The 288,358-nt window shown below is 38.0% G+C and overlaps 1 protein-coding gene, 1 long non-coding RNA gene and 2 other non-coding genes across 6 annotated transcripts; 1 reads left to right on the plus strand and 3 right to left on the minus strand.

The window, feature by feature from the left end:
- Positions 1 to 35,802: 35,802 nt before the first annotated feature.
- Positions 35,803 to 38,768, minus strand: CCN2 (cellular communication network factor 2). The gene is made up of 5 exons (XM_042987164.1): positions 38,688 to 38,768; positions 38,349 to 38,571; positions 37,949 to 38,200; positions 37,605 to 37,816; positions 35,803 to 37,224 (listed from the first exon to the last, which is right to left on the minus strand). Exons 1-5 carry the CDS (start codon positions 38,751 to 38,753, stop codon positions 36,928 to 36,930), a joined length of 1,050 nt encoding a protein of 349 aa, XP_042843098.1. The 5' UTR covers positions 38,754 to 38,768; the 3' UTR covers positions 35,803 to 36,927.
- A 782-nt stretch (positions 38,769 to 39,550) lies between these two features.
- LOC122238739 lies at positions 39,551 to 168,263 on the plus strand. Of its 3 annotated transcripts, XR_006217869.1 has the most exons (5): positions 39,551 to 39,591; positions 60,254 to 60,307; positions 80,441 to 80,496; positions 153,864 to 153,984; positions 162,929 to 163,138. It is a non-coding gene; the product is annotated as an uncharacterized LOC122238739 (long non-coding RNA). The 3 variants fall into 3 exon arrangements; XR_006217870.1 differs by lacking the exons at positions 39,551 to 39,591; positions 60,254 to 60,307; positions 80,441 to 80,496; positions 162,929 to 163,138 and adding exons at positions 148,739 to 148,961; positions 168,165 to 168,263; XR_006217868.1 differs by lacking the exons at positions 39,551 to 39,591; positions 60,254 to 60,307; positions 80,441 to 80,496 and adding an exon at positions 148,739 to 148,961.
- LOC122238997 lies at positions 81,839 to 81,945 on the minus strand. The gene has a single exon (XR_006218118.1). It is a non-coding gene; the product is annotated as a U6 spliceosomal RNA (small nuclear RNA).
- A 52,542-nt stretch (positions 168,264 to 220,805) lies between the features above and the next one.
- LOC122238887 lies at positions 220,806 to 220,912 on the minus strand. Its single transcript, XR_006218037.1, has one exon. It is a non-coding gene; the product is annotated as a U6 spliceosomal RNA (small nuclear RNA).
- Between the last annotated feature and the right edge of the window lie 67,446 nt (positions 220,913 to 288,358).

Here is a 288,358-nt window from a genome sequence, read left to right on the forward strand (position 1 = left end):
TCTTACTCCTGTTTGACATTCCATTTTACTCTGAGATGGAGTAGGTAACCATCTTCCAATTGTATCTGAGAGTCGTTTGTTTTTTCCTTTAAATTACAGTTTCAGGGAAGAATATTTTGCTTCCTGTCCACTGTTTTTAAAGCCCAAGGGTAGAGTAGTGGTGGGAGAAAAGACAGTTTGAGATTGTCTTAGACTTTCTATGATATTTGGGCTCCTTCCCTCTTCCGAGATTGTTCCTTGTACAAATGTTCACGTCATCTGGAGTGTAAATTCCAGTATTGGACACTCATGGACTTTGGTTCATTTCCTCAATTTAGTTCATGCCCAGGAGATTTCACAACTCTGTCAACCCTTTTTTCTCTTTCCCTATTTTACTTGTAGTTTCCATTACATTTGCCGGTTCACCACTATAGTAGATTGCTCTTTTTGTCCTGCATGCTTCTCTGCAGTGTGACTTTGTTCCTCCAATGCACAAAAGCCTTGTGACTTGCTCTGACCATTAGAATGTGGCCAAAGTGACTTTTTTTCACTTATGAGGTTGTCCTTAAGGGTCCTTACACCCTATGCTTTGGGCTCTGAAAATTCTCCTACCACCAGGTAAGGAAGCCAGGGCTAACCCGCTGAGTGATGAGAGACTGTGTAGAAGAGAGACTCAGCCTACAGCCGGCACCAAGGCCCTGTAAGAGAGGGTAAGGCCATTTGTGCCCTCCAGGACTAATGGAGCTGCCTGAAGGCTGCAGTGAAAGGTGTGAGTGGCCCTAAGGAGACCACCAGAAGAACCACTCAGCTGAGCACAGCCAGAACCATGAGAAATATTGAATCATTCTTTTAAGCTACTATGTCTTGGAATGTTTTTAGGCAACAATACATAATTGCAACCTGAGTAATACTAAGTGCTACTTGAAAGATGTGGCATCGGCTTTGGCATCAGGCAGTGGGCAGAGGCTGGAAAATGGTAGAGTGACATACTGTTGAAGGCAGAGGAAAAGAGGACTACCTTCACGATATGCTATATAATGTTTGGATCCTTCAAAAACCTATCTCCAGTTGTTTATGAAGGCAACAAGGCTGAGTTAAAAGTTGAGATCCAAGTCATTTGTGTGTGTGTATGTACTGATTCATATTTAAAAGGCCAGGTTGATGCATACCATGTTTGTGGTGGAAGTATTCACAATAGCCAAGAGGCGGAAGCAACTTAAATGTACATTGACAGTTGGATGGATAAGCAAAATATGGTATATGCATACAGGTAAATATTATTCAGCTTTAAAAAGGAAGGAAAATCTATCACGGGCAACCTTGAGGACATGGGGCCGAGTGAAATAAGCCAGACAAAAAGCCAATCTTGTACAGTTCCACTAATATGTGGTATCTAAAGGAGTCAAACGCGTAGAAGAAGAAAGAATGGTAGTTACCAGAGGATGGAGAGGGGAAGGATATGAGAGCAGTCTAGGTAGAGAGCTTCAACTTGGCAAGATGGAACATTGCAAAATGAATATATTTACCACTATAGAACTGTGCACCTAAAAATGGCTAAGATGGCAAGTGTTATGCTATATGTTTTTTATTTTTACCAGAATTTAAAGAAAAATTGAGAAGGGAGAGGACATGGTGACAGATTAGATGGTTAGGTCTTGATTACACATGGGGAATGTGCAGGTTTATGAATATGCATCACAGCAATAATAAATATAACGGTAGTAAAAATAACAAAAACAGTCATCACTTTAGAAACATCTTTAGCTCTATAAATGTAGGCATTGGGTAAAATCAAACATACCATAGCCACAAATACAGGTTTCCCCCACTCTCCGAAAGTAGAGCAGTCCTGTGAACCTTTTTCTAAGTAGAAATGGCATAAAGTAAAGAAGCAATGACCATTAAATTCTGGGGGAATTTTTTTGAGCATTCCCAGACTGATACCTTAGGACACATCTTGCTAACAGAGGCACAAACTAAACTGAGAGAAAGCACAGATGCTCCCAGACACAGTTCAAAGCTACGGCATCTTGGTGCTGAAATGCTGAGTGTAGTTCTGGGGCCAGGGGCTTGACGGGGTCCCACTCGAGACTGGTGCGTGCTGCCTGGGTCAAGGCTGCAAGCACGGCAAAGCAAGTGCTGAACGCTATTTTTGCTCTTCGACATTTTTGTAAAAACAAAAACCCTCTTCGCATTTCTTTTGGTTCGCGAAGACAGGTACTGATGTAGGTTGGTTGGTTTGTTGTAAAAGCAACGAGGCGTAACGTGCACATCGGAAAAACAGGGGTAACTGTTGAGTAGTTTGGATGCCAACTCTAAACTGAGGAGTAGTTCTCCCCCTGCTGGTCATCTTGGAATTGTTCGGTTTTAGGAAAAACCGGGACTGCTGGAGTGAGAACATGCCCCGGAAGATTCTGCTGTCATTAAAATGTGGACAAAAAAAACAAAAACAAAAACAAAACACACACACACACACACACACACACAAATAAATAAAAAAAAATAAAATGTGGACAACAGATGAACATAGGGGAAGGGAAGGAAAAATAAGATTAAAACAGAGAGAGAGGCAAGTCATAAGAAACTCTTAAATACAGAGAACAAACTGAGGGTTGCTGGAGGGGAGGTGGGTGGCGGGATGGGCTAAATGGGTGATGGATATTAAGGAGGGCACTTGGGATGAGCACTGGGTGTCATACGTAAGAGATGAATCACTGGGTTCTACTCCTGAAGCCAAGACTACACTGTATGTTAACTAACCTGAATATAAATACATAAATTGAAAAATATGTAGACATTTTCATTCACCAAAATATTTCCTGTAAACTCTCATAGCCATTATCTGCAAGTATTCACTCATTCATTCTTCCATTTATTAAAATTAACATCCAGTTTATTTGGATATAGCTCATTGACTGACCCATGTATAATCTTAACAGCGTCAGGAACTGTACTAAACACTGAGGTTTCAAAAGGTGATATTGGTGTGGATCTGGGTGTGACATTTAATGGAATAATGTACACATGTGAATCATTAAATCAAATGCAGTATAGAGTTATGAGTTGATAGTCACTCATGTACTAGAGTGTAATAATTGGGGCATAAATAAGGCAGTAAAGCAATTCAGCAGAACTATAATTAGTTAATTGGATTCTTGCCCTTGGAATTCATTAATAAGAGGTAATCTGGTCATATACAGGTACACAGATATATTAATTGTCAATAAGCATTTTTTTCTAGTTGGATTTTTAAAAATAGCTTTTTATTTTGAAATAATTATAATTGACCCTTGAACAATGTGGGGATTAGGGGTACCAACTCCAGTGTTGTAAAAAATCCTCATATAACTTTTGACTCCCCCAAAACTTACCTACAAAAAGGCTACTATTGCCCAGAAGCCTTACCAATAGCATGAACAGTTAATACATATCTTATATATTACACATATTATATACACTGTATTCTTACAATAAAGTAAGCAAGAGAAGAGAGGATGTTACTAATAAAATCGTAAGGAAGAGAAAATACACTTACAGTATAGTATAGTTTTAGACTGCAAAACTTTACTTTTATAGCATAGTTAAAAAATTTTTTTTTTAACATTTATTTATTGTTGAGGGACAGAGACAGACAGAGCATGGGCAAGAGAGGGGCAGAGAGAGAGGGAGACACAGAATCCAAAACAGGCTCCTGCCTCTGAGCTGTCAGCACAGAGCCCGGCGCGGGACTCGAACCCACGAACCGTGAAATCATGACCTGATCCAAAGTTGGACGCTCAACCGACTGAGCCACCCAGGCACCCCAAGGCAGGCTAGCGTAGTTTTATCCATACTATAAGGTTATGTCATCTGTTTACGAGATAAATCGTCAGTACGTCAGTAAAACATAAATACCATTTTATATGATACAAAACACGGTAGATGCTACACATATTACTAACACTAGAAATAAAAAATGAAAATTCATATTTATTTATAGGTACAATGATTCATGCATTGATAAGAATCAGCAGTATGCTTACTTTATAGCAGTCTAGTACAATCAACATGATTGCTTCAAGTAGCTTAGCTTATACATGAATGGTCCTTATAAAATTTTATAGCATACAATATTACAGTCATGTTTATAATACAGCATTAGAAACATTGTTACAGTCTTTATAAAAATCACTTATGTGTGATGATAGAATGATACCCTGTTCCTCCAGTTATGAGAGAAGCATACAATATGGTACTATAATTCTCTAGAAGCAAAGCTATAAACAGTAACAAAACTAACATCTTATTAATTTTATGTTAAAAGTTACTCACCTTACACCTGTGTAAGGATAGGCTGTCCATTTCCATATAAGTCTTGCAGACAGTATTCTACACAATGAATACTTAGGCGATAAGACTGATGACACAAAAATGTCTCATACAGTTCTTGCCATAGATATTTGCACATGAAGACATTCACACACACACGACAGATAAGTTGATGAACTCTATAGCGTGATGATTATGTACTATTGTTAAGTGGAAGTGGATCATCGTAAAGGAGGAAGGGGGGGTGGTCTTGCTTTCTCAGGGGCGGCAGAGGCAGAAGAGAAGGAGGAGGTGGGAGGGGAGCAGGAGAGACAAACAGTTGGTGTAACTTTACACAACTATATCGTAATTTCTGTCGGACATTTTTGTACACTCCTTGGGATTTTTTATGTAGGCAATCATACCATCTGCAAATGAAGACAGTTTATTTCTCCCTTTCCAACCTATCATCATTTCATTTCCTTTTCTGCTTGTTTTATTTCACTGACTGGAACTTACAGTATCATGTTAAATAGCAGTGGTGAGTGGAATTTTTACCTTGTTCCCAATTCTACCAGGGAAACATTGTCTTTCACCCTGAACAGTGATGTTAGCTGTAGTTTTGTGTGTGTGCGTGTGTGTGGCAAATGTTGGTAGTTTCTCTTGATAGACATGTAAATGTTTAATTTATCCATTATTCTAAAGTGCAAGAAATGCCATTTTATTTAATTTTTCTCAAATTAAATCTGAACATCAGTTGCTACATTTATGATGAGTATTCATTGTTTTGTATAAAAACAGGAAGTTTTAAAATAAAAAGTTAGAAAAAAAGAATAAATAATACAAAAAACTTGCACTCCTAGTAAAATTTTATAGTAATCGTATGGATATATTCATAAAATTTTAAATTTCACCTTGCAGTAATTATGTGAAAAGCAGTGATCGCATTCATAGTTAGCTAACCAATTAATTTGAAATACCTTTTGTGTCATCTTTTGGGTGCTTGATTTTCTTTTCATGATGAAGTTCTTATCCTTATGCATTATAGAAAATAAAGTAAGTCAGCAACTTACTGGCCTTAGTTGGCCTTGCAATTATGTTTATGTAGAATTGATAAGGTTTTTTTTTTTTGACATAATGACTTTGACAAAAAAAAAAGACTCATCTTATTGATAGAATAAAGTGGATAATATGAACTTTTAAAAATACTATTAGATCTCAGAGATATATCACCACAGGTATCTTCAGTTTAGGAAATACTAGGGGCATATGGACTAAATATACAGACGACATAGGAACTCCCTGGGAACCATGGCCTGTTTGAGTATTCATCGAGAGCACTGAACACGAAGAGGAACTATTTACAGGAGCATCATATGTGAGAAGCTCCTTTCCTTGTATCTTGAAAGGTCCCTGAAGTCTGGGCAAATCAGCAGAAATCTTCACCAGGCATGTAGAAGCTCTGAGAACAGCCAGCAATGGCTGAAGATGCCACTGGTTATGTTTCTCTGAACTGCATGGACCATCTTTCTTCAACTGGCTTTTACTTTAACAATAACAATGACACCAGGGCCATACAAATAGCCCAGAAGTTGTAGCTTATGCAGATATTTGAGATAATTTGACCTTGAGTGCTGCACCTCTTCACCCAGCAGGTGGCAGTAAGTGATTACGGAAAACACGGTAAAAGGCATCAGTGTAAAGGACCTAGGAACCAGGGCTATTTGGAAAGGTCATTCCAAGAGCATATGGGACATGATGCTAATATGAAGTTAATGTTGAATTTGAATATAACCTGCCATACTGTTTCATTTGGACCCTCTAAACTGGTGAAGTGATACTTGCTGCTTAAGCATAAAGCAGATTAACAACAGAGCTGCTTTCTTTGAATAGGGGCACGAAACCCAGAGCTTAACTTCTCAGTGCCACGTTCCCCAAATATAGCAGACCTCTGAGACTTTGAAGACCTTGCTTTGACTCAGCTTCTCACAGGAACAAGAGACTTGTAATTCTTACTGGTCACCTTCATCTAGGTGTCTGCCAGTCATTCCAAATTCAACTTGTTCCAGCTAGGCCGTAGTTTACTGGATCCAGCCTCTAGGGGCTCAAGAGAGCCAACTGATAAATTGTCAGAGATTTTTGCAAGCTGGTGGACTTTGAGATTGGCTATCATGGAAGCATTTACAGTAGAAAGTTTCTATTGTTGCAAACCAGGACCTTCCACCTCTTCCAGCTGGTTGTTAAATATTCACCCGTATTCCACTGATGCAAGCACAGTTACTTTGTCCCTTAGCAATATCTCTTCTTCTGCTCACATGTCCTATCAATTTCCAAACCTCTGATTATCTCACTCTGCAAAGCCCAGTTCAAATTCACCTAATATTTGTGACCAACCAATGTTTTCCAAGAATATTCAATGGAGAAAAGACAGTCTCTTCAATAAATAGTGCTGGGAAAAATTGGATATTCACATATAAAAAAAAATGAAACGACCCCTATTTTATACCACTCACAAAAATAAATTTAAAAGGAATCAAAAACTTACATGTAAAAACTTACATTAAATTCCAAGAAGAAAATACAGGAAAAAAGCTTCTTGACAGGTCTTGGCAATAATTTTTTGGATAAGACACCTAGAGCACAAAGCAACAAAAGCAAAAATAAACAAGTGAACTATGTCAAACTAAAAAGCTTCTGCACAGCAAAAGAAACGATCAGTAAAATAAAATGACAACCTATATAATAGGAAAAACTATTTGCAAACCATATATCTGATAAGGGATTAATAGCCGAAATATATAAGGAACTCACAAAACTTAACAGCAATAATAATAATAATCCAATTTTAAAATGGGCAAAGGATCTGAGTAGACATTTTTCCCAAAGAAGACATTCGACAGATACATGAAAAGGTGCCCAACATCACTAAGCATCAGGGAAATGCAAATCAAAGCCACAGAAAACACAAAACCTTACACTGTTAGAATGGCTATCATCAAAAAGACAAGATAACAAGCATTGGAAAGTGTAGAGAAAAAGGAAGTGTAAGACAGTACAGCCATCATGGAAAACAGTATGGAGTTTCCTCAAAGAATTAAAAATAGACTATCATATGATCCTTTGGGTATATATTCAAAGGAAATGAAATCACTGTCTCAAAGAGATATCTGCATCCCCATGTTTACTGCAGTATGATTTACAATAGCCAAGACATGGAAACAACCTAAGTGTTCATTGATGGGTAAATGGATAAAGAAAAAAATACACACACACACACACACACACACACACACACACACACACACACAGTAAAACCTTGGCTTTTGAGCATAATTCATTCTGGAAACATGCTTGTAATCCAAAGTACTTGTATATCAAAGCAAATTTCAAGAACTATTGGCTCAGTTGTGATCATGTGACATTCAGCATCACGTACTACTTGTATCACAAGACATCATTGGTTTATCAAGTCAAAATTTATTAGAAATGTTTGCTCATCTTGCAAAACACTCTCAGAACAAGTTACTTGTAATCCAGGGTTTTACTGTATATGCAATGGAATACTATTCAACCATAAAAAAAGAAACAAAACTTGCCATTTGCAACAACATGGATGGACAGTATTATGCTGAGTGAGATAAATCATACAGAGAAAGCCAAGTACCGTATCATCTCACTTGTATGTGAAATCTAAAAACAAAAAGCAACAACAAAAAAAACCCTTAACTTCTAGAAACAGAACAGATTGGTGGGGGTAGGGAAAATGAGTGAAGATGGTCAAAATGTAAAAGCGAAAGCCAAATTCACCTCCTCTCGTAGTGACACGGAACCTCTGGCTTCCTGAGGCACTTTGTTCATTACGGGTTAAAATAGCCTCGTATAATGTGTGTTTCTCAAGAGTCTAGTGACTAGACAGTAGACTGTGAGTTCCTAGAGGGGACTTTGAGGACTGTGCCTGGGACACTGGTGGTAACCTCAGTGGCTATGGTAGAACTTGGCACATAGCAGATACTAAGACGGCTGTGGTTTTGGTCATCACCACAAAATAACTTTGCACTTCTTTTACATTCACCTCTGACCCCAACCAACTTACTAACATTATTTTTTATTCCTCATCTTTATTCGTCCTGTTTAATTTGTTACATTTTGCTCACACCGAGGCCCTTGGAGTGCCCGTAGCCAACCTCCCATCTTCTCCATCTTTGAGTCTGCTTTTCCGTGTCTCCGTGGAGTGCCCTTCCCCATTTCCTTCAGGCTGTTGCTCAAATGCCACTTTTTTCCATGGAGCTTTTCCCTCCTTACCCTTTCGATTCTACCACTCTAAGTTATCTGATCTCTCAACAGCAAGAGTCTTGAAATTGGTCCACTAGCTCCTAAAATTCTGTTAAAATGGGAAACTGAACTAATCCGCTGTGGTTGGCTAGACCGCAAAGAGGAATGCTGGAGGTCATGAGGAATATTCTGAGACTTGCCAAAGTCACTCCCTTGTCCAGACCAAACAGTGCGAATGATGGATAGAGATTTCGGATGTGGGGCACGATGAACGGGAGGAGGGCCGAGTTCTGTCTATTTAAAGTGGCTGCCTGTTTGGCAACCTTCCCTGGAGGCGCAAGGGCTGTTTGTGCTCTCATCCATATCAAAGGTGCCCTTAACACCCCACCGTCCAGGTCTGTTAGCCTTCCTCATAAAACCATGTTTGGAGAGATATCTCTGGGGAGGGAATTTGGGTTTGAAACAGGAAGAAAGCAAGCCTGAAACTTAATTAGGAAACAAGAGATAGATCAAGGGGGAAAAATCAACAATTCTGAAGTGGAAAATATCTTGAGGAGTAAAAATAGTGGCTTTTACGTGGCATCTGAGGCAGTTCTGCTGCTAACCCTTTCATTAGCTGACTTCCTGTGCCCCACTGGGACGTGTTCTCTGAGGGCTGATTGCTGCTTTTGATGCTTCTAACCAGCTGGTGTCACCCCTCAGGTCCTGGATTCTACGATTCCAGAAAGATAGGTCTTTGAGCAAAGAGTTAAAGAAGCTTTGCTTCGGGAAAGCTGATCTATCAATCACTTACCAAAACTTTGTTGAACACCTGCTATGTGCCAAGAATAGTGACAGGTGCTGGGGGAGGGGAAGGATGCAAAAATAATTTTTTTTTTGGATGCTCTGGATAGAGTGAATGGCTCTCATTTGTCTGGGAAGACGATGTAAAGAATGAAGGGATTGCTTATGTTAAAAATGATTCGGTCTTCTGACTTATAACTCTGCCCACTCCTCTTCTTCAATTCAATTTTGCACCCTTTTTATTAAAGTTGATGTGCTAAGTACTTTAATAGGCCCAAAGGATACACACTTGAATGAAATATTGTCCATTTTTCTCCAGGAAGCTCATTGCCTAGTGCTGGAGACAGATTCATAAACTTCTAACCTTAGTCCCTAAAATATGATAATAAACAGGTGTACAAAATGTAGTGGGAACACACAGGAGGGAGTAAGTTGAGGAAGGACTTAATATTTCACTGCTACTCCTTTCTCTTTGAGTCATAGACGTTTTCATCACTGTTTGATGGGTCCTGGCATCCCTCATCAGAGAGATAAAATAAACAAAAACTTCCAATTGTAAGAGAACACTATGCATGACAATTAGGCTTTTCCACTGAGCCTGGACTTGGCCTCAGAATCCTCTCAACACAGAGTTCAGGGGAGCAACGCGCTGCCGTTACCATTTGCAGAGTAGAGACCTATTTCTAGCCGCCGCTCTGTCCCAAAATGATGTCCTGCTCCTCTTTTCTGTGAATTCTTAGGGGTCTAAAATTCCTACTTTTGTGCCCTAACATTCCCTCATGAGAGATTACTTGCATACATGTTTTATAGTTTTGAATTGTGAATTCATCTGTATCTATGGAAATTCTCCACAGCCTGGTTTGGGAATATGCATCTCCAAGAAGGTTTCCACTTTGCTTTAGTTGGGCACGCTGGAAATATTAGCATTTTAGAACTAACTTTATATTAATGTCCTAACTTGGGGGGTTCCCAGACCACATAAATAGTGTTATTTCAAACCTCAAACTGCTCGTGGGAAGGCCCACAGCTACAAATGCCAGGAGAGATTATTTCCTATTCGGCAGACCAACTTTTTCCTCCTGTGCTAGTTTTTTGTTTGTTTCTTTGTTGTTTGTTGTTTGTTTTTTTGCTTTCCCCCAAGTCACCCTTCTAAGCGTGCTGGCTTTGGGGGGGTGGGAAGAGCATAAGGTAGTGGTCTTATTTTCATCTCTACCTCCTGGGATCAGGGCTTCATATTCTGTGCTCATGTAGTCGCTAAGACCCCAGACTTCTGGAAACCCTCTCCCCTTCCAAGGTAGCTTCTGTGTTATTTTGCACTCATAGCTTTAGTTTTTAAATTCTGATTATTTGAAGTCCTTATAGGATTCCCTTTTTTCTGGAGAGTTCAACAACGCGTTTTAAAGAATGTTGCTTATATTTTATCCAGCATTTCTAGCTTTGCAGTGGGAGAATGTTCATGTTATCCTCCACTGTCCAAAGCCAGAGATCTTTCCAGCAAATCCTAAATGCCAAGTATCATTCAAGCACTCCTGAGCATCCTTCGGCACACATGACAACAGGGGGTACCTGTGACCGCTGCTCCTTACCTGACTGATTATCGGCATCTCTCCAGGTCTAGATACGGAACACGGAGTCCTGCTGATTCTCCCCATAGCAGAAACAAACAATATACTTCAGGCATGAGCCAAGTCACCAATGTTTAGTGACAAATGTAGTCACTTTTCTTTATTTTTCTGTGTAATCACTTAAAATCCAAACGCCTTTATTGAAAGAGTCTAGTGTCTCTCTTTTGAGGCCTCACTCTCTCCAACAAATCACTCAAGAACTCCCAGGGATTATTTAGTACAAAGGGAGGCAGTCCTCTTCCAAGCGCCGGACAGAGCAAACTGTTCTGTCCCTCAGCACAGCTATTGTCAGTCATGGTCACATGGTGTCACTGTTGAACATGGGTCCTGCTGGGCCCAGAGCCAGTTCTTGACTGCTACAATTTCTTCCTTGCTGGTACCCTCATTTGGACAGAGAGGTTACAGCTCTTTTAGTTCACTCCCAGATTTTCAGCAACTGTTTTCTAAAGCTGTGACAGAATAAGGCCTTTGAGCCTCAGCCAAGCACCGTGCCAAACCGGCTCCTTCTCACCCAGATTCGCCCTCCCTTCTGCTTTGCAGTAGTGTTTAGACTGCATTTATTTTTCCAAGGATATTAAGCTGTCCATTCTTTTCATTTTCAATACTAGTATAAATAGTAAGTGTCACTGATGTGGGGCCTTACCATTTCAGAATTCACTGACACTCAAAACCCACTCTCTGCAGGCAGCCCAGAAGTCCAGAGAGGGCAAGTGACTTTCCTAAGAGAATTCTACAAATAAATAGAAAAACTGGAACTCCCCTTGTCCTCGTACTGTGTCTTTCAGGCTAACTCTTGCCACCCAGGTGAAAACCAAATATCTCCTGTAAATCTACACACATCCTTGCCTATGAGGCTGCTATGAGGCTGCTCTACAGTGTCTGGATTCTAGTAGATTCTCAACGTGTGGTCCCTAGACCAGGAGTATTTAGCATCACCAGGGAACATGTTAGAAATGCCATTCTCAGATCCCACCCCAGACCTCCTGAGTCAAAACCTCTGAAGGTGGGGACCAGCAATCTTTGTTTTAACAAGGCCTGCAGGGATTCTGATGATCACCAAAGTAGGAGAAACCTTTATTAGAACACTTCACTGGCTGGGGCACCTGGGTGGCTCCGTGGGTTAAACATTCAGCTTCAGCTCAGGTCATGATCTCACTGTTTGTGAGTTTGAGCCTCGCATCAGGCTCTCTGAGCCTGCTTCAGATTCTCTATTCCCTTTACCTCTCTGCCCCTACCCTGATCAGCACTCTCGAAAGTAAATAAGCACAAAAAAAAAAAAAAAAAAGAACTCTTTAAGAGTTTTATCTGTTAGGTATTCTAAATACAACACTTGCCTAGAGGCAAAAGGTTTTGCAGGCTTACAAAGGGTTTATAATTTGAAAAACAAATTTGAAAATATAATTTGAAGTTTATAAAATTTCAAATATAATTTGAAAAACAAAAACAAGTTTTGGGGCGCCTGGGGGGCTCAGTAGGTTAAGCATCAGACTTTGGCTCAGATCATGATCTCAAGGTCTGTGAGTTCCAGCCCCACCCTGGGCTCTGTGCTGACAGCTCAGAACCTGGAGGCTGCTTCACATTGTGTCTCCCTCTCTCTCTACCCCTTCCCCACTCATGTTCTGTCTCTATCTCTCTCTCTCTCTCTCTCAAAAATAAATAAACATTAAAAAAAAAAGAGGAAAAACAAGTTTTATTTCCAGTCAGAAAAAGAAAACACCAAGTTGTAAATCAGACGTAATAAATAGTTCATTAATTGTCTATAACACAAAACAGTATATCCACTAGTCAATTAATTTCAGTTCTTAAGATTATCAATATAATATGTTTAATTAGGAATGTGTATGCATTTGACTATGTTTGATATGTATAACAGAGCCTCCAAAATACACATATACTTCCATCTTGTTTTGTCGTTTAATTCTTGAATATAGAGACTGAATTCCTCATATGGCATCTCTGCAGATTAAGGTTTAATAAATGGGAATGATAATTGTCAATTTCCAGACATGTATTTAGATGACAACAAGTATCAGTACAATTAACGAAAAGAGCAAATGACTACATTTCAGTGGACTTCCACTAAAATACCTTTTAAAATTAAGTTATTATAAGTAAGTAAAATGAGAAAAAAAACTCAAACTGTATATAGTCCTAATATTCTATACCGGCAGAGTGTTGTGCTTTCTTTCAATTTTCTTCCTTTTTTAATGTTTTTATTTATTTTTCAGAGAAAGAGAGAGAGAGCATGAATGGGGGAAGGGCAGAGAGAGAGGGAGACAAGGATCTGAAGTGGGCTCGGCACTGACAGCAGAGAGCCTGATGTGGGGCTCAAACCCACAAACCCTGAGATCCTGACATGAGCTGAAGTCGGATGCTTAACTGCAGGTGCCGTGATTTTAATTTTCTTCTTATTTCTACCCTTTTCCCTGTGTATTCTCTAACCAGATTAGATGTTTAAGTAACATGAGGTGGAGAAAGAAGAATATTTACCGATTGCTTATTATATATCAGCTACTATATGCCTAGCACATAATAAATACATCCACTGAATGCAATACTCATTTGACATTCATCTTGAAGTACAAGGCATTTATTATTGCTTCTTTTTACGAATGTGGAAACTGAGATTTAAGAAGCTTAAATTATATTCTAAGGTCATACAACCAGTAATGTGCATCCAGGATTTAAATGCCAGCCTTTGAGACACTAGAAACTCATGATTTTCCCACACTACCATGTACCTTACTGAGAGGTAGAATTAATAGTGACTATTGCTTCTGAACAATTTTTACTGTGCAAGGAATATTGATGCCAATAACTATTGCTTTGGCACATGGAAATTTGTGAAGTAATTAAGCCTTTCTATGTTAGGATCTGTAGATTATTGCTTATGGATGAGAAGTCCAGCTTTGCTATTTGAATTGAATTTCAGAAGTTGACATTTAAGGGGAAAACTGCTTATAAGAAAATCTGTTTTGAGACTTTATTACTCCCTGTTCTCTTATAAGACTTTAACCTAGCAAATCTCATCAATCTGTTTTGTATTGGTTGCTTAGAGGCAGTCTATGACTATTGCATGATTTGTCGATTATACAGAGTCACCTCCTAAAAATAGTATTATTGCTTGATCATAAGCCTGTGTGAGAGAATAGCCCAGAGCTACTGCAGACCGACAATATTCTGTTATTTTTACCTCAGCTAGGGCAAATGTAAAGGTTTAGCTCATAAATGCTCCCTTCAGACATCTGATTCCTGGAAACACAGCTCATTGAATGGTCCAGGGCTCTGCTACCTGTTATCTCTCCACCCTCAATATTTTAGGAAAAAGTCTAACTAAGGAATGGAGATTCAGCTCATAAAATCTTCTCAGCAATAAATTCATGCCAATAAACAAGTATCTCATTCATTTTAGTCCAGATGAAGGTACAGATGATATCTATTCATAGGACAAAATGTTCTTGACATGTGAAGAAGTGAAGAGGTTATTAAATAGTTCATATAGTATTTTACCATTAAAATTAAAATCTTAATCTAGAGGATGTATATGAATATGTAATAGAGGAGCATTGTTCAATAGAAATATGAGTCACGTATGTAATTTTTAACTCTCTAGAAGTTAAATTTAAAAAGTAAAAAGAGGGGCACCTGCGTGGCTCAGTCAGTTAAGCATCCAACTTCAGCTCAGGTCATGATCTCACAGTCCATGAGTTTGAGCCCCAGGTCAGGCTCTGTGCTGACCGCTCAGAGCCTGGACCTGCTTGGGATTCTGTGACTCCCTCTCTCTCTGCCCCTCCGCCTCTCACGCTCTGTCTCTCAAAAATAAATAAACATTAAAAAACATTTTTAAAAGGTAAAAAGAAACAATAAAAATTAATTGTAACAATATATTAATTTATTCTAAAATGTTTTAATTTTACATATATAATTATATATTTTATATAAAATATAGGAATGTTTAGCATATTTACATTTAAACATATTAGGTTAATATGAAAGTAATATACTTTAACAATAAATCTTTACTTTTTAATTAATTTTAATAATTAATGATATATTTTATTTAACCCAATATGCTATTATTTTAACATGATATTAATATTAAATGATTACTATATTTTACATTTCTTTCATACTTAGTCTGTGAAATCTAGTGCGTATTTGCACGTGTAGCCCATCTCAGTTGGACACTAAATTTGGGGGAGAAATATTTGATGTGTTTAGATTACATAAATGTATAGCTATAAAATAGATTCGTTACCCAAGTTGTTCTCATCACGTGAAATTTTCCGACAACGGTACTGAGTAGCAATTTTAAGTTAATCAAAATTAAATAAGTTTAAAAATTAGTTCCTCAGTCACCCTAGACACATTTCAAGTGCTCAACAGCTACCATTCTGGACGTCACAGTAGTAATTTCCATCAAGTCTCAAACTGCATGATCACTTCAGACCTCACAGGGTGGCTTTGCTTGCTCTGAAACCCTGGATGGCCCAGGCTCTGCCCTCTGCTGGCTTGTCCTGCTTCCAACGCCATTTCTCTGTTGTTGGGCTGAGTTCCCTTTGTCAAATCCATAGCGCACAATCACGCAGATGGTGCACTGGGTAATTTTAAGGGACATCACTCGCACCGTAGTGTGCGGCGAGTGGCCTTCAGTGATAACGTTGGGTCAGATGCCTCCTCGTCTGAAGCTTGGCATGATGGGGTAAAGCATCCAGAGAACCCTCAATTCCAGGTTCTCCCTTTGTAATGCCTGAAGTTCCTAAACCTCCCACAAAAGACCACCAGAGTCGTAAGTCAAAGCCAAGCGGCAAGGGTCGTTTATTGCAGGTTTGAACCTGGACCTCTGCGCACTCGTTGCCGGTGACGCTAAGAGGCCACGATCAGGGTTGGTATAACGTTTTTATAGACAGAGACAAATAGCACAGGGGAGGTTTCAAATTATGAGGGGCCTGATTAGTTGATTTTAAAGTAAGGACATTTGTTGTTCTCTGATTGGGCGTCCTTTGTCTGTCCTTTGGCGGGAAGGCTTTGTCCGTTACTTGTGGCGGGAGGAAAAAAGGGGGAAGGGGGTAGGTGAGGAATGTGCTAAGCAAGCAGGTTTACAGAAGCAAGAAATGCCGGTTAGTTTATGTACAATCACTCATTCCATTACATATCAGACTACATTTAGGAAGTTTTACAGCCCATTCTACTCCACAGCGGGTTACAATCAGGAAAGGTCTCACAATGCTCATAGCAAACAGCAAGCAAAACAGACTTCTCAGCAATTGTATTTCTTATCAAAGATATATAATAAGCAGAAAAGAGAACCTAGCTTTAAACTAAGGCAGGGCTGTCATTTGGATTCAAAGCTGTTCCTTTCACCTTCATCAGCCTCCTTCATGCTCTGTTCAGTCTCCTTAACTTCCCTCCGATCTGGCCAGGATTGGGGCAGACACCCGTGTTGTCTCTGATAATACTTCTCTCCGGAAGAGCTCTTTACCATGGACAGACACCTCCATAATGGCTCCATGGTCAGAGAGAGTTTGAGAAAATATCTTGTCCTCATCCTTCCTGATGAAGAAGGGATGAGAATTAGGGCTGGGAGTCCTCATCAACCAGGGTATCATTACTAAAGATGAAAAAAATTTTTTTTGTAAAAAAAAAAAAAGAAACAGCAATTATATTTCAGAAGTTCTTTTGCAAGGATGAGGTAAACAGACACTTGATTTTACCATTAGAGAGAAACTGTGGAAACAATTTTACTGATGGTATATCCATCATCTCTGCTTCAAAGTCAAATGAAAGCCTAGTGGTCTTCTTCAGACTGAAAACATGAAGTCAGTGGGAAATGGGAAAAGTCAGAGGGCTGAGCTGTTCCATCATAGTCAGAGAAACCCTTTAATCATTGAGGCCACATGGCTCCATGAGTAACGGTGAGTGTTAAGTATAAGGGAGTGAGAATGGACGTGGATGGAAATCACTTTGAATCTTGGAAGCAAAAGTCAGCTGCACCCACAGAAGGAATCTGCCTCAACAACTGAACAGACAGTTTCCATTAGACAAGTCCAATCAAGAAGAAAGAAACACATCAGAAAAGATATAGGCTTTTCCGGGATCAAGTCAACAGCTCTCCATTCAAAGTTCAGGACAACCAAAGGTCCAAGGGAGGAATCTCAGGGAAGGGAGTCCCTCCTGCAAGGAGCCCGGAAGGAAAGCTACAGCTCTTAGAAAACTGGGAAAGGTAAGAACAGTGTCAGTGTAGGAGTTCTGTACTCCAGGGGAGCAGTCATTTGGGGCAAGAATGTGAAGGTACATTTTTTGTCCCAGGTCAACCATAAAAACATGCTGCTTCTTAGTGGCCCCTGCCTCCGCAGAGGCCACGGAGGCACCAGTACCTGCAGTGATCTCACTGCTTAAGAACCCCTTTTCCCCTCCCTCCCATTCCTCCTATTCTTCAGGTTTAATCTCAAATTTATTGCTTTAGTCCTGCTGTCTCACACATAGATTCTACTCTTTGATCTTTGACTTTTTATTGTAGTTTCTTCTCAAGGCTCTGTCTCGGGCCCCATGTTTTAAGGATGCATTTTTCCTCACCCAGAATAGTTCTGGGATAAATCATCTTCAGGGCTATTTAATCCATCGGGCGGCATAGGCACAAATCTAGGAGCCTAGGAGGTTTTCAGAGACCAGGAAGCATGTTTGAGTCCTGAAAAAAAAAATACATATGGGCTTCAAATAAGGTAAAGAAACTAAAAAACTGAAAGTGATAAATGGTTAATTAAAATCTACAAATATAACAGTAGTCAACTGTCTTGTCAATTTTAGTATTTACATAAATTTCATTGCATTTGGATATAATTTTGGAAGTTGAAGTACATTACATTGAAATACTTCCTAAGTATAAATAGTAATAGCTAACAAATCATAGCCAGTCATAAATTAAATGCTACCTGTAGCCAAATAGTTTTAAAAGTAAAAACATCCTTTCAAAAAAAATTTACAGCCGAAAATTATATTTAGTGTGGGATGAAGGTTTGTTTTGATACGTTTTATATGATGCACAGTGGAGCCTCCATAGTAAAAGAATTCAGAGCCTACCAAGGCCTTAAAATGACCCTGGAAACCACTCTCCACCAAGTCCATAGTCAGCTTTTCCCTTTCCTGGATGAGGCCGTTTCACATCGTAGCAGTACAACACGTCGGGAAAGTCAGTGAAATTTACATCCTGGACATACCAATTTCCAGCAGCGAGGAATTTGGCAATTTCATTAACCTCTCAGACTTCCACTTACGTGAATATGCAGAGGATTCCATAAGATGACAAGTGGGTCCAGTACCTAGTACTAGGCTGGCAGGAGTACCTAGTAGGTTGGTAGCAGAGTCTACAGAAAAGAGATGGGTTCAATCCTTGTGTCCTATGGGAGGGCAGAATTGAACAGAATTCAGAATTCGAGAATGGAATTCAAGATCAAGGATGTAAGGAGTTAAACTGTAGGAGGCTTCAGAACCTCAAACCTTATAAAATTCAGCATAGTCTGTTAGGGGGAAGGATAGACTTAGGATGACTGTGCTCCTGGCTCCTCGGGTAGGTTGCACTGTTGTCTCCACCGACTCCCTCCCTTCCCTGTGGGGTGATTATCCATTCTCACCCATTGCCATGTCTGTTGCAGAGCCACCATATGGGTAGAATACACTTCCTGCACCATATCAGCTTCGCCACGTGACTTACCTCAGCCAATGGAAGTACAAAGGCCACGTGCAAGCAACAGCTTTAAGGGCAGTTGTGTGATTTGGCTCTGTCTCTTGTATTTTACCCTTGGCTTAATAATGATGTTGTGTACCAAAAAGGGGCTACTTTTTTAGTCTGGCTCTTGGCATGAGAAGGCACGCGGGAGCAAAGCCACAGCTGCTGAGGTACAGCTGCTAACGTGGAATCGTGCAAGACATAAAACTTTTCTTGGTATAAGCCACTGGGGTTGGGGACCGGTTTGTCACTACAGGAAAACCGATTAATATGGGTGTTCAGAAAGAAAGATCCCCAAAGAGAGAGGGCTATTCTCATTGTCCCTTTATGGGTCTCATTTGAAAAAAAAAAAAAAAAAAAAAAAAAAAAAAAAAGAAAAGAAAGATTTTTGCATTAATCAGCAAAAAAGAAAATCAGCACGTTTCACTGCCTCCGTAATTATGTTATGCATGCTTTACAGCAATTAGCACTTTAACAGAATTAGAAAGGTAACATTAAAGTTAATCCCTGTGCCACCCACGTCACACAGCCACAAGGGTCCATGTCAGGATGCTGGGAGTAAAGTCATGGAGCTGTTTCCACGGGCAATGAAGTTACTAGTCTGTCCCTAATGACACCTTTTGGGATTTACTGACATAGGCATTTTACGATTTTCAATTACAAGTGTGAAATATTGTTTGTTGCCAATTTCGTTAGCATTAGCAATTCTTTGCAAAATTCTTTCTGCGCTCCTTAGAAAATCAGCATTAGTTAAATCAGCTCATTTCCCAATGGCTTAATTTAGCACAGTACTTATTTCTCTATGGTGCAAAGCTGTTCTCTGAACTCTAGATAAATGAAGTACCTTGATGAAGAAGAGCATAAACTTTCATCAGTCATAGTGAAGTAGCAACTACTAAGATTTTGTTGTTGTTCTGGTTTATTTTTACTTATTGAGCGGATGCTACTTTTAAATTTTCTTAGTATAGCCATCTGACCAGGCACTGAAACTTGAAACCGAGAGATTGTCTTTCTTTTGGAACCTTGGAATTACGGCACTAATCTGAACATTTTTGCATTATCCCATCGTCTACATATCCGCGCTCCTTAGTCTTACCATATTTGTTTTATTCATTCATTCCGAAAATATTTATTGGCTATGTCAAGTATTGTTCTGTGCCTTAGATATGCTGGAGAATAAGAGAAAGAACACATCACTCTACTAGATTTAGAAATTCGTAAGAAAAGATCTGCCTAGGTGGAGGGAATAGAAAGCTCAAAACCATGACATAAGGCTGAGCTCAGAGCATTTGAGGGATTTCCGGAAGACAGTGTTGCTAGAAAGGTTGAGAAAGTCTAGACCTTCAGGGCCTTGTGAACTATTCTAAGGAGTTTGGATTTTATTCTAATGGCAAGCCATGGGAAGATTTATATTTGAGAAACATCCCTCTGGCTGCTAAATAGAGAAAGGGTATTAGAGGAGCAAGCAGGAAGGAGACCCATGAGAAGGCTCTTGGAGAAACATACAGGATGGTCAGTAGTGACATCGACTGGAGTTGTAGCAGTGAAGGTAGGAAGAGGTGGTCAGATTCAGTATGCAATTTGGATGTAGAACTTGCTGACCGGCTGGCTGTGCAGTGTGAGCAGAAAAATGTCAAGGATGACACTTCAGCTTTTGACCTGGATGATTGGGTAAAAGGCAGTACCATTACCTGTTATGGGCAAGATTAGGAAAGAAGCATATTATTTTTGGGTAGGCCAAGGGGGAGATATTACATATCTTCCCATATGAAAGTGTTATATGTAGGGGGAAATTATGTGTTGCTGAGCTGCCTACAGGCTTGTTACTATGATGGCTGTCACTTCTCCTCCTGGGTTCTAAGATTTGCAAAAGCCACCTGGACATCTGGTAGACCATTTTAATTTGAAGCCAGGTAAACTTGCAAGAAAGTTGCAAGAAAGCCTCCTAAAAGTCATCTGTTAAGATTCTCATTATAAAGGAGGAGATGATTCAAAGACCCAGAAAAGCAGGCATATCTGTACTACATTATGCATGTAGCAGACATCTGCTCATATTTGTTTTCGTTGCCTGACTTCCATCCCAGTAATTGTACTCAGTTTCTCTCTAGTGCATGAGTTGGAAAACTATGGCCTGTAGACAAAATCTGGCCTGTCTCCTTATTTTATAAATAAAGCTTTATTGGTACATAGCCATCCCTATTTGTTGCTGCAATGTCCGCGACTACTTTTAAGCTACAATGGCAGAGTTGAACAGACAGAACCTGTGTGGCCCACAAAGGGTAAAATGTTTATTATTGGTCCTTTTACAGAAAAACATGGCTGATTCCTGCATTGGTGGGACCATCATCCCCCAGCCTTCAGCCCATGTGTTTTGGGTAAAGCTGCACTCACAGACTCCATGGTTCACCTGGGCTAAACCAAACTCCACATTCCCTCTTACTGGCAGGAGTGATCCCTTTAGGGGTAAGTATTGACCCCAGCTTGTCTAATCCATGAGAGCTCAAAATTTTGCCTGGAATTCTGGGACAAAGACTTTAGCTTTTTGGGCTGCTTGTGAGTCTAGAGGATGAAGCCCTAGGAGTGCTGGGAGCTACTTGGGACAGCTTTTTGGGGACCTATAGTAACACAAGACAGAAAAGAAGAGGTCTAGAGAGAGAGAGAGAGAGAGAGAGGGAGGGAGGGAGAGAGAGGGAAGCCTAAATTCTGGTCACGTGTCTTGAGTTCCTTCATCAAGTCCTGCCTGAAGCCAGTGTACCTAGGACTTTCCTGTCAAATTCCTTTTTCTTAATAAATTCCTTTTTGCTTAAGCCAAGCTAGATTGATTTTTTTGTCATTTGCAACTGAAAAAAACTAATGTATATAAATAGATATAATGCTGGATTGTAATGTATGTGATTTGATAATGAGATGAAATTTAAAAATGTATGCCTTTTGACATTCTATCTTTCCTATAAAATCCAGCTCAAATTCTTTCTTTGCCATAAAGTCTCAGCTGAAAGTGTATTTTCATTCCTTTACCTTCTCATAAGATTTTTTTCCTATGCAATTTTTGGAATATTTAAAATGTTCTACTTTATTCCATGGTTATTTGAAGGCAATTGTGTCTTCTGTACATGTGTTAAGGTCTGTGAGAGCAGAAGCCACATCTTACCTTTGCATTTCCCCTAATACCTAATACAATGCACAGCACTCCTGTCGTAAGGACTAAAGAGATGACAAATTATTGAGTGTGCCTCAGTTTTGCACACTACCAATTAAAGATGAGGCAAAATGAGAGGGAGAAGGTTGAATGAAAGAGAAGATTAGTCCTGTTGCTTCCCCACCACCTCTGCAACCTTTGCCCCCCACTTCTCTGAACTGGGAGGAGAGAATATTTAAATTAGATGCCAGATTAAAGTGTTGAACTTTTAAAAGTACTTGAATGATAAAAAGCATATAATAACCCAAATAACCCTAAAGCTCTGGGATCTACCCAAATGTTGCAAAGAAATAGGATCATCAGATCTATCAAAACATATTTAAGGGCTTGATGTAGGGGGTGGGTGACAAAGAAAACCTTTTTCTAAGTGTGCTCTACTGAATTCAGTCCATTCCATACTCTTTTCATAAATTCTGTGCCTGGTTGCTTTGTCTTACATTTTTGGCTTTGGAATTTAAATGCCAAACATCAAATCTTTAACTATTTAAATTCCTTAAATTATCTACAATGAAACATTAGACTTTACAGAGTAATTTATTTTTAAAGATATATTCCATATCATGTAATTCATCATTATGTATTATGTATTCACATTAGCTACTTATCAAATGGTATAATTAAATAACCAATTTAATTTAGCACATGTTTACGGAGACTATTTCATGTCCACGACGAGTTTCTGAGCTCAAGAACTCTGGAGCTGATAGGGAGAGAAATAAAACAAATCTATACACAACTAGAACAGTGCTTTCAAGTATAGCTTTCTGTGATGATGAAAGTGTTTTACCTTCACATCATCCCACGTAGAAGCCACTGGCCACATGTTGTTCCTGAGCCTTTGATATATTCCTAGTGCTACAAAAAATTGAATTTCACATTTTATTTAATTTTAATTCCCTCAAATTTAATGGCCACATTTGTCTGTGGTTACCATCTGGACAGAAAAGAACCAGGATATGACATAAGTGACATAATACGGTTATGAACAGAACGTTTGGTAGAGCATTTAAAGGAAAAAGGGGCTGTTGCTGGTGAGAGGACCCATACAAGCGACTTCTGGGAAGAGCATACAAGGTTGGTAGGATTGATTTATATATAAATGTACGCAGGGGGGATGGGTTCAATGGGTGGTGGGTGTTAAGGAGGGCACACGTTGTGAAGAGCACCGGGTGTTGTATGTAAGTGATGAATCCCTAAATCCTACAATTGAAACTAATGTCACACTGTATGGTAACCAACTGGAATTTAAACGAAAACTTTGAATACAAAAATGAGTGCGTAATTGTATGCACACACACGTTATGGAAGGAGCAGAGAAAGAATGTTCTAGACAGAGGGACTAGGGTGAGTCAAGGCAAAACTATTTGGGAAATATGAGTAAGTCCGGTTTTGGTTTTGGCATAAAGAAGTGTACAGGAGTACTTGGAGATTATTCTGACTTGGTCCTTTGGTACCAATTTGCAGATCTTGAATGCCATGCTGGCTGAAAGGGTAGTGTTTACCTTGACAATAGTTTTTGCTTCCTATTTTGGAGCATCGAACTTATGTGACCAGAGGTACTAATCTGGTGGCAGTAATTAGGGAGACTTGTGGAGGAACAGGAAAACTAATTAGCAGTCCCATCCAAATATCACTGGCAAAAATCATGAGATCTGTAATAAGAATGGAAATAATGATGGAAATGGAAAGTTGGAGATGGTTTAGAATTTTTTCAGTTTGGAGGCATGTGAATAGAGATTGGTACCTACTTTTTTGTCTAGGGATTTGTGAAGATAGGATAGCTTGCAGAAGTAGCTTTCACCATTACGGTGAAACCTGGGAATACGCTGGAGGGGAGTCCAACCCAATGTCAGCTTATGAAGACTTCAGAGAGAGGAAAGAAAGAAGACCTCAGCGGTCTCTGCTGTTAATTGAAGCATCTAGAGAAGGGGCAGAAGTGACAGAGCTTCTGGTGACTACTTGGATTCTTCAGGAAGCTCTGCTGAGGCAGTCATTTAGTTAAAAATATTTTAAAATTTCTCTTGAGATTTTTCCTTTGGTCCATGTGTTATTGAGAAGTGTGTTGTTTAATTTATGGGTAGTTGGGGGTTTTTCTAGCTAGCTTTGTATTACTGATTTCTAGTTTAGTTCCATTGTAGTCTGAGAGAGCAGACATTGTATGGTTTCTGTTATCTTAAACTTGTTAAGGTATATTTTATGGCCCAGAATATAGTCTATTTTGGTGACTGTTCTACGTGAGCCTAAGAAGAATGTGCAATCTGCTGTTGTTGGATGAAATAACCTATATATGTCAATTATATCCAGTTATTTGATGGTGCTACTCAATTCAACTCTGTCCTTCCTTGCTGCTTGCTGGATTTTTCCATTTCTGATAGGGAGGTGCCAAAGTCTCCAGGTGTAATGGTGGATTCATTTATTTCTCCTTGTAGTTCTATCAGTTTTCGCATCATATATTTTGATCCTCACATGTTGTTAGGTGTATACACATTCAGGATTGTTATGTCTTTTTGGAGTAGTGGCCCCCTTATCATTATGCAATGCCCTTCTGTATCCCTAGCATTCCTTTCTCTAAAGTCAGCTCGGTGTGAAATTAATGCAGCTACTCCTACTTTCCTTTGACTGCTGTTGGCATGATATATCTTTCTTCACTCCTTTATTTTTTTTTTTAATTGAAGTATAATTGATGCACTATGTTACATTGGTTTCAAGTGTATTCCACCCCTTTAAAGTGGGTTTATTGTAGACCCTGGGTAGTTGGGTCTTGTTTTTTGATCCATTCTGGCAATGCCTGTCTTTTAATTGGTATGTTTTAAACACTGACATTTAATGTGATTATGAATATAGTTGGATCGATAATCTTGTATAATTCCATTTTCTCTCCTTGCTTGGAATATCAGTTATATGCCTCTTTTAAAATTTCTTTAGTAGTTGCCTAGAGTTTGCATGATACGTTTACAACTAATCCCAGTCCACTTTCAAATAACACCATATCACTTTTCAGGTAGTGCAAGTATTTTATAATAATAAAATAATCCTATTTCCTCCCTCCAATCTTTTGTATCGTTGTTGTCATTCATTTCGCTTACATATAAACATACATAAATGAATACATTTTTGCTATTATTATTTTGAACAAATTGCTTTTTTAGATGATCTAAAAACTGAAGTTTTTATTTTACCTTACATATTCCTTCTCTGATGGTCTTTCTTGATGTAGTTTCACAAGGTGGAGAATTCTACATTGATTTGTTTCTCTCATTTATTATTTCATACGCTCTATTCTTTCTTGCATAGTTTATGAGAAAAAGTCAATAGAATTCCTATTTCTGCTCCTCTATAGATAAGGTATTTTCTCTCTCCCTCTGTCTCCTTCGAAGAATTTTTCTTTATCTTTGGTTTTCTCAAGTTGAATATGACATACCTAGGCGTAGCTCTTTGTAGCTTGATGTTCTTTGAGTTTCCTAGATCTGTATGGCATTAATTTAGGGGAAAGTCTCAGTCATTATTGCTTCAAATATTTCTTCTGTTATCTTCTCTTTCTTCTCCTTCTGGTATTCTCATAATGTGTATGTTATGCCTTTTGTCATTGTCCCAGAGTCTTTGGATATTCTGGGGTTTTTTCAATCTTTTTTTCCTCTTTGCTTTTCAGTTTTGGAAGTAGCTAATGTCATATCAAGTTTAGCTATATCCAGTTTACTAATGAGCCCATAAAATACATTCTTCATTTGTTACAGTGTTTTTTTTTATCTTTAGCATTTTGTTTTGATTGTTTATTAGAATTGTCATCTCTCTGCTTACATTATCTCTTCATTCTTGCATGTTGTCTACTTTTTGCATTAAACTCCTTAGCATATTAATTATGTATATATTTAAATTCCTAGTCTGATTATTTCAGCATTTTTGCCATCTCTGGCTCTGGTTCTGATGCATGTTCAGTCTCTTCAAACTGTGTTTTGTACCCTTTTAGTATGCTTTGTAGTTTTTTGTTGAAAGGTGCACAGAATGTACTGAATAAAAGAAACGAAAGAGGACTTTAGTAATGCAGTAGTAAAGTGTGGGGGAAGGGGGAGGACTCTACAATTTTATGATTAGGCCTCAGTCCTTTGGTGAGCCTGTGCCCCTATGAACTTCATCAGTACTTCTCAGTTTTCCTCTCCTTAGGTGTGACCACGTAGCTAGAGGAAACTGGAGTTAGGTAGTTCTCCAGGTAGGTTAGGTTCTGACAAAACCCTAATAGATTAGGCTTTGGTAAAATAATTTATCCTGAGGGCTGGCCTTGCTAAGAAGAACAAAGTGCTTTGGTGTATTTCAAAATGGTTAGGGGCGCCTGGGTGGCTCAGTTGGTTAAGCATCTGACTCTCGGTTTCAGTTCAGGTCATGGTCTCAGGTCGTGGGATTGGGCCCCATGTTGGGCTCCATGCTGGGGATTCTCTCTCTCTCTCTCTCTCTCTCTGCCTCTCTCCTGCTCACACTCCCTTTCTCAAAATAAATAAATGAACACACAAAAAACGGTTAATTTTCCCTTTCCTCTGAACGAAGCGAGAGGGGATTTTCCTTCAATTTACCTCCTGGAGGTAAAACTCACAAAAGCATGGAGCCCTTTGTGATTGGCTCTGGGACCACTTTCCCTACAAATGAATTTATAAATAGAAGTTAAAATATTTGAGCATGGGTAAAAGGGAAGTGGAGGATTCCATGATCATGGGGTGTTTCCACCTGGGTAATAAAGAGATTAATAGTGCTATTAATAGAAATGCAGGATCACACAGAGAAGCTGATTTTGAGGGAAATTATGATGCCTTTAGTGTGGAGCACAATAAGATCGATAGTACTTCTTTTTTCCCCCTAACATCAAGAATGATTCAGCTAAGCATGTTTAAACAAAACAAACAACCTCCTCGCCCTAACTCGGGTAGACGATCCCAGACACAGTTCTCTATTAGTGACACCCATTGGTGCTTCCAGTCAACATCTCCCAGTAAAGTCTCTCACCTGTTGTTCTTGGCAATGACAGTTTCCACTGGCCACTACTTCCAACAGTGGTTAGCATGAGTTGCCATAGTAACAGCTTCCAGTGGCCGCCCACATTGTCACTGGTCCTAAGCAGCAACACCTCCCAGCAGATCTTCCTGCTGGTGAGCACTGCTTCAAGTGATTGCCAGCAGCTCCTGACTTCTATTTTCTTGGGATCCCATTAACATTTTAAAAAGTTAAATTTTAAAGGACCTGAACCCAAAGACCTCAAGAAATCTCCTGGTTTCCCTCAGTAGCTACTGGCAGCATTAAACTTCCAGCATCATCCCTCAAGGTCAGCTCTCAATAGGCTCCCTATAAAGCCATTCATTAGGAGTAGTTACAGTGCCGCACTATTCTTTCCAAGTTCTTTGTATCTCCACTGGCTACTCCACATACCTCTGGTAGAAAAATCCCACAGCTGGAGATGTTGAGCTTCCGGCTTGAAAGACCAATATGTGCTTTCTCACTGTGGGGTCCCCTATGTACTCCAGCTCATGGGACAATCTGTGTGTGTAGGAGGTCACGAGACAACCATACCATGTTTGGAATAGTGAGACACAAAGACTACCACAACAGAGTGTAGAATATTGACAAAGACTCATACCCAAAACAATGAAAGCCACAAATGTTGTATGAGTGAACTAACAGTGTGTATAGTAACCCCCAGGACCCTGTTTCTCTTGCCTTTCCCACTTTCTTTTGCTGGGTGTCGAGGCAGAACACATGAACTGGTTTTCCCCGAGCTCCAGCACAGCCCCCGTCGTCCCTAGAAGGCTGTCTCCCAAAGGTCACACTATTAAGTCCATGACGCCCTCCCAAAGTCCATGGAACTACATTGTCTGGCTCATGCCTCACACGCATCCCTTCTCCCACCACACCTCCACATTGAGACGTCTATGCAAACACAGTCTTGGGAATTGCCCCAGACCTTTGAGAGCTTCTTAATGTAAATATACAAACTTGCCTAATAACCCTGGGTTAAAAATTATGAATGACCTGAAATAATCTTCACACTGGGATTCATCAGCCCAAATTATGGGTGAAGTTTAAAAATCAACAAATAAATAAAGTGCAAAAAGGAGCAGTCGTGTTGTAGAAAAATTTTCCCAAATCCTTGCATTTAATGTCATTTTCAGTACCTCCTAATACCTCACTAAAGAGAGCATAAGAAATACTGATCACAGATCAGAAAAAAATTAGCTACAGAGGAATTCAGACTGGGGAGAAAAAAAAGGGAATTGTGTTTATTCTCATTAAAAAAAAAATCCCCTAGAATGATATAAAAGAACAAAAGAGATAAAAAGAATAATAGTTTATCTTTTATTATTGTTAATGCTAAGGGTTTTCATTTTAAAGGATGTCAATCCCAAATGGAATAAGTCAGTATAAATTGGATTGAAAAACAGAATAGTCAACACTATTAACAGTGAACAAAGATGTATAAATTCAAAGATTTTTTTCATATGGATAATTGCATTCAAAATTTTGATCCCAATTTTCTAATTCAAATTACTCTACTGAATTTTGGATTATATATGGTTTTGTGTTAAATCTGTGTTTCCTAAATTCTATCTTTTTTGTATAGCACCCATCACATCAGCACTTAGATCTGGATACTTCATGTGCTTTGTATATTATTTTAATGAAGATGATGATGATTGACTGGAGGTTACTTGAAAAATGCACGATAATGACTACAAGATATTTCTCAACCAATTAGATTCTTGGGCCTCATTATTATTCTCTTTGTCTTTATTACATCTTAGACTAAAAATGTAATTACTGTCGTATTTATTTTATAGCCCAACCTTTTCAGGGAAAGGACCCAGATGCTCTAAAGGACATTCATAAAGTCTGGTTCCTTGTATGAAACTGAGTCTATACAGAGTAATGGTTTTTAAAATATCAGACAGTTGTACTTGTTTTGAAATTTTATTTATTCATATATGAGTAAAACTTGCTGAGAGTATTATTTCCTCCCCACCCCCCTTCTCTTGGCTTCTCCTGCTCTGCCCCATGATGCTTCATGAATTGGTGTCACCAGTGCTGTTGTTTGTTCGTTTGTTTGTTTTAATTTGATAAGGGCAGTATGGATAGGAGCAGTTTTTGTTTGCCATAAAAGTGGTATTTTATGTCCATTTGCCTGCTTGTGTCCTGCTGAAATGCACATACTCATAAAGTAATGTATTGATAACTCGTATTGCCAAAGAGAAACTTAACGTGGTGAGATGTTACTTTTCACGCGAGGGTTCCAGATACCTTAAAATCTTGTTGTGCCCTATAATTAAATAATGTTTATTAAGTCCCATTAACTATACATCAAACATATAGTTTCATGGTTTCTATTCATTAGTTTCATTTTGGAATTATGTTTCAATGAATGAGCCTGCTGATAAGCTAGTAAAAAATAAATGTTGGAAGAGGTCAACCTGTCCTCTGAGATTTAAATAAAAATTAGTGTGAGTCCATCTGATATTAAAAGAGAAATCCAATGCCTCCCTAAAATATTTGTGCATTTGGAGGACTTTCTTCTTATAGATATTTATAGCTTTGAGCTTCTACCCCCATTAAATTCTCACTCTCATTTTCCATACTTACGATGCTATAATAGTTTCATTGTGTGCGAAACTTGTTATATGCACTATGTGTTATTTTTCAGAAGTTCATCATCTGAAACATCAAAAATAAGTTAACTATTTTCTGTTTATAAAGTAATAATTATTCTTTTTTAAAAGTTTATTTATTTTTGAGGGAGAGAGAGAGAGAGAGAGGGAGGGAGAGAGTAGGAGAGGGGCAGAGAGAGGGAGACAGAGAATCCCAAGTAGGCTCTGCATCATCAGCACAGAACCCTCCTCGGGGCTCGAACCCACGAACCATGAGATCATGATCTGAGTTGAAATCAAGAGGCAAATGCTTAACTGACTGAGCCACCCAGGCACTCCGATAATTATTCTTTGTAAACAATTTTGAAAATCTAGAATACTATATAGGTGGAAAAAATAACCCCCAGATAATCTTTATTAATGTTTTGGCAATATTCTTTTAAAATTAAAAATGTGCTTGAATTTATTTACTTCATTTCAAAATATTTTAGTTGAAATATAATATACATTAATAAATGTATAACACATTTTCTTGTGCTCCACTCCAAAGTAACCACTATTCTGAATTCTATCACTGTCAATTAGTTTTGCCTATTCTTCGATGTCATATAGATGAAATCTTACAGCGTATACACTTTTGTATCTGGCTTCTTTCATTCAGCATAATGTCCATGGTTCTTTTTTTATTGATGTATATTATACCACTGTATCAGTATTCTACATTCTATCCATTCTCTTGCTGATGTACATTTGAGTTGTTTTCAGTTTGCGGATGGATAGAAGTGCTTCGAGAATTTTGTTTGTGTATTTTTTAAATTTCTCTTGGATCTATACGTAAGAGTAGAAGTTTACTTGCTGTGTCATAGGTAGTTCTGTATTTAGCTTTAACAGATACTGCCATATAGTTTTCCAGTTACTATATTTGTCTAAATTACATATTTTAACTGTGCTGAAAAAAATTGTGTTAGAATTTGTTGAACTAATGCAAGTCTTAATATGTTTTACGTTCTTGAGATGTAAATTTTAATTAATCAATAATTAAGTAATTAGCAATTTCTTACTAACTCTTTTTTCACTATCTTTAAACATCTGATACAGGATACAGATCTTCATGTCTATTACTTTGGATCCTGTATTTGGATATGGAATCTGACTTAGTATTTGAAGTATTTTACATTGTTTATTCTTAGTCTTAGCAATAGTGTGTATATAATCAGTATGATTCATGAGGTAAAGAATAGCTATTAAAAAACTTATGAAGGGAAAAAACTTATGAAGGAAAAGCTTTCATGGTTTCATTTATGGCATGGGAGAATGAGGTAAGAAAATACACTGAATATATATGAATATATGTGAATTCCCTAGAGGGCACATGTGTTTTACACATGCTTCTAGGCACATGGCTAATTAAGGAATAGTGGCTTGAATAGCTAAGCTATTTATTTATTTACATGTTATGAACAGTTCAGATAAATCCAAAATCATGAAAACTTCAAACACATTTTGGCATATTCTCTGCTATTTTATAGTGAGGAGGTGAAAGACTTATTTTAAAAATCTTTCTGATTAGGGGCGCCTGGGTGGCTCAGTAGGTTAAGTGTTTGACTTCGGCTCAGGTCATGATCTCACTGTTCATGAATTCAAGTCCCGCGTTGGGCTCTGTGCTGACAGCTCAGAGCCTGGAGCCTGCTTCAGATTCGGTGTCTCCCTCTCTCTCTGTCCTTTCCCTGCTCATACTGTCTCTCTCTGGCTCTTAAAAAATGAATAAATGCTAAAAAAAAATTAAAAAGATCTTTATGATTATAAAATAATGCATGTTCATTTCTGAGAATTTGGAAAAACTCAGAAAATTATTGTAAAAGAATACAAAATTACCTTAAAGTAACCATCATGAGATGAGTACCATAAATTAAGAGATTTATTTCCTTTAAAAGTTATCTCAGAATTATGTCTGATGTTGGAACAGAAGGGGCCAATTGCTTCTGAGGTGCTGTGAAATGTGTAGAGTAATAAAAATCTGATACTGAAATCATCAAAGATTTTGTGTAGAATGACTAGATTCTCTGTCATTCTCAAGTGACCGATTAGGTGTTTTTCTTCAACTATCAGAATGAACTAAAAATTTAAGGACAGTTGATAGGCTTAGTGCACTGCAATTCTTATCCTTATAGAAGTCCAAATTGCCCCATCTTTAATAGGAGTCTTTTAAATTTGCCTCCTGTACCTTTTTGATATGATTTCAATGGTCTTTGTTAACTTCCTTCTTATCCAATATGAAAAGGTAGTCCCTGAATAAATGTGTTTATCTTACACATTTCTTGTGCTAGACCTGGAATAAGCCTTAGTTTCTTTTAGTGGAAAATAATATTTGAAGAGCACAGTATTGGCCTATGGATGGTTATTCCTCTTGAGTTGTCATTGTATCTAAGCCTTTTTAGTGAGCAGATGTAGGAAAAATTGTATGTATGTGTATGTGTGTGTTAAAAGATAAAATAGATCATAAGTTTATGCTGATTATTTCTAGTTCAAATTCAGAACTACAGAATTTAACTTAACCACTTTTATGTTACGTCTGTATTTTGAGACTTCCTCACTAAGAATCCCAGTACTCACCAACACTCATGATAGAATTAGAATATTCATAATGGCTCGCTTGCTTTATCCCACATTATACAACCAATAGTCTCAGAATAACAATACCAGCACCACCAATAAAAGCAGTTAAATATTTAGGGAGAGGCATCTATGTCCATGCTCTTAAAAATAGCTGCAGTCTACACTATCAGAGCATGCTGTATAGCCACTATACCGTGTACATTCTCCTCTGTAACCTTCATTAATTTTAGTTCTAAAGATAAGCTATATTTAATGTTCATATACCAGTTCTTATATTAATATCTCTCAGATATTTTTGTTCTCTGAGCTTTCTATCTAGTAGGTTTTTCAGAAAGGGCCCATAGGAACAATACACTGTAAATTCTTCCATATTTTTGGCAGTTTGTCTGTGTCTTTTATTCTTGAATGTTAGTTCTGTAGGATAAAAATTCCTTAATTTACATTTTCTTTCTTTGAGTATCCTAAATGTTATTCCAATTTTTTGGTATGAAGTGTTGCTGTCAAAAAGTCTGATACTGAGTTAATTTTCTTTTACTTATAAGGTTCATGTTCTTTTTGCCTAGATGTTCTGATGGTTTTTCCTTGTCTTTATATTTCAGCAATTTTGCTAGACTATGTCTTGATGTTGGTTGATTTTATCAAGTACATGGCATGCTCTTTCTTTAAAAAAATTTTTTTTAAATGTTTATTTGTTTTTGAGAGACAGCACAAGTAGGGGAGGGACAGAGAGAGGGAGACACAGAATCAAAGCAGGTTCCAGGCTTTGGGCTGTCAGCACAGAGCCTGACACGGGGCTTGAACTCATGAACCACAAGATCATGACCTGAGCTGAGGTTGGACGCTTAACCGACTGAGCCACCTAGGCACCCCCATGGCATGCTCTTTCAAAATGTGCTTTCAAGTCACTTTTTATTTCAGTAAAGTTTTCTTGATTTATACTTTTTGGTTTTTTTTTTCTTCTCCAGGACCTCCTACTATCCATATGTTAGATCTTCTTTGCCTCTCTACAATATTTATCAATTTTTCTTGAAACATTTTCATTTCTTTTAATTTAAAAGATTTCCTTCCTCACCATCTATTCTTTTTTTTTGTTTTTTTTAATGTTTATTTAATTTTGAGAGAGAGGGCATGAGTGGGGGAGAGGCAGAAAGGGAGACAGAAAAGCTCAAGCAGGCTCTGCGTTGTCAGCACAGAGCCCAACACAAGGCTTGAACCCATGAACCATGAGATCATGACCTGAGCTGAAACCATGAATCAGATGCATAACCAACTGAGCCATTCAGGCACCCTTCTTGTGTTCATTCTTGTTTGATACATTTCTTTTATTTCTAACTCCTTCCTGAGTTTTATCAACACATTTCTATGTTTTGGTACCTCTGATTTATATTGCTATTTTATGTCATTAGTTGTTTCCTTTTCATAATTTATGTCTAATCTTATTTTCTTAATGTTCTTTTGAAATAATATAGTTTTGATGTGTTTCTGGGCATGTATTTCTGACATGCTTTTATTATCTGTAAAGATTTATTCTGCCTTTTATTATTTTCATATAATAACTTTGTATGGGATTTGGCTATGATAATTTTGTTTTCCAATTTGTTATGTGAAAATAGTTTTCTTGAACTTGGTTCAGTAAGGACGCTTGGTTTAGACAGCTTTTCGAATTTCACGGAGATACTCTTTTATTGTCTTCATGCGTTTAAAACAATATGGCAGTTTACTTTCCTCAGATTTCCAATCTTTGTCCTCTCCTCATTTTTATCCAGACCTTCTCTTTCAACATCTTTGTTGTCTCTGACCTGCTCAATTTTGATTCCATTCCCGTGAGCATGGAGTCCTCCCTTGGGAGAGAGCCCTGGTTTGTAAGATTTATTTGAGTGGGCACAAGCTTTACCCTCAAATTGGTCTCCCGTATTTCACTGTTGGCAATTTTGGATCTCTGTTCTTCTCAGAAGCCTCAGATATCCTGTTGCAACTCTTTGCTTGTTCCCACACATATGCTGACATAGGGCATGTCTTGTGGTGGTTAATGATTTTCTCCCCCTAACATTTGGGATTGAAGGGATGCCTTGCCACCTAATTTTGTTATAAATATTGTTCCTGGGATTTTGATTTTGAAGTACAGTTACTCGGTTTTTATGTGGGAAATGGAAATATCTAAAATCTATGCTTCCGTTACCACTTCTATTTTCCCAGAATTCTCAAATTCCTTTTAAAACACTCCGGCTCACTTACCATGGCCCTTCATCTTTGCATCTAGGAGTAAACTGACGGAAAAAACATGTGAACGAGACAGTGTACCCTGTATGTGTATGTACATGTGGGTTTATTTGGGGAAGTGAGGTACAGCTGCTGACAATGTGGCAATATATGGATATAGGTGCATCCTAAAAGTTCAATGTTTTGACTTTGCACATTTTGACCATGGGAAGTTTTCCCTTTGGTTTGTGGCATCGCATTGTTTGTAGAACCAGTCTTTATTTTCGAATGTATTTTTGTCTCTTGGAATGACACGGACACTACAACGTTGCTAATTACCCTGTGAGGGGTTAGTTTGTCTACAACTATTTTGTTCCCCCCTAGAATCCACAGCTCTACAGATTCTGGGGAATATTGTGCTTTAAGCTGTCCTTGGAATATTTTTGTTGGCCACATACTTCAGTTCACTTTTTGGTATGGGCCCACATAGGCCCAGTATCATTTCCAGGCTTCTTGAACAATTTCCTTTTGTCACTTACCAACCTCTTGGTAAGCTATTGATCTTGAAATCTAATAGTCAAAAGCTTGGGACAATAGAAGAGTTGCTTTTAATTGAAGACAAATTTCTATTAATGTTAGCAGAAATTATCCTCCTTTTCTACTTATGCCATCATCTATTTGTGATTGGTTATCATGGCAACTGAAAACTGAATTATACAAAAATGCAACTTACTAATGGTTCCATCAGGATGCAGATTTTATACTTTTCAAATTTAACAGTAAAGTTTTTGAAGTTCAAAAACAGATATGGTAGAGCATACAAACTCAAAAAATAGTTAAAACATTTTCTATGTGTAAGGTATATAGACTATAGTTTGTGATATGAAGGGTTGGAAATTAAATGCCTACAATGGTCAGAGAGGTATTAAATGTAGACAAGACCAAGTGTAATCAACAGGGGTTGTTGGAGACTAAAGTTACCTAGAGAGAATTTAATTTTTCAGTGTTATTCTTTATTTTTGAGAGAGAGCAAGAGAGCGCACACGCGCAAGCTGGGGAGGGGGCAGATGATCCAAAGCAGGCTTGCTCTGACAGCAGGGAGCCGAGCCCAGCCCGATGCTGCATGCAGGTCTCAAACTCATGAACTGTGAGATCATGACCTGAGTCAAAGTTGGATGCTCAACAAACTGAGCCACCCAGGTGCCCCTAGAGAGAATTGAATTTAAATGTTTATAAGGTACTGTGAATATAACAAAAAAAAATGCCTGTGTGTGTGTGTGTGTGTGTGTAAATATATACCGTGTATGACTGTAAGTTTGTGACACTTGATTCAGTGTGAAATAGGTTTATGTAAAATTCTATTGAATTGATTAACCAATTTATCAGTATAATAAAAGAGCCTTAGAAAATTATAGATGAATTATTTTAAAACAAAAGCTTCCCATAGAAACTCAAGAAAACTCAGAAACGTTTAGAAGAGTAAGTGAATGGACACACTTTTTATAGAAAAAATATATACTTTATTTTCAACTAGAAAGGTGCAAACATGTAACTTTTGGTCACATTCTCAACAAATAAACTGTCCAAAAAACAGTCATAGTCAAGGTAGAAACAAATGCTTCCAGGTGGAAAAACTGATCATCTATACAGAGCCACTCATTTTTTTTTAATAAAGGCTACTTGTTCATTAAAACAAGGCTACCACATTTTCAACTGACAAATTAGACTTCTAAGGACATCACTGCCTCATATTCAGTAAACAATCTGTTTTGATGGAGTATCACTCTGACCAGAATTTCCATTTGAATATCCATTTCATGCTTTGAATTATCAGATAAGCTTTCCATCCTACCTATGGTGTTCAGAATTGAGGCTAACATTTGAAATATCAAAGCATAAAAACATAAACAAAAAGGCACAAACAACTTTAAATTAACTTAGATAACTGTACAAATATATATATATATTTATATATATATATATATATACACACACACACACAATATTTACAGTGTCAATAAAAAAAAAATCTGGCTTGTTACAGGCAAATTAGCTTGCCACAAGCTGTCCAGTCTAATAGACAGGATTCTGATTCCTGAACAGTGTCATTCAAATCAGAATGTCAGAGCTGAATCTGCTGTTCTGACTTAAAGAAGAACTTGACCCAGCCTCATGAAGGCTGGAGGACACACATCCTAGCCGTTGCTGGAGCTACAGTAGGCAGGTCAGTGAGCATGCTAAAATTTTCCTTCTCAATCACACTCCAAAGAGCAGGCCCCTACCACTTTAAGGTGACAAATCGTTTCTACAGGTGCCCCCCCCACCCCCCACTGCTCCTCAAGCCACACCTTAGTCTACATTCTGGTGCTCTGTGCTAATGTAGTCCCCCCACCCCGGTCAAGTCTTAACTTTCTTCAAACCAGTGTCTGGGTTGATAAGACTCTTTTGTTTGAATGTCACATGGCACAATATTTTGAATTCGGTGGGACTGTTTCTCTCCCCCAGTTAGAAAAACAGATTTAAATAACTTGTACTACTGAAATCATGTTTACACAAAAAAATGAGATGTGAATCAGTTCAAGTTATAGCCTAATGAGTTAATGTCTCTCACACTCTCTGGCTTTAGGCCATGTCTCCATACATCTTCCTGTAGTACAGGGACTCAAAGATGTCGTTGTCTCCAGGACAGTTGTAATGGCAGGCACAGGTCTTGATGAACATCATACTCTTCTTCATGAGCTCCCCGTCGGGGCACTTGAACTCCACAGGCAGAGTCGTGGTTCTGTGTGGGGTGCAGCACCGGCCATCTGTGCACACTCCACAGAACTTAGCCCGGTAAGTCTTCACGCTGGTACAGCCAGAAAGCTCAAACTTGACAGGCTTGGAGATTTTCGGGGTACGGATGCACTTTTTGCCCTTCTAAGGAAGACAAAGCAGAAGAAAAAAAAAATCAATGATTCTCTAAGGGGAGTGGCTTTCTTCAAGCTCTGTGTGTTTTAGCCTTATGTTGTCTGACTTTTGTTTATATTTTGAGGAGAGGAAGTTGGACTCTCACTTGCCAGGTTTCCAAAAATAGACATGGCCTCTCTCGGGATGTCTTGAATTAACTAACCGTGTGGAGAATTTCATAGTGGAAAGCTGGTGGTTTCTATTACACAACAGCCCATTCCAGCAAAACAGCTCAACGGTTAGATATTTTTGGAGATAAAAGGTCTATAATAACAAGGATGGGGAGACCCAACTTTAGTCCTAACGATTATCATTCCATGCAAGTTCGTTAATAGGAGCAGAAAATGTACCTTAATGTTCTCTTCCAGGTCGGCTTCGCAAGGCCTGACCATGCACAGGCGGCTCTGCTTCTCCAGCCTGCAGAAGGCGTTGTCATTGGTAACCCGGGTGGAGATGCCCATCCCACAGGTCTTGGAACAGGCGCTCCACTCTGTGGTCTGGACCAGGCAGTTGGCCCGGATCATAGTTGGGTCTGGGCCAAATGTGTCTTCCAGTCGGTAAGCTGTGAGAGCAGAGCACACAAACACAAGGTAAGACGCCAGGATAAGACATTTCCCCCTGCCCCTGGCAGAGTTAGGAGTCAGCCCCTGGGGGGAGGATCACAACACTGACTTAGAAGGAAGATCCAACTCACCGGCGAGGGCAGGGCCAACCACGGTGTGGTCCTTTCGCTCGTCGCACACCCACTCCTCGCAGCATTTCCCCGGCAGCTTGACCCTCCGCGGGAAGGGGCAGTCAGGGCTGGGCAGGCGGACGTCCATGCTGCACAGGGGCACGCAGCCCACCGCCCCGTCCAGGCAAGTGCACTGGTATTTGCAGCTGCTCTGGAAGGACTCGCCGCTCCGGTACACGGTCCCTCCGAAGACGCAGGGGGCACCATCTTTGGCTGAGGGAGAGGAAGGGAACAAGGGTCAGGCATCGGTGGCGGGAGGCGAGTCGGGGGTGCGCGGGGAGCAGGGCTCCGGGGTGGGGAGGGGCGGCCGGGACACCGCCGGAGGCGGCGCGGGGCGAGGGGCCCGGGCCGCGGCGCTTACCGGTGCACACGCCGATCTTGCGGTTGGCCGGGGAGCCGAAGTCGCAGAAGAGGCCCTTGTGTGGGTCGCAGGGGTCGCGCTCCGTGCACAGCTCGCCCAGCTGCTTGGCGCACACGCGGCAGCAGCCGCAGCCGTCCAGCACGAGGCTGACGCCGGCGGGGCAGCGCGGCGCCGGCGCGGCCGCACACTGGCACGGGCCGCCGCAGTCCTGGCCGGCGGCGGGCTGCGGGGAGGAGGGGGCGGTCAGCGGGCGCACGCCGCTCGGCGCCCCGGGCCTTGCCCCGCCCTGCCCCGCACGCCCCCCCCCAGGCGGCGGCCGCCGCGGGGCTCTCGGCTTACCCGGCCGCAGAGGGCGAACAGGAGCACGAAGGCGCAGCGGACCGGGCCCAGGCCGGCGGCGGACATGGTCTGGCGCTGCGGGCGGGGCGGACGGCGGGCGGAGTGCGGCGGCGGCGGCGGCGGCGGGGTGGGCGCGGCGGTCCCGGCGCTGGATCGCGGGCTCGGGCTGGAGGTGGGTGCCTGGGCGCACCGGGCTGAGGTCTGGGAGCTGTCGGCCGGGGCGGCTGCCGTCGGAGGGAGGCGGTCGGTCGCCGGGGTTGGAGTTGCACTGGCTGCCTCCTCTCAGTGGGAAGAGTTGTTGTGTGAGGCTGAGGCGGGCGGCCCGCGGCTTTTATACGCTCCGGGCGGCCCCGGCTCGCCAATGAGCTGAATGGAGTCCTACACAAACAGGGACATTCCTCGCATTCCTCCCCACCTTCCTGCCTCATCAACTCACACCGGATTGATCCTGACCCCTTGACACTCAGCATTCCTCCCGTCTGAAAAAGCTGGCACACTCTAGCTCACCAGAAAGAAAAAAAAAAAAAAAAGCCTCAGTATTTCCAGTACCAAATAGGATTTTTTCTCCCTTGCTTCTTCGCACCACTCCTGATTTATAGCATTGAAAAACACATCAGCAATTACTATTATTTTTTATACCACTCTCTTCTGTTCCTAACAACTGTGCCCGCTCTATCCACTGACATACATGCTTTTTAGGAGGTAGGTAGCCCAAGAGGCTAACAGTAGGGATTCCTAAAAAATTCGAAAGGGTTTCTTTCCTGATTATTTTTGTAATGATTTTAATTTTAGAGGCTGTCTGTCTTTGAAAACTCTTCAGAGAGCAGAGGAGGAGTTGATTGCTTTTAACCAGCTGGAATCCCCAAGAAGCTTACCTGTAAACTCCAAGTTCCATATTGGAGATGTAGGAATTTGATCATTTGTCACTTGAGATAATGGTTTGGATGCCTATTGCCCGACGAGAAAGAGAACAAAGCCAGGGGTCAGGGTATGGATGCAGTTTTCTGGGGGAGATTTCCAGCACTCTTGCTTTGTTTTCTCTTAATATATGTAACAGTTTTATTGTTGTGGGTATAGGGAGGGAAAGAGATGAATGGGCGTCAGTTTTTCCAGAAAAGTGGGTCTGTTGTCATGTCAGAGCAAATGATTATGTGTTGAGGAGGTAGAGGCTCTGGGTATTGGGAAGAGAGGGGAACCATCCAGGAGAGACAGCAAGAAGCTTGGGGTTTAGTTGGGGTGTTTTAAACACAGTTTGGGTCTTTGAGAAATGAGTGCTTTTTTTTTTAATACTAAAATCTATAATCTTCGAATGTGGATCGGACTTGGTTTGTTGCAGTAAAAAAATCTGATAATATAACAAGAACAGTGTACCCCATTAATATCTGGTTATAAACTTAGAGTGTCTATGTATAATATATTTTAGTGACTCTCCATACATCTGTGAATAGTGATTGTGACTTCTTACTGCCCAAGGAGCCTGCAGCCTAGTGGAGTGAGATCAGGTGAAGGAAACAACAGGTTTTGTCCTCTTTGCTTGTGTGCAGATGCCAAAAACAGCCAATAAAGTCTAAGCACATTTCTGTTTCTTAATATCGCTAGTTAGTTTCACTAAGGACTTAATTAACCATACTTTCATTTAGAATCTATTGATTAACTTCTCCCCACCCTTTTTTTTTGTTTTAATAACTCCAGTTACCATTGTCTGTAAAGAGACAGATTCCAGATCAGGCCATTTTTTTCTACTGTGATGCCACCTCATTTGACCCTAGTGTTACCAATGAGTAAATTCATTTCATTTGCGGATGTTTCACTGTATAGGTTTAAGATCGACATACCTGGTTTTGATGCAGAGACGAGTGTTCGGAAACAACACTATAGATTTATAATTTGAAAACAGCCTGTTTAAACTGGCTGCATTTTTTTTTTTATGTTTCGATTCTTTCTATTGAAAAAGAGCCAAGAAGAAAATAATCACTCCATCTTCAGCATAGACCACATCATCTGTGCACAATTACCTCCCTAAGCAATCCACATGTTGTGCAGCGTAGTTGCATGTCAACAGTGTGAGTGGCCAGCAAGGGGGGGGGGGTGCCTCTGAAGCTCAGGAAGAATTTTCAACATTGTTATTTAATGTTCTTTCCAAGCATTCCTCAAAGAGAGGAGAAGAGGCCTAAAAGTTCCTATTTAAAGACAGAACATTCCAAGTTATGTTAATAGCCACATGTGTATTAAAGGCAACTTAGCCCCCAACTTTCTCTTCCCTCGTGGATGGTTTTAAAAGTCCAAAATATGTGGGAAGCCACAGTGAAATCTTTCAAGACCTAAACCTCGAATTATGGCTACCACTAATGGTTGGAAAGGTGTGGTAGATGGGGAAGGGTAGGGATGTGAAGTTGGAGCCTCACCTGAGGTGGGATGTGGGCTCCGTCTTGTGGCTTGCAGGGTGAGGTAGATGGGAGAATGGTTGGGAATTTTTGAATGCTCTGGAGAGTCTGAGAGCCACCACCAATAGCTTCACGTACAGCAGAGTGGAGACTCTCATTCATGAAAGGGATAAATTGCTGGGCTGGGTTATAGTTGGGTGACCTGGTTTATATTCTTGGAACTGCCATTCACAAATCTGAGGGAAGTCACAAGTAAGAGCTGTATTTCCAAGTTGACCTTATTAAAATGATGATAATGAGAATGTTTTATGTCACAGGATTCAATGATTAATTGCATCAAAGTTCTTAGGGAATTGGTGCTCCCGCCCACCCCCCTCTTTCTTGATTTTCTTTTTTTTCCACAAACGTACTTACTATTCTGCTGGGTTGTTAAAAATACCAAGATGTATTATAAAAAGAATTTGGTTTTACTATAAAATTCACATGGTCCCTCAAAGTCTCAAGAAGTCCATAGTTAGCTCCAAATGGATGGTTTTAATATTGGCTAGGAGAAAAGAAGTATACTGAAGTATATAGAACATGGAGTCTCAGAATAGAAGAATAATGCTGTGCACTATAAGGTTAGGTTGAGGCTTTATGATCACAATTCCTCTGAAGAGCTGAACATAAAAGATTATTAAGAAAGTAACAGACACACACACACACACACACACACACACACACACACACAGAAAGAGAAGACACCCAAGACATTCACAGACTCAAAAGTATGTTTACATTGTGTTATAGGGGCCATCAAGTGCCAGGAAATTCAAAGGGAAAGGCTGACACTGTCCTTAACTTATGCCATGGGATCTGAATTCTTACACTATTATAAATGACTCAGCAAATGTTTGTGTGCACCTGGGCGGTAAAATGGAAATAGTGGCTTCTTATAACTTTGTCCAACTCTGACTTATCCCCTTATCCCCAACCCTTTTGATTGACAGCAGGTTAGAACTGGGAGAAAAAGGTCTTTGAATTTATATGCAAAATGGTTAAAATGCACTAATTTTGCCTTGTAAGCAAGTGTTTATCTAGCAATGTTTTTCAGAGAGGTGTTTTTTTGTTTTTTTGTTTTTTTTTTCTTTTTTTTTTTTTGGTAAAATGAGGCATTCACTAAGCTGGCCACTGAGTCCTGTTTACAGAGCTATATAAGGTACGTGTGTGTCTACTCAGGCATCATTTGTACAGGTCGTTTGGTTAAGTCTTGTAAGATGTTCAGCTGTGGATGTATTACATTCCTTCTCTTATGTTTTTTGTTGTTTTTTTCCCCCCCTAAAAAAAGGTTACTTGATCAGGTATCAGACATAGAGAAAAGCTGGCAGGACTACAGGAAAGTGGCCAGACTTTGGAGTGTTTGTGTACTTAAAGAAGGAATCTTGCACATTTTCAACTTTCAGCCATAGACATTTTCTTATAAGAGCAAGTGGGAGTCTGTGCCAGCCCTCAAAGCGGAAATCAGAGCTCCCAGGGAAACATACTGGAGGAATGTGGCTCAATGCCAAGACCCATACGCAATGCATACACTGAGCTGTCAGATTAATGGGAAGTCTGGCCGTATAAGGGCATCTGGACAGTGAACCAGTTTTTTACCATGGTGGGTGGGGAGTGGGCTTCGGGCGTTTCTAGCATGCCTCAAATTCAGTCAGGTAAATGAATTCCACCAGAAGGATGATGTGCCGGATGGCTTTTTGAGAAATAGTCATAAATATCATCCCCAAAACTTCAGGGACTCTGGCTTGGTTTACATTGCCTTATATTTGCTTAAAGATGAAGGTCAAAGAGAGGGTGTACTCACTGGGAGTTCAGAGGTGGGAAAGAAGTGCGAATGTTTACTATCTAAATTGCATTCATTTCCTCCCTGCTCTTTCCTCCTGATAATTAGTTCTCTGACTTTCTTGGGATATTTTCTAATGCAAAGGTGTTTGTCAAGAATGTAGTCAAGACTGTTCCGTGCGGTCTGTGTTGATGTTTCCCTGTCCATTTACTTGCTTGTAGATGGAGTTGAGGGTTAGGGTGAGAAAGGAAAGGAATTTTTAACAAAATGACATTTTTTTCAGTTTACTACTTGTCTCACTTGTTTTATTAGTTTAATGAAAATCCTGTGCTGCCTCTACTCTGCTTGCATTAATCTGAGATGGTGCTGGAGAATATGGATGCTACTATGGATGGAGATGGGTCTCCGACACTTTTCCTGACATATTAGCAACTCCAATTTATTACAGTTTAGCAACCCTGAGTCTTTACAGCCCTTGTTTTATCAGCTTAAATGGGAAGGGTCTCCTTGGTGATACTTTAGGTGATGAGAGGCAATGTAAAAGAAGGGAGGTAACCGTTCTTTCAAATGTGCCATTTGGGGAAACCAAATCAATAGGTTTAGGAGGAACAGAGCATTGAGACTAGATAACTTGTTTCAAAGAATGGGAGTAAGGGGAAGGATACATATTTTGAAAGGAGAAGTATAAAATAGATAAGTGAATGTGTCCCAAGAGATTCTGCCAAGGTTTGGGGAAGTGGGGCAAACTAAGGCCCCATCAGTTCAGCCTTTGAAATGTGTTCCACCTCCTACCAACAAGCCTGAGCTCCTTCTCACAACTTCAGAGCTCCCTGGAATACAGTGTTTGCTTTTAATTATTTATTTATTTGAGTAATCTCTATACCCAACATGGGGCTCAAACTCAAGAACTTGAGACCACGAGTCAAATGCTCTTCGGACTGAGCCAGCCAGGCACCGCTCTCTGGAGTACATTTCAAAAACCATTAGGTAGGGACTCCTGGGGTGCTCAGTTGGTTAAGTCACCAACTCTTGGTTTGGGCGCAGGTCATGGTCTCACAGTTCGTGAGTTCAAGCCCTGCATCATGCTCCATGTTGACAGTGTGGAGCCTGCTTGGGATTCTCTCTCTCTCTCTCTCTCTCTCTCTCTCTCTCTCTCTCCCCCTCCCTCCCTCCCTCCCTCTGTCTCTCTGCCCTTCCCCTGCTTGTGCTCTCTCTCTCTCTCAAAATAAATAAATAAACTTAAAAAAATAAAAACATTAGATAGGGCTCAGAGGGCTGGCCAGAAGGCTGGAGGTATGAGCTCCATACCTGCCTTTTGCCTGCCATGTGAGCTGAGGGAAGGTCTAGTCCTCTCTGAGCCCAAATTTCCCACCTGTTCAAGGTTATTTTTCAGCCCAAGGACACCATGTTTATGCAAGTACTTTTACATGACATATTAAGATTTTAAATTTACCAATTTCTGTTAGTTCTTCAATGGTTCTTCCTTGCCCTTAAGACTAAGCCCAACTCAGCTTTAATTTTCAAAACCCATCACAGTCTGAGTTTATAACACCATTCAATTTTGCAAGGATTTTAGAGCGTTACAACTCTGTGAGAGCTCAGACAGAATCAAATCCTACTTCTTCATTTTTTAGATTAGATGCTCAGAATTGACAGAGACACTTCACAAAGGAAACTTTTCTGTCTTATGCCCTTACATATCTCCTGTATGGAAGAATTATCACAATCTGTTTCTCTTTTAATCATAGTTTTCGGGATGCATAAAAAAGAATTCTGTACTTAGCTTGTTTTAGTCACATGATGACATCTGCTTCCTTCATTTCCATTTTATAATTTTTGTTCCAGTTTTTTCATGTGGAAGGGAGGTCCAAATAGTCCTCCTTTCTTCAGTGAAAAGCACGTAAGCTACCGCTAATCCTCAAGTAAGAATACAGTGTGTAAATATTAAAGAAAGAACTAAAAATTTATTATTGCCTGTGTCTATGATGTTTTCTGTAGACTTTTTATTTCTCAGAAACCAAGATGGTATTCTTTGGCTTCACATAATGCAACAGACATTTTACATTCTACATACACTTGAATTAACATTTTTCTTTTGTTTCATTTTGCAATGTGGACTGTGCAACCGTGATATTGACAAGCAAGTTTTCAAATTAAACGGTAACTGGTAGCCAGTACATTCTAGAATGCTGAAAACCAAGTTGTTCAAGCTATCCAAAGAGTTTCCAAGATGTTTTCCTCTGTGTGGATTTTCAAGTAACTATACCTATGGGAATCTTATGTTAAAGTCTTAATACATGAATAAGGCTTTCTCAGAAGGTGTCTTACCTTCTAAGTCAGAGTTTACACCATATCCGAAGAAGAAAAGAACACTCAATTTAAACTCTCGACATCATCAGATTTGAAGTAAAAGTGAACTAATGCATTGTTTAATTTGACAGTGGAACGTACAATGCCGTTTTTGTCTGGTCAATTTAACAAGAATGCTACTTAGAGCTTTGCCTGAGTGCCTGGAATGGATGCCCTGTGTGGCTGTGTCACCTTTCATTGAGGTGGAAATTTTAAATTTACAAAGCCCTCTCACAAACGCTGTGTCTCTTCAGCTTCATAACAGCTGTGTGAGGTCTTATCCTCCCATTTTTCAGGTAGGAGAATTGAGGTCCAACCAAGCTTGGTCAGAGGCAGGGACCTGCAAATTTGAATTCAGTCCTTCTAAAGGGAACACACTTGACTCTGCCTCCAAACTCCACTGCATCTTTTCTTCACATTCTATATACAGGGATCTCTGAACACTGTATGTTCTTAAGATAGTTATCTCCAATTTTCTTAAACTCTTAAAGCACACACCCTAGAAAGCATATGAAATAAAGTACTGTGGGTTAACTGGCAGAGTCAGTATAATGCTATGGTCTGAGATAAGCATGAAATATAAAGATAATGATTACTGATCTGCATTAGGAGAGAACCTTGGGCTTAGACAAAGTTGTTGTTGTTGTTGTTTTTTTTTTGACAGTTAAGATTTTTGCGATTTTGCTGTATAGACAGATGTGTTGCTTGTTATCTGCTGATGAACTGAGGTAGCTGAGAAAGGAAAAATGAATCAAGACGATGGGTATGCTTTGGAAGGCTTAATATCAGGGTGTGTACCACTGTGACATCAGCTTCAGCCCACACTGAAAATGTTCAGTCTCTAACTCAGTTCAATCTTGTTTAGACTGAGTCTCAGACCAACCACAGACATCACCAAAGTCTTCTTGAATAATTGCATCATTCACCGATTAGCTACCCTGATGAATAAATATCGCGACAGAGCCTCAGGCCATCAGCATTGAAGCAATATCCACCATAAGTAGATTCGTCACAAGTATCTCTTAATAGACACATTCCGGCATGCTATTGGCATAATGCTTATTTTATGAATTTCATCTTTGGTAAAAAATGCACTTTCCTCAAACTGAATACAGTTTGTATTTCAGGCTTACAGCTTTCCCCTTGTCTCCCTTCACAGTGAAATAATGGGATTTGAATCCTGACTACTTTCATGTTAATGGAATGAGAGCCATGTCATAACTGCACAGACTTGTGGCTAAAGAGTGTTGTCTAGGAATGGCAGGTTTATAACGAGGGACTTTTCTTAGGGACCCATGCACGTACGTGAAAATGAACAACTGTAGGAAAAAGTTGCATATGACTATAGACTTGCTAATGTCTGGACACATTTCACCATTAAGCTATTTCTCACATACAAATGATGAAAGCTGATTTTGTCCACATGAATCTTCTGTGGTGATTTTCATCATTGCTAGCTGCTCTCTGTTTATTCTTCTTGCTCATGTGTGTTGCCCTGCCATTTCCATGTATGGTTGATTCTCTGGACTCTGCTTGTTTTCAGCTCTGTAGGTGAGCAAGCAAACTTCCGGTCCAGCTTCAGAGAGACTTTGAACCAGTTTTATTTTGCAGTAGGGCCGGGCACTGCTACAGCCCAAGTATCCCCTGTTGGCTTTCACTGCTTTCTAGGCAGGCCTCTCCCTCACCAGTCAAGCGGATTTTTCCCAGCTAGCTTCTGGGGGAGCTGCCAGAAGAGGGGCCCCATAGCATGCTGATACCACTTCTGTCTCTCTGGGGTTCTCATCTCACTAAGCTGAAGCCTGACCTAAATCTAAGGGCTCAGGAACTCCAAACTCCTGGATTTCTCATGCATCACATCCAGATTTTGAAGAAGGGAAAATGACTTTATGTTGAGTACAAAGGGCAATCTGGAACCTACTTTGTCTACAGGAAGTAGACTTTTAAGACTGACATGAAGGCAGGTGACCTGAGGCAGCACAAGGCACCAAATGCATTGACAGGTGCATCACCTGGCATCCTTTAGAGACACACTGCTGAGGGTCACTTTGCTTGGGCTTTCTTACTTTTCCTGGCAGTGCTGGTGGGAGGGAAATACTGTTTTCCCATTGAGGCAGTCCAGTATTCAATCAGGCTAGGCCTGGGAGAGCAAAGGTGAAAAGACCCCAATAGATCACTTAAAAAGAAAAACAACAACAACAACAAAAACCAATAAACTGAGACGTTTTCATCCGATTTTAAAGATCTCAAGAATAAAGCCTGACAAAATAAGCTTGGTTCATATTTAATTAAACGAGATTTTTTTCAGCAGTTCTAGTTTAATATTCTAGTATGAAACTTTCTTAAAAGCTCATTAAAGTAAGCTAATTCTGTAGTTTAAAGCATTTCATAAAATTAGCCACTATTTTGGATTAGCTAGACCAACTTTTTGTTATTTTGAGTTCAAATGTTCTATTAATAGAGGCAACATAGAATTGACTTGAATATAGAATTTGTTGGGCTTTCTGTTTCTCTTTTTGACTATTTCAGGAGAGCGCTTTTTTCTTTCTTCTTCCTTGTTCCATTATTTAGCTGTTTCTGTTAAATGTGTGACATCAGGCAAACTACTCAATCTAAGCCTCACTTGGCTCCTTTTAAGTTGGAGATACCAGTACTATCCACAAGATTGGTGTGATAATTTGTAAGGATTAAATACCAAAAACTTGTAAAGCATCAAGCACAATGCTGGTCAGAGTATAAGCACTCAAAAAATGTTTGTTAAAGTAAAATAAAACTTTCCTTTTAGCTCCTATCTAAATATTTTCAGATACTAAATTTCTGCCTTAACATTTGCCAAAAATGAGCCCTTAGCCCAGTAGGTTTTGGGGTCATGAATTATGCAGATTACACAGGATGAAAAGAATGTTGTGACTGTCTGTTGACAGCCTTTTTCAAGCAAGCCGCATACCATTGTTATGTCACTTCTGAATGATTTATGAATTGTGATTCTGTCCTTAGGATCCCGTTTTCTGTTTTTTTTTTTTTTCCATCAAATTGCCACAGGGGGGAGTATAGGTTCTTGAAAGAAGCAAATAATACAGTTTAAAGGATTTGATACCAATTATTTTTAAGAATGCCCATATCTAAAACATCTAAACATTATATTAATACCCTTGAGGAAATAGAAGTATTTATGATAAAATAATATGGAAGGCCACCGTTCAATCTTAGATTTAATAATTTTGTAATAGTTGTAACAACAGTGCCTGGAAAATGTCTCTCTGTAACATGGAGAGGTGAATGCGTGTGTGTGTGTGTGTGTGTGTGTGTGTGTGTGTGTGTGTGTGTATGGGCATTATTGGCACTATAGGAGAAGGAGGCATTTTAAGTTTCTAGTTTTTGCCATTAAAGTCATAAAATGAAAGAGGAACAGGGAGAGAAAGAAAGAGACTAAGTGTTAATATACATAAAATGAGGTTGAGAATGACTTGGATACAATAATGTGACACGGCTTTATAATATGGATGATACTGAACCCACTGGGTACATATGGGGAGATTTAACCTGATGAAATTCAATAGCTAGATAATTCTAGTTCTAGCTAGAACTGTGGGAGTGGAAAATAAAATGTCTCTTTCAATAATACAATTGCATTTAAGAGCTGCAAAAATTGTGACCTGATTTTATAATACTAATAGCCCAAAACATGGTTACTTCCTCTACCTCCATGGTTACTTTGGAGAAAAGTGCAACAGAAGTCCTAGAGAAGCTGAATAGAGAAACTTACAGGTTGGGCAGGTTGTTTATGGGACCAACATGACCCCTCCCTATTGGGAGATAATCGTCTTTGTAGATGGTTGGTCAGCCCTCCTATCTCTCTGCTTCTCCAGGAAAGTCCCTCTTTAGGACTTCCTGACATGCCACAGTTGAGAGCATATTTCTCACACTTGTCCTTCCTTTCCCTCTTGAGTTTGGTGCAGTGTTCTGAGGAAACCCTGTCCTAAAAATTCTTATTCTTATGGGATTTCTTCCTGTGTGTCCTTATAGTATGCTTACTGATTTGTGGACATGTTGGGGCTTTGTACTTGACTCATGTTCTTTCACTGAATATGCCACCATCATGGGTTATGTCAGTACTCACCAGAACAACCATCCAAACTTCTAAGTCCTTGTTGCCTGCTTCTTTTAAGCCGATTAGGACTTGCCCCAAACCCTGACATTACCTAGAACCACTCCATACCCTGGGGTCCTAAACCACCTATCCTCTCCTGCTCTCTCACTCACTTACCCTTTCTATTATTTGACCCGATTGAGACCTTGATCTCGTGCCCCCTTCTTTTCTTCTGAGCATGTGGCTTTGCTTCCTTACCTGTCCATGGCGTCATGTTTTATGTCAACTGTCTCTTGTTAGGACCTCCGGCATTCAGCCTCCCAACCTTTTATCAAGCCAGCCCCCTGTTTTAGTTGTTCCTACACTGCCTGCATACATTTGGGGTCTCCAGTCTCAGCTGGACCCTCAGTTCTGCTGTGTTGTGCTTTTCGTTGTTCTGGTCAGCTCTTTATTATCCTTTACCTTATGTCCCTTCCAAACCTCATTCTTCCCTCAAGGGTCCTACCCTGCCCCTACCCCATCTCAGCAGAGCAGCCCTCTTTCCTACATGAAACCATCAGGCATGACCAGCTCAAATGCTCTTCCCAGGACTGATGGGTCCTCAGCCTCATATTCTTCCCATTAGTGTTGAGCTGCACTGTTCAATTCTGTAGCCAGAAGTCATATACAGCTGTTTCAGTTTAAATTAGCCAAAGTTTAAAATTCACTTCCTCAGTTGTTCTAGTCACATTTCAAGTGTTCGGTAGCCACATACGGCTAGTGACTACTGTCTTGGATGGTGGGGTGAACCTTGATGTCATTACAGCAAGTTCCGTGGGGCAGCAATGGTATAGACAGACCTCTGCTCATGCTGTTGGTACAACTTTGCTTGTCTCCTATGCAACCATGTTCTCTCTTCTGACTTTCTCTTGTCTTTCAATATCTTTTTTTCTAGTAGTTTCTTCTCAACCTATAAAGATGTTCACATTGCTTTCACATAAAAAAAGAATCCCCAAACAAACAAAACAACCTTCCCATATGCTGCTCTTCTTTTCTTTTTTTTAACTCTGAAGCTCCTAAAACATGTATACTCATACACACACACACACACACACACACACACACACACCCCTCTGTATTTACTATTGCCACATACTTAACGTTTGACTTACCATTCAACCCACTGCAATAAGGCTCCTGACTGTAGCACTACACATTAGCACCAAAGCACCTCTTGATCGCTAAATCCAGTGGATTCTTTTCAGTCCTTACTGGGTAGGTCTCTGTGGGTATTGCTGTTGAGTCCCTTCTCGTTCCATCTCTTTGACCATTTCCTTTGGCCTCCCTTGAGTCTTATTTCCCTCCGCCTTCCCCTTTGGTGTGGATGTCCCATAGTCTTTTGTCCCTGGTCCTTTTCTTACTTACATATTCTTTAACCACCACATTGATGATGGTTTCCTGCTCTCTGGCTCTCAACCAAAGCGTGTTTCTGGGTCCATCTGTGCTGTGTACAGGACATTCACCTGACTGTCTTACACAGGTCTCAAAGTATGCATGTTCAAAGCCAAACTCATTCCCTCTACCCCCAAATCTGTTCCCTTTAATGTGTTCCCAGATTTAGTGATTGGAAGCACCATACCACTCTATATTAAAGCCTGTGCATTGTCGGATGTTCTTTTTTTCTCTTTCACCTCCTGTATTTAATCAGTCACAAAGCTCTGTGGTCTCTACTTTCTCAGTATATCTTCCCAACATATCATGCCATCAGCATCTTTTGTCTGAATCACTGCATTAGCCTTTCTGTTAACTGGTCTTTTGACCCACATTATTTGCCCTCTTCAATTTATTCCCTCCACTGCTCCCTGAAGAATCTATCAATGCAACGTGCTTGCTCAACCTGCTTAGAATCTTCACATAGTTTCCATTGCCTCTAAGATAAGACCCTGTGTCTGGCTCCTATCTTGTCCATTTGTATGTCTCACTGCCCACCGACCCTGCTGTATTCTCTGGTTTTCATTTCCTATTTTGCCCCAGTTAGTTTCAGTAACTTGCAATTTTATCATGTATTTCATGCCTATATAACTTTGGTCATCTTGCTCATTCAGCACTTAGGGGAGTTGTAAGGTGTGTTTATACCAAATACAGTTTTGACTGCAGTGGGATTTCATTTTATATTTGATCCAGGACATATACACTCACACATATACATACACAGTGAACCAAGAATTTCACAGACGATAGTTATTGTTAATATATGTGATACTTTTGATATTTTACAATCGATTCCATTCCATTTTTTTAAATGCTGGTCTTGATCTCTAAGTTTACTTTTCTGTCTTATTGAACCCACTCATTGGACATTTGATATCTTTATCTATCTATCTAGATACACATATAGACACACACACAGATATATGTATACATATGGTTTCTGGATATTGCACTTACAAAATGTCCTGGTGAATACAGACTTCATCAATGTGAAAGAGATATAGTTTTACTTTTACATTTGTATTTTCTAATGCAATTACTTACAACATTTTCTAATTATGTCATAATATTGGGATACAGCAGTGCTTTTCAGTGTATTTTTTTTAGCATAGTGGAATGAATAGAGATGATATTTTTATGACATTTTAGAACAAAGGCTTTCTAAAATTTCTAACATTTTAGAATGACGAAAGTATAGGAATTGTTTTTTTGTTTTTTTTTTTTTTAAGATATCAAAGATCATAGCAGAGCTTACTGGCAAATTTCTATCTTTTTTTTTTTTTTTGAGTTTCTAGGTAATTTAAGGTTTTTCTTGGAAGTTGACTTCTGAGTATTTGTGAATAACTTCTCACATAGTATCAACTACAAACAAATCCACCACTGAATGAATTCCTTATGTAAAGTTTGGGAACTAGCTTGAACTTTAAAATATTCTACAAATATTCTATATTTAGCTAAAATTGCATGATTACTAAAGTTTTAGGAACTATGGTGATTTATATTATAGCATATTTATATCAGTTCATAGGTATTTTGTATTTATTGATTATATAAATGAAATTTCTGAAGCTCATGTATTCATACGTGGTAAGTTTATGTGTTTTAGAATACTAGGGAATACAGTGGTTATTTTATTCAAGGCATAATTTATTAAGGTAAAAAATTCTCTAGAAAAATGAGTAGTAACACTATTAGGTATTTAGGAAAAGTTGCTGACTGACTGGCTGGCTGATGTCATTTAAAAAATTATACAGTTGTTAAGGTTGCCTAACCTAAGGCATAAGAAGATCTTAGTGGGAAACTATTCCAGAGCAATAAAGCTATTCAGATAACCCAGATTAAAGCAAATCAGTCATTTGTTGTTGTTTCCCTTCCAAATAAATAATTTACAAATGTCTTGATTTTTGGAGCATTTGCTATATTTCTAACATTGTTTTAAACACAGTGGGATATTAAAAGATCCTAAGTTCCTGCTTACAATGAGGTTACAGTCTATTTGCAGAAGCAGATCATATGTGGACTAAGAGTTAAACCAGGGATCTCACATTTGTGTGACATGGGAACCATAGGACATGGAGAATTCTGGAGGATTGGTGTGATATAATATTTCATGACCCTGAAATTAGAACTTTTGTGGAACTTTGAAGCATAGATCATGATACAGCCACATGCTATGAGGCTCAGGAACTCTTGCTTGGGTGTCTGTGGGTCAGTGGTAAGGTAGTCAGTGGTCACAGATAGAAAGATAGATATAGCAGTGTTCCGGGAGTAAAGAGACATAAGTAACCGATATGGAGAAACCTGGTATGACTTTTTCATGGACATAAACTGTGTTAAAAGGTAAGGAAAAGAGGAGCAGTAAGGGCATTCCAAACCTTGGGAATGGTTACAGTCTTGACTTTGTAAATGCTGTGGCATATATGGATGAGAATAAATGGGCTGTTTTGACCTGAGCCAACATGGGCATGAACTGGAAAGATTAAAGGGTGGGGGTGGGGTGTGCACTGTAAGAAGCAGAATCATAATTTCTTTCTTTTACACTAATGTTGAGTACATCACTTTTATTTTGAGTCCTCTAATCTTTTGGAACATACACATAGTACTTTGCTTTATAATAGTTCATCAGAGCTTAGAGAGTGTTAAGAAGACATTTGCAGATTTATAGGGTAAAATTAAGAGTGTCAAAACTAAAAATTAATAATGCTGGAGTTGTCATGTTCTGCTTCTCCTCTTGCTTTAATAAATAGCATGTATTACTTTTTTTTTTTTTCTCCACAACCTGCAGAGTTCCAGGCATATGGACAAAACTTAAAGCACAATAGATATTTGTCGGATTAAGGCCTTTTTCTTGAGGGCAGAGTTTATATTTTTTCTTCTTTTTATGGTTCTTCATGACTCCTCATACAATGTGGGCATCCAATAGCTCTAATGGACTGAGAATGCTTATATCAACGAGGAACAGACATGGCTAAAGTGAATATTACTTGATCCAAGCTGTCTCACACATTCTTTCATCATCCATTCGCTCAGTAATGGGTGCACAACGTAATGGGAGGTCTGTTAGTCTAGCATGAGGTCTGTTAGTCTAATGAAGACTTTAGCAAGAGTTTTGTGTTTTTATGTCTTCGTGCAGGCTGGCCAACTCTTCTTCATTCTTCAGCTCTACCTGCTACATTCTCTCTTGGCATTCCAGACCTGGCTAGGGCTTATCCTTCACTAGCCTTTCTCTACCTGGATGGTGGTTTGCCTATATCCCTTACCAGACGGGGTTCCACAAGAGCAGAATTGAATCATTTCTCCCTTCGCCCATTGTACCACGCCCAGCACCTCATTTATAGATGTTACTTGATGGGAATTTGTTGAGTGAGTGTTTGTAGAACAAATATATTCTTTAATGATGGCATTGTCAGATATCTGGCTTTTAACTGGCAATTTGGCTCTTAAATATTGTGTTCAGGGACCTGACTAAAAAAAACAAATGCCAGAATGATAACACTTTGGAGACACAAGATGAGCTAACAAGAAAGAAAAAGTGAAAAGTCACACAAATGCGAAGTAAAATGTAAAATGAAACTTATATTGCCATTAATAAGGTATTCACATTGAGTGGGCATATACATTTTTTTCTGGTGCGAGACTTTTCCTGTGCATTTAGTGCCTTGTTGAAGCTATCCAGGTGACCCTTTCAGTATACACCAAGTGTGAGAACACAGGGCAGTGACCTTAGACACTATTCACTCCAAATACTGGTTAACTGAAGAAATAAAACCGGATCTCGGAGTGCACAAAAGCAGGCATATTTCAGTGGTATAGTCTCCTCTGGGCGGCAGGCTCCTCTCTCCACTCATCTTCCTATCAGACCGTCCTGTTTTTCCAGCAACCCCCTGTGTACAGTCCAGAAACAGCTGCGGGGTCTCAGTGGATGCTGGGTGGTCTCCCTCCTCATACGCAGTTTCCCTGGGACCATCCGTGTGCTTGGGAGAAGAGAGTAGTGTCTCCACAATCTGCAGAGGGGACCCTCACGTGTAAGGTGAGGCGACCTTCATTGAGGACCCATGCTAGATTGATAATACAGCTTAGCTCAAATCCTCACACAACCTGCAAGTTTATAAAATTAACGTCCTTTTTGTAGATAAGGGGAGTGGCAGAGTGGGGGGTGAGATGGTGTACCATGTCTGTGCTGTGGAGCCAATGAGTGGCCAAACCAAGATTCCCACAGGCCTCTCTAACTCCCCAAATTCCATATGTTTCTCCAGACACCACATCACCTTTTATAAAGAGGATATAGTGACCTATCAATATTTGTTAGCTAAAATGGTATGTCACGAAGAACAAGGCATAATGCTTTCTGTAGAGTTTAAATACCTACCTACTGTTGGATAAATGACTACATGGATAAGCATGTGATTTAAAAAAAAAAAAAAAAATCCCTCACCTGTCAGAACACAGATTTAAGGTCATTACAGTAACTAGAATTTCATGAAAATATGAAGTAGAAAGGTAAAGTTCAGGGACTTTTTTATTTTTTATTTTTTAGTAAACTTTGCACCAGTAATAAAAAAAAACCTAACAATTTTCCTAGTAAAGTGTACTTGAAAGAAATTATGGAAGTTGGGTAATGTACACAGTATATTTTTAAACCAATATACCTGCCTACTATCTCATTATTTTTAGGTTGAGCTATTTTTTTTTATTTAAAAAGCCTAATTAAAATATAATTTTTAATAAAGGAATAATGTTTGTTCAAATTTAAGTAAATAAAGAACTGTCCATTTAAATACCCAACTTAAATAACACTCAAAAGTTTATTTTTGACACTCACAGAAGAAAATAAATAATAATTGTTATCTTTAGGTTAGAAATGCAGGCTAATTCATTTTAAAATATTTTTTAAAAAACTTGGCAATGTTATTTGTTAACAAATACAGTGAAATCTACCATATCCTTATTTATTTGGTTGGGGGTTTTCAGTTCCCACCAGAACTTTTTGAGAATAAATAAAATTCATATATAAGGTTAATGTAATTGTTTACTTTATATCAAGACATATACCATTATATGGTTGGAACTACAGGCACCTCATATGTCTTGGATTGCGTGTTAGCAATTACATCATTCTGCCCTCAGAACCTATTTGGAAGAGAAGTGAAAACAAATGCAAAACCAGAGGAAGACTAGTTACTTTTAGCATAAGCAGATTTTTGTTTCTCCAGATTTGACGAAGCGTACTATTTTCTCTAGAAACTCTTTAGGCCCAGCGTGTGCTTGTCTTAAATGTCTCTGTTATCTCTAGTAGAGTGCTTTGCATATTAGTAAGTATGAATTGACTTGAATTGAATTGAGCCTGATTGGATAGGGCTACTTACTCTTGGGTCAGCTTGCAGCCTAAAGGCATGGAGATGGAGTATTCTTTCTTACTAACTAATGTGTGAGACTAGTTCCTACTCTATAAAACTCTTGGAAATTCGCTCAGATAATCACAAAGAGTGGAAAATGACTGGGTATCAAAATAGGACGTTACAGACTCTGTAAGTCAACCGTGTTAGATTTCTCTTCCCATCACCCCAGATTAGAGTATCAGGAGTTACGTATAAATATAAACTCTGAGCCACACTTCTCTAAAATTCTGCAGGGTCATTTAGGTAAATAGGTAAATAGCTTGTGTACATGGGGTGTGTTTACATATGGACTAAGGTGTTAGACTCGCTCTCGGAGAATACCCTTGAGAGTATTACGAGGAGAATTCGAGAACTGTCTAGATGTTATGAAGGTGGGCGATTGTTATTATCAGACAGTCAAGAGAACCAACAATCAGATTAGAAGGTGAATGGGTAAAACAACATAGAGTCAGTGTTTGGTGGATGTCTTAAAAAAAGAAAAAAAAAAAAAAAAGACCTAACACATTAAATCAAAAGTAAAACAAACTGAAAAACCACTAAAATTGGTGAAACTTATACTCATGTGGTTTGTGGACTAATTCATGATGCATACATTTAAACAAAAATTAAAACAAAAACAAAAACAAAAACAAAAAAACAAATGCAAAGTAAGGTCAAATGTCTGTCTCCCCTCCCCACCCCCAGAAGGTAGTTAGACTTCTTTAACGCACACATTTTATTGGGTTGATTATTAAAGCTGAGTTGATCTAACCACTTATAAAAGTTCTACATACACAGAAGTGAGCAGATAGTGTTAGATGGGCAAATCCGGAAGAGAAGGGAAATGTAATTTCTGCTTTGAATACATAATCGGCAAATTCAAGAATAAGTTTTCATTTTAGCTTCTCTTAAAAACAACGGCATACTCTTTGGTGTCAGGTAGCAGGAGGAAGCGACTGACCGCCTACTTGCTGCTGTAAGGAAGGTAAGGTATTTGAGAAGGGAACCAGTGCCCGTGGAAACTCAAACATATGATCACATCCTGACCGTCTCACCACTTAGCATTTCCATTTGTAAGTTAGATTTTTATTTGACATAAATGTAGCAAAAACATGTGCCTTCTTTTAATTTCAGTTTATTTTTTCTTAAAAACAAAAGGCAAGGCATCCATCCTGTAAGGTGAATAAACTAAAGGAAGTGTTTGCTAATTGCTCTGTCTTCTAAATGTGGCCTCTCTAGAGTTGATCTAATGCGGTTTGTCTTTAGAAAGTTGCAGGGTAATGAAGACGTGTCATGCAGGAAATACTGCCAATTTTACTCCTATTTATAGGAAAAGTCCCATGAAACAAAGGAAACCGTTTTTAAAACCATCTTAGGATAGTTTTTTGAAGCTCAGTTTGGTGATTAATAATACTATTGATGTAACTCCCTAAAGCCCTTGTGAATTTTCATGTAGGTAAAATTAAAGTCACCCCCCCGCCCCCACTCCCGGCTTGGAATATATATTTAAAGACTTGTCCAAAGCCACATATCCAGTGGCAAAACTGATGGTAAGTGCACATTTCCCGGCTTTAGCTGTTTGTCTGTTACTTTTTTTTTTTTTTTTTCTCATTACCTCATCCTATCTAATTTATGATGGGGTAATATATTCTGAGGAAAATAAAAATAAATAGAAAAGAGTAGAATGAATTCTAGCTGACTGCTGTTGTTTTTAGCAATTTTCAACATCCTGGTTTATTTCATTCCCAGGGTATTAATGTCCTATAGTAGATGCTGGTGTGCAGCCGTGTGCCACAGTGTGTCCAGACGTGGGCTCCGGAGTCTGGTCACTGGGGCGAGGCTGTCATTAAATGTGAGAGCTTGTTTCTTACCTTCCTGTCTGGAAAATGGGGACTGTAGTAAAACCTACTTTGTGCAGTTGTGAGAACTCAGTAGTTTATTTAAAGTGTTGAGTATTGTGTTGATGTATATATAACTACCCCCCCAGCTGTTAGATATTATTATATTTACTTTAATAATCAATATTATCGAGAACAATGAAAGATTTACTGTCCCAAATTAATTTTTTTAATGTTTATTTGTTTTTGAGAGAGAGACAGACAGACAGACAGACAGGCAGCTTGAGTAGGGGAGGCCAGAGAGAGACAGAGACAGAATCCCAAGCAGGCTCCAGGCTCTGAGCTGTCAGCACAGAGCCCGACATGGGGCTCGAACATCTGAGCTGTGAGATCATGGCCTGAGCCGAAGTTGGACGCTCAACCAACTGAGCCACCCAGGCATCACTATCCCGTATTAAAATACTAAAAAAATTAGAGATCGTGTGGAAATTTGCTTTCTGGAGAAGGGCTTCTCAGTGTTCCAGTGATTTCTTTTATAAGCATTGTTAGCTCATGGTAAAACCCAATAAGTGAGAAACAGGAAAATAATGTTTTCAATTATTTAAAACTACATAAAGCAAAGTAATTGGTAGCTGAGTTACTAAATTAAATTATTTTGCTTTGAAACTCCAGCTTTATGTTAAAAAAGAATAGACTGAGAAGTCCTTTTAGAAGTGGGATTAGTTCTCAGAAAATAAGTTTTGTGATGAATTCTGAGTAAATGAGTTTAAGACATGGATGAAATATTTATTAAGTATGTAAGTTGAAAAATTATGAACGTCTTGGGGATTTTTCTCAGAAATTCTTAGTTTGGGCACCATGAAAGTGGGTTTATTTTTGGTTCTGATTACAAAAGTTGACAGCTTCTTTTTTATTCTCATCCAGTTAAACATGAATTAAAAACTTGCAGAGTTGGAAAAATTTCTGGGATCATGTAGTCTTCTGCTTTTCATGGCACCAGTGGCACAGAGATAATCTATAGAAACTAAGAGGAACTACTTGGTTTCTTGCAGGGGAGGGGACTGGTGTTTAGCTCACCACCCAGTGCAGGGTGTGGGCTCTGTGGAGGGACACTTACCTCTCCTTTGACAGGTGAGGAAACTGAATCCCTAGGCATTGTGTGCCCTGCTCAAAGACACATTCTCAGATAGTGGCAGAACCAGTTCTTGAACAAACCCTCTCTTCTTCTGCTCTTTTGATTATACCCTACGTCCTTCCTAATAAAGAATCTGTAACTTAGAATCTTAACAGTCCCAGATTCTTTTCTCTTCTCCACGTTTATTATAGAGTTGTACCTGATAAGAAAGTCCATTTAACTTGATATCAGCAGGATGGGCATTTCCTTGGATTAGTACAAACCCATCTCAATGTTTAATTGGTTAACTCATTTTTCACCTATTGAATAATGTGTGTGTTAGTGCTAGGCTCTGGGAATATCCAGATGATGAGTACTTCATCTTTTCCCTAATAAGTATGAAAGGAATATAGTGATAAACACGTAAAAAGTGCTTGCATTTTATTTAAATTAAATTAGACTTATTTTAATAAATTGTTTATTTAATAATAAAATTTAATTATAAAATAAATAAATAATAAAATAATTTAATAATATAAATAAATTTAAATTAAATTAAATTAAAAATAAGCAGCTTGCAGCTGCTTAGCTAGAAAATAAAAATTGTGTTCTTTAAAACTTAAATATGAGTCATTAAATAATATATCGCTCATGGTAAATATAGTATGTGTGAGAGAAAGGCTGGATAGTTGATTAAATTTACATTTTTATTAAAAAAATTATTTTCTTATAAATGATTTTTTTATTAAGTAGGTTATTTAGTTTGCTGTGAGTTACAACTCCCACAGGCTGGAAGACCCCTCATCTCTGTTGGATGGCTAGGTGACTGATGAGTTTGAATATGCTGAGGATATAGGAGGCTCTCTTGCAGTCTGAAACAGAATCCAAGTGGATGATGGTAGATTATAGATCTCCTGACAGAAATATATATATCCTTATACAATTCTGAGGGCGAAGGTCACTGTTTAAGTAGTCAAAGTTGCTTTAAGCCTCTCAGTGATTGAGTCTGATTGATTAGCCATGACCTAGACAAAATAAGAGACTTCCTCTGGCAGGGAAAATTAATTGGAACACCAGAGGCCCATGGAGCTAACCCAGAATTCACTTCAGAATTCTTTGCCTTCTAGATGCCTTGCTCATATTGGAGTTCAAGATTTTGAGGATCGCCTAGTCTGCCTGATGTAAGCGCTCACCTGATTTTCTGCCACTTTGACATTGAATTGTGCCTATTCTTGTTTGCTATAGTAAATCAGGCTGTTTCTACTGCCTGCTATTTTAGTAGGCTACCCCCTATACTGTTAACTCTGCCTAGCCTTATTCTACTATGTCAAGCTGTCTTTGCTGCTCTACTGACCTTAAGGAGGGAGTTTGATTCTCTTTTGATGCCCATATCATAAATGAAGTATAAGAAGAAGGTGGCTTTGTTACTGGACCAGGGAAAAATAAGTCAGAATTTGGGGCAACCAAAGTGGTTAGGACTACAGGCGTGCATTTCTAGAGAGGAGGAAACCACAGAAAAGTAGCCCAAATATCTACATATAATTCTGCTCATTTGCTAACTACTCACCTGCGCATAAGCGGGCAGAGATCTTAAGAAACCTAGTACAAGAGTCTATCTGATGCCCAAATATCTGATCTGGGTTATTCTCAGCCATATGGTGCTAAGGGAGAGACAGGAGTTAAGTGTTGCCAAGGTAGAGGGGTACTGGTAAATAACCTTGGGCTTTCGGTGGAGACCCTGCTGTCAAACCCCAGGAGCAGGGATCTTACCTAGGAAGACTGAAATAGGTACTAACAGAGCTTCGTGTAAAACCTAGAGAGGATCAGGAGATCTACCAGATTTATTTTTTCTGAATGCCAGGAAAATATTTAACCCTCTTTGAAGAAAGATATCATTCAGAGTCTCTGTAATATTCAATAAAAGACAAGGCATACCATAAAACAAAGAAATGACTGAAACCCAAGGAAAAAAAAACCACAATAAACCCAGAAATGATTGGGATATTGCACTTACCACATAAGGGACTTTAAAAGAGCTATGTTTTTAATATGATCAAGAAAAAGGAGAAAATGGTGAAGCAAAATAGTTGAAGAGATGGTAACTTCAACAGAGGATTGGAATCTATAGAGATTCAGCAAATGGACATTCTCCCACTGAAAAATATAATACTAAGAACTTTAGATGTTTTGAATAGATGGGTGAACACATTAGAACACAGGGTGAAGAAACTGGAAGACCAGGGGCACCTTGTGGCTCAGTCCTTTAAGCATCTGACTTCGGCTCAGGTCATGATCTCACAGTTCATTGAGTTCAAGCCCCGCATCAGGCTCTGTGCTGATGGCCTGAACCCTGCTTCAGATTCTGTTTCTCCCTCTCTCTCTACCCCAGCCCCACTCGTGCTCTGTCTCTTTCTCTCTCAAAAAATAAGTGTTAAAAAAAAATTAAAAGAAAAAAAGGAACTGGAAGACCAGACCAAATAAGCTAAGAGAGAAAAAAAAGAATGGAAAAACAGAGTAGTGCATAGAAAACACATGATACACAAAGCGGACTTCTGAAGTCACTATTCTCCAGAAACAGAGTTCATAATGAGGAGCTCTACAAATCACTTCCTTCTAGACTATTGGATGCTATTGGAAACATGCTTAGATACATCTAATTTCATTACTGACTCAAAGCATTTGAAGCTCAAAGGTAATTCAGGGAAGAGATAATTTTGTTGGGTTTAATTTTAATGGAAAACTTGTTTCCTTTAAGTGGTTATCTTTGCCAAAATTTGGCAACTTCTGAAAAGAGACTAGAGCACAAGGTCCTGGGGAGTAGGAATGATCCAGGTCAAGCTTTCTTCCTAAAGGAAATAATATAATGATATATGATTTCCATGTTTTAGTTCTTTTTTATTCTTATTCTGGTTTTCATTTCAAAGCTATGCATCAGTAGCAGATTCCTGCCGTCTTCGCTTTCTCCTGGTCTCTTTGCTTCTCGGTTTTGATCTGATAGTGCTTGTGCTCCTGGCCTTTTTACTGTATTAAAAGTCTATATGTTTTTCTATTTCTGGAAAATTAGGCAGAGAGCAGAATTTTGGATCCAAGCCTTTGTAATTTGCACCGTGAAAACTGCCTCACCAGCTGCAATGCATCCTTTAGGATTTTTAAACTATTTTTCTTGAGACCTTTGTGCATTGCCTGTAGACCCACCCTAACACTGTTGGGAAAAAATAATATACTCTTACAATAGTCTTATTGGTATCTTAGGAAAAGATAAAAACATGAAGACACATTTATGAAGATTTTAAGGAAAAGTGATAATATATTTTATCTCTTTCCTATTTACTGATTTTCAACCAAAAATTGACCCAAACCATTGTTTTGTATCACAGTTTTGGCTATTTTATATATTTGGAAATGGCTTCTGACCTAGAAATAACACTGTGCTCCCTCCCTTTTCTTCCCTCTTTTACCCCACAGCCTCCCCCCAAATCCTTGATGGTAAAGTGGTATCTCCTAGACATTTCATAACACATGAATCTAATTCCAAATAACTGATTACCCAACAACTCTGCATGGTGCACTGTGATGACCCAATTTCTGAGGATAAGACAAGACCAGACTTGGTGTATATGTGCCTACACTGAAGGTGTCTCTGAAGGCACAGCGAGCTGTGTCTTTAAATCACTTTAAAGACATTTTCTTGGTTATGAAATGCTCCCACAGATGTTATGACGTTTGACTTTCTCAAGTTGTGTGTGGTAGGAAGAGTGAGTGTTATTAGCCCCATTTGACAATGAGGAGATTAAGGTAGAGGAAGAAGTGACTCATCCAAAGCAACAGCTAGTAAGTATTAACGTCAGGCCTTTCATCTATTCCCTGTTACAGCCTTACTTAGGAGGCTTGGGTGGACTGGTAGGTAGATGCAGGGGACATTATTAAAATGCTTTCATAGTATACAGGAGGACTATGCCTAACTTAAACCCATAATAGGTATAGACTATACTTTTGAATATTGTTCTGGCACTGGTAGAAAAGAGATATTCTATATTGCAAAGGCCTCTTAAAATATGAATCCCCAAATCCTTTTAGGAAATGGTAAAAGACAAGTTTTAGAAATCTGTGCTGACCTTACAGAAGAGGAAATAGAAGAGAAAATCATGAGTGCACTTAGTGTCAAGGTCATGTTGGGAGACAATTCTCAGATTGGGTGTCTCGTTTCAACATGTTTTGTGAGCAGAAGAACTAACTGACTTTATTCTGCTCTATCATTTCAAGAATGTTTATATAGTGAACACCTTGGAAAATGGAGACAATGTCTCTGTCCAAAGGCTAGGCATGCTTACTGAGAAGTATAAAAGGTTCAGGTTCCCTAAGCTCAGGGTTCCCCTCCTATAATGCTCACTCTATGTCCAGGCGCCACCTGACCCTTCTGGTGTTGCCCTATGTCAGTTGGTGTTCTGAGGACCAGTGCAAGAAAATGCTAATACTTTGGTACCACTATAGCTGAGAGTAATAAAGTCAGTTTTTTCTGACCCAGGTATGTCTTGTCTTCTTCCAGCCCCTGTACAAGTACAACTGGTTAAGTGTTAGCTTGAAAATAGCCTTCACAGTTCTGACAGGTCACAAGGCATCTTCCTGTCCCTCCATCTCATCTCTGGCCTGTTTAAAAAATAAACAAAAAAACCCACAAGACGTTTAGAGTCTACGCATACGCGGTTTCCTGAGTCTAGCGTATTTCTAGCAGGATATTCTGGCATGGTTGGTGGAAACCAGATATGTAGTTGGTGGAAAGCAGTCAGCAAATAATGACCCTGCAGAGAATCTGGTGACTTTCAGATAAGTCACTGCTGCTCCTCCACTGCTAACTTTTCTCTTTAAGACCAGCCATGAGCAACCTGGGATATGTCTTTGGTCTGATGAGTTGCTTTTACTTTCCCATTTTATAACTCAACATATTAGGAAATTATTCTCACTGTTCCTCTCTAGGCTGGATTTTCATCCTCAGCTCAGTGTAGACTTCCTTTTATGAATAGATTTGCAGTTCATTTTTGAATGATAATTCTTTCCAAGGTAACCATGTTCTATCTCTTGGTTTTTATTATGATGACCAATAACCCAACAAACCATCTCTGATGAGATTTATGCTATTTAAGATGGGGAGTTTTTTTAGCATTTTAGGTTAAGTAGGGTCCAGGCATGGGTAAGAAAGTTCCCCAAACTTACACTCTCCTCTTGTTAAAGGTTAATACAGTTTTTTAAGGCTTAGCACTACCCAGTGACTCTACATTCACTTCTGTACCTGATCCCTTTTATTTATAATAACTACCCCAACGGTTGGACCTTAGTTTGGTTCCATTAACTTGTGCTTCACTTATTCTTTCTCAGTTCTACCTTCTCCCTTCCTTCCACGTCCTCAGTAAGTTGCCCATTTGACTCTGGGAGCTGGTCAACCCAGATACTTGCAGAAACTCACTAAGTATTGGTAGAGTGAGTGAATGAAATTACCAGGTCTTTTTTTTTTTTTTTTTTTTTTTTTTTTTTTTTTTTTTTGAGCTTTTTACCAGAGCTCTTCAATCTAACCAGGACTTTGATTTCCCCAACAAAATATAGATAGGAAGAGGAATAATGCCACAGTTAACATGATAGTATTAATCATCATACCAACACAGGCTGAGTGCTTACTATAAGCCAGATGCTTTGCCAAATGCGTTCCATGTGCTGTCTCATTTAAGTCTCACAAAATTTCTTTCTGATTATCAACATTTTACAGATGACAAAAATGGGTACAAAGAGGTTTTATGATTTTCCCCAGGTCATACAGTGACAGAACCGTGGTTCTTCTACCTTCTAAGATTCAGGGGTATCTGCTACCCATATTACATGGTTAAAGAAGAAAACCAAACTTTCACTTTTGGGCAAGGCTGACTTTCAGTCAGCCATAAAAATGTCTTCTTTATCTCAGATGACAGATGAGTCATCAAGAAATACACTCAAAAGCTTAGTAGATCAGAGCCAAGCCAGAGAAACCTGACCGTTGTTGAGAGCAAGCTGTAGGTGCCCTCACCTAGCTTCTACTGTACAGATCTCCCTCTCATATCAATTAGGTGATTAATTAATCTGTTCTTTAATTTAGCCTAAAAATATTTATTGAAACCTGACTGGGTGCAATCACTGTGCCTAAAAATTCTGGCTACTTGAAGAGAAGTGATTCCCTAGAGGAGAAGGAGAGAGCATCCATGTGGCCCTGCCTGAGATCAGGAGTGTAGCCCAGGGAGCAGGAGGAAGCTTGGGATGCTCCAAAGAGTCCGGGACACATACTGAGGGCCTCTTTCATTGCTTTTTAAATGATTTGTTAAATGTGAGAATGGTTGACGCACGATGTTACATAAGCTTCATGTGCACAACACAGATTCGGTAAGTCTGTACATCACGCTGTGCTCACTACAAGTGCACCTGCATCTGGCGCCACACAATGCTGTCACAGTACCAGTGACCGTATTCCTGATGCTGTGCCTTTTATTCTTGTGTCTCATTCGTTCCACGATTGGAAGTCTGGATCTCCCACTGGCCTTCACCCGTTTTGCCCAACCCTTCACTACCCTCCCCTCTGGCAACTCATCAGTCTGTTCTCCAAAAAGGCCTGATTCTACTTTTTGTTTGTTTATTCATTTGCCTCTTTGAGATGCCATACATGAGTGAAATCATATGGTATTTGTCTTTCATTTAGCATAATACCCTCTAGTCCATCCATGTTGTCACAAATGGCCTGATCTTATCCGTTTTACGGATAACTACTATTCCACCGTATATATCTACCACATCTTCCTTATCCATTCATCTGTGGACACCTTAATTTGGCTTTTGTATTTGGCTTGCTTCCCTAATTTGGCTATTGTAAATAATGCTTCGGTAACCGTAGGGGTGCATGTATCTTTTTGAATTAGCGTTTTTGTTTTCTTTGGGTAAATAGCTAGTAGTGGAATTATTAGATCATATGGTATTTCTAGCTTATTTTTCTTTTTCAGGGACTTCCCTACTGTTTACACAGTGGCTGCACCAGTTTACATTCCCACCACCAGTGTACAAGGGTTCTATTTTCTCCACATCCTCATAAATGCTGGTTATTCCTTATCTTTTTTATTTTAGCCATTCTGACAGGAGTGAGGTGATATCTCCTTCTAGTTTTGATTTCCGTTTTCCCGTTGATGAGTGATGCTGAGCATCTTTTCACATGGCGTTGAGGCCTCTTTCATTGATGATAAGTTCTTGAGGACAGGGACTCTATCTGTGTCTCTCCCTGCTGAATCTTTTGTGCTGAGTATGCTGACACACAGCGGTTCCTTCATAAATATGGTCCCATCGAAGCGATAGCCTTCTTTGGTTTTTGTTATTTTTGTGCCTCTTAATTATTCTCCTGGGATTTTACTTATTAAGCTGCTGCCTAGAATAATTGGACATATTGGTTTATTGTAAATGTTCAGATATTAGATTAAATATGACCATGCTTCTGTTTCTTCTCCTTCTTTGTCTTAAACTAGAAAATAACCTTAATGTTTACCATATTTCATATTTTTAAGTATTGTATTTTCGATCAGCAGAGTATTTCTGTTTTGTTTTTGTTTGTTGTTTGTTTTTACTCCCAAGGTACAGAGAACAATTTCACAGAAAAACTGCTTACATATGGCTTACCTAACCATGTAAGCAAATATACATAGGCTGCTAGATTAGGCCATTTGAAATTGAAAATATTTGAGATTTTTTACCTTTAGTGGTTCAGTTTAATGGATTATGCTTTTAAAAAAAATGAGACAACTGAGATGCCTATAAAAGAGTAAACATTTCTCCACAAACATTTTAATGGTATGTTCCAGAATGGAGACTTAACTTCTAGCCATAATGAAAGATATTTGCATTTTTCCTTTGCCTTGTCAAAATTCTTCCTCAGTGGATGGCCTGCATTGCACACTTGCTTTCCCAGCTCTGACTATTACGTGTGTGTTGAATAATTTATTGCATGTTATTTGAGGTCTTGTGAGTATTATTAGAATGAGAGGGAACCATGAAAATGATAGGTTCTTGGTACATCCACTTTCACAAATATTTACTGAGTGCCAACAAAAATAATATTTACCGCATGAGCGAAAAACAAAAAGACACAGTCCTTGCCTCTTTGGAATTTTGTGTTTATGGTTTGTATTGTTTATATCAAAGAGCCTTGCAAGTAAATGTACAATCACAGCTAATAGGTGCTTTGAAGGAGAGTGCATAATGGTAGAAATATAACTATTAGGGGGAATTGATCAAGTTGGGGAGGTTGGAGAGGGTCTTTGTGAGGAAGTGATGGCTGAGTGGAGGTCAAGTACAGCTTGTTCCCTGGAGGGATGAAAGGAGACCAGTGATGGGGTTATGAGCAGTGCAGTTCAGTTCAGTTCACTGAAGGTTTCCAGAATGTCTGCCATATGGCAGACACAATACTTAAATGCTGGGGAATAAACAATGAATGGGGCATGGTCATTGCCCCAGTGCATAACTCACTAAAGGGTTTCATTGTCATGTAATTCATAAATGAGGAGAGTCACTCTGTATGTATTTGTTTTGCTTCTATGTAGTTTTGAGTTTCCTTTGTGTCAGGATTACTTCTGCCAGGCAAGTCCTTCTAAAGAAATTAAACACAGCCTTTTTTTGTCATGAGATCAAAGTTGAACAAACAAATATACATAGTCTGCTAGATTAAAGTCCAGTAACACTATTCCAGGCTTTACCATCAACTGAATGTGGTCTCACAGTGGAGCTCATGCCTGATTCAGAGCCCGCCAGCAGCACGGCTCCAGGAAGGAAGCCTGACTGCCACCGAACAAGAGACCCATTATTACTTTATCTCTCTTGTTTTTTAATCATCGACTGAAATTACTAAATTATTAACCCAGTCATAAAAATGAATAACAAACATACTGTATGTGCATTTGATTAATCTGCTTTCACGTTAAGTATTACTTAGACCTGGAGTATAAACTCTTGGGGACACTCAATACACATATGAAATATCAAGGGTATAAACAAAGGGGAGAGACAGGAACTGTGATAAAATGGAGATTGTCAAACCCACAGAAATAGAATAGACCAAAGCAGCACACGCCAGTGCAGGATTCCTGCCCCAGACCTTAGGGCAGGTCCTCATTCACCGCACCCACCGAAAGTACGTTCTAGACCTGTCATCCTTACTCCCTACAAAGGTCTAGACCCTCTTATCATCTTTCTGCCTGTGATTCTGGCATAGCTCCCTATTCTAGAATTTACTGACTCTTGCTCTGCTTTGCTTCATACTCTGACCTTGGTGGAGAACTTGCCCCAGGGCTAGTTTTGAACCTTGCATTCTCTGCCCTTCTGTTTGACCTTGGTGAGTCACTGCACCAGGAAGCTCTAACCCCCTGCCCCGGCCCGAGGCCACTGCCCTGACCACCAGGCTGCCTGTCCTGCTCCTTGTTCTAGGAATGACAGCTCTCCACAAAAGGATGGATGAGGAAGCCAGTGACACCTACACCCATGTCTCAATTCTGCTGTCTCATTTTGTTGTTTTCTGACTCTGCAAGAACTCACAAACTTCCTGTTTAGGTTAGTGTCAATATATTTCTACTATTAAGGCTCTCTGGTCTTGGCCAAACATTTGTTTTGTTTTCTCCTGTGTTTTATTATTAGAAACTTTTGTACTTCATCTTTGGGGATTGATTGATTAGGAGGTAAGTCATATGTCCAGGTTAAAGAAGAGGGTACTTAAATATTGTATCACTAAGTGACTTGTCCAACTTCACACCCTGTTGTTTATCACAGAGCAATTAAGTAGAAAAGCGTGATAGCTCCCAAATTTGCTTTCTTAACGGAGTATGCACAATCGCTACTGTGTAGATCCTACAATTATATTAACTAAATGGTTGAATATTAGTGGTTTGAGCTTATCAGTTAGGAAGTTTTAGTTTTAAAGTCTCTAGGAAAGTAAGTTTCATGTAACAGCAGTAAGTGGCCTTCTGGAAGATGCAACATACAGTTCTGTCTTCATAATCCGTAAGACTTTGGAGACTTTGCTTTTGAAAATTCAGCGTGTGTTCTGTCTTTAACAATTCCACACTTTTCCTGTGAAGAGTTATTATCAACCTGTGGATGGGAGCTGTGATTTTTGCCCAAGATTTCTAAATGCATGTGGTGAATAACATTATCAGACTATCTGTCTAGCAAGTGGCTCATGCTGTCTCCTTTCCAGATTTATTCTGTAAAAAGGAGTTTATATGAGTGCCATTTTACCCACTGGATAACTGTTTCTAGTTGATTTTTTTTTTTTTTTTTGGAAATATTATTAACAATATACTCCAGTAATGATTTAGCCCAAGATGTTCTTGTGTTATTTTGGAGCAAGTTGCTAGTGACTCATAGCACACTGGGCGTCCAAGCTATGGTTAACTGGTGGTCAAGTTAGGAAATTCTGTTCCCATTAACTCTCCTTTTCATAGCCCAGAACACCTCTCCACTCAACTTTTTTTTCTTTTGATTCGTCACACTCATAGCGTCCGCTTGGTGTTTTCAGACCAAAAGTAGAAGCAATGACATGCCATAATAAGTATTGTTCCTATTGCATTTCCAGCTTAGCTAAAAACAGGAAATACAGGCCATTTCGTGGAAAAGCCCGCTTTTGTGATGTTTCCAACCTAAGAGGTTTGGATCAACTTTGGTTGAATGTCTGAACTTTTGGCTTCTTACTTACAGTAAACCTTCTAACTTCAGAATTTTAGCACCATTTCTACTTATAAGATGATGCCTTCCAAATTTAGATTATGCTGACACATGAATCAGTTTACTTTTTAATCATTTTTATTTGATATTAGGATGTACTTGTAGTCAAAAAAACGGTACATAGGAAAATTATGTTGCTCGTAAGATTTAGAGCTTCTAAATGGGGAAAGAGCCATAATTATCAAAGTTTCAAGACATTTTGGACAGTTCATTTAAAATGGGTCTATTAATATAAGGCTTCACCCATTGAGTGAATATCTGATGTGAAAATTCACTATGTAAAATCAATCCAGAAGCAAAAATACTGGGTTGGGTTAATCCGTCTGCTGACTCTTTTGGTAGGGAACATCCAACTGATTTTTAGTGATCCTGAGAGGCATAGGGAGTTTAGATTTGAAACTTCATGTAGATGATCTCTTTTTTAAGATCCATAAGATAAAAATCTAGTTGGATACATTGGCAAAGGAAGCCACACATGATTGCATTTGTGTGGTTCCAGGCAAATAGGGTGGCCTTGGGCAATGAATGTTCTGTGTTTTTTTCTAGTGTCAGTGAGGAGCCCAATCTTTCTTTGTCTCTTCCACATTTTGTGACTGTAGATTGACCCTAAAGAATTAAATGGATTGCATTGTTTCATTGGTCCTCTTCTGATTTAGCCATGTAATGTCATTTTACAAACCATTTATTACCGGTTTTAAGCACGATAAATGGTGACGTGAACTATAATTCCAAAATGAATTATTAAATACATTTCTTTCACTTGCCTTTGTAAGATATGACTTACTATGTTTTTTTCCCATCTTTGATTTCGTCAAGTCGAGTCACCTCAAGGAAGGAAGATGAAAAAATGCAGTGGCAGGAGGTACAGAGTGTAAAAGATAAGAGAAGCATGTTCAGAAGAATCAAGTCCCTTGAGAAAGGAATTTAACTCAACATTTGTTGAAGTTCTGAAATGCCTGAATAGTTCCTTTTATTCTATGTCTTCCTGCTGCCATTTAGCTGGAATGTACTAGACAGGATTAGAAATGACTGTTCTTTTAGTCTTTTTATGGTTTCGACTAAAAGCAAAGTGCCAGAGTTCTTAAACGTAATCTCTCTTTATGAGATTCCGAGGCTTTGTGCAGACTCAGAAAGTGGAGACAACATCTAGGTTTTTAAAGAGTTTATCAAACTCTTGTAACATACTGAACCTTAAAAATTTGTTCATGGTTAGTTGCAATACAACTTTCCATTCCAGATCAACCACCCCCTCCCCTAAACCTTCTTCCAAAGCAAGAAAAACAAAGTAAAAGACAGCTAATACCTGTTAAAATGCTGCATAAGCCAAACATTTTTCTATTGTGTCTGTATCTCATGATATCCATTTTCCTCCTTAATTCTTGGAACAATATCACTCACCATTTAAGATCTTACATTTCAGATTTTTAAGCTCTCACTGAATAATACTGGATGAGTTAGAAAGTCCTAATAGTGAATTTATAAAGAAAATGTTGACAGAGCTTGGATTCTCATAGTGCTAGTGGGTACCATGATTATAATAATGGTTTCCTTTAAAAGTCTTCCATTAAATGTTCCAAACAGTGGAATTTGTAGTTTTTCCTTTGGTCCAGAGATCAAAAACATGAACAATTTTACATTTCTAATGTTGGGCAGCATCTGTGTTTCCACAATTTCTGTGGGAAAGCAATCCACCCTTTCTCAGTTTTATTAAAAACCACCATCTTGGCTCCAATATGTGCCATTATAAGCAATTTCATTATGTCTCATATCTCCTTTTAGGAAGTAGGAGTCTGCCTATTGCTTTTTTTTTCTCCTTTTTTCTTATTGGCTTTCAAAGACTACATACTGTAAGTGAAAAGTGGTTTACAAAATTAAAGATAGGATAACATAGTGGTTTTTAAAAGGATAAATCTGAAAGACAGATTGTTTGAGGTCAATACTTGCTTTCCCATTTAGTAGCGGTGTGTCTCAGGCAAAGTTACGTAACTCCAAACCTTAGTTTCCCCATCTGTGAAGTGTGTATATTAATAGTATTTTCCTCATAAGGCTTTGGTAAGGGTTACATAAGGTAACAAATGTAAAGTGACTGGATCACAGTCCCTCAACAATTGGTGCCATCATTAGGTGTTCTATTTATTTTTCACAATTTGGAAATATTTTCTAGTGGCAATTACTGTCTTCCTAAGATAATTTTATTTTGTAACAAATGTGTTTTAGTGTTTCTCTCTTCGTATAAAAGGAATTAAATCTGATTCATTCATTAGACAACTCATTATTGAGTGGCTAATGTGTGCCAGAAGACTAACAAAGCTCCTTCCCTAAAGGAGAAGCTCATATTATAGTGTAGTTGTTATATTCGTGCATTAGGAGTCATCTTAATGTTAGGAAAAAAAAGGTATTTCAGGGGCCCCTGGGTGGCTCAGTCAGTTGAGCATCTGACTTTTGATTTTGGCTCAGGTCATGATCCTGGGGTCATGGGATAGAGCCTCCCGTTGGGCTCTTCACCGAGTGTGGAGCCTGCTTAGGATTCTCTCTCTCTTGCTGTGCCCCTTTCCCCACATGTGCTCTTTCTCTCTCTAAAATAAAAGAAAAATAAAAAAGAAGAGACATTTTAGAGGTTAAGCTAAATGGGCACAAAATTTTGCTTTTTGTATTTTGGAATCTGATGTTGGAATGCAACATATCATCTTTATCGGTTAATAGTGTGGACTACGAGTTTAACTCACAGGGGAAAGGTTCATCATACCTTAAATAACCTAGAATCTCCAAAGACTTAACACAGAAAGATAATGTCCTATGTTAATAATTGTCATATTTCTTTAGAAAGTAATTTTTGTTAAATAAACTCAAAATGGATGAAAGACCTAAATGTAAGACAGGAAGCTGTCAAAATCCTTGAGGACAAAGCAGACAAAAACCTCTTTGACCTTGGCTTTGCAACTTCTTACTCAACACATCTCCAGAGGCAAGGAAAACAAAAGCAAAAATAAACTATTGGGACCTCTTTAAAATAAAAATCTTCTGCACAGCGAAGGAAACAAGCAGCAAAACAAAAAGGCAACCAACAGACTGGGAGAAGATACTTGCAAACAACATATCAGATAAAGGGTTAGTATCCAAAATCTATAAAGAACTTCTCAAACTCAACACCCAAAAAGCAAATAATCCAGTGAAGAAGTGGGCAAAAGACTTGAAGAGACACTTCTCCAAAGAAGACATCCAGATGGCCAATCGACACATGAAAAAATGCTCAACATCACTCATCATCAAGGAAATACAAATCAAAACCACAATGAGATACCACCTCACACCTGTCAGAATGGCTAACATGAACAACTCAGGCAACAACAGATGTTGGTGAGGATGCAGAGAAAGAGGATCTCTTTTGCACTGCTGATGGGAATGCAAGCTGGTGCAGCCACTCTGGAAAACAATATGGAGGTTCCTGAAAAAGTTAAAAATAGAACTACCCTACAACCCAGCAACTGCACTACTAGGCATTTATCCAAGGGATGCAGGCGTGCTGTTTCGAAGGGACACATGCACCCCCATGTTTATAGCAGCACTATCAACAATAGCCAAAGTATGGAAAGAGACCAAATGTCCATTGATGGATGAATGGATAAAGAAGATGTGATATATATATATATATATATATATATATATATATATATATTTGTGTGTGTGTGTGTATATATATATATATACACACTATATATATATATATAACACACACACACACACACACACAATGGAGTATTACTCAGCAATCAAAAAAATAAAATCTTGCCATTTGCAACTACGTGGATGGAACTAGAGGGTATTATGCTAAGCGAAATTAGTCAGAGAAAGACAAATATTGTATGACTTCACTCATATGAGGACTTTAAGACACAGAATAGATGAACATAAGGGAAGGGAAGCAAAAATAATATAAAAACAGGGAGGGGGACAAAACATAAGAGACTCTCAAATATGGAGAACAAACAGAGGATTCCTGGAGGGGTTGTGGGAGGGGAGATGGGCTAAATAGGTAAGGGGCATTAAGGAATCTACTCCCGAAATCATTGTTGCACTATATGGTAACTAACCTGGATGTAAATTAAAAAAATAAATTAAATAAATTAAATTTTTAAAAAAAGTAAATTTTGTTCACAAGTGATCTTTACTCCTCTCTACTGTGCCTGCCAAAGTAAAGTCTAAAAGGAATTCTTATCGATAATTCAACTATCTACATTTTGAGAGCCTTTTGAATTTTTAAAAAAAATAATAACTATTTTTAAATGGTAAACAACAATGTGTTTTAGGATCTGGTGTTATTTAGATATTTTTTCTCACAATAGGAAAAATTAAGGCTTTAAGAAGAATGACTTTGTTAGCAGAATCCTACTTTAAACATTTTTTGTGTTTTTACATATTTATTTAGAGGTTCATTCCACTACTGACTTGAAGTAACTTACAAAGAAAACAAATAAGTCAGCAGTAACATGCAACTAAGAATACAGAATTAAATTCTTAGATGCATCTAAGAGTAGAAATTCAAGACGAGGGGAGAAAGAGTACAAATATGCAAGAAAGAAATCTACATATTTGCTATTGCCGTGTTTCAACTTTTGCATTCAATTTACTGGACCAAATTTATCTTCTATTTTTTATGTATTATTTTTTTAGGGAGAGAGAGAGAGAGAGAGGGAAAGAGCGGGCTCAGGCACAAGTCGGGGAGGGGCAGAGGGAGAGGGAGAGAGAATCCTAAGCAGGCTCCGTGCCCAGCACAGAGCTGGACGCTGGGCTCGATCCCACAACGTGAGATCATAACCTGAGCTGAAACCAAGGGTCTGACACTTGACCAACTGAGCCACCCAGGCGCCCATCATTTACTGGGCAAATTGAAATTGAACTGCCCTGATTTCTGAGCAGAATGATTAGAATTCCAGAGCATATTTAATTAAAGAATGCAACAACACTTTTGGAATACCTAGTCAGTTGGTCATTACCTACACATATCAGCCATTTATGTTAGAACATCTCTGTTGGTACTTCTCAGCTCTGTCTGATTTGGTTTATCAATTTTATAGTTTATTATATTCAGGGCAATGAGGGTAGGACGTGGGTTAGGCTTTTTATATTTCACTTTGAATTTCTATGATATGATATATGGTTCTCTGTCGATTTGTTTTGTTCCTGTAGCTGTCTTTACCAGATTAAGAAAGTTCCTCTGTATTCCTAATTTGTTAAGAGTTTTTTTTCTACCAAGAATGAATACTGACTTTCATCAAATGATTTTTTTTTCTGGATCTTTTGAAGTGGTTATATGAATTTTATTTTTTCCCTGTGAGTTTGCTGAATTTTACTAGTAGGTTTCTTTTTTATTATTTTATTTTATATTTTGTTTGATTCAAGTTTTTATTTAAATTCTGGTAGGCTAACATATAGTGTAATATTAGTTTCAGGACTAGATTTTAGTCATTCATCACTTACATAAAGCACCCAGTGCTTATCACAAGTACCCTCCTTAGTACCCATCACCCATTTAGCCCATCCGCCTGCCCACCTCCCCTCAATTTATTTTCTGTTGTTAAGAGTACATTTTATGGTTTGCGTCTCTCGCTCCTTTTTTTCTTTCCCCTATGTTCATCGGCTTTGTTTCTTAAATTCTACATATGAGTGAAATCTTATAGTATTTGTCTTTCTCTGACTGACTTATTTCACTTAGCATCATACACTCTAGCTCCATCCACATCACTGCAAAAGGCAAGATTTCATTCTTTTTGATGGCTAATATTCCATTGTATAGACATACACCACATTTTTTCTTTATCCATTCACGAGCCAACGGACACTTGGGCTCTTTGTATAATTTGGCTATTGTTGATAATACTTCTATAAACATTGGGGTGCACGTGCCCCTTCAAATCAGTATTTTTGAATCCTTTGGATAACTACCTAGTAATGCAATTGCTAGGTCATAGGGTAGCTCTGTTTTTAACTTTTGGAGGAGACTCCATACTGTTTTCCACAGTGGCTGCACCGGTATGCATTTCCCCCAACAGTGTAAAAGGGTTTCCCTTTCTCCACATCCTCACCAACATCTGTTGTTTCCTGTGTTTTTAAATTTAGCCATTCTGACAGGTATGAGGTGATATCTCATTTTAAATTTAGCCATTCTGACAGATATGAGGTGGTTTTGATGTGCATTTCCCTGATGATGAGTGATGTTGAGCATCTTTTCACGTGTCTGTTAATCATCTGGATGTCTTCTTTGGAAAAATGTCTATTCATATCTTCAGCCTATTTTTTCACTGAATTATTTTTTGGGGGTTGAGCTTGATAAATTCTTAAGAGATTTTGGATACTAACCCTTTATCAGATATGTCACTTGCAAATATCTTCTTCCATTCTGAAGGTTGCCTTTTAGTTTTGTTGATTGTTTCCTTCACTGTGCAGAAGTTTTTTTTTTTATCTTGATGGAGTAGGTTTCAAATATTAAATTGCCTGTGAATTTCTAGGGGGAGTCAATCTTGGTTGTGGTGTTTTACTTTTTTTATACCACTGGATTTAATTTGTTTATATTGTGTGTATGATTTTTATAACTATGTTTTATGGGAAAGGATGGCTTGTTCTTGTATTTCTTTCTTCTAAAATTCTTATCAGATGTTGATGTCAACATGCTGTCCACATAAAATGAGATTGTAAGTATTTCCTTGTTTCTTTTCTCTGGAAGATTGGTATTCTTTTTTCCTGAAATGTTTCATAGGAATCAAGGATGAAAACCGGGCCTGGTGTTTTTTTCCTGAGAAAGGAATTACAAATTTAATTTCTTTCACAGAATCAGTGCTATTCAGTTTTCTTTTTTCTTGTGTCAGTTTTCATCCCTGATTCCCTTCCTCCCTCCTTTTCGTTCTTCCTTCTGCAGTATATACTATTCTGTGGCTTGTTTTCTCTTTTGGTAATATATCTTGGAGGGTTTTTTTTTTTCTTTTTTCTACAGCAATAGCTATAAGGCTTCCTCATTGTTTCAATGGCTGTGTAATATTCTGTAGTATGAAATTACCATATTTTATTTATGGATCGCCTATTGAGGAATATTTAGATTACTTCCAAATTTTGACTATTTTAATATAACAATCATGTAAGAAACATCAATGTGCATGTATCTGAGAAGTATTTCTATTTCATTTTACTTGTATTCTTGTATTTCTTAGTAGTAACTAGATCCAGCATAAACAGTGGAAAACAAATTATTGCTTATTTTTTTCTTAACATTCTGATGAGGCAGCCGTAAATTTCTCTTTTATTTTCTAAATGATATGTTTTGCATTCTCTTACTGCTCTGGTATGTATAATCAACTCTGCCTTCATGACTTATTACTGCTTACAGCTGATATGTTGCAATGCCCTTTAACTGATTTGTACTCGATTGGTGTAAGTTTTTCAATAGAGGAATTGACTACACAGGGACAGAATTTTGTCTACTTTGTTCAGTGCTTCATCTTTAGTGCTCAGTATAGAGTCTGGCACACAGTAGGTGCTTAAAAATAAATTATTCATGGAGAGACACAGTAAGATATACTGTTTCAAAACAGTACCTATGGGCTGAAGGACATTCTTTCCTTTATTTGGTGAATGATTTTTAGGGGGATGGTAACCAATGGAGCGTTAGGTGTTTTAATCAAGATGCAGAGATGAATGAGATACCAGGCCAATGTCTCACAGACCAGAGGGAACAGGTGCATAACAGGACAGTTAGGGCACAGGCCCTAGTGTAATGGCACTGAGAGGCATAAAAGAAGGAGCAAGAACTCTGCCTCAGACAGATGTGTAAGGCTTGCAGAGGGAAGGATGCTTGAACTGGTTCTTAAAAGATGTTTCTGCTTGTCATGGAGAGAATAAGGGGAGGAAAGGTGAGATGATGTAATAGGGAAAGGTGAGATGTTCATACTCATTTAAAGTTTAGAGAGCCTTGGTGGGGGCAGGTAGTTGAGGGAGTCTAGGAAAACATGGCCGAAGAATGGGATGAGACGGCTGAACAGGGCTTGGATAAGACTGCAGAAACTCCTGGGTTCTGTAGAAATAAGTCTGGACTTTAGCTTGTAGTCAGTAAAGACTCACCACAGGTTTTAAAGTAGCAGAATATATCAGAAAATCTGGTAAAACAATAGATTAGACAAAATCATGTGTGTTTTCTCACCAAGAAATTTGAAGGTAAGAAGTTGCTGGTTTGGGTTCAGTGTCTTGTGGCTATCCAGAGCAAGATCTCTGTAATTGTCTTCATATTTTCCTCATGGTTGAGTGGGGGGCTGCTGCAGCTCCAGCCACCATGTTCACGTTCCAGGTTGGTAGCAGGAGGGAGTATCCTAGAGCAATCAATTATTGGAATCCTTATCAAGAATGCAAAATTTTCTCTGAAGATTTAAGTTTCTGTCTCTTTGGCCAGAACTGACTCACCTGACTGCAGGGTAGGCTGAGAAGTGTTGTCTGGGCACATTTATGTTCCAAATACAATACAGGTCTGTTAGGAAGGGAGAGGGGAAAATGGATTGGGTAGACAACTGTGTCTTCTGTCAGTGTGACATTAGATATGATTCTTAGGAAAATACTTGTGGGCAGTATACAAGGTGATTTGGGCTGGATAACTTGGGTGACCAGTATATTCTCCCCAGTCGAGTGGCCACAATGTCTATGGATTATAAGTATGGACTGGCTGAAAAATTTTTTCAATGTTTGTTTATTTTTGAGAGAGAGAGAGAGTGAGAGAGAGAGAGAGAGAGAGAGAGAGAGATAGCACGAGTAGGGGAGGGGCAGAGAGAAAGGGAGATACAGAATCTGAAGCAGGCTCTGGGTTCTGAGCTGTCAGCACAGTGCCCAATGCAGGGCTCAAACCTACAAATTGTGAGATCATGACCTGAGCTGACGTCGGACCCTTAACTGACTGAGCCACCCAGGTGCCCCACCCACATCAAGGTGATATTAATGATGACTTATAGTTCAGTGATATCACTGGGATATATTTAAGGTTTTTTTTTTCTGTTTGAACAAAGTTACAAGGAAATAATGAACTACAATATATGTTTAGTAACCATCTAAGAACCATACCTTTATGTTAATTCCTTTAATTTCACTCCCTGTTTCATTCATCACGTGTTTACTAGGCACCTCTGTGTGCCAGGTACTGTGCTGGGTGCTAGTGATGGACCAGTGAGAAAGATAGGCCAGTCCCTATGTTTATGAACCACAAAGCCTAGTCAGGGAGACAGGCAAGAAGCAGGAGAACCCATCAACAAGATCATTACAGTTTATATTATAGGATACTAGGAGAGAAACAGTGAGTGATAGAGCGACAGGGTATGGGAGACAGGTGCTATTTCAGGAGAGGTGGCCAGGCCACGAGAGGCCTCTCTGTAGAGGTGACCTTTGAGTTGAAATATAGAATGAGACAGAGCGTGGTGGGGTGAAGAGAGAGGAGGAGGTGCAGAGACCCTGGCAGGAAAGGGCCAGAAACGGAGGATTGAAGCTGGTGTGGGTTCACCATGGGGAGGCAGGGGGATACCGTGTGGTGAGGAAGGCAGGGGCCTTTCCATGTAGGGTTCACTGGGCTGTTGCACAGGAGGTATGGAAGGCCTGAACCATGAAGGGGATGGTCTGATTTGCATTTACAGAGGCCCCCCTGACTGCTCTCTGGGAAGGACTTGAGGGAGGTAAGAGGGGCTAGAGGGGGACCAGTTGGTTAGAAGGCTGTTGCTCTGGCTCAGGAGAGAGACAATGCTGATTTGGATAAGCCTTTCAGAAGAAATGGAGCACAGCTGCCAATCGTACAGCTGACCTAGAACTGCCACGATTTGCTGGCAGATTACATACAGAAATTAAGAAAAGGCTAGTTTCTAAGTAAAAAACTTTTAGTTTCATGTTGCCTGTAAACTCTGATGGCAGTATCTTAACTGGGTACTTGCAATTCTTCTTAACTCATCCTTCCTGCATTGGAAGGTTAATGTCTACTGAGATAAAGAGGTGGCTTTTTGGTCTTTTTTTTTTAACTCAAAAGAAAAAAAAAAAACAACAGGAAAGAATTTTCAACAGAACAATAATTCTAGCTTAGTATTTAGCCCTTGAAGATCTCGTGTGTGTCCTTCATCCTAAGGGAAATACCTGCTTTTCTAGCTTTCCCAGTTCACGAAAACTAATAGCCAGGAAAGAAGATATAATAATCATTTGTTTTTTTTAGTTAGAAGAGAGATTAAAAGGAAATAGCAACATCTCTCTCTAGGCTTTCCTTATTATTCATAAGCATTTCCGTGGAACATAATAACCTGAAGAAAAGCAAGTGATTTTTATGTAAGTTTATTTGAAATAAACCTAGTCTATATTAATTAGTGTGCACATCAATCATGTGGGGGGTCTTGTGGAAATGAAGATTTTGACTCAGAAAGTCTGGGTGGCCCCAAGATGCTGAATTTCAACCAGAATCCCATCTGGTCAGCAAACCACACTTGAATAGGAAGGATCTCAACTTTTCCCTGCTCTTAATCCCTTATACTTTTATTTTTCAGTGTTCTAGTATCACCAGACTGGAGAAACCAACCCATTGGAACTTAAAACATACTTGGTAAGTAGAAGAAACAAGTAAGAATTGTTTTCCCCTCTGGAAATCTTTTCTAGATTTGCAAGTCACTTTCCATCCTTGGTCTGAGAAAGCCTAGCATTTTGATTGTTGTCTGGTATGTTCTTTACCGTGATGACTAAGAATCTAACTACATTCTAAATTGTGACTATTTCCCCAAATATTCCCAGCTGCTTTCAAGATGAACTCTATAACATCACTAGAAAAAGACTCCTTGGCCTTTTTGGGAAGCCTACAGTACAATCCCAAATAGCTTTTTTTTCATCATGTGATGTTCAGAAGACCACAGAATTTTAGGGTAACTTTTCAAATTAGCATTAATCATACATGGTTTTCTTATAAAAAACACTTCTTTCAAAATGACCCACATCTTGAAAAGAAAAAGCACATATTAGTTTAGACAAGATTTTGGGATAGGAGAGAACTTATCTCAGAAACCTCATTTGGGAATGATGAATTTTAATATTCTCTGCCTCAATAACAATAGTTGCTTAGTATATGCTATCAAACTAGTTGCAGACTAAAGGGGAGGACCAATCTAAATAATAAGCTTTAGTACTAAGTGTATTTACAAGCACCAGGACATGTGTATAGAAAGTTGAAGTCAAAATCAGTTCACCAAAAAAAAGATATGTTTTATACAATTACTATGTTGGAATACTCAGAATGTCATTTTTTTTTTGACACAAATATGACTTTTGAAAGCCTTGCTACTCCAAAAAATATGTTAATTTTAAAAGACATCTGATTACCTAATTATTTAAATGTCTAAGTTGAGATTTACAAAAAATATATTTAGCTAACTAGTATTTACTCAGCTAAAAACATGACAACAAGATATCCTTCCTGCTACTAAGCTTTTATTCATCCTTTTCCAAGCTTTCTTCATTTTCAGCCCCTTCTACATTTTAATATTTTACTTTATGCATACAAAAGATTATATGTAAATATGAATAATTTATGAAGCATATTTTCAAAGGAATGCCTGTGAACCCATCCCCTCCTTAAGAATGAGAAAAATACCAATACCTTTTTATTCTTTATTTATTCATGTCCTGTTTCTTGCCCAGTGATGACCTCTATGCTGAATTTTTCATTAATCACTCTTTAAAAAATTAACTTTTCTGTGTAGCCATGTGAATTGAAATATTATTTAGTTCCTTTTTTTGAACTTTATAAAAATGATTTCATAATGTATATATCTAGTCTTTTTCTACTTGGTACGGTTTCTAAGATAATACATATTATTGTCTGGTGATAGGTCATTCTTTTCATTGCTGTGTAATATGAACTTTGAGAATGTATCAAAATTTGTCTAGTCTTTTTTTAAAATATGGAACGCTTCACAAATTTGTGTGTCATCCTTGCACAGGGTCCATGCTAATCTTCTCTGTATCGTTCCAATTTTAGTATGTGTGCTGCTGAAGCAAGCACAAAATTTGTCTACTCTTTTGTAAGTGGACATTTGGTTTCCCTGGGTTTTTTTTTTATGTTATTGTGAAACATGCTTCCCTGAACATTCTAGTACTCCTGATGCACAAAGAGATTTTTGAGGTTGTATGTATATTGTGTATATCTTGGAATGGAATAGCAAATGATTAACTTTTCAAGAGTATCAAGTTATTTGCTGGGGTACAATTTTATCTTCCCATTAGCACTGTATACACATTCCCATCGATCCACATGTTGGTTTTGTTAGTCGTCTTAATTTTTGTTAAAAATAGATATAATATTGTTATCTTAATTTGAAGCTACTTGACTATTGCTAGAGTTGATCACTTTTTATATGTTTATCGACCATTTGTGTTTCCCCCTCTGTAAAATGTTTGTTCATTCTTTTGCTCATTTTTCTTTTGGGTTATTCTTCTTAATATATTTCAGTTTTCATTTGAGGACTTTCTTACTTACTGATTTTTTCCCCTAGGTACTTTCTAAACAGAGAATACATCTAATCTTATATTAGGTAAGGGTTCTCTTGGTAAAGGCAGAGTAGCTCAGATCAGATCAACATTCCAGTGATAACAATTATATACATACCCACACAATATACATATAACTTTATACACACATACAGGTACATACACACACGTGTGTGTGTGTGAGTATATATTTTTTTCCAACTCTCTCAAGCTGCTGGAGGACAGAAAAAGGTAGGCAGAAACTGAAGAAGCATTGGTACTTGGAAACAGAGAATAGTGTTTGGTGAACTTCCCATATTTAATGCTTGTCACCTGAAGGCAGCTCGAGTCTGCACTGTATTCAGGGTTACTGTAGCAACTGGAGAGTGAGGGTGAAAATCCCAGAAAGGAGAGAGACACAGGAGAGCCCACATTCTGCATGTTGGCTCTGTCCAATATCTGGTTGACCTCTGAGGTATGCATGTGTGGTAGGGAACAGCCATCTAAGATTGAAAGGATTGAACAGAGAGTTCAGCTGCTGACCACTGCAGGGCAAACAGAATTTGGAGTTTAAGTTGCCAAGGTATCTTCCTGCTAAAACAAGCAAAACATCACATCAGTATGCTCCAGAAATGTAACATATTCTCTACAAGACTCCTGTTGCAAAATGAAATGACTAAATACATGAGGAAAACAGGGAAGTGATACCCATACTGAAGAGCAAAGGTCACCAATAGAGAATTACTCGGAGAAATTGGAATTAGCAGATCAGATTTTAAAGCAGCTGTTACAACTATATAAAAATGTAAAGAAAAATATGATCACAATAAGTCAGTAGTGAAAATTTCAACAGAGAAATAGAAACTCAAAAAAAGAACCAAATGGGAAATATAGAACTAAAAAAGACAATATCTGAAAGGAAAAAGAAACCCTACTGGATGGGTTTAAGAGCAAACTGAAGATGGCGGAAAGAACCAATGAACTTGAAGATAGATAATAGCAATTCTTCAATCTAAATAACAAAGAGGAAAAATATTTAAAATAAAAATGAATGAAGATGAACTGTCACTTGTAGGACAATATCAGGTCTAACATGAATATGAGTGGAGTCTGAAAAGAGATCTAGAGAAAACAATGCAGAAAAAAGATTTGAGGAAATTCCCAAATTTGATTAAAGATATATTTGGTATTGTTACCAAATCTTGTCAGTTCTATTGCCAGAAATCTCTGTGAATCGAGCCTCTCTTTTCCACCCTCCTACTGGCTTTCATTTGCAACAGCTTTCTGTCTTGTCACCTAGAGACTTGCTTCTCCCAATTGTAGTGTATCATCCACATTGTCTATCTAAAATTAATATTTTTCAAAATCAAAGCTGATAATGACATTGTAAATAAGATAAAAGGTCCTTAGCATGACCTTTACACTATGATCCAATCTTCACCTCCTGCCTCAGATCCCTCATACATCCGCCTTACAGGCTTCTATTACACTGAGCTTCTCACTATTCCCTCACAAGACAAATCCTTTCATACCTACATGCCATCTCACAGTGGTCCCTGAGTGTCCTTACCTTTCTTTCACTTTTCTGGGAGACTTCTATTATGTCTTCAGTGAAGTCTTCTTCAATGATGCAGTGGTCTGTCCTCTGTGTTTCTATGGCATGTGATAAGCATCACTAACAGTGATGTTAGATCACAGACCTTGGGAAAACGAGACTGTACTATATGCTTCTCTAGTGTGGGGACTCTTCCTCTTTGTATCTGATGTACAAGGAGGCTCGTGGCTGACATAAAGTATGTGCCCAGTAAGTGCACGTTGAATAAATAGAATATCTGGTAGAAGTTGTATTATAAATATCAGCATGTATTAGACTGGACCATAGAAAACTTCTGATATTTGACAATTTCTGAGTATAAAAATAGCAATTTCCTGTAGGTCAACACACACACACACACACACACACACGTGCACACAAGCTTATATCTGTTAACAAATTAAGGCAGTTGGAGTTGTATAGTCTACTTCTGTCTATTAACATTAATCAGGAAATTACTTCAAATTGTACCAAGGTGTCATTTGACCCAACCCACTACCTTTGGACGTGTGGCATATTCTTGTGTTACAGAAGACACTCAGAGAAATTATTTGCCCAGGGATTACAGAGCTATTAAGTGGTAGAGTGTGCTGATAAATGTGAAAGTAAGAGTTTAAAAGTACATATCTAGAAATTTCATTAACATATAAAATTTTTAAGTAAGTACCTGCTATCTATTCAGTGACAATAAGTGACCCATACCTACTTCTTTTCTAATTCAGTTTTTCTCAAAATATTTTTATGAAAAATCTTAAACATACAGGGAAGTTAAAAGAATTGTACAGTGAAAGCACAAATAGTCACTAGTTTTAATGAATAAAGCTATGAAAAATTAGTATGTCCATGTTGGCTGTAGACCCCTGAACTAGAAGACATGGTAATCTATTTTAAGGGGAGGAATAGCAAGTACAGGTAAAATAAAATACAAAACTAAAAATAAAATCATGCTAATTCTTAACAGTATTCAAATGACGGGCTATAGTAGAGTGGATTAATTTGTGATATTTCTTTTTTTATCAGCATATACATTTTCTTTTTTTAATTTTATTTTTTATTTTTTTAAATTTACATCCAAATTAGTTAGCATATAGTGCAGCAATGATTTCAGGAGTAGATTCCTTAGTGCCCCTTACCCATTTAGCCCATCCCCCCTCCCATAACCCCTCCAGTAACCCTTAGTTTGTTCTCCATATTTATGAGTCTCTTCTGTTTTGTCCCCCTCCCTGTTTTGATATTATTTTTGTTTCCCTTCCCTTATGTTCATCTGTTTTGTCTCTTAAAGTCCTCATATGAGTGAAGTCATATGATTTTTGTCTTTCTCTGACTAATTTCACTTAGCATAATACCCTCCAGTTCCATCCACATAGTTGCAAATGGCAAGATTTCATTCTTTTTGATTGCCGACTAATACTCCATTGTATGTATATACCACATCTTCTTTATCCATTCATCCATCGATGGACATTTGGTCTCTTTCCATACTTTGGCTATTGTTGACAGTGCTGCTATAAACATGGGGGTGCATGTGTCCCTTCGAAACAGCACATCTGAATCCCTTGGATAAATGCCTAACTGTGAAATTGCTGTGTCGTAGGGTAGTTCTATTTTTAGTTGCTTGAGGAACCTCCATACTGTTTTCCAGAGTGGCCGCACCAGCTTGCATTCCCACCAACAATGCTAAAGAGATCCTCTTTCTCTGCATCCTTGCCAACATCTGTTGTTGCCTAAGTTGTTCATGTTAGCCATTCTGACAGGTGTGAGGTGATATCTCATTGTGGTTTTGATTTGTATTTCCTTGATGATGAGTGATGTTGAGCATTTTTTCATGTGTCGGTTGGCCATCTGGATGTCTTCTTTGGAGAAGTGTCTTTTCATGTCTTTTGCCCATTTCTTCACTGGATTATTTGTTTTTTGGGTGTTGAATTTGATAAGTTCTTTATAGATTTTGGATACTAACCCTTTATCTGATATGTTGTTTGCAAATATCTTCTCTCATTCTCTCGGTTACCTTTTAGTTTTGCTGATTGTTTCCTTTGCTGTGCATAAGCTTTTTATTTTGATAAGGTCTCAGTAGTTCATTTTTGCTTTTGTTTCCCTTGCCTTTGGAGACATGTTGAGTAAGAAGTTGCTGTGGCCAAGATCAAAGAGGTTTCTGCCTGCTTTCTCCTGGAGGATTTTGATGGCTTCCTGTCTTACATTTAGGTCTTTCATCCACTTTGAGTTTCTTTTTGTGTATGGTGTAAGAAAGTGGTCCAGGTTCATTCTTTTGCATGTCGCTGTCCAGTTTTCCCAGCACCACTTGCTGAAGAGACTGTCTTTATTCCATTGGATATTCTTTCCTGCTTTGTCAAAGATTAGGTGGCCATGTGTTTGTGTGTCCATTTGTGGGTTCTCTATTCTGTTCCATTGATCTGAGTGTCTGTTCTCGTGCTAGTACCATACTGTCTTGATGATTACAGCTTTGTAGTATAGCTTGAAGTCTGGGATTGTGATGCCTCCTGCTTTGGTTTTCTTTTTCAAGATTGCTTTGGCTATTTGGGTCTTTTCTGGTTTCTAATTTGTGATATTTCTAATTAGTGTATCAATTGAGAACTTTCTGTAAACTCACATGAATATAGATTTTATCACCTTAAAAAAAATTAAATGTTTATTTATTTTTGAGAGAGGGAGAGACAGAGTGCAAGCTGGGGAGGAGCAGAGAGAGAGAGAGGGAGACACAGAATCCGAATCAGGCTCCAGGCTCCAAGCTGTCTGCACAGAGCCTGACGTGGGGCTCGAACTCACGAACCGTGAGATCATGACCTGAGCTGAAGTTGGACGCTCAAACGACTGAGCCACCCAGGTGCCCCAGAGTTTATCACTTTTTTAAAAAAAGTTTGGATTTGAATTCAAAATATGAGCAAGTTTTTGTTCTAAATTGGTGCTGGACATTGGACTTCGTGCCATAATTTTATATGAGATAAAGATGAAGTCAACTCTTTGACTGTCTTTAAAGTCAACAATTTCCCAGCTCAGTAGTCCTGTATCATCCATGTAATGACAAAGTCCATAATTGTAGAATGACTTATTGGGGCTTCTTTTCCATTTCCCTGTGAAGGTAGCCCTTTTGGCCTATAATCATTACCCAAATATTTGTTTAACTTCTAATGAGAACCATACTGGGAACATAGAAACAAGTGAAATAGGTAGAGACCCAATATTTATGATAGTTAGCACTTAGTAAGGTAAGAAGCCTTGAAACAAATAACTTTTACAAGTTACTAAACAAAGGATTTATTACAGTTGTGATAAATCCCATCAGCTGTCATTAGTAATCAGTGGAAATATAAGCACATCCTAAGGATAGAGTTAAAATCTATTCCTGTAATACTCTCACCCATATGTTGAATCTCTAACATGTTAAGATTTTGATTCTGAGCTGGCAATTAAAAACCAATAGTAAAATTTCACTGGCTTTTTTTAGTTTAGAGAAAAATGTAGAGTTTTTGTTGTTCTTCTTAAGATTTTGTATTGAATGAAAGCATAAAGTAGAAATCAGCAACATTTCTATTTATGTGCAGGTCAGTACTGGTCCTAACAGTCCCTTCTGGTGCATTTCTTTTGGCTAGTTCAGAACAAATAGCTTAACAACATCCACTCTTGCAGGTAAGCATTAATATCATGCGTTCTCCAGAGCCCTCCCACCTGTGTACTTGCATAAGCTTTTGAGAACTTTCCAGCTGAGTCTGAGCAATGAGAAATGGCCAGGGGGTGTACCTCCTGGTCGGGGGTGAGGGGGAGGAGGATTGAGGTAAACAGAGCTATAAAACAGGATGGGCTTGCCCTGAATTTCATCACTTAAGGTGAATTTCACTTCTAATTATAGCTTTCCTCCTTTTTGAGGCTTGACTCTTGGACAGTTTATCATGGGGAGGTCAGAAGTGTTGGGAGGTTCAGGCTGATTTTTTTTCCAGGCAGTTGTGGAGTTTTGTGTCCCCACCTCCTGGAATCCTGAATGCTCATGGCTCTGTAAATCCTCAGTTAAGATATTAGGTCACTAGATCAGAGACAGCCATTATTCTCTTCAGGAATCAATAAGCCAACTATTATGGGTTGAATTGTGTTCCCCAAAAAGATATGTTGAAGTCCCAATCTCTGGAACCTGTGAATATGACTATATTTGGTAATAGAGCCTTTACAGGTATAATCAAGTTAAGATGGAGTCATAGTAGATTAGTGTGGGCCGTAATCTAATGGCTGGTATCTATATAGGAAGAGGGGCATTTGTACACACACACACACACACACACACACACACACACACACACAGTAGAGAAGGCCATGTAAAGGCAGAGGCAAAGATTGGAGTGACGTATCATAAGCCAAAGAACACCAAGGATTGCCAGCAATCGGCAGAAGTTAGAAGTGCTTAGGAAGGATTATTTCCCCAAAGCCTTCAAAAGAGTGTGGTACAGCCAATACTTTAATTTTGGAATTCTAGCCTCCAGAACTTTGAGAGAATAAACTTCTGTTGTGTTAACTCACCTAGTTTGTTACAGCAGTCCTAGGAAACTAGTACACCAAGCAGTAGAAAAAGATTCATCCGGCTTGATCTCATGAATGCTGAGATCGTGACCTGAGCCGGAATCAAGAGTTGGATGCTCAATCAACTGAGCCTCCCAGGCACCCCAAATCATCTGACTCTTAAGATGAAGACAGGAGACCTTTCTGTTTCCTCATCCCTCCAGATCTAAGCAGGAGCTCTCTGCCAGTGTCTAGAGCAGGTAGCATTTTAATCTTCTGCTACAATGCTTCCTGTGCAGATGCTCCCGAAGAAATCAGGCATTTCTCGTGGGACCTGAGCAGGCAGGCTCCAAAGGTTTCGTCCAGCCTGTTCTGAGTGTATCCAAAGGTCTCCTGAGGCTTATTCTCTTCCAGGAGTTACAGTGTCCAAGTTGTCACTCAGCCTCCTCCCATTTGAGGCCTACCACACACTATGACACAGTGCCTGACCTCAGAGAGCCTCCTATGTACCTCCAGCTCCTCTAGCTTGTCCTCTGCAGCCAGACCATTATCTCCTAGAATGTAAATTACTGACCAGGAAGGAAAAAAGTATTTTGGAGTAATGTAGTGTTGCACTTTTACACACACGCACGCACACACATGCATGTATGTAGACACGTATACGTATATTTTACTCCCTGTTCAAATACTTTTACTCACTCCCTGTTCCTTGGTGAATAAAATCTAAAATGAACTCTTAGCCTGGCATTTAAGATTAGTCACTACATTGCCTGACAACTCCCTTTATGTAATCTGTAATCTAGCTGAGCTCTCATACTGAACCACCTCCCATCTTTCAAAACCCAGATCAAATACTAACTCCCATGAGAAGATAATCTTTCCTCATTTCCACAGCCTATTTTGAGTGACCATAATGCGTTGTTTTTACCATTCTGATCACGTTACTCATTGTATTGTATGTTTTTGTACATTTGTCTGGCCCCTTTTGCCTGGCAGGAAGAAAGCTTGTTGCTCTTAAAAGTGAAATTAATAGTACAATACATTGTGAAAAGCGAAAGCACAGCAATTTTGAAATGTTTTCATATGTAGGAGGGTCTTCACTGGTGCTGTCATTGCTGCAGTAGCTAGCACTTCCTGAGGGCTTATTCTGTGCCAAGCAGTGAGCTAAGCATGCTACATAAGTTATTTTAGGTTTTTTCCACGAACGCATGCCAATTTCCTTGTTTATTTTTGTGTCCAGTGTAGCTCATGGCATGGTTGTAGATACTCAATAAGTATTTGCTGAAAGGTGCAACTAGGAGGAAAATGCATGTAGAACATGAGACTTCTGAGCCCTTTCTCTTGATCTCGAGTGATGTATCATCTTTATGAAAATTATGGCTGAGTTGATCCATTTGGGAAACTACCGTAACGTAAATCTCTATCATGGAGTATATTCTAAACTAAAGGGGATTATGAATGATGCTGTGATAATGAAGAAAAATTCTGAATCACAATCCTAAAGTGTTCCCTATTATATATATCTGTGTGGGACACAGATGTAAAATAAATGCTGGATTATTTTAAACCATGGTCCTTATGATACATGCAGAAAAACATAATGAAGGCCATATTCAATATGCAGAGTGTGAACTGTTTTATATGTTTAGTCCTACCATTTCATGTATGACTTTCTGCAGAACTAACATATGCAATTCTAAACTACAGCTATGAACTTTTCCTGTAATAACTGAAATTATATGTGTAAACATTCGTATCGAGAACTAAGCATGTGTACTTTTTAATAGCCTTTTTTTTCTATTACGTCCCAGCATCATGAACATGGACACTGGTGACTGTATAGAGCTTAACCCAACTCACTAGAGACCCTAAAAACCAAGCTGCCTTGTGGGCTTGGCATTAAATTCAGACAACTTTGAAAAGCAGTTCCAATCTTTTTTTTTTTTTTTTCTTACTTTGTATTTCTTTCCGTAAGAAAGCTGGGTCTGACCTATTTTTAGGATTTGGCCCATGGAATTGAACTTGGTGGTTTTCATTTCACTGTTGTTGTTTTTATTCTTTTAGGTAAAAAAATACATAAATAAAAAATAAAGCATAGGAGTCCTGGCTGTCATGACTAGAAAAGCACTGAAGCTTTCTTCCTTTAGTTATACACTTAAAGGCATGGCAGTGTAGACACATGCTTTATGTTTCCTGGAAACTGCGGGTTTTTAGTTCCCCTAAATCCTTCTAACATTTCTCTTTAAATAACTCAGTGACTTCTAATGGCCCTTAAAAGAATGACATCATCAAAACACCTAAAATTAATCTACCTGAATATTAGTTCCCATTTTGTTTGTGGGTATATTTTACCATCATGGCTTCTATTTTTTTCCACTGGTATTATTCTCTATCCTATCCTTTGTCCATCTCATAAAGCCCTCTCTCTTTAGCCGAAGAAGATGGACATAAACTCCTTTATCACTCCAAGATCTTAGTGCAAACTGGAGGGAAATCAATGAACTTGGAAATTGTTCCATCAGAACAAGATGGCCCTCTTCCCCTTTCCAGACTCTCCTGATTGATCCTCTTGTGAATTCTTGTTAGAGTGGGTGTTAGTGGAAATAAATAAAACACAATTTGTTATCAAGTGCTTCTATTACTCAAGTTACTGAATGTTAGATGTGTAGCCATCAGGTTGTTTTCAAGTCCTGCAAGGCTTGAATGTTCCTGTATGTTCCATTGCCTTAGGCAGATAGACAATTTCAGTGCCGGAAATCAGGGTTACAAATATAAGGAAAACATGATAGGCAATTAAAATGTTTAATCATCTAAAGTCTAGAAATTAGGGCGATTGACCATCTCAGTAGATGGAAGGAGTACAAACTGAGTGCCCCAAAATTGCTACCATCACTTTTGTTCCAGAGTTTGTTTTAGAGTTTTGTAGCACCCACTGAACTTTTCCCCTATCTTAACACATCTTTTTCGTATTTGAGAGTCTGGCCAGGATTGGAAACAGAGGTGTGAAAGAATTACAAGAGTGGCTGTTTTTGCACTACTTTTGGCTAGAAGTGAAATAAGCAGGAAATTCTAAAATGTCTTGAGAAAATTTGTCCTTTAGAAAACTTTAGCTTGATTGGTTTTTTTTTTTTAAATATGAGAATTAGACATTTGGGTTAATATGCAAATAACAATGGTGCTTACATAGGTAGCCACAGTAATCATAACTAATTTAATGTCTATACGATACTTTCTAGGGTTTTCAGTATTCTTTCGAATGCTTTTTCCTCCTCTGGCGGCTACCCACACCTTATCAGGCACAAGAATTTGGTGGTGTTACTTCCATTTTACGAATGAGAAAACTAAAACACAATGTTCATAGCAAAGTTTATTTTATTGCTTTGCCTAGGCAGTACCTTTTACCTTGTAGGCGCTCATAAATACTTTTAAATTTCTCAGTCAAGGTTAAGTGCTTAGGTGTGTTACCAGTACCCACTAGGAATACAAATGCAACTCCTCACTTTATTAGTAATCTGAAAAAATATATATTAAATGTGTATATGCATGTTGCTGTGCTCAGTCTGTGCTCTCTAGAATCAAGATATTCAACAAATTGTTCAGCTATTTCTGAATTTATAAGATAATTTAATGTTGATTTGAAAGTATAGAAACAATTAGACAAATCCCAATTCCTTAAGAAAAGATTACTTTATGATTAATATGAAGAAGGATTTGGATTCCAACATTTATAGGAGTGTTGTAGATGCCTATGAGATGTAGCAAGTAAGAGTAAACAAAAATGAATACATTTTTATTTAGAGTTTAACCAGATAAGACTCATTAGCCTAAAACCTGACTTATCTCTCCCACATGTTCAATGTGATGAAGTTTCAAAGATATTAGTACAAGTACTTGCGGTAATACTATGCTTAAATCAATTTGACAGTGCTATCAAAATATTTGAAGATCATTCTTTACGAATTTTGCATATGCCATGTATCCTTCACTTATTCACTTATTCGTAAAGCATATTTATCTGAAATCCACATGCAAATGCAGGAGTTTGTATGGATGTTTAATCTGTATTGTAATAAGCATGAATGTGCTTCAGAGCATCTGATGATTGTTGTTACACTTGTTGGAAAGTAGAATATGGAGAGTAGAACATACAAGCATAGAGGATGTAGAAAGTATAGGTATAAAGAAAGTAGATATTTAACTACAGAGAATGTAGTTCAAGGACACATAACTTAAGAAGTGATGTTTCTACTCTTCAGCTATCGCAATATACAAAGGTTATATTACATATATATACTTTCTTTATAAGGAAGTTGTTAAGTTCAATATAGTAAGCCTAGAGAGAGAGAGGTATGATCACAATATTCAGTTTTCATGATCTATATGTGAAAATTTTCAGAGAAATAGATTTCGACTTCATAGAAGAAAGAATCTTCCAATGAAAATAGTTGTTGGCAGCTTGATTGGGCTGCTCCAGGAGGCAGTAAATTTTCTTTCAATGGAAATGATCAGATAGGTGTTGTAGTGGGAATTCTAGCATTAGGTTTGACTGGATTATTTTGAAAGCCTCCATGATTCAGAATCTTACATTTGGAAACTTCAAACATTGTCTACTTCTACTCCTTTACTTTTCAGAGGAGAAAACTGAGCCCCAAGGTAAGAAATAGCTAATATATTTTAGGGGGTTTGTGTAAGAGGAGTCTATCCTTTTGACTTTATTTAGAAACTAGTAAAATGTAACTGTATTCTCCATGAACTGTCTGCCTATGTACTGTTGGGAAAACTGGACACCTACTGAATATAAGAAGTCTTTCATCTCAGGGTAATAATCTGACAGATACAGCTCACAAAGAACAAGTTTTGTTCATGAATAATTGACAGTAATAATTTAAAAATTTTTTAATGTTTATTTATTTTTGAAGGAGACAGAGACAGAGCTGAGCAAGGGAGGGGCAGGGAGAGAGGGAGACACGGAATCTGAAGCTGGCTCCAGGCCCTGAGCTGTCAGCACAGAGCCTGACCCGGGGCTCAAACTCACAAGCTGTGAGATCATGACTAAGCCAAAGTCGGACGCTCAACCGACTGAGGCACCCAGGTGCCCCAACAGTAATAATTTTAAATTTCAATTTATTTTTTAAAATTCATGGACTTCTTTAGCCATTGGGGTGGGTCTCATGGACTTTATCGTGCAAGGATCTTCTAGAAAGAGTAAGAGAAGGGTCAGGATTACTTTGCAGATGAATACCAGGAGTTCTAAATTCACTTCCCTTTGTTATCAGTTATTCCCTTTATTATCAGTTATATGAGGCAAGATAAGCAAGATAAGATAAGCAAGATATCAGTTCCTAACTGCAGGGACAGCCATTCTAGTCCACAAAGACTAAGTATTCCCAGGATGACTGATAATTAGCCATTGCTCTGAACCTTCTGAATGCCATACCCCGCCATCTTCCCACTACCTTGGATGGTCTCTCCCTGCACAGACACACATGCTTCCCAAAATTGCAGCAGCTAAAAGGTTAACATGTTCTCTTACTTAGTTGATTGGAAGCCAACAATTAATTTCTAGCTAAAATGATGTGCTCTTTGTTCAACAAACTTATTTCAGGCCACCAAAGGCAACCTCTGGAATCTCTTCCTTCATTGAGTCAGGTTATTTTGTAATGACCATAAAATAGAGGGAAAATAATTTCACCTCTGCCATACAGTTTAGGGAAATTATGAAAGCCTTTGTTAGGTCTTTAAAGTATGTCACTGCATTTAAAAGTGTTCTCAGAGCATTCATTAGATTAGTTCATAATTAGGTTATTTGGATCATGGAGGAGGTTTTTTTTTTTTTAATGTTTTATTTATTTTTGAGAGAGAGAGAGACAGACAGAATACTAGCAGGGGAGGGGCAGAGAGAGAGAGAGAGAGAGAGAGAGAGAGATACAGAATTTGAAGCCGGTTCCAGGCTCTGAGCTGTCAGCACAGAACCTGACACGGGGCTTGAACTTGTGAACCTTGAGATCATGACCTGAGTCAAAGTCAGACGCTCAGCCAACTGAGCCGCCCAGGTGCCCCAGGAGTTCTTTGTTTTTAATTTTCTGGCTGGTTGAAAGGATTAGATGAAATGAAATTAAATAATTTTTTTTCTTTTAGAACCTTGGATCTTACATATATGAGGCACAGAAATAATAAAACAGCTACCATTTCTGGAGTGCTTACTGTGCACCAAGCATTGCTGTGTCCTTTACATATATCATCTCATATGATTTAGTTCTAATAACCCTATGATACATATCCTTTATCATTCCCATTTTACAGCTGAGGAGATTAGAGGTTCAGAGCAGTGAAATGACTTCTATAAACATCAGCAACTCCTAAGCTGTAGAACTACAGATGTAAACCTTGATCTATGTAGTGCTGTCGGAAGGTGTAAGGAATCAGAGGCTGAGTTCCCTTTCTGTCTTCCAAGAACACCTAAACCTGGGTTCCTTCACAGGACTGTTCCCAGGATCCTCAGCCTGTAAACTCAGCCTTGGTCTAAGCCTTGGTCTCACTTCAGCAGTCATCGAGCTAGGTAATAATCTGTCTAGAAACTTTAAGGCTGGAGTGTTTAGGAGCCACAGAACTGGATGATACCTGTATTGATGTGGGGAGGGGGGAACTTCCACAACTCAGAATTTCTCTCTGGTTAATTCCTTCATTTGTTAGTAGCTGGTCCTCCATCGTCTTCATTATCCCTTCAGTTTTCACTCCTTCATCATCCCATTTCTGTCTCACCTACCTTCGCCTACATCCTACATCCAAGATCTCTCTTGATCACCATAGGTATATATGTGACAATATTAAAAACACCATTCGAATTATGGAGGGATTGGAGGCTCCATATATTCTCCTTTTCTTCCTTCACAGGATTATCTCAGTGCTTTGGACATAATAGACACTCAAAAAAATATGTGTGGATGGATTTATTTTACAGTTTTAAGAGGAAATATGACATCGTGTAGTAGTGATATTCAGAGAAGTCTTTGGAAGATTTTTTTTGTTCAATGAAGACAGATTCAGAAATGCTTATTAGATTTATTACCTATACTTCTTAGATGCATTAGGAGTAAAAGGGGGCAGTTAAGCTTATACTTTATTTAAAGAATGAACAAAAGCTTTTATTCACTAAACAACTGCATTCCAAGTCATTTCAACTTCTGTTTAAGAACTTGTTCCTTGGTTCTGGGAAGCCTTAGTTTACTTCTGTCATGCTGTGGTAGTCATTGAGTAAAACAGATGAAAGGCAGCTTTTCTTGATGCTGTGCAATATATATATTTTACATGTACTCTTTCCAGATATATGGAGGCTATCAAAGGATATGCTGTTGATAGGACTATGTGCCAGTTACCCCCTGGAGGACGCCATTTCTGGTAGTATTTTACCTGAGATAAGTAACAATGATTATTGTAATAAACTCCCAAATCTCAATTGCTAAACATGTGATGTAGAGTGGATCAGCGAGCAGCCTATTTTGTGGTCATTCAGTAATCCAGCATTCATCCATCATCTTAGGACCTCTGAGTCTTTTAATGGCTTCTCTACATCCAGCCAGAAAATGAGGTAAGAGGGGATCACATTAATGCTTCAGCCTGAACTGTAGTATAGAATCACGAAAGGGGATCCAGTCATGCAGCCGTGGCCCTAAGTAGCAGGGGAATGAGCATGGTAATGCCATCTAGCTGTGTGCTCAGGAAGGAGAAGAATTTGGGTCAATGTAGAGCAGTAGTGGCCACGAGGTGGTCTGTGAATCTCCAGCCAAAGTCTGTTGTTTCCATAGCAGTGAGCTCGAATGGCGCTTTACTTGCAATGTTGGGCCTTCAGAAGCAGAAAAAGAGAAGTGGCTTATTAAATAATACTTTGCTTATTAAATAATGGTTTTCTCTACTTTCTTCCACCTTTGTTTTAAATGAGTTTTCCTTCAAATTTTGAAAAGCGAATCAAACAAGTCTAGAGGTGTAATAAACTCTCACCAAGGAAACATGCCATATGGTAAGAAGTTCACAGAATGTAAGAATGCTAATACCAAAAATCAGATAAAACTCAAGTTATACACATTGAAAATTAAGAAAATGGCACTGTTATTGAGTTTGTTTATATAGTATCTCATAGACTTAATTTTAAAGAAGGTAGGGAGCTTATTGTTGCTTTCTTTTATAAAGACTTTTTTTTTAAATAGACTGTTAAAAAAAAAGATGCTCTAAGCAGCCTACCAAATGGAAGAAGATATTTGCAAAGCATATCTATGATAAGGAATTAATATTCAAAATATATAAAGAACTCATACAACTCAAGAGCAAAAAACCTAAAAACCAAAACCAAACAATCAATCAGAAAGGGGTAGAAAAGAAATAACAAGTATTGGCAAAGATGTAGAGAAAAGGGAACCCTTGTGCACTGTTGGTGAAATATAAATTGGTACAGCCAATTTTGAGGAGATTCCTCAAAAAATTAAAAATAGAATTACCATTTTATGTAGCAATTCTACTTCTGGATATTTATCAGAAGGAAATGAAAACAGACATGTGGATACCATGTTCATTGCAGCATTATTTGTAATAGCCAAGAAAAACATGGTAGGAACCTTAATGTCTACCAATGGATGAGTAGATAAAAATGTGGGTTACCATACAGCCAAATAAAAGGATGAAATCTTACCATTTGTGACAACATGGGTGGACCTCGAGGTCATTATACTAAGTCAAATAAGTCAGACAGAGAAAGACAAATACCATGTGATCTCACTTATATGTGGAATCTGAAGAATAAACAAATTGAAACAAAACAAAACCCAAACTCATAGATACAGAGAACAGATTGGTAATTGCCAGAGTTGGGGGATGGTGGGAAGGTGAAATAGGTAAAAGTGGTCAAAAGGTACAATCTTCCTGTTATAAATAAGTCCTGGGGATGTAATATACAGCATGATGACGATAGTGACTAGTACTGTATTGTGTATTTTAAAGTTGCTAAAAGAGTAAATCTTTAAAGTTCTCATCACAAGAAAAAACATTTGTGACTGTGTATAGTGATGGATTTTGACTAGATTTATTGCAGTGATCATTTTGCAGTTTGTATAAATATCTAAACATGTTGTATAACTGAAACTAATATAATGTCATATGTCAATTTTATCTCAAGAGGGAAAAAAAAAGCAAAGAAGGAAAGAAATGATGCTTTGCTTTACTCTATAGGCAGATCTATGAGGGTTTTAGTAACAATGGTCCTTATCCCAGCAAGCGTCTGAAACAAGTCTGGTAATGAAAAGTACTTGGTGTGTTTTCTGGAATGAAAATGATTTCAGAGATAATCCAAATGGGAAATTTTGACTGTAGAGAAACCATGATGCAGTTAGAGGACTAAAACAGTACTGTACCTAGCAACTAGCTCATTTCCTGGCAGTTACTAAGCTGACCACATTTATTCATTCAATTCACTTGTTAAACACCGTGTCCCAGGCACTGTTTCTAGTGCTGGAGATGCAGCCATGAACAAAGTGGGCAAATATCCCTGTCTTCATGGAACTTAATGTTGAATATAAGCTATAAAAAATGTTATGTGATGATAAATGTTGTAGGGAAAGGCTGAGAAGAGGAGATAGGAGGACAAGGAGGGTAGAACCTTTAACTATGAGATTCAGGGAAGGTCTCACTGAGTGAAGACTTGAAGGAAATAAGGTAGTAAGCTATCCTTCTATCTTAGATAAGAAGAGTATTCCTGGCAATGGGTAACAGCAAGTGCAAAGGTCCTGAGAGGAGAGTGAACCTGGCTTATTCTAGGAACAGTAAGTAGGCTACTGTGGCTGGAACAGAGCCAGGGAAGGGTAATGTCGTAGGAGATGAGGTCAGAGAGAAAACTTGGCTGTTGAAGGTGGCATGATGGGGAAGCTCTTGGAGGTCACAATAAGGATTTTCCTTATGTCCACATTTAGTGACATAGGGGCCAATTCAAGATTTTGAGCAGAGGAGTGACATGACCCAACATGTTTGAAAAGATCATTCTGTCAGGTATATTGAGAATATAGAGTGAGGGAATGAGGGTGGAAGTAGGAAGACCAGTTAGGTGTTTGTTGCAATAAGCCAAATGAAAGTGATACTGGTGTGGACCAGGAAAGTAGCAGCAAAGATAGTAAATGCTGGTCAGATTCTGTATATATTTAGAAACTAGAGCCACTGGGGCTTTCTGATGGATTCAACGTGGGGTAGGGGGCAGTAAAGGAAAGAGAGGAGTCCAGGAAGACTCTAGGATTTATTAGCCTGGCCTGTGGGTGGATGGAGTAGCCATTTACTGAGATGGGAGAGACTAGGGGTAGAGTGGGAAGGAGCTCGGTTTATACCAGTTACATTTGTGATACCTGTTAGATATCCCACTGAAGGTGTCAAGTGTGCAACTGGATATTTAAGTCTGGAGTTCCAAGGACAGGTCAGGAGATTTCAATCTGGGAGAGCTTAGCAAATAGAAGATATTAAAGCCATGTATCTGGGTGAGATTACATAGAGAGTAAGTAAACACAGAGTGGAGCACCAAGGACTGACTGGCTTCTGGAGGAGTTGCTTTTTGGGGGAGGTGATGGAACCAGGAAAGGAGACTGAGAAGAAGTGACAGTAGGCAAGACGGAAACCAGAAGAGTAGCCCTGACTTAGATGTCAAGTAAGAAGAGTGTTTCTAGAGGAAAGCAGTGACCGAGTATGTTAAATGTTGAAAACTGACTAATTAAATTAGGATCAAGGAATGACTATTAGATTTAGCAGTGTGGAGGTTCTCAATGCCCTTGACTAAAGCAACTTCTTGAAGTGGTGTGGGGGAGGGGTGCTCTTTGAACTGAGATGGAGAGAAAATGGGTCTCGAAGTGTGGACTGGAGGCAGTAAAAATAGATGACACTTGGTAGAGTTTTGGCACAGAGGGAAGAGAAATAAGGTAGTACCTAGAGAGGAAAGGGGTGTTAAGAAAAGGCTTTGAGAGATGAGAGGACTAGCATGTTTGTTTTTGCACTTGATCTTAGCCAAAAGGCTGAGAAGCAATAGCATGTTTATTTTTCAATAATAGTGAGTAGAATGGGGGAAAATGGGCCATGAAGAAGCGAGAAGGGAGGTTTGGCCAGGAGGGTTTGGGAGCTGGGCACAAATGGAAGGGTTGGCATCATCCAGGGTCATAGACAGCCCACAGACTGATGGCAGAGAATATAGGAGGAATCGAGGTTTAGGAAGAAAAACGGAGAAGGTGTGAAAGAGCTCTTTAAGAGAGAGATTAGGAGAATGTACATATTAACAAAATATGATGGCTTGATTCCATTGTGGTCCAAAGATTGTTGGAGTCAGAAATCTTGGAAGAGTAAGATGAAAATAAAGTGTGGTGAATAAAAGTCTTATAAATGAATGACAATTAGTCTGTTTCCAACTGAGTTGTGAGGCAAAAGGGTATTGAGCATTTCCCTGAGATTTAAAAGTATCTTGAGACATTTTTGGGAACTGTAGGCTTGTGCATTTAGTAGAGCCATGCATGCTTATCCGGGAAGGCCAGATTAACATTGACATAGACTTCCGCACAGTATGTGGCAAGACTAAATGAATGATCTTGGCCAGTAGATTTTGCAGTTAAAATAGGAGCCAGTGAAGGGAGTGGGACGAGTTGGATAAAATACAGCCCCCAGGGAGGGCTGGAGCAAGAGCCCTGTGCATTATGCCTTCCAGACCCTAAACGGGAAGTCGGGCTTCAATAGCTTTGACTTACAAAATTAATACCCTCCAAAGAAAATTCACCTGTTGCCAAATCTAATGCCAGGCTTTGGATGCTCACGGTTCCTTCAAGTCTCTTGTTTGTTTTCATTTCTTTCTCTTTCCTTGTTCTTTTTCTTCTCCTTCTCGCCAGAGTTTTCCGACCTCTTAGGCGTGAATGCTAAAGGGCTTGCAATCTATCTTTTTGATGAATTGGGTAATTGGAAGGCCATAATGAGAGCGGAGGCATGGTTAACACTTGGGTATAAAATGCATTTCTCCTGGCTGTGGATTTCCCTAAATTTTTTGTGTACATATAAACACACTGTTTGTGTCTTGCAATTTGGCCACTTATTTTGAAATCCAACTCTTCAGAACATTCCTTTTTAGTTAGGTAAGGCTGACAAACAACAGTTCTGTCAGAAGTAGTTCTGCTGACCTAGGTGCCAAGGACTTCTTATTTTTGTTCCATATACCTTCATTTTTAGAATCAGATACCTGAAAGCTGCTACACTTGATCTATCACACAGTCAGATGTCAGTATTTAGCAAATGCTTTTGCCACTAATGGTTTTCACACTTGCGTTGTTTCGCAAAGTCTGCTTTTAAACCTTGTGAGTTAAAGTTTCCATTCAGTATCACCAACAGAGGAAAGAAGCATACACATAGTTTTCTTATAAAGAGGGTAGAAAAATATTCGCTACCATACACCAGTTTGGGTGCTGAATGGTGTTAAGACGAAAAGGATTTAAAGATCACTCTTGGGGCGCCTGGGTGGCTTGGTCGGTTAAGCGTCCGACTTCGGCTCAGGTCATGATCTCACGGTCTGTGAGTTTGAGCCCCGCGTCGGGCTCTGTGCTGACAGCTCAGAGCCTGGAGCCTGTTTCAGATTCTGTGTCTCCCTCTCTCTCTGCCCCTCCCCTGTTCATGCTCTGTCTCTCTCTGTCTCAAAAATAAATAAACGTTAAAAAAAAAAAAAAGATCACTCTTAAAATTTGGCTGAAGAAAATGTGAAGGGATTTTGATATAGGAGTGTTGAGATATATTCCACTTAATTTTTATTAGATAGATTTTAAGATGAGCTATTTTCTTTTTTTTTGTCACATTGCTTTGAGTTTTGACTGAGCTCAAGAATGGAAAAATAAAGACTTTATTATTGCTTTTAATGGAGAATGACTTTTTCTGAGCATGAATATTATATATGTTCCTTGTAACACATTATATAAATAGAGAAATATATAAACTACAAAGTACAAGTCCTTCCCACAATCCTACCTCCCAGAGATAACCAAATTCATCAGTTTAATTTGTGTCCTTCTACATAGGTATGTATATTTTTATCTTAGTTCTTGAAACAAAATGAGCTCTAATATAATTCACGTTAGCCTCAGCATTTATTTTGTTAGCAAATTATGGACCTATTTCCATATATATTTTCCTGATTTATTTTATGAATAAGCTAATATTTATTTATTTCATTTTTGGGGATTATTTACATTTCTGATTTTTACTATTACAAGGAATGCTGCTGTTCACACCTTTGTACAATGGGATAACATCACCTTTCTACTGGTTTACTGGCATTAATACATACATATACCCATACATTCAAGGTATCTAAAGGAATACAAGCCACATAAGTGCTTCAGAAAGTTATTATTTATTATTCTATTTTATTTGTTAGTAGTGAGTATGTCCATATGACAGACTTTTAGAAATGAAGTTATTCAGTTGATAAATATTAACAAATTGCCCTTGTAAAGGTTCTACGAAGGCATATGCCCATAATCAAGTGAATAAAGGATATTTGTTTCCCCCTTCAGTAGAAGCATAACATACCTATACAAAAATACATGTAATTGTATTGACTCAATCCAAGTGAATTCATTTGTGTAACCAACATCCAGATCAAGACAGAAGCCATCCTTGAGTCCTTACCCAGCCATTGTTTGCTCTTCGTACTCTGAAGGTAAACACCATCCAGCCTCTATCACTCTATCACTCTATCACTACTAGGGTTCTCCACTTATATCTAGCTTCTTCCACCTGATTATGTTTATATCAGATTACCGTCTGTGTTGTGGCAGAGGTCAGTATTTCATTCATCTCTTCGGTATGCTATTCTAGAAATATATCGTATATTACCCAGCGTATTATTGATGGACATTTTATGTGTTTGTTACAGATAACACTATTTTGATTCTTTCATGTGCCTTTGATGTGTGTGTGTGTGTATGAGTATATATACATATATACTCATCTATACATATACATGTATACATATATAGATATATATACTGATACACACATATGTATGCACGCATATCTTTAATTTGTATACTGCATGTGTATATATACGATATATACATAATATGTATACACACACATTTATGTTGGACATTCACCTCAGAGTAGAATTGCTAGTTCATAGGGTAGGTGTGCATTTAGCTCTCCAAGTTTTCCAACCTGGGCCAATTTATCACAATGACAGCAGTGTAAGCTACCACCAGTTGTACACCCTGGCCTATTCTTGGTATTATTTATTTTTAAAATTTTAATCATCCTGATGGGTGGTAATGGTATACGGTTGTGGTTTCAATTGTACTTTCTCAATAACTAATAACAGTAGCATCTTGTCATATGATTATCAGTCATTTGGAGGTCTTCTTTTATGAAGTACCTTTTCAGGTCATTTGGTCCATTAAAAAAATGGCTTGTCTTTTTCTTATTTATTTTAATAGGAGTTTTTTTCCTGGGTGTGTGTCCTTGATGTATATGATAACCCATATTCGATATTTTATATCTAATTTTATCTAGAGATATTTTTCTCTTAAGCATGTCTATAAAACAACAAGTTCTTAATTTTGATGAAGTTTGTGTTTTTAGTCTTTCCGTTTATAATTAGTGCCCATGTCTTGCTTAAGAAATCCGGGCCTATTCAAGGCCATGTAGTCATTCTCTGTTTTTGCTAGGAGATTTATTGTCTCACTGTTCTTTTTCAGATCTATAATACATTGTAAATTGATTTTATGTGGTATAATAAAGCAATCAGTACTCATATTTCCCCCGTATAGGTAGCCAATTGACTGTACCATTTATTGAAAAGCACTATGGTGACATTTTTGTTGTAAATTGGATGACTCTATAGATATCTTTTCCTGGGCTATCCTGTTTTATTGGTCGATTTATCTATCTTTTAAAAAAATTTTTTAATGTTTATTTATTTTTGAGAGAGAGAGAGACAGAGCATGAGCAGAGGAGGGCAGAGAGAGATGGAGACACAGAATCTGAACCAGGCTCCAGGCTCCGAGTTGTAGCACAAAGCCCAACACAGGGCTCGAACTCACGAACCACGAGATCATGACCTGAGCCGATGTCGGACTCTCAACCGACTGAGCTACCCAGGAGCCCCTCTATCTTTTTTGTCAAAACCACATGCTTCATAACAAGTCCTCATATCTGGTAGTGCAGGCTTTCTTGGACCTTGAGTGTGATAACTCTCCATTTCTTTAGACTTTTCAGTGGTAAAGCTAGCAGAGGTCTTGGATATATTTAATCACATTTATTCTTAGATATTCATGTTTTTTCATATTTTATATTAATTTGTTTACATTTAATATATTTTTAAATTTCAGCATTATTGAGGTATAATTGATGAATAAAATTGTAAGATACTTAAGGTGTACATTGTGGTGATTTCATATATGTATTCATTGTGAAAGAATTTCCTCCATTTAGTTAATTAACACATCCATCACCTCATAGATTTATCTTTTTTTTTTTCTTGGTGAGAGCATAGAAGTTCTACTTTCTTACCAAATACACACACACACACACACACACACACACACACACACGTAACTGTTTACTGCTAGTATCTAACAAGAATTTATTTTTTTACTATAGTCAGTAGACACGATAGCACGATATAATATCATTCCTTTGAAATTTTTGAGATTTGCCTTAAGGCTGAGAATATGGTAAATTTTGGAGGATGTCCCATTTGCAGGTGAAAAGAATATATATCTTGCAGTTGTTAGGTGGAGGATTCTGTTGACATTCCAAATTGCTAATTCGGTGTTACGATCTATGTTTTTATTGATTATTTTGTCAGTTTTTTGTCGGTTATTGAAAGAGGCATTTAAAATCTGTATCTGTTATTGTGGATTTATCTATTTCTCCTTTTATTTCTATTAAGTTTTTGCTTTATATATTTTGAACCTATGTTAACCAGATACATATATATATATATATATATATATATATATATATATATATATACCAGATATATACCAGATATATATATACCAGATAGTTTTATCATTATAAACTAAGCTATTTGAAATAACTCTTCCTTTAACATTTTTGTCTTTGTCTAATACTATACAGATATACCAGCTTTCATTGCTTAACTATTTATTTAACTATTTAATCTCTTTACTTCATCTTTTATCTGTCCTTTATTTATGACTTGTCTTTTAAACAGTATATAGCTGTTTTGACACTCTTTCCCGTTAATTAGAATATGTAGTTTATTTACATTTAAATAAAACTACTATTGGAGTTTAAATCTACTCTAACACTTTTTTTTTCCTTTTTATTGGTTAGGTCTTTGGTTTTCTCCTCTTTCATCACTTTTTTAGATTAAATATATTTAAAAAAATTTTTTATCATGTTATTTATGCCTTCTTTTATTATCCTTTTTGAAGTTACCCTAGAGCTTATTTCATATATCCTTACCTAATTAGAGCTGCTTTAACACCCTATGAAAAACATATAAGGATTTTAAAATATTTTCATTCCATTTATCATCTTCCTACTTCTCTGATTTTCTCGTTTTTTTTAATTTTTTGTTTTACATTTATTTAGTTTTGAGAGAGAGAGTGAGACAGAGTGTGAGTGGGGGAGGGGGAGAGAGAGAATGAGACACAGAATCTGAAGCAGGCACCAGACTCTGAGCAAGTGTTCAGCACAGAGCCCAGTGTGGGGCTCGAGCCCACAAACAGTGAGATCATGACCTGAGCCGAAGTCGGATGCTCAACTGACTGAGCCACGCAGGCGCCCCTCTGATTCTCCCTTTTTTCTGGAGTTTTGGATCCTCAAATTGTATTTTCCTTGGTAGCTCTGAACTCTAATTTTTGTCTCATCAGCTCTAGAGCATAGCTTCTTGCTTGACCTCAGATCCCTGCACCAGATATTGGCTGATATGGCTGCCCTTTGACACCTTCTAGCTGTGTTCAGATACATTTTCTCAATCTTATCTAGATGATCTTGGTACAGGTATTAGTCCGATGCGGAGTGCTCCATCATAATCTGAAATGGAAGATGTTTCCCTGTCCTCTTTTCAGAGTCTGGATATTAGCTACCTTTTTATTATTTGCTAATTTGATGGCCAAAAAATTCACATATTGTCTTCATTTGTTATGTGGCAGGCATCATCTTGGTTCACTGTGACTCCATCTTTTAAGTCATATTTAATTGGTTCAGGTGTGGATACCTGATTAGAGTTGCATCAATGAGTCCCTTGCCTGGGATTTTTGGGCTTGGGACTAGAGAGAATTTGAAGCTCTGAGAATAAACTCAGAGACCACTTGTTATTTGTGCTTTCTACCAAAGTGTGTTTTATAGTACAGATAAATAAAAATGAAAAGTGCGAGAAATGCAATGAAAAGATGTGGAAAGAGAGATCAGGCTATGTTGGATTTCTTGATTCAGTAATCACAGATGCATCTCTGTTTTTCCTATGGATTTTTTTATTATGGTAGAATATCCATTACATAAAATTTATGATTGTAACCATTTTTAAATGTACAGCTCAGTGGCGTTAAGCACGTTCACATCGTTGTACAACCATTACCACTATCCATCTCCAGAAGGTTTTTTTATCTCCTCAGACTGAAATTCCATCCCTATTAGACAATAGTTTCTGTTCCTCCCTCCTCCCAGGCCCTGGTAACTGCCATTTTACTTGCTGTCTGTATGAATTTGTTTCCTCATATAAGTGAAATCATACAGAATTTGTCCTTTTGTGACTGGCTTATTTCACTTAGCATAATGTCTTCAGGGCTCATCTGTATTATGTATTTGTCAGAATTTCCTTCCTTGGGGGTACCTGGATGGCTCAGTTGGTTAAGCGTTTAACTTCAGTTCAGGTCATGATCTCGAGGTTCATGAGTTTAAGCCCCATGTTGCACTGACAGCTCAAACCTGGAGCCTGTGTGTCCCTCTCTCTCTGCCCCTCCCCTGCTCATGCTCTATCTCTCTCCCTCTCAAAAATAAATAAACTTTAAAAACAAAAAAAAGCTGGCACAAAAACAGACATATAGACCAATGGAATAGAATAGAAACCCAGAACTAGACCCACAAACGTATGGCCAACTCATCTTTGACAAAGCAGGAAAGAACATCCAATGGAAAAAAGACAGTCTCTTTAACAAATGGTGCTGGGAGAACTGGACAGCAACATGCAGAAGAATGAAACTAGACCACTTTCTTACACCATTCACAAAAATAAACTCAAAATGGATAAAGGACTTGAATGTGAGACAGGAAACCATCAAAACACTGGAGGAGAAAGCAGGAAAAGACCTCTCTGACCTCAGCCGCAGCAATTTCTTACTTGACACATCCCCAAAGGCAAGGGAATTAAAAGCAAAAATGAACTATTGGGACCTCATGAAGATAAAAAGCTTCTGCACAGCAAAGGAAACAATCAACAAAACTAAAAGGCAACCAACGGAATGGGAAAAGATATTCGCAAATGACATATCAGACAAAGGGCTAGTATCCAAAATCTATAAAGAGCTCACCAAACTCCACACCCGGAAAACAAATAACCTAGTGAAGAAATGGGCAGAAAACGTGAATAGACACTTCTCTAAAGAAGACATCTGGATGGCCAACAGGCACATGAAAAGATGCTCAACATCGCTCCTTATCAGGGAAATACAAATCAAAACCACACTCAGGTATCACCTCACGCCAGTCAGAGTGGCCAAAATGAACAAATCAGGAGACTATAGATGCTGGAGAGGATGTGGAGAAATGGGAACCCTCTTGCACTGTTGGTGGGAATGCAAATTGGTGCAGCCACTCTGGAAAACAGTGTGGAGGTTCCTCAGAAAATTAAAAATAGACCTACCCTATGACCCAGCAATAGCACTGCTAGGAATTTACCCAAGGGATACAGGAGTACTGATGCATAGGGGCACTTGTACCCCAAGTTTATAGCAGCACTCTCAACAATAGCCAAATTATGGAAAGAGCTTAAATGTCCATCAACTGATGAATGGATAAAGAAATTGTGGTTTATATACACAATGGAGTACTACATGGCAATGAGAAAGAACGAAATATGGCCCTTTGTAGCAAGTGGATGGAACTGGAGAGTGTGATGCTAAGTGAAATAAGCCATACAGAGAAAGACAGATACCATATGGTTTCACTCTTATGTGGATTCTGAGAAACTTAACAGAAACCCATGGGGGAGGGGAAGAAAAAGAAAAAGAGGTTAGAGTGGGAGAGAGCCAAAGCATAAGAGACTGTTAAAAACTGAGAACAAACTGAGGGTTGATGGGGGGTGGGAGGGAGGGGAGGGTGGGTGATGGGTATTGAGGAGGGCACCTGTTGGGATGAGCACTGGGTGTTGTATGGAAACCAATTTGACAATAAATTTCATATATTGGAAAAAAATAAAAACAAAAAAAAGACATTCCTTCCTTTTTAAGTTTGAGTAGTATTTTGTGTATTACACCACATTTTGTTTATCTATTTACCTGTTGATAGACATGTGGTTTGTGTCCACCTTTTGACTGTTTTAAATAATGTTGCTGTCATCGTGGGTGTACTTGGATTGACTTTTACATTTTTTGTTTGCCTGATGCATTTTTTTGTTTTGCAAATTAGACTTCCAGTGCTACTTGTAACCCAAAAGGTCCCAACTAACATGCATGGATCTGTTCCCAGACTATTCTATTCCTTTGATCTCCCAGCCTTTTTTTCTGGACCAATACCACACTGTCTTAATTATGTTAACTTCATAGTATGTTTCTGAGGTCTGGTAAATGAGCTTTCCCTCATTAGTCTTTTAACAAAAATGTGTTGGCTACACTTTCAGCTTTTTTTTCCCGGATGATCAATTGTCAAGTTCTAAAAAGAAAACAAATGGAGTTTTGTTTGGTATTGCACTGCACTTTTTGTTAATTTGGGGGAGAATTAACATTAAAGCTTTTGAAAGTTATATAGGTAGCATGTCCATTCTTAAAAGCACCAAATACTAGTAATGCTGGCCCTCTTTCCAGTTGTCCCAGTCCTTTTGCCATTTTGATGTTCATGAAAAGCTCTGTTTTCTCCTCTACTCAGTCCTTTTTTTTTTAAAGTGTATTTATTTGAGAGAGAGAGAGAGAGAGAGAGAGAGAGAGAGAGAGAGAACTAAGGTGGCCTGCATTTCAGTTCAGTTTTGACACTAGCCAGGGGTAGTGCAGATCGCACAGCTTAAGGCTTGTTCCCACAAGACTGCCCTCCCCTACTTTAGACTCCAGCAGCAAGTCCGGGTTATCACCTGCACTTCTGACTGGCTATAAATTGGGATTCCCATGACCCCCTCCTGGGTGTGATAATTTGCTAGAATGGCTCACAGAACTCGGAACCATTTACTTAAGTTTACTGGCTCATTAAAAAGGATATAAGTGATACAGATGAACAGCCAGATGAAGAGATTTATAGGGTGAGGTCCAGGAGGTTCATAAATGTAAAAGTTTTTTTTTCTCACGGAGCCGGGGTATGCCACCCTCCCAGCATGTGGATGTGTTCACCATTCTAGAAGCTCTCTGAACCCTGTACTTTTGGGATTTTTGTGGAGGCTTCACTTTGAAGGCATGAAGGTTCATTAGCTCAAACTCTAGCATTCTCCCTTTCTGGAGGACAAGGTTTGGAGATGAAAGTCTTTCTGGTGACCAGCCCCTATCACGAGGCTATCCAGGGCCGACCAAGAATCGCCTCATTTAGAACAGAAGAGCCTTCTATCATCCAGGTAATTCCAGTGGATTTGGGAGCTCTGTATCAGGAACCAGAGGCAGAGATCAGTGTATATATTTTCTGTTATTTCACAGATGTATAGCCTTCTCTATATTACTCATCTACTTTGTTTTTATTTTTATTTTCCTTTTTAAAAAATCTGAATGATATGTGGCATGTTTTTACTTTAATGTCTGTATTTTTAGATCTGTGTGCAAATGCTACATCCTCTTCTTTCTTTTGATTTGCTGTAGGGCATTCCATTGTATACATGTGCTTTATTTATCTAATAATTTTCCTGCTGATAGACCTGTAGGGTATTACCATTTTTCAATATTATAGCAAAATTACCATGAAACTTTTGAAACATACTCTTTTGTTCACATTTCTGTAAGAAGCTACCAATAAAGTACATTGCTGTGTTTAAGGAAATGCACATTTGATTGTAAAACTATTATCAAATTATCCTTCAGGAAGTCAGTACCAATTTATATTCCAAAGGGGAAGGGGCCATAATACCCATATCCCTGCCTCCTTATAAACTCATGAGGATTATTGTTACAATTTCTTCCCATTTGTAGCAAAGGGTTTTTTTTTTTAAATTTTTTAAGTTTATCTTTGAGAGAGAGACAGAGAGAGTGAGCAGGCAAGGGGCAGAGAGACAGAGTGAGAGAGAGAATGTCAAGCAGCCTCTGCACTGTCAGCATGTGGGGCTCCAACCCACAAACCATGAGATCATGACTTGAGCCAAAACCAAGAGTCAGATGCTCAACCGACTGAGCCACCCAGGCAGCCCAAAAGTTGTTTTTATTTTTATTTTATTTTAATGCTTCCAATATGGTTGAATAGCTTTGCTTACTCATTTGGTCATTTTCATTTCCATATCTGTAGAAACCCAGTTTGTAAACTTTGCCCATTTTTCTGTTTCTGTCATTGATATAGCTGTTTGTTTTTTTCACTGATGTGGCCTCGTTGATTTTTGCTATATATTTTAAGTATTAATATTTTGTCTGTAATATCTATAATTAAAATATTTCCTCTCATGCTGTTGTCATTTTGTAACATTGCCTATATATCTTGCCATATAGAAGTTTTATGGCTGATGTAGTCAGATTGGTCATTTATTGCTTTTTTTTTCATTTATTGCTTTTTAAATGATCTATCTCGTGTAGGAAGGCTTCCCTCCTCTAGGATTATAAATGTATTTTCCTTCATTTTCTACTATTAATTTTATACTTTTTAATCTTACATAAGATTCTTGGACATCCAGAATTTATTTTTTGGGGCGTATATTAAGGCTGCTATATAACTTACTGCCTTTTCCCCCATTTGTATTACCGTGTAGGTAAATTACCTGATCGTATTTTTTACTCATTTTTCAAGTGGGCTGATGAAGGCTGTATTCCACACCCCTCCCCCCTCAAATGTGGGAATTGCTAGTTCCATCCTTTCCTCCTTGAACTCAAATGTTTTCACAATATACTAAGTTATCTTGTAGTCATGGCTCTATTTGTGTATCCTCTGTTCTGACCTACTTGATTACTTTTGTGCTAACACCGTGCTATTTTATTTATTGTGGGTTTGAAAAATAACATTTTTTCTTTAAAACATAATCTCTGCATTTCTGATGTATTAGAATCAACCCGTCATGTGTCGTCTACAATCTTATTGGGAATGCATTGCATTTCTAGATTAATTTGGAGACAGTTTACATCTTCATAAGAGTGAGACCTTTTCTCTAGGAATGTATATCTCTGCTTAGGTCTTTTGGTGTGTGATACATGAATGTTTTATAGTTCTTATTTTAAATATAAATTCTACCTATTCATGCTAAACTTATTTTTAGTCATTTAAATTATTTTTGCTAGTGTGAATGGAAATTTTCCAGTTATTCCAGTAACTGATTATTTTCGGTATAAAACGAAAAAAATGTTAACTGTTAAAAATATTTATCATAAACATGAGTAGCTTACTGAAATGATTTTTTTATTTGAATCTCATGAATTTTCTTGATGTATAATCATAATGTCTGCAAAAGCGACTTGTCTCTTTCTTTTCAATGTATATATTCCTTTTATTGCTGTCTTTTTGCGTTACCCAGAGTCTCCTGAATAATGTTCAATGCCATGTTGATAATAAACATCTGAACCTTTTTCCTGTCTTTAATGGTAATGCCTTTAATGTTTTATTTTTAATGTGGTGTTTCCTGTTGGTGGCTGATATTTATATCACACATGTAGAAATTATACATGTTGTAACAACAGACATGGTGTATGTGGGCATATTGAGGTCTGAAGTAAAGAATTAAGCACAATGCATTGTACTGAGCACAATGTATTGCAGAAACACCTCAGCTCTTAGAATAGCCAGGTTGGAATCCTGTCTCCATCACTTATTAGCAGTGTGAGACATTGAGAACAATACTTTATTCTCCAAATTTGTTTCCACATCTACAATAGGAAAATAACAATACACATGGGAATAGCATTGTTATAAGCAATAAAAGAAATAATATACATCAACAGGTTCACAAAATGCCTGATGTAGACTGGATTCAATAAATCTAGATTCCCACCCAGTTTGCAGAAGACTTAACAGAAAAAGCCAAGGTAAAAATAGCAGAATATCATTCATTGTATTTCTCTTATCCTCTCATTCTTAGTTGAGGGCCTATGATCTCCTACCATAATGTATAGTTTGTATTTGTGTATTTAATTTCAGTAAAATGGTATCTGTGGAATCTTGATGACATCTGTGGAATCTTTAGGGCCGGATCCACTTTATAACTAAATCAAGGATACAATAAATGAATGAGCCTATGAAGTTTGACACTTTCTTGATTTATAAGTAAGTAAAAAAAAAGAACAACTTCTTTCAGACTCTTATAAAGTTGATTAGCTCTGTAGACCCATTAAAAAAAATCTAATTACACTAAACCTTTTTATTTAAGGTCCAAATCACTTCATCTAGATTTGAAAGTCATGTAGGAGTGTCCAAAACCAAGGTAAGGACCACTTTATTATGAAGAAGGTTTAATAGTGTTTTTAGGGTCAAGTTACCGTTAAGTTGATAAAGAATTAAAATAGAAACCAGTAAACCTATTACGAAGTAGTTTATACATGTTCAGATTTTGATAACTTAGAAAGGCAGAAGCCAGTACCCCCATGGGCAAGTTTCTTTCTTCTACTTAACCCCAGTCAGAGCTGATAATCAAAATGGCTTCGATGGCCTTACACAGTTTTCCCAGTTTGGACAGGTCCCATCCTGTCATGTGTAATTTAGATGGCAGGTATCGACACACATACCTTATTAGCTGTTGTTGGTTACAACATCCTGTGATTCTGTGGCTTTTGGAGGAGATACCCATTTCATGGAAGTCTCAGCTTCCATATAAAGCATGAAACAAGTGAAATAGGTTTTAACCCACCCAGGTAGGTTGTGAGTCTCTGTGTGTGGCACAGACCATGTTTTCTGTGACCTGTCACCACATAAAATTCAGCTTAGAATTCAAAACATGGTATGTGTTTCCATAGATACTTTAATGGCAGTTAATGAAAATAATATTTGAGTAGTTTAAGGACTGTGAAAGGCAAACTTTATAATGTATAGGTTTGAAGTCCATTTTTCCAAAGAGATTCTGTGCTTCTTGATGATAGGAATGTAAAATACTCATATCTGTAATACCAACAAATGCTAGTGGAGTAAGTGCGAAACAATCATTTGCCAGTGATCAAAATAAAGTTTATTGAGTGAACCACAATTAAATACAAAATGGGGCAAATACAAAATGGGGTGAGAGTACAAAGAAATATAAACTGAAAAATAACCAATTCCCTGGGGTGCCTGGGTGGCTCAGTCTACTTGCGACTCTTATTTCCGCTCAGGTCATGGTTTGTGAGTTCAAGCCCTGCATCGGACTCTGTGCTGACAGAGTGGAGCCTCCTTGGGATTCTCTCCCTCTTCCTCTGCCCCTCCTCTTCTTGCTGTGTCTCTCCCTCTCCCTCTCCACCCTCTTCCTCCCTCTCCCTCCCTCTCTCTCTCTCTCTCTCAAAATAAGTAAATAAACTTAAAAAAAATAAACAATTCCCATTGTAAGAAGACATAGAAATAATAAACTGTCTTGGGAGGGTGGACTGTACTTCCTTCTTGTTAGAAAATTGTTATGTAGGGGCGCCTGGGTGGCTCAGTCGGTTAAGCGTCCGACTTCGGCTCAGGTCACGATCTCGCGGTATGTGAGTTCGAGCCCCGCGTCGGGCTCTGGGCTGACTGCTCAGAGCCTGGAACCTGTTTCAGATTCTGTGTCTCCCTCTCTCTCTGACCCTCCCCCGTTCATGCTCTGTCTCTCTCTGTCTCAAAAATAAATAAACGTTAAAAAAAAAATTAAAAAAAAATTGTTATGTAAATGAGTAACATTATAATAGTAATTTAGCTTTAAAAGATCAATGGGCAGAGGGAATGCTCCCAGGGAAGTTCAGTATCTTTATGTCTGAAAAGCTTGATGACCTTCTCTTTGAGGGATGGGGACATTTTCGTCTGTTCTCCAAATGCACACTCACACATAATGATCTGGAACCACTGAGATTAGTGGCCAGCGATAGATGTTAATATATGGAAAGCCAAGTATGTTTTAAGAGTATGGTGGGCCCTTGAAGTGTGCACACTGAGAATACTGTAGGGCAAATGAGCAAAATCCCCAAAGGAAAAAGAAGTGACTTTATTTTTTACCCATCCTACCAAAGGCCAAATTTGCTGCTTTCAAGTAAATCAAGGTGAATATAGGTGATTTACTGTCGCAAGTGTGTGTGTGTGTGTGTGTGTGTGTGTGTGTGTGAGCATGCACGTGTGTGCATCAGCAAGACCTTTCTATTGCCAAGAGGCTACGTATTTCTATATTCACTTAATGAGACTTGATTTCCTCCACTTGCAGTCCAGCTGGGAAGTTTTGCTCTTTTTCCATGTATCCCCAGACACAGGAGAGGTCTGAGGGAGTGTGACGCAGGCAGGGGCCTGTGGCCTGGTTTCTCCCCCCGTCACTGCCTGCCTTTTGGGGCCTGGCCTGGTGTGTGGCTGCTGTTTATACCTGCTGAAGTGCTTTCTGTGTTCGAGTGGCCTCTGCCAGCTTACATGCTTGGAGCCCCAAGCTGTTCATCAGGTCTGTCCCAGAGCTTTGAAACCTATGAGCTGGCGGCTGGGGCGAGAGAATGTCTCTCTCACTTTCTGGGTGAACTCCATGTTTTTTCCAAGAGGTTAGATCACTGTCCACAGTCCAGGCTTGCTAGACAGAATGTAACAGTTACTGTTTGAGACATCCTGAACTTTTAAAGGCAAAAGGGCGGAGGGGGAAGGGAAAGAAAGTTCCCAAGGTCAACTCAACAGCTTGAAAATGAGCATTTTTATATCTGGTAAACAAAGATTTTTTTTTTTTTTTTTTTACGAAACTGGAAAGCTTTATCACCAAAGAAGGAAAAAATAACCTTTCTTGTTATGGCAAGAGGGTATGTTGTTCTACCCTTACCAGTTTCATCTCAAGTCGTGTTTGAGACCCAACCAGATTACTCAGCGGTTGTGGCAGGGGTATTAGAAATGATGTAATTTTTGTAGAAATGTACGTGGCCACATCTCTGGTTCTTCCATCGGTCCATAAGGATTCCTAGATTTGTGTTTTTTTCAAGTAGCAAAATTAGGAAAACTCTGACACCCGCTTGTCCCCTGCCCATAGTTGTGTGTTCTTTCTTCCTATTGCCCCCCTGCCTTTTCTTGTTGTTGTTATTATATCAGGAATATCACTGACTGCTTTTTGCCTAAGATTTCTCTTCCCTCATCTCTTTCTATGCGAAGCCTTAGTTCATGGGAGGGATTCTATTTTGGCTATATAAGCTTGAGTGTGGCTAGAAGTATATATTTTCCTTCCATTTATATGTGTGTGAATGAGCGTGTTATAGGTATATAAAAGATGCCATACCTGAGAAGCTTGTAAATTATTTCAAAGTGTCACACCAAAGTGTAACAAGTTCCAAGTAGAAAAGTAGACATGTGAAAGAATTAAATTTAAAGCTGAGTATGACTGAATTCTGAGGTTCATAGCAACTTTGTTTATAGGAAAACATAGAAGAGCCCTTGTTACATCCTCTTCCCCTCCAGCCCCAAACAAGCACAAAGTCTATGTTCTTGTAAATATGTTAAGAATTTCATCTGTAATGTTTGTCTATGAAGAACATAAAAATGCCTTTGAATGGGGTTAGTGCCAGTCTTATTTCACCAAGCCAAGGAGAAAAATAATCACCTCTCTTGGGTTTCCACCTAGAGAAATACTAGTGGGAAATGAATAGTCTCTCCTAGACTCTTGAAGGGAGATTTATTCTTGGGTCAACCTCAGTGGTCTTCCATTTTATAGTGACGGCTTCTTCCTACCTCCTTCTTTCTACCTCATTCCCAACCTGCCTCATGCCATTTGCCTGATAAGGCTGAAGGATGTATAAAGGGAACATTTAGTTTGACCTTGACTAGAAGTAATGCCCTTAGAGACTCATGTTGTATCAATTTCAGTGTCATAATGTTCCATCCTATGGGATAGCTTTGTTTGTCATTCAAGAGATTTATTGATGCAATGTGTGTTCCCTGGTCCTTTCTTGAAAAAAATGTTTATACCTGTGGGCATGTCCAGATGGTAGTGAATGATTTGCATTCATGAGAACAGCATTCAGCAATTCATGGTTGCCAAGGTAAGCAGGAAAGGCATGCCCTCTGCCACTCTATTGCCTTGTAAAGAAACAGTCTCTAAGGTAACAGACTAGCACCCTTGAGGCCAGAGATCCTTAGTGTTTTAGACTTGGTGGGGAGGTGGAGGTGGGGAGAAAAGAGGAGAGAGACAACATGAAATAATACCCAGAAAAACACTTTATGTTATTGTTCTGGCATTTAAAAAGGGGAAAGAGTGGGGGGAAAGGAGGGGGCTCAGAATTGTCCACTGTGGTTCTCAATAGAGATTTAATTCAGAACTGCCCTGTGCATTGTGAGCATAATGCTCCTTTCAGAGGTTAATTTCAGGGGCATAGGCAACTAATGGTCCAAGGCATGACCGAAGGGGTAGGCTCTGGGCTGTCACTGGCTGTGATTGTCGGGTGGTGAATAGGCAGGCACTCTGATTCTCTTGGAATTTGTGGCATTGTTAGGATTGATTTCTTTCTGTACTGTATCTCCTCCATGCTATGACTGGAATGGTTAAATGTCACCTGAACATTTCCGAAGAATTCTCAAGAACATATTGCTGCCCTGGACTTAACAATTTTGATGGGAAGGATTTTTTTTCATTGGACCACCCCCAAGTGCAGAAAAATCTCTGGTGACAGCTTCTGGCTCTTGCAGCCAGCTGGAGTGTAGATTGTGAACCCATAGGTAATGCTGAAATATTATGTCCTTTACAGAATTTGGCACATTGTTACTGCTCAATACATGATATATTAAGGGCTGGGAAGGGGGAAGGCTTTTTTCATCGATGGGGAAAACAGCTTTAGAATTAGAGAGGTTCTCACATTAAAGGAGGAGAATGGTTTTTGATAACTCAGTTTGTGTTTTTGCGTTACTGGTGAAAAAGAAGTGTTCCTAAATATCACCATTGGAGCCTGGATTATAGAAACATAATTGTTTTTGCTAGCTATCATCTTGTTGATATTATTCAGGTGTTATTGAAATGGCATGAGGGGAAGGACAGGGACTGGCATGTATGTTACTTTCTAGACCCAAATCGACTGTAATGAACACATCTGGTCGGATTGGCATAATGTCAAACCCAGTCTAAACCTCAAATCTTAAGTGAACTAGGACAGGCTAACAAACGGTCGATCTGGGTTAGGAGAACTTCTGCTTGTTCAAATTCTTTCCCTTTGGTTCACTATTAAGCCAAGCAGTGTATTGGATACTTAACAGAGGACACAATGAATAGATTGGTTCTTTAGCATTCCCTGATGTGACATAGCAAAGGGTCAATGGAGAGGTCAGTGCAGCCTTAACAGGGATCCACAGGTCACAAGGGCAAGACAACTGTCCCCTTTTCATTAACCCCTTTGAATAGGGTTACAGCAGACGATTACCTTTGTGCTAATGGGCTGGGAGAGGGACTCATTAGCAGTCACAAAATCTACTGCCATCTAGGAGATTCCTTGCCACACACAGTTAATATACCACAGTGGACTTCTTCTCACTTATCATCTAGCCACAGTAGGCCTGGGCTTGGTCCACCACAATAAGGTTATATTAACCATGAGAGGTACTAGAAACCATCAGTCATTTCAGATACTGAAATGCTACACATTCCCTGAAAAATCATATTAGGTAGAGGGAAGTTGAGCTGAAGTAAAGCCTTCATGAAGCCCAAATAGGGAAGGCTAGAGAGATACCTTCTCAAGAGCCTGATCACTAAAACCTGTATAAAAATGGGATGATAGAAGGGGCACCTGGGTGGCTCAATCGGTTAAGCGTCCAACTCTTGGTTTTGGCTCAGGTCATGATCTCATGGTTCATGAAGTCAAGCCCTGCATCGGGTTCTGTGCCAACAGTTCAGAGCCTGCTTGGGATTCTCTCTCTCCCCCTCTCTCTCTGCCCTTGCCCCACTCATGCTGTCTCTGTCTCTAAATAAATAAGATAAATAAATAAATAAACAAACAAACTTAAAAAATGGGATAATAGGGTTCAAAGGAACCTCATAAAATTCTCTTTGTTTAATACTCTGTTTTTAAGCAGTGAATATTTAAGTCATCTAAAAAAGGGAATTAATTGTTCCTTTCTTAAAATTTTCAGAGGGAAATACTATAAATAATTCCCTGAAAGTGAATTCCATGTTTTGGCCCCAAAACATGTTTTGGGTCAAAAAAAAAAAAACACCTGCCTTTTAACATCACACTTATTTCTTACTGTTTATTAGCTGTGTAGAAAGAGAACAATCTATCATTCTACTCAATACAAATTGAACATATTCCTGTAACTTCCTGTCAAGCGAATTTACAGGAGTTCCCAAATAGAATACATATTCCACTTTAAAAGGTATTTAGAAATTTACAACTTACATAGAAAAAATACCTTACATACTACTAATAATGGTAACAGTGTTTGTTGCATGCTTACCATGTGCCAGATATAGTTCTAAATGCTTAATGTTCATTAATTCAGTTGTTTCTCTTTAATAATGACATTAGTCAGTACCATCTTCCAAAGATTATTAAAATTGAGGCACAAGGAGATGAAATAACTTTTTCACACTGATAGCAAATAGAGAAATTAAGAATTAAACCCATCCTGGCTTGAGAGCATACACACCCAAGATAATGTGTGTGTTTGTGTGTGTGTGTGTGTGTGTGTGTGTGTGTGTCTATGTGTGCATAAATGTTCTCAGATTTCCTTAGGCCCAGAGTCTTTCTTTGTTTTCTGTTTTTCTTAGAACAGTGTGAAACACAAAAGGCATAAGAAAGCTTTTCCTATATCCTCCTCATCTCTGTTTTGGTTGTTTTTTGTGTTTGTTATTAAGATCCTGAAGGAGAGACATAGCTGTGTATTGACAAGATTTTGGGTGCATAAAGGATCAGAATGGAAAAGTAGACTCGGGGGTCCCGGACTTTTCAGGGGCAGAGGAGGCTTAGAAAGGACAAGGACTGGCCTGCACCATCACCCAGTAGACAAGGTGACAGGGCTGAAGAAAGGGCAGCATGGTGGGCAGGGAGGAGGCAAGAATAAATTCATTGGAGCTCACATTTCTTTACTCTTTCCATTTCTTCATTTTGTGCCAGTAGACTTGTCACAAACACTCCCCTTGGGAAAGAGATGGAAATGAAAAGAGATAAAAGCTAGAGACGTTAGATTTGTAGAAAGAAGGGGTTGGGATGGGGAGAAAAGCTACGGAGGCTATTTCAGTGAGGGCAGGGATCTGACTATATGTGGCTGGATGGGTAGTTTTTCGTCTTTTTACAATCATCGGCTATAGCTTCCAGGGAGGTCACATTTGGAAATAAGAGTCCAAACCCAACTTGCCAAGAAACCACTTTGGCACAGCCCACACACCAGTGATCTTTAGTACTTCGTAAATATTATTGTACATAGGGTGTCCCTGCAGGAGGTAGACAATTTAAGATCAATGTAGAGTACATTAACAAGGACTAGACAAGAGGGAATGTGTAGGAAGGGTAAAGCAAGCAGAGCTAGCAGAAGGCAGCTGGATGACTTCAGGGCCATGCTTTCTGGTCAGGGAAATGCCTTACTAAACTGCTAAGTCCTGTGGTATTGGTCTATCCCAGAATAAAGGCGGGGGATGAATTACCCAATGCGTGGATGGGAGTTACTTGAGAAAGCTTTTCTCCTTGAAAAAATGAACGGACTTTCTTTTGTCAGCATCAAAAGTTTATAGATCGCCCCCTTCGACTCTGGCTTTTAACTTAGCTGGTATTAGGCGATTTCTGTGTATGTCTAGGGGCCAGCCTAGCTTTGAACTCCAAAAGGGGATGAGGCTAGGCCATGCTGAGGAGTAGAATCAGTAGGCTATCTTCTGTGGGATCCTGAGGGTCATTTTCTGTAATTCTATAAATCAATAGTAAAATTATGACTGGAAAGAAAAAAAAAAAACTATAGTAGAGAAACATGTGAGATACATTCTACATTTACTACCTCAACTTCCTTCATTGGTGATGGAGGGCATTGCCTGAGAATAAGGCAATATTTAATAATAATTATTAATAGTAATAATTAATAGAAAGAAAAATGAGACATTTAAACTCTGTGTCTGAGCTATAGGATTAAAAAGATCTTAAATTCATGGACTCTTGCAGGATCTCAACTACGAAGCTTTATTTGTTTTATGGTTGGTTTAGCAGATTATTGTCTTTACAGGGATTGTAAGATCTGTCATTTGCCTTAAACGTATTTTGGTGTATGATGGTGAACACACTGGTTTTAAGATACATTCTGATTGCAAGACATTAGAAGGTTACTTACAATCAAGGAAGTACGGTTTTATGTAAAGGGCAACACCTGTATTTTTCACTGTTTCAGCTCACTGCTTTTCACCATTGAAGCTCTGGTTAGATTTGTCAAAAACAATGTTGAATTTTACTTATGTTTCATATTTTTTCATATTTCGGTGAAAGTTTCTTACATGTTATAGTAAGTAAAATGTGGATGCCCCTAATCAAAGAATCATGGAAAAGCCCTCAGTTTTGTCTTCTAGAATATATTTTCACTCCCTGAGTTCCAATAAAACATAGGCATTTTTAAGTTACGTCATTTGGTCTTAGCAGTGAGGAAATATTTTCACGGACTGTAGTGTGATGGAGTAGAGAGAGAGCTAAGGGAAAGTAGAAAGTAGGAAGAGGAAGGGAAGCAAATAACCTGGGTTTTAGTATGTGCTCTGCTATGCATGTGACACTGGGTAAATCATGTTGAAATGCCTGGGGTCTTTCAAAGCCACCAGAGCCTCAACTTTACCGTGAACCACACTATATTAATTTCGCTGGTTTCCACATAATGAGTACAAACTGACCAGAGAGAACCATTTGAAATTACTTCTATTTAACATAGGATTATTCAATATAAAAAGAATTACTCAATATTAGCTCGTTTACTTTATCAAGTCTAAAGCCTGTAGAGGTTACAGGCAGTGATAACTAAATAGATACCTGCAGTGGTCCATCAGCCGTCTTGTAAACGTGGATGTTCCTGGTCTTCCTGTAGCTGCCTCTGCCACTGTGGGGACTGGATCCTGGAAGAGGGCTCATTTTAAAGTGAGGTCCAGAACCTTCTGCTGGAGCCTTGATCTTCCAGCTATAGGAGCATGGAAAGGCATCATGACCTTGCAATGGGAGCAGCGTCATCACTGACTATGAAAGCTCTGGGCTTGTTTCCATATCCTGAAAAGGGAGTTCCATTTTTGCAATTGGTTTCCTTACAGGTGTTACAGCTCATAGCCTTGTTATGTTTGACTACATGCAGATTATTCTAAAATGTTGATCGCAGTGATCATTAGTACAAGTTATGGTCTGGCTATCCTCACCCATATGGTGGGTGACCTAACAGATATAGAAATTAGTTAACCTAATATGTTGATGCTAAGATGTGATTAGACTTAGGTGGCCCTTTTCTATTAGTGTTGTGTTTAGAACTGAGACTTAGGTCATGATTCATACATTCAATAGGTTTATCAAAAAGAAAAAAAGAAAAAGAAAAAAAATGAAGGGGCTGGGTTTGGGTCTCTGTTATCTACAGAAAAAATGAATTTTTAATATGATCTCTAAATTTTCTCCTGGGCCAAGTAAATATTGAAAATATTCCTAATATTTATAATCCAGCAATCTTATTAGATAACAGTATGTTCCTTACTTGAATGAAGGGTAACAGAAGAGTCCCCTTAGTTCCAAATATAATTGCCTGAAAGTTTATTTTTATAAATAATAATGCAGGGCATAACGATGAGGCATGCAAGTCAAACTATCTTTTCTACATTTCTAACTATGCTAATCATGAGTATCAGCATAGAATGAAGCCTTTTAAAAAATTGACCTTTTGAGTGTGAGTTGACCTAGAGAAATCTGAGAGGATTTCCCCCAAATGTACATAAAAATTAAAAATCACGTAAACAAATATGGAATGCTTGACTTCAAAGCTAAATTTTATCCCAATTGCTAAAATGGGTCATTCCCAATCAGAAATGGCTGAATATTAGAAATAGCTGTAGTCCTATTTACATGCTCTTTAAATACCACTGATTAATAATAATAAAAACTATTAGCATGTTCCTGCAAGTTTCCTCAATTAGTTTATATTATATTCATTGGCCCAATTAAAAATGAACATTAAAAAAGAGAAAGTGTTCTAGATTCCATTCCATATACAGAACAATTTCTCTTTAGCTTTAGAGAATTCATCAGTAATAAAGTCATATTAGGTAGAATGTGATAAAATGCATTTTAATATTTCTCCTTGTATTTCTTTTTTTTTTTAACGTTTATTTATTTTTGAGACAGGGAGAGACAGCATGAATGCGGGAGGGTCAGAGAGAGAGGGAGACACAGAATCCGAAGCAGGCTCCAGGCTCTGAGCTGTCAGCACAGAGCCTGACGCGGGGCTTGAACTCACGGACCGCGAGATCATGACCTGAGCCGAAGCCGGATGCTTAACCGACTGAGCTACCCAGGTGCCCCTCTCCTTGTATTTCTGCTTTACTTAGGATCAGGCACTGGAATAAGTACACTGACATCAAATAATAGGTATTTATAAGAAATGAATTGTGTTTGAGATTTCACATGCTGATGGTAAATTTTTTCAATAGACTCTCAGCAATTCCATTCTGAGTGTGGACTGGCAAACAGAAGCTTATATTTCTCCATTGCCAGCAATGGCACCAACTTCTGTCTCTACTTTGACACTCACATCCACGGACATTCTTTTCTTCTCTCATTTTCTTTGTATAGGCATTGGCCTATAATTCTTTCAACTTCAATATTTTTCTGTTCCACTTAAAATTAAGGTGTAAGAACTACCAAATTTTGGCCAAGAGATTCTTTATTTATTCATATAGATTTAAGGCCTCCTTTCGAGGTCTATATGACCTAAAGGGTATGAAAGCTGGATGCTTTTATATGACACCATTCTGCTTATGGCCTCTGTAAAAGTGAAGAAACCATTTCCAAATCATCAGCAGCAGCAGCAGCAGCATCATCATTTTTAAAATTTTAAAAAAGAGACTTGTATCCATTATGTCAGTGTTAATCAATTGCCAGTACTAAAATAGCACTTATGGCCATTATTTCAAATTAATACTTTAGGTATAAGTAGACACTTTCATAATAAAAAAAAAATAGATTAATTTATGTTGATTAGCAAAATTGTTTTGGAAATTCCTGAAAAAATTGGAGCTTAGGTTTGTCTTTAGTTTTCAGGAAAATCCAAGCCTGTATCCGTTTCATTTCATTGGAGAGATTATCTGATTGGAAATAGTTCCCTATTTGCTAAGGTCGTATCTACTATGAGACCAGTAATTTTACATGTAGAAAAAACACATAGGTTTTAATGTTAGCATATTTCCAAAGCCCACAGTTTTGCAGGTGTTTCATCCCTCAAGGAAGCACTCCGGATAAAAATGTATGAACTGTTGCACCCAAAAAGAATTGTGGAAGACTATAGCAAACTCTGGCTGTTCCAAGGAAGTAAAGACTTCCAAACGGAGGAAAAGGATTTGGACAACAAGGTTGCTGAAGCCCTACCCTCTGTTCTATAAAGCAGGTTCTAACATGTGAGGAGCCATTTTATCTTTGGTTAAATGTAAAACATCAGCTAGTCTCTTGACAATTAAAGTAATTTATTGTTGAAGAGCACTTAGAAAAACCTGTTAGGGAGTAAGTTATGTTCACCAATAATATACTCTGAGAGGCTGTGTCTACATGATGATGAAAACAGAAACGTTCCCAAGCAGTTAAAATGTGTGCCTTATCCCCTTGGTTTTTATCATCACATTATCAATCATTTAATTTTTTTTATGTGGGAAAATATACATAATTATAAAATTTGCCATTTTAAAGTATATAGTTCAGTAGCATCACACACATTCATATTATTGTGTAGCCATTCCCTTGTTCATCTCCAGGACTTTTTAAACATCTCCTACTGAAACTCTGTACCCATTGAACCATAACTCCCCCTTCCCTCCTACCCAAGCCCCTGGCAACCACTGTTCTAATTTCTGTCTCAGTATTTGACTATTCTAGGTCCCTCATATAAATGGAATCATACAATAATTGTCCTTTTGTGACTGGCTTATTTCACTTAGCATACTGTCTTCAAGTTTATCCATGTTGTAATAAACATCGAAAGCCATAATAAAATTCTCTGAACTCTGAAAGTAAAAGATCTTCATACTAAGAAAGATCTTATAAAAGAGATGAATGATAATGGTAATGGTTTATGTGTCCTGTTTTTTAAGAAAAGCAAGGACTCTAAAATTCTGTTTCAAGAATGATGTCCCATTCCTCCACTTCAGTAAGAAGAACAAGGAAATTCACAAACTGAAATCTAATGCTATGCAAAATAGTGTGCTGTGTTCTCTATGCTTCCTTGGCTTTTGCTTATTCAGTAGGCATTGCCAGTATACCATTGTCATAGCAGCTTGTCCTCTTTATTTAAAGCTGCTTTAAAAAATATTTTTATGATTTCATTTAAACCAATATAGGGGCACAGAGGTGGTTCAGTTGTTTGAGGGTCTGACTTCAGCTCAGGTCATGATCTCGTGGTCTGTGGGTTCAAGCCCTGTGTTGGGCTCTGTGCTGACAGCTCAGAACCTGGAGCCTCCTTTGTATTCTGTGTCTCCCTCTATCTTTCTACCCTCCCCTCTCTCATACTCTGTCCCTCTCTCTCTCTCAAGAACAAATAAACATTAAGAGAACAATTTTCAATATGAAATTTATTGTCAAATTGGTTTCCATACGACACCCAGTGCTCATCCCAACAGGTGCCCTCCTCAATGCCCATCACCCACTTTCCCCTCCCTCCCACCCCTTTCAATCCTCAGTTTATTCTGTCTTTAAGAGTCTCCTTATGGTTTTCCTCCCTCCCTCTCTTTTTTTTTTTTTTTGCCCTTTCCCTCCCCCATGGTCTTCTGTCAAGTTTCTCAAGATCCACATAAGAGTGAAAACATAACACATTAAGAAAATTAAACCAATATATATTTGTTAGTATCAACCAGGAGCTCAAGGCTATGCTACATTGAGGCTATGGTCCTTACTCTTGAAGAGATGAACAATTTTGAGGAGAAACAAAATGCAAGGTCTTTCCTTAGCATTCTGTTTAGTTTTATTCTTTGGTATCAGACTAAGAAGAACCAATTCACATTAGCTGGGTCATTCTCATGGGGATTATGACTGGATTGAGAAATATTTTAGGACACTTCCAGACTGGTTTAGAACTTCGGGAAGTTCAGGTAAGTATCCTAATTTTTAATATTTATTTCAATTGCTTTTCAAGTATGAATCACCTGATGTTTACTCATCTACTCCAAAAAATTAATTTTGTCCTTTTAAGGACATTTCAGGTCTTGGTCTAATATTATTTATCTCTGTAGTATTTTTCAGTTATTTTTAGATATATTTCAATATAATTTACTAACTATTACAATTTTGGACAAGTGCAGTATATAATTATAAAGCCTGAGTTATAAAATCTTTTAAATGAAATGGAATAGTATTACTTTTAAACTCACAACCATAACAGACAAATAGCAGAACTGTTTGAATGAGGAGAAATCAAAATCCTGTAATTCACATGTTAATTAGTAGGAAATGTACGTTTTAAAAGTACTTCATGGCGACTCAAGATAATCTGTTTTCCTAATCCCACACATTCAGTGAACATTCATCTGGCTCTTGTTATGTCAGGTTCGGGACTAGAATGTTGTCTGTGTTCTCTGTACCATCAAGAGAAGCGAGGACATTTAAGTTGCTTTGATTGGAGCTCTGTGATGTGAGCCAATCTGTAATTTTGCTGAGGCGCAGTATGAATGGGAGGCTAATGTGGGGGGAGCCACTTGGAAACTATTTCAGTCTGTGTCATAGAATTTTATAGACAGTACATCTTGAAAACTTGGGGTGAAAATTTAAGTGACATTGGGGAAAGGTCATCTGTGATGACCAATAGAAATGGTATTTCAGAGGAAGTCAGAAGCTGTAGAAAATGTGAAGTTGGGGATTTGTGAGTTTTGTTTATGTGGGTTATACTTATATTTATGATATTAGAAATCTTATTTGAAGAATATTTAAATTTGTATGTGTTCATTGTTATATTATTAGTTTTAAATTTAATTGTTTATTGTTTCAGGAACTCATTACATGTAAACATAACATTTTATGAAAATAACTCTATTCTAAAACAAAATTAGTCAGAAAATTGGCATCATTTCACATTCTAAAAATATCTTTAAAATACTTGGTTTAAAAGCAGACAGCAGAAATTCTTACATCATTTCTGCAAATGCTGTGTGTGTATGTGATACTTCACACCACAGAGGCACATAAAGTCTTAGTAGTATTATGAAAATAGTTTTGATCTTGGGGTGCCTGGGTGGCTCGTTTGGTTAAGCATCAGGCTCTTGATTTTGGCTCAGGTCATGATCTTGCAGTTCATGGGATCAAGCCCCACGTCAGGCTCTGTGCTGACAGCATGGAGCTTGGTTAGGATTCTCTCTCTCCCTCTCTATCCCTACCCCACTTGCACACACTCTCTCTCTCCCTTGCTCTCTCTTTCTCTCTCAAACATAAGTAAATAAATATTAAAAAAAAAAAAAAAGAAAATAGTTTTGATCTCAAAGAACATCTAAAAGGCTGTCAGGGACCCTAGAGGTGCCAGGACCTCACTTAGAGACTGACACCCCTCCTTACACTCAAGGACCCACTGAGAAAGTAGCTGTCATATGAGGCAGGTCATGATAATGGCCTGAAATATATACAGAGAATGAACAGAGGAAAAGAAGAATTAAATGAATATAACCTAAAACAAAACAAAACACATCCAACTCTTGTGCAGATTGGATCTTAAAAGTAACATTTTCAACTTTTGGGTGCTTTGTTTTTCTCACTTTTGATAGGAGCAATAATGATAAGAGCAACAATACAGGATTGTTGCAAGGCTCACATGGGATAATAGGTGTTAAGCATTTGTTTTATTTTAGTTAGAGAGAGATGGAACGAGAGCTAGGGAGAGGGACAGAGGGAGAGAGAATCTTAAGCAGGCTCCATGCTTAGTGCGGAGCCTGATATGGGGCTTGATCCAATGACCCTGGATTGAAATCAAGAGTTAGATTTTCAGCTGACTAGCCACCCAGGCACCCCAGATGTTAAGCATTTAGAACACTGCCTAGCACAAAGTAAGGCTTCAACTAATGATCACCATTATTTTTGTTAAATTCAGCCATTAGGGGTAACAGGAAGGATGCACCTGGGAAAAAGGTACTATGATCAAAGGCTCAGGGGCAAGACGGATGGGATGCATTCTGGGAATTGTGTATGTTCCACTAGGGTAGGTAGACTGATGTAGGAAAGAAGCAAAAGGTCAAATTGTGGAGGTTCTTTCAGGGTAGATCGGGTAGTTTGGATTTTATTCCCAATGGAATAGGGAAACCATTGAAATTTGGGAGGAGGAAATGTCCGGATGAGATCTGTGCTCACAGCAAGCCTGGAATCAAATTCTACTTGTGTCATATTTCCCGAATTCATTTACCCAGCTACTTCTTCCTTTTTAGGTGTGAGTGGAGAGAAACTTCAAGTCGCTGTCTATATTTCCAATCAAGTGTGAGGTTAAAATTAGCACTGTTATTTCTGTTTTGCGACTGGGCAAAGTGAAGGCTGTGAGGGTTCAGTTATTGAAACTCATACCCTTCATACCCTCCGTTGGTGGTACAGCCACATCTGGGACCCCAGATACCCACTTCTGTGTTTAGCTGGTTGATGGATTAAAAGCTCTTGTCCAGTCATCCGGGGACTGGAGGGTGCTTTTAAGGGAAGTGGGGTTTGACAAGGTCAAGGACAAAAAGAGCTCCTGGAAAAAATAAACAAATAATTTGCATTCAGGATATATTTAAAAAATCCCTCCAGCAGTCTGAGAAAATCATGCTAGCATTGCCAGTGTTCTACTGCAGATCTTTTAGCCAGACCCCAAATAGCAATCTGCCTTAACCATAATTCCTGCATTCATTTACTTTTGCATTGCTTTTTATTACTCGTGGTCAGCTTTTAGCCTTTGAAACTGTGGTACATGAATAGCTTTAATCCTTAGGGTTGTTGTTTTTGTTTTTTATAAGTAAGTCATAATTGAACTTTATTTTGAAAGCTGCCCAAAGGCCTAAGGATTTTGCATCTTTATTACCTCAAAGGGATGTTGTGAGATAAAGTGAGATAACATAAGTAAAAGTGTTTTCAATGGGTCTGTATGGGTTTACAGATAGGGAGGTAGTTTAGAGGTGTATGTGGGTGTTTCTTTTGTCTTTAGTAGTTTGGGCTTCAAAGGAAAGCAGGTTCAATGCAATAAGATTTTTCAGTTAATTTGGAAACGCAGGCTGTATCAAAATTCCATGGAACGAACTCAAGAGGCTTTTTTTTTGACATGCTAATAGGTTATGTTTGAAAGAAGTCTAGCAATGGCTGTAGTTGGGAATGTTTTAATGTCTTTACAAAAAAACAAAAACAACAAAAACAAAAACAAAATCCACAAAAATAAAAGAAACGAATCATTTTCTCTTCATGTATTTTTTTCTTAGTCTCAGCTAGTGGACTTGGAAGTTTTAAAACTGGAGTTTTTTTGTTTGCTTTTGTTTTTAGCAATAGCAGTATGGTGCCCTTGAGGGATGTCTTCAACATTACATGGAAGAATGTGCTAAAGACAACATTTCAGATTCTCACAGAAATGGGGAAAGAATTCTACAACTGTGGCAGCTTTCAAGACATAGCTATAGTTCTCACATTGCTGTATGTGTAGTTAAGGCCATTTAGTGCTAGGTTGAAAATGCAATTAGTTTAGGCAAGAAGGTGTCAATTATTCTTGTGATGTACCAATATATTTTTCATTCTCTTTTAAAAGAGAATATGTATTCTTCCGATTATAAAAATAATACATGTCTTTGTTAGAACTTTATAAACACACACAAGTATAAAGCAAAAATGAAAATTACTTACCACTTTCTTACCAGGTGGGAATAATTACTTTGACCTTTCCATATATTTTCCTCTAACTTTTTCTATCTATATGTATTTGACTGGTTAGCAAAATTGGGATAATGCCACATATAAATTTTTGTGTAATGATTTCCCCCCTAATATAATGTAAGCATATTCCACATTATTAAGTAGTGTTTGAAAACATTTTAATGACCGTCTCAGGTCCCATTTTATGGATAGATATGGGAGGTAATATGTGTAGGAATTAAGACCGTGGATTCTAGAATCAGACTGCCTGGGTTTGAATCCCAGCTCTGCTCCTCACCAGCTGGGTGCCTTTGGGCATGTTACTTAACTTCTCAGTATCTCAGTTTCCACACCTCTAAACTGAGATAAAAATAATAGTACAGAGTTTATAGGGCTGTTGTAAGGATTAAATGGGTTAATCTGTATTTATCAAAGGATTTAGAATAATTCCTGGTGCAAAGTAAGCTTATTATCACTATAATAAAAAATAAGACATTATAAATTATTATTAATAATTTTAATAGTCACTAGTAATTAGCCATTATTATTATGTAATAATAAAATAATCCATTGTCATTTTAAGCATGGTTAATATAATGTTAGGTAGGCTATGTCTCTCTGTTTTTTTTAAGTGTATTCATTTTGAGAGAGAGAGAGTGTGTGTGTGAGTGAGTGGGGGAGGAGCAGAGAGAGGGAGAGAGAAATCCCAAGCAGGCCCCATATTGACAGCAAAGAGCTCGATGCAGGACTCAAACCCACGAACCAAACCATGAGATCGTGACCTGTGCCGAAACCAAGAGTCGGACACTTAACCAACTGAGCCACCTAGGAGCCCCTAACATTTAACTCTTAAGCCCATTTGGAATGTATATTGATTATGATTTGAGGTAAGAATTAATGGTATATGGGGCACCTGGGTGTCTCAGTCGGTTAAGTGTCCGACTTCGGCTCAAGTCATGATCTCACGGTCCGTGAGTTCGAGCCCCGTGTCGGGTACTGTGCTGACAGCTCAGAGCCTGGAGACTGCTTCGGATTCTGTGTCTCCCTCTCTCTCTGACCCTCCCCCGTTCATGCTCTGTCTCTCTCTGTCTCAAAAATAAATAAAAAAAAAATTAAAAAAATTAAAAAAAAAAGAATTAATGGTATGTATTCTCTAAATAGCTAACCATTTTTCATAGAATTATTTACCGAGTAAACCTTCCTTTTTTATAGACTTACAAAGTCAACTCTTTAATATGCTAAGCATATTATACTATGCTGACTGTAATTACTGAGCAAGCCTGTTTCTGGCATGTTTCTTTGCTTCTGTACCATTGAAACTTTATATGGGACATTTTGGTATCTGTCGGTGCAAGTCAGTTACTTCTCCTATGTTGTCACACACTAAGTACCATTCTGTAAAGTCCCCAGACCATTCTAATCTCCTTTTCCTATATCTTCCTCTACATGAATGCTGGGAAGTCTACATCTCACTCTTCCAGCTTCCCTTGCACCTGTATCTGGTCATGTGCCCAAGGTCAAGCCAAAGAGCCAAGAGCAGAAGCCTGTAGGGGATTTTCTACCAGGGGAAAACTAGGGGACATTCTAGTTTTGTTTTGTTATGGTCTTCCAGAGATGGAAAGCTAACAATCCTATTGTCATTCTTTTTCTCCCAATAGAGCTATAACAAGTATGAAACCTTGTTAAGCACCATTTCCTGTGGCAATGTTTCTCCCACATAGTGTTCTTTAGATGTTAATAGATACTTCCTACCAAAAGGAGTCCACGGTCAGTTGGCAGTGGAATCCTATACCCTTGGAAATATATCTTGTATCTTAGCTTATCAAAGCATCTGAATATAAACATTTTAACATTATTAAACCAGGAATTTCAAAACCAGTGTGAGCATGCAGAGTCACTCCCTCCTTTCCTTTTTTTGAGAGAAACACTTTAAAGGTGGGGGGAACATTTTAAGGTGTTTGTTGTTTGTAACAGTGTAAATTATTTTATTCACTAGATAAATGACTAAAAATATAGACTGTGCCCACTTGATTCAAATTACATCTATCTTAGTAATTAGAAAAAAAAAAGTCTTCTTGAGTACAGTTTTTTTGTTTTTTTTTTAGGTAATCTCTACACCCAATGTAGGGCTCAAACTCATAACCCCAAGATTAAGAGTCACATGCTCTACCAACTGAGCCAGTCAGGCACCCCTCTCTAGTACAGTTTTTATCTAAGAATGAACTAACTGTGTAGTGAGTTCTCTAACAGGTTATCATACCATAGTAGTTATACACATATATCGTGACTACAGACATTATATGAGTAAAGCTATAGGTGGTTTCATATTTGGGGGAAACTAAAAGAGACACTGCCCAAGTATCCATTTCCTCATGTTTTTGGACATCTTCTCTTTTATTCTGGTTTGCATTCTGTTTCTGTGTTCCTTGCCAGTCCCTATTGGATTAGTCACTATTGCCAAATTATCAGTCTCTGTTGTCACTCTTTGGCAGTCACTGTTGCCAAATTCTCAGTCTATATGTCTACAGCAGCCAACCTTCAGTTGGATAATTGGTATTTTTTGCGAACCAAATTTTGTGAATAATGTTCTTTGTTCTTAAATTTTCTCTGTTAATTATATAGAGATGGGGGTGGGGTTGGGGAAGAGGAATTTGCCTCATGTGAACCTAGTACTTACGTGCTGTAAAATGCCTGGACATGGTTTACACAAGAACTTTATGACTTTAGTCTCAGTTCGACTAGGTGAGGGTTCCCTGGACACTCTTCCTTTTACTCAGAAAGATCTGCTTCCATAATGTAGCTTTCAGTCTCTCTTGTATCCCATTCTTTTGTACTGTAGTAACTAGAGGGACAGCAGTCTACTTACTGTGATGTGGATACTTAAGATGCTAAAATTATAGGTCTTAAGGAATCAGGTTTTATGGTATATATCTTCACAGTTACATAATGAGGAACTTAATCAGTGATTCCTGGTAATGTCAAGATAGGGGCCTGAGAGAAGGCAGATCAAATGGTTGTCTGCTGTGGGAGATAGTCATTGACAGCCTTGCCATAGGAAGTAACTGTCAAGGTTTGGAACATGGATGCTATTGCCTTCAATTTCAAAGAGTTGAGTGAGGATTATGATTTGTTCAATTTCAGAGGAAGAATCGTTTAATACAGTAGGCCATAAGTGGGAAAAAGCCCAAGGATTTATTGTAAGGAACCCGCAACAATACATGTGTAGTATGTGTATTGTTTGTAGGCTGAATATAGTAGATGTTTTACAAATTAGATGCTTCAAGAATACAGTGGTTAACAGGGTAGATAGGTGCCCTGCTTATATTTTGGGGTGGGGGGAAGACAGGCAATAAATGAATAAAGAATAGCAATAGTAGTAGATACAGATAAAATTGCTCTGCAGAGGATTCCAAGGAGGAAATGTGATAGAGAATGACTGGATGGCTGTTTAAATAGGGTGGCCAGAGAAGGACTTTCTGAAGTGTTGTCCTTTAAACTGAGATAAGATAACTAAAGAGGAGGCAGCCATGCGCAGATCTAGAGGAAGCACATGCCGGATGGAAGATTAGCAAGGGCAACCATCCTGTGGAGGCTAGAAGCTTAGTCTGAGGATCAGAAGGAAAACTAGAGGGTTAGGCAGGGGCCAGATCATGAAGGGCATTGTAGGCTTAGGTACGAAGTTGGTATGTTATTCTTGGCTTGGTAGGAAATCTTACATAAATTTGTGTTTTATGACCTGATCGGATTCAGGTTTAAAGGTGACCACTCCTTATGCTGTGTGCTTTGAAGAGGGACAAAATTGGAAGCAGGGGGATCGTGTAGTAGTCTGCTTGTGAGTTACTATATTTGGAGTAAGAATTGCATCAACAATACTCATAGCTAATGTTTATTCTGTACTATGATGTACAGGCATCCTGCTAGGCATAACATGCATTATCTAATTTAGTCAAATATGGACTATTTTTCAAAGATATGAGAGGCTCTTGTGATCCCCCAAAATGATTCCCGTAGATTAAAAATACTCCTAATGGTACTTTTTATTACCTAATAAAAATATTAAAATCATAATTACACATGGAGAAATCTGTGTAATTTCTTCACCTTAAAGTGGCCCTTATATTTGAAAATACTGGGAATGAATATGTGAGGTGGGAAAGAATATCAAGTCCTACTCAGTGACCGTCAGGAATGGCTCCCAAGAGGGTCACACTGCAATGTGGAAACCAGGAGGATCCTGAAGGGACTAAGCTTAGCAGAAGGAAGTAATGGAGGCAGGATAAGCTATAGATCCTTCCACCTCAACAAAGGGACTGCAACCCACAAAACCCAAAATTTAGGAAGTGTGGTGAAAATGCCATTCCAACATAGATAAGTATTGACCTCTGTGGGGAAAGGGCCTTATTGGAAGAGAAGAGCTGGAGACAGAGTATGGGGGGCTTTTTGTAATAGCCAAATACTAAGATGTGTAGTTTGAGTTGTTAACTAGGGAAGGTGGTCTGATTTAGGGTTAAGCGAATTGGAGATACATTTTAACTCTAGGAGGCAAGAGTATAGTAGACATGAAGAAAAATAGTAGGCCCCTTGTCAGCCATCTTGGTCAGACACTGTAGAGTGTCAATTAGATGCAGAGTCAGGGCCCAGAAGGAGGTCTACAGTGGGAGAAATAGGAATAGAATAGAATAGAAATAGGAATAGACTAGAATAATAGAATAGTTAACCAGGAAGGTCAACTGGACTCTCCAAAGTACAGACAAGAGTTTACCTACCCAAAGTTAATCTCAGTGCTCCGGCTTCATAATTCCTTGGCTTGTTGGTCACTAGATGTAGATAACGAAGGTGTCCAGAACCAATTACACTCAGGAGGGAAGGATAACCCTTTCTGACACATTTGGTTGGTTTTAGAATGGAGACAGGGTGGCAGAATCTGGTTTATACCTCTGTTCAATGACATCATCCAGTTGGTTTAACTGTACACCAGTCGTTGGCATAATTCACAGGTGACGGGATATGATATATCAACGGTACCTAATTCTGGGAGATATAATTTTAGGTGAAAATTTACCCCAGGGGTTTTGTAACAGCAATCTTAATGATTATTGCAGATTGCTGACATAGCAAGGACTGTGCAGTAGGACTGATAATCCACTCTAGCTTACCTTGAAAATATATCAGAAATCTTTTATATCACCTTCCTTAAAATAAGCCCTGGTGAAAATATGCTACAGGGATAAGAATCAGTGATGTAGTCTTAGCTGGAACAACATGGTGTCAACCATAGGGTGCATGTGCAGTCACACAATATTTTTAGGTGAATAGAAAGTCTGACTTTCTTTTTAAATTCAGAAGTACAGACTGATGTTATTACATTTCTTACAAACTTTGAAAGCTGGTTTAACAAAAGATCTAAGGAACTATATTACTACACAGTTGAATATTTCCACAATAATTTAAAAGTGATTTGCTGCCTTGCCTTTATCTATTTCAAGCTAAAGTTCAAGGCAAACCAGTTACCTGAACATTAAAGCATTGTAAAGTTCATAGTGACAAGTATAATTTCCCTGGATAGTGTTCCACTTAGAATGTTAGCCTGATATGAAATTAAAATTGAAACATAACTTCAGGAGGTAATGTTGAAATACTCAAGTTCAGGTGTTTGCTATTTTCTCCACCTTTTTTGAAATATTCAAAACAAACTGCTCAATTATAAAACCCTTCCTATGACGGGATTTCCATAGAGCGTGGTCAACTTTCTGGGAAAATTAGATTAAGATCAAGAATTTTGAAATCTGAACATCAAGCCTGCTGGATTTCCTGTTGGTTTCAGATTTTCTTTCAAATGTTTTATTGCACATTGACTCAGCATTCTCAAGAAATCAAAATATAATAATAAGGGTTACAGGTATTCTATGTAAAGTACACCCATCTGGAACTCATTTTTATTCTAAAAGAGCATATCTTCAATGTTAAACCAAATTTTGGAAAATTCTTTTGCTTGAATTATACTTATGAATTATTTGGGTCTTTCCATTTTTCTTCTGCAAAATATTTTAAAATTCCTCTTGATAACCAGGACTGTTTCTTTGAAATTTAATAGGAATCAGGTGTCTCCAGCAACTCGTCTTAATACTCAGAAAATTCCTTTCCCCCTTCCTCTCTATACCCTTCCTTGTACTCTTTTTGAATGCATGCTACTGAATGCACACATTCAAAAAGCCAAGGCAAGCTTCTGTTCCACACCCTCCTGCCCTTGATATCGACACCACATCAAGCTTTCCTCCACCCAGATTCCTTTTTAGCCACAGTAACCATGAGCATTTAACATTCGTCTTTACCTTTCTCTCTTTGGTCTTCAAGCCAGGTATGAGCTATAAATTGAGGTAGAATGTACAGCTGAGTCAATAAAGGGTGGGGACAAAAATTAAATAGGTTTCCTATCGTTTTTCACAAAGTTTGAGAAACAAGGTTGGCAAAGAGGAAAAAAATAAAACAGGAAGCAGGATTACACATATAAATTAAATATTTTCACCCCAACCCTTTTTAGATAGCCCAGGGGTATTAGGAGTGTATGTTTTGGATGGGCTCAGCAAGCATTCCAACAGTAAATGGCTTCCTGTTCAGCGTGTTCGAAGTCAGGCTGTCTTTTGGGGTTGGTTAAAAATATGTGTGAACTATGTGCTTTTATTTCAAGCCAAGTCAAATGTTTTCAATCATCCCCCCCTTACTTGCTTCTCCTCTCTTCCTATCCTGTCATTTCTTGCCCCCTTGACAGTAAAATATACCCCAAAATGTGTTTTTTTCCCCAAAAGGAAGTTTAGTGATTAATTACGAGTTACATGTAAACATATATTATTGACCTCGAAGGTATTCACCAAGAACCTGGCCACTGTCACTCCTGGCTGGCATTTTTAAGTGTTAGATCCTGGTGAATAGAAGTTAGAGAAGCATGCAAAGAAACCAGGTATTTGGCTCAGGCACAACAGGCAACCAATGGATAATTGAGGGTGAGAAATGGTCTATAACTTTTCACCCCAGTGGTGATGAACCTATAATTCTCAAATTGTTTGTGTAATTTTCTATTTCTACCACATCAGTGGCAAATATTATTTTGTACTGCATGTTCCTTGTGGATTTTTTTTTTCATCAGTAAGGTCCAATTAGGATGCCTGAAAGGAAAATAGCATACCTGGGCCCATCATACCTAGTAAGAAATGCCACAGATGTACCCAGGAGGAAAAATATAGACTTCTGGTGGAAGCCACAGAGTCCCTTCTGCAAATGCTGCTCCAGTGTTGATAGACTTTAAAAATATATGTCATATGATCTAATTAGAGGAAACTCTCAGATATTCAAATTTGACACCAAGCTGTCGAGGAACCTTTTATGTTTGGCATAGGCTACTGAGGCTGCAAATACTCTCTACAAAAGGCTAGTACTGGCTTTGTTTGCCCACTCTTCCATTAGACTGAGCCTATTTAAATTCCGGAGTGTTCTTAGACAACTATGTTTCCTTATGGTATTAGGTATCAGAGTTCACCCTTTCCGTATTTTAAAATTTATTTAGTGTAAGAGGTGATTTTTTAGAAATCCTATGTGAGTTACATGGCTTGTGTGTGTGGTGGGAGGTGGGGAAGTTAGCCTTTCCAAATGAATCTCTAAGGATAATTTGTTCAAGGAATGTTTCTTGACATGTGATTCCAGGATTTTGGTGTTTGCTGTTTTCAAATTGGTTTAACTTAGCAAACATTTATTAAATTGTTGACTGTGCAGAGCTCAATGATGTTTAAAGAATGTTAGTGACTTGGAAATAATTCAGCTTGACAAAGTCTAACACTTTTTAATTATAAGAACTGTCAGAAATCAGTTCCCTTTTAGGGAACTTCTGCTATATGATGAAAGACATTTATAAAAAAACGAACTAATAAACAAAAAACAACCCACAGCTAACGTCATACTCAATGGTGAAAGACTGAAAGCTTCCCTCATAAGGTTAGGAACAGAACAAGGATCTCCACTTTTACCATTGCTATTCAATATAGTTCTGGAAGTACTAGCTAGAGCAATTAGACAAGAAAAAAAAATTAAAAGATCCAAATTGGGAAGGAAGAAGTAAAAGTATTTTTGTTCACAGATGGCATGATGTTATATATAGAAAATCCTAAAGAATCCACAAGAAAACTACAAGGGGTAATAAACAAATTCAACAAAGTTGCAATTGCCCCATGTTTTAGCACTTAGTGTCCTCACTAAATAAGTCTAATGGCTTATCCTCAGACCAACATTTAATGTTTTAAAAAGTGAATATAGAAAAAAAATTATGAATATGGAAGTTCTCTTATTATATAGTGAAAAGTAATTCTGTTTGCTGCCCTCATATTCAGCTTAGTGTGTGAAATTCTCATGAGATTACTTTGGCAGTAGGTCAGATTTTGGTTAGGTTCAAATACTTATGGAACTAATAGCCCTGAAAGTCTCATTATGCCTTGAAAAAGACTCATTACTGGGTTATTTCCTGAAAGCAGGCGATACTGGGTTAAAAATTGAGGGAGAAGAGTGAAGATTACCTTTGAAGTCAAGTCTGGAGAGAGGGACAGAGACATGAGAGAAACTTTAAAGGAAGGTGAGGAAAGTAGGGACAGAGGAATCAATAAACAAAAGATACCATAGACCTTTGTTGTTCATTATGGTAGCCATGAGCCATATGTGACTACTTAAATTTAAATTAATTAAAATGAAATAAAATGAGAAATTAAGTGCCTTAGTGTCATCATCCACATTTCTAATGTGTGGTTATTATATGTGGCTAGTGACTATCATCTTGGACTGCGTGGATATAGAATATATCACCACGGAAAGTGTCTTGAAGAGTTCTGGTGTAGGGGGTATTTTGTCCTTATTTAACTCAATAATATATAGCAAATATGTTTTTTGTCACAAATATGTTCATTTGTCACAAATGATCTTAAATTCAATTTTTAATGATTGGATAGTATTTGATTATACGAATACATCATGACTTTTAAAAATAAAATCAGCTATTACAAAAGGAGCTTTTGTGTAACTTTCTGTTATAATAAATATGAATATGATTTTTAAGAAGCTCTGGTAGTAGAATTTTTTTATTCATCTTTATTTATTTAGAATAAATTCATAGACATAAAATGCCTAGATCAAATATCGTGAAGATATTTTTTAAAGCGTTTGACATGTGTGGCCAATTTCCTGTCCAGAAAGTTAGTCTGTTTACATACCCTAAGCATAAGTGACAGGAGACTCATTTAATTCCGAAAGAAAAAGAATTATACCCTAAAAAGCAATAACAAAACAAAACAGACTGGTTGCATAGCTGCCTCTGTGAAGAATAGAATTTCAAATTTGGGTAGGAAAGAACTGTGAAGAGGTAAGCTGTGAAAAACAACAACAACATAATAAATAAGTAACCCTTTTTGCAGTATTCCTACCTGGTGGGCACCATGTAGGCATTTTATATGGCAGTCCAATCCTCAGATAACCTTGTGAGTTAGGCATTACTGTTACTACCTTCATGTAGATAGAAGCAAACGAAAAATAAGCAAACAAGCAACAAGAGCAACAGCAAACTGAGGCACTGGGAGTTAAGTTACTTGTGTAAGATCACACACGAGGCAGCAAAGCTAGGATATGAATTTACCTGAGTTCATTCAGACTGGTAAGTGTTCAAGAGTCCATGCCTTTAACAACTATGCTCCATTACCACTCAACCATTGTATTCAAATCCCAATGGAATTAAGTATTATGGATTGGATTGTGGGCCCCCTCCCCCCCCCCCCCCCCCCCCCCGCCGCAAAAGATACGTTGAAAGTCTTAACGTCTAGTACTTCAGAACGTGACCTGATTTGGGAATAAGGTCACTATAGATGTAATTAGTTCAGAGGAGGTCATAATCAAGTACAGTGGACTCCTAATCCAATATGACCAGTGTCCTTATAAGAAGACAGCCCTGTGAAAACACAGGCTTATAAGGAGAACACCGTGTGACATTGGAGTTATGCAGATATAATCAAAGAATGCCAAAGATTGCCAGCAATCTGTCAGAAGTTAGGAATAGACAAGGAAAGATTCCCCTACAGGTTTTAGAGGGAACGTGGCCTTGCTGAAACCCTAATTTCGGACCTCCAATCTCCAGAAGTCTGAGATGATACATTTCTGTTATTTTAAGACACTAAGTTGTGGTACTTTGTTACGGCAATCATAGGAAACTAATATACCAAGTAACTTAGAAAGACATTCCAGGGTCTGACCAGATGCTTCTTAGCCCATGAACACATCTCACCTACTTTTTGCCCCAGGATCACATTTGTCAGATAACTGCTTGGTGTCTGATCACATGGGCTGAAGGCCAAAGACAATATATTTGCAATTGAGACTGCATGTCTTGGAAATATCAAAGAGCACTCTGACTCACAAAGAATATTTTATTGAATTTGCCAACATTTTATTCACTTTCTGGGAAGCTAATAATTGTATATTTTTGTTTGGAAGGACAGTGATTCACTAAGACATATGAACTATGCTGGTACCACATAGTAGTATTTAGATGTATCTACTTTGTAGGAAAAACTGAGGTTTAAATAGCTCTAGATTATACATGGATTTGTCATTTTGTGCTGATTTCCACTGCCAGATTCAGTTATATTGTAGTTTATTCAATTTTGGAAAATCAGTATGCTTCTTGGCTGAAAAAAGTTAACCAATAGTTTATTCTGTACTCTGATAAAAATAAATCTTTACAATGAAAGTAACTGGAAGTTATCTTATACTGAATGAGCATCTGAAATATGATTTTCAAATGTTAAATATATGATTTTCTAATTTCTATTTATAATATCAGAAAGGGAGAAGAGTCCAGAAGTGTCAGGAATCTCACAGGATACCTTGCTCTCAAACATACTTCCCCCCCACCCCCAACCATCAGTTCATACTCCTAATTTATTCTCCTCCTCTGAAGGGATACCCTCTCCAGCCTATGAGGGTGCCTGAAATTCTAAAAGCAATCATTTTTTTTTAATTAGGCATTACCTTCTCCTGGCAAACCTTATTTAAAAGAAAAATTAATAATAGCTTCTTTACAATGCCTTTACTATGCCAAGCATTGTGCTAAATGTATTTACATAGATCATTACACTTGAACTTCATAAAAACTCCATGAAGAGTAATGAGATAGGTATTGATGAGGAATCCAAAGCTCAAATTAAGTTCTGTTACAAGGTCTAGCAAGTGGCCCTTCAGGTTTCAAATCCCAGGATGTTTGAATCACAATGTACTTCCATGCCCTATGCAAGAGTCCGGGCAATAAAACACTGGGACCCTGAAAGAGGAAGCAGGAGAGAAAGTGGAGAAAAGAGAGAAGACGAACATTAAAGACAAACTTCTGGCATCTTCTAATTTTGCCTGGGACTTCCCTTGAAGTTTTTAGATTTATTCTGTCTAGTATGGCAGCCACTAGATGTATGGGACTACTGAGCACTTGAAATGAGGCTAATACAGATTGAGATGTGCTAGAAGTTTAAAATGCATACTAGATTTTGAAGACTTCAGATAAAAAAAGGATGCAAAATATCTCAATATCTTTATATTGATTACATGGTGAATGATAATATTTAGATATATTGGCTTAAATAAGATATATTATTAAAATATATTTTACCTGTTTCTTTTTACTTTTTTAAAACTGTGGCTCCTGTCGGGGTGCTTGGGTGGCTCAGTTGGTTAAGCATCCGACTCTTGGTTTTGGCTCAGGTCATGATCTCACAGTTTCTTGAGTTCGAGCCCCCTGTTGGGCTCTGTGCTGGCAGAGCAGAGCCTGCTTGGGATTCTCTCTCTCCCTCTCTCTGCCCCTCTCCCCCTCGCCCTGTCTCCGTCTCTCTCAAAATAAGTAAATAAACTTTAAAAACATGTGACTTCTATTAAAAATGTGAAATTATGTATGTGACTCTCATTATGTAGCTATCCAACAACACCTCTTCGACGTCCAGATAACATGGACACCCTGAATAATGTTCACCTAATTTAAATGAAAAAAAAAATAGGTTTTAATGTTTTGAGAAAGGTAAATAGTACTGGAATTCAAAACTAACTTTTAAAGCACACAACATGCTGTTTTTATCTTCAAGGTAATACCGTTGTTCAGTTTTTAAACCTAAAAAGATTATAACAGTGAGATGTGAAGCTTTTAGTCTTTGTGGTAGATTGCTGGCAACCCTGGACTCAGCTCCTCCTTCCTTTGACTTGAGCTAGTTGGCAGGTGCTCTCAGGAGGGGGTGGGTCTATTTTCGTACTCTGTAAATCTTCAACCACAAGGGTTGGTCTTGTGAGTTGGTTGGCCAACAGAATATGGCAGAATGATGGTGTGCCAGTTTGAGGCTTAGATGTATCGACAGACTTTGCACTCTGTCCACCCACTGCTTTGGTATCTGGCCCACTTTTTATCTGAGTGGACCCTGAGAGAGCCTACTGGAGGGTGAGAAACCACGTGGAACAGAGACAGATGCTCCCAGACAAGACCACCTGTATTCGTTTTCTATGGTTCCTACAGCAAATTGCCACAAATTTCGTGGCTTAAAACAACACCAGTTTATTGTCTACAGTCCTGTAGGTTAGAAGTCCAGCATGGGTCTCACTGTATTAAAATCAACGTATCAACAGAAATGTGTTCTTTTCTGGAAGAAGATGAGTCTTCTCATCTCACTTCACTTTGACCTCCTTTGACTCTCTCTTACACCTTTAAGGACGCTTGTTATTTTTTGGGCTGACCCAAATAATCCAGGATAATCTTATTTTCAAATGACCTGATTAACCTTGATTCCATCTGCAATCATAATCTCCCTTTGTCACATATTCAACCTCTCAAGCTGTTTAATAATACTTTTAGCTCTTTTTTAACAAGAAGAAACGTTAAATGTTAATGTTGGATTCAACATGCAGTGACTTACTTTTGGTTTGCAATCTGTGGTGTAGATTACACATCAACTTTTGGAAGAATCCGCATTTTGTTTATCATTAGGGGAAAGCCTGGATATGCCTCCCAGTGTAAATTCTCTGCTTCAACTGTGAAACAGAAAAGAAAACTAAGTCAAGGAGTTTTCTGTTAGGCATGACATTTTAGCCTCCTGAGTACAGCCTCAGAGAAACTGGGGCTAAAAAAAAAAAGTTTCAAATGGAAAATATGAACCAAGCAGAATAACTTCTAATTGAGCTCCATGAAGTTTTTACCGTGTAATGTTTTTACCTTGTAATGTTTGATCTATGATCCCAAGATTTCCATTTCGCGTATTTACTAGCATAATATGAAGGAGCACTGGGTCCACATCATCAGTTTCGTGGCAGAGTCTTGTAAAATGGTACCCATTTGCCTACTGTAGCCTCATGCCGTAAAAGTGCCACTAGATGTGTGTGTCAGTGGTATGGGGTTTTTCGTTACTTGCAAAATTTATTAGTAAAGATCCCGAACCTGGAAAGGAATAAACAAAGTAATTATTTGGCACCTAAACAAAATTCACACATTCAAAACTCTTGGAAATTTAAGACACCTGCCAATGATTCCCAGTATAACAAGTAAATCAAGGAAATGTATTTAAGGATAAATAAATAACTTGCATCATTGAAATTTCTTGGTTTTTTGCTTTTCCTTCTTAAGAGTGTTTTGAACTTTGTCACCAAGAAATCTTCTGAGAGGGATATAAAAGAATTTGCATTGTTTTCTACTTTTTCCCATAGAAGGCAGGATGGATTTGGAGTGGCCTATGAAATTCTGAGTGTTTTCTACATTGGGCTACATACTGAGATTGATCGGTTTCTTAATATCATTATTATTATGTTTCTATTGGGAGTCATGGAACCAGAGGTTGGCCTCAGGAGGATGTCACAATGTCTTTTGAACTGTGAATTAGATAAAGGCTTCTTTCTTCTATGTGGCTAAACACATTCCTATTTGAAAACGGCTTTGCTGCTCACCAACAATTAAGCGCAAAATAGTTCACTTAGTCAGCGACTTGGGGTACTGAGGAGCTCTAAACAAAACTGTGTTGTAGTGATACTGCATGACTCTGTGTTTGTTTACTAAGTGGGACTGGACAGAGCAACTCGCACGTCAGCACATATGTGTGATGTGTGTACCCATGTGCAAATATGCACTCATGCCTATTGGAAAATGAGGTGAGGAAACATGGGTTTTCCTGCTTGCAGGAAAAGGTCAATGCGCTTAGCAGGGCTTTGAAGGGTTTTTACTTTATGTATTAAAACAGCATTAACTTGGGGCACCTGGGTGGCTCAGTCTGTTAAGCGTCCAACTTCAGCTCAGGTCAAGGTCTCCTGGTTCGTGGGTTCGAGCCCCGCATCGGGCTCTGTACTGAGAGCTCAGAGCCTAGAGCCTGCTTTGGATTCTGGGTCCCCCTCTCTCTCTGCGCCCCTCCACTGCTCGTGCTCTGTCTCTCTCTCAAAAATAAATAAACATAAAAAAATTAATTCAATTTAATTAATCTAATAAGTTCAAATGCTAGGTAAATGAAGATGAAAGGGAGACAGAAAGAGAAAAGACGTTTGTCGAGCACCTATAGTTTGGGCACTGCCATTACCATTGCTATATTAATGTTGGCACCAATAGGTATTACATTTTCGGTGTATGAATAAGGAAACAGTTCAGGGAGATCAAACCACTTTCTATGTCAGAGCTAGGATTCAAACTCAATTGATTACAAATCCTATGTTGTGGTCACTATTCTATGATGCCTCTTCACCTAATAGGAGTTAATAGTTTAGTCTAGTGTAATGTTCGTCGACATTTACAGACACTTTCTTGATTATGACGTAGGAAGATTTTACACACACTGTCAGAAATGATGGAAGAAAACAAATGAAGTTATAAAAATACCTTTATGAAATTCATAGTCACCAACATATTAACATAAAAGGAGTCTCCTAATTATGTTTTAAAAGCTCTACACCTGCTTTTTTCTTGTGTTTAATGAGAACTGGACTGAATGTAGCAGAGATAAAGATATTACTTAAGTCCTTTAAAGAGATCTTATTAACATTCATATGTATCTGATATTGTTTACCTTTTAAAATATATTTCTTAATGGGGCACCTGGGTGGCTCAGTTGGTTAAGCCTCCAACTTTGGCTCAGGTCATGATCTCACAGTTCGTGGGTTCGAGGCCTGCATTGGGCCCTGTGCTGACAGCTCAGAGCTTGGAGCCTGCTTCGGATTCTGTGTTTTCCTCTCTCTATGCCCCTCCCCCACTTGTGCTCTGTCTCTGTCTCTCTCTCTCTCAAAAATAAACATTTAAAAAAAATTAAATATATTCTAAAAATGTTTTAAAACAGCTTTTAAGGATAAGACCATAATTGTTGTCCTTTCTGAAGTATCTACCCCTTATTTTGAAAATGCAAAATATTTGGCTTACGCATATCTTATGTTTAGTCCTTTCAACTACTCTGAATAGTAGGTATTAATATCCAGTTTAAAAAAAATGAAAGTCTTGGGGTGCTTGGGAGGCTTAATCGGTTAAGCGTCTCTCGATTTCAGTTCACGACCTTGAGATCCAGGCCACCCTTGGGCTCCACACTGAGCATGGAACCTGCTTAAGATTTTCTCTCTGTGTCCCTCTATCCCTCCCGTACTCATGCTCTCACTCTCTCTCTGTCTAAAAAAAAAAAAAAAAGGAAGGAAAAAAAATAAATGAGAATCTCAAGGCTGTAGAGATTAAGTAACTTATAAACATTAGCACTAAGTGTAAGCCAGTCTTACAGAAGACCCATACTGTTCCTCACATACCTCACATTGCCTTCTCGTATACAGACTTGAATATCATGAATAAGGTTCAAGATAGCCTTATGATTGAGGCTATAAGAATGATTGCTGCATTGATTTGACCTAGAAAGTTCAGAGAATGGACAACAGAATGAGAAACACAAAAGAATAGTTGGTTGTTTTTTTTTTTTTTTTTTACAAATCATTGGACTAGAATAGCAGTAAAAAGAATTCAGAAGACAAAAAGTGGTAATTAGCTAGCTGTATCAAAAGTAGCTATGGGAATGACATCGCCAGGAAAGAGAAGAGTAAATATTTCACAAGACAATTAATCTAACTCAAGGCTAATAGATCTAAAGCAAAAGGTTTATTGATAACCCTCCATTTTCTCTTCCTGGCGAAAGTGGTGGAGAGAGCTACAAGAACATAAGACTGAATTGTTCTTCAAGGCCAGGTGACAGGCAGCTGGTTCATGGTTAACTGCTGGAGCCCCGTTGGAGTTGTAAATACTGTTAGTCTTTGCAGTTTCATGACAGATACCTGAAGAACACAGATGTTTATGTAGTGAGTCAGAAGTTTATTTCTTGGAACCTTTTTTACGTATTCACTATATAAACACTGAGCAACAATGATTTGCATGGAAAATCTGTTTAACAGAGAAATAGACGTGTAGTGGTTCTTGAGCTCTCGATTCTCTGTCACACACACAAAAATTCTATCCCTCTGTCCCACTTACTAGCTGTGTCTGTGTTTTCCTGTCAGTACAAGGCATGTAAGGTTCTTGGGACAAGCTTATTGTATAAGTTAAATAAGTGGATGTACAGTTGACTCTTGAACAACATGGGTTTGGACTGCATGGGTCTGCTTATACGTGGAATTTTTTTTTTATAAATATAGTACAATATTATAAATATATATTCTCTTATGACTTTCTTAATAAACATTTTCCCTCGCTTACATTCTTAAATTGTAAGAATATAGTATGTAATACCTGTACAAAATATGTGTTAATTGTTTATATTATCAAGGCTTCTCATCAATAGTAGGCTATTAGTTAATTCTGGAGGGAGTCAAAAGCTATACATGGATTTCCAACTGTAGGTGAGGTCAGCACTCCTAATCCCCACGTTGTTCAAAGGTCAACTGTATATAAAACACTTGGCATGGTGCCTAGAACAGAATAAGAAACCAAACAATAGTTGCTATTCATACATATATTGTAAGATGTAATGTTCTGCTGACTCTTCTCAAAAGGAAACCAATATCCAAATTTGTCTCGAGTATTGGTCTCTCGATGCTCTCAGGATGATTGATCCCTGAAGGCCACTAAGCAGAGTCCAGTGGGAGAAAAACCAGTGTCTGACTTGTAGCCGTGGAAGGCTGGTATTTAGGTGTGAGCTCTTGTCTTTGGTCCCTTTTAATCTGGCCAAACTCGTGCTTCAGCAGCGTAAAACTGTTTCTTCCAAAGGTTTTCATTTGCAGAAACAAGAAGACCCTTGAGGCCAATAACTTGATATTTATTTTTAAATGTTTCAAAATAAAAATAATAGTGTGAGGCTTTGCTTCAGCTTTCTTTCTGAAATGACCCTTGACAGGAACTGGAAATAGTTCTTGTCAATGCAGCCATTATCTCTTGTGACCAAACGGGATGTGGGAGGTAGGGTGGAATTTCTGAGTGCTTTGTACATAGGAATAAAATGTCTGTCACTTAGTTAAAATAAATTATTGATTTTTAAATCAAATCAAAATATTGAGTCAAACAAGCAGGTACTGTACTTGGATTTTCCCTTATTTGTAAGAACTGTTTTTCACCATTTTATGAATAGTGGGAAAAAAATAAAGAGTTATAAATAGCAAAAAACATGTTTTGGGCTCCATGAAATCCATACAGGCAAATAATTATAGGGCAGTCTGAAAAAAAAAAAAGTTTAAATTACCATTGTTTCCTAGGAAAATGATTCTCATTCTTGCCTTATCAGGTAAGCAAGCTGACAGAATGTTCAGAGTACTTAGGTCCCATTCCCACTGGATGCTGGTACATGAAGCTTAAACCATTCCTTCCCCACACCAGCCTTCTCCTCTTCTTGGGAACAAGGGTGTTAAGTGTCCTCAGCATCCCTCAGGGCTTGGGCTTGGGCAACTGGAGAGCAAAGCAAATGACTGGGTGAGCTGGAAGGGAAATAGAGGAAGCTGGACATGTATTAAAGTGGAATAATGACAGATGCTTTAACAGGGCAATTGTTGATTTCTTCCAGTTATTGAGATGACACAGTCTGGGGTGACCATGTTGTTGCTTCAGGACGTGCCAAATTTAAGTATCCATGGCCTGGGAGTAAAGAAAGTAAAAGATTGAGCAATGAATGATCACATTTGCTTCTTGCTTAAATTTCCTCCAAAGCTCTAATTGTTTTAAGAAATAACTTCCAAACCCTCAGCCTGAGATTCTGGCGTTTTCTTGCTCTCGCTTCTACCCACTTATCCAGTTCCTGTGGTTGTCTTTTTTTCTCTGAACCTTGGACTTCACATGCTCTACTCATAAAAAAAAAAAAAAGAAAGAAAGAAAGCAGTATCACTGGACTATATCAGAAATGTGTTTCTTTGCCTTGAATGTCATACTCCTTTTATCCAGAGTGCTCCTACTTCCTTTATTTCCTAGGCTAACTGATAAATCATCATTTAAAACACTCTACTCATACATGAATCTGGGTTGTGTGTACTTTCTATGTTCTTTACTTTTGTCAGTCATTTCATTTGTCATATTATAATCCTGTTTTATTGTTTGCATCAATCACCAAGCCAGTGTCTTTGATTTGAGTGGTTTGATTTAATACGTGGGGCCTCATCTGTGGTCTGTTTTAAAAGCTCCCTGGTGATTCTGGGTTACAACAAGGATTAAAACCCACTGAACCAGACTGAGAGCTCCATGAAGACAGGATGGTTGACTGTCTAGTTCAACATCACACCCCATTTTCTAGCTCAGTGCCAGAAACATAGTAAATGCTCAGGAAATATCTATGGATCAAATGTCATTGTAGTCCCAATGCTTGATGTGGTATTAAGCATAATTGTTGAATGAATGAATGAATGAATAGCTTAAATTCTACAAGGATTACACAAATTAGTAAATCACAGATCCTATTTTTAAAAAATTACAGTTGGGAGCAAGTGAGGGGAACTGGAGAAGCACACATTCTGATATAATCACTTACACAACCAATGATAGAAATGTTTGCAGTGGTTGTGATGATTTGTTATGGAGAATCTCTCTCACCGTGAGGATTCTTCTTTCTGAATGCAGAAATTTTCCAAGTGGTTTGGCGGATGTCCAGTTAATTGAAGCTTTGAGCAAACTCCCTTTAAGTTTTTTAGAAAACTGCTAAATCTTCTGAGGTCATTCCAGACCATTTGCCTTTCTCTGTTATGCACTAAGGCAGGAAATGTTTTCCTCCGTTTTGAAATGAGCAATTCAAGGGGCCAGTAAAGAATGCATGTGGTGGGGCGCTATCAGCCCCCTCCAGCTGTTTACCAGGGTCCTTTTCATTCTTAACAGGGACATCAAGTTCTTTTGGATACTAGTTAGGTTTTATACATAAGACAAAATAAACATTTCCTGGAGGGCTTCAGAGGGTAACTACTCTTCCGTCTTATCTTGCATTTGCCTTCAATCAGAAAAGGAAAAAATAAGATTTAATGTGAGAGAGGCCTACCATTTATCAGGTTGGCTGTAGTCAGTTGATACATTAAAACATTTTCTTGAGCCTGAAAGCAGTAAAACCTCTCCATTTTCTCCATCTTGCTTGCTTAATTTTTTATGCTTGTGAATTGTCCGGGCCCCAGCCCAAGGTCATCTGAGAACAATAGTACCTGAGTCATTAACGTTCTTAAGGTCTTGTTTAGGAGGGGTTGTTTGGGGCTGCTGTAGTCTGACCTGAGTCATCCCACACTGGGCCAGGGAGGCTAAAACACTGGACTCTTCCCAAAGGAACGGTTGTTATTATAGTGAATCTCCAGAAGGAAACATCGTTAGTGCTAACTGAACATGTATTTTGCCTCAGATTTACTGTTGGGCAGGGACAGATCATGACCTTTTAATCAGAATAGGCTTAGATTGAGTTTTTTTGGTACAAAATAAATTCGCTTCTGGTAGGATTTGCCAGAGACCACCCTGGGGGAAGGTTCGATGGTTCATTTGGAGATCTTGGGATTTGGAGTCAGGTAAGACTGAAGTTTAAATCCTGTCTCTTGCCAATGTACTATGTGAGTTAGGTAAGATACCTGTTTGGGGCTCAGGGTTCTCATGTATAAAAGAAAATAACTAACAAAGAAATGCAATATCACTAATTTTGTCAGATGCTCCCTTGCCTAAAAAATATTAGTTAAAACTATGTTATGTGCTTTCCAAAAGTGTCCTCCTCCCACCCAGGTATTGTAATCTATGTTATTATAGAGAAGCATGTAGAGAATGACAAACACTTGAATAAGGTAGAACAAAAGAATATGATGGAAAAAGCATTGAATTTGGAATTGAAAGACCTCATTCTTAAACTCAACCCTAGCTGTGTGTCTTGAGGCTCGCTTATAAAATAGAAGTAATATCTCCCTTCATATTATTATTTAGAAAGTCAGATGGTATAATGTTTATAGATCTACTTTGAAAGAGTCAAGAGCACAGTGCCCATATTAATTATTATGAAGGTTGTATTTCTTCTCCTACTAACCAAAACCAGGTTTAAGAGTGGGGAACGGTACACAGTTGGGAAAGGGGTATTTTTTCAAGCCAGAAAGGAAGGTGGTGATTCAGGATGCGATCTGAAAGCAGTGTTTACATTTTCGCAGCTGCCCCTTGGAGCGGAGCTAAACCTCATGTAGACAGCCCAATGTTGGCTTTAGTGGGGCAGTTAGGGGGACTGAGATATAGACGTGCCTGGAAATAGAGCAATCCTGCATAAATTTTGTGCGATGTCCTCATGAAAAGGATTGTGTTGTGTAAAACTATCGAGAGCAAGACTGAGGACTTAAAGAGAACAGAGGTTTGTGGGAAGAGTAATAAAAATAGTGTATATGTGCACTTATTTTAAAGTCACAGTTCATAATAGTTCTTGAAGGCATCCATTACTGAAACAGACAGAATTTATTGGTGCTAAAAAGCTGCTCCAATGGGTAATCATTTTCCTGACTGTCCTCCTGAATCGTTCTGGAAGTCTTCCAAAACAGTCTTCCGTGAGTCATCTCTTACAAACTCATTTTACAGCCTTCAGGTCCCATTGACTTGGCGTTTAGCATTTTTTGCACTTATATTTTCATTTTGTTAATTTCTTCAACTATTAGGAAAATGGGTAGCCCTTCCACCTGGGCCTGGTCTTAAGTCCCCATCATACGAAGGTGGAGCCTAAACGGGGCTCTCTTTTATACTGCATGCCCCTTCTCTTTGGGAGTCCAGAGAAAGAGCAGCAATGAGACTTGGGTGTTTTTGTTTGGAAGAAATCAAGTACACAAAATACAGGTAAAAATAGTGCAGATGTTAAATTGTCATACAAACGTAAAATTGCATATTCTTCCAATTGTCATTTGAAGCCCACATACAATGAGTCACTCATTTGGGTGACATCTCGGGAAATAGCATGGTCTGTTATTGTGAATGGAGAAAACACCATTTATCATTTATAGGCATTCACTCCAAGTAAGTTTATCAGAGAAACTCCGGTATTTTCTGATAAATTTTCCTGTGAATCTAAAACTGCTCTAGAAAAGAAAAAAAAAGATGAAAAAGAAAAAGAAAACAAGCCCCCCCCCCCCCAAAAAAAAGGCACAACAAACTGGGTGAGGTGTGAGAACAAAGGACCATGGAAGTTTTGAGATGGGAAAATTACTTCAGACTTGGTTTTGGAAAGTAGGGGACAGAGGTGGAGTAAGAGCTCACTAAGATGTCAAACCTGAGCTTGACCTTGAAGGAGAGGTCTTGGAGTGTGGAAAGGAATGAGCAGCGGCACTGAAGCCACTGAAGAGGGGGAACATTCGGGTCACAGAAGTGGCGTGGTCGGATTGCAAAGACTCGGGCGACTATTGGTGGCAGCTGCTGTCATGTTAAATATTTCTTCCTGAACTTAGAGGGGAAATTGGACTCAACAGCATATTAATTAGAAGCTCTTTTAAGTGTTATTTATACATATTACTAATATGGGACACAGGAGATCTAGAAAAGAATGATGAAAAAATTAGTAAAATAACACCTTTAATATTCCTATTTAAAAATGTTGATTTTTAGGCTTTTTTTTTTTTTACTTTGTGAAGCGTTATTTTACACATTTAGCTTAGAAGTATTTTATTGGATATTTTCCCATGTCATTAAAATATTAGCCACACTTTTTTTTTTTAAAGTAAAATCATTAAATAATAATTAAATAATTATTTACCTAGAAACAGCATAATACTTGAGCAGCTACTAAGGGACCTCTCGTGGTGAACAGATACCCCTCGGAAGCCTCTGATGCCTCATAGAGAAGGTCAAGAGAAAACAACAGCTCAGTGGGGTGAATTGTTGAAATCTGGAGGTGTAACTGGATTCATATTTTCTGATTCTTTTCTGTAAATCAGTTAAATATTCTTTTCCAATTTATTAATGTGACACTAAACAAAGAGAAGTTTGAAAAATTCACAGTCCTCATTCAGACACTACGTTCTTTTGATTTTATGATTTTGCTGTAAAAATAAACAACATCATTGAGATAAAGGAGACACGAGGTGAGCCCTACTGTTTCCCCGTTGTTGTTGGTTTTGTTTTTTTTTTTTTTTGTTTTTTTTTTTTTTTTGCCTGGGACTGCTTCTTGCCATGACACAGGGTGGGGAGCCCAAGCAGATTTACTGTCATGCTGAGTTTTGGGGTCTAAGATTGGAATTTGTGGCTGCCTGAAGCATCTGGAATTTGCAAGCCAGTGGTATTCAGAGAAGAGGAAGCTGCACAGAGGGTGGGCACCAAAACTCTGTGTGAGGATTCGCCTGGGATCTCTGCTGGGGGTTAACCAGGCTTGTGTAAGGCAAGATTCCATGAAATCTACCAAGGATCTGCTGCAGGGGTGAACGGTGATTTCTGAGGTTGTGCAAGGTTGTGTGTTGCTGAGAGAGGTTGGAGAGCTGGCCCAATCAGCAAATAGAAGACACGTACACAGAATTTTCAGTGTATGCTACATCCATGTGCCTCTCTCTCTTCTTCTCTCTCTCTAATTTGTCCATATGAAAGTGTGTGTCCTCTTCCAGGTCCTGCTGAAGTAATTCCTAGGAACAGAATTACCCATTATTTACCCACTCTTAGAATTGTGAAATTAACATTTATTTGTAAAACAACGGGTAAGAAACACCACCTGATTTCTAGATACAATCTTAATCTAGTACTGAATCAAAGCAGAGGGAGTTTGAATGCACACTATTCAAATTATTTTGAGAGTGATCTGGGTTTGACAGTTCTCAAAACTAATTTTTTGGTAAACTTTCAGCTTTATTTTTTAAGAATTAGGATTTCAAGGGAAATTAGCTTTCTACTTTTGCTTTAAATACCAATTTTTTTCCTTCTGTACAAATCCTTTTGCATGGAGTTAAAAAACATTGAAAAGACTTTTAAAAATTGATGGGGTGCCTGAATGGCTCCGTCGGTTCCGTGTCTGACTTCGGCTTAGGTCATGATCTTTCCTTCATGAGTTTGAGCCCCGCGTCAGGATCTCTGCTGTCAGCTCAGATCCTGCTTTGGATCCTCTGTCCTCCTCTGTCTCTGCCCCTCTCCCAGGTGTGCTGTCTCACTCTCTGTCTCAAAAATAAATAAAAACACTAAAAAAAAAGTAAAGACTTAAAAATCGAGAACAAAAGGATATTAAAGTGTTCAGGAATTATTTTGAGTTTAAGTAAAAGCCTATAATATTCTTGAGTTGAAAACTTTACACCTAAAATATTTTCAAACTTTGGAAAATAAAAACTAGTCATTGTTTTATTTAGAATGATGTTACTTTTAGGGGGCCTCGGTTGAGCATCCGATTCGGATCTCACAGCTTGTAAATTCAAGCCCCGTGTTGGGCTCTGTGCTGATGGCTCAGAGCCTGGAGCCTGCTTCAGATTCTGTCTCTGTCTCTGTCTCTCTGTCTCTGTTTCTCTCTCTCTCTCTCTCTCTCTCTCTGCCTCTCTCCTGCTTGTGCTCTTTCTGTCTTTCAAAAATAAACATTAAAAAATTAGAATAATGTTACTTTCAACATAGTTAAATAATAGTAACATAGTTTGATACTAAGATAATGCAGATTATTGGTGTAAGGCAAGCAGTCTTGAATTATTAGCAGTGGAACAAAAATAAGAAAGATCTCATGGTATAAAATAGCCTTGACCCAGTGGCTAAATGTACTTTTACAGCTGTTTGGACTTTTCAAGAGTCTTGCTATCTTTATAATGCACACTTTTAGTTTTCTGTATTGCACTGTGTGTATTTATGATCATTCATGCTGAACAGAGAACAGTTTATGTATGTTTACTCCTAGCGTCCAAGCAACTTGGCTGGTACTTTTTTTTTTTTTTTTTTTTGGTCATTTTCTGTTAGCTCAGATGTTTACAAGCCTATTTGCATAGAAAGGGGGGAAAACCTGGGTAGAGTGGCTGTCTGTGTTGCCTAGGGATAACAGAAATCCATTCACAATTGCTTATTAAGTTCAAAAGTCCTTATAAGGAGTATATTCTATAAAGATGTGTATGGGAACAAAGAATATATGGTTTTACCTTTTACTGGATAATCACCATCCTAATAAACTTGCCTTTTCATTTGGCCAGATATTGGTCTTCCCAGCCTCTAACATATTGAGGTTTTCCCAGTTCCATATACCTAGTAAACAGGATAGGTACTCTTAGAGTTTTTTAGCCGTGAGATGTTGCCTATGAATTGGACTCGTGGTTTTCATCCTTTAGCTCTAAAAAGAAACCATTTTTACACATATTATTAAAAACATAGCATACAACTGTTGCCCCCTACATTAACTGAAGATTTATATATCAATATGTGTAATTTACCTATATGTTTTAGACAAATTTTCTTTTTTTTTCCCTTCCCCCTCCCCCTTCCCCCCCCCCCCCCCCCCCCCCCCGCCACAGGTTCATTTGTACACACAGCACAGGACACCAGCCCCATGCGAAGCCCAGGGGTCATACTCGTTCTTCTGTAGAAGGTTATCTGCATAATTTTGTGACACCTGAACTGTGTGTATTCCTTCAGGTAGGATATTGTTTCCTTTAGCCAAGCATCCTGGGACATGATTTACCTAGTAATGCTTTAATTATTTTGAGTTTCCTCAGATCCCACAGGTAACCAGTTTGAACCCGATAAACCTGTAGTTTTGGGGGTGCCTGAGTGACTCAGTCAGTTAAGTGTCCATTTCTTGGTTTTGGTTCAGATCATGATCTCATGGTTCCTGGGTTCAAGCCCTGCATCAGGCTCTCAGCACAGAGCCCACCTTGGATCCTCTGTCTCCCTATCTACTCATCCCCTGCTTGTGTGCTCTTTCTCTGTCTCTCTCTCAAAACTAAATGAATATGAAAAACCAACAACTGTAGTTTTGAATATTTTCCCCTCAAGCCCACACAAAGATAAAGAAGTTTTCTTGACACTTCTCATCAGGAGATAAATATTTTCTAGGCGCTCTCTCCTGCCCCCGGTCTGGAAAGGTCCATGCTTATGGCCAGAATCTTAATTTTTTTTTTAACATTTATTCATTTTTGAGAAACAGAGCACAAGCAGGGGAGGGGGCAGAGAGAGAGGGAGATACAGAATCTGAAACAGGCTCCAGGCTCTGAGCTGTTACATTTTAACTCACCATCTTGCAAGTATCTAAAAGTAAAAAGTCACTGCACTCTAAGTTCTTGGGATGAGCAAATGCCCTCAGGGCACTATTTCATTTCAACCTTCACATATCCCTCCATTAACTGCTTCCTCTTCCTGGTTGGACCCTGGTGTTTTTTCTTTCTTTCTTGTTCAGCAGTGCTTTTTCATTTGGAAAATGTTTACTTAAGTGTAATACCCATACAGAAAAATTACAAGCACAAATTATAAGTAATACAGTGTGAGGAGTTGTTACAAACTAAACATGTTCATGTAACTATCATATAAATCAAGACAAAGACTATTACCAGAGCCCCAGGAACCTTCTGACCCTTTGTAAAGGCATCAGCCACTTAACTATAATAGCCTCTATCCTTTTATTTTTATAAATTAGCTTTGCCTGTTTTTGAATTTTAGGTAAATGGAATCATATAGTATATATTCTTTTGTCTATGAATTTATTTGCATGACATCATATTTGTGAACCTTACACATATTTTCATGTGTAGCATTAAAATTTTTTTTTAACATTTATTTATTTTTGAGAGAGAGAGAGAGAGAGACAGAGTGTGAGCAAGAGAGGGGCAGAGAGAAGGAGACCCAGAATCTGAAGCAGACTCCAGGCTCCAAGCTGTCAGCACAGAGCCTGATGTGGGGCTTGAACTCAGTGATCATGACCTGAGCCCAAGTCGGATGCTTGACCGACTGAGCCACCCAGGTGCCCCAGTAGCTTTAAAAAAATTTTTTTTTTTAAATTTTATGACTGTACTACAACTTATCCAGTCTATTTATTGATGGACAATTGAGTTGTTGAAAATTTGGGGTCATCACAAATAATGCTGCTGTGAGCATTCTTATAGAAGTCTCTTAGTGAACATATACATTCATTTCCATTTGGTATATAGCTATGAGTGGAATTGCTCGGGTGTACATATGTTCTTTGGCACTTTTCCAAAGTGGTTGCTCGTGGTTACGTTCAGTGAGCAGCGTGGGAAAGCCGCAGTAATTCTGCGTCCTCCCCGACACTTGGTACCGCTGGGCGTGTTTGTTTGTTTAAATATTAGCCATTCTGATGAGGGAGAGGAAATTCACCACTTTAACTGACATCTCTCTGTAGGTTAATTATTGGGAATACCTTACCTAATGCTTATTAGACAGCCATTCGCTTTTTTTTTTTTTTTTTACTTTCTTAGTTCTGTTCTGTGTGTGAGGTCTTCATAATATATATATATATATAGCAAATATCTTCTCCCACTCTGTGACTTCACTGTCTTACTGTTGTTTAGATGAGTAAAATTGCTTAATTTTAATGAAATCCAGTTTTTCATAGTTTTCCTTTCTGGTGAATGTGTTCTTTGGCGCTGTTTAAGAAGTCTGTTCCTCCTTAATTCTTGAGGATAATCTTTACCTGCTTAAATCTTTATGGCTTTGCCTTTCATATTTACACATCACAATTCGCATGGAATTGGTTTTTGGTTGTCATAAATCGAGAAACCATATATTTGACTGACTGTTTCTAGATTCTGTCTTCTTTTCCACTGGTCTGTTTGCTCATGTGCAAATACCACCCTCTTATTTACCATAACCTCACAGTAAATCTTGAAATCTGGTAGTGTGAGTTCCCCAACTTTATTTTTCTTCAAGAATTGTTTAACTGTGCTTGACCCTTGCTGTATTCATACAAATTTTAGCACCAGATTTTCAGTTTCTGTTGAAATACCTATTAAGATTTTAGTTGGATGTTATCAAATTTGTAAATTAATTTAAGGATATTCAAAGTTTTACAGTATTGATTCAACTAATTCATGAATATTTATTAAAATCTTTTAAATTTCAGTAATATTTTATAGTCTTATACAGAAGTCTTACACATCTTTTGTTAAATTTATTCCTACATATTCAATACTTTATGGTCTTGTGTTATCATTTTTTTTAAAACTGCATTTTCCAACTGTTTTTGCTAGCATATGCAAATACAAATGATTTTTATACCCAGAAACCTTGTTAGATTCACTTACTAATTCTGTCAATGCCTTATCAATAAAAATTTAGATTTTTTACATTCACAATCATGTATTCTGATTCTTATATGTTTCATTCTTTTTTCTTTCATTTTTTAACTGGATAGTGAATAGATGTGGTTTTATCGAACACACTTGTTCTATCTCTAAACTCTGAGGTAAGCTGTCCATTGTCCACCAGTAAGTATTACATTTACTGAAGGTTTTTGTGGAGATCTATTATCAGGCTAGGGAAATCCCTGTCTATTGCTGTTTGCTAATAGCTTTTATAATGAATTTCTGTTACATTTTATCAAAATTGCTGTGCAATTGTTTTTTCTATTGTATTTTTATGATTCATTTTCTATATAAGGTAAAAGTTTAGTTCTCTGCTTGAGTAAAACAGGCAGTCATCTATCTGGTCAGGATGTGGGTAGTTTTATACATTTCCCTTTTTTTTATGTTTATTTATTTTTGAGAGAGAGAGAAGGTAAAACTTTAGTTCTTTGCTTGAGTAAAACAGGCAGTCATCTATCTGGTCAGGATGTGGGTAGTTTTATACATTTTTTTTTATGTTTATTTATTTCTTTTTGAGAGAGCGAGTGAGTGAGGGAGGGGCAGAGAGAGAGGGAGACACAGATCTGAAGGAGGCTCCAGGCTCTGAGCTGTCAGCACAGAGCCAGACTCGGGAACCTTGAGATCATGACCTGAGCCGAAGTCAGAAGCTTAACCCACTGAGCCACCCAGGCGCCCCAGGATGTGGATAGTTTTCAATGTCTGTTTCTTTTCAGGGCACCTGGGTGGCTCAGTCAGTTGAGTGCCCAAATTCTGCTCAGGTCATGATCTCAGGATTCATGGGTTTGTGCCCTGGATCGAACTCGCTGCTGTCAGTGCAGAGCCGGCTCTGGATCCTTTGTTCCCCTCTCTCTCTGCCCCTCCCCTGCTCACTCTCTCAAAATTAAATAAACATAAGATAAATTAATAAGTGCCTGTTTCTTTTAAAGACTTCAATCTACTCCTCCTGTTTTGAGTTCCCCCACTGTCCACTCCCATGCATTTTTATACCCCCCACTTTGGGAGCACTTAATGCCTTTAATTCCTTATAGTTTCCAGGATTGCGTGTGCCACAGGTTATCTCTCTTTCGTGGCTTCCTCATTCCTGTCCTCTTTTCCTCCAGCCCTGTTGATGTTTAGCACTTAATTTTCTGTAAGTTGCTAAGTTATCTACCATTATCCCCTCAGCTTTTCAGCCTCCAAAATTCTTATTCATTCATTTGACAACTGTCTTGCAGTTAGGATCACCAGATTTGGTGAATAAAATCCCAGAATACCCAGTTAGATTTGAATTCTACACAAACAGCAGATGGGATCTCTCTGTACTCAGACATTATCTGCTGTTTATCTGAGGTTAGTTGGTCATCCTGCCTTTTACCTGGCATTCTTATTGTGAGTACCAATTGGTTTAGGTATTGTAGGTGTAGGTGATACATGAGAGATTAAAAATGTTCAAAAATCCCTGCTCTCAGGAGGTTACATTCTGCCGGTAAGACAGATATTGTACATGTGTAAATTATGTAGCATGTTAGTGATACGTGCTATGGAAAAGAAATGAAGTGGGCTAATGGATGTCAGATATATAAAGATTGAGATTGCACTTAAGGTGCGTCGGAAAAAATATCAAGGAGAGAGTGAAGCTACAGTAATTTTAGGGAGAAGTGTACCCCAGGCAGAAGGGGCAGCACATGAAGCCCGAGGCAGGAGTGTAGCTAGTATGTTTGAGGCGGGAGGCCATTATGGTCCAAGTGGGTTAGCAAGATAAGGTCAGGAGCAGGACAGGAACGGGAGTCCAGACCAGGTAAGGCATTGTGGGCCATTGTGAAAACAAGGCTTCTCCTCTCAGTCAGGAAGGAAGACAGTGGAGTGTTTAAACACGAGTGATGTTGTTGAAAGAAGCAATCTGGCTTCTTTCTGGCTTCTATGCGGAGAATGCGCAGCGGTGGCTCAGGGGAGGCTAAGGAAGAAGAGATTACTGCAGTAACCTAGGCAAGAGATGATGGTAGCCTTGACTAGTGTGGAGCGGTGGAAATGGTGAAAAATGTCAAAATTCTCGATCTATTTTGATGGTAGATCTAACAGGATTTCCCGACGGGTAGGATATAAGTATTAGCAAAACTGTGGAATCATGGATAATGCTATTTTTGATCTGAGCACTTGCAAGCAGGGTTCAGTTCTACGCCATCTCTCATCTATTTTAATCTTCTCTTATTTTTATCTTCATTGCTTTATGTTTGTTTATATCCATTAATGATAGTTTAGGGAGGCTTTGGGTTGAAGCAATGATAAACCTGTGTGTTGAAATCAACATGTGTATCCAGAAATCCATATAGTTATTTTGATAAATTAATTTTATTTAGTTTTGATTTGTGGGGAATAAGCACCTTTGGAATTTAACTGTAATGTGATACCTTATTTTGATAAAGGTGATGGAAAATAAATGTGACCAAAACAATGTGGCTCATATCCATGTAATGTAAGACATGTGATTCAATTAGAATTTCCTTGTTGCATTTGGTTTCTGTAGAGAGAGATTATTTTTTACCCTTGTGCCACTGCCAAAATGATACCCATGAATTAACTTCTCTGCCATGAAACTAGTCCATTTTTGTATTTTGAAATGACTGATGGAAATGATCCATTTTATGTGCCCAAAGAGACATCATATACCCTGCATAATTCCACAAGGAATTGGAAAAGGTCCAGCTAATCAGATCAGATATTTTTTTTTAATTTTTAAAAAATGTTTATTCTTGAGAGAGAGAGAGAAAGTGAGCATGAGCAGAGGACAGAAAGAGAGGGGGACCGAGGATCTGAAGGGGGCTCTGCGCTGACAGCAGAAAGCCCAATGTGGGGCTCACGTACCATGAGATCATGACCTGAGCTGAAGTCAGAAACTTAACACTAAGAGCAGATATTTTTAACGCTTCTTATTGAGAAATATGAGCATGAACTTCTGGATAAATATATAGATTATTATAATCAGTCCTTTTTTTTTTTTTTTTGATCAGTACTTTGTTAATTAGCTTTGTTTCCTGTCTGAGCACAGCAAGGCAGAGTTTTATGCTATTAATGGCTACTCACTGCTTTTTCTTCTTACTTTGTAAAGAATGTCAAAACTTAACTAGATTTGCTTATATCTTTTAGGTATTTCCCATATTTCCCTGTCTTTTCCATGGCCTAACCTGATCCACTAAAAAAATAAAGAAAGAAAGAAAAAACAAATGACCATGTATTTTAAAACTACATACTGTAAAATGTTCTTTATACAAAAACCTGAAAACTTTGATGAGAGTGATTTGGGCAGCCTGAGGCATTAATTGAAGACCTATATGATAACTTTCAGTTATGTTGAGAATCAGATATACCTTCTGAATAAATTAACAAATAAAATTCTCCAAATTAAAAGTACACTTAATCACATTTTAATTCTTTTCAAATTGTTGATACACATGAAAATTATCAGAGAACCAGAATATTCAAGATTTATCCGCACTGTGCCTCCTAGTTCATAACTCTGTGTTAAATAATTTGTGTAATCTTTTTCAGTGACAGTATGCTAATTGGACTTCTATTTATATTTCCTGTTGTCATGCTTATCAAATTGGAATAACTGAACCTGTGGGAACCCATGCCAGGTCACTGGCAATTGATACCCCGGGATGAACAAAGTAAATCTTCCTAGGGCATCTGTTTTTTGTTTTGTTTTGTTTTGTTTTGTTTTTTTTGTGTGTGTGAAAACTTTCTGTACTTAAGCAGATATATATTGGTGTGTAACACAAAGTGTAAAGGAGACATAAAAGAAATTTTTACTTGCTACAAGTAGACTTTGGACTTTACCTCAGCCTACCATCGATCTCCTGTACTGCTTTGACATAAATGTTTGAGCGGCTCAATTTGGAAGTCTTCAGGAAAGATCCTGTGATTCTAGCATGTTGTTCAGATATTTCCAGGGTTAGATACTGATATCATATTTTATAGCTCTTGTAAAAGTGCAAAATATTCTAGAATAGCTTGCAGAGTACAATGTAAATGTCTAGTTATCCTACTAAGTTAGCCAGTCTTCCTTTTTTACCGGAACGTGCCTAATTTTGCATCAAGTAAGTCAATTCCCTTACCTTGGATGACATTTTCAATGTTCTATGGAAAATAACTATAACAGATATGAATTGAGAGCTTTATTTACATTAAGAGCCCCTCTGTATTCTCTCTTTTAACCATGATAGCAATCCTCTGAGTTAGATACTAGTTTGATTTGTTTCTACAGATGAGAACTTGGACACAGAGTGGTCAGGTTACATTCTCCAGGTCATACAGCCTTGGAAGAAAAGGATCCGGGATTTGAACCTAAGTTGTCCTCTTTGGAGGCCCTACCTACCTTTAAACATTATTCTTTGTCCATAAATAATCTTGAGTTAACACACTCTTTTGTTTAAAAAAAAAAAACAAAGGAAATCTTTTTAATTATGGATAGCAGGGCTGACTTCTGCAACGTGATGTGATCCTTAACTGGTGGGATGAGCTGCACACAGTACCCAGTGTACATGAACGGCATAGACTTAACACACATTCAGAGGTACACGGTGAATCTCAAACCAGACTATGAAGTTGATGAAATTCATGTTCCATTTCCACAGGCCTCAACTTCCACATTCTTGACTTCTCTCAGCACTTTCTCTCCAACTGCTTTCTAACCTTCCCCTCTTGTGTAAACCGAACAGAATGTGATACCAGCCTTTATAATGTGGTTGATGGATTCCACTTTACATGGGTGTGAATAAATTCCAGTAATGTGCATTATCTCCACTAGGCATCTTCATTCAAACCTTTGGCTTTATCTCTAATAGAAAGATTTGAGTCCATTAAAATGCCAGCCCCAGTAACCATGTGGTAAGATAACTTGAGAGTGGTAGACCCTTGATCTGACTCTATACCTTCCTAAGCTGCTTTATGGAATGAGACTGACCAAGGGTATAGATGGCCTAAAGGAAGACCACCACACAGCTTCTTTGCTTATTTAAAACTATCATCCTTCGGTGAAACTAACAGTGACCTATCAGTTGCAGCGCTAAGCGTTTTCCAGGAGTTTCTGGAGAGCAGAAGAGCACCTATCTCATTGTTACCATTTTCTGCCAAGACTGGAACAGTTGGCTACGGCACATGTGTTCCTTCTAGGTGCTGTGCCCACCATCACTGCCTGTACAGAGGCTTCAAGATTAAACACCTCTGGCCTCCTGTTCATTCTGATGTTGTGACATTTTGGTAACAAGCATTGAGTAGTAGCTTTTATAGAAACCCTGCTCTTTGGATACCCGGAAATGCCTCTATCTTTTGTATTACTTTGATCTCTGATAAGAAGTTGCTAAAAATTAAATTACCTTCCTTATTAAAAGAGGTGCTGCAGTGGAATTTTCTTCTTTCACACAGTTTTTTTTTTTTGTTTCCTTTGTTTATATGTTTATCTTTCCCACTTGACTCGGTCCCACTGGACTGTTTTTCTTTTCTCTTTGCATCCCAACTGCCTAGTACAGCACTTGACAGAGTAATGGAAATGTGGAATGAAGGAATTCATGGATGAGGGAGTGAATAAATAATTTTTTTGAGTCTGTGTATAACTTTAGCCTCTGTAGAGGCTATGTATGTGTAGAATAATGCTTCAACCACAAAATATCCAATGGTATTAGGTAGCATAATTGATGCTATTGGAATAAGATATTGGCTTAGGCAAAATTCGTTTCATTTATTAACAAAAATTTAGAACTCAGGTTTTAAGTAAGTACTGATTTTAGACTATTTTCCAGGCAGGCTCCAATTTGTGGAACATTTTTAAGAGTTCCACAAAAAGTTTCAAACTGGCTTTTCTTATTTATGGCTGAAATTTTATTAAAGAAAGCACAGTAGCCCTTCATTACTTATCACAGGTTTTAGTCCTCTCTGGACTATATCTAGCTCAACTCTTCCCTTCCAATCTGATATCCTTCCACTTTCCACATGCAGCATTTCTCTGTGCAAACCAGTATCCTCCGTAATCTCCCGTTACCCCAACACCTTGGACTCTTTATGGCCTTTATTCATCCAGCCCTTACCCTCTCATCAACCCTTTCCCAATCCTTCCTCAGTCCTACTCCATCAGTTTTTACCCATCTTCCTCCACCATGAATCCTTCCCTGACAACTCTTACCAAATGTTTTTTTGTGCTCTTTTTCTGAGTTCTTAGTACACATATGGCTAGTGCCACAGTTACAACCTGACTTTATTTCTGTTTGCTCTGTCGGTTTTCTCCCCAGATGTAAACTCTTTGAACGCACCGATTCTGTCAGTGCCTCCAAGTCTCCCATAATACCAAATAAAATATTAAACATACAAAAAGCGTGCTCAGAGCCAAGGTGACAAAAGCACAAAAATTAACAAGTGAGACTTCATGAAAGGAAAAAGTCTCACAGCAAAGAAAACGGTCAACAAAATGGAAAGACAACCTATGGAACGGGAGAAAGTATTTGGAAATCACATATCTGATGAAGAGTTAATATTTAAAATATAGAAAGAACTCATACAACTCAATAGCAAACAAATCTGATTAAAAATGGGCAGAGAATCTGAAGACATTTTTCCACAGAAGACATACAAATGGTTAACACATACAAAAAGAGGTGTTCAGCATCACTAATCACAAGCGAAATGCAAATCAAAACCACAACGAGATATTAGTTATACCAGTGAGAAGGGCCATCATCAAAAAGACAACAGACGAGTTGTGAGCATGTGGAGAAAAAGGAAGCCTTGTGTATTTTTGATGGCATTGTAAATTGGTGCAACCACTATGGAAAACAGTATGACATTTTCCTGAAAAAATTAAAAACCCAGCCAACCCACTTTTGGCTACATATCTAAAGGAAATGAAAATAGGATATTTAAGAGATCTCTGCACTTCCATGTTTATTGCAACATTATTCACAATAGCCAGGATATGGAAACAACCTGTCAGTAGCTGGGTGAATGGATAAAGCAGCCATGACATGTGTATACAATGTAATGTTCAGCCATAAGACAGAAAGTAGGAAATCCTGCCATTTGTCCTAGCATGGATGGAACTTGAAGGCCTTATATGCTAAGTGAAATAAGCCAGACAGAGAAAGACAAATACTGGATGGTATCACATATAAATAAGTGGAATTTTTTTTAGTCAAATTCATAAAACTGGTAGAAAAGTTGTTGTCAGGGATGGGGGGAGCGGAACATGGAAAGGTTGGTAGAAGGGTGCAAGCAAGATTTCAGCTACAAGATAAATAAGGTTTGAGTATCTAATGTACAACATGGTGACCGTAGTTGATAATACTGTATTGTATAATTGAAATGTGCTGAGAGTGAAACTTGAATGTTTTCACCAAAAGAAAAGAGAAGAAAAAAGGAAAGAAAGGAAAGGAAAAGAAACAAGAGAAAAAGGAGAAAAGAACAAAAAAGAAAAGACAAGGAAAAAGGAAAATGGAAATGTGAGGTGATGGATGTATTAGTTAACTAGGTGGGGGTATCATTTCACAACGTACGTACGTTAAATCAGCATGATGTACACTTTAAATATCTTACTATTTTGTCAGTTATACCTCAGTAAAGCTGAAATTAAAAAAAATATATACTTGGCAGTGTTGTTTATTGGCAAGAGGAGGGTTTTTTTTTATGTTTCACTGACCCCTTTATTGATACTTTTCATATCCATTTCCTATTTGATCTTTAAAAATTAAAATCACTTGTCAAAATCATTTTTATAATCTGTCACATCTCAGTGCTATGTCTTAATCAGATGATATTCAAACCTGTCTGAAAGGAAAGTTTGCCTTCCTATTTGGAAACTTACACAACATTCTGCCCACCAGATGTCAATGCTTCTTTTGGAAACACTTCTTGTATGGTTCTCTTATCATGCAAAGGGCACAGTCTGTAGTTTAAAGATCCTGACAATTTTAACATCTGGGAGTGACTTAAATCCAGGAAACTATATGGCCATAATGATAAGAATAAACAAAGAATATACTAAAGATAGTCTTACTAGAGAGAATATTTCCCCCCACTTTTCACTTAAAGCTAGGAAGTGAAATGAATAGGGAATTGAAGGGTAACCTATAAGTCTGAAACAGCACTTTTCCAGGTGCAGAAGAGGATATGAAATTGCTGACATTGGTTTTAAAAAGTTCAAAGTGTAAAGAAAAGGGAAATAGTACCTGGAATGGTGGTTTTTCACTGAAGCTAAGATCAAAGCTTACCATTTCTAAGTACAAAGTAAATGGAGTCTTTGGGAATTGCTCTAATTTTAATATAAGACAATTTTCTAATTTTTGTTCACTTTCTACTGGCTCATGCCTGTGTTTGCAGTAACACTGATTTGAAATGTCTATATTTGTGAGAAAAAAAATTTAACCACTTGTTTTTTAACTTGGTAGTATGATACAGTGAGGTCCATCTGTTTAACATCTGGACTACTGTAATACTAATTAGAAAGGACAGTATATTTTTCAGTTCTCCACATACCTTTGTACAGCAAACCTTCTAATATGTCTCATTGTACTTGTCACAGTGCAAGGTGTGGCATTATCGGTAGCTATGATGGAAAGACTTCATTTCTTGATTTAAAACTTAGAAGAGTAACTGTCTAGATCTTAAATGAGCTCTGCCTATTTTGACAAGGGGAAATGAAGTAAATGAAGATTTCACTCTTTCTATTTTACTTAGTATGAGGAAATTATAGAGGGAGACTGAGCTTCAAGTCTGGTTCTGGGCCACTGCAAAACCCTGCCTTCACATTTTGTATTTTCTACTCTTCTGCTCTTTGAAATGCCTTGGCACCTTTAAAATTTTTTTTTAAATATTTACTTAGAGAGAGAGGGAGACAGAGAGACAGAGTGTGAGTGGCAGAGGGGCAGAGAGAGAGGGAGACACAGAATTCAAAGCAGGCTCCAGGCTCTGAGCTGTCAGCACAGAGCCTGATGTGGGGCTTGAACTCACAGACTAGGAGATCATGACCTGAGCCAAAGTCGGTCGCTTAACGGACTAAGCCACCCAGGCACCCCATTTTTGTCACTTTTTAAAAACAAGTAGGTCAAGATTTTTTTTTTAAAGTTCTGCTCTTCAGACTTAAGACTTTATAAGTACATGAGTTAACATCATGAATACCATGACTGATTATGCTCTGTGCAATTGATCAAATTTCCATTTTATCTACGGATTTTGATGGCAGATAACACAGCTTTGATGAGTGATTAATTGGCCAGGAGGAAGGTGGGCTCTTAGGGCTAGATTGATAGGGTCATGGGAAATACCACAAATGCAGAGAAATTAAAATGAGTACCCCCCATAAAAACTCTTTGAAGACTACATTTAAATTAGAAAATATAGTCAATTATGTGCATATGCTTCTTACAGGGGGCAGAGTCCATTTACATAAGCATTTTATTTGCTTATTTTTTTAATGTTTATTTTTGAGAGAGAGAGAGAGAGAGAGAGAGAGAGACCTAGTGAGAGCGGGGGAGGGGCAGAGAGAGAGGGAGACTCAGAATCCAAAGCAGGCACCAGGCTCTGAGCTGTCAGCACAGAGCCCCGAAGCAGGGCTCAAACCCACAAACCAAGAGATCATGACCTGAGCGGAAGCCGGTTGCTTAATTTACTAGGCCACCCAGGTGCCCCTACATAAGCATTTTAATAGCTCCTTTGGATATCTGCTAAACTTTCAGAAGAAAAAGAATTAATGTGGATACTCTCATGTTGAAAGGAGTAAAAGAAGGATTTTTTTTGAAGTAAAAGCAATGTAGAAAATTCAATTAAAAACAGCTTTATTTAGGCACTGTGAACTTTGTGTGAAAGTTTCAAATGCCTGAAATAAAGCCTTTGTGTATGCAAGTCATTGGGCTTTGATTGGCATGGACTTTGAGCTAGCAAAAAAAAAAGTAACAAACTGTTTTGGAGTGTCTAAGGAGTTCAACACTACAATTACTACACTTCTGTTTCCTTGATTTGGGGTAGGTTTATATTTCCTAGAACAAAAGTAAAAAAAAAAACAAAAACAAAAACAAAACTTCTAGGACAATTGTTTCAATCACTTTCCTATTTCTGATTTCAGGAAAAACTTTATTATTTACACATGTTTTAAAGGTAAACTGAGGCACATTACAATTTTTCAAGTGTATTTGAGCGTTAATCCAAATTGGGGAATGCCAAACCAAAGATGGTTAGAAGAGCTCCACCCATAGGAGCTAGGGGCAAAGTTTTTGTAGAAAAAAACACTGAACCAAAGCAAAGAAATGATTTGATTGGCTATAGCTTAAGTGGTTGCCTTATTTGGGAAAGCTTCCTGTACTGTTTGTGATTAGTTGTTCTTAAGTTTCCTTATTTTGAATTGGAGTGCATTGACTCTGGCTTAGATTTTGTTCACTTCTGTATGTTGCTGCTGCATTAGAAACATCTCCGTGCGATGGCCTCCTTGTTTAAATACTTTAGTACTTACAGCCATTAGTTATTTTTTTCTGATTTGCCCTTTAAATATGGATCAGGCTAAAATTCAAAATTCTGTACCATACTAGTCAACATTAAATATCACATAACATCATTGTTGTGTATCCAGTTATTTCTATGCATCATGTGCTCTGAACAGATTTATTTATTCTAAGACTCTTCAATTTAAGTCATTAAAACTGTATTCAGAAAAACATATAGCATCTAACTTCTCAACTGCAGACCTAGGGATTCAGGTCAAGAAAAGAATTATAGCCACATTGAACTAGAGGGACAGTCATGTGCATCTGAGTTCGAGATGTGGTAATCTTGGCAAAGGCAAGTTATCTAGGTTTAAAAGACATAGTAATCCTTTAGAATTGTATTTTGCTACCACAATCAAGAGGTGTAAATTTTCTTCTTCTGAGTAGCCTATTTATAGGTTTTTGCTGCTGTTACAGCCTTTATCCTCATACGTGTTGGAAATATTTCCTCCCAATCTATTACCCTTTTCATTTATGGTATCTTTTGATCCATAGAACTCTTTTTGATCTGGAAGTTTATTATGTACACCAGTCTAGTTTGCTTTTTAAGAAAGTATCCACATATCATTAATTATGTTCTGTGACATTAAACATTCCCTTAAATGTTAAAAAAAGAGACGGAGATGGAAGTTTTCATCATGTGTTTTCTCCTGAATATGTAACACAAATGAGAAACATTTTTAAGTTCAGAGATTGATACCTCAAAATCCCCTTTACAAATATGGTAATAGTTTACTGATAACTAAACAAGAAAATTTTGCAGTTGTACCTGTCTTCATGTATTTGTTTCTTATATGAAAAATTTATTCGTTTCTATTCCAAGAAAAAATACCTAAGTAACAATATGGAATATGTCTTACGTCCACTTCTTTGCATAGGAGAAAAAAGAACAAGTCAATTTTCTTTGTTCCCAAGATTTAAAAAAAAAATGATTCTGTGGATTCAACTTGGTGTTGTCTGTGTGTCCTTCTAATAGCTGCCTTTCTTATTGGCTTTCTAGATGTCCTTCTGAACAGACCTTTAGATGAACCATGTTTGTTCCTGGAGAATGCAGAGTGACCACACAGATTTCGTCAAAATAATGAGCATTCCTTTAAAGGCCAGCCGAGAGAGAGAAGGGTTTTGCTCAGCACATTTTTACTACTGATGCAACTCTCTCTCTCTCTCTCTCTCTCTCTCTCTCTCTCTTTTGCTCATACGAAACATCACATCATTCCTAAGGATGAGAAACTCACAGGCAAAAAATGTAAGGCTTTCTGTGTGTCTGGAGCGAAATTTTGTCATTTAAAAGAAAATAGCTCTGACTAGGCAGGATAGTCTTCCTGAGTATTTCATTCCTAGGACTGTTTGCATTCTTTCCCAGTGAGCTGGAGTGATAGGCACTGGATCCTATTTATAACAGGCAAGATGAGCTCTTAAGCTATTTGGTGCTGGGTTAAGAATAAAAGCTTCAAGGGATTGGTTGGAATTTCTGTGCGCCTCTTCTCAGCAAGCGTCCTTTGCCCTTTTGGGGGAGATGTGGCTGTATGTTAGGTTTGTGAGAACCCAACTCAGGAATAGCATGTGATGTGAAAATGGAAAACAGTTGGATTGAAACCATACATGGTGAAGTCAAAAAGATGCTCTTTCTTGAGCTGTTGCTGAAATATGCTGGGGTTATTTCAGTGCTTGAAGAATAAATAGAACTTGAGGCACCCTGGAGGATAATGGAAAAAGTATGTGAGAGGACTCTGTGAATTTTCCCAGCTGCATCTCAGCCAGTTATCATTCAGCTTTCACTCTGACTTTAGAAAACATTATTTCCGAGCAGCAGAGTCTGAGCCCTTTGTGAAACTACCCTGCGTGTTTGAAGACGTGAGAGGGGCACCTGGGTGGCTCAGTCGGTTAAGTGCCTGACTCTAGATCTCAGCTGAGGTCATGATCTCACTGTTGGTGGGTTCAAGCCCCACATCGGGCTCTGCGCTGACAGTGCGGAGGCTGCTTGGGATTCTCTCTCTCCCTCTGCCCCTCCCCCACTCATTCACATACACACACACACTCTCTCTCTCTCTCAAAACAAATAAATAAAAAACTTAAAAAAGAGCCGTGAAGGAAGTTTCTACCTAACCCTGTATTCCTCACGATTGCTGTGAATCAAAGCACTGAAGCAAAACCAAAGAAACAAAACAACAACAAACCCCCCCAATAAGCACAAGAAGACATTGCAAATGACATGATAACTAATCATAAACTACACAGAGTTATAAGATGTTCGGTACCTAAAGGTCTTAGTCCAAGCTCTTCTTCAGATGAAGGAAGCAAGACAATAATTAAAATAATCTAATAACCACTGATGACAGAATGGAATCACTTCTCGTGGCTTCCTGTCTCCCTGTCGAAGGGTACCTTTCATTGGGAAATGCTCAATAGCAAAACTTACAAATGGAAAGCATGTCTGTAAGGTGTTTGGACAATGCAGTCCATTGGCAGTCTCTAGATTTACTGGGTCTGTAGCCCCGTAGCTGTGTAACAGCCCTAAAGAAACTACAGCATCTTGGTGTTACAAGTACTTAGACTCATCCGGTTTGGTTATCCCCAGGGAGAATAAAGGAGCTGGATATTTTTAGGAACGTTTAGCCATTCAAATTAAAGGGAGGGTGGTCCTGGTGCTGGGAAAAATGACGGAGATACAGGTCTAGGTGGTTCAGAATGACGGCGGATCAGAGGAGACATTCTTCTCTGCATTGTTTTTAACTTTATGTATGAAGCATCGAGATGTTCTTGCTGAATTAGTTAGGATTTAGTACAATGAGAATCGGTCTGTTGAATACAGCCCATTCTTTTAAGCTTGCCTCCAGCACTAAGCTTAATCTCCTAGCTGAAACTGTATATGAGAAATATACTCGTTCCTCTCTATGAATGTTTATTTAAATTGATATCTTGAGGTCTCCTGTGTGTTGGTGAGGATCTCAGCATCCCAGAAGCACATCACTAGAGGATGGTACTTGTTAATCGAGAGGCAAGGGCACGGCAACAGAGAGAAACTTTGTTTTCTGATTCAACACTGCTAAGCCGTCAGACCTGCACTAGAAAACAATTTTTGAATATAGATCAGTTTGTGTTAGGAATCTGAGACTTCAGGCTGAGAGTCTTTCCTAAGCTGTCCATGTGTCTACCTCAATATCGCAAAACATCTTCAGAATGAAGGAGAAGGAAACTCCCGATCAGCCTTTAGGTTATTCAGAGTTTTATCTTAGCAGATTTTTGAGTAGATCGAATGATAACGTATACATACAAATGACAGCTTATTGTGGTGGCTTTAACCATTAACTTGAGGAAGTTGATTTTAGTAGATAGTGTCAAAATATAGAAAGGGATAAATATATGTCAGGAAATTATAATAATGGTACATGTATTACCTTAGCCATAGACCTGAGTATGTAAATTGAGGTCTCATATGATTTTCTCAACCCTGTAACAGTAACCATTATTATTATTTCCATTCTTTATTTGTGAAAATTGAGGCTTTAGAAGGTCATGCAATTAATAAGTGGCAATGCCACTGATCTTTATGGTTTTCGAATATATACTTTTGACCACCAGGTTCTATTACTTGAAATAAAAGTTACACTTCCCATTGTGTCATAAAAACACGTAGTAAATAACTTTGTAACTCTGCTGGTTGCGTGCTAAGCCTCTCAGGTTTTGATTGGTTTTGTTGGTTAGGTCTTTTTGTTTTGTTTTGTTTTGTTTTGTTTTGTTTTGTTTTGATGAAAAATCTTGAAAGATTTAAACTATCCTATGTTCTTTATGAAGAGAGATCAGAACAAAGTAGACTGTCAGCAACTGGCAAGCATCAGTGATTCATGTGAAAGACTGTTGTCTCTGGTGATACAATGAGCGCTGGGCTAAGAGCCCAGCGACAGGAATCTGCCATATCCTGGCTTTGAGATTTATGTAAACAATATAACTGGGATACATTATCTATAGTTTTTTTGTTTTTTTTAAAATCTCTGGGATGCCATGATTCTCATATAAAACTCTACATTTGAAGGTCTGGCATTGTTTATTTAAAAGGCATATGTAGTTTTTTTTCATGTTTATTTATTTATTTTGAGAGAGAGAGACAGAGCACAAGCAGGGGAGGGGCAGAGAGAGAGAGAGAATACCAAGCAGGCTGTGTGCTGTCAACACAGAGCCTGACGTGCGACTCAATCCCACGAACCACAAGATCATGACCTGAACTGAAATCAAGAGCTGGTCATTTAACCGACAGAGCCACCCAAGTGCCCCTAAAAGGCATATGTAGTTTAATTCACAGGAAGAAAATAATGGTATCAATATAGAATTAAATTCACACTTCCAGAGTACCATATTCCATGGTAACATTATTTCTCAGAAAAGTAGGGCCAGCGCATTGGTTGTAAAATGCCTGAAGTAAAAATGTAGTAATGGGTAGTATGAGACACTCTGATAACTGTTGCTGGTATAAGAAGAGACTTACCTCAAGAAGAAAGAGTAGTGTATCATTTTGGAACAGAGCTTGTGAGCATCATTCCTCCCAAGTCCTCTCCTAATATGGCAGCCTTAGCGCAGGGCTGAAGCCGTGGGAAGTGTTCAATACATATTTACCCTGAAGGTGTTCTGCCTCGAGAGAGAGAGATGTCATTTTGAACTTCAACCCAATTTTTCCAACTTCACATTCTGCAACCTTTTTTCACTTTTCGATCATTTTCCTTGTCATCTTGTGCATATAAGAACTGAGCAGAAGGACATACGTTACTTTTCCCCGGTCACCCAGTCACTGGCAGAACTGAAACCAGAGTCTAGATGCACACATTGCTACTAAGTGGCACAATGATAAAAAGACACCCTTGACTTTGAAATATTTTAATTTAACACTATAATGACTTGTATAGATGCAGCACTTGAAACTTACCCTGCATTTCTGGGTTCAGTTACTGCAGGGGACAATTGCGGATGTTTTTGTTTATGGGCATTGGGTTTGCCTGATTTTATTTCTCCCCCCTCCACTTTTCACAAGACAATTAATTTGAGATTATAAATAGATCACCATTGCTAGAAAATAAGACAGTAGGGAAAATTTATAAATGAAGAACGCCATATTTTATTCTTCTGTATACACACAGACACACATGTACAAATTTTCTCCAGACATCAAGATCTTTCCTACATCTTTAGACCTCAGCCTGCTAAGAATGTTTTAGGATATCTCCTGCTAACATTAAAACAAAACAAAACAAAAAACTGGGGAATTCCTGATTCTTTAGCAAAATGAGAATTTGTAACTGACCTAAGTAGGTGGTTTTTCTAGTATCGATGCTATGCAATTCTGACATCAGAAGTCACATTACTTCTCAAGAGATACTCCCATTCACCCAGCAACAATGTCTTAATGAAGGAGGCTTGTTCACACACACACACACACACACACACACACACACACACAAAACCTCAGAGTATGTTTGCAAATAATGATAATACTAGGTGTATGTTGGAGTGGATATTACTCCCCAAGAATTCTGCATGCATTTCATTTTTAGGATGGGAAATTTCTATTTAGTCTGTGGCTTGGTGTGAGAATGTGAGCCAGTTTCTTATTCAGAAGCTGATGATGGCATATTTTTTCTATATTGATTATTTTCTTGGGATTTCTGGACATCCTGTTTAGGCGCCTGCCGCTGGCAGGTGAGTCTCGTCGACATCCAAACGATGCAGGGATTGAGATGCTCTGTAAATGCCTGCCCGGGGAGGTTAGAGTAACTTTCCTCTTTGGCAAATATCCACAGGGCACAAGACCACAAAAACATATGCCTAGCCTTTGGCAACATCTCTGTAGAATATTTTTTCCCCTAAGAGATTCCTGCCCCATTCCCTCAAGCCTTTTTAAAAATAAGGATTTCTTTTCACACCTAGATTGATTTTACCCATTGTAGATGAATATTATTCAAGGAAGAATTATTTTGTATAGAAAATACTGAAACTGGACAAAAGCAAACACACACACCTTTATCACAGGTGAGACTTTCAGATAGCCCTTTTTCTCTCTTATGTGCTGTATCATATTAAGAAAACTTTCATTTATAATTTGCAAATGTGAAGACTTATTGCCATGATCTGAAATGTGTGCCTCCCCAACCCCGCAATCCACATGTTGGAACCCTAACCCCCAATGTGATGGTGCTTGGAGAAGGAGTCTTTGTGAGATAATTAGGTTTAGATGAGGTCATGAGAATGGTCTTTCCTAGTGAGATTAGTGCCCTTATAAGAAGAGACACCAGAGAACTTGTGCTCTCTTTCCCTTTCCCTGCTGTGTGAGGACACAGGGAGAAGGGATCCATCTCTAAGCCCGTAAAGAGAGCTCCCACTGGAAAGTGAACCCTGTTACACCTTGATCCTGGACTTTGCAATCGCCAGAACTATGAGAGAATTTATTTCTCTTGTCTGAGCACCTGGTCTATGGGATTTTTTTAGGGCAGCATGGACTGATAGAGACACTTGTCATATAGCATATATCAATGTGTAAATACAGTCGGTTAGTTTGATTTGCAAAGTGGCCAAGTTTCATTATCCATTTAAAAATTCATTTGCAGTTAACTACACAAAACACCAAGAGGTTCTATCTATAGGAAAAGTTGCCACAGTTTGTCTCAGAAAACTCTCAACCTCTCTCACAGCCTTAGAGACTTTTTTTCAAGTCTAATAACCTGTAGATAGTCTTGAATTTTTTATAGAGACAACCATGCCATTTACAAATAAAGTTTGTTTTGTTTTTCTTTATGGTCTAAGCCATTTTATTTAATTGCCTTGTGTTATTATATTGGCTAGCATGCCTAATATATTATTGAATAAAAGAGACAGTGAAAGTTTCCTTGTATGGTATTTGCTGGAGAGTTTTGATAGGAATCCTTTATTTAAGCATGTTTCTCTTCTATTCCTATTTGCTAAATTTTTGTTTTTCTACATGAGTGAGTATTGAATTAATGTCATCACTTATTGGGAATATTATATGGTAATTATTCTTTAAGGGGTGTGTTACATTGCATTGCATTCTGAAATAAATCATCACTTTATTTTTAGGATTAAAATTTAATATTTTAATTTTTTTCTCTTTATTTTGTAATTATTTTTTGTTTAATTTTATTTTTTTTAATTTGCATCCAAATTAGTTAGCATATAGTGCAACAATGATTTCAGAAGTAGATTCCTTAATGCCCCTTATTCATTTAGCCCATCCCTCCTCCCACAACCCCTCCAGGAACCCTCTGTTTATTCTCCATATTTAAGAGTCTCTTATGTTTTGTCCCCTCCCTGTTTTTATATTATTTTTGCTTCCCTTTCCTTGTGTTCATCTGTTCTGTGTCTGAAAGTCCTCATATGAGTGAAAACATATGATATCTGTCTTTCTCTGACTGACTAATTTCGCTTAGCACAACACCCTCTAGTTCCATCCACGTAGTTGCAAATGGCAAGATTTCATTCTTTTTGATTGACGAGTAATACTCCATTGTATATATATATCACATCTTCTTTATCCATTCATCCATCAATGGACATTTGGGCTCTTTCCATACTTTGGCTATTGCTGATGGTGCTGCTATAAACATTGGGGTGCATGTGCCCCTTTGAAACAGCATACCTGTATCCCTTGGATAAATACCTAGTAGTGTAATTGCTGGGTTGTAGGGTAGTTCTATTTTTAACTTTTTCAGGAACCTCCATACTGTTTTCCAGAGTGGCTGCACCAGCTTGCATTCCCATCAGCAATGCAAAAGAGATCCTCTTTCTCTGCATCCTCACCAACATCTGTTGTTGCCTGAGTTGTTCATGTTAGCCATTCTGACAGGTGTGAGGTGATACCTCATTGTGGTTTTGATTTGTATTTCCCTGATGATGAGTGATGTTGAGCATTTTTTCATGTGTCGGTTGGCCATCTGGATGTCTTCTTTGGAGAAGTGTCTATTCATGTCTTTTGCCCATTTCTTCCCTGGATTATTTGCTTTTTGGGTGTTGAGTTTGAGAAGTTCTTTATAGATTTTGGATACTAACCTTTTATTTCATATATTGTTTGCAAATATCTTCTCCCAGTCTGTCAGTTGCCTTTTAGTTTTGCTGCTTGTTTCCTTCGCTGTGCAGAAGCTTTTTATTTTAATGAGGTCCCAATAGTTTATTTTTGCTTTTGTTTCCCTTGCCTCTGGAGACATGTTGAGTAAGAAGTTGCTGAGGCCAAGATCAAAGAGTTTTTTGCCTGCTTTCTCCTCGAGGATTTTGATGGCTTCCTGTCTTATATTTAGGTCTTTCATCCATTTTAAGTTTATTTCTGTATATAGTGTAAGAGAGTGGTCCAGGTTCATTCTTCTGCATGTCGCTGTCCAGTTTTCCCAGTACCACTTGCTAAAGAGACTCTCTTTATTCCATTGGATATGCTTTCCTGTTTTGTCAAAGGTTAGTTGGCCATATGTCTGTGTGTCCACTTTTGGGTTCTCTATTCTGTTCCATTGATCTGAGTATCTTTTTTGTGCCATTTAATATTTTAATATTAAATTTTAATATTTATGTAAGAAATATAAGGGGAATGTTTATTTCTTTCTTGTGTGAGTCCAAGTAGGTGGTCTGGTCAGAGGTAGCCTTTTAAACTCTAGCTTTTTCATATGCATTCCAGCCAGTTGGAAGGAATATGGGAAGGAGGAAGAGAGGCCTACATTTTATAAGGACATAAATTTCTTTTTATAGTACTCCAGTGACCATAATTTGCTCACATGGCCAGTCTTAGTTATAAGAGAAGCCACATTTCACCATTTTCTATTTAATATTTCCTGGACCCTATTTTATTTTGGTATTTTCTATTATCTATTGCTTAGCATTCTGGGTCAAAAACAATTTTTTTTGAGAGAGAGAGAACGAGAGAGAGAGAGAGAGAGAGAGAGAGAGAGAGAGAGAGAATGAGCCTGGGGTGGGGGGAGGCAGAAGGAGTGGGAGAGAAAGAGAATCTTAAGCAGACTGCACATCCAGCTCAAGCCTGACATGGGGCTTGATCTCACGATCTTGAGATCATGACCTGAGAGCAAATCAAGAGTCAGATGCTTAACACACTGAGCCACCCAGGCATCCCTAATGGGTAAAATTTTTAGCTCATTTATGCTTTTTCTTTTTTTTTTTTTTTACTTTGTTAATAAAATTACAGAGGACTAAAAATAAATGTTCCTTGAAAATAACTTAGGTGCATCTCACAAGTTTGAGATATAATACACCAACTGTTGCTCAGTTCTATACATTTTATAATATTCATTTGTGAATTCCATTTCAAACCATTGATTAGAGAGTGTGTGCTTTTTTATTTCTGTATGGTTTAAGAATATATTTTAATGTTTATTTCTTATATAATTGCCTGAAGAACGTGAAATATACACTGGTGATTCTTTAATGCTTATTGAGGTTGCTTTATCATTTAATATGTGGTCACATCTTTCAGCTGTCCCTTTTGTACTTGAAAGAAATGTGTTTTCTCTATTTCCTGGATCCAGGAGTTCTATTGATCAAGATTATTAATTATGCCACTTGAGTTCTTCCATATAGGTGTTAATTTTTATCTGCTTCTGCTTTATTTCTGCAGATTTCTAATAGAAGTATGTTAAAATTTTTTATTGATTGTGGGTTTGTCCATTTTTCCTGAAGTTTTTTTCTTAAATTTGTCTTTATTCACATTTCATTACTGATAATATCATCTATGTGAATTTTTCTATTAATTTTTACTTTAACTTCTAATGTATCTCTCATTAATATTGTTAAATTAGCTTTGCATCTTCATTTGCCTCTAATATATTTTTGTATCCCTTTATTGTCAAGTTTTGTGTTCTTTGTTTTAGGTATGTTTCTTAAAATAGAGTTAGCTGGACTTCTATAAAATCACTTTAATAATTCCTTGTTTTAATATATTAGTTTAATATATTTGCATTTATTATGTTTACTGATTATAACATCTTACTTTGATTTTTCCTTCCATACATTTGCCTTATTTTTCCTCTTTTCTGCATTTTGTTTCATTAAAAAATCTTAGAAAATTTACCTTTATTTCCTTTCCTTTGCTGATTTGGAACCTATAGATTATATTTATTTTCGTTTAGTGGACACCTATGAAGTTTACGCTCATTATTTAAGCATACATTCTTTTAACAAAGTTCAAAGTTATTCAAAATGTCTACACTTATTTCATGCATGATATGGATCTCAGTATGCTTTAATCACACAATACCCAATCCCATATCGTTCTTATTAACTATTATATTGAATTTATCTATCATTTGAAAGTAGCAAATACTCTTTTTTTTTAATTAATTTATTTTTTTAATATATGAAATTTACTGTCAAATTGGTTTCCATACAACACCCAGTGCTCATCCCAAAAGGTGCCCTCCTCAATACCCATCACCCACCCTACCCTCCCTCCCACCCCCCATCAACCCTCAGTTTGTTCTCAGTTTTTAAGAGTCTCTTATGCTTTGGCTCTCTCCCACTCTAACCTCTTTTTTTTTTTCCTTCCCCTCCCCCATGGGTTTCTGTTACGTTTCTCAGGATCCACATAAGAGTGAAACCATATGGTATCTGTCTTTCTCTGTATGGCTTATTTCACTTAGCATCACACCCTCCAGTTCCATCCACGTTGAGAGTAGCAAATACTCTTAAACTTTTTTCTGGTCTAAATTTTTATAAAATTTTCCCTTATTCTCAAATGTTGAATTAAGTATAGATTTCTAATTGCAAGTTATTTAATCTCAGGACCTGGAAGATACTACTCCACTATGTTACAAAATCCATTGTTTTGGATAAGATTTGTTTTGTCTTTCTGAATGTTGTTCCTTCATAGTTAATCTCTTTTTTATTTCTTTTTTTTTAAAGTGATTTTTACATTTATCCTTGATGTATGTAGTCTCCTTATAATATATCTAGATGTGAATTAACCCTATTGTTCCTGCATTTTACTTGATGTACCCTTTCAATCTCATTACCCATATCTTTTTATCTAGTAAGTATTATATCAATAATCCTTTAATCAGTAATCTTTGTTCTCATATTGACAACCCATTGATTAGTGTATGGTTCTTTCCAGGTATGCAACTGTGCTAAAATTAATAATATAAGTCATTATTCTTTAGGGTTCTGTGTCAGTGTGAGTATAAAATGTGCTCTCATTCTACCACCATTTGCGATGTTGTTGTTAGAAAAATGGCCCCAATGAATGATGCCTCAGTAGTCATGCTCTACCTAGTGCCTTCCACTTTGACTCTGGGCTTAAACATGTGCTTGCTTTATCTAGTTAGACATCCACAAATGTAACATAGTAGAAGCTTAATCCACGCTTGTGCATTAGGGCTGGCCCTATCAGAACCCTGAGATCACCATGTTATCAGGACTCATAGTATAGCTTCTCTAGTTGTGCCCCATCTGTCCTTCCAGTGGAATGCAGCCATAGGTGAACCACCAAGCCAACACTCAGAATTATGAAATATAATCTTAAATTATGAATTATAAATATAACAAATCCTTGTTGTTTTAAGCTATTGAGGTTTGGAGTGTTATCTTACGCAGCAATAGTTAACTAGTACAATGTCTGATTTTTAACCCCTTCCCCCTTCAAGAATATGTTCCAAATGACACACACATTTTTATACCTAGTTGTGATGATGCCATACAAAAACCAAACTTTTCAGTCCTTTGTTCCTTATGTTTAGTTATCCCCAGAATGAAGTCATAAGACCCTGGGGTACAAGTAGTCATATTTACCGAACTTATGTAGGACATCCAGCTTCCCAATGGGGATAACAAATCAGAACAGGTCAAATATATAAATAAAGTAGTTTTTTGGGAGGTGGGGGGGAGAAATTCAGATAGTGTTATTGTAAGTGGAGCAGTGTCCATTTGAAAATGCTGGACCTCTGAAAAAGCAATAAGAGGATGTTGGTAACTGAAGTACAAGCTGTGAATCATGATCACTGTCATGATTTTCCTTCCCAGTGGAATGAAGTCCAGTTTTACATGGAAAAGACACACGGTTGCCTCTTGTGTTTACACCACGAGCTTTCAAACCATACTTCCTTGGAAGCCATGTGACTAACTCAAAGATCAAACTTCAAGTTAGTCATTTGCTGGCCTTACATAAAGCAGGGTAGCTTTCACAGTCTACATATGAGCAGTTTTCCGCGATGTCTTAGGGACATAGAAAGCACCTTAAAGGCAGATTACCATGTAATTTTTTTATTAAAAGTGTGTCTACCTCTTTTTGGCTCAGGATTGTTCCAATTTTAGACTAAAGAATGTGTTAAGGGAACTGAGTAAACTTTAAAAAAAATCTATATACCACTTGTGTATACACATACTGTATATAATAAACGTGTGTGCATGTGTGTGTATAAACTTAATCAGGACCGATACAGACAGAAACCGTCTTTTAGTGAATAACCTGATAATTTCCTAAAAATTTATTTAAGAGATAAAGTAACTAAGCTAACAGGTATGGCCACTCAGTCACAGGCTCTTTATTTTTAAGAAATATTTTTATATGACCAACTTAAACAAAGATAAAATAAATATCTTCCTCACAAATTCACTGAAAACAGTCAAAGCAAAATCAAAGATTTGAGGCACTGAACACACATTTCGCATCCTTATAATCAGAGGCCAAATATTCCCACCCTCTTATACTCAGAGGGTCCATTTGGCCATAATTCTCTTTATCCCCAACAAAGTTAACTGGAACGTGAAAAGCTTACCAGGACCTACAATGAGAGAAGCCACTGTAGCCCTGAAGTGAGTGTTAGCTTTCACTGTGATGGACTAAGCTTTTGTGTGGTTTAAATATAATAGCTATGCTAGAGTGAATATTTCTTCTACCCCAACCACTTTATCACTTGCCACAACTTTCTTTCCTAGGCTTCATGGTTTGTGATACAGACTCCTCTCACATTAGGACCTACACATTTTTTATCAAAATAATACTGTATCAGATCCCCTTTAACACTCAAGAAAAAGAACAGACTTTACATGACCCTAACCCCGGCTATTTCATCATGTTGGTAGGATGAGGTTTTCTTCCTAAAACTATTATCTGAACAACAGTACAAAATACAGGAAGTGAGTGTCCACATATCTGCTCTTTCATGGTGCTTTCTTCCCTTATAATAATGCTTCATAGTTAGCTGATTTTTCAAATGCATTTGTTTATTCGTATGAAATTAGAGTAGCAAAAATATAATAAAATTTGAAAGAGGAAAGACACAAAAAGAATGGAACAGGAGGTGAGGAATTAATAAAAGCAAACTTCGAGTTATGCCTGATCTTTACAAAGGAGGGTCTGAATTATTTTCCACTGTGCCTTATTAGGTAAAGCTTTGAAGAACTATCAAGCATGAAGATACAGGCCAACATCTAGGATTCAGTTTAAGAAAAACTGTTCAAATATTAAATAAATGTGAGCCTACTCAGGGAAGCTTTCTCTGCTTTTCAAATGGGATCAGTTGGTGGTATTAATATACAAGACCATAGCTGCCTTCTCTTTTTGCTGCACTTATAATGTTAATATATGATACGAAAATTTAAAAAGAGTTGGTAGGTAAACATTTCCTTCTGCATCAAATTAAAACTCCATGACAGCAAAGAGCAGATCTGTCTTATTTAATGCTGTTAAATAACAAAAATTTAGTCAAGTAAATTTTTAAGCTTTAATTGGCTTTATTGATTCATAAATCAGACAGCATCCCATCTAGGAAGTAAAGGGGAGCTCCAAAAGGCTCCAAAAAGGGAAGATTTTTAAAGGAAGGACAAGGAAGTCATAAACGGAAAAAAAAAAGGATTCTTTCAGGTGAGTATACCTTCCTTCAGGGGATGGAGGGGCCCATGTGACAGTTAGCTCATTGGTGCTGACCAGAAAATTCCTGACTGACTGGTTAAGACTACATTTCTGGGGGAGGCTGAAAGTACAGTTAAATTAGGTATTAAGCCCTGTTTTGGTGATGTGGCCAAGCATAAGTGACTCCATTTTGGGTTGTGGTTTTCTTTTCTTTCCTTTTTTTTCTTTTTTGTAAGTTTGTTTATTTATTTTGAGAGAGTACGAGCATGAGCTGGAGAAGGGCAGGAAGAGAGAGGGAGAGAATCAGAAGCAGGCCCCACTCTGTGAGCACAGAGCCCTGTGTGGGACTCAAACTCACAAACTGTGAGATCGTGACTTGAGCCGAAGTCAAGAGTTGGACGTTTAACTGACTGACCCACCCAGATGCCCCTGAGTGTGTGGTTTTCTTTTTAACCACCTCCCCCAACTTGGATCAGGCTCATCTTAATTGAGAGATGTGATAAAAAGAAAAAAGAATTAAGGCATTGTTCCACTCTCAGCGACTGCTCTGAAGTTCTTGCAGCTTTAGTTGTTCCTTTTGTGTGGTGTCTGTAGTCATGATGTTTTTGCTTAACCTGTGATGTTCACAGGTCATGGCTTCAGATTTACATTTTTTAATTTGGTCATTCTCTTTGTTCCTTTTCTGATGTTCCAGTCTTAGGGGGATCATTTACCTGGTGGTTGCTACCATGTACTTGAAGATTTGAGACAATACAGCACCTCAGGGAAATTATCATGATTACGATAAGCAGAACAAATCCCAATGTTTGTCATACACTTTGGAAGCCATGGTCCCCAAGATCCAGACCAATCAAAATCAAATAAGTCAAAGAAAGATTTGTTGAAGAAGTCACCTTTTTTAAGCCAAGTAGCTTAGTCAATGATCTTATGTCATTGAGTTTTAACTTCCTCAGAAGTATTAATCCAGGTATAGCTAGATGGTTTCAGCTGCAGCATAGACACCTTCCTTGCTCAGCCAAAAGGTAATCAAGGGCTATTATGAAGACCAACTTTGACCAGAAAGTCTAAGGATCTTTGCTGGGGAGCTATCGCTTTAGCAGTGGATTTTTCGATACTTTCAAGATTTAAGGAGAAATTCCTGATCATAGCCTCATTTACATTTATCACTAACCAGGTGAAAGATGTGAATCAGAATCATGAAAGCCTCCTTGTAGGTCCTTTCTAATTTGATGATATAAATTCAGAGGATTCAGCCAATGAGATCTTTTATTTTGCTTGTGAAAAGTGAGGGGCTCAATTAGATTTTCTCCTAGCCTGAAATAAAAGTTCTTCTAAATTCTAGAGGTTATCTCCCTTACCAGTGGCCTAGGAGACACAGATGAGGGTCGGATCTTTGTAGGCCAATGCCAGAGTGAAGGAAGGGAAAAGGAGAAAGGGTTTCATGTTCTGTTTAAGCAGGAAGTCTTGATCTGTTGTCTTGGAAGCAGTCTACCTCAATGTCAACTACTTCTCTTGCCCATTACTTTGATTCAGAGGTCTCCAGTGTCTAAACAGGATCAGGTGTCAGGTGGAGTCTTTTTTAGCTGTGTGATGTGTACCCAAGGCTCAATACTTTCTGGGTTTACAATAGCGTCAGTGGAAAGGAACACTTGGTAAGGTCCCTTCAAATGGGACTTGAGGGCTGTCTTCTGCTGATGGTATTTCCAGAATACCAAGCTCTAAACTATGGCTAGCTCTAAACTATGCCCAGTCACCAAACTCTAAACTATGGCCAGCAAGATCTTTTGAACTGGGATCTGGAAATTCTTCCTTAACCTGTTGGTGATAGGTTTGAGCATCATATTGTTTGCCCAGTGAAGTGAGTTCCTTGATCACTGGAAATGGTAGAAGGTATACCCCAAGTGGGAAACACATTTTCTTTGCCACTGTGAGGGCATCAGGCTTGGGGCAGGGGAAACCTTCAACCCATCTAGAAACCATATGTATAATTACAAGAGCATATTGATAACCCATATTAGGTCCAGCTGCAGGGTTTTTTGTCTTGTTTTGTTTTTTGGTTTTTGTTTTTTTTTTTTTTTTGTTTTTTTTTTTTGATTCAGCTTCTAAAGGATGCAACAGCATCAGGCAGGAGTTTTTTCCCCCTCATATATGCCTGAGTTTATTTTTTTTAATATAATTTATTGTCAAATTGGCTAATATACAGTGTGTAAAGTGTGCTCTTGGTTTTTGGGGTAGATTCCCATGGTTCATCGCTTATATACAACACCCAGTGCTCATCCCAACAAGTGCCCTCCTCAATGCCCATCACCCATTTTCCTCTCTCCCCAACCCCCAACCATCAACCCTCAGATTGTTCTGTGTATTGAAGAGTCTCTTATGGTTTGCCTCCCTCCCTCTCTCTTTGTAACTATTTGTTTCCCCTTCCCTTCCCCATGGTCTTCTGTTAAGTTTCTCAAGATCCACATATGAGTGAAAACATATGATATCTGTCTTTCTCTGACTGACTTATTTCATTTAGCATAATACCTTCCAGTTCCATCCACATTGCTGCAAATGGCAGGATTTCATTCTTTCTCATTACCAAGTAGTATTCCATTGTATATATAAACCACAGGTTTTATTTTTATTTTTCTTATTATTTTTTAAATTTATTGTCAAATTGGTTTCCATACAACACCCAGTGCTCATCCCAAAAGGTGCCCTCCTCAATACCCATCACCCACCCTCCCCTCCCTCCCACCTCCCCTCAACCCTCAGTTTATTCTCAGTTTTTAAGAGTCTCTTATGCTTTGGCTCTCTCCCACTCTAACCTCTTCTTTTTTTTTTTTTTCCTTCCCCTCCCCCATGGGTTTCTGTTAAGTTTCTCAGGATCCACATAAGAGTGAAACCATATGGTATCTGTCTTTCTCTGTATGGCTTATTTCACTTAGCATAACACTTTCCAGTTCCATCCACGTTGCTACAAAGGGCCATATTTCATTCTTTCTCATTGCCACGTAGTACTCCATTGTGTATATAAACCACAATTTCTTTATCCATACATCAGTTGATGGACATTTAGGCTCTTTCCATAATTTGGGTATTGTTGAGAGTGCTGCTATAAACATTGGGGTACAAGTGCCCCTATGCATCAGTACTCCTGTATCCCTTGGGTAAATTCCTAGCAGTGCTACTGCTGGGTCATAGGGTAGGTCTATTTTTAATTTTCTGAGGAACTTCCACACTGTTTTCCAGAGTGGCTGCACCAGTTTGCATTCCCACCAACAGTGCAAGAGGGTTCCTGTTTCTCCACATCCTCTCCAGCATCTATAGTCTCCTGATTTGTTCATTTTGGCCACTCTGACTGGCGTGAGGTGATATCTGAGTGTGGTTTTGATTTGTATTTCCCTGATGAGGAGCGACGTTGAGCATCTTTTCATGTGCCTGTTGGCCATTCAGATGTCTTCTTTAGAGAAGTGTCTATTCATGTTTTCTGCCCATTTCTTCACTGGATTATTTGTTTTTTCGGTGTAGAGTTTGGTGAGCTCTTTATAGATTTTGGATACTAGCCCTTTGTCCAATATGTCATTTGCAAATATCTTTTCCCATTCCGTTGGTTGCCTTTTAGTTTTGTTGATTGTTTCCTTTGCTGTGCAGAAGCTTTTTATCTTCATGAGGTCCCAGTAGTTCATTTTTGCTTTTTAATTCCTTTGCCTTTGGGGATGTGTCAAGTAAGAAATTGCTACGACTGAGGTCAGAGAGGTCTTTTCCTGCTTTCTCTAAGGTTTTGATGGTTTCCTGTCTCACATTCAGGTCCTTTATCCATTTTGAGTTTATTTTTGTGAATGGTGTGAGAAAGTGGTCTAGTTTCAACCTTCTGCATGTTGCTGTCCAGTTCTCCCAGCACCATTTGTTAAGAGACTGTCTTTTTTCCATTGGATGTTCTTTCCTGCTTTGTCAAAGATGAGTTGGCCATACGTTTGTGGGTCTAGTTCTGGGGTTTCTATTCTATTCCATTGGTCTATGTGTCTGTTTTTATGCCAATACCATGCTGTCTTGATGATTACAGCTTTGTAGTAGAGGCTAAAGTCTGGGATTGTGATGCCTCCTGCTTTGGTCTTCTTCTTCAAAATTACTTTGGCTATTCGGGGCCTTTTGTGGTTCCATATGAATTTTAGGATTGCTTATTCTAGCTTCGAGGAGAATGCTGGTGCAATTTTGATTGGGATTGCATTGAATGTGTAGATAGCTTTGGGTAGTATTGACATTTTAACAATATTTATTCTTCCAATCCATGAGCATGGAATGTTTTGCCATTTTTTATATCTTCTTCAATTTCCTTCATAAGCTTTCTATAGTTTTCAGCATACAGATCTCTCACATCTTTGGTTAGATTTATCCCTAGGTATTTTATGCTTCTTGGTGCAATTGTGAATGGGATCAGTTTCTTTATTTGTCTTTCTGTTGCTTCATTATTAGTGTATAAGAATGCAACTGATCTCTGTACATTGATTTTGCATCCTGCAACTTTGCTAAATTCATGTATCAGTTCTAGCAGACTTTTGGTGGAGTCTATCGGATTTTCCATGTGTAATGTCATGTCATCTGCAAAAAGTGAAAGCTTAACTTTATCTTTGCCAATTTTGATGCCTTTGATTTCCTTTTGTTGTCTGATTGCTGATGCTAGAACTTCCAACACTATGTTAAACAACAGCGGTGAGAGTGGACATCCCTTTCGTGTTCCTGATCTCAGGGAAAAAACTCTCAGTTTTTCCCCATTGAGGATGATGTTAGCTGTGGGCTTTTTATAAATGGCTTTTATGATGTTTAAGTATGTTCCTTCTATCCCGACTTTCTTGAGGGTTTTTATTAAGAAAGGCTGCTGAAATTTTGTCAAATGCTTTTTCTGCATCGATTGACAGGATCATATGGTTCTTATCTTTTCTTTTATTAATGTGATGTATCACGCTGATTGATTTGCGAATGTTGAACCAGCCCTGCATCCCAGGAATGAATCCCACTTGATCATGGTGAATAATTCTTTTTATATGCTGTTGAATTCGATTTGCTAGTATCTTATTGAGAATTTTTGCATCCATATTCATCAGGGATATTGGCCTGTAGTTCTCTTTTTTTACTGGGTCTCTGTCTGGTTTAGGAATCAAAGTAATACTGGCTTCATAGAATGAGTCTGGAAGTTTTCCTTCCCTTTCTATTTTTTGGAATAATTTGAGAAGGATAGGTATTATCTCTGCTTTAAACGTCTGGTAGAACTCCCCTGGGAAGCCATCTGGTCCTGGACTCTTATTCGTTGGGAGATTTTTGATAACTGATTCAATTTCTTCGCTGGTTATGGGTCTGTTCAAGCTTTCTATTTCCTCCTGATTGAGTTTTGGAAGTGTGTGGGTGTTTAGGAATTTGTCCATTTCTTCCAGGTTGTCCAGTTTGTTGGCATATAATTTTTCATAGTATTCCCTGATAATTGCTTGTATCTCTGAGGGATTGGTTGTAATAATTCCATTTTCATTCATGATTTTATCTATTTGGGTCATCTCCCTTTTCTTTTTGAGAAGCCTGGCTACAGGTTTATCAATTTTGTTTATTTTTTCAAAAAACCAACTCTTGGTTTCGTTGATCTGCTCTACTGTTTTTTTAGATTCTATATTGTTTATTTCTGCTATGATCTTTATTATTTCTCTTCTTCTGCTGGTTTTAGGCTGTCTATGCTGTTCTGCTTCTATTTCCTTTAGGTGTGCTGTTAGATTTTGTATTTGGGATTTTTCTTGTTTCTTGAGATAGGCCTGGATTGCAATGTATTTTCCTCTCAGGACTGCCTTCGCTGCCTCCCAAAGCATTTGGATTGTTGTATTTTCATTTTCGTTTGTTTCCATATATTTTTAAATTTCTTCTCTAATTGCCTGGTTGATCCATTCATTCTTTAACCTCCATGCTTTTGGAGGTTTCCCAGACTTTTTCCTGTGGTTGATTTCAAGCTTCATAGCATTGTGGTCTGAAAGTATGCATGGTATGATCTCAATTCTTGTATACTTATGAAGGGCTGTTTTGTGACCCAGTATGTGATCTATCTTGGAGAATGTTCCATGTGCACTCGAGAAGAAAGTATATTCTGTTGCTTTGGGATGCAGAGTTCTAAATACATCTGTCAAGTCCATCTGATCCAATGTATCATTCAGGGCCCTTGTTTCTTTATTGACCGTGTGTCTAGATGATCTATCCATTTCTGTAAGTGGAGTGTTAAAATCCCCTGCAATTACCACATTCTTATCAATAAGGTTGCTTATGTTTGTGAGTAATTGTTTTATACATTGGGGGCTCTTGTATTCAGTGCATAGACATTTATAATTGTTAGTTCTTCTTGATGGAGAGACCCTATAATTATTATATAATGCCCTTCTTCATCTCTTGTTACAGGCTTTAATTTAAAGTCTAGTTTGTGTGATATAAGTATGGCTACTCCAGCTTTCTTTTGACTTTCAGTAGCATAATAAATAGTTCTCTATCCCCTCACTTTCCATCTGAAGTTGTCCTCAGGTCTAAAATGAGTCTCTTGTAGACAGCAAATAGATGGGTCTTGTTTTTTTATCCATTCTGATACCCTATGTCTTTTGGTGGCACATTTAGTCCATTTACATTCAGTGTTATTATAGAAAGATATGGGTTTAGAGTCATTGTGATGTCTGTAAGTTTCATGCTTGTAGCGATGTCTCTGGTACTTTGTCTCACAGGATCCCCCTTAGGATCTCCTGTAAGGGTGGTTTAGTGGTGACGAATTCCTTCAGTTTTTGTTTGTTTGGGAAGATGTTTATCTCTCCTTCTATTCTAAATGACAGACTTGCTGGATAAAGGATTCTCAGCTGCATATTTTTTCTGTTCATCACATTGAAGATTTCCTGCCATTCCTTTCTGGCCTGCCAAGTTTCAGTAGACAGATTGGTCACAAGTCTTATAGGTCTCCTTTTATACATTAGAGCACATTTATCCCTAGCTGCTTTCAGAATTTTCTCTTTATCCTTGTGTTTTGCCAGTTTCACTATGATATGTCGTGCAGAAGGTCGATTCAAGTTACTTCTGAAGGGAATTCTCTGTGCCTCTTGGATTTCAATGCCTTTTTCCTTCCCCAGATCAGGGAAGTTCTCAGCTATTATTTCTTCAAGTACACCTTCAGCACCTTTCCCTCTCTCTTCCTCCTCTGGAATACCAATTATGCGTAGATTATTTCTCTTTAGTGCATCACTTAGTTCTCTAATTTTCCCCTCATACTCCTGGATTTTTTTAATCTCTCTTTTTCTCAGCTTCCTCTTTTTCCATGATTTTATCTTCTAGTTCACCTATTCTCTTCTCTGCCTCTTCAATCCAAGCAGTGGTCGTCTCCATTTTATTTTGCAGTTCATTTATAGCATTTTTTAGCTCCTCCTGACTGTTCCTTAGTCCCTGGATCTCTGTAGCAATAGATTCTCTGCTGTCCTGTATACTGTTTCCAAGCCCAGAGATTAATTTTATGACTATTATTCTAAATTCACTTTCTGTTATATTGTTTAAATCCTTTTTGATCAGTTCGTTAGCTGTTGTTATTTCCTGGAAATTCTTTTGAGGGGAATTCTTCCGTTTGGTCATTTTGGCTAGTCCCTGGAGTGGTGCAGGACTGCGGGGCACTTCCCCTGTGCTGCTTGAATAACTTGCGTTGGTGGGCGGAGCCACAGTCAGACCTGACATCTGCCCCCAGCCCACCACTGGGGCCACAGTCAGACTGGTGTGTGCCTTCTCTTCCCCTCTCCTAGGGGTGGGATTCACTGTGGGGTGGCGTGGCCCGTCTGGGCTACTTGCACACTGCCAGGCTTGTGGTGCTGGGGATCTGGTGTATTAGCTGGGGTGGATCGGCAAGGTGCACGGGGTGGGAGGGGCAGGCTCAGCTTGCTTTTCCTTCGGAGATCAGCTTTGGGAGCGGCCCTGCGGCACAGGGAGGGAGTCAGACCATCGGGAGGGATGGATCCATAGAAGCACAGCGTTGGGTGTGTTTTCTCGGTGCAAGCAAGTTCCCTGGCAGGAACCTGTTCCCTTTGGAATTTTGGCTGGGGGATGGTTGAGGGAGATGGCGCTGGCGATTTGTTTCCCGGCAAACTGAGCTCTGTCGTCCCGGGGCTCAGCAACTCTCCCTCCCGTTGTCCTCCAGCCCTCCCGTTCTCCGAGCAGAGCTGTTAGCTTATAACCTTCCAGATGTGAAGTCCTGCTTGCTGTCAGAACACACTCCGTCCGGCCCCTCCGCTTTTGCAAGCCAGACTCGGGGGCTCTGCTTGGCCAGCAGGCTGCCCCTCCACCCTGGCTCCCTCCCGTCAGTCCGTGTAGCGCGCACCGCATCGCCTCCCTTCCTACCCTCTTCGTGGGCCTCTTGTCTGCGCTTGGCTTGCTAGTCTTCTGGCGGTTTTCTGGGTTATTTAGGCAGGTGTAGGTTGAATCTAAGTGATCAGCAGGACGCGGTGAGCCCAGAGTCCTCCTATGCCACCATCTTCCTCCCCTCAAACCACAGGTTTTAAAGGGTCCAAAGGGAGGAGGTCTGAGGCCTATGGGGATTAAAATAGTTGTTCCAGGAATATGGACCTGACAGGTCAGGCATTGCTGGTCGACTGTTTTTGCAGTTTTATGAAAGTTTCCCCACCAATGTCTATTCATAATTTGAGTCATCTTAAATGTACTGTGGTGGGCGAAGGAATGCAAACACTGAAAAGTGGGATTTTCCAGGCATCCGGGAAGAACCAAGTGGCTATGTTGGGTTTCCCAAGCCCCAATTGTTTAATTTACAGCTATTGCTTACCCATATTACTTTGTCTGATTCAAAAGCATACTATTGCCGTGTTGCAATGACATTAAGATGGCAAAATCTGGCATCAGGAAGTCTTTTTGTAAAGAAGCAGAATGGACCTCATCCGCGTGAGTCACAATTCTTATAGATTCTATTGCCACTGTTTTTGCACGTAGGGCCAGCTTGATTACGTATTAAAAGTGCTTTCTGAAGATTCGTTTTCCACAAACATTAGTGGTTTTAATTACATATATTTAAATTATTTTTTAGCCTTTAGAAAACTTAATTTCTAGTGAAAGCTAAGTATAAGCAAGCAGGAACTGTTATACTAGCATTCTTTAGCTTTGCAAATTTATGAATACATTTTATAATTTCTGGAAGCATATGCCTTTTCCAGCTTTCCAGTTTGACTATGATAAGAAGCCAAAGTAGATAAACCCATGTTCAGTAATTAGGTTTAGTATTTTGTCTTATTTGGAGGTGATCTGGATATTAAATGACTATCCATCATCTAATTTCATTTAGCAAAACTCCAAGATTTTAACTTACCAGTCAGATCTGGGGAAACTAAGTAGGCATAAATTTTGTTGAAAAGTTTATTTATAAACTTTTATCTTCTATCTATTTAATTCCTTTGTTTAAATTATTTAGATTAGTGATTAAAATGTCACAGGACATTAAACAGCTAAGCACCCTTTTTAAGTTACCCTTCTTGCTGACAAATTCTGTGATAGAGAGAACATGAACTTACTTATCATGAACCTAGATGGACCAAAAGTGTTATGTTTAAGGTTGAAAACTCTAAAAATATGCCTGTTTTAGTTAAACCAACACATTTAAATTAGCTTTTATTTATTAAATATTAATCCTAGATCACATGAACTTGAAAAACATTTGGGCTAAGTTTCTATTATGTTTTTGAGAATATAATTTGTATAAACAATGAGAATGAAATTTTAAAGCCAATTAAACAGATCTTTTTTTACAAATGAATTTTGGTAATACCATCCGGAGGTAGAAAATACAACGCATTTATAACACATATATATAGACACACATGAACAAAGAGATGAAAAGACCTTATTGTTTTAAAATTTTTATTCATGAGAAGTATAATAATACAAAACTCACTAGTTCATAGCAGAACAGTGGAATCCAAACTGTTTTTCTGGCAGATGGAGTAAGTTAAGCCTACCAACTCAGGTGGCTAAAGCTTTTTCTACTAATATCAGTAGAAAAGACACTTAAGAATTATATTTGTCCTTGACAAGTAATCTTAGAGAAGGTGTGGGCTAGATTTGGGGCAAGCATACTTCTATGGCTATTTGTATTTATTTCTTTATTTTTTAAAGTTATTTTAAAGTTTACTTGTTATTTGAGAGACCGAGGGGGGGGGGGGGAGAGAGCAAGTCAGCACATGAGCTGGGGAGGAGGGGAGCAGAGAGAGAGGGAGAGAGAGAGAATCCCAACCAGGATCCATGCTGTCAGAGTGCAGAGGCGGACTTGTGGCTCAATCTCACAAACTGTGAGATCCTGACCTAACCTGAAATCAAGAGTCATACACATAACTGACTGAGACACTCAGGTGCCCCGTCATTTGTATGTTTTAAAAAGGCCTCTATTTCCTTGTTTTCTTTCTTCAGTGTTAGGAATTGGGGATGATCTAGGTAAGTTTCTGGAGAGGTTACAAACCTTTTGAGGTAAAGAAGGAAGGTTTCGGGGTTGGTGACATGGAATGGGTAGAATTTGAACTTCCTCTAGAGCTACATTTTTACTTTTGAAAAAGATTTTTAAGATAAGGACAGTTGTTCTCAATTCTTCAAAGAATTGGATTGTAATCTAAATGACCTCATGGGTTGTTCCACCAATCCAACAACCTTATCCTAGTTTGCTTCTTTCTCTTTGGTACTTAGCTCTAATTTTAACTCAGGGGAGAAGGCCTTTTTAAAATTTTTCCATCAGACTCTGAATATCAGCTTCCAATATGACCACCTTTTTGACTACAGAACTAGTTTTCAAAAAATTTGCCTATATATCTTTGTTGGTCTTCAGCCGGCACAAACAGCAATTATTTCTGGAAGTATTGACTAAGCCCCTTTGGGTGTAAGAGGGGTCCTCAAAGAAGGTGCAAAAGATATTGCCTTCCCAAGATCCAGTGTCACTCCCCAAAGACAGCCAAAGAAAGAACTAACAATCTCTTTGTCCTGGCAGGCAGAGAGCCAATCCCAGTTCTTAGGATGCAAAATGAGACAAAAAGGAAATCAGTAGCTGTCTCTGGGAGAAAAAAGATCAGTAACCAATGGGTCTGTATTTAGAAAAGAAGGGACAGTGTGAAATCTTATTTTCCTTACTCAACTGGACACTACGGACAGATTTGGAAGAACTGATTCTGGAAAGAATTTTTACCTTTCTCTGGCTTCTCCCAGTTTTTCCAGGATCCCCTCTGCAGCCTGATGATATCCACCAGAGTTTCCCATTGGCTATTTAAGAGAATAATGTAGCATTTTAGCAGAAAATTCCTCACTTTCATCAACTCTGCCAAGGTGCCATACAAGGGCCCTTCTTTGAAGGTAGATATGGGGTGTCTGAAAAACCATTAACTTAATGGACTTTTGTTTACGGTCTTATAGCTTTTATTTTTCACAGTGGAAAAACAATGAAGAAAGAGGATTACTAGAAAGAGTACTCAAAGGAGAGTAGAGAGAACAAACAGGAGTCATGTCAGTCTTAGTGTCTTTTGTTTTAGGGCTCTTACATTTTTAATTTTTCATTAGCCTTTTGGAAGAAATCTTTCAATGAAAACTATTTTGAAACCTTTGATGATTTCTGCATGTTGATTAAAACAGGTATCTAATTCTGTTTCATTTAGGAACCCTTGCCTTCAAGAGCACTTCTTCAATGATCTTATCTAGTTGTAACATTTTTCATAATGGCCATTGCAATTCTAGTTGCTTTTAGTAATATTTTGCCATGTTAGTAGTTATCTGCAACCTTAGAGACTTTTGTCCTTAGAAATAAAAGAAGCAGGTGTACCGAGAGGTTCCACACTCAACTCTTTGGAATTCCAGGATCCTATTAATTAAGACTTTGGGTCTCTCAGAGGCAAACTAATACCTAAAAAGGATGTGCCGCTGGGTTGGAGATTGTCCATGTTTTGCAATGTGCCTCAAGGGACTCAAGTTTTCTTGAGGTCGAAAGGTGACTAGTGTCTGTCTAACGTGCTCTGTGACCAACTTATCCTAACACAGGAGTCTTTGAGTGAGGTGGCAGGCACTCCAACAGCTTGACCCATGCCCACCAATTTCTGCAGCTTTTTTAAACCTCTGAGATCCCCACAAGCAATAGCCTTTATTTACATAAAACAGGACAAACAAATATGCGCCTCAACACACCAGTAGTAACCAAAAGATGTCACCGTGGACTGGCCAACAGAAGACTGTGCTCACCCCCAGCAATTCCCAGTGTGGACTAAACCAGCAGACTCCTGACTGCAAACTGGAACTGGGGAAGGGATTCCAATGTGGAATTTCAGACTGAACCAAGGGCTAAGGACTGGTACTCCGTTAGAGCCTACTGTCAGTCTAGACTGACCTGTTAACCCTGAACGACAAAGCCAATTAGGTCAAGAGTTGTAATGCAAAAATTGCAGAGCTCAACTGAGAGGAGTTCACTAGTGGCCCTTGGCAATGGTGATAAAGACAGTGAACTCAAAAGGGTTCATGGGGCACCACACCTGTGTTTCTCATTGTCCCTGAATGCTGTCAGGAGTTCACCTTGGATCCCATTGCTGCCACCAAAACTGTTCAGTAACAAAAATTCAGCCCAATAAATTTTAAAGATTGATTTGGCTTTATTTATTGCTTCATGAACCAGGTAGTATCTTGCAAGTAGAGGGGAGCTCCAAAGGGCTACAGAAAGGGAAAGGTTTTTAAAGGCAGGACAGGGAAGTCATAAACAGCAAAAAGGATTATTTCAGGTGAGTTTACCTTCCTTTGAGGGAAAGGAGAAAGTCCATGTGACAGATTACCTCATTGGTGCTGACCAGAAAATTCCTGACTGACTGGCTAAGACTACATTTCTGGGAAAGGCTGAAAGTGAAATTATGTCAGGTATTAAGCCCTGGTTTGGTGATGTGGCCAAGCATAAGTAACTCCATTTGGAGCCTTTGGCGTTCTTTTTAACAATGCCTAGACATTGGTCAATGATCTATTTATTGAAAGAATGAAATACTGTATAGAACACTTGGAACAACTCCTCAGAATATGGACAGACAGTTCTCCAAAAAAAGCAGAGTAGAGGCGTGGTTGTTGATCTCATAGAAGATGGGCTCTGATTTACTACAGTCAGTCTTAGAAAAAGGTTTTTGGATATAGGATTCTGTAAGGTACTGAGATTTCAATAGAAGGCTAGTTCCCTTGAGCAGTTCAACAAGTTCCATTAATCCCTCTTCTGTATTGCAAGCATTTGTTCCTGTCTGCTGTCTTGATTTTTCAGAGTAGGGCTAGTGAAAATCTTATATCATAGCTGAAGCACAATCTTTGCAGGCTTAAAAACCACTACTATTTTTTTAATTGAAAAATAGTTGGCACACATACATTAGTTTCAGGTGTGCAACATAGTAATTTGACAAATCTCTATGTTATTCTATAAGCCAATATTCTAACTTGTTCTTTCTAGATTGGTAAATTCAGATACTTCTTACAGTCACGATATTTCCCCTTGAGTAACAATGGCTTGAGAAATCATAATGACACTAGTAACGCACTGTAGTAAGTGGTATATAAGCAGTTTTTACCTTCTGGGTGGATTGAGGAAGGCTTTCTAGACAAGGTGACAATTCAGTGGGTCTATAGAGAATGAGTAGAGGTTACTGGGAAGAAGATGAGTATAATTTTCAGATAAATCAAAGGGAAAGAGTAATTGAATGAGATATTGAAATACATGACAAGTTGCAGGGATAGTGTTAGTTGTCCCACTTAATTAGGATTTAAGGTGTATGGGCACATAGGGGTAGTTATAAAATGCTGATGTTTAGAGATGAAAGGTTGTCTGGAATAAGATATTAAGCAATGTAACTACCAAGGCAAGCAATTTGCTTATCATTTACAAGGAACCACCAGAGGTTACTAAGCAGAGAAATGAATAATGAGAATTGAAACATCTCTGATTTTTTAAATTTTTTCCCATGTTTGTGCTAACCATGGGAGAAGACTGTATCAGAAGAGCAAGTTTGAGAGTTTCCGCAGTCATGAATAGCTTGAGCAGATTAAGTTAGAGATTGCTGCTGATGGAGGGTTCTGGAAGTGAGAATTCTTTTCAATGATGTGAGTCTTGAATATGAATGGAGATTGGAGATCTATAATAGCGAGCCAAAATGGACAACTCAGTAGAGTTCTGAGTCTGAAGAGGTGGCTTGGTGCGACATTGAGACTTGAAGTCAGTCCAGAATAGAATTTGGGGATATAACCATGGATTAAGTCTCCAATTTCACATTCATGAGGAAAGCCAACAAAATCAGAAGGAAATCAGAGGCCTGCGAAATGTGTCTGTGTGGATCTGGATTGAGAGGGTATTTCCACACGATAGCTCAACTGGGTTATGACAATTGTTCCTAGGCTGCCAACATTTCTCCCTCACTCTTCGGCCAACTTTTGTGGGGTGGTTTAACAGCATAAGAAAGTATGGGAAGTTCTTCTGAGAAGACTTCCCATTAAAACAACGTCTTTTTTATGGGGCACCTGGGTGGCTGGACTTCAGCTCAGGTCACGATCTCATGGTTCATGAGTTTGAGCCCCACGTCGGGCTCTGCTCAGAGCCTGGAGCCTGCTTCAAATTCTGTGTCTCCCTGTCTCTCTGCCCCTCCCCCACATGTGCTGTGTCTCTCCCTCTGTCTCAAAGATAAATAAATAGTTAAAAAATTTTAAACACAAAAAACTAGTATTTTTAGTCCAGCTGGATCCTATTTGGACACCTTGTCATTGCAACGTTGAGGAAGGATAATCGAATGGTCTTATCACCCTGTGACTTGGCATAAAATAGAGCAGAGGCAAAAGGGCCTCAGACACAGACGACCAGCAGTCTGGCTTGCTGTAGAGATGAAAGTATGAAAGATGACCCTACCACAATGGCAAAGGCAAGATGCCTGTGAGAACACGGGCAGGGGGCGCATTTGGTCAATTTGAAGTTAGAATTACGTCTACAGACACTTATAATGAGCTAAAATGCAAAACATATTTGGAAAGGGAAATAAAGTAGGAGTCTATATATATATATATATATATATATATATATAGTTTACTACTGATGATTAGAATCTAAAATGCCAAAAAAAAAAATTCTACAAAGGAATTAATGCAGCAATGCCATTTTAACTCAAAGAATGTTTAGTTTTAAATATTCGTACAAGGATATCAACTTCAGGGCACCTGGGTGGCTCCGTCAGTTGAGCATCTGACTCTTGATTGCAACTCAGGTCACGATCCCAGGATCAGCTCAGAGCCTGCTTAAGATTCTCTCTCTCTCTCTTTCTCTCTCCCTCTCTCTCTGTCCCTCTCCCTGGCTCACACTCTTTCTAAAAAAAAAAAAAAAAAAGGCAATTGCTTACTGAATGCTTATGAACAGGGAGACGTTGCTTTCCAGCATACCATATCAGATCTGAGAAACAGCTTAAAAGCAAACAAACAAGCCAACAAACAGAATTAAAAACCACCTCCATCCCTACTACCGCCATTTCTTAAAAAACACAGAGCCACCATTTATGGTGTGTTCCAATTCAGTTAGCTACTTTCTTGCTTTGAATAATACATGCCTCCAACCTAATTAAAGTGTTCCAGTCAGCTAAATTCGCATCCAAATAGAAGATTAGAACTAGCAAGTGATTATGAAGTAAAAAAAAAAATCCTGGGAATGCTAAGGGCTCCTTAAGAATATCTGATAGGTGAGTTCATTTAATGACAGAATCAGAAATGGTAGAGTGATAAGCTCAGAAAGCTACATAGGACTGAAGTTAGTTAGGCTCTAAGTTTATCAAAGTCTTGAGCTGATTTTGTTGTGCGGGTGAAAAGCTGTCTCAAGAAAAAGCCCAAATTATTTTACTGGATTCAAATTTTAGTTTAGCTGTTATGATTTTCAGGGAGTAGACTAGCAGTTTCCTTGTTGTAATACTATTTGCCCTAATCAGAGGAATTTGGGGAGGCAGAGACCAGAGAAGCACAGACTGTCTCATTTCAATAAGAAGGCCCAATAGCAAGCAACTCTCTTCCTACAAAAGCACAATCTGAAATAGTTGCTCTGAATTTCTGCCAGGACACAGCTGCAACCCTGTTGTAGTCCCACTGAACGGTATTCTTCAACATCCTGGGGGAAATTCAGATATCATCATCTTTCAGTCATTATCCCACCAAGGTCCTGTGATTTGGGGATCTGAAAATAACATATGATATGGAGTAGAAGAGAGTAAACACAGAAATTTGAAATAAGGCCAACCATTTTTTTGTCTTAGTATAAGGTAACCATGTAACTTCTTTTCAAACCTGGATAGATTTGAAAGGAGATCCTATTAATCATTTTACCAGGACCATGGTGGGTAAGTAGGAACTGTCTTAGGCAGATAGGTCACATAATCAGTTTAGCCACAGAGAACCAAATTTCCAAGTCTAATATATTATTTCTTTAGTTCGTAATAGCTAAGCGTAACTGAAACTTATCTAGGGCTTCATAAAGCGTAAGCTCTTATTCTGGAATACCACCTACCTTCGTGAAAATATTTGGTGTTGCATAGGCCCTATACCTGTGATCTTATCAGGAATAAAAACTCACATTGGAAAAAAGAATCAAAGTATAGTTGACCCTTGAACAACATGGGTTTCAAATGGGTGGGTCTACTTCTACAGGATTTTTTTTTTTTTTTTTTTGGCTACAGAATAGTACTATAAATATATGTGCCTCAAACCTAATTAAAGTGTAAGTATATTTTCTCTTCCTTATGATTTTCTTAATAACAGTTTCTTTTCTCCAGCTTACTTTACTGTAAGAATACAATGAATGATACATATAACATACAAAACATATGTTAATCAGCTGTCTGTGTTGATGGTAAGGCTGTTGGTCAACAACAAGCTATTAGTCGTTAAATTCTTGGGGGAGTCACAAGCTACATATTTTCATCTGCGCGGGGGATTGGCACTCCTAACCCATAAGTTGTTCAAGGGTTAACTATAAATAATTGTAAAATAAGTGTTCCCCCAAATTTCTAAAAGATCATACACATTCCAATTTCTACTGTATACATTTAATTAGTCATAGGAGAAAGTATCCTATAGGGAACTAAGCACTTCATAAAGGGTCAATAATCTGTTTATAAATAACAGATTCGACTTTAAATCAATAACCATCAGAGAAAATAGAAGTACATTATTCATATTATGTCTGTTCTTTTGAATAGATTTTAATTGAGCCAATTTAAGCTTTAAATTCTTCACTTACAACTCAAACGTAAGTTCTTTATCAAAAACTGAACAAAGTCAATGAGCATTAAAAGAGTAAAGAAGGAAAGTGTATAATTTGTATTGACCAACCACTAGAACCAAAGGCTGTATTTAAGCAAATATGAACCATGGATCCCTGGGCCACCTTTCTTTCTCCTCCCAGTATTGAAATTGTTCTGCAAGGCCAAAGTTGTCTTTCTGAATGTAATCACTGATACTACTGCACCCCTTTATGCTGTTTTTCATAATTGGAATCCGAGTATGAACGGAGAGCCCCTCTGATGCAGACCTGCAGGATGGCCCCTCTATTATCTCTTCGCCATTCTGACCCCTTCCAATTTCTTTTTTATAGACTTCTTTTTATAGAGTCCTATTTTTTTCCGTCTTTACTTTGAGCCTAATCTAGCAATCATTTATCATGGGCAGTTTTCCTAATATGGGAGCAGGAAGGTTTGTTCCTTCATTCTGTACATTTTTTAAAAATTTTTTTTAACGTTTATTTATTTTTGAGACAGAGAGAGACAGAGCATGAACGGGGGAGGATCAGAGAGAGAGGGAGACACAGAATCTGAAACAGGCTCCAGGCTCTGAGCTGTCAGCACAGAGCCCGACGTGGGGCTCGAGCTCACGGACCGCGAGATCATGACCTGAGCTGAAGTTGGCCACTTAACCGACTGAGCCACCCAGGCGCCCCGTTCTGTACATTTTTATTTCTGTACAGAAATATATTTCTGTACCAGCACATATAAATTGACGTCATCCTTTTAATGACTGCTAGTCATTAGTATAGATGTGCCTTGTCCCTATGGATAGGACATTTAGGTTGCTTCCAAAGTTTGCAGTGTCGCACGCAATGATGCATCGTCTTACACATCTTTTACACAGATGTGAATGTTTCTGTGGGAGGATGTACTTTAGCATCCTGAAAAAAACTCAACTCAGAGGAAAAGCATAGGGTACAAGACAAAATAGTTTGTTCTCACCATCCAGGATAGGGCTGTACTATTATTTTATGAGACGCAGAAGTCTTTGCTGTCACCTTAACACTGGAAAACAAATGCACAGAATGTAGGTAATGATTGTGTACGTGCACGGGGTGGGCTGAGAAAGGATAGGAAAAGTGCGATAGGAGAACTTTTACTTTTCCCTTCTGTCCTGGAATGGTTTGTGACAGGTAGGTATTCATTTTATTTAAAATTAATTTTCAAGGGGCACCTGGGTGGCTCAGTCAGTTAAGCGTCCAAATCCTGATTTTGACTCAGGTCATGATCTCATGGTTTGTGGGTTTGAGCCCTGTGTCAGGCTCTGTGCTGACAGAGAGGAGCCTGCTTGGAATTCTCTCTCTCTCTCTCTCTCTCTCTCTCTCTCTCTCTCTCTCTCTCTCCCTGCGCCCCTCTCCCACTCACGTGCATTTGCTCACTCTCTTTCTCTCTCAAAATAAATAAATAAACTTTAAAATTAATCTTCGAAAAGCATATACAAAGAAAACAATAGTTTTTCTCTAGTCTCTTGGTGAAAAGCATAAGGCTTCTTTCACCCAAAGAAAATAACAGGTCTGGTTTTTTTTTTTTGTTTGTGTCAATAAAGTTTAATTAAAGAGCTGTTTCCAAAAACTTTAGGGTGAGAGGAAAGAATTTGTCTAAACATCAGCCTTTTAAAACAAGCAAAAATGAAAAATAAATTTAAATTACCTCTGAACCTCAGTCCTGATTTCTCTTCAGATCAACAAAACTGTGCCAAGTTGAGAACAGTTATGTAAAAAGCCCAACACGAGGAGTTCTTGGGAGATCCAAAAGAATTTTGTTAAATTGAGTAACTTCCTTCCTTGTAACTCCCACCCTGCTCTGTAGGCCTGGCTCCTTTGGTTCCTCATTTACGTCCTGGCCTGGTTTTATTTTTGCCTTTTCCAGTTTAAGAGGTCCAGAAGCCACTTCATGAATAATTAATAAAAACCTAAAAATGATTTATTCCGTGATAGTCTGTACGATTTAATAGTGCATAAAATACCATAGATCCTTGAATCACAAGATTTTTAGCTGTGAGGTGTTTGTCTAGGCTCCCCAGCTTAGTTTTATAGCTTCTGATTTAGCAATTACCAGCACATAATTTTTACATAATTTCTCTCTGTGTGTGCTCCCATGTGTGTGGAGAGACAGAGAGACAGAGGGAGACAGAAATCTCATAAAAGCTTTAAAGTTGCAGTTTTTCTATGGGAAATATTTTGGGTTTTCTGTATTGTAGCCACTAAATGTACATTATATTGCTGTGGTATCAGCTGATATGTTTCTATATTGTGTAAAGAGTGGATAATAAGACACAGATCCTTTCCCTTCAGTAAGAGAGATCAAGTGAGGCTATGAAAACCTAGGATTAGTCCCAAATTAAATTGCTGTACCCAGTACATTGCAGCTCAGATATTACCGATCCTTCATTTCAGCCAGGCCTGCCTTGCTCAGCATCAGATCTTCCTTCACCTTTAAAATTCACCCCCTACCCTTACCACACAGCACACTCACTGGGTATCAACCTTCAGTGAATGGTGTTGAACTACTTTTCTAACTTTTTTAGAGATGGTGCACAGTGAGGAGTAAATGGTACATTGACTCTTCTAAGGAAAACTTGTTCTTTAAAAATAAACCAAAGACGGGTGCCTGGGTGGCAAAGTCAGTGAAGCATCGGACCCTTGATCTCGGCTCAGGTCATGATCTCACAACGGTTCGTGGGTTCAAGTCCCGCATTGGGCTCTGTGCTGATGGCGTGGAGCCTGCTTGGGATTCTGTCTCTCCTTCTCTCTGCCCCTCTCATGCTTGTGCGCTCGCTCGCTCTTTCTCTCTTTCTATCTCTCTTAAAATAAATGAATATTTTTTTTAATTTAAAAACTTTTTAATAAGGCACTATGATACAGCAATGCTTGGATTCAGAGGAACAGAGATGAAGATTTCGGCCCGTATTGCTTATTCTTGGGAGGGGTGGCATTATTCTTCCTAAGGCCCACTGTTTTGATACTTAATGTTGGCATTCCTAATTCTGTTTTCCCTTGTTTAACATCCAGTGCTTTTAGGGAAGCAGACTGCCATTTTGGTCATATTAAAGTTATTCACGGTTGCTCTGAGGCCTTCTCATTTTACTGTTGGCTGCCCTGCATGTATAATACATCACGCAAATTAAAATCCACCCATATCCTGCATTTAATATAATTTATACTGCAGTTACAAGAGTAGAATTGCAGGTGACTAGTTGATGTAATGTTATTTTTTGTAGACATTTAATTAAGTTAATTAATTTTCATTTTGCAGCTTTCCCTTTGTAGTTTGGAGCCAATACCTTCTTTTTCAAGTTTCAGTCATTTTTGTAAACCTTTAAAAATCTCACAGCGCATTGGCACTGGGCTGAAATGGCTAACGGGTAAAATGGCCTTGATGATGCTAATTTAATAGAGGAGTGTATTCTAAAACTCTTTTATTAAAAAACTAGAGCTAGGTCACCTGGGTGGCTCAGTTGGCTAAGTGTCTGACTTTGGCTCAGGTCATGATCTCATGGTTCATGGGTTCAAGCCCCGCATCGGGCTCTGTGCTGACAGCTCAGAGCCTGGAGCCTGATTCAGATTCTGTGTCTCCCTCTCTCTCTGCCCCTCCACTACCAGTGCTCTGTCTCTCTCTCAAAAATAAAAATAAGAAACATTAAATTTTTTTTAAATAGAGCCATTTATAATGGTTTGCCTTTCTAACATATATGTGGGGTTTTTTTTATAGTAAGCTACCTTCCTCAGTTTTCTATATCCATCCTAATTATCTAATTTTTGAAAAATTACTTTTCTTCTTTATATCAATTCCCTTTTCTCTTTTCATATTTTGATATTTAAGATCTGAAGGTACAGTTGTATCTTAAGGCAATTTCTATGACTTACTACTTATTGCCAATTCTTTGAACCACTGATGTCAAAGTGAACCTATTGGACCATTCCTTTCAAAAGCTATGGCTCCAACTTTGGCTTCTAAAAAGATAGTTCTTTGGATGATAAAGCCTCCAGCCCCTCAATTGTAGTAGTTCTTATAAAGACCATGTGTATGCAAGCTTACCCTTCATGTTTCTCCAGACATTAATTTTTGTTAACATCTAAACCACAGTGCTCCATGCTGCCCCGTTTTGGAAAATGATGTATGAATGTAACTGTGGGATACATACTTGTCCTTGCCAAAGCGTGGGGCACCCTCGGTTCACTGAGTTCAAAATTTCTCATGTCCTTCAGAGTTCAGGAACATTTTAGTGGAGTCTGCACACTGTTCTCAGTTTAGTTGAGAAACTTCTTCTGTGTGGATTTTTGGTAAACGTCCATCTCTCAACTGACAGAGACAGAAAAGTGTTTTTTCTTCTCTGCTGTGTCTCCTATTTTACTTGTTGCCATCTCGGTGAAATGCACTTCCGTGTGTTTTTATTCAGCAGAAAGGAAAAGCCCCATCCCAAGGTAGTTGTTCCCAAGGAGAGAACATTTTCTGTACTGTAGAGATTGGTGGAGAGTGATAAAATCAGGACAGTTTCGGTGCTTGCGTTAGGAAGACAAATACTTATATCATTAAACCTAAAGCTTGCTTTCTGATACAGTTTTGTGGCCTGACGAAATTATTGATAGTGATTTCGGGAGGGATCAAAATGACATGAAGATATTAAATAGAACATTTTTTTTTCTGTTTCTGGTTTATAATCCTGAAGGCAAAGGTGAATTGTATTTTTTTTCCCATACGCATTGCCTTTTACAAAAAAGATTTCTATCTTACACCTTTGAGGAGCCTCAAAACTTTTAGGATGTCTCTATAGAGTCCGGTTTCTCTTACTTGGAAAACCTGAATATATTATTGCAGTACAAAGCTCACGTCAAGGCATCCACTCTCGGAGGATGGCACGGAATTCACAGCGACAAGAATGTTTTGGAATGCTGGCAAAGGAGCAAAAACAGTGTGTCCTCCCCACACATTTAGAAAAATAAAGGTACGGAGGACATGGCGTACTTCTTATTAAAGGCTTTGAAAAACACCACACCTCAGTAAACATTCCTCAGGAGCTGAGGAAACACTCTGGTCAATGGCTTACCTCAGCTCCCTTAATTCTGTTTTAGTGAAGCGGACAATAGCACAGACACAATGCCAGCCTTGGAGGAGGGAGAGCCAAGCCAAGGACATGCAGGCGCACTCTCTCAACAAGCCCAGTGTCCCGCTTCAGGCAGTTTGTGAACACTCATCGCTAGGTAACCGAGTCTCGGTGCTTTCTTCTGCCCCTGCATGAGACACTTTACTGTGTAACTTCCTCTTTTTTGGCCTTCAGAGCTCTTGGTGAGGCTCCCTTTGGAGCTCCACGGAGACCAACCCAAATCCAGCTGCCTCTGACGCTGGTTTATTTCCCTCCCTCCTTGGTTTGAAAATACAAGTAGCATCATCCTCTGGGACAGCAACCGGAGAGAACCAAATACTTAGCTTATGATCAGAGTGGATACTGCCGTTCCCTTTTGCTTCCTAAATGTTTCATCTGAAGTAGGAAGTATCTTTTCCACCCAGAAGGAAATGGTCTAGTAGGAGCTTTCCCATAATTTTTTTTTGGTAATTTTAAAATTTTTATTTAGATCCAAGTTAAATTTTTATTTAGATCCAATAAAAAGCTAAATTTTTATTTAGATCCATGATTATAGTATAATCATTTTAAGAGTAGAATTTAGTGATTCGTCACTTACATATAACACCTAAGTGCTCATCCCAATGAGTGCCCTCCTAAATACCTATCACCCCACCTAACACCCCTCCAGCAACCCTCAGTTTGTTTTCTGTGTTTAAGAGTCTCATGTGGTTTGCCTCCTCTCTCTTTTTACCTTATTTTTTTCTTCCCTTCCCCTATGTTCATCTTTTTTGTTTCTTCAATCCCACATATGAGTGAAATCATATGATATTTATCCTTCTCTGACTGACAGGCAACATTCTTGGTTCATTCCCATGACAGAAGGTTAGTACTAAACTGGCTTCCTGTCTTAGCTTGTGCACCAAATATTCTCTCCTGATGCCATTTTCCTGAATTACTAACAAACTATTCACTTCACTCCAGCCCCTTTAAACAACCCTAGACTCCCTGAGTAACCTATGCTGGAGTTTTGTAAAAAGCTAGTGAGAGCCCCACTTCTGTCTTCAGACAGCATTTCTCCAGAGAAGTGCTTCCCTAATGCATCCCTACTGATATCGGCAATTAGAAATACGTGTGAGATGGGGCGCCTGGGTGTCTCAATCATTAAAGGTTCCACTTCAGCTCAGGTCATGATCTCAGGGCTTCTGTGTTTGAGCCCCACATCGGGCTCTCTGAGCCTGCTTCAGATCCTTTGGTTCCCTTTCTCTGCTCCTCCCCTATTCTCTTAGGTGCTCTTTCTCTCTCAATAAATAAATAAATAAATAAATAAATAAATAAATAAATAAATAAAATATGTGTGAGCTACAAAAAAGGCAGGTGCGTGGGCCTCATTCTGAAGACTCTTATTCAGTGTGTGTATTGATGGGGCCCCAGTATCAATGATTTCTTAATTCTCGGGTGATCCTAATTCACAGCAGTTTTGTTAACTACCAATTTAGACCAGCTCTTGTTGTCTACTCCCCTCCTCATTTCTGATTTCCCTGTTTTTATGATTCCTGTATGTACCTCAGCTTTCCCTGTCTTGTCACTTGCATCTATGACATTTTTCAGATTTGCTACCCCAGTTTCAGCCTCGGCCCCACTCCAGAACATGACTCATGCCAACTCTACTATTCTGGTTTTACTCTCAGCCCTCCTACCCCTTACTTAGGCCCCCTCCTGCCAGGAAGGAACAATCAGATACAAGCACTTAGCAGGACTGGGTCTCCAAAAATGGCACCAGTGCAATCGCTTGATTTGTTAGACTTAAAAGGTTTTATGCAAGGGCTTTATCAAAATTACTATGAGTAACTTTGCCTATATATAAAGAGAGCTGATTCTCAAGATGGAAGTTTAGCTAGAAAACAAAAGCATTTGGGTAGAAACTAACATAGAGTCAGTGTATTGAAACATATTGCAAATGATTGGGAAAAATCCTACATGTGAAAGTTTATTCTGTGCCTATTTCTCAAAAAGGGATCACTGAAGCTCAGAAATTCCCTTCAGAAAAATGTACCAGGCTGATATTCTGCAGCTAGAGGGGGAGCATGTTTATTAAAATCTACTTAGTCAAGGATCATGGATGACCTTGGACAGGGCCAATGTAACAGTATTCTTTTTAGCAGGGTCAGATCTTCTGCCTTTGTTTTCTGCCAGTTTCTTACCTTTTTCTCAATTCTAAATAATGATGTTATATCCTTCACCAACTCTCTTTCAAGGCATATTCTATATTTTTTTGTTTTAATATAATTTTTATTGACATACAGCCTACAAAAAGTGTACAGACTATAAGTGTATACCTTAATGAATTATCACACAATAAACACATGAAATCACCATCCAATCCATAGAACATTACCAGCATCTTAAAATTCTCTGCTATGTTCTTAAACACTACCCAGACTGCCTTTTAATCCTACAAATTAGCTTTACCTGTTTTTGAACCTTACATACATGACTTCTTCCACTTAACATTGTGTTAGCTAGATTTGGCAATGCTGTTGGGTGTACCAACAGCCTATTTGATTTTTTTAGTAAAGAATGTTCTTAGGTATGTAATATGCAAATATCTCTGTCAAAAGAAGACAATCTAAGTTGCTTTCAAGAAGAAACCATAGTGGGGCGCCTGAGTGGCTCAGTCGGTTAAGCGGCCGACTTCGGTTCAGGTCATGATCTCGCAGTCCGTGAGTTCGAGCCCCACGTCAGGCTCTGTGCTGACAGCTTGGAGCCTGGAGCCTGCTTTGGATTCTGTGTCTCCCTCTCTCTCTGACCCTCCCCCGTTCATGCTCTGTCTCTCTCTGTCCCAAAAATAAATAAATGTTTAAAAAAAAAAAAGAAGAAGAAGAAACCATAGTAAAAAGTATAGGCAGCTCACTTTGCTTACACCCAATTTGATTTTCTCATTTACTTTATCAGCCTGACTTTTATAGGTGCTTTTTATGTTGAATCAGATGTACAAAGTATACAGAATGATGCACATATCATAAGTATACAGGCAAGTAGTTTTCATTAACTGACAGTATCAGTATAACAACCTTTCAGATAAAGCTCAGAATACTATCAACACCCATAGAAGTTCTTATTTTTGTTGTCTTCCTGTCACTACTTATCTGCAAAGATATTTACTATCCTGATCTCAACAACACATGTTAGTTTTGCCTACTTTTACATTTTGTGAAAATGACATCATGTGAAATATACTTTTCCTTGGTCTAGCTTTGTTCCTCTAATATGATGTTTTTGAAAGCCATCTAGATGTTGGCATATAGCTACAGAACACTAATTCTCATCTCTGTGTGGTATTGCATTATATGAATACAACATAATTTATCCACATAGATAGGGCTTTGCACTCTTGTAATAGTCTTTTGAACAGATGTTTCTAATTTTAATGTTATCCAATTTATCAACTGTTTCTTTTTAGACTAGCGCTTTATGAATCCTGTTTAAGAAATTTTACCTTCCCCAAAATCATTCAGATTTTTACTAGAAGCTTTATTATTTTACCTTTTACATTTGATCTACAGTATACCTAGAATTGATCTTAGTGTATGGTAAGAAGTAGGAGTCAAATTTTACTTTCTTCCTCTATATGCACATCCAGATGGCCCAGCATCATTTATTGGTGAGATATGGTTCATTGCCCTCTGCCTGGCGGTGTCACCTTTACCAAAACTATAGGTGTGTTTATTTCTGGACCCTTTAATCTGTTCCATTGGTTCACTTTGTCTGTCATTACACTTTGTCTTTCTTACTGTTGCTTTATAATAAGTCTTAATACCTGGTAAAGTGAGTCCTCCAACTTTACCTTTTCTTCTTTTCCAATGATATTCTAGCTATTCTTGACCATTTACATTTCCATATAAACTAGTGTGTCAATATTTGGATCCTCCGTGGATCTATTTTTATTGTCTGTTTTTTTTTCTTGGTTATCTTTCAAAATTATTCAATGACTTACCACTATTCAGAGGATAAAGTCCAAGTTTCTTATGATAGCATAAAAGTTGTATTTTGCATTTCCATGATTACTAATGAGGCAATCAGATATGTTTCTTGGACAGATATTCACTTTTATATTATGCCTATTCACATCTTTTGACCGTATTTAAAATTGGACCATCTGCCTTTTCTGGTTTTTGAGAGGTCTTTTTTTTCTTCAGTAAAGACATATATTTGTCTTCATGTATGTCTCTCTTCTCGTTACTGACCAACCTTCCTTTCTCAGTTTGAAGTCTAGTAATACTAAACCGCTTAAATTAAAACCATACAGATGGGGGCGCCTGGGTGGCTCAGTCGGTTAAGCGTCCGACTTCAGCTCAAGGTCACCATCTCGCGGTCCGTGAGTTCGAGCCCCGCATCGGGCTCTGGGCTAATGGCTCAGAGCCTGGAGCCTGCTTCCGATTCTGTGTCTCCCTCTCTCTGCCCCTCCCCCGTTCATGCTCTGTCTCTCTCTGTCTCAAAAATAAATAAACGTTAAAAAAAAAATTAAAAAAAAATAAAACCATACAGATGTTACTTTGGTTATTCTACTCCCTCTAACTACAGTACCCATCCCCTTCCTTCTTAAACTGTCCAACTCCTACTCATCATGCAAAATTTAGTTTACACCTGATTTCCTTTCACAGTTTCTTCCCTGAGGCCCTACCGTTAGCATTGCTTCTATGCCACTCTAGGCTTGTCTCTGTCTTGGAATTTAGTTTATAATATCTGAAGTTATCTTTTTATGTATCTGCCCATTTTATGCATCCTTTTCATATCTGTGCACCATCACCTTGCATGATTTCTGACTCGTATTAAGTATTCAAGTCACTCAATATTGATGGCAATCTCCAGTCTAGACAGTTCTTGCCCAAGAGCAGCTGCTGAACAACTTGAAGTCTTGATTTGTGTATCTGTTGCAGCAGTTTTTGTGTTTGACACTAATTTTTGCATCTAGAATAATTGAGGAGATGATACCTAATAATAACATGTGAGAATTTGCTGTGCTAAAGGTTTCTGATTTTCTACGGAAGCTTGGGCTATAAGTCCAAGTGGAGACTTCTCACCGAAGGACACTTAGCAACTTCCTCTTTCTGGCCTTCAGGGTTTCTGGTTGGATTCCCTTCTTAGATCCACATAGGCTAATCTAATTCCAGCTGCCCCTCTAAAGATGCTGGGACTGCAAGTTCACATGGAGGCTCCCTACTTGAAGAATATTAAGGCCCTGCTGCCCCAGAGCATTATACCTCTTTAAGGGATTGCCAGAAGGAGAAATGCTTCAACCAACATCTAATTACTAATGGAAATGAAAGGAATAACTTAACCTCCTACCATTATTGCATTCAATTAATACCCAACGTGTTTTAAGTACTCCTCTGAAATCTCCTTTATGTCAATAATTTATATAATCTTTCCTCTGCTTCAGTGAACCGAATTAAAATCCTGCATAGGTAAGAAGAGACTGTTTCTGATGACTTCGATATCTGTGAGATATAATATCTTTCTTTCTCTGTGGCTATACTTGTTAGCATAAGTGATATTTAGCCTGTGTGTATACATGGTGGTGGGGAAGGGAGGGGAATCAAGAAAGAATAAGTTGTTCTGCCAACCAGAAGCAGTTGTTTCTTGTAGTTAAATTGGATGCTCCCTAAGAAGTGTTTCATTGAAGTGTTTGCTTCAGAGTGACTCTGTTCTGCTGCAGTGAGGAGAGACTTCCAGTTAAAACATTTAATTAGTTCCCAATTTAGTCGGCCAGAATGATCAGTCAGCCTGTGTTTTGGAACCTGAGTTTGTACATTCCTTGGGATTGGTGAGTCTTGCCCAGCGGATGTGGTCAACTGTGAATAGTTTGTATGCAGTTCACATCACAGAACAGATTTTTCTCCAGCCCCTTGAAGGAAAGCTAGAAAGGGATTAGGAAAAAGTGGGTGATATGGAGATAATACTCCTCTGTCTTCTCCTTAATCTTCCTACAGAAGCATATAGTAAGGGTATCTCCAGTATTAGAAGTTGTGGATGCTGGGAAGAGTATATGGAACTAAACTGAGCAGGATTTGGGTTTAAACTGATTAGATTGTTTTCACTCACTTTCAGGGTAATCATGATCTGGATAGTGGCTTTAGACACACTACATTTTAAATAATTTTTTTTGGCTAATACAAATAAATGATACACCAGTGTTTGTATGTATATATTAATTTGTGTTCTGTATGTCTGTGAAAAACTCAGTCCTTCAGTCCAGCTAACCATCCTGGTTTTTTTTCCCCCATAGTATAAATCTAACCTGCTTTTTCTGTCTATACCAGATGATACGAAGTTCTAACCCAAATTCTGTACAGTAGTAATAAATTAACCTAATGAGTTTATAATATTTTGCTGAGAGAATACCTTCACGCTTTCTAAGTTTCTCGTAGCCAGGAGGCCTTTGAAAAGATGGGGTCTTTCTTTCCAACCTAGCTCTTTCTCCTTCATAGAACTCCAATCTCATCTGTCATTTCTCTAGTCCTAGCATTTAATGTTCTAGAAATAGCAAATAGAAATAGCAAATAGGTTCTTGCATTGTCTACGACATTTCCTATGACTCTGCTTTTGACTATGATCTTCACTTATCCAGAATGCCCATGCCCTTGCATCATCTGTATAACAACATTTCAAATGTTATTTCTTCCAGGTAGACATTCCTGAAATCTCTACTTGGGCTGATGGCCTTTCCTCTGAGTTCCCTTCTGCTGTCATGATCAACACAGTGAGTGGAATAGGAAGATCTCAATATGTGTGAGTGAATGCGGTATATTCCCAACCTACATGGATTATCTTCAGTGTGTCCCTGTTTACTAGCCTCTGAGCATCTTGAGATCAGGGACTCTTATTTTGCTCATATTGTTTATATTTGCATTCCCGGAGTCCAGCTACAAGCCTGGATGGAATATGGAGGGTGCTCAATACTTTTTTGATAAGAAAAGTGACAAAGAACATTTTAATACCTTGTGAGCGATAAGAGCTAAGTCTCTTCCAGAAGACGACACAATTTCTTTGAAATATTTCCCCATGTCTGAATTCTTTAAGATGCCGAAGCTAAAAGCTCACAGATGCATGCGTTGCCATGTATCGCTAAGCATGCCCTCCTGCCTCAGGCTTTTCAGGTGGTGAAAGGGGAAAATGTTGGTGATTTACAAAGGGTTTTTACTAGTAGATACAGCTTCCTAGAACTTCAGGATACTAACTGACACGATCTGATAAAACACGAGTGTAAAGAAAGTTTTCATGAAGAATAAATCATAGAAGGAAATTTTGCTAATATCAAAGATTCATGGGGGGAGAGTTAGAACAGCAGTAGAAGGTAAATGAAGTCTACTGATCAGTGAGTCGTTTGGACAGAATCATAAGGGTCCACCAATGGAAACTATGTTTTCTTTTCACATATCATGTTTTTGATGCAGATAAGTGAGTTAAAGTAGGGATGAGAAAAACACATATGTGGGCTAAATGGCTAAATTCCACCTAAGTGCTTTGATTCATACGCCTCAGTCATTCAGGACTTACTTTCGTAAAATAAGCTCTGTGAGCTTTGGAGCTGGCAAAGAATGTTTGAGTTGAGTGTAAAAGATAACATTCTTGGAAAGCTTTTTGAGATATTTTAGTCTCTGTTTCAGAAATTAATATGAATAAAAATGAGAATACTTTATCTGGGAGAACATAATACCTCTGAAAGTATATATATTTAAATGGTCTGGAAATTAGTTTCTTTGTTCTTACCCATTCTGAAAAACAGTAAGAATTTTGTTCCTTTGGATTCTAAAATGTAATATTCTGCTTAGTGTCAGATACCCAAGACAGCTTTGGAACCTAGGACTCAGAAAACAAGCATGGGAGTGGGCTGTTAAAACTAAGAGCAAAATAGCCTAAAACAAAACAAAATGCAAGTACTTTTAAAGAATATGCCCTATGGGAAAACTAAGAGCCAAGTGAAAATAAGCTGCTAAGATCACCCATATAGGGAGGTGGGTGCATAATAGGACCTCACCAAATAAATGATCTCATCAGATTTTTGACATCTTGGTTTTCTGGATTATTATAATGCGTTGCCTTGCTGTTGTTCTGAAGAAAACAATCTTACTTTTCACTTACTTGCATAGAAAGCACAATTATTCATAAAAGGGGAATATCTTTGCAGAAACTTGAAAGTAGATACATCCAAATATCCAGGACTGCTGGATATGCTTAGAAAGAAAAAGGTGTGCGTTTCAGTCAGTACAAGTTTTGGCGAGTCTGTTAGGCATCACAGTTACAACACAAATCCCAGGTTTTGACTTGTGCTTCAGTAAATTCACACTCACATCATACTGTTAATATGCATGAGCTGAAAAACAAGACAGTCAAATAGAATATAAATGGGCCTGATCTTCAATAACCTTGATTTATTTTCTTAGATTTATTGCAGATGCAGCTCAAACATTGTCTAGTGTTTATATGGAATTGAACTGGTAGTAGTATAAAATGGCCATCTGGCTTGAAAGATTGCTGTAGTTTCTGAAACTTTCTCCAAGAAATACCATTTACATACACAATTTAAATTGAATAAAAATAAAAAAGACTACTTTCACTCATTTTGGTAACTGTTGTAAATGGCACACTTAAAAATTTACTCCAGGCAGTTATAATCTGATGACATAGAACACTAACACAGTATCACTGAGTTTAGAGAATGTATTTTACATCTCTGGGCTCTGAAATATTAGCCCATGGATCATTGCCTCCATTTTCCCTTTTCCCATTTTCCAACTCCACTTTTGGTCCTGAAGCTTTTGGAAGAGAGTACCATTCCACATAAAGCTTTTACTCCCCCACCTTCTGGGCATTACTGGCAAAATCAAAACTCTTTTACCCTACAAGAAAGAGAGAGACTTCTCCCCATGTAAACATTGCTGACAGCTCTGTCCCATCCTTTGACTTTCCTAAAAGCATCAGAAAGTTGTTTATATATCGGTGGTTGCTGTGCTTGGAAGTGGTGCCATATTGATGTTCTTCGTCATGTGAAGGGGTTAAAGAGGTCTACCAGCTGGATGAGAGGATCGAGCACTTTCTACTGACTTCCCATAATTATGGAGACAGTCCTTAATTTTTCAACAGTACTCCTGCAGGTCCTTCCTTCATTTTGTTCAAATGGTTCAAATTGGTTCATATTCAAATTGAGCCATCCAGCTGCTGATTGCCAGCCATGTTGGTTAACCTTCATGAATTTACTGCCTAAAGGTAATGGTTCTTACATTTTTGCCCTCAGTATCCCTTTATAATATTAAAAGTTGTTGAGAACCCCAAAGAGCTTTTGTTTATGTGGGTTTATATTTATTGCTATTATATCTATCGATATTAGATGTTAACACTAAGAAAAGAAAAAGTGTTTCTTGGTTGACACTTAAAATAAAAATCATGGGGTGCCTGGATGTCTCAGTTAAGCATCCGACTCTTGATTTTGGCTTAGATCATGACCTCATGGTTCCTGAGTTTGAGCCCCACGTAGGGCTCTGCATTGACAGTGCAGAGCCTGCTTGGGATTCTCTGTCTCTTTCTAATAAATCAAACTTAATTTTTTTAAGTTTTAAATAAAAATCATAAATCTATTACATACAAATAACATATCTTTATGAAAAATAACTATTTTCCAAACAAAAAAATTAGTAAGAAGAGTGACATTGTTATACATTTTTACAAATCACTTTAGTGTCTATATCAATAGAAGAGAGCTGGATACTCATATCTGCATCTGCATTCAATCTGTTATGATATGTTGCTTTGAATTATAGTATATGCAGAAAATCTGCCCTCGCACAAATATGTAGTTGGAAAAAGGGAGGGGTATTTTAATAGCGCTTTTATGTAGTCATGGATATTCTTCTCTGATATTATAGCAAAAATCAAGAAGTGGTCATTTCTTAAGAGTGAAAATCTTAAACCATATCAATGAACTTTCATACTCTTACTTTAAAATCTACTGTTCTGTCATGTGTTTTGACTGTATCTTTTATTTTATGGAATCACACACATATCCTTTTGAACATATTAGTTAATAGGATTATGCAGATCTTATAAGTATTGACACATTTCATTATTTTTTTTATAAATGAGTATATTAAAATTATAAATGTTATTTAAAAATTATATTTATACATATATATGTATACACATATACATACATGTTTACATACATACATATATGTGTGTCTATATCTATATCTATATCTATATCTATATCTATATCTATATCTATATCTGTATCCGGCATTTGTTAATATCACCACCCATCTCATCAGAAGTCTTAATGTATTGAGAAGTATCCAACACAAGATGACAAATTTACCAAAAATCCTAATCTTCACTTTTGCTCAGATTTTATCATTGGTATCAAAACCTGTCAGTTGTTTTCCCTGGAGTAATAAGATCACTTCAATTCGTTTTTGAGAAAATGTCTGATAAATTTCCAACTGTGAATAACTATAGCTTGTCTGTCAGTCAGTTTTTTTAAATGAAAATCATGTTCCCTGAAAAAAAGCTGTTAGTACAATTCTAACTCAAAAAAGATCACAAAATATTTTTCCTCAAGACAGCCATTACATTTTAGCAGAAGTGCTTTATGCATATTTCCCATTTCATCATACATAATATTAAAAAGATATGTATTTAAAAGTTTAGAATTAATAACATTAATTCTTTTTACTGTTTCATTAAAAATTTTAAGCAAAACTAGATTGAAAAAAAACTGCAAGAGTGGGACACCTGGGTGGCTTAGTTGGTTGAGTACCCAACTCTTTTTGTATGTGTGTGTGTGTGTGAATATTCTTTTTTTGTTGTTTGTTTGTTTGTTTGTTTGTTTATTTATTTATAATTTACATCCAAGTAAGTTAGCATATAGTGCAACAATGATTTCAGGAGTAGATTCCTTAATGCCCCTTACCCATTTAGCCCACCCCCCCTTCCACAACCTCTCCAGTAACCTTCTCTTTGTTTTCCATATTTAATAGTCTCTTATGTTTTGTCCCCCTCCCTGCTTTTATATTATTTTTGCTTCCCTTCCCTTACGTTAATGTGTCCTAAAGTCCTCATATGAGTGAGGTCATATGATATTCGTCTTTCCCTGACTGACTAATTTCACTTAGCATAATACCCTCTAGTGCTCAACTCTTGATTTCAGCTCAGGGCATGATCCCAGGGTTGTGGGATTGAGCCCTGGGTCAGGCTCTGCACTGAACGTGAAGCCTGCTTGGGATTCTCTCTCTCTCGGCCCGTCCCCTGCTTGTGCTCGCTCTCTCTCTCTCTCTCTCTCTCAAAAAGACAAAGCAAAACTGCAAAAGCATGGCAGTGAGGGTAGAATCATTACTAGCATAGTTTGAGTCTGTTGCCTTTGAGTCGTGGTAAAGCACAAGAAGCTTTAACTATATAGTTTTTGCACTGTGAGTATGTCACCACAATGTAAGAAGCAAATTATATCAATATTATAACGAAAATAATTTTTACATTGCAGACCCCTGAAAGGTCTCCAGAAGCTTAGGAGATCTGGAAGTCACATTTTGAGGACTGATCCCTCTTTTAGTGTGACTTTGTATTTTGACTTCCTCTCTCACTTGCTTTTTGAGTAACATAGCAGCTATTCAGAGGACATTTCGCTTGTCCTTACTGCCAGCCATTTTTCTAGATGCCAAGACAACATTGATTAGTATTGCCATGTTACTCTAAATCAGTACAGCCCATTTGCATGGTCGATGAAAAAAGTCAGAAAGTCATGGAAGCGTATGTAGGTCATGTTTAACATGTAGGAATTTAATGGGAAGATAATATGTGAAGTACTTAACCCCAGGCAGGGCCTGACACATTAAGACAATAAATTGTCTTTTATGCCTTGGCTTGATTGGACTTAAAAGTGGATTTGGTACTCCACCAGTCTCTCTTCAATCCACTTCTATCCAGCTGCAGGCGCTGAGGTCTACTATCTTTAGACCAAGCCCACTTTTTCGTTCAGTCTGTATCCAGCGCATCTAAAGTGAGCTGTCTGCTCAATATTTACAACTTAGCTTTGCATTAGTTTTTTAAATTGTAGTTCTATTCTATTCTCTATGTCCACACCTCTGCTCTAAGTATAGCCCTGCCTTAAGTCTTAGCCTGCTTTGCTCTGACCCTTGTGACTCTACCTATCTATATAATACCCACTGCTGTTACGCCTCCAAATTTATCAGACATCCGGGACAAGAATGCTGTCCTCACCTATTTCTGTGTACTGCCTGCTGACCTCTCTTCTGTTCTAAGGACCCACTGGGAGGTCATGATTCCTGAGTAGTGATACCTGCCTGAATGCTGCGTATTTGGATACAGATTTGTTCTGGCCTCCTCACCCATTCTGGATCCAGCTACAAAAGATAGATTGGCTTCTGTGAGCCTAACCCCACTACTTCCCAATTTATTTACATCCCCAATGGTCTCTGCACTAAGAACCTACAAGTCTTCTTTTTATTTTCCTTATCATCATCTTCATCATTTCTGTCCATATTATAAGTAGTTATAAGAAGAGCCCTCAGTGAATCTGAGCTAATTTTTCTCCTGGACCCCAAATGACCTGATGAATCTTATCACAACTCTAATAAACCCCTCAGTATTGCTTCTCAATAGACATTAATCCCGTTTTTGTACTCTCTGTTATTGTATATCACAGATGTTTGGAAAGATCATAATGACTAGAGGGTAGAGAAAGAAGGGCAAGACAGGTCAGTGAGACCAATTATGAGGCTCCTTAAAAGAAGCTAGTTTAGAGATCCTAGTGGCTAAGACTAGGGAAGGCAATGGTGTTGTAGACGGATGGAGAAGCTAAGCAAATACTTGAGGTAAAATCAGTAGATCTGGACTGGACATATGGGTTAAAACAGAAGCAATGTTTTTCTGCCTGGTTTGGACTCTGGGTGGACTAATTCAGTGATTCCACTGAAGATAGAAGAAGTATAGAGAATTGAGCTGTTGGAGGAAGATGATTGGGTCAGGGTCAAAGTATCTGTGGGATATCCAAGAGCAGTAAGATAATTGGTAATATGTACTTTGTGCTGTAGATACTGGACTAGACTGGAAAAATACTGAAGCATATATGTCATCAGTATATAGATCATAACTTAAATATGTGGAAGGATGGCATTGTCCAGAGAGATAATATGCTGGAAAAGATGAGGGTGCCTGGAACTGAGCATGGAAGCAACCAAACTTAATGGACATTCAGAAACATTAGGGCCACAAAGACACTGAGGTAGGATGGTCAACATTCTTTCAATAAATGTTATTGGTAAATCGCTAAGCATTCAACCTTTACCAAACCTTGCAGGAGACTCACAAGGGGAAAAAAACCTGAAAATTAAAATGAAGTAGAGCAGAATTTATAGGATTTTTGTGACCCAAACTGATGTATATTCCGAAGCTATTTTAGTATTTCTAGGCTTTTATCGGAAAAAAGAACATCTCATCTAGAATTGAGATTAAACAGGGTAAGGATAAAGAGAAGGCTATAGAGGCTAACAGTACAAAGGGTTCAGAAGAGGGAGTTATAATGAGCCTGAAGAGAGGACAAGTTGTTTTACTCTTTGGAAAGAGACAGAGGAGACTGGTTAGTGAGCTGTCAAGGAGAGCTGGCTTCCTCGGGCACATTCTGGGCACAGTGGTTCAGATAGGTGGGAACCCTTAACATTAGTAATTGCAACATCTTCATAGAGCCTCATTCATTAGCCTTCATAGAGCCTTCAGTCATTAGCCTCAACATCTCTGTACCCATTCTCAATACTGAGACAATTGAGGGAGAGACTTTCTGTTTGTTAAATTTCATCTACCCCTTCCTAAACTCACGTAGACTACTGATGTTACCCATCTTTATAGACAGCTCATTAGAGCATACCAGTGAAAGCAAAAATAAAATCTCACAGGATTTATAATAAGGATAACATAATGGAATTGGCTGGCTGGAATCATGATGTCAGAATAATGATAGCTCCCATTTCAGTGTTTCTAGATGCCAGGCCCTGGGGCACTTTATGTGCATTCTCTCATTAAATCCTTGTAATCCTACACATAGTGTTTACTTCTAAGGAATAACAGCCCCCAAACTTACATATGCAAATACAATTTATTTCTAATGTTGATTGTCCTTTACATGTATATTTCAAGGCAATGAATATTGAATTTGTCTAGGCTTTAATTTGATTGGCTGCATCTGTCTACAGTTGCCAAATTGTATGTCAAAGCCTGAAACTTCAGTTTGTGTTTGACGATCAAAGGAGATAACTTTCTTTTTAGTTTACTTTAGGAAAATAGTACTCCTCTAAGCCTATTTGAACCCGACCCAAAACTTCATTTCTTTAAAAGTTTTGTGCTATGGCATTGAAGTTTCTGAGTTTGGCTGTTTTGGAAACATTAGTGATCCTATAAAGAAAAATCACTAAGGAATCACCGAATCAGTATTCTCTTAATGGCAATTTCTGGTTACATTTCTTGAGTACTTAGAGGAGACGTTCCCTGGAGAAAAATATACTGTTGCTCTTTAGCTTTGTTGTATAAACTTGTCAAACTCAGAGAAGTACATTTAAAAATTATTAATACTATTGGTAAACTACATACATTTCTGCTTACAGCTTTTTATTTTAAAGAGCTGTAATCTTTATGTTTTTGTTTTGGATTCCTTTATATATTACTTTGGAAATCAAAAAAAAAAAGCGCTAAACAACAGTGTTGCATAACTGAGGTTAACAAGAGTGAACATGACTTGATTGCATTAAATTCTTGAGCCCCATCTGTTTCCACAAGCGTCTCCATTTTCATCCAGTGTGTGCTCCTTTTTTCATAGGCTAGTCCCCATGATTTATCGTGGTCCTACCAAGCCTTCTTCAGATGTCTGAGAGGAAGAGGCAGGCCAAAATTGTTACCCTCTACAAGGAGAGCAGTATATTCTCCTTGAGACCAATGCTGATGGATATCTCCAATAAACAAAACGACATCTGAGAGATCAGTTTCTTTTTGATCTCCTCCTTTTCTCTAACTATGCCATGTGAGACTCCTTTGTTAGCTATTTTTCACTCTTTACCCAATAGTACTGATGCCCCCTAATCCTTGCTTATTCTCCTGAGCAATATTCTCCATAACCACAGCTTCAAGGGTCATACACTGATGACCTTCAAATCTCCAAATATTCTCATCTTTGGGTCACATATCCAGGATGCCTATTGGACATCCCACTAGATGAACCTTAAATAACTGAAATCTAACATGTGTCTGTTGCTGAATACTAAATGGTGCATGCATGGGATAAAACTCCACAAAACAAGGCAGGAAATAATGAGATGACCGAGGAGCTCTATACTGAGCAATTCCTAAAGCTCACATATATTCATGATTAGGATACAGGATTGTCCATCTTTTCTGAAGCAGGTATATGACTAGTTGATCTAATCATGCCATCAAGAGTCATGTGCTACATATCCACAGAGCGGCAGTCCTAAAGACTGAATACTATGCTGCAAGCACTTGAAAATGACAATTCCCCATTGTATTTGTATTTCTCTTGGACACCCTACCTGATCCTTCCTTTCCCATTTGGGCATAAATGGGGAAAAACAAAGATGACAAGCTCAATTGAGTTTCATGGTTAACTCTGAACTTCCTTAAAGGATCTAAGCAAAGCACAAGTGGATGCAGTTTTGTGTGTACTTAAATGGACATGACACACTTCTCCAGTGTCTCTAATCCTTGTCCATGCTGAGAGCCACGTGCAGGGTTATCCAGCTGGTGAGAATAAACAACCATTCAGGGCTTTTGGCTTTCTCTGTGTGTGAGTCACGGAGGGGTGCTTGTTGGAGTGTAAAGAAAGATAAACACATGGCAGCTCTCTAAAGCCTGTTTCTGGAAACCTAGCAGGAAGGAACAGATAGCCATTGTTCAGAGCCTGTAAAGTGTTATGAGACTGGAGTGGGAAATGCATACTTGGGGGAGACCAGACTTTTGATGGATCAGAAATTGAAATGCTTGTAATTAAACTGGAGCTAAACCAGTGGTGACAGAGGGGTTTTTTGGGTGAAAGGATGTAAAGAAAACAGGACTCAAGATCAAGGAGTTGTCAAGTTCAGTTGGATCCGGAATTCTCATAAGAAAACAAAACAAAACACTGGAGAAAACCTGATTTCCCCTGGAATTGACTTGACAATGTTCATGAGAAAGAAAAGAAAAAAAAAGCACTGAAGCCCTTTTGCTAGAAGTGAAGCTACAATTGTATTCATGGCAATGGCCACCTTGGTAATACAATGTGGTAGGTACATACAATTGCCAGATTCTAGTCTGCCATGGAACCCCATTATAATACCTTTCTGTGGAAGCTTGTTCATGCCTTAAGCCTGTTTAGATTCTGCACATCTGTGAAAGAGCTTGGGAAATAACCTGAATCCAGCACTGCCTTCATATATGCAAGTAAAAGGGTTCCTGCCCTGGGTCTTGCCCTTCAAGCCCTGCATATCACAAACACATGGTAAAGGAATTTTGTAAGGAGACATGGGTGCCCTTACTGTGGATAGAGTACTCAGTACTGACACAGTACAACCTATAACCGTATATATTCACGTTGTGACCCACATTGTTGAGGCTCCAGGGAAATGTTCATGCCTATCTTGTGCCCTGTGTCCTAGAAAAAGTGACTGTACCTAGGACTCTGTTGCTGTTGGACAGAGAAACCACTTTGGTAAGAAGGCAGGATTTGAACAGCAGAAACCCTTAAGACAATAATATATATTGAGTGATTTATCAAATCCCTCCTTGCAGATACTATAAATGCATATTCGTTCTTTCATAACAAAGTGTGCTCTTCCAGTGGTGATGAGCAACCATTGTTCTTGCTCTTTTTTGTGTTCTGATTCATGCTTCCAGAGATATTCCCAAACTAGTGTGGTATTCGTGGCACACACATACATATTGTGGCTGTGGAACATTTTGCAAGGTTAAAAAATTGATATTACTCTTCTATTGATATTAAATTTCTATGCCCATTGTGTTAGTCATCCAAATATCATTAGACCATCAACAGAACTCAGATGTGAACACTGAGATGTGTAAAACTTAAGGTGCTTGTCTTTGATGATTTTTGTGACTTCCAGTCATGTAAAAACCGTAGATTTGAACACGTTTCCAATTTTGTCATTATGACAGTTGCACATGTCAAAGTAAGAGAACAAAACATATTTTTTAGAGTGTCTTAGCTTGATTTATAACTTAAATATTAGGACATATGGTATGTTGGCCTTCAATTTTACTTTTGTTTTTTTTAGTTCTATAGGCATTAAGTAGTTTACCAATTGGTACAAATCAGATTTTTTAATATGCAGAAAACATGAAAAAAACGTGGAATGCTTCACAAATTTGTGTGTCATCCTTGTGCACGAGCCATGCTAATATTCTCTGTACCATTACAATTTTAGTATATGTTCTGCTTAAGTGAGCACTCTGATTTAACTCTTAATTTGTGTCCTGCAACCCTTACTCCTGGGTCTGTCTGAACACACTTGACCCAACACTATCCAAGCGACCAGGGTTAGGTGACCTGGCTTCCTAGTGGTGACATTTCAACAAGGAAAGGAAGTAATGTCGTGTTAGCCTGAAAATATCTTAACTATTCACTCAGAAAATATTGTCACATGCCTTTGGTTCTGGTGATGTAGTTTCCTTTCTAAAGAGGATTTTCTTTTCCTGAAGAGAATCAGTCATTTTTATGTTCTGTATCTTACAAAGTTTTTTCACTGAGATTTTCATCCCAGGAGTTCTGGTATAGAACACATGCAGAACAAATTTGGGTCTTGTGCAGAGAAACACTTAGGGAAATCTTCATTTTTAAAGGTCACTGTTTGCTGTCCACAACACTTTATAATAACTGCACTCCCCATTTAGTGGGACTTCAGAAATATTGTTTATGAATTATGTGTGGAGATAATAAAATATGATGTCAAATTCGTCCATTTGCTTGTATACACACACCATAACAAACGTATATAATATATATGTTCATAATGAATTTACCTCTGTAAATAAATGACAATAAGGAGAGAAGAGATGCGTAACAAAATGTGTTAAATCTACATTGGGAGCTGATGTAGTGCCCAGGAAAAATTTTCCTAATTTTTTTATGTTTATTTATTTTTGAGAGAGAGAGAGTGAGAGAGAGAGCGTGGGCGCGCGCGCAATCACACACACACACACACACACACACACACACACACACACACAAGTGGGGGAGGGGCAGAGATAGATGGAGACACAGAATCTGAAGCAGGCCCCAGGCCCTGAGGTGTCAGCACAGAGCCCGAGGTGGGACTGGAATCCATGAACTGTGAGATCATGACCTGAGCCAAAGTCGGATGCTCAACCAACTGAGCCACCCAGGTGCCCCCTGAATTTTACTATAATAGAAAGTAAAAGCCATCTATTAGTTGCCCACAGTAGAGAGAAGATAGTGGTTTGTCCTCAAGTACAAATGACGAAGAGGGGACCCCACCTTGAAGGAAGAGTCCCACAGCTAGGGTGGGTAGTCTGTGCTTCCTGCTACTCCTTTTTATTTTACTAATCTCTTAATGAGTCATCCTCCAGGATGCCTCCCCACTAACAAGGGACCCGAGCTTCCAAATTCCAGGATGGGAGCCCCTACCTTCTCCTTTTCTTGGAGGTCCAGAACTATATGGACCTGTGTTGCTGCCTGATTTTGTTTCTTGTTATTTCTTAACTAGTTTTGGGATAAAGCTTTAGGCTTCTCTTCTGAAGGAAAGTTAAGGAATCTTGAGTAGCTCTTTGAAGAAACCAAGCTCAAAAAGCCCTGCCCTTGAAACCATAACTTTGAACATATCACTGCTAAAGATTCTGTTTATTCTTAACATGCTTGGAAACATAGGATAAACTACTTAGAAAATGAAAAACTTGAATAAAGAGCATAATACGGCTTTAAAAGTACATCAGCTTTTTCATACGTGTGTTGTATGAAGTGTATTATGTCAGTAAAGTAAATGAAGGCTGGTTTCTGATAAACTTAGTAGCATTAGATGTATTTATAACATACAACACTTTTTAAATGTGGTTTAAAATTAATTATATTTTGAGGAAAATTAGGCAGTTTACATCATTGGGAGGTAATTATAGACACCCTCCTTTAAGCGTCTTGTAAACCAGACTACTGATTTCCAGGATGCCGTAATCTGTGTAATAGAACATCATCTGTTCTACTTCACTATTGTCTTCGTATTTCTTTCTTTTTTTTTTTCTTAAAGTTTATTTATTTTTGAGACAGAGAGACAGAGCATGAACGGGGGAGGGGCACAGGGAGAGGGAGACAGAGAATCGGAAGCAGGCTCCAGGCTCTGAGCCATCAGCCCAGAGCCCGATGTGGGGCTCGAACTTACGGACCTCGAGATTGTGACCTGAGCTGAAGTTGGACGCTTAACTGACTGAGCCACCCAGGCGTCCCGTGTCTTCGTATTTCTTTTGTTTGTTTATTTCATAAAGCCCTTTGGACTGGAAACCTCACTGTAGAATTGTCAAAGTGAAAATGAGATCTTTAAATATTTGTTACTGTTATGATTTTTTCTTATTATAAAATTAGAATCATACATAAAAATGAAAGTCAATATCTATTTACATTATTTCCTCCTCTTCTAGTTTCAGCCTAAGCCTCTATTGTCTCTATGTCTTGTCTCCTTTGCTCTTAAACTGTACTATACAGTCTTTTGTTTTCTGATTCTCAAATATATTTGTCTTTCTTGGGCAGATAAATTTATGTGTCCCAAACTATTTTGTAGGCATTTCTATTTATTTCTTTTTTTCAACTTGGCTTGCTTCTCACATTCAAACTCTTCTACAAGGGTCCCTTACTTTCTAGTTTCCTCATGTTGATGAAAATCTACATCATAATTGCTTTATATATTTGATTATTGGGCCCTTCTGCCAATTTTATCCCTTCCACTCCTTGCCTCTTCACTCTTGTAATCAATATGTTTTTAAGTTTCTTTATTTATTTTGAGAGAGAGAGAGAGCAGGGGAGGGGCAGAGAGAGGGGAGAGACAGAGAATCCCAAGCAAGCTCCACACTGTTAGCATGGAGCGCAATGCAGGCTCGAACCCATGAACTGCCAGATCATGACCTGAGCCAAAATCAAGAGTCAGACGCTTAACTGATAGAGCCATCCAGACACCCCTATGTGTTTTAATTCATAACTTAAATGTGGCTATCAAAGGTAATTAATCTGCTGGACCATTTGACTACCTAGCCTGGTTCTTTTCCTCATTATCTACTCAAAACAACCACAGATTCGAAAAACGAGGGGCTCCCAACCAAAGGAAACTGTGCTCTGTCTCTGCCTAACTTAAAACTATTAATAGTCAACAAAAAATACTTCATCACGTTTTTCTCACTGCATGTGTAGATTGGTCTCCCCAGTCTTCAAATTTTGTCCTCTCCTTTCTCCAAAGAGTTGTCTTCACTTGGAAAAAATCATACTCATCTCAGACCATTGTCTTCCATAACTCCATCTGGTTTTTGAAAGTGAATCATGTAGACCGCTCATTCTTCTTTAATCCTCTCACATTGTGTTGCAGTAAACAAATCCCTGCTAAATGTTAATTCAGGCTCTCCTCCTTCATCCTGGAAATGGAATCAGGAGAAAAGAAACTGCCCTGGGCTGCATTTTTATTTGGAAGACTTACTTCTTTTCCTAAAGACTTTTATTTGGAAGACTTATTTCTTATCCCAATTCCCTCATTTCTCCCCACTTCTTTCAGATACATTTTCCATGTGTAAAGTCTCCAGCCTGGACCAATATCACCACTCATCTATGGTTTCCAAAACTCTAGCTACCACCAGCAAAGAGCCCCAAGTGCCACAGACACTGTAACTTATCTCCTGGTAAACTGTTCCCTAGATGTTGGTATATACATTTCTTACCTCTCCAGTTAGAGTGTAAATTCCTTTAGCTCAAGAATGAGTCTGCTCTATGATTGTCAAATACCGTACCCGGTGGGTGATAAAATCCATTTAGGAAGTTGTGACCGACACTAAAAATAAATCAAATATAAGCAAAAAGAAGATAGATATCTCGGTGAATTACTCATAGTAAGAATAATAATTAACCAAGATGTGGAAATAGTCTAAGTGTTTATCTGTGGATAAATGGATAAAGAAAATGAGTATACAGAGGAAAGAAATATATGTATATAATGGAATGATATACAGTCACAAAAAAGAAGGAAGTCTTGAATTCGTAACGATATGGATGAACCTTGAGGTATCAGGCTAAGTGAAATAAAAGAGAGACACATATTCTCCGATCCCACTTAAATGTGGAATCTGAAAAAACAAAAACTAAGCCCGTAAATACAGAGCACAGATTGGTGGTTGCTATAGGTGGGGTTGGGGAATGGAAGAAATGGGTAAAGGAGGTCAAAAGGCACAAACTTCCAGTTATAAAATAAATGAGTCATGAAAAATGTAATATACAGCATGGCAACTCTAATGAATAATCCATATTGCCTATTTGAAAGTTGCAAAGAGAGTAGCTCCTAAAGGTTCTCATTACAGGAAAAAAAATTGTAACTATATATGACAACTGACGATATGGATGTTAACCAGGCTTATCGTGGTGATTTTATAATATGTATGAATGCCAAATCATTATGTTGTATAACTGAAACTAATGTCATATGCCAGTTATACGTCAAGTCGTAAAAACAAAATTTAGAAATGGGAAGAAAAGAGTAAGAATTGTTTTGGGGAACCTTTTAGTATGTGCCCACTGGGCCACGACCAACATTTTGAGAACCACTGTCCCATAGCGTAAGAGCACAATATGTGCTTGGTATTTGGTCAATTAAAGTTGTTAAAAGGAAAGATTTGAAAGAAGCCTGTCTATGCAGTTCTGAGGGTCTTTTTGTTACTCTTGCTGTTTGGTCTTCAGTCTGTGTGGGGTCTAAGCAGTCAGGTTGCTTCGTCAGCCTGGTTGAGTACCTCCTTCCCTTGTTCAGAACATTTGGATGAACCACAGATTCCCTGAGGGAATTCGTATGCTGATGTAAGCCTCATGATGAACACCACGCATAAACTCCACTGTGGGTTTTCTATCTCCCAAATGGGAAGCTAATTATTATTGACATAAACTGCTAAGTTCCACGCCCTTCAATTTATTTTAGCACATGTTCATGGAGTGCCTCCTCTGTGCCAAGATTGCATGGACTGAAGATACAGAGTTGAATCAGACGCAGGTTACACCCTAGAAGAGCTAATGATTTAATACAGGAGCTAACAAACTGCAGCCCGCCGGCAAAACCTGGCCCACGGTCTGTTAGTGTAAAGAAAGTTTTATTGGAACTCAGCCAGGCTCAGCCACACAGAACTAAGTAGTTGCGACAGAAACCATCTGGCCCACAGAGCCTAGATATTTACTGAAATATATCTATGAAAACATTTGCCAATCTCTGATCTAATAAAACCTCAAAATTGAAGATAATACTTTTTTCTATTATATTTCCATATGCAAAAGTGACAGATATATCAAAAGCAATGTAGTATTCTCCTTATTTTTATGACTAAACAACATCCATCTCTGATCTGTTGGGAGCCCTTAAGAGTTGACGAGAAGTGGCTCCTTTTGAAAAGTTGGTGACAGAAAAACATTATTATCTTAACGAAATGACATTTCATGTTTTTCTCTCTTACACGTACATAACCACCCTGCCCGGAACTGGGATGTCTGAAAAGAGTGCCAATATTATCACAAAAAATTACAGAGCTAAATCAGCTGAGCATTAGATCAGAGATCACCCAGGGCCTGCCCATTAGCTGAGGATAGCTCATGGTTATCATATGCTTGGCTCTGAAATTTTTGAACAACGTTAATTTGAGAAATTAATATCACATTAACATCTGGGTCTTCCAATTCTTTTGAAACGTCAGATTTGGCAACGGTAGGGAACCATTCCCGCATGACGAAAGCCCACGGGAGCTGAAAAGCAGCTTCTGTCTTTGAGTGAGACATACATGCTTCAGATTACCCTGTTTTCTACCGCTCCCAAATATTTCCCTGCCTCAAGATTGTCAATTGCCATTTTCAACAAATTTACATTGCTATTTTTCTCAGTAAAGAAATTTCTCTGTAGCTGTTCTTTTAAAAGTAGTATGACAAGATTAACCAGAAAAGATTATGTTTTTAAAAAACTTTCTTCTGAATTTAATATGCAGGCAGAAGGGTTGCAGTCTGCGCTCACTTTACTGACTTCTGTTCTTTTTTAGCCCCCCGTGGAAATGATAGTTTAATGTCTTAACACCCATAAAGAAACGCAGAGCCGAAATGTGGCTTAGAACAGTGATCTCCAAAGAGATCCTAGGGAACGTTTAAGATAAACTACTGAGGTTTGGATAGAAAATACTGGAATCTACATAGTTGATCTCCTTCTTACTTTGTATTTTATATTTTTATATATTTTATAAGCTTATAATATAGTTATAAAGCAGTACATATAGCTATACACACACACACATATACACATACACATGTAACTGGGTAGATAGTCAAATATATATTTAGTGATGGAGGCATGTGATCAAACTAGCCTGCAGACTTTAGTCTCGGGAACCGGGAGAGATCTGGGAAATCATCACATCCAAATGTTCATTTTACAAAGAAAGAATCTGAAATCTCTGGAGGTGAAGTGATCTGGTCAAAGGCACAGCCATGTTAGCAATATACCCCACTGCCTGCTTTTGTCACCAAGGCCTCCATGGGAAAATGAGACCAACATGGCGATAAAAAAAAAATCCCCCGAAATAGCTGGGCAATTTGTAGGAAACTCAGACTTCTTCCTCCAGCGTAGCACACATTTCAACTGGTGGTACCTAGAATAGCTTCTCTTTTTTTGTGAAAAATGGCATCTGACCATCTCCCGACTGCCAGTAGAGGCCACCACTGTGGCCGCCTTCTCATTGGCCAGCTCTCACTGGCCCTCTTCTGCCTTCTTTTCCTGTGGAAATAAAATATAAGGGCAGGAGAAAGGACATATTTGGTAATGTTACGCTCCTCAGCTTCCTGCTCGGGGCTGTCTCAGCTGCAAAATGTCAAGGGAAAAAATATCCCTCCAACTTGGAATGAATTCCAGACAGACCCTGATGCCTGCAAATTTGTCAGAGGGAGAGCCAAGTCCAGAAAAGCAGAACATGAAGAAGGCTCATTATGCGACTTCAAGAGACGCTCAAATAATCAGACACTCTGGTATTTATGATTTTCCCCATTTCAGATGGCCTGTAGTTCACAACATTCCCCTCCCTTCACCGCTGATTCTGAACTTCCTTTTAAATTAAACCTCAACAGTTATAAAAAGACTCTCACATTACTTGTAAGCCACAGGCACCACTGGGAGACACTGTTCGTACAGGCCTGTTTGGGGCTGGAGAAGGACAGCTCTTTTTGATTATTAGTCTGGGAAGGGCAGGCCAGGAAGGCAGACTCACTTCACCTTGACCACACCATTGCCCTCCTCTGCTTACCACATCTGTGCCAGGACCCCCTGCCACTCCCAGCATTTGATACAATGATCTGTACTTAAAAAGCAGCTATTTTGTGCCCTTGGCTTTCCTTTTTCATTGTGGCTTTTATTGTAATGGGTGGGGGGGGGGAGCGGGCACGAAACAACCAGCAAATTGATGCCGACTCTCCCGGTTTGTGAATATACCAACAGGACTTGTTTGTAAGGTTGAGTTCTTAGGGGGGGATCTTAGTCTGTTCCTGGCATCCAGCGCGTTTTCTTTCTCCTTTAAAACCATTGCCACATGCTGGCAAAAAGGTAAGGAAACAGGATTTGTAATCCAAACCTCATTAAATTGCTACATACACATTTTCCCTTCTGCTTCTCGCTCTTCAGTTCTAAATGCCATGGCATTTGTTTGTACTTGGTCACCCTGAGTCCTTATTTGGGTTCTCCAGTAGGCACGAAGGCATCCAAGTATCAGTTTTAGCAACCGATGGAAGACCCACATGAGGAATCGGGTGTTCAGTCCTAACATGCGGTCTCGACGAATAAGGGGCTTCTGTTTTCTTTTCCTAAACCGTCCAGCATCTCGACGCTGGTTTTGCTCCTCAACAGTCTAAGGTTTGTGCTACTTCCATGGTGATCGACTGTTAGGTCATAAACATTAGATTGTGGCATCACCGGATGAGTCAGTCGGGAGGAAGCTGGGCTGGAAATACAGCTGAAAGCCTCTGTTGACAGACAGATGCCTTCTTAATCATGGCCTCCGTGGGGAAAGGAAAACTATCCTGGGCCCACCCCCGGCATTGATTCACAAACCTGGACTGCTCTGGAAGAGGCCCGGAAAGCCCATCCTTGGGGGATACCACTGTTCCCTCCTCCGGGCTTCTCACAGGATAGCCACACAACTCACAGGAGGGGGACATTGAACAAGGAAGCTCTTTCTGGTTACTTTCTGAGTGTCAGCAAAAAAAACAAACAAACAAACAAACAAAAAAAAAAAACAGCTTTCATCTTTTCGACGTCTTGCGCTGTTCCTTCTTAAAACAGCTTATATTGTCAGCATTGCCTATTCCTTGGTGCATCCATTTCTGGTAGGGTTCCTATTCCATTACATCGGCCTTGTCTACAATATGGGCATCCTAAGAGTTCACCTTTTGGAAGGCTGGAGGTGGGACTACACAATATCATTTTGTTCCCCTTCATCAATTTGTCCTATCTCTTTTAAGCCCCAGGGACTACTAGAAATTTTGCCATCTTTTAAAAATTTCTTTACAATTTCTTGAGTCCGTATTTCATTTTAGAAGAATTGATTTAATATTTCCAAATTTAGGTTTTTAGAGAGCATGATGTCAAGAACCACTGTGCATTAGGCTGCTAGGAGACTAGGCAGCCAGAGAAACAATGTCTTTCCCTGTGTCCCCTATCAAGAACTGCTCAGTGCTCCTGCCAGCCTGTAAGGCTTTATCATCCAGTCATTTTAGACCTGCAAGAGAACATTCCATCAGGGGATCAGGTTCTATCATTTCACTGGTATGCAATGTAAGACCACAGAAACTCTAGTACAAACAAATTTTCCATGGCTCAGATTAATAATAGATAGCACTTAAATGGTCAGTCCAATTGTGTTCCCTCCCTGCTAAGGACAGAACACATGACAATAAGCTGAAAATCCAGCCAGGCAAGTCAGACCAGAAGCAAGGAAGAATTTCTGGCCTCAAGGTTACAGAAGAAGTTGTAAAGTTCACCTCTTGAGGCGAATCTTTAAGATGAGCCTGAAAAACATATGTGAATGGTTATGATCCAGTTCTGACTGGAGTTGGGGGACACATTTATATGATTTCCAAGCTTTCCTTCAAAACACAAGATTCTTGCAGTGGTTGAAACGTGACTCTGTGCATTTCTCACTGCTATTGAGATTGTTATTCATGATCAGGCTACTTTTACGTAACAAAGACAGATTCTGCTGGTTGGAAGTGAGGAGTTATTTATTACACCTCTCTTGTTTCAGTCAGGAGAAAACCTAGGCACAGAGAGGTCATTGTCAGATACCCAGAAGAAGAGCTGGGCCTACAGTGCAGACCCCCCTCAGCTCCCTGTGCTGCGTGCTTTACTGCACCATAGTTTTACTAATAGTATAAATCTATTTAAGCTGTAGCTCCAGTTTGTAGGAATTTTGTTTATTTCGTGAGCAGCACTGAGACAGAAATATGAGAATCTCTGGGAATTGGCATGGCTAAATATTACAATTTAGAAGAATAGTTTAGGCAAAGTACAAAAGAGGAAATGCTATTTAGATGAGTTCATTTCTACTCACTAAAAAAAAAAATTAAAAAATTAAACTCAAGATCCAACAACATTTTCCTTTACTTAGCCCAACATCAGAGGCTTTACACAGCAACTCCCCAAACAAATCTGTTTCATATATTTCATCTTTCCAACTAAGGACCTTTTTTAATATCTGATCTTGAGTTTATTAACTTCTCTTAGAAAAAGTTCTATTTCATCTCTACAAATGCAAAACTGAACCTGATTTTACCTCTCTCTTGTTTTATAATTATTTAAATGGATAATGCTGACTGCTCTTAGAAGACATCCAACAGCTTTAATTTCTAAGATGTGAATTCCTTCCCCCCACTTCTCCCTTCTTTCCTTCCTCCCTCCCTCCCTTTCTGCCTTCCTCCCTCCCTCTCTCCCTTCCTTCCTTCCTTCCTTCCTTCCTTCCTTCCTTCCTTCCTTCCTTCTTTCCTTCATCTTGGAGAACTGCTTGCATTGGTTGTTCATTTGTAGAATTCTCACCTGCCTTTATCTTGGAGGATAATCTATTCATTTTGATGAGGGAACATAAGGCAGCTGAAGGCCAAGCACAAGCTAGCACAACCCCAACCCTCCTAACCTCAGGTGGGTTATATGTGATATTCCTCAGGCACTTCTGGCTGCCTAAGAACAAAGAAAAGGACAATCTTACCAAAAGCCTAACCTCCAGTAACCTACAGACTCCCTTTCCTGGAGTCCTAATATCACCCTCATCAAGGTGTAGGGGTTTAAATGCTTGCCATGGTGATGTGGGTAACAAAGGCAAATGAAAAATTAAATTCTCTTACTGCCTACAATCCATTGACAAGCCCTTGCAACAGGCAGATTGACCTTCGCTAGGAGCTCAACTGCATCCTGGATGCTACGGGCAAAAGGGAATCTTGGCTTGACATTATCCTGACCCCCCAGGATCCTGTGAGTCTCCTTAAACACATAAAAAATCCTTTGCAAAAGTCCTTTATCTTTAACCCCCAAGTATATGTTGGTAATTACACTCCAAGCGTATGGCCCCTGATACACATCTGAAGGGTCTCATGACTGAGGTTTTAGTAAACAGTAATAAATGGCATTTTCCTAACATCAGCTAGCCCCTCAAGGTCCTGGAAACCTTGTTTCCAAAATTCCTTAGAGACTTACACTGTGCCTAACTCCCTCCATACCTGAAGGTATATAATCAGTTACTCTTCACAATCCCAGTACAGCTCTCTTTCTGCCCACAGGTCCTGTCCCTGTGCTTTAATAAAATCACATTTTTGCACCAAAGACGTCTTCAAGAATTCTTTCTTGCCCATTGACTCCGAACCCCACGATCACCCCCAAAATCCGTCAATTTCACATTGAATTCCAGTTAAATTATTCCTTTGGTTTTCTGCATGGAAGCTGCATTTGAAGGGCTTTCTCAATCCTATTCTGGATCAGAAGTCATGGCTCACAGATGCATTTCCTTATGAATGACTTTAATACACAGGAAATAAAGTAATTTTAGTAAATGATAAAATTTGCCCCTAAAGCTGATATTAACATTATAATATCTCTCTTCTTCCCTGTTTTGGTCTTTTTAGATTCTTTTTCAGGCATCGAACAAAATCATAGTTTTAGTAAACTTCCCACGAAGTCCGAGTAAGCACTTTCCTAGTTGGTTTGATTTAGGGCGTTCCAAAAGCCCTTTTTATCCCAAGTGTTATTTTATCTGTCAATCAATCGGAAACTAAAATTCCAACTAAGGGATTGCACTGTTCAGGTTAAGACACCTCCGAAACGCCATGTGGGGGTTGGCATCCGGTGGTGTCACAGTATTAACCCATTAGTACCCATGAGTACATTAGTTTTATATAATGGATCTCAGCATGGGATCCAAAGGTTATATCCAAGGAGGGTTATATTTTGGTAGTATACATGCATGGTCTAGATTAATTATGCCAGGAAAGGAAGCCCAAGTTGGACAAGAGCAGTGGAAGATTAAGGTAAAAATAAGAGAAGGTGCCAAATAGACCATGACTCAATCACAGTTTTCTCTTCACCTGTTTCGGGAGGCTGTGTTTATATTACTCATGTTTCAAGCATTGTGGATACATCTGTTGCCTTCTTTCTCAAAGGTCTTCACAGCTGTTCATGGACTTGACTCTTCAGGTTGTGTGTGAAGTGAATATATCATTAAATGAGGGTTTGTTGGATCCAGAGGCCCTTTTAGAGTAGTATATGTGCAGCAGAGTAGGTAAAAACTTGACAAAGCAAGACAGGGAGTTGTCAACTTTTATGACGGTTTCCATGGGTCAGGGGAGGCAAGCAAGGCATAGAATGTAAGAGAAAAGGGAATTTAGGTCATTTTTTTAAGTTAAGAAAAAACAAGTTGGAATAAGAAGGCTGGAAATACTACTACAAGTCAAACACCCATTTTAGTTCCAGAGATGAATTGTGAGAAAGTAGGTCTCAGCTCAGCCTAGTGAAGAGACCATTGTTGTCTTGCTTTCATTGCTATTCTTTTCAGATAAAGCAACAAAATACATCAGCACTGTGTGTGTGTGTGTGTGTGTGTGTGTGTGTGTGTGTGTGCTGAAGTAGATTTCGGAAGACACAGACAAACTATGAGCTATGCATTACATTTCCATCAATGAAAATAATGGAACATAATCATTTGGCTGCTATAACTGGCTATTTGTATCCAGCAAATTAGACAAAATCTGGTGATACACAACTGCTGTTTTCCAGAAAGTGATATTTTGAGGGAATAAAATCTTTCTAGAGATTGAATTTTGGAGATTAGTTAAACCCTGGCAATTTCGCTGTGGAGTGGGGTCAAGAACAGAGTGTTGTAATTCAAATAAAGGTATCACTCCTCTCCTTTACCTGTAGACAAAACTGAATACCACCTATTTAGGCTATCAGGAAAATAGTAGCAAGAGTTGTAACAGTTAAATTTTACATCCAAATTAGGGAGTTAGTACCATAAGAGCTTTAATGATTATTTTGAAATCAAAATTTGAACACATGCAAAACATATCCACTGGAGAAACATACATACATTTCTCATGAATTGGTATTTCATTCATTCATTCATTCATTCATTTATTTATCATTCATTTATTCACTCAACGAATGCTATTTGAACTACTATGAACCTACTAAATTTTATTGGTCAGGGTTCTTTAGAGAAACAGAACTACCTAGATGTGTATATGTCTTGTTAGTTACATGTATAAAAAGAGGGAGATTTAAGGAATTGGCTCGGGTGATGGGGAAACTTGGCAAGTCCAAGATCTGCAGGATAAGCCTGAAGGCTGGAGAGCCAGGGAAGAGTTACAGTTTGAGTCTGAAGGCAGTCTTTCTGGCAGAATTCTTGGATTGGGCAGTTCAGTCTCTTTTCTATTCAAGCCTTCAATTGATTGGACACAGCCCACACACATTACAGACGGTAACTTGCTTTCCCGAAGTCTTCTGACTTAAATGTTAATCTCATTTTTAAAATAGTTTCACAGTTGGGTGCCTGGGTGGCTCAGTCAGTTTAGCATCTGACTTCGGCTCAGGTCATAATCTCAGGTTTGTGAGTTTGAGCCCCGTGTTGGGCTCTGTGCCAACAGCTCAGAGCTTGGAGACGGCTTTGGATTCTGTGTCTTCTATCTCTGCCCCTCCCCTGCCCACACTCTGTGTCTCTCTTAAAAATAAATAAACATTGAAAACAAAATTTTTTTAAGTAATAAAAAGTAAAATAGTTTCACAGAAACATCTACAATATTGTTTGACCAAATATCTGGGTAACATGGCCTAGCCAAATTGGCACATAAAATTAACCATGCCATGAGGGCTAGGCATAGCCCTATTATTTCCTGTTATGGAAATAGCCATTATCTCATGGAGCTTACATTCTAGTGCCTTTTATAAGTTTGAGACATGTTGCCATAGACTTTACAAAAAATACCTAAAGTTAAATTCAATTGGTAGCATTCTTACCCTCACCTTTTGGAGATGATGATGGTGGTGGTGGTGGTGGTGATTATTTAGCATCTTCCTGGGATTACCTGGATTGAGAAACCTCATGTACTAGTAGTTATACTTAGTTTGTTGCCATTTTTGGCAATGCTAGGATCACAAGAATCTTTCTGAAGAATGAGGCATCTTTTTCTTTATCCTACTAAGATTAGAGCAGTAGAAACTATGATCATATGACACTTTCCCTAATACTTTTAGAAAACTACACAAGACATCTCACTGAGCAGAATCAGACTGTGAGGCACATGATAAAATAAGGGACCAGCTGTAATATCAGAGACATACTACAGAAAGTTTTATGGATTCCAGTTTGTTTACTTGCAAGGGAAATGTCTGAAAGCCTGAAGTATACATTACACATAATTTGGCTGCACTTAGAGGAAAATCTTGGATTGCCCTGAACCTTCTAACTTTTATCAAACAAAGAACCTATTGTCACCTTTCCATATCCTTTGGTGAAACACAGAAAATTTCCATCTATTTTTTACTTATTATTATTTTATTTTACTTTTTTTTTGCTTACAGTTTTTTTTTTTTTTTTATTCCACTTCAATACACCTGTTTTCAAGTGCTAAGTGAAATCACTCCTTATCCTTGGGAGAAAATGACACAAGAAATGATAGTCATGGAATCTTCCTCTGGATGTGGGCACAGAAATAGTTCTCAAAATAAATCATGACCACACACAGGTAGCTTCTTCATGAGGTGACTTGGTGACTTCACAAGATAGGCCCCACCCCACCCATCTGGGATGAGCATGATGGGCGGTCATCCTCTCTGGAGGCCTGTAATTATAGTACAAAGACGGAGGTGCATCTATGAAAGCAAACTTTGTCCAGATCTCTAAGGTACATTTTGCTTTTACAAATTACCTCACTTGGGGGCTCATAGTAGAAGAAGTCATTAAATGTCTCTGGAAAGATACATAGAAGAGCTGGTAACATTGTTTCCTCTGGGGTGGGGAGCTCTGGGTAAGGGTAGGGCGGAAGCTTACTTCTCAATGCAAGCCTCTGTACTATTGGAAATTTACTATTTGCATATATTATCTCCTTAAAATTAGCCACCTACCTAGCCGGTTAATTAGCTAACTAAATTAATAAAATATTTTTAAAAATCCAAATAACTATAAATACCTGAATCTTCTGTCATTATTTAGTTACCTGATCAATTTAACTCTTAAATCACTTATTTCCTTTTTCTTTCTTTTCTATTTTTATTTCAGAGAAACTGCGTACCTAAATTAAGACCGACCTTGTTCCTCCCTGAATATATCGGGCATATTCCTGCCTCAGGTTCTTTGCAAAAATAGTTTGCAGTGACTGGAAAATTCTCATATCCATTATCTGCATGACTTTCTCCTTGCTACTTTAAGTCTTGACTCAGATATCACTTTCTCAGTAGGGCCTACCTTGACCACCCTGTTTAAAATTGAAAGCTTAAAATAGGTGATGGAGATTAAGGAGTGCACCTGTCGTGTTGAGCACTGGGTGATGTATGGAATTGTCAGATCACTATACTGAACTGAAACTGATACTATCAACTGATAGTTGATATGTCAACTACCTGGAATTTAAATAAAAACTTGAAAAAAATTAAATTAAACAAATATAAAATTGCAAGCTTACACCTCAGAATTCCTTATCCACTGTATTTTTAGTGCTAACTATGTTCTTTTAAAGTACTGTGTAGTGTATTTATTCAAAATCTTTATTGTCTGTATCTCAACACCGAACTACGTTCCTTGAGGGCTAGGATTTGTCTGCTTAGTTTGCTGCTGTTTCTCTAGCATCTAAATACTGCCTGGCAATCGTGGGTTGTTATGAAAAAAATTGCTGAATAAATGGGAGAAAAAAATGAATGAGTTTTCTTTTCCAAATATGTTATCTTCGACCGAATACCATTAAGTAATTTGAGATTGGCACATGTAGTTTTTAATTCTATTAATGATTCCTGTTTTTCAAAAACATTCTTTAACATGTATTTGGAACATAAATTCAGGAATGACCCTCTCTCATTTTTGCAAGAGGAAGTGTACTTTTTCTTCTGTTACTTCACAAATCTTCTGGGTAGCAAATATCCTTGGGTTTGTTAATGGTACTTTACAACTTATATTGTTATTATTGTATTATTTCTTGTTTATAGATTTTTAACTTCTGAGAATATTTTGGGCATAGTCATTCTGTTTTGGAAAAATTTACCATCATTGTTTACATTTATCTATGCTTATACGCATTCAACGCTCATCGCCTCAGATAGGTTTAATCAACTAGAGTAGTCAACTTGTTACCTCAACCAGAAGATTTAACATAGGGAAATTAAGCACTGAAAAAATGCACCGGAGGACTGAGGGCCAGAGTAAGCCTCTGCCTGTTCCAGTCTCCATACCACTCACCTCTGCTGGAGGAATAATAATGGCTTCTGCTTCTCCCTTTTCTGCAGAATTAATCTTTTCTATTATGCTCTGAGATATAAATGGGCAAAGGATTAGTGTTATCAACCCCCGGAAGTCCCTCAATATACAGAATTTGATAAGCTTCAAACCTAAAAGCAATAGAAAGAAGAAAGAAAGCATACTGAATTCATCAGAGTTTGATCCTATTGTGTCTTTTTAATTTTTTTAAATATAATTTGTTATCAAGTTGGCTAACATACAGTGTATACAGTGTGCTCTTGGCTTCTCGAGTAAATTCCTATGATTCATTGCTTACATACAACACCCAGTGCTCATCCCAACCAGTGCCCTCCTCAGTGCCCATCACCTGTCTTCCCCTCTCCCCTGCCCTCTACCCCCATCAACCCCCAGTTTGTTCTCTGTATTTAAGAAACTCTTATGGTTTGCCTCCCTCCCTCTCTGTTTGTAACTATTTTTTCCCCTTCCCTTCCCCCATGGTCTTCTGTTAAGTTCCTCAAGTTCCACATATGAGTGAAAACATATGATATCTGTCTTTCTCTGACTGACTTACTTCACTTAGCATAATACCCTCCAGTTCCATCCACGTTGTTGCAAATGGCAGGATTTCAACTTTTGAGCCAAGGGTGTTTGCTAGTTTATTTTGGAGCCATTGCTGTATGATTGCATGCATATTCCATAAGTAAATGCCAGTGATGAACACATGTTCTTGTCCCTGTTCTTATATAATCATGGCATGATGGTCCAGACCATCTATATCTACTCCCAAGACAGATAATATCAAGGTGGGAAATCCCAAAGGTACCATCCGTAATCTATATAATATGCCTGTACAATAGTTTAAGAAAATGAGTGCCCATTGTTATTTTAAATTAATAATTGCCCAGTATTTGCTTATAAAACCTTTCCCTACCAATGTCACCTTATCTGTAAGATGAGAATATAGTAGTACTCATCTTGTAGGATTATCGTGAGGATTTAATGAGCTTTTATAAAAACAGGGAGAGAGACAGAGACCAAGTGGCAAAGAGTCTGGAACAGTGCCTGGGCCATTGTAAGTGCAGAGTAAAATGAGGGGCTATCATCACCATCACCATTATCATGATCATGGATTCTTTTCCAGAAAAACTGACAGGTGTATGTGTTGGATTGATGCATTGGACTTAATTCTTTATTCCATCCTGCATCTATGCCTTTGCCATGGTCTCTTCCTGGGCAAAGTGTGGTTCTTCACTGCTTGAATTTGAACTTGGTCATATGACTTTTTTTGGTCAATAGTATATGAGCAAAAGTGACAATTTGCCAGTTCTAAGCATAGACATCGAGAGCCCTGTATTTCCACTTGTCCCCTTACACTTCTGCCAATGCTGTGATAAGAGTTTCCCCCGAATTTGCTCATGCCCCTGTAGCCTGGGCCCCAGAATGAATACACATAGGCCAGAGGCGCCTCGGTCAATCCACAGAACCACAGTGAGTAACAAAGCCATCCGGCCAAGCGCACCCTAGATCATCTGAACCCCATTCTGCCCACATCCACGTAAATAATAATAAGCGATTGCTGTTTGAAACCTCTGAGTTTAGGGGTAGATTGTAGTGTAACTGTAGGGAACGCACACTCTTCATTTCGGATATACCTACACAGAAGACCTACCCCTGACAGAGTCAAGTGATGACACCTGCTTTCTGGCTGAATTATATTACATGTTTTGCCCAAATGCTGGCTGGGGCTGTCTCTGTCTGTGAACATTGCCCAGAGTAGTGCCACAGGAAGTGAGTGAGTGTGTGTGTGTGTGGGGGGGGGGTGGTGGAGAGGTGAGGATTGGTGCCAGTTTCTGCCTTCTGTGTTTTTGCCACTTTCAACAGCCTGCCAGCTGGTGCAGCTGTACCCTTTGGACAAATGATATGATATCCTGGACATTAGCCTGAATGGTACCACACACGCAAAGAGCTACAGCTGCTATTTGTTGTGCTTCTTGCTGTTCTTGGCTCTGTTGCAATGCCTGGGGGTGGCAAAGACTTCTACACATGAGATGTGTCTTTCCAAGATTCATAGATAGTGTGTCTTTTCAAGATTCTAAAATTCGCTCAATGCAGCCACTAACGATGATGACCATGCATGTGGAAAATAGGCCAGGTTCATTTTTGAATAGTTTGATTTTTTTTCCCTCAAAGTAATTATGAAAGCAAATTAATCATAGAAAATTAATCATAGAAAAAATATAACATATAGTTTGTCCTTCCAGGAAAAAAAAAACTAAAACTTCACTCATACTTTTAGTATATTTTTACATTTTTTAAGGAAGGAACATTTATTCCTTTCTTTGCCTAATAATATTCATACCAGCATATATGTAGACAAATCCTATGTGTCAACCATCCAGTAAATCAGATATGTAATTAGTTTCCACTGCTAAGTAAAAAGGTGATTTGTTCTGCATATGTGTCCTGGAATAATTGAAAATCATTATTAACTAGCACATGCTTCTGTCTAACGCGATCCATCTCAAAAATTTCTGAACTTGGTTTAAAACCAAAAAATGTGAAAATGAGAATAAATGTGAGCCCAACAGAATATGTTATTCAACATATTTTTAGTCCATCCCAAACTGAAAGTGATTTTTATTGATGCTATTGGAGATGGGAAAAAGAATAAAAAGAGAAAAAAAAAAGGTGAATTATATTTATGGTCCAGCCAGAGGTAATAATTTACTGAGATGTAGTATAACCACCCTTCAGAGCATTATCAGTGGAGATGTAAGGAAATAAATATATAGAGTAATTGTTTTCAACCCTGGTGGCAAAAGAGACACTTGGGGAACTTTTTAAAACTATCAGTGCCAAGCTTAACCCAAAGCCTTCTAATTTAGCTGGTTCTGGGTGGGATCAAGGAATTCATGCTTTATGGAAACACCCCTCATGAATCTAATGTGTGGGGTTAACCCCGCTAGTATATGGCATTTTGAAATTGTCTTAAGTCCAAGAGGATGTTAAAATGAATACACTGCCTATTTTCAGACTTCTTTAGAGGATTTGAACTTCCAAATAGGGTTTTGGAGGAAAGAAGCAGAGATTGACACAAAGAAGTGTTTTTTCTTTTAAAATCAATTCTGTGATTTGTATTTGCTCAAGTTTTACAATTTCAATCAGCCAAACTTAGATTCGTTAATTCATGAGATAGTGATCTTTGCCCACTAATTGCCTTTATCGGTATTTTTACCCGATGTCAGTCTCGATTGCATTTTCGTATCTGTCTTCTTTGTAAACCTGTGACTTCACCCAGAGGTGTACTGGAGCAGCTTAAGGGTGCTTGCAAAAGTGGCCTGTGCATGTCTCTTTCCAACTCTTAGGTTCAGGAATGTCGAGTTGGTAGAATGAAATTAGCCACGAGAAAAGTGTTTACATCATGGAAATTGGCGAATGCTAAAAAATCAGATACTCTCTGATCCCAGAGATGATTATTAAACATTTAGTAGCACACGCGGATTGCAGTGGAAGAGAATTATGGCACATAAGTTGATTTTTTAGTTGTTTATCTCCGATATCTTAAAATCAGAAGTCGTGATTTTTAAGTACCTATTAATCTGGGGGAAAAGTAACCTACATTTTACAAGATGCCTCTTCTGTATTTTTTTTCCTATTGAATCCCCTTCCTCATTTTACCCTTTCCACCCACAACAGAAATTCCCACATATTCTGTGCTGAGAAGAGTTTACTAGAGTTAGCTGAAAATCATTCTCTGCCGTCTCATGCCTCCACTTACGACCCCATACCACAGTGTTCGGTTTTTCATCTCAGCTACACAGCAGCCCTTTTTTGTTTGATGAAAAAAGATAACCAATAAAATAAATTAGCAGTCTTATGATTGACCCTATTTTTTTGTTATTCAAGGAAACCCAAAATGAAGCAAAATAACCAAATTTTGCCAAGGAAAACATTTCCAACCATTTCAATTACTGTTTTAATTGGCTAGGTCTGGCTGCCAGATTATCTTCTAATCTCTACAAGAATGTTATTTGGGAAAAGTTGAAATATGGCCTGCATGGAAGCCACATTCATCTCTTCAGCACATTCTAGTTGGAATAACTCCCTCAGCATACTGGAATCATATTAGAGTGAAATTGGCAGTTCCTGGAAGAACATAATCCATAGATCATATAAAAGCCTAATTCACTATCAGCATATTATTGAAAAGTCTGAAAAATGTTGTGTGCCCGAGTCCAAGATAAAGAAAAGTGAGGATACTGAGATGTTTGTATAGCAAATACCTCTGGACAATGTGCAGAAGTATGTGTGTGTATGTGTATGTGTGTGTGCAGGACTGTGTATGTGTCTGCATGTGTATTAATATAACAATAGAAGGAAGAAAATGGTTGCAGTTATTTGAATTGGTTTCATGAAAGCATCTTGGGCTGTAGGGTGTGTTTTACGAAGATTTTATAGAGAAATAGTCCCAGATCCTTATCAGACTTGGTTTAGAGACAGGAAAAGCCTTTTCTTGTTTGTTTTAGCCAAGTCGTGAAGAGATTGATTTTATGACTAGATTATTACATTTTCAGACTGCCATTTCAGTGTGTTCTCGTTCAAGTGGGATGAAGTTACTCTGCACATTATTCTTTAACATTTATTTGTAGTCAGATTCCACAGACACCAGAAAATACACAAAAAAAATGTGTTGCCATGATAACCAATTGGGTTCTTACCCTAGAACCCTAGTCTTTTCAGTAAATGTGGGTTGTCCGGCACTGTATTGAAATCCCAAAATTTAAACTAACGTAAAGATTACCAGCATCTGTTTCATATGTTGGGACAAGGCCACCATGAAGGAGCATGCATGATTGTGCATTGATAGCCAGAAGTTTTGTTGTAGTTGCTCAGAGTAAATACTTCTCTGAGAATCTACCCTGTGGTGTCGTTAAGGGGTGTGGAGAAGTTTCTTTGGAATTAACAGGATTAAATGACTGGAACTGGGATCCCGCACATTTGTCTTCTTTGATCAGCTTCTTTGTAGGCATCTGCAGCAGAGAAAGAAGAAGCTTTCAAAGTCCAGTCCACATGATTTAATTCCACAGTGGCACTCATTCACTCAAAAATTATAAACGCAATGAATCTCTAGATCTGAAGCTGTTGAGGGAGAAGGGCATGCAGGGATAGAGAGAGAGTACAAATTTCTGTTCAGGTGAAAAGAATCTCAGGAGTCCCAAAGCCCATATGTCTCTGATGATCTACAGGGACCATCAACCATTTCTTACCTTCCTGGTTGATGAACTGCTTATTTCTACAACTAACGGATCTTCTCAACTTCTCACTGGCATTTGTGATGCTTCAGGCTTAAGAGGAACACCTTGAGCTGAATCACTCGTCCAGTTTCCCTCAAACTTTATTGTCTTTACCAACCTTGTATCTGTATTACACCATCATCAGACCTGAGTGAAAGTCTAATATATCTTCTGTATCTCCTCACTTCTCCATCCTGCACGCAGATTTTTCAGTAGAGATTGACAGAGCATGGCAATGAGACCAGCAGCACTTTCACAACAGTGCCTGAAGCTCGTATCAACCAGAATCCTAACAGCAAGCCCAACACAACCACCTCCAGGGTCTACATGCTGCCCCAGAACAGGTTGGCATCCTCTTGCAGGGCAGCACTTTTCAACTTCTTGTCTTGGCACCGATTTGTATGGATCAATTGCCATAAAATCATGTTGTTTGAAGCCATCTTAGGGTACTGAGTTTGTAAATGAGTTAGTTTTTATAATATAAATTAGAACCCTTTAAAGCTTATTTTTGTGTCAGTGTCTCTCTCACTTGCATGCATTCTGGTGTACTTTGCAGGAGAGAATAGAGTTGCAGCTAACTGCTCAGAAACTGTACATCACTATAGCCCAACAACCAAGTGAGAGAGACTGCTACTGATGGGTCAATAACAACTGTGGAGATTCTGAGTCATTGGAGCACTCGACAAAAGAAAGCTAATGGATGATGTGAAAATCCACATATGCCCATGAGAGTATATTGAGCCCATAAATGTTGTTGCTTGGTGTGTTCCTGAGAAGAGACATTTGAGAACCACTGTTTTGGAGTCAGAAACAGCACAGAAGAATTCATTTCAGCTCCAAATGGGTTATTTAACCACTGGCTGTCAGACATGTAGACAGCGTCATGTTTCAGTTTGACCTAGATTTGTAATGGGATGCGCCTAATTCCTTCAATGAAACGAAACTTTAATGAATCTTTAGGTAGAACTCTTAAGTGCCAAAAAACCATTTTCCCAGAGCTAGTGTGAACTTCTTGACAAACTAAAGAATTTACTCTTTTTGAGCCAAGAGGAAACCTCTGTTTGTTATACACTCCCATGCCATTTGATTATTGAGGGAGAAGGAATGGGAGCGGTATCCAAAACGGATGGGAAGGTGAGCACCACGTGCTTATTGTTGCTGGGAGTGGACCCTTCCTTGCCCTCAATGTATGTGCTAAATGAAGTCGGATGTGGTTAGTCAAGTGGTTGTAGCTAAATTAGACTGTTCATGGGAATCAGCTTCTTTGGCCTATTACAGAGACCTTAAATACCATTTAATAAATCCTGAAAATAAGTCTTTCTCTAGATAAACATCAGTAAAGCAAGGATTGGGGGGATACTAAGAAACACCTTACATTTATAGAGATCTTATAGATTTTATACTTGGAAAAAATACTATTTTATAACCTGACATGGCCGCCAATACAGGAAAACCAATGAAAGATTCACATTCAAGGAGAGTAGTGTTCCTACAGCAGGAAATAATTATGGTCAGCCATGTGGGAGTAGAGTCATCCCAAAGTTAGCTGACTACAGTGGATTAAGTTCACATCTGGCTGATAGAGACGATCCAAAAATGATTCTGGGAATGCAGGAAAGCATTTGACAGGGCTGTGATTTTGTCTGTCTTTGTGAGCACCAGCTGACAGTGCTTCATCCATGCATTCATTATGACATCATTCTATGGACAATTCATGGACCAAGAAGATCTGAGAATCCCTGGGGTGATGGGAAATGCCACGGACATCTATGGTCTTGGATGCTCAGTGAGTAAACAATGATTTTTAAGCAGTTCCCAAGGCCTGAGAAATAGTTGGTCGTCACCCAGGTCTACACCCTTCAGCATGAGTTTTCTTGGGGAGGAGGTGGATATGTCTGCAAGCCCCATACTGGCCCCACATGTCTCTAACTAACTAGAGTAAATAAAGCTAATATGGAGGAGATTGTCTTGAACTGAACTCTTTTATGGAAAACGTTTGCGCGAGGAGTCTGAATGCTAAGACACCAATGTCTCGTTTCATTGGTGCCAATTAATGCCCTGAAGGGGCACCAATTAATTGGCACCAATGAAACGAGACATTGGTGTCTTAGCATTGGCATGCATAAGGCATGAGTGCAGTGTTGCTCTGGAAAAACAAGAAGAAATTCAGAAAATTCTTACACCTGCATGCCTAAGCCTTCATGATTATAATATTTTAAGCATTATACGGAAAGATACACTTTCAGCTTAGTAGATAATAGGTACAGATACATGCACACATATATATATATATTCATACTCATATATAGATATATATAGAATCATCCATCTTGGCCATTCAACTGACTTTTCCTATATTAGCTCTCATAACTCTCAAGATTCTACATGGTATCTAAACTAGGCTTATTTTCTTCCATCATACCTTTATTCTGCATTTCCACTCCTACCTCAGCTGAGTATCACTATTCTCTGTAATTCTTGTTTAAGACAACTGAAAAGATACGATTAAGTTTCTCTGAAAGATGTGACCAATGACTTTGTCCTCTGCCAGCTTTCAGGACTTTGTTTACATGTCTCTCATTTTACATTCCATTGCTTCTTGTGGTCATCATTATTTCAGTACATGCTCAAAGATCTGGAGTGTGCATCTCAATACATGTTACATTTTGGAAATGATCTGTTAGCTTTTATTTTAGGCAGCTTTGCTTGTGAAAAACAAAGCTGATCTGTATTTTTCACTTAGGTAACTCGACTTCTCTTTTTGTGACTGAACCCAACCAACCAAAATATTCACATTCAGTGCATATTTGTAGTCAGGTAACAAAAGTCTGTAGTCAGTTTATATTTGTAGTCAGTTAACAAAAGGGCCAGGTACAGAAATGATTGAATTTGCAAATTGATCTCCAGTGCCATAATCTCTCCCTTTGGCAGTAATATCGCTAGACCTCCAAGTTTAAAAGATCTGTATCTCTGGTTAGAGGGCTTACGAGGAAAATGCTTTTTTGGCCTGTTGAAATTGTTCTAACTAAATTCATTTTACTTCTTGAACCCATGATATCAAGTTAGATATTTGCTGAACATAGATAAATGAATGGTATTCTCTCAACTAATAGACATGCCCTTAGTTCTGAATGGACCAATTTCAACATCAAACATGTTTAACTTAACAAACATAAATTGACCATGGGTTTCTTTTGGCAGCTACTAATTTGTATGTCTGCTTGTTCACAAGATGTATATTACTCCTTTACGACCCTGCGCCACATGAATCATATGAACATTACTGATTCCTAATAAAACATACTACGTATTAAAGCACTATCACATTCTTTCAAGTATTATCTCACTGTGTATGTTTATGAAAATATCAATAAACTTTCAGTGACACTAATAACACAATGATTATTTTACTATTTTGCATTCCGCCAACAGTGTAAGAGGGTTCCCCTTTTTCTACATCCTCACCAACATCTGTTGTTTCCTGAATTGTTAATTTTGGCAATTCTGACAGGTGTGAGGTGGTATCTCGTTGTGGTTTTGATTTGTAGTTCCCTGATGATGAGTGATGTTGAGCATCTTTTCATGTGTCTATTAGCCATCTGAAAGTCTTCTTTGGAAAATGTCTATTCATGTCTTCTGGCCATTTCTTCACTGGATTATTTGTTTTGGGGTATTGAGTTTGACAAGTTCTTTATAGATTTTGGATACTAACCCTTTATCCTATATGTAATTTGCAAATATCTTCTCCCATTCCATCGGTTATCTTTGTTGATTGCTTTCTTTACTGTATGTACAGAAGCTTTTTATCTTGATGCGATCCCAGTAGTTTATTTTTGCTTTTGTTTCCCTTGACTCCAGAGCTATGTCTAGTAAGAAGCTACTGTGGCTGAGGTCAAAGAGGTTGCTGCCTGTTTTCTCCTGTAAAGTTTTGATGGTTTCCTGATTCACATTTAGGCCTTTCATCCATTTTAAATTTACTTTTGTGTATGGTGTAAGAAACTGGCTCAGTTTCATTCTTCTTCATGTTGCTGTCCAGGTTTTCCAGCACCATTTGCTGAAGAGAGTGTCTCCCCACCCCACCCCCAATTGAAGATTCTCTCCTGCTTTGTTGAAAATTAGTTGGCCATACATTTGTGGGTCCATTTCTGGGTTCTCTATTCTCCTCCATTGATCTATGTGTCTGTTTTTGTCCCTGTACCCTACTGTATTGATGATTACAGCTTTGAAATACAGCTTGAAGTTCTGAATTCTGATGCCTCCAGCTTTGGTTTTCTTTTTCAAAATTACTTTGGCTATCCGGAGTCTTTTGTGGTTCCATACAAATCTTAGGATTGTTGGTTCCAGCTTTTTGAGGAATGCTGGTGTTAGTTTGCTAGGGATTGTGTTGAAATGTGTAGATTGCTTTGGGTAGTGTTGACATTTTAACAATATTTATTCTTCCAATCCATGTGCATGGAATGTTTTTTTTTCATTTTTTTTTGTGTCTTCTTCAATTTCTTTCGTAAGCTTTCTGTAGTTTTCAGCATACAGATCTTTTACCTCTTTGGTTAGGTTTATTCCTAGGTATCTTATGGTTTTTGGTGCAATTGTAAACGGGATCAATTTCTTGATTTCTCTTTCTGCTGCTTCATTATTTATGTATAGAAATACAACCAATTTCTGTACATCGATTTTATATCCTGCTACTTTGCTGAATTCCTGTATCAGTTCTAGCAGTTTTTTGGTGGAGTCTTTGGGGTTTTCCACGTAGAGTATCATGTCATCTGTGAAGACTGAAAATTTGACTTCTTCCTTGCCAATTTGTATGTCTTTTATTTCTTTTTGTTGTCTGATTGCTGAGGCTAGGAGTTACATTCAGTACTATGTTGAACAACAGTGGCGAGAGTGGACGCAAACTGGTGCAGCCACTCTGGAAAACAGTATGGAGGTTCCTCAAAAAGTTAAAAATAGAACTTCCCTGTGACCCAGCAATTGTGCTACTAGGTATTTATCCAGAGGATGCAAAAAAGCTGATTTGAAGGGGCACTTGTAGCCCAATGTTTATAGCAACGCTATCAACAATAGCCAAATTATGCAAAGAGCCCAAATGTCTATCAACTGTGAACACACACACACACACACACACACACACATACACACACACACACACACACACACACACACACACACACACTGGAATATTACTCGGTGATCAAAAAGAGTAACTGCAACATTTGCAACAACATGGATGGAACTAGAGTGTATTATGCTAAGTGAAATAAGTCAGAGAAAGATAAATATCATATGATTTCACTTATATGTGGAATTTAAGAAGCAAAACAGATGAACATAGGGGAAGGGAAGGAAGAAAAAGATGAAAACAGAGAGGGAGGAAAACCATAGGAGACTCTTAAATATAGAGAACAAACTGAGCGTTGCTGGAGGGAGGTAGGTAGGGGGATGGGTTAAATGGATGATGGGCATTAAGGAGGACATTTGTTGGGATGAGCACTGGGTATTATGTATAAGTGATGAATCACTGGGTTCTATTCGTGAAACTAATACTACACTGTATGTCAACTAACTTGTATTTAAATAAATTAATTTTTAAAAAAGAAAACACTATTTTAAAGAGGAAAACCAAGAAATAAAAGTTTTAGCAAGGCACTCATTCTCATATTGAATCTACAATTTCCAGTACAATTTTTTTTTTGTAATTGTTATTGTCTGATTTAATGTCTGCTCTAAGAAAAAAAGAAAAAAAGAAAAAAACACTGGGGGCACCTGGGTGGCTCAGTCGATTAAGCATCTGACTTTGGCTCAGGTCATGATCTATGGTTCATGAGTTCAAGCTCCGTGTCAGGCTCTGTGCTGACAGCTCAGAGCCTGGAGCCTGCTTCAGATTCTGTGTCTCCCTCTCTCTCTGCCCCTCACCCACTCACAGTCTGTCTGTCTGTCTCTCTCTTTCAAAAATAAATAAACGTTAAAATTTTTTTAAAAAAGAAAGAAAAAGCCAAATTAATGTGGCTTTAAATGATAGATATAGAGACTTTAGTGTTTCATGTAACAAGAAGCCAGTGCAATATTTAATTTTAAATGAAATAGACAAAAATCAATTAATATGTACATTGCCAGTCAAAGCTATTCTATGTTATTATGAAATACCAGACTTATTTTAATATATATTTATCCCAAAGATTAAACATATTTCAGTGACAGGCAATGTAGTATCTTATACAGAACATGGGCATTAGCATCGGGCCAACCCAGATTCATATTATATTTTTGCTACTTAATAGCTGTGTACCGTTGGTACAAACTTAAACCAAACCTTAGATTCTTCCTCTGTAAAAAGGGAATAATCATACTCTTTTTAAAAGCTATAGTGACATGTTCATTGAAGCACTATTCATAATAGCAAAACTGGAAGAAAAAAAAACACCTCAGTGTTCAATTCCAGTTGTATTCATCAGATGTTGACACAGTAATGCATGTAAAAAAGCATCTCCAAACTCAGCTATCTGCAATAGCAAGCATTTATTCTAATGCTCATGTGTCTGCAGATCAACTGTGATTGGCTGATTTAGACTAGGCTTGACTGGGCTGCTCTCTGGTGACAGTATTTGGCTCCAAGGTCCAGTTTGGGTTCAGATCTGTTCCAGATGTGCTTATTTGGGGTCCGAAGCTGAAAGGACCAGCATCTATCTCCAGTGAGTCATCAAGGCATTAGAGCCAAACCAATTTGGGCAAGCACAATTATCATCTCTGCCTAAAATTCATTAATTTCCATTGGCCAAAATAAGTTCCATGGCCAAGCCTGACACAGTGTTAGAAAATCATCTGCAGTCAGAGGGGAGAGAAGCAAATATTTGCTGTTTAATAATCCAAACCATCACAGTAGCTAAGTAGTATTTTAGTGACTAAGCAACATTCATGTGATAAAGGCTTATCTATCATTGAAAAAATAAAAGTGTAATAGGGAAAAAATGATTGGCATGGTAATATGCTTATGATCTGTTTTCAAGGGAAAAATACACTATAAAAAGACATCTGTGTGGAAAATTGTAGGAAGATTTTGGAACAAAATATTAACTAACAGTGGTTATCTTTGAGGAGTGAGATATTGGATGATTTTGATTTCTTCCCTTCTACATGTTTTTCAGTGTTTTCCAAGTCAGCTGGATTGATTACAGATTATTTTTTGTCATTTTAAACACTTTATTAATAAAACTTGTTTTTCCAACTTTAGGAAAACTTAACTTCTTATTTGGAGTGAGAGTATCACCACATTACTGTGGCTCAAGTGAGAAAAGAAATGAGAGAGTATGTTGTAAATTATAAAGCAGAACAAAATGCAGATTATTTTTATAATAATGGATTATAAAAATCCATTGGATTATGTCTTAAATTCCAGTATTCTATATTTCAAGTAGTTTTTCTTTGGAATACAAAAAATGTTTTTATTTCATCCTTATTCCCAAAAGATATTTCTACTGAGTATAAAATTCTAGGCTGACATTTCTTTACTTTCAGAGCTTTGAAGATATTATTTTGGCTTCCAGTGTTGTTATTGAGAAGTCTGCTTTGGTTTAATTTTTATTTGTTTAAATTATTTTATCTTGTTTCTCTTTTAAGATCTTTTTTGTCTTTGGTGTTATGCTTGACAACGTATCTACATGTGCTTTTTATTTTTGGACTTCCTGAAGCTAAAAGTTGATATCTATCAGTGATGGTTGAAAATTCCAAATCATTAACAATTTGAATCTTTCCTTGTTTACATTCTTTCTCCTTCCCTATTTCTTTCTCCATCTGAAACTTCAGTCACCTTCTGTATCTTCTGTTTTGCTTAACTCTAGTTCATATTTTTAAACTCTGTCCCTGTACTACATTCTGCCTAATGCCTTTATTTTCAGATTCATTCTGTGGTTCTTTTTTTCACATGCATCTAGTGACTTTTGAAAAGTTTCTTGTTCTTAATAATCTTGATGTCTTGCTTCTTGAAAGATGTGGCTGATACTCATTTCATAGTCTGTATATGTCTTTTCAAAAGCTACAATATTTTGAGTTTGATTATTTTGGTGATTCTCATTCACAGTTGTTTGTATGGCTTTAATCTCCTTCTGAGAAGATTCTTTCCTAGTTCATTTACTGGGATGTTACCATTTGCAGGCTGTTGGTTTTGGATTTTTTTTTTTCTTCTCTGATATCTCCCCTTGCATAGACTCCAGGCTTTGTCTCTACTTTGCCCATGCAGCTGTGGGTCACCAAGTCTGGCAGATGCCCTCGGGGCAAACAGTGATTTTGGAACTAATCTCTTCCTTTGTATTTATAACTTCTTACTGTCTATCCATCAAGATTTCCTTGTCTTTCCCATCAATTTAGACGAGTAATACAAAAATATATTATTTTACAAACACTTATTCAGTAATTGTAAGTATTATTTTCTGAAAGAGTTTTTCTGGACAACTATCCTACCATATTTTCAAAAATAAAAGTACCCAATCATCTTTTTAAATTACCTGCTTACCTGCAGACAGATGAAAGCTCTGTATCGATATGTGCTATGATATGCATGTAGAAACCCCTGAAACTAATCCCATACCTGGCACATAGAAGGCAATGAAGGAATAAAGAAGAAATGATGGAATCAATTATATAATCTTATATCATAAGATCTTTGAAAACTAACTACAAAGTCAAGAAGTGTAAGCCATGTCTATTTTCCCAAAGGATTTGGAAGTCATTTAACATTTTTCATTTTACTATAAAGATGCCTGAAAGAGATTTCATAGCCTAGTGAAAATGTTAATTATCTGAGAAAATTAAAAAGTAAAATATCGCTAAAAATCTATAATTTATGCATAACTACATATTTTTAAAAAATTAATGGCAACCAGCAGAGAAACTGCAATTTGATATCAGGCCACTATACTTTAATTGCCTAGTTTTAACTTGTTTGCAGCCAAGAACAAGGCAATCTGATGGGTGTCTTTATCCCTAACTTTATTTGGTAGAAACTTTCTGTCCTCTACACAAATGAGCCTAAATAATAAAGGGGAAAAAATACAATTCGTGCTAAAAAAAACCTATATTTTAGGGAAAAAATTGGAGCTGGAGTCCTAGAGGAAGATTTGAAGCATAGTAACTTATTTTTTATGTTAATCAGGTATATATGGCCCGATCACAAAAAGCTGAATTCCACGGGTTGTATTTTTTTTATTTTTAGGTTTTGTGTTGCTTTGTTTTTTGAATATTCACAATTTTGTAAAGCCAAGCATTTAAACATGGAAATATGGAATTTGTATATACTTTTACTGGGATGTTCCTAAGCTTTCTTTAAAAAACTGCATTGATGAAATTTCCCAGGAAAAGGGCAGACCTGTGTTAGTGTGTATGTGCCTGTGTGTGTGTGTGTATGTGTGTGTGTGTTGTGTCTACCTGTGTGTTTACACTTGTTTGTGGTTCACATATTTTGTGGTTAAATTATCCAAAGTTTGTTCCCTCCCTTCTGATGAAGACTTGCATTCCAACTTCATTGCAGTGTGCCGTTCTTCTGTGTGGTTTGCTTTTTCTTGCATCTGAAAATAATTTGGGAGAAACAGAAACATAAAATTTGATTTGGCCTGAAAAAATTTTTCTTCATTTCTTTTTAAAATGTGACCAGTCCAGCCATTTCCATATAAGGATAAAGAGTCAAAGACTGGCTAATCCAGGAAAAATGTGAACCTGAAGACTTCTTCACATCGGATATTTGGACGAACCAATCCTAAAATATCCAAGACTTATTCCTTGGCTCCGAGAATTGCAACATCATAAGGATAGCTCTTTTCCCATTAGTGGGAGTTCTTTTGCTTGTTCACACTTGGCCATTGAGATTTTCTTAAGATTCTTCTTGAAAAAGATTGAATTTAAGTAGAATGAACCCTGCACTCCTAAAGTCATAAGCGATGCAAGGCAAAATGATTTTGTTTTGCAAAATATTTAAGTCTGGAGGATTTCACTCCAAAATTACACCAAAAATAGAAACCAGTTTCTAAACTATGGAACATCCAATTCAATGAAACACCACCCAGGCATATTTACAAAAGTTTTGAAACTATGGTATGTGTTTATTATAAAATTAAATGGAAAAGTAAGCTCTAAAATTATATGATGCTACGTTAGTACAACTAGGACTTCCTTTAAAGCTGTAATAGAAAAACAAATCAGATAAAAATATACCATCAAACTGTTAATAGTCTTTATCTTTTGTTTAGAGAATATGGGTCTTCTTAAAAACCTGTCGCTTTTCTAAACTTAATGGATGTGGGTATTTTATGATTTTATTTCCGTATTATTGATGTACACAGTTATTTTGAAGGGCAGTGTGTTAAGGTAGAACAAGTTTCCAGAAACCTAGATTCTGATTCTGTTCTTCACCATCTAGTCATGAGAGCTTTATAGTGGAATATACTGGAATAGTCCAAAAATACTATTATCCTGAGACTATATTTCATTCACACCTTATTCTGGTGATTTATAGAGAATGTATTTTCTATTTTGTTTACATTATATAAGGAATAAGATAGCTATTTAGAAACGTATTTGTAGTGACAGATGTCACAAATCACATTTTTTCACTTTGAAGTGACATTTCAGATGCAAACATTTGCCTTGATGACCAAAAAATGGCTGGATCTGGCAAGCTTTAAAGTCATTGCTCTGCTTTATGTGGAGAATAAGCACCAATGTGTAATACTAACAGAATACAAACAAAGGTGGGTTAGGAACCATTGCTTTTATGGATTTCTATGTGTTAGGTTGTCCTATGCAAAGGCACATTTCTCTGTTAGATATTGTTGTAAATCCTCAGGCTGTAGTAGGTATTAATCATAGGAAATACTTCATGTGAATTTATATACCAAATAACTAAGTATGTTTTCTCTCAACCCGAATTTTTACATCATCATACTCAGTTAACTTAGTTCTAAAATAAAACCATGAAAGTTTCCAGAATTTTTAACTCTAATGTATACCCTGGCCCCAGTTTTTAAGCTGACATAATCCAGTTTTCAGCATGAACTGTAGAATGTGCCTTCAGTTCCTTAGAAGTTATATACTTTTCTATTCTTTACTGTATTTCAACAGGAATACTTTTCCCTTTAACCAACGGCTGATACATTTTGGTACCTTCAGGTAATACCTTCTGTGGATATGATTTCTTAGAAGTTTTTTGAAAAATGTTATAAAATAGCCTACAGGAGACCACAAACATTCCCCTGCAACATAGTGCAAATTATATGCAAGTCTCATGAACAGCCTACCTATTTAAATTATCCAGTAGAGAGTTCTAACAGTGGTTTGTGAAATTGTAGCCTGTGCCATTTAAGGCAGACCAATTGCCTTAACTGTTTTAAGAGCACATTTGTCTCGACCAGTCTGGTTGAATTTTTTTCAAGGAGAAAGTCATTTTTCAAGCAGTAAACATTCTTATGGATATGAAATCCATATGGAAACCTGGGCATTGTCAAGCAAATACTGGTGGATATTTTGAAAGACCATGGTCATCACTCAATCAGATTCAGATGGGTTTTATTCAAGATGATTATAGACTTCATATTTTAGTCGAATGAGGCTAATGAACAAAATTTTAGGTAAAAGCAAATATTGTTGCTTTATTGTGTCTCATTAAAGTTTTTAACATTCTGTATTATACATACTGATTGACCTAGCTTGGGTAATGGGCTCACCACATCCCTTAGGAAGCACAGATCTCTAAAGCAAAACTGCGATACTATTAACAGATGGATGGGAATGAACTTTGAGAAGGCAACAAAAAAAAAAAAAAAAAAAAAAAAAGTGCTTTTGATTTCTTTTCCTTGTTTCTTAAGTTACAGCCAATAAGGTATATGCATGAAAAATATTAGTTTTCCCTACAAGTGCTAATTATTTGAAATATTTTTTCTCTTTCTTTCTCTCTTGTTCCCTCCCTTCCTTCTTCCCTCCTTCCTTATTTCCTTCCTTTTGACTTTCTGTCATTCCACCCTTTCCCCTGCTTCCTTACTCCTCCCCTTCTTCCCTTCTTCCCTTCCTTCTATCATGGCCACACTGGCATTCCAAAGCACAATATTGGAGGTACAGGCCTAGTTCAAGTTGACAATTGGCACTCAGAATCAAATCAAACAATGATTCGTTTATCATGGCTTTTTTCAGTTTTAGCTTGCTACAAAGTCATTTAGATATGTGTGAAGAATTAAGCTATTCTTTTCTTATAATAAAATAGTAATTGCTCTTTCAAAATTTAAAAAGATAGATTTTTTCAATTTCAAGTATTCCTCCAGATATATTTCTGAAAATCCTATGCTCTGCTGTAATAAAATAATTATAGAGTTAGAAAAGTATTTTTAAAAGAAAAAAATTGTGGAAATGGGTCTAGGACTATTGGTTTGCTTCTCAGTGTGCTCAGGGCTGATTTTTGATATTAAATAAGTAATATTTTTTATATTAAAATTGGTTCAAATTTATATAATGACATCAACGATGTCTTTAAAATAGTGCCCTCTTCTTTTGGGATGAGCACTGGGTGTTGTATGGAAACCAATTTGACAATAAATTTCATATATTGAAAAAAATAAAAAATAAAAAAATAAAGAATAAAATAAAATAAAATAGTGCCCTCTTTAAATAGGGCACTACTTTAAAATAGGGCCCTCTCAAACACTAGAAATTTTATGTTCTGCAGGCGAGCAAGCTGGAGAGCTTTTGTGGCATGGCACAAAACCTTTCCCAAAGGTGCTGTTGTCGTTGGTGTTAGAAGTTGCATTTTCCCCACCTACCATTCAGTCTATTATAAGTTTCATGATTGAAATCTTTTCCATTTTTCTTTTATCTCCTCCTGCAAATCATTGCCTGAAAGTCCAGCTAATGATGTGCATCTTACATATTGGCTGAATTTTCCATATTAGACTAGAAGATGCTGTATATACATGGTTTAAGGCTTGTTTATGATTGTGCATCACTAACCCAGTAGAATCCTCCCAAAGACAAGCTAATCTTGATTGCAGTTATGATGATTCACATTTTTTAAAAATCTAAGCGTATATATAGAGAGATCATTTTATACTAAAGTAATACAGTCAATGGGGCTGATTTCAAACTATCTCTTTACAATGCATATGCTTATAGAGGGAGGTAAGAGTTCAATTAAAATTTCAGTAAGAAGAGAATTCCACTTCTGAGAAGATGGAGTAGATACACTTTTTCTTATTCCTCCTGCTATGGGCAACTAAAAATCATACAAACAAATATATAAGAAGACTGAAAGATGAGAGAAGAAGGCAGACTGACTAGGGACCTCAGGACCCAAGAAATGACACAGTGGTGAGTTCCTTGTGTTTTATTTTTGCCTCATATATCCCAGACTTGGAACCAAAGAAACTGGTAACTAAGAAACACAAGTGGATACAGACCAAAAAAGCCCCAACCAAAGCCTGCTCTCCATAGCTAAAGGGCCAGGAATAAGAGAGTCTAGCAAGAAAGAAAAATTTTAGACAGTAACCACTCTAGCTAAATACCACAGGAAAACAACATCAACAGTATGGCCCCACCCGCACCCATGCCTGCAAATGCTGACAAGGAAGTCTAGATTCCACCATCATCAAGCTATGAGGAGTGCCCTCCAACATTGGGGTATTGTCAGGGAAGCCTAGTGAAGCATCAGAATTTTCACCACCATCCAGCAGTAATGAGGCCATCTCCCCACTCTCTGGAGTCACATGGAGAGCAGTAGAATGTATTCCTTTCTCTAGGATGGTATCAGAGGATGCTTAGTGAGGAGTATGAATTCTCACCTACATCTAGCAGTAATAAGGAGTCCCTTCTCTTTTCAGAAGCCAACAGAAGCTGGAAGGGAAACCGGAAACACATCTAGCAGTAATGAAGTAATACCCACACTTCACCTGCCACAATGCTGTGAGAGGAAGCTAAAACTAAGCCCAATAAAATTACCAGATACATGAAGGGACACTACATAACGTTTAAATGTCAGTTCACCAAAAAAACCTACGAATCCTAAATGTATATGCACCAAAGAGCAGAGCAGCAAAATATGGGAAGCAAAAACTGATAGAACTGAAAAAAGACATAAATTAGTCCACAGTAATAGTTGAAGATTTCAGTATCCTTCTCTCAATAATTTATAGAACAACCAGACAGAAAACCAGCATATATGTAGAAGAACTCAACACCACCATCAATCAGCCCACAGGCTTGAATTGACATTTATAGAAAACTCCCCCAACACCAGCAGAACATACATTCTTCTCAAGGATCCATGGAACTTTGCTGAAATAGACTATATCTTGGGCAGTGACACAAACTACAGCACATTTAAAATAATTGAAATTATACAAAGTGTAGTCTTAGACCACATTGGAATCAAACTAGATACCAGTTGTAAAAAGATAGCAGAAAAACTTCTAACCATTAGTTTATTTATTTATTTTAACGTTTATTTATTTTTGAGACAGGGCGAGACAGAGCATGAACAGGGGAGGGTCAGAGAGAGGGAGACACAGAGTCTGAAACAGGCTCCAGGCTCTGAGCCATCAGCACAGAGCCCGACACGGGGCTAGAACCTACGGACCGCGAGATCATGACCTGAGCCGAAGTCGGCCGGTCAACTTACTGAGCCACCCAGGCGCCCCTAACCATTTGGAAACTAAACCTGAGTCAAAGAGAATGTCTCAAGGAAATTTAAAAAAATACATTGAATTGAATGAATATTAAAAAACAACATATCAAACTGTGGGACATAGCTAGTGCAGTTCTAAGAGGGAAATTTATATCACTAAATGCTTATATTAGGAGAGAGGAGCTACCTCAGATCAATAATCTACACAAATAAGTTTGATAACTTAGAATTGGCCAAATCTTCAAAAAGCACAAGTTACCACAACTCACCCAATATGATATAGATAATTAAGATTATTGCAATAGCACTAAGTAGAACTATTAAGAAAATTGAATTTATAATTTTAAAACTATACAGATATTTAAAGAACAGCTAACATCAATTATACACAATATTTCCCAACAAAAAATAGAATAGGAGAAAACATTTCTGAGTTAGTTTTATGAAGCTAATATTACCCTGATACCAAAATAAGACAAAGGTAGTACAAAAATGAAAAGTAAGGACTAATAACCCTCATTAATATAGGAGCAAAAATCCTTAACAAAATATTAGCAAACAGAATTCAGCAATATATAAAAATAATTATATATCATGACAAAGCAGAGTTTATTTCAGGGATGAAAGGCTAGTTTATTATTTGAAAAATCAGTGATGTAATCCACCATATTAATAGGCTAAAGAACAAAAATCACATGCTGGTATCAGTTGACACATAAAATGCATTTGACAAAAATTCAATATTCATTTATGATAAAAAAAAAACTCCCAGAAAATTAGGAATAGAAGGGAGATTCTTCAACTTGATAAAGAAAATTTTCAAAAATAAAAACGAAATCCCTACAGCAAAGACAGACTTAACGATGAAAGACTGAATGCTTTCCACCCAAGATCTGGAATAATTCAAGGATATCTGCTCTCAATGCTCTTATTCAAGTAGTAACTAGAAATTCTAGTCAATGCCATATGGCAAGAAAAGGAAATAAAAACCATGGAGATCATTACATCCCCAAAAGTGAAATATTTAGGTCTAATGCTAACAAAATATGTGTAAGATGAGAAAAACTACAAAACTCTGATGAATTCAATTAAAAAAAGAACTAAGTAAGTGAAGAGATAGTCCATGTTTGTCAACAAAAAGACTCAATATTGTTAAGATGTCAGTTCTTCTCAACTTTATACATTCAGTGCCATCCCAGTCAAAATCTCAGGGAATTATTTTGTAAATATCAATAAAGTAGTTCTAAAGTTTATACAGAGAGGCAAAAGATCTGGAAGAGCCAACACAGTATCAAAGAACACGTTAGAGGACTGGCACTACCTGACTTCAAGACTCACTATAAAGCTACAGTAATCAAGACAGAGTGGTATTGGTGAAAGAATAGATAAATAGATCAATGGAACAGAATAGAGTGCACAGTAGACCCACATAAATATAGCCAACTGATCCTTGATAAGTGAACAAAGGCAAGACAATGGAGCAAACATGGTCTTTTCAATAAATATGCTGGAATAACTAGACACCCACATGTAAGAAAAAACATGAGTGAATCTAGATACAGACCTTACACACTTCACAAAAAATCAACTCAAGTGGATTATAGACATAAGTGTAAAATACAAAACTATAAAACTCCTGGAAGATAACACAGGAGAAAAATCTAGATGATCTTGGGTATGGCAATGACTTTTTAGGTACAATACCAAAGGCATGATCCATGAAAACAGTAATTGATAAACTAGAACTTCATTAAAATTAAAAACTGCTCTACACATGGCAATATCAAGAGCATGAGAAGATAAGTCACAGACCAAGGGAAAATATTGGTAAAAGACATATCTGATAACACTGTTACTCAAAATGTACAGAGAACTCTTAAAACTCGGCAGTAAGAAAACAATAACCCAATTAAAAAAATGGGCCAAAGATCTTAGCAGACATGTCACCAAGATATACAGATAGCAAATAAGCATATGAAAATATGCTCCATATCATATGTCATGCAGGAAATGCTAATTAAAACAAGATACTGCTACACATCAAGTAGAATGGCCAAAATCCAGAACACTAACGTTAAATGCTGGTGAGGATGTAGAGACACAGGAACTCTCATTCACTGCTGATGAGGATGAAATGGCACAGCCACTTTGGGACACAGTTTGGCAGTTTCTTACAAAACTAAACATACTCTTACCAGGCAATCCAGCAATTGCACTCCTTGGTATTTACCCAAAGAGTTGAAAGCTTATGTCCACACAAAAACTTTATACAGGTGTTTATAGTAGCTTTATTTATAATTGCCCAAACTTGGAAGCAACCAAGATGTCCTTAAGGAGGTGAATAGTTAAAGAAACTGTGGCACATCCAGATAATAGAATATTATTCAGCTCTAAAAAGAAATAAGCTTTCAAACCATGAGAAGACATGGAGGAAACTTAAATGCATATTACTAAGTGAAAGAAACCACTGTGAAAACACTATGTACGTATAATTGCAACTATATGACATCCTGTAAATAACTGACTAAGGAGATAGTAAAAAAAGTCAGTAGTAGCCAAGGGTTGGGGGATGAAGCAATGAATAGACATAGCACAGGACTTTTAGAGCAGTGAAAATAAGCTGTTTTATACTATAAGAGTGGATGCAAGTTAGTATACATTTGTCCAGACCAATAGACTATGTAGCACCATGAGTGACTGTTAGGTAAACTATGGACTTTGGCGCGATAATGATATGTCAATGTAGATTCATCAATTATAGTAAAGGTTCATGCTGGTGAGGGATGTTGATAATGGGTGAGGCAATGCATGTGTGTGGGCAGGGGGTATATGAAAAATCTCTGTGCCTTCCTCTCAACTTTTCCGTGAATCGAAAACTGCCCTCAAAAGTAAAATCTTAAAAAAAAAAAAAAAAAAAGCCCACATGGATTATAAAGGAAAAAATAAAACTGTTTATATTTGTAGATGATATGATTGTCTCTGTAGAAAATCCCCAGGAATCTATAAAAACTACTACACTTGATAAGTGAATTTATCAAGATTGCAGGATACTAGAAAAGCATATAGAAGTCCATTGTAAGTCTCACACAGGTGTTGGACAGCGTCAGCAGGGTCACTGGGTTAATGGTGTCAACAGCAGTGTCCAAAGCTGCAGGTGGAAAATGACTGAGTAAAAAAAATACATGTATATTTTTCTGAGAGAAAAACAAGTGGTGGAGGGCAGTGGAAAAGAAAGAGAATCTGGGGGCGCCTGGGTGGCTCAGTCGGTTGAGCGGCTGACTTCGGCTCAGGTCATGATCTCGCGGTCCGTGAGTTCAAGCCCCACGTCGGGCTCTGTGCTGACAGCTCAGAGCCTGGAGCCTATTTCAGATTCTGTGTCTCCCTCTCTCTGATCCTCCCCCGTTCATGCTCTGTCTCTCTCTGTCTCAAAAATAAATAAACATTAAAAAAAAAAAAAAAAAAGAAAGAGAATCTGAAGCAGGCTCCATGCCCAGCATAGCATAGACCTTGATGTGGGGCTCGATCTCCTGACCACGAGATCATGATCTGAGCCCACGTCAAGAGTCAGATGCTTAACCAACTCAGCCACCCAAGCAGCCCCCAATATTTTTTAATTAAAAACTAATAAAAGTGGATTGTAATTCTGTATTGTAACAGTGAACTCTCAAACACCAAAATGAAAAATACGGTGCCATTTTTGTTCACTTCAAACAAAAGACATTTAGGTATAAATCTAACAAGTACGTATGTTAGAAACTGTAAGATGCTGATGAAAGAGATCAAAGAAGATATAAATAAATATAGATCCATTGGATGTTTGTGAATTGGAAGACTCAACGTAAAAAAAGATGTCGGTTGTCCCCAAATTCCCATACAGGTTTAACACAATTTCTATCAAAATCCCAGCAAAGTTTTTGTGTAGCTGGAGGTAAGATTATTCTAAAATGTATATGGAAAGGCAAAGGAACTAGAAAAGTCTGTTTAAAAAGAGTAAGTGGAAGGAACTCCTCTTCTTGATTTCAAGACTTATTATGGGACAGTAATTAAGATTGTGTGATGGTGGTGGAGGAATGCACACGTTGATCAATGTAGTAGAATAAAGAACCCAGAACTAGATTCATGCAATTATAACCAACTGATTTTTGATGAGGAAGCAAAAGCAATGCAATGAAGGAAAAATAACTTTTTCAATAAAGGGCACTGGAGGGATTGGATGTCCATAGGCCAAAAAAAAAAAAAAAAAAAAAAAAAAAGACACCCACCTCAGCCTAATCTTCACACCTTATATAAACTATATCAAAATGGATCATAGACTTAATGGTAAAATGTAGAACTTCAATACTTTTAGAAAGGGAAGAGAAAAGAGAAAATGTTATGGATCTAAGAGTAGGCCAGGAGTTCTTAGACTTGATACCAAAAGCATGATCAGAAAGTAGTCAATTGATTTCATCAAAATTAAAAAAGAAAAACACCTTCTGCTCTGAGAAAGACCTTGTTAAGATGCTCAAAACAAGCATCTTAACAGACTAAGGAAAAAAAAAATTCCAGACCACATACCCAACAAAAGATGAATATCCAGAATGTAGGAAGACTCAAAACTTAGAAAACAACTCCATTAGAAAACAGGCAAACACATTTCCCTGGACAGGATGCACAGATAGCACATAAGGACACAAAAAGATATTCAACAACATTAAGCATCAGGGAAATGCAAATTAAAATCTCAATGAGATTTAACACCTATCAAAATGACTAAAAGAATAGTGACAACCCGAATGCTGGTAGGGATGTGGAGAAACTGGATCACTTATACATTGCTGGTGAGGATTTAAAATGATCTAATTGTTATGGAAAACAGTTTATTGGTTTCTTAAAAAACCAGACATGTAACTGCCATACAACTCAGCAATTGTACTCCTGGGCATTTATTCCATACAAATGTAAACTTACGTTCGCACAAAATCATGTACACAAATTTTCATAGGAGCATTATATGTAATATAAACTGGGGTGGGGAGGGGAGATCCTGTTTAATGGATGAATGATTAAACACACTGTGGTATCCATATCATCAAATAGAACTTCACAATAACAAGGAATTAACTATTGATACACATAACAATTTGGATGAATCTCCAAAGAATTACATTACATTAAAAAATGCCAATCTCAAAAGGTGACACAGTGTATAGTTTCATTTCTATAACATTCTTGAAATAGCCAAACTGGATAAATGGAGGACAGATTAGTAGTTTCCAGGAGTTACAAATAGGTGGGAAGGAAAGGGAGACAGGAGAGAAGGAAGGAGGTGGCTATACTCTAAGGGCAAAATGAAAGATCTTTGTGGTAATGGAAAAGCGACGCATCTTTTTGTTTTTTAATCAAATCCTGTTTAATCTTTTGTATGTTGTTTTTTTTTTTAACTGAAATGCCAGTTGGTTAACATACAGTGTAATTTTAGTTTCAGGTGCACAATATAATGATTCAACACTTCCATACAACACCTGGTGCTCATCACAGTAAGTGCACTACTCCTTAATCCCCATTATCTATTTCACCCATTCCCCCAACACCCCTCTTCTCTGGTAACCACCAGTTTGTTTTCTATAGTTAAGACTCTGTTTCTTGGTTTGCCTCTCTCTCTCTGTCTCTCTTTTCCCCCCATTGCTCATATGCTTTGTTTCTTAAATTTCACATATGAGTAAAATCATATGGTGTTTGTCTTTCTCTGACTGACTTATTTTACTTAGCATAATACTCTCTAGCTCCATCCATGTTGTTGCAAATGGCAAGAATTCTTTCTTTTTTATGAATGAGTGATATTCCGTTGTGTATATAGACCACCTCTTCTTTATCCATTTGTCAGTTAGTGGACACTTGGGCTATTTCCATAATTTGGCTATTGTGGATACTGCTACTAGAACCATCGGGATGCATGTATCCTTTTCAATTAATATTTTTGTATTCTTTGGGTAAATATCTAGTAGAGCAATTGTTGGATCATAGGGTAGTTCTATTTTTAACACTTTGAGGGACCTCCATACCATTTTCCATAGTGGCTGCACCAGTTTGCATTCCCACCAACAGTCCAAAATGGCTCCCCTTTCTCCACATCCTCGCCACCACCTGTTGTTTCCTGTGTTTTTGATTTTAGACCTTCTGACATGTGTGAAGTGATATCTAGTTATAGTTTTGATTTGTATTTCCTTGATGATGAGTGATGTTGAGCATCTTTTCATGTGTCTGTTGGCCATCTGGATGTCTTCTCTGGAGAAATGTCTGTTCATGTCTTCTGCCCATTTTACACTGAATTGTTTGTTTTGTGGGTGTCGAGTTGTATCAGTTCTTTATATATTTTGGATAGTAACCCTTTATCAGATATGTCTTTGCAAATATCTTCTCCCATTCCATAGGTTGCCTTTTGGTTTTGTTGGTTGTTTACTTTGCCGTGCAGAAACTTTTATTTTGATGTAGTCCCATTAGTTTATCTTTGCTTTTGTTTCCCTTGCCTTAAGAGACATATGTAGTCATATGACACATCAGTCATAGAAATTACTGCCTGTGCTCTCTTCTGGCATTTCTATGGCTTAAGTTCTCCCATTTAGGTCTTTAATCCATTTTGAGTTTGTTTTTGTGTATGGTATTATAAAGTGGTCTAGTTTCATTCTTTTGCATGTGGCTGTCCAGTTTTCCCAACACCATTTGTTGAAGAGATGTTTTCCCCATTGGACATTCTTTCCTGATTTGTCAAAGATTAATTGGCCATATAACTGGGTTTATTTCTGGGTTTTCTATTCTGTTCAATTGATCTATGTGTCTGTGTTTGTGCCAGTACCATGCTATTTTCATTACTACAGCTTTGTAATATAACTTAAAGTCTGGAATTGTGATACCTCCAATTTCGTTTTCCTTTTTCAAGATTGCTTTGTCTATTCCAGGTCTTTTGTGGTAAATTTTAGGATTGTTTCTTCTACTTCCGTGAAAAATGCAGTTGGTATTTTGATAGGGGTTGCATTAATCTGTAGATGGCTTTGGGTACTATAGACACTTTAACAATCTTTATTCTTGCAACCCATGAGCATGGAATGTCTTTCCATTTCTTTGTGTCATCTTCAATTTCTTTCATCAGTGTTTTATAGTTTTCAAAGTATAGGTCTTTCACCTCTTTGGTTAAGTTTATTCCAAGTATTTTATCATTTTTGGTGCAATTGTAAATGGTATTTTTTTTTTAATTTCTCTTTCTGCTGCTTCATTATTAGTATATAGAAATGCAACAGATCTCTATACATTGATTTCATATCCTATAATTTTACTAGTTTGTATCCTGCAACCTTAGTAGCTATTTGGTGGAGTCTTTCAGGTTTTTTATATGTATTATCATGTCATCTGCAAATAGTGAAAGTTTTACTCTTCCTTACCAATCTGGATGCCTTTTACTCCTTTCTCTTGTCTGATTGCTATGGGTAGGACTTCCAGTACTATATTGCATGAAAGTGGTGAGTGAACATCCTTGTCTTGTTCCTGACCTTGGAAAGCTCTCAGTTTTTCTCCTTTGGAATATGATATTCACTGTGGGTTTTTTATATCAGGCTTTTATTATGTTAAGGTATGTTCCCTTTAGACCTACTTTGTTGAGAGTTTTTATCATGAATGGATGTTCTACTTTGTCAAATTCTTTTTCTGTATCTATTGAAATAATCATATAGTTTTTATCCATTCTCTTGATGTGATGTATTACATTGATTGATTTATGAATATTGAACCACCTTTGCACACCAGGAATAAATCCCACTTGATTGTGTTGAATAATTTTTTTACTGTATTGTTGGATTCTGTTTTTGGATTTTGTTGGATTTTGTTTTAGAATTGTTGGATTCTAGTATTTTGTTGAGAATTTTTGCATCTATGTTCATCAGAGATATTGTCCTGTAGTTCTTTTCTTTTCTTTTCTTTTCTTTTCTTTTCTTTTCTTTTCTCTTTTCTTTTCTTTTCTCTTCTCTTCTCTCCTCTTCTTTTCTTTTTCTTTTTCTTTTTCTTTTTCTTTTTGTGGTATCTTTATCTCATTTTGGTATCAGGGTAGTACTTACCTCATAAAATGAATTTGAAAGTTTTCCTTTCTCTTGTATTTTTTTGGAATAGTTTGAAAAGAATAAATATTAACTCTTCTTTAAGTGTTTGGTAGAATTCACTTGTGAAGCCTTTGTTTGTTGGGAGTTCTTTGATTACTGATTCAATTTTATTGCTAGTAACTGGTCTATTCAAATTTTCTGTTTCTTCCTGCTTCAGATTTTGTAGGTTGTATGTTTCTAGGAATTTGTACATTTCTTCTAGGTTGTCCAGTTTGCTGGCATATACTTTTTCATAATATTCTCTTATAGTTATTTGTATCTCTGTGGTGTTGGTTTTTGTTTCTCCTCCTTCATTTGTGATTTTATTTGGATCCTCTCTTTTTTATTTTTTTATTTTTTTATGAGTCTGTCTAGATTTTTATCAATTTGGTTGCTCTTTTTGAAGAAATAGCTCCTGGTTTCATTGATCTGTTCTATTGTTTGTAGTTTCCATATCACTTATTTCTGTTCTAACCTTTATTATTTCCTTCCTTCTGCTGGTTTTATGTTTTGTTTGTTCTTCCTTTTCTAGTTCCTTTAGGTGAAAGTTAGGTTGTTTATTTGAGATTTTTCTTGCTTCTTGAGGTAGGACTGTATTGTTACCAACTTCCTTCTTAGAACCTTTTTTGCTGTATCCCAAAGGTTTTGGATTATTGTGTTTAATGTGATGCACCTTTAACATGTCCACATCAATATCATGGCTGTGATAATGTACTACAGTTTTACAAGATGTTATAATTTAGGGAAAACTGGGTAAAAGGTACATGACATTTCTATATTATTCTTTACAACTGCTTGTGAATTATCCCCAAATTAAAGGTTAATTTTTAAAAAGTGTCCAGTAAAAATCACCAAAATTAAGGTTTACAACATCAAATTGCTACTTAAAATTACTTATTTTCAAATTTTAGAGTGAAAATTATCTTTCCTAGAGGTACTTGGGGTTAGGATAATTTCCATTTAAGGTCATGTAATTTCTTGCTGTCAGTTACTTCTCCCATCCTGTATTAAAGAAATTCTTGCAGTGCCATTTATAAAAGTCATTAGCAGTCTGAGTTGGGGATGTGATAGATTCTAGATTTAGTCAGTTATTAAGTACTCATAAATATTCAGTTATTAACTACTCACATAAATGATTGTGGTATCCCTTTTGTCTCCAAGCATATTTATTAACTTAATATAAAAGTTAATATAACTTTTAACTGTATTAAAAGATGGATAACTTCCAACATTGGTAGAGAGAAGGGCACATACACAGTTGGTGAGAGTGTTAATTGCCACAGATTTTTTGGAGAAATTTGATAATAAATAATAAAATATAAAATCTCTCATAGTCTTTGGCTCAGTTGTGGCTCTCATAGAAATCAAACATAAAGAAACAATCATGCACAAGGATAAACAAGTATGTTCACTATAGCATCAGTTATGATCATGAATACCGAGAAATAACCAATAGTGGAATGTTATATTCACACTATGGAATATTATAAAGTCATTGAAGAAATAGATCAATATGAATCCCTGATTTTAGGGGCTAGGGGATTGCTGTTTTCCTTTTTACTTTATATGCTCCTCTGTTATTTAAGTATAGTTTCAACAAACACAGAGTATTTCTGTAATTTTTTTCATGAAAATTAAAAGACATTTATGATAGTTAAATAAAGCATGCTTACTGAAATAGAACTAGCACTGTGAAAACATTTGTATATTTTTGTGGAAAATAAACTTGCTAAAATAATTTTTACAATAATTTTCCAATTACTAATATTTGTTAGCACAATTATGAGGATAATTATGTGTAGTAAAACTTAGATATGGTTCAGCTTAAGATTTCAAATTGTCAGCAGACTTAGGGGTGTATATAAATGTATCTGTCACTTGTAAGTTTTTTCTTTAATTAATCAGATATCAAAAAAAATTAAAGTAAGACCTAAACTTTAATAATTTTCTAAATATCTGAGAAAAATTACTGTTTCCAAAAAGAGGTCAACATGAGTAATGAATGTGTGGGCATTGGACTGGACATTGAACAATTTCCATATACAAAACACATCTTATATTAATAATGGTATTAAAAGTTTTCACTATATTTAGGTCAAATAAATAAATAAATATGATTCATTTTTCAGCTGTTTATTTGAATAAACCTTTAGAAGAAAAAGTAAATATTTCAAATATTGACATTAAAAATCTTTACTATATCACAGATTTCTCAGGACTTTGGTTTTCTCACCTTAAAAAAAGGGAGGGGCAAGGAAAATACTAAATCAGTGGTGAGCAAACTTTTTTGCACCAGGTCAAATACAAAAAAAAAAAAAAAGTATTCACAGGCTACATTTTTAGCAATGGAAATTGCATCTTTTAAAATCAGGAAATGCCACAACTATCAACTGGGCTTAAGCAGTCCTTTATTAATTTGCTGTCACTTCAGGGCTTCAAAATGTTAGCCAATTTTCCATAAGTTGCATAAATGATATACACTGCAGTATCCAATTATAATGTTGTGGCTTGAACAAAGTTTGTTTTTGAAAATACTTCTGAAACAAATTTATTGTATAATCTGTGTGATGGTTAATTTTATGTGTCAACTTGGGTTGGTCATGGTACCTAAATATGTGGTTGAGCATTATCCTGAATGTTTCTATGATGGTGTTTTTAGATGAGATTACCATTAAAATTTGTGGACTTTGAGTAGAGCAGTTGTAGATGGGCCTCATTCAATCAGTTGAAGGCTTGAAGAATAAAAGACTTGAGTTCCCCAAGCATGATAGAATTCTGCAACAGCAGTCTTTTAACTTGATGGCAACATCTGCTTTTCCTTGAGTTTCCAGCCTGACAGTCTTTGGACTTGAACTATAACATTGGCTTTTCTCTGGGTTTCCAGCCTGCTGGCCCTTCTTGCAGATTTTGGACTTGACTGTTTCTATAATCGCATGAGTCAATTCCTTAAAATAAATCTTTATATATATGTAAATCTTTTGCATACCTACACACACGTGCACGCACGCACACACACACAGTCCTCATTTCAAAGTATCTCTGACTTAGTCAATAGCTTTCACTGATTGTTTAGTGAATCCATTCATGAATCTTCTTTCTTTGCAGACCTGACTAAAGTACACCAACATATTAAAGACCACAGAGGTCCCAAGTGGGGGCAGTGAATGTGAGTTTTCCCTCTGACAGATTAGGCTATATGTGGCCAGAACTCTCATGTAGTTCCTTCTTTGAAGTTTCTCCCAGAGAGACCCTATACTCCATAATTCTAAATGTAACATTTACTATAAATAGGGTGTATAAGTGATTGTGCAATTTGGAACCAAAAAACCAAGTGGTGAACACTTGAAACAACTGTTGCTGTTATGGGCATGGGATTTTTATTGGATTTGGAAACATTGGTTTTCTCATAGTAATGATGGTTTAACTGGTCAGGCTGGTGATAAAAAGGGGCGTTTGAGGGATTCATAGATAAGATCATGTAAGGGACCCATGGTCATAAAGCAAAGGTACAATAGCTGCCAATGTTTATCATCATTCCAAATACAACATTATGCTTCATCTCATAGAATTTTAGATTTGGAAGAGATGTTATAGCAATGTTATTTCATTCAACCTCTCATTTTAGAGATTAAGAAATAAGAGTCAAGAGGTTAAATCACATTTTATCAGACCTACCACATCTTAAGATAAAAACAGTATGTAAGGATAAGGCACAGGAAGCACTAAAAGGCCCAAGCAAGCAGCATCGTCTGGAGTCTCAGACTGACATTTCATCCATCACAGTTGTATGAGACAAGACCTCTTCACCAGCGTTTACCTATTCTGCATAGGAGGTCTTATAACAACTGACAAAGAAAGAAAAGAGCAAAGCTGATTTATGAACTGTCAGCTCAGTATGAGTATGCAGGCTAAAAATGGATTGGGACTTCACTACAGCCCCTCTCCATGGTGACCCTGAAAGACACTGGTTGGGGAAAATCCTCTCAATAGACAGAGCTCCAAGTGGCACAACTGATCAGTCTTTTTCATTGGAAAGAAAATAGCCCAAGATTAGAATCTATGCAAATTCATGGGTGGCAAATAGCTTGGAAGGAAAAAGATGGCAATAGAAGGACAAGAAGGTCTGCAGTCATGGTTTGTGGATGGAATAATGGGAGTGGGCATAAAGTGTGAAAATCTTTGTATTGCATGTTTGTGTCCGCAAGAGAACGTCTATCCTGGAACAGGCATTAAACAACCAAACAAATAGAGTGGACAAAATGTCAGCGAGACCATGTCAGCCAACTCTCTCTGTCATTAGAGACCCCAGTGTTTGAACACCGGGTACAAAGAAACAGAGCAACTATAGTGTCAAGGATGGAGACTCTGTGTGGGCCCAACTATATGATCTCCCATTTACTAAGACTAATATAACTTCTGCCACTGCTGAATGACCAACAGTTAACAAGAGAGACCAATGCTAACCCCCAGATACAGCACCATCCCTTCAAGAGGCCAACCAACCATGTAGTGGCAAGTTGAATATATTGGCTTCATTCCACACTAGAAGAGGCCTCTATTCATTTCGTGTTAACACTGTTTTACTCTATACATATTCTGGTATGGATTGGCTTTTCCTCTTTGAAGAACCCCAGACAGCACTATCCATAGGATTACAGAAAGTTTAATCCACCCACATGAATTCCCACTAAGATTGCATGAGACTAAGGCAGTAAATAGTTCTTAACCAGGGCTAAGTTCCCCCCAGGGGACATTTGGCCAAGCCTGGAGACACTGTTGGTTGTCACAACTGGGAGGATGCTACTGACATCTAGTGGCTAGAGGCCAGAGTTGCCGCTAAATATCCTACAATGTATAGGATAGTTCCCCATAACGAAGAAGTATCTCACCCAAAATGTCAATAAGCCACTGTTCAAAAACTCTGGACTAAGAGACCCACTGTATGGCCAAAGAGGTGCAACCGTGGGCCCACAATCATAAGATTCACAGGTTCTGTCATAACCCACAACATCCAAAAGCAGCTGGCATGGAAGAGCAATAGAATAGCTTGTAGATGGCACAGATAAGGCACAAGCTCAAAAATGAAAACATGCAAGGATAGGGAGTCATCTTCCAGGATGCACTATATACTCAAATCAATGACTATTATATGGTGTTGTGCCATTAGTTAGAATACATGGTGCCAGGAACATAGGGATGAAAGTAGGAATGATCCATAGGGAATTGCTGCTTCCTTTTTCTGAAATTCTGACCTTTGTAGTAGTCTTTGCTCCTAAGGTGGAAAACATCCACCAGGGAAATACAAAGTAGGATTTATGCCTGTGTACCTCATACTCCTTATGCAAGAAGCCAGCAACAAGGAAAGGAGCACCATATTCATAGAGGAAATTGATCTGATCATCAGGAGGAAGGCTGATATGACATATTGGGGGCAGGGAGGAATATGTTTGGTATATGGTTATCTCTTAGTACTTCTTTGTCCTATTTCGATGGTAAATGGACAAACATAGTGGCCACAGTCTCAGAAGGTCAGAAGGGCTTAATGACCTGGAGTTTAGATAATCAGAGATGTGACTTTGGGTTGCCCCACCAGCTAAGCCACCAAGACCAGCACAGGTACACGCTGTGGGAGACACGAATCTAGGATAGATTGTAGAATAAAGAGACAATGACTTATGACAGTTGTAGCCTTAAACTCACATGCACCAGTGAGAGCTAGAGTTTTCCCCATTAATTTTCCTCTAATAAGTTTACCCTAAGAAAGACAACCACCAGAGTCCTAGAAGAATGACTTTTCGAACAAGAGGAGCAAAGACGTGCAAGAGCAGACAGTAATGGATGCTGTGCTACCCTGCCCAGATCCCTCTTCCAAAAAGGAAGGACTCGTTCTCTCAACTGCTGGGTGTGTTGCTGGCTGATAGCCCTCAGTTGCCAGTCCTGTCTGGGATTTGCTCTCCCCTGGAGAGAGCCTCATTGCTCAAGATCACTCTTTTTCCAGAGGGCAAGATGCATCCCAAGACTGGTTGATGTGGGGTATGAAGGCCTTATCTCCTTTCCCCAACTCAGGGTATGTCTAAAGGGCCATTACAACCTCATGGCTCCCCTTGGGCTCGCCTTAGGTGTTACTGCATTGCGGCACAGCTTCTCCCTTGGTCTCACTCTGCTTCCTTACCATCCTGCACAGGTGTTCATCCTTACAGAAATTCCCCCAAAACTTTGTGTATGCTAAGCTCCATCTCATAGTCAACTTTCTGGCAACTTGCAATTTTAATACCTACCCTGCAGTCCATGTAAAGATACAGTGAAAGTATGGCTGCTTCAACTTGCCAGCACTTTCCTTCTTCCTTGAAAGCTTCCCTTCAAATGCCTGTTCACAGACACGCATCATTGTCTTCCTTGCTTTCGCCTATTCTCTTTCATGCTTCGGAAAGTTTTCTGCTAAAAGCCAGAACGGCAATTGTTAGGACTACAAAGAAAAGCACATAAGAGGCTGTCCTTTCTTACTTAATTTTCATCTGCAGCAAATACCCTATGATATAAAGATTGAAAGGGATTACAATTAGTTTAGTTTACCAAATATTTGGCCTGATGCATTTGTTTATGAAATGTAAAACTCACCTTGATCTTGACTCGGTTTTACGGGTGCTCCTTTTTTCTTCTTCTTTCAAATGCGTAGACTTTATGTCAATGTTGATTTTAATCACCTTCAGGAAGACATAACTTTGATTTGTCCAGCGACAGGGTCAGGTTCTTATGTTTTTCATTTCTCTTCTTGTGCACCCGCCTATATTGGGGGTGGAATTGGGGGTGCTGGCTGAAGGGAAGGGTCTGTGTCAAGTGTTAAGTGAAGAACAAATGAAGAATCTCAATAATATTACAGCCCACTTGAAATTATAGTCAAATGTCTTATTGGCCAGACCTGAATTCTAAATATTTCCATTCAGCAGATAAACCCAGACTATTCTGTTAAGTGTACATTTCTATGGGAAAAAAATCAGAAAAAAAATATATATAATTGGGATAATTTCTTTAAGTGCTTGATAAAATTCACCAGTAAGACCATCTGAGCCCAGCCTTTTCCTGGAGGGGATTTTTTTTTTTAATTGAGACTTAATTGACCTATAACATTATATTGGAAGTTTAGGTGTACAACATACTGATTTGATGTATGCATATATTGCAAAATTACCACTATGACAAATCTAGTTAACATCCATCACCATACTTAATTACCATTTTTTTTCGTGATGAGCACTTTTAAGATCTACTTTCTTAGCAACTTTCAAATACAATACAGTATCGTTAACTATATCACCATGCTGTACGTTACATCCCCAGGACTTATTTATTTTATAACTGAAAATTTGTACCTTTTGATTACCTTTTAATTATGACTTTTATTTAGTTAATAGGACTACTCAATTTTTTCTTTCATTTTTATCAATCTGGCTTGATGTTTTTCTCAAAAAAAGTTTATCCCTTTCATCTGATTTAATTTCTTTTCATCATATTTATTACAGTATTTAATGTTTCATTTTTTCTTATATTGTCAAATTTTCACCTATATCACTTACCATCAGCCGAAAAACTTTCTCTAGCATTTCTTGTAGTGCATATCTGCTGATCAACCCTTTCCCAGGTTGACAGGTTGACATTTTTTCTTTTTTTTTTTTTTAATTTTTTTTTTCAACGTTTTTTATTTATTTTTGGGACAGAGAGAGACAGAGCATGAACGGGGGAGGGGCAGAGAGAGAGGGAGACACAGAATCGGAAACAGGCTCCAGGCTCTAAGCCATCAGCCCAGAGCCCGACGCGGGGCTCCAACTCACGGACCGCGAGATCGTGACCTGGCTGAAGTCGGACGCTTAACCGACTGCGCCACCCAGGCGCCCCGACATTTTTTCTTTAATAAGTTTCAAGATGTTGTGCCATTGTCTTCTGATTTTCACTGTTTCTGAATGAGGGGTCAGCCTTCTTACTGTTGATCCCTATATTTAAGGTATATTTTCCTCCTGCTCTTTTTATGTACTATTTGACTTTGGCTTTCAGCAGTTTAAAATAATATGCCTGGGGTTTTCCCCCTGCATGGTGGTTGCTTAGATTCTTATAATTATGGGTGGATTTTTTAATGAAATTTTGAAATTTTCCAACCAATATTTCCTCAAATAATTTTCCACTCTGTACTCTCTCCTCCTCTCTTTCTAAGACTCCACGTTACACAAATGTTCATTTACTGTTTTTCTGCAGGTCACCAATGTTTTGTTTTTGATTTTGAAAATAATTTTTATGCAAAATTTGCTATTATTATTAATAATTCTGATAGAAAAATCAAAAGGTAAGCACTATCAACAATTCATATTATACTGTTGGAAGTAGAAGTTTTTTTCTTCTCTTCCCAAGTTGGTACCTCATTTTCTTTTTTATGTCTATTGTCTTTGCCAGGACTTGTAGTCTGTATTGATCAAAAGCAAGGATAATAAGCATTTTTATCTTTAATATAATCTTAAGGGGAAAATATCTAAAATTTGACCATAGGGAAACAGTTTGCTAAGATTATTGAAAGATATCTTCAATAAACCTTAGAGCGTTTCCTAATTTTAAGTATTTTGCTGTCTTTAAGTAAATTTTGAAATTTGTTGCTTCTGTTTCTCTTCAACTCTTGGGGAAATACAGGGCAGTCCTCACTAGTGCTAGTCTCTAAACATTTCAAAATGTCTCCATTTCTGAATCCATGTAGGATTGCCCTTCCTTGTCCCATAGAAGTCAGATTTGCTGTGTTATGTGCTTTTGTTTATGGTGTGGGCAGAAGAGATAAGTGTCACTTGTGGACAGGATTCTTCAAAGTCAATGTGCTGTGGTTTGCCAGGTTCCCTTCTTACTTAGTGACTATGTAAGCATCGGTACAGTAGGAGCTTCCCTCAGCCTGGATCCCTCAGTGACTATGGTGAACAGAATTTTTGTCAGTGTTTATTGGACGGGTAACATGAGAAAAATTTAATTTTTATCATCGTCAACTGCTCAGATATTAGGGTTGTTTATCACGAAGAATAGCCTAGCCTATCTTTTATTTTTCTTTTTATGCTAAACCATTCTTTAATTGGAGATACTTACATGTGATCATAGTATTTTTTATTTCATAGCTTCCTTTTGTAGATAATACCATATCTGACATATCTAATAGGCAAAACCAGGTAAGCAATGCAATTTAGGAAATATTTTCTTTAAAAAAAAAGCATTTTCTTCCAAGTTGATTATATAGTTCCTGTTCTCAGGGAATATTAGCCAGACAGTTTATTTAAAAAAATTAAATAAGTTCCCAAAGATAATTCTACCTGTGCTATGTGAGTTTGGAGAAAAAAGAAGAAGAAAACTTTTCTAGACAGAGTGATCCTGGAAGGCTTCCTGGAAAAGGTGACACTTAAACTGAGCTTGAAGGATGAACAAAGTTCATAGGAAAATTCTAGGTATGGTCCATTAACTAAATATATTATTAGGAAAGTATAAACAAGCTGTATTAGTGGAACAGCCACACATACACTTTGCCTCACTTACAATAAACAGCAGAGTTAATCTGTAGGAGTGTGAATTTGATTCTATAGGCATCGAAAGCTTTTGGGTAGGGGAGGAATTTTTTAGTTTTAGGAAGATGATTAATATTACCATAGGATCAATTGAAAGAGGTAGGTACTAGAGGCCATGAGAGATTGGGAGGGACAAGGATTTTTCATTGTCAAGGTGAGACAGCGAGGACCTGGACAAGGGGATGGAAAAGAAGGGGCAACTTTGAATTTTGTTGAGCTACATTGTTTACAGGTATGTTCGTCTGTGACTTAGCACTTGAAAACCTAACGTTCTTGGGTTTTGTGTACTGTGAGCCGTATAAATAGAGTCTGTAATTAGATACACCTTGTTGGAGAACCACTTTTTATGTTATTGACTCAGTATGCTAATGTTTAACACTAAAGCCAAAAGTGAAAACGCAGATACTTAGGGAAGGAGAAGTTGGCAGCACAAACTTCGGGGACTTAGGATATTTTTTTGTTTGTTGTTTATTTTTGGCCTTGTGTTGCACTATCAGCAGTTGTGATTCAGGTATCCTCGTTTATTCCGATGGAAAAAGAACCATCCCACTGAAACCAAAGTGCCATTATAAAGAGCTAGCCTCAATCAACAGCCCCGTACTTTGCCATGTCTCACATGACAGGGAAGGGGTCACATTCAGGGACCATTGATCAGACTTTTTGTCTGCTTTTGAAAAGGCATTTGGAAAATTGTGATATTTTTTCATGTTCTAAAGCACCATTTGTCCAAGGGAGAGGGGTTGGCTGTCAAGCATGGGGGAGTTTTGGGGGGTTCTAAAGTGGTCACTTTGAGAGTCGTTTTATAATATATTTGTCCGTGTGTCTTTCTTCCAGTTCTGGTTCTGTTACCTTCTCTCTGTGTTCAATATAAACAGCGGGACAAAGGGAGCTATCTTCCTGCTGCTCAAAATAACTACTTAGTTGGGTAAAATTTATAATGTTGAATTCTACTTTTAGCCAGGAAATGCAAACAAAGCTTGGAGACTGCTTGTTCCCTGACCCCAAATTCATTCCATGTTGCTATAGCATCACCCCTGAGAAAATGGGCCCGCCTGTTTTCCTCCCCATAGACGCACTCAATGGGCTTTTGTCAGCTCTTGAATTATAGCATTAAAATTTAAACACCAGGGATTTAATGGAGGATTATTATGACACTCCAGTGCATTCTTTCTGTTGCCACTAGCAACAACCCAAGGACGAAATAAAATAATTGTTTTAAGAGATGCTGTTTTCCTAAAAGATGAAGGCTCTACTTCACATTCTTAGAGTTTTATAAACTGGTTTGTGTGGGACTATTACCATGAGAAGAGTACTGATAGTATATAATACCAATCCAATGATTGAAGGTATTTTTTTTTCTTTTGGTTCACCAATCTACAAAAGCAAAAGATATTTTCACAGGCCCCCAGAAGATGAACTTCAATCTGTTGCTCCCAAACACATTCTCCACTGTCTGGAAGACGTGCAAAGGCAATGGTACAGCGTTCTCCATCTCAAATCCTTCAAAGTGCTGTGGGAATAAAAGAATCCCCGCCAAAAGCCCCAGAGAGATCGGTCTGTCTGTATGGTATGGTAATGACTGAGGCTAGTCCAGATAGGTTTCTGGGAGAAACCCCGCTATTGAAACTTAATGAATGGAACTGAGAATTTCTTGTTACAATACTGTTTGTTTCTTCGATTGGTCATATCCTTGGATCTAAGAAGACATCAAAATACATAATAAAAGCAAGATATTGTAGGATTGGTCTTTGAATTCCCATTGGTTATATATTCTGAGCAATTTTCTTATAGGTAATTTTACATCTAGATTTATTTTCTCTACCAGCCATTTGCCTACTAATTGTGTGACATTCTTACTTCTTCCCTGTTCTGATGTCAGAATTCAGGTTAATATTCAGGATTGTATTGTTCTTTTTGGCAACAGAGATTGCAACAACTTTCGTTGCAGCTCCCAGCTACCAAAATATGGATACAGCCTTTTTCCCCTAATTTCAAAATATTTGTAATTTTTTTAGCCTTTGAAATAAATTTAAGCTCATTGTATAAATAACACAAAATGACTAACAGGCAGTAAATAAATAAAGAGTCCTTCGAATTTTCACCACCCAGAGATAATACTTCTTAACCTAAATGTGATTTTTTATATACAGCAGTGAAAATAAGTCTTATTCTCACCAAAGACTTTTCAGGATTCCCTTGTCCTCTTCTCAGAAGCAACCCTATCACCAATGCCTTGTGTTTTCGTTCACAGGTAGTCCATACAAACATCTTTATATGTGCTGTTTTTCACATGAAAATGATAAATTTTACATTTTTCAACTCCTTGCCTTTTTATGTAACAATAAATCTTGAAACAAGAATTTGTATGGAGGACCATAGAGGTGGTATTGCTGTGGGACCAGAGGGTTTGGGGTTTGAGGGAAGAGTGTAAGGGATTTGCCTAAAAGTTGCCTCTTTAAGCAAGCACACCATTATTTGCTAGGTTGTATGTAACCAGTCAATAAATGGAAAAGGTTATGAACCGTGCTCTATTCATACTTTACATAACACTGAGAAAATACTGTCCATAAAAACAAAAAAAAAACTTATTTTTATTTGTCATGTTTTGAGATAATTTGACCTGGGTTGTATGAAACAACTAGTTTCTCTGTCTAGTCCCTGAATTAGAGATTTTTTAATAGTTCCTTGTCATTTGCTATCAAAAATAATCCTTGCAAACATGACTGTGTGCAAACATATCAATATACTTGTACTCTAAATTACTAGCAGTTGAACTACTTAGGTCAAAACATAATGTCCACAGATGTTTGCCATCAGGGAATGAGACCAGGCATTTAGGAGAACGTCTGTGAATTGAGGGCCCCTTTGAACCAATGGCATCACTTTGGAAAGTACAGTGGGAAGTGGAATTTCCCCAAGAGAGCAGCTGCCACTTTTCATATAAAGCTGAGATGTAGCTGGACCAGGCTGACTGTGCTCTTCAATATATCATTTTCACCCAACAAATGATATTTATTTGGCTATTCTGCTTATTAAGCTATTCTCACCTTATTAGTCATTGAGTTCTAGTTGACCCACCCAAATAATGGGAATGTCAAGCCAGAAAGTCACAAGGCTTCCATGGATCAGGTGTCTAGCTTTTCTAAAAGCCCAGTAACAAGCTATAACTGGTTTCAAGAAGCCATACCTGGTAAGTATGTCAGAGAGGTGAAGAGTCTGAAACCCCAGTGTCCCTCAGGGTAGAGGCTGCCTCCCTTTGCCAGAAACCTCAATTGCCTGAAACTTATCAATGAAACTTGAGCTCAAAGGTGTCGTTAGGGTTGTGTGTTCTATTAGCACTTACCTATATGCGGTTTCCATGATTGGGAGAATCCTTTTAGCACTTTTGGGATGAGGAAGTACATTCAAATATGGAAGAAACAACAATACATTGAATTGGCCCAAATTTCTCAACTCCCAAAGTCACATTAGCTGCCCTACCCCCAACTTTGAACCCTGCCCAAACTCCATTCCCAGAATCTGGTTGCCCACTCACCCAGCGGGACTGGGTAAGATAGTGACTTGGACAGTTGTATTTAGCAGAGTTCCCCAGTATAATGAGTGAGATCATCTTTGTACGATCTTTGGTCTCTTTTGGGGACAGGGAGAACTCTCTGTAAAGCAGTTGAGATCACAAGAAGGGAAGAGAGTAATCAGAGGGTGTGGAGGGAGAGAGGGGTTTTATGCCATTAAACAAAGCTTTACATTCAATTTGAGTCGGTTTTAAGCACATACTAACTAGCTTATAGCTCAACAAAAAAGAACTTCTAACGATTTTGGTGTGCCCAAAGCACTGTGTTGAGTAGCAAGGTCCTCAGCAGTGACACCAGTTATTTTGGCTTTGGAGCCTCTTTGGGTCATCAATGAGTTTAGGTCACTCACTACCTTTAGCTGAGGTTGTAGGGCTTGCTGCCCCGTTGTCATGGTAACATTAGCCATCTACCTTCCTAGAGGAGAGTGAATAAAAATCAAGGCACCATTTGGGCAGCTTCATTCAATCCTACCTCTCACTGCTCTAAACATTTATTAACAGGCAGGGCAGTAGGGGAGTTTTACCACACCACTTCCCACTTGCCCAGCATTTACTGTCAGATCCCGGAGAGTCTTGTCACGTTTTCAGACCTGGTCTGTGGGACCCTTTCCTTTCTCTTCCAGAAGTCAGCATCCCATCCCTGTCACCAAAACTGTTAACAATTGTGAAGGATCTGATATGTTCTCTTGTTTGCCGACTAAAAAGTTAGAATTTGTATGAAGGAACATAGGGGTGATATTCTTGTGGGACCAAAGGGTTGGGAGCTCGAGGAAGGAGACTAAGGGGCACCTTCATAAGCATGATTAGCAACATGAACAACAGCCATTTTTGAGAGTTCCTTTTGCTCCCAAGTACTGTGGAGGTGACACAGATGGACCCAGATATAGCCTACATGTGCAGTGGTTTGCATTCCAGAAGAGAAACCCTTAGCATAAAGGTCAATATTTTATAATGAGCAGTATAAGCATGTCTGTTCTTTGATCCAGAGGGAGATATTATCTTCATTATAGTAGATAGTAAGCATGCCTGCAATTTTTTCCAGTGGGAGACACTATCTCTACCAGTCAAAGGTATTCATTATACAAACATTCTTAAAAAGGTAATCCTGAAGAGGTGCCTAGGTGACTCAGGTTGTTAAGCCTCTGGCTTTTGGTTTCGGCTCAGGTCATGATCTCACAGTTTATGAATTCAAGCCCCAGGTCGGGCTCTGTACTGACATGTGGAGCCTGCTTGGGATTCTCTCTCTTGCCCTTGCTCTCTGCCCTTCCCTCACTCATACCGTCTCTGTCTCTCTTAAAATAAATTTAAAAAAAAATTTTTTAAAAAGGTATTCCTGAAGAAAAAAGTCAGTGCCTCTGTTCTTAAGATGTTCCAAACTGTGAGTCTCATGAAGAACTGTTTCCCGGTGCATTCCATGGTCTGGATGTACTTAAATGTATTCAACTTGCCATTTTCCACTCCCCCCACTGGTGGACATTCTTTTATTAAAACCCAGTACCAGCTTCTGTAAATAATTCCTGTGTATTATTTATTTCTATTGGATTATTTCCAAGGTCGAATGATTAGGTAGAAGTGGATACATTTATCCTCAACCAAGAGGTTGTTAATATTAACATTTTGAACAGGTGTGTCCAAGAATGACTCATTCCCTAATGTGGAAAAAAAATAGTGATTAGCTTCATATTCTTTAATTTAATCTCTCCTAGAAAAGCAACTAAACACAGAGACTATAGAATTTAATTAGACCTTCTTAGTCCATTTGGACTGCTGTAACAAAAACAGACTGGTGGCTTATAAATGACAGAAATTTATTTTTCACAGTTCTGGAGACTAGGAAGTCCAAGGTCAAAGCACTGACGGATTCAGTGTCTGGTGAGGATCTACTTCCTGGTTCCTAGAGAGCCATCTTTTCACTGGATCATCAAATTGTGGAAGAGATAAGGGAGCTCTCCAAGGTCTATTTTATAAGGGCATTGATCCCATTCATGTGGGCTTCATCATGACATAAGTACCTCCCAAAGTCCCACCTCCCAATATCGTCACATTGGGTATCAGGTTTCCACATAAGAATTCTAGAGGGACACAAACATTCAGTTCATAACAAAATAACAATAAAGAACCTTAAATATAACGAATGGGCAATTGATATAGTTACTTTGAAAAGACAAAGTTCTGATATAGCCATTATATCTTATTCGGACAATGAGAAAAGGCTAGAAAATGTTTACATGCTTGTTTCCATAAAATTTAAGGTAAGTCTACACTTGGCCTATATCTCATCATGATGAAAATTGAGTTTTTGTCAAAAGTTTATTTAAAAAGGAAAAAAAATTCTTAGAGATTCTACGGACTTTTCATTTGTAATTCCAAGTATATATTTTTTAACATAAGATAGTACGTTTGTTAATGTTTCTTGTAAACTGCTGTATTCACTTGTCTTTAATTATGTTTCTTGTATGAGATTGAGGTTACCCACTAGTCTTATAATAATTAGCTGATTCTAAGACCTCCTTAGTTTATTCTATAATTGCCGTGATAATGGCTTAAACTTAGTAGCATCACAAACACACTGAGAATTTTATTTTTTTAGAGTGAGTTAGTTTATTTGTTTATTTATTTATTTATTTTGAGAGAGAGAGAATGAGAATGAATGGGGAAAGGGCAGAGAGAGAATCCTAAGCAGGCTGTGCTCTGACAGCACTCCTGCTGTGGGGCTCCATCTCAGAACTGTAATAAATAAATAAATATTTAAAAATAAATATTCTTAAAAAGGAAAGATTTTTTTTTAATTTGTCAATAAAAATAGAAAGAGCCCTCCGTATCTACAAATGGTGGGAAACATTTCATTCTGCCCTTTAATTAAAAAAAAAATTTTTTTAACGTTTATTTTTCAGAGATAGAGCAGGAGTGGGGGAAGGACAGAGAGAGGGAGACACAGAATCTGAAGCAGGCTCCAGGCTCTGAGCTGTCAGCAGTCAGCACAGAGCCCAAGGTGGGGCTTGAACCCAGGAATGGGCAGAGAGATCATGATCTGAGTCAATTAAGAAGCAGCTACAAGAAAAGCTTCCTGCCCTCCCCCTCTTTGCCTAAAAGCAGGACATACATTTACAAAGGTGTCCCTCTTCTTCTCTCTACCAAGAAGGACAAAAGTTAATCTCTGGAGACTTTAGACCTATCAGCCTGGAGATGTCTCCAGAGGAATCTATATAACAAACTTCACTGCCTAGCCCTTATCTACCATTAGTGTCCCATATATTTACCTCTGCAATTAGCCACCCCTGGAGACCAAAGCTCCTTTTCCTGTGTCTTGTCACTTCTCTAAAATTTTTTTGTTTCTTTGCTAGGATACAAAGTCAAGTTCTAACCAAACCTTCTGAGTTGCTAGGGAGGGTGACTCCCATGTATTATATGCATGATACACATGTCAATAAACTTTTTTCTCTTGATAAATAAATAACAAACAAACAAAGGCATTTATTACTTTGTACTCCCAGAGGTCAGAAACCTGAGCCAGATCTCACGAGAGTAAGGTCAAGGTGTGAACACAGCTATGTTTCTTACTGGGGCTCAGGGGAAATTTTTAAAGGCTGCTATGTCTCCAGGTTTATGGTTTCTGCCATCTTCAAAATCAGCAATGGTGGGGTGAGTTCTTACACTGTCTCTCTACAATTCTCCACAGCTGGGAAATGTTCTGTGCTTTTAAGAATGGAGAGGATTAAATTGGGTCTACCTGGGTAATCCAGGCAAACTTTCCCTTCTCAGGATCCTTAAGTTAATCACATTTGCAAAGTTCCTTTTCCCAAGTAACATAGATTCCAGAGATTAGGATGTGGAGATCACTGGGGGGGGGGGGGGGGGAGAGGGAGGAAGGGGGCGGTTGGGAGGGAATTATTCTCCCTACCATACCCAACAAGTAAATATGAGAAAGGAAAATTAGAGGTCATGAACATATGTGCAAGTATTTTACACAGTATTTTTACAAGTATTTAACAGTATATTAAACAAGTATTTTGGCAAAAGACTACTTTGGGAATCTGAACCTATGATCATATTATGGTCAAGAAATTCAACATTGTTGAATTGCTTAGAAAATTTATAAATATAATTCAGTGTGTTAAAAGAAAAAGACATATAATCATATCAGTAGCTACAACAATTTCTAGAGTTCAACAATTATTTATGATCTTTAAAACTCTTAGTAAACTAGTAATAAGAGAATTTCCATAATCAGATAAAAAAGATCAATGGAGAACCTATATTAAACATCAACTTTTGAGACAAAATACTCCTTTCAACATGGAAGCCTAAGATAGTCAAGTAAGACAAAAAGAAAGAAATTATAAAATTTATAACATTTGGGGGAAAAATCTAAAATCTTTATAATTCACAGATGAAAAACCCTAAAGAATCAACAGAATGAATAAGACAATATGGCCAGTTTCTTGGAAAAAAATTAATATATAGAAAGTTGGGGGTGCCTGGGTGGCTCAGTTAAGCATCTGACTTCGGCTCAGGTCATGATCTCCAGGTTCATGAGTTGGAACCAGCCATTGGGCTGTCTGCTGTCAGCACAGAGTTGGCTTCAGATCCTCTGTCCCCCTCTCTCTCTGCCCCTCCCCTGCTCACACATGCAGGCTCTCTCTCTCTCAAAAAAATAAAATAAATTTAAAAAATTAAGAAAGAATAAAACTGTATATAGTTGCAATAAAGTGTTAAAATGTAGTTTTAAAATAGATACCATTTTTTTAATGTCAACTGAGAGTATAAGATGCATTGAGACATAGCCAATGGAAATGTGTAAGGCCTTCAAAGATAAAACCTTTAAATGTTATTGAGAGGCTTTAAAGAAGGTCCAAATAAACATAAAACTTGGCCATCTTCAAAGAAGACTTCTTATTATACAGACATTAGTATCCCCAGCTATCCTACAAGTTATCATCTAGAGTAATCTTTTTATCTCTGGATCTTGAGACAAGTGTAATAATTTTCCAACAAAATTATTTATATAAAAATACTTGAAACTTAAATGACCATAAGCAGAAAACATTATAAATAAATAGGGGTAGAGTGATCAACTGGAATATTATACAGAAGTGAAAATAATGAAGCTTTAAACACATGTGGGAAAAAGTGATAAAACATTACATATATGATTCAATTTTGTAAGACTCAAAAAACAAGAGAAACTAAGGAATATATTTTGGAAAACTTTTTAAAAATGAATAATAAATTCAAAATTCAGGAGAGTGGTTACTTTGGGGACAGGATGATAAGATATGAAAAAAGGTACAAGTATACACAGGTAGTTCCAAACCTGCTGGTAAAACTCTAGTTTATATATCTGGAAATTGATTAATTGTTGTTTATTTTATTATTATGTTTCAGAACCTACATATATGTTACATATATGTAACATATGTTATATATTAAACACCATATAATAACAATTTTATAAGTCATGTATTATAAATAAGAAGAATAATATTATTAAAATAAAAATACAACAACTATAATGTTCTCACCATCGGTGATAACTTTGGTTAATATTTTGTTGTATTTCCTTCCAGTATACACACACACACACACACACACACACACAAATATTTCCTTTATTTTATTTTTCTAAATAGGATTGTATTATTTAGAGTACTAGACATTTTCTCATTTTATAAACATTGTGAGCATTTCCTTTTTTTTCTTAAATAGTGCTTCAAGATAGAACTTCTAAGGGTTCTATTAGTTTCCATTACCTTAATTGCTGTAACTTATTTACCCAGCACGCTAGTTTTGACATTGACATTGCATTCTTGTATTGTTCTGACTGTGATGAATACAAGAGTACCTAGTCCTTTGTAAATATAACCTAGATTGTTTTCTTAGTATAAAATTCTAGAAGTAGAACTGCTGAATGAAAGTATACAGATTTCAGTGATCAAATTGACCTTTACTTTAGGCTGCACCCATAGGTATGAGGCATAATTTTTCCTTCCTCACATTCTGTAGTATTAAATTTAGTGTTTAGCATTAAATTTCATACTGTAGTATTGAAAAAAAACACCATGTAAATTCTGGGAAGAATAATGAACCTAGTCAATGGAGAAATCAATATACCATTTTCTTATTCTTTCTTTTTTGCTTCTGTCTTCCACTCATATACATAAACAAACCACTGTAGATCACCAAGTATTGGGAGAAAATCAGAAGAGCAAAGAAAGAAACTGATACCCTAGGCAAAAGAGTATTCTTTTTTTTTTTTTTTAATTTTTTTTTTCAACGTTTTTTATTTATTTTTGGGACAGAGAGAGACAGAGCATGAACGGGGGAGGGGCAGAGAGAGAGGGAGACACACAGAATTGGAAACAGGCTCCAGGCTCCGAGCCATCAGCTCAGAGCCTGACGCGGGGCTCGAACTCACAGACCGCGAGATCGTGACCTGGCTGAAGTCGGACGCTTAACCGACTGCGCCACCCAGGCGCCCCAAGAGTATTCTAATCAAAGGAAAATTTAAAACACTCACCCTAAACAAGTTTCCAGAGACTATTTTATCACTAAAACAAAAATACGTTGCTGTGAAAAAAAATCCAGAAAACCAAAAACTTTCTTGGAACTTGAAACTATGCTTCCAGAAATAAAAATATGTTAAAACCATGATTATGGAAATAAAATTATTCATAAAAAGATTAAATAAAAAATAGTCCTTGTAGAAGAACCTAGTCACATTAGGACAATCTCCCAGAATGAAGAGCAAAAAGAGATGAAAATTGGATTATGGATGTGAAAGTGTTTTGGATATTAAGCTGCTACATACATAAAACATAGCACTATTATGGGTAGTGGAATGTAATATGCAGTGGAAGAATTCTAAATATTTAGACAGAAGATTGGGGCAAATATATTTAACTAATACATAAGGATGTGAGGATATCCATGTGTTTGTATCTGATTGAAAAGTTGAGTAATACAGTTTAACAGTTTAGTGTAATACTATTGTCTAATAGAGTAAAATAGTTTAGTGTAATACTCCTAAATCACTTTTCTTTCAGAAGACAGCTTTCATTATAGAATTATTTCCCAGCATTGTGGAAATCACATAGGTTCCTAGAAGTTACAAGATGGAATTTCATTCAAGCTAGAAACATGGGTAGCATGGAGTTTCATGCATGCTTCTGTGATTGTAGGAAAGCAGTGCTCGGATAGGTATACACAAAAGACCAAAACTGGTCATTAGGGAACATGGGTCAGTTTTACCACTTCTTCAGGGGTTGACTTAAGTTCAGACTTACAACAAGGATTGTGCACAGTTGTTATTTCACCTCAGCTCAATTTTCTTTTTTAGCGACTTTAAAACCAAACAACCACACATAACTTCATTTGCATGTCAGGCTCTCTGTAATACATTCAGGTTTGCATTATTAAGCAATTTGAGTGTCTGCATATGGGTTTTCCAAAAAGACATGTGCTTCCTACAAGATAAAAATGCTCAACCTGATGGTCCCAAACTCCTGAAATAGGACCCCAAACGTACCTGAAACCCAACAGTAATAATCCCAGGAAGTCCGCTAATACCCTTGCTTTCAAACCACAGATATATTCCACTCGTTGAAAAAGCACCTTTAGCCTAGTGTCGCTTCTTAGCAACAAGAGGTTAGGTTGGTGGCATACACCATTTCCAACAAAATGAGGAAACCTAAACCACTGACGAACGTTGTCAACTCCAGAAATTGGGATTAGGTTATGGAGGAAAAAAAAATATTAAAGGAAGTGACCCTGATAAATATTGACTTTCTGGCAAGTTTGGATCTATTCATACTAAATAAAAATATGAGGTTTCTTAGTGACACTTGACCTATGAAGTCATCTCCAATAATGTTATAATATATTGGACAAGAACTGCAAAACAAATGATTCCCCTAACTGAGCCAAATTATTACAACAGCCTTTGACTAATTCTCTCCATATTATGCTTTCCTTTTGCCAATTACCACTCACTTCCTCCATATGGTTTTCCTAGTTTATAGGAATTTCAGGCTGCCCATATCATAAACTTAAAGGACAATGACCACAGACAGAAAGTATAAGCAAAATGTAATCATAATGCAGTATCTTAATTGGGAAATAAAGGTGAAAAAGAGCACAAAATTACTGGAAAATGTACAAGAAACAAGAGATAAATTTTCTGGGTTAAGTTCAAAGAATTAGACTAGACTCTGAGAGCTCTATTTTCCAACTCATTTCTGACTTCTCATAAACAGAAGTCAAAGTCTAAGTTTCCATAGCATTTTCCTCTTTCTCCTCTCCTAAATTGGGCTTAATTCAATTGGCCATCATATTCTTCTATAGGAAATGACCACTGTTAACACAATAATTTTATACTTGATACAGATATATCTCCAAGTAAATAATATCATGAGTAATATAAATTTCGATCATATGTATGCCAGACAAAAAGCACAGTGGCTCCACACACATTATGGTATATGGGAAAACGAATGTAAATATGAAAAATAATGCATGGTCCTTATACCCATAAAAACTTGCCAAAGACAAGAGAAAAAAGACCTATTCAAAAAGGTCCAGGAGTCATGAGCGTAATAAACAAAGAGGTGAAGGGGGCCCGGGGGGGACTAAGGGCATGCTGGGTTTAAAACTACATTTTGACATTTGAATGCTGATTTTATGGCATGAACTTTTAAAAAGTCCTGTTCTGCTGCCATGGTTGAATGCTCTTCCAGATCTGGGATACAAGGTCACTTTTAAATACTGAACCATGATATAATGTAGGATGTTCTCCTGGTTGGATTTCAGGAAAGCCAGCTACACATGAAGTCAAGATGTATATATCTAGCTCCAGCCAACTGTATGTAATACATAGCTCAGGAAAATGCCATGTACTCTATTTACGTCAAAAACTCTGACTTTAATATTGACAAAATAATTGTTGCAATTTATCAAAGAAAAACAATCCACCATAAAAATTTTCTTTTGATATGATGGGGATAAAACGACTGTTCAGTTGACTGATTAAACTCACTTTTCAACCAACTGTGGTTTTATAGAAACATGGTCCTGGCTTCATAACCCTCTTTTTTCCCCAATTCAATTTATGATTCCTTTCATGACCATGAGAATATAGTAAACTAGTGCCCCACTTATCAATGGTTTAACAATCATCATGGGGTATATTGAGTAAATCAGTAGATATTCCACTGGAGCAAAAGGAATATAAAGGTGCAAAACAGTCCCTAAACAGGCCTGAGTTCTTTCGTATCCTGCTGTTCAACATGTTGTGTTTCCCTGGGCAAGTCACTTTGACATGTCAAGAGGGAGATCTGGCAAGTATAAGATTGCCAACACCTGTTTCCCCTGGCCACATTATAAAGAAATCCTATTACCATGGGGTAGTAAAGGTTCATTTTGTTTTGTTGTATTTTGTTTTAATCAGGAAGGCAGAAGAGCTTATGCAATAGGTTTGGCTCTGCCTCTTGGTAACTGTATGACATTGTACACATTTCACTCCCTTTTTGTGCCTCAGTCTTCTTATTTGTAAAATAGAAGTCGGACTAAATAATCTCTCTGGTTCTTTCTAGCTCAAAATGCTATTATTGGAGGGGAAAAAAGTGCCTCTAGGCTTCTAATTTGAACGCCAGGTTTCAGCCTGATGTGAATTAAACTGTCTGGGTTATAAACCAACTAACTACAAAACAAGGTTTATAATGGAAACAACAAGTGACCCTTGGCTGCGGCAAAGCTAACAGTTCCCGCTATAATATTCAGTTACCGCTCATATCCCTGGGCAGTAACTAGAGTGTTATGTAACAGTGACTATTGCAGGATTACCCAATCCTTTCACCTAACCCTAATTGTACAGTCTGCTTGTGGTTCCTTTAATACCTGGTTCTCTTCAATGACAAGCTCCAGCGTAGCTGCCACCACTAAACCCAGCTCTTGCTGGTTTAAAATAACAGTTACATGCAACTTGCAAGTACTGTCCTTTTTAGAGTACATTATTTCTGCTTCCCCTCCTGCCTCTTTTCTAACTGGCAACGACTTCTTGCCCAAAATGACCTAGCACTAGGAAAAATTCTAACAAATAATAAAATGCTCCAGTACAGGTAGAGTACATACTGTCCTCTGACTTAAGGCACAGACCAAGTAAAGAGGTCCAGCTGGAAAGACCTAGAGGAAAGGCAGAGAGAGATGATTTATGTTAACTACAACAAATCTAAAACGGAATGGAATTGACTCTTTTTGCATTTGCATATAGCCTGTACTCCCTTTATTATATACAAATGTTTTAACTTTCAGTCAAAAAGGATGGATGGCAAATTTAGAAGAAAAAGAACATTTTTTTTTTATTGAAGGGCAATTGACATCAATTTTTATAACACAAAAAAGAAATGAATATCTAGGTAAATATCAAGTCTGACACTTAAGATGAAACAATAGGTTTATTTCAAGATTTGCATATCATCTAAAAGGTTCGTGATTAGAAACAAT

Source organism: Panthera tigris, chromosome B2 (assembly GCF_018350195.1).
Source record: "Panthera tigris isolate Pti1 chromosome B2, P.tigris_Pti1_mat1.1, whole genome shotgun sequence".
NCBI classification, from domain to species: domain Eukaryota; kingdom Metazoa; phylum Chordata; class Mammalia; order Carnivora; family Felidae; genus Panthera; species Panthera tigris.

What these genes read in the sequence shown, in the direction of transcription:
- CCN2 (XM_042987164.1), bottom strand. Translation starts at nt 38,753, where the DNA reads ATGTCCGCCGCCGGCCTGGGCCCGGTCCGCTGCGCCTTCGTGCTCCTG. An exon ending in TGTTCGCCCTCTGCGGCCGG is followed by an intron (nt 38,572 to 38,687) that starts GTAAGCCGAGAG and finishes TCCTCCCCGCAG; the next exon opens with CCCGCCGCCGGCCAGGACTG. An exon ending in ACCTGGAAGAGAACATTAAG is followed by an intron (nt 37,225 to 37,604) that starts GTACATTTTCTG and finishes TGTCTTCCTTAG; the next exon opens with AAGGGCAAAAAGTGCATCCG.